Raw genomic sequence first — 269,735 nt, forward strand, 5'->3', positions numbered from 1 at the left:
GATTTTCTCTTGAAGGTCTCCCTACTTTTCTCAAAGAAAAGGTGATAAGGAAAAAAAGACATGAGGACAGATAGATTTTCATTTCTTTTAATTCATTTCTAAAGTTTCTGTCCAGTGGTAAAGAAACTGGGAGATTTGACCTTTCTCAAGTGATCACAGAGGAGAGTTAGGTAACGGGTAGGTTTCAATAGATGTAACTGCAGTACTCCTGGGCTTACCTCTCTTCTAGCTGAAAAGGAAAAATCAAAACCAGATACGCTTAGGAGCATTTCACAGTGCCAGCTCCTGGTATATGCTACCATAACACTAACAACTCCTCTATTGCAGAATATTAATGTAGGGATTAACCTAGATATTTCCATATTAATGTTGGTGTCCTAGCTTAGCTAGTCACTTATGCTGTTCATTAGTCACTGGAAGGACACGTGCACTTCCCAAGGTGATTGTTCCATCGCAAACAGGTGCTTAGACATGTATTCTCCTTCCAAGTTTCCTTATTATACCTCTAGTGCCAGCTCTGTATGCACAAAAAGACAGGCAGGCAGTGCTGAGGGGCAGAGGTCACTATCATGACCACAAAGGGACCAGATCACAACTGAGGCGCTACTGGGAACGTATCTATCTCCTGGATGCTTTGCAGCTATGACACAGTGGGACATGCTTTCCTTTCCTTTTTCTGTTCCAAGCCATACAACAGCACATAACAGCCTGGGCATTCACATGAAGGAAATGAGCTCAGCTTGTCACCAGAAGCTCTTCTGTTTCTGTGCCATCACTGTTTTCCTGTCACCTCTAGCATTCTGGCCAAGGACAAAGGCTTACAGTTTGATTCAACCACTGCCTCTAAGATCCCAGCTTGATCAGTTGTCATGATAATGAGTAGATGGTGGTAACAAGTTACAGAAAGAAATCCATGTGTCCACCACCGAGCGCTGGCTGTTATTAGTAATAATTAAAACACTGCTTTGGAAGCTACTCTCTCTGTCCAGCTGAGAGCTCTTGCCCAGAACTTTTGCCAGTTGTGTCCAGCTTGGCTTCCTCTGGGTCTTTTAAGAATTAACATGCTCAGAGTAACCTCCATCACTGGATTAAAATTCCTGCATTAGAATAGCAAGTGTCTATTCTATCTGTTCTGGAAGTATGTGGGAGCTTTATGCACATAGCCCAGTTTCCACAGTGTAAACACTTACCGAAAGCCCTGAAAAACCTGTGAGGTAAATCTAACAGGGCTAAGGAAAGGTGACAAGCAGACGGAATAAGCACAGGGCTGCAGTGAAATAATACAGGTCAGCAAGAGAATGCCATAACAAGAGGCACAACACAAGCAGCCACAGTTTAAAGGGAGGGAGTTTAAAGAGCTGCAAATATCTAAGCAGCAGGAATCACCTAAGAAGAGGTGGCTGAGTTTGAGAGTGGCATTTTTTAATTTGCTAGGTCTTGAAAACAAAAAAAAAGCACAGATCTCAATTTATAGTAACATTTCACTATGGGATAGATTTGCCTTTTGGGTGAAGAAAAAGAAGAATATAGAGGCAAGGGGGAACTAACTCTCACAACCAAGTACCATAAGCACTACAATGAGTAAACGGCCATCCTACTTAGGCTGTGCGGGGAGTCCTAATAGAGACAAATAGCTCTGCTGCCTGGCATGATACATGAAAAACAGCTTCAGCATTTCACTGAATCATAACAGTTCACCTAATGTAATGACTGCAGAGAAAAGTTATGTGATGTAAAGGAGCGTTTTATCTGTGTGGGATATTTTTTTCATCCCAAAAACTGTCAGAATCACTAGCCACCTGAATCCAAGAACCTATTCATTTGAGCTGAAGAACCAAGCATCATAAGTGTCTTGCCTGTCCTTTGTGTTCAACATGAAAAAGTGTCTTGCCCAAAAAACAAGCAAAGTGCCACTCTTGCAAGTCAAACCAAGCGTGACTTAATTTAAGGGCTTTCAGTAGGTTTTTGATCAGTTGCAGGTTTTACCCTACACATCTTTCACAAGCATTTTTAGGACAGAAGTAATAAATTAACTGTATTCCTTTCATACTGAGCTAGATTCTAGCTCAGTCCCTGCACCAGGATGGAAAAAGTAGATCCTCTTCTTCTGTCCAAAGAGCAGAGGCATTTCAACACAAGAAAATGAATCCCTTGACACAGCTACCACACAGGTCTAGCCAGTGCTCTGCAAGAACAACTTAGTTTCACAATGGGCAGTTTTTGCATCAAAGCAATTCTGGCCATTGACAGCGTACACAATGGTGGAAGATACAATCTTTGTAAAAGTTCCTTAAGTGAAATATATAAATAATTTAATAGAAGACACACTGTTTAAAAGGTACTCAGGGGCTTCTCTCTTTTTTGTGTGTTGGAGAATTAGTCATATTATCCTCTTGCAAAAGATCCAAGCTGCTGGTTTTCCTTTAACAGCAGTTCTACAGGTACAATGAACTGAATCAGTACATAAAGTTACTGCTATTCCCCTGGGAAGACAGCTGAAATCACATGCCAATTAAAATCTTTCAATGTGTTCACCTAATAGCAAAATATTACAGCAGCCTACACAGCCCAGTAGTGTTCCATATATTAAAATAGCTTTCCAGAAATAACTGCTGTATCGGACTACTGAATTTCCCAGAGGACCAGTTACTGTTGTTTTATATGTTAACACACTTTCTGTAGAGTGAAAGTACTGAACCCGAATACATTAGCAGTAGTTTGCTTATTGCCTACAAATGGCATTTAAGCAACAGTAATAGTGCTTTAGACATGAAAGCCTTTTGCTTTCGAAATTTTGGCAAGTTGTTGGAATAATTCCGTGCTCCATTCCCAGTGCATAAATCTCAACACAGTGGGTATATATTCTCAGTCAAATTACTGTGAGGGGAGGAAGCCTTGCAGTTATCTGAATGCAATGAGTTTGGCAAGATAGCTCTATTATTGTACTTTTTAATCCGACAGTTTTTTCACTGCTCAGCAAGAGCAAGTAATCAGAACAGAGAGTGATTCCAAAATGTAAATTAGGGTGTCTGATGTAGGGATCCAGTGCATATAAAAAGTCTGGTATCGAAACCATTTCCTTTTCTAGTTCACTGCTGGCAATCAAACATTTGAAATTAAAGAACTGCTTTTCTAATCCTGGTGTTATTTTAGTGTTTCTTTTAAGAATGCAGCACATGGGCACACACATATCATATAACTTTGTTTAGAGGTTGCAGCTTCTATGAAATTTAATTACTTCTTTCTGTGACTTTAAATCTTGGGTAGCTTGAAAGCAAGGGCACTTTCTAGAACTTTCTACAGAAACATACATGTTAAAGATGTCTGGCAGAGACATGGCTACAAAATTAAGTCTTTTATTATGGCACAGCACTACTGAATGAAAATACATGGAACATGACCACTGTTGAGGCATCTCAATGCTAACAGTGTTGACTTTTAGCCTAATGAAGCACATATTCAAAACAGTTAAGACCACAGATCCGTCAATCACTGCATCTTGAAAATGTCATTACAATTATTCTAATGAGAGTGTGAAGAGTTCAGAATCTGCAGGGTCAAACCTTTAAGTAATGTTGACAGGCATTGCTTGAAATTTCGTTCAGCCCTCTTCAATATTTATTCTGGCATAGGAATTTCAGGTTATGGCATTTAAATAAAATCTAATTAAGAATAGGAGTTAAGCATATACTGTTAAAAGTTCAGAATACATTATTTAGAAGATGCTTCCCAATGTTGCTTAATCATTAATTTATAGAAAAAAGAGTAGTTAATGTGCATGTAACATCACTGAAATATATAGACTAAAAAGGATAAAAGTATTTCACTCAATAAATATGGAAGAGTGGATCAGTATGCTCACAGAGGTTCACTGAACTCAGTAAAGATTCCAATATAGATCTGATTGCAGAAGTTGAGCTCCAGTTCCTGCTTTGACACAGTGCCATATGATATAGGGAAAAGATTTAACCCCTGTCCAGTATATTATTAGAATTCCTGTATATTCAGGAACACGTATTGCTTCACTGACTTTGCTGTAGCTATGTGCAGACACTATTATTATTTATTATTTGCATTATGGTAGCTGCCATCAAGGACCGGGGCTTCAGTGAGCTAGTCATTATAGAGACATTTACAGAGCTCACAGTTTTCATGAGAGGCAGTATATGAGAAAAGACAAGCATGATTGGGAAGGATGACATTACAAATGAGCAAATCAAGCAGGGAAGTCTGCTGAAGTCCCACTCATTGTTTCTGTGTGTAAAGTTACAATCATCCTAAAGTGTATTTCAAAACAGGGTTCTGTATTAGACAGAAAGGAAGGAGACTTAGCTACACAATAGAAGATTGTTAGTATTCTTGTTTAAGCAAAGTGCATATCATTTCTAAGATTATTCTCTACCTTTCTGCACACCTTTCATGCTCGTATGGAAGCTTTTTTCTAAACTCATTTCAATTTTAACAGATTGTGATATGTATTTGGGTCATGGACAGAATGAATTAGTCATATAGTCACCTAAATTAATTTTTCGGTGTGGCACTATCATATCATTATGTGCATTACAGTATTGAAAAGAGAGAAACATTAGATTATTGAGAGAAATAAATACCAAACACCATATGAAAGAGGCATCTATTTCCTGTTTGTGTTTAATAAGAAAGTAGATGCTGAACAAAAAGATATTTAGCCTTGAACTAAAAAATGCTTCTGGGAACAGCTGATCCTTATTCTGTTCAATGTGATCTGGAAAGTTAGGCATTTGCCCTGAATACAGGGCAAAGCAAAAAGGATGTCTTTCAAGTGAAACAACAGCATGCCTCTGTAACAAAATTGTCAGCAATAAGGACTAGAACCATGGAAAGAGTGGAGCTCTGCATTTGGTATCACGTCAGTATAAGGAAAAAATTTAAACTTAATAATTTTATTTATTAGAATTAGTAATGCTCTTTGACTATATTTTCAGCTATGCTTTGAGATGGTTAAAGGAGTTTAGGCTAAATCCCCAGATTTAAATTCTCTGAAGTATTAAGTGCGTTTGAAAATAAAATTTCAATCCAGAACATAATTTCTGAAGTTAGCACATTAAGTCAATAGCGTAAGCCTGTATCTTCAATCCAGGCACTAATGTACCAGTATAACCTTGACCTAATTTGAATTTTACAGGTTTTGCCAAACACCAACTCCTATAAACTGTTTCAAGTATGATCTTCAGAACTTACTACCATCTTAGCTATGAAAACTAAAAATTAAGCTTCAAAAGTTATTTAAAATTGGCTTTACTGCAAGTATTCACTGTGCAAATGTAGCTAAAGTTATCCAAATCACCAAAAGTGCCATTTTTAGATTCTGTCTCTTACCTCCTCTTTCAGAATTCACAATTATGTTTCATACAATTTGGAAACTTCAACAATAGATTTGTTTTAAATGTCTCCATAGCTAGAGAAAAATTTTCACCCTGCAAATTAATGACCCCATAACAGACAGAAAAATAAGCAAAATTAAGGGGAAAAGAAAAGAAAGTCAAAGAGTACTTGGCAATGTTTCTGATTTTACAGTGAAACTCATTATACTAGATAGCTGAGCTTTAACCATAATTCCTTGGTTATATGAAAATCCTAGCTTTCCTATTTTTCTTCAAATAAAAAAAAAAAAAAGAAAGAAACATTCATGTTGCTAGCTTCCTATTTGTTTAAAACTGATTGAAAAGGTGTCCCTGCCCATGGCAGGGGGGTTGGAACTAGATGATCTTTAAGGTCCCTTCCAACCCTAACCATTCTATGATTCTATGAAATTGCTGGCTGGTGAGAGAAATTTTTTCAAATGTGACTAAGGGCAGAGAGCACTACTGAAAAGTCAGTTTCAAGCTTTTAGAAATTGAGGGACTTTAAGTTGTAAATGGACAAAACACTTTTTCCTAATATGTATTCCAAATCCCTGAAATACAAACTCTGGTATGGGATCTGAAAAAGTAATCTAAAATCATGTACCAGGTTCCAAATCCAGCCTAGTTAGGATCACTTATTATTTTATCTTTGTGATTATTAATTGTATTGAATTTACATACTCCTGTACCAAATCTAAATACATCAGATCTGGGTCTTACGAGAACATTCCTGTCGCATTTCCACTTTCTTCTCTTGCTGATGCTTGTCTCTTACAGGTCTCACAGAAGACTCTCTGCTACTTACTAAAGATCTCAGACTCACATATCAAGTCTATTAGTGACAGCCGGAACTCTCTCTGCACTTGAGAACGTGCATGGCCTATCCAGAAGCTTTTTCCTACGTTTCATTACCTTTGCTGACCTCTGCATTGGTTTTACTAAGAGCACCGGAGTCAGGCCTGAACCAATAAAAGTTTTTTTTAAAACAAATGCTTTTCTCCATTTCTTTTCCCCTCTGGGTCTGTACTCAGTCTGTTGTATGAATTACCAGGTGTATCCTGCTGTTATTGCCCTCTGTGGAACTAGTGTCATTTACTTCCCTGCAACCTGGATTGGACTAAAAGTTATATAACGGAAAGTTTCTGCAGGGAGGAGAATATTTTATTGTTAGCAAATACAATTTCCTTACATAGTTCAAAACAAAGCTAGGTCCTAGCAAATAACAACAAATATTTAATTCTTACTATAACTCCTTGTCCTCATCATAGGGTCACCTCTAATAGCTGTTTACTCTTGTCTTACAAAAAGAAATGCAAAAATTACTCCCCAGAACCGCTGACCATTTGCCTCTAGGAAATGCCATAAAACATGAGTTCCCACTTTAGAGTGGAAACTTAAAAGTCACTCTATACTGCTTTTTGTCTCTAAAATTAATAAATCCTAAATTCTGGCAGGAAAAGAATTAATAATGTGACTGGTTTTCAAGTCCCTCTAGATTGCCATGTTGTTGGGTGATTGGCCCAACATCACAGCATTTTGTTACGATTTTAAGCCTGGCATTTACTCATTCCATGCAGCGTAGGAGCCTATCGTTGCCTCCTCCAATAAAATGTTTTCCTCAGTGGATTTCTGGCACCAGCAAGTTGGAGATACACAAGTGCTGTAATGGAAAACATCTGGTTCATTTGATAGGAAAAAAAGAGGAAAATTAATTTATATGAAGATCCTCTTGAAACTTTGAACTGCAAAATAGCATTTGTGTTCTGTTGAGAATTGCAGCAACCTTCTATTCTTTGCATTTATTTGAGATCTTAAAAACTCATGTGATAAAGCATTTAAATGAAATTCCTGTTGACATGATATTTCATTTACTAGGAAGACATGTTTGTCAAGAAAGAGGATTATAACATTTTTTCATTTCACTTCTTTGTTTGATGGATATGTTATCACTGGTGCAAGAACAATTTCAAAGAGAAGGATGGAAGTTGGCTTACCAAAGATGTAAGTGAGCTCCAGGAGGAAAATATAAATATCAAAAAATGAAGAGAGAATTTAAATGGTGCTGGATTAAGGCAACTGAGAATGTATGAAAGCAAGGAAAAGTCAGAGACTAGAATATGAGAAAATTGAACCCAACTGGAAATGCAGAGGAAGTTACCAAAGGGATTTGACAACGAAAGTAATGAGGGACAGATAAGACAATTTTATGGCAGCATTTCGGAGACTGGATTCTAAAAGGCAAGAAATTGCTGTAACGTGGGACCACAAAAGGTCCATGTAGTAAGGGTAACGAAGAATGTTGGGATATTTTTATGAGTAATCAAGTGTAACACATAATCCAAATACTTTGGCAGAGTTCACTTTGCAGTTAAATTACGATTATCATACATGCAAGGAAAGCTTGAGTATTGCCTTCAAGCAGATAAAAATGCATATATTTTATTTGTTGTGAACCTTAAACATTAACATTTTATGAAACAATTCACTTAAACATTAACCTTTTTATTATTCAGAGAAAAAAATACCACTTTCCAATTTACTTTCAAAAATGCTAGGAATGCAAGTGATGGGTCCACAGCTAATATGAATATGTGTGTGCCTCAGAAATTTCTGAGTACTGCCCTGAAAAAGCATTTGAGAATCAAGCGACCATGTAACTGAAGGCTTACATGAGGCAAGGAGATTACAAGAAGATATACAATACTATACTCCAAGCAAATGACTCATAAGTAGTCCATAAGCAATATTACAATAAAAAATATCAATTAGTGACCAAAATCAAAACTCATTCACACAGAAAAAATAAGATTACTGAGTAACTTACACCAGTCTAGTATCTTAGCTGTTTGTATATATTTGTGTTAATGAAAAGCTAACATCTCTACCTGTTCGTTCTCCTTTATGAGGGACAGACATAGCTACAGATCTTTCTGCAATAGAACTTTTTGAGGCCCAGCATAAGGAGCAAATGCCCAACAGAGAGAAGTGGGAGTCCACAGTGACTCATCGCTACAACATAGAGAAATAATGAGGTTGATCAAGAGAATGCAGAAAGAAAGGTAAGAGAGCTTGCAGCTTCCAAATAGGCAGTATCACAGGCAGTGGCAGTGTGAGACAGAGAGGAGATAATAAGTAAAGCAGAAGACCCCATAGCAGCATTCAGAGCTCTTGAATAAACTGATAAAAAAGAACAGCGCAAAAAGCAGAAGCACAAACACATGAATGAGGGGGATTCTAAATAAACAGCAAAATAATGTAGGCAAAAAAAATGCAGAAATGATATGGTTTAAGATCTACTTACTAAGACACAAAGAAAGCAATATGAAAAGAAAGTGCATTATATTTCATTAGGAGTAAGCTGAGGGAAAATATAGATCAATTATTTAAGAGGATGTGTGAATAAATAATGAATAATACTAATAAAGTCAAAACATTTACTGCCTTTTTGGTATGAGCCTTTGGACAAAAAGATTAATAGTAACCATGTAACACATAGTTTATAATAGGGTAACTCAGGCCAGCAGAGGAAGGAGCAGGTTACAGAATGCTTAGAACAATGCAACGTATTCAAGACAGTAAATGGGATGGATTTCAATCCACAGTCTTAAAGAAAGTAGCAAAAGTGATCCCTGAATCATTTGCAATTAATTATCTAAGAGAACTTCAGGGGAGAGAGACAGAGGTGACAGTAAACACTGGAGGACTGGAGAACAGTAAATATAGTCTTTTTTCTTCAGAATGAGGAAAAAGTAGAACTGTACTTCATGAACCCAGAAAGATATTGTGGAAAAGTATTAAACAATCATTTAATTAGCCCCTGAAGGAAATATGATAGGAAACATCTCAAAAGGAAGTACAAAAGTATACCCTGTCAAAATCATCTCATCTTCTTTGACAGTGCAGAGTCGATAGGGAAAGCAAAAGATATTTCATATCTTTACTATGGAAATGCACTGCAGCTAAAATTACCTTACAATGGTGAAAAGACTGGACAAAAAAACCTGATCAAAGTGTAGTGTTCAGTGGTTTCTGGCTATCTTTGGAGGCTGTACCGATCAAATTCTTTTATGGGCCTGTTCTGGGTTTTCACTAAGAGTTTGAATGCTGGAGGAGAGCTCACACAAAAAAATCTGCACTAACAGCAAGCTGGGTGAGTAGGAAGCACTTTAGGAAAGGCAACTACTTTCAGAATTATTTTGCTCAATTGACGAAACAATCTGAAGTTAGTAAGATAAAACAAAACTAAAAAGGAAAAAAAAAAGACAAAATGGGGACTGATTTGGCTAGGAAGGAGTTCTGCAGAAAAAGCTTGGGGCTAATAATGGGTTGTAAGTATAATAGGAGGCTAAAAGTAGTTCAATAAATATTTTAATCTAATGTAAAAGAGTCATGCCATTGTAAGGAAGCATCTTACTCTCCTGCTGCCACATCCTCCACCCTTTTGTGATGGAAAAACATTGGTATGTTTTTGATAAAAAAATAAAAATCCTGTAAATCATATCAAAGAAGCAATGCAAGTGACAAATAACTTTTTCTGGCAGATTAGTTTTCAGCTCAAAGGAGAGAGATATGAACGCAGAGAGAAGGAGGCTGCAGCAGGACTGACTTATTCCAAGTTAAAGTTTATTCACGTTTTAAACTAGGTTCACATCGTGACACTTTTTCTAAAAAGTGATGTGGATGTCCTGAGAGGAACACAGGACGCAGGACAACAGAGGCAGCAAGTCCCATTGGTGAGCACCTGCTCCCCAGCCCTCCACTGCAGTTCAGGAAAGCACAGGATGACCCATTTAAGATGGGTAGATGGTGTGGAAGGAGTCCAGAGGAGTGCAGTGAAGAGAAGAGTCTTTGAAAGGACTGAGGATCTTCTAGCATTGATGGGGTTGGGGTTGGATCAGCATCTTGCAGTCTTGGTAGGCTGGATCCTATTTCAAGTTCCTCAGGTTCCTTCTAGGCATGTATTTTATAATTTTAAAATGTTTTGGTGTTTTTTGAAAAGTACTTTCATTTTTTAATTTACAAAAATTATATACATACGTTATCCTGTTATCTCTATTCTATGTAACACAGCAATGTCCACCAACTGTCCACCTAGCTATGAGTTACAGTCCAGTAGTCTGTAGAAATAACTTAATCTTATATATGTTTCTTCATTTCCTGAATGCTTTTGCAAAAGTTTCAAGAGAAAAAAACTAATCACTTTAATACAGAATTTAAGCTATTTTCAAATCAGGCTATTTTTATTTGATTTTAACAACAGAGGTGTGGGCAAAACTTCATAACTAAGACTTGAAAATGACAGAGTTCACAGCAGAGTTACCAGAAAACTTCAGGGAAGACAGTGGTCTGGGCAGAACCATGACATTCTGACCTTTGCAGCTGCTAAGAGTAGATTCAAAAGGCTGTTGAAATAATGGCTCCAAAATTCCACTGAAAGGTAGTCTGCTGCCACTGAATAAAATTCCGGGGTAAAAAATCAGTAGCAGCTGCCTGGAGAGATTTTTCTGTGAAACCTGTGTAATTATTTTTTAGTTTGCTGTTCTTAGTTCATTTGTGGGCCATATGGAAAAGACAAAAAGAAGGAGAAGGCCTTTGACATGGCCAAGGAAGCTTATAAAAAGATGAGGACAAACTTTTAGCAGGATCTGTTGCAATAGGACAAGGGATAATGGTTTTGAACTAAAAGAGGGTAGATTTAGAGTAGATATAAGGGAGAAAGGTTTTACAATGAGGGTGTGAAACACTGGAAGAGGTTGCCCAGAGAGGTGGTAGATGCTCCGTCCCTGGAAACATTCAAGGTCAGGCTGGAGGGGGCTCTGAGCAACCTGATCTAGTTGAAGATGTCCCTGCTTATTGCAGTGGGATTGGACTAGATCCCTTCCAACCCAAACTATTCTATGATTCTATGAGACTGCTGTAGGGCCTCCTAGGGATAAGATCTGTCATGGAGGGCTTGGAGGAGCAGTTTGGGGTCTTGGAACAGCCATCCTGTCATCTCCCCATGCTTACTGTAAAAAATGGATTGATTCACATAAAGATCACATAGAAGTTACCAATGATTCTGAAATGAAAATGAAGTGGTTGCATGCTATGGGAGAGATTCCCTTCAAATGCCACTGTTTTAACAGTACATGGACATTAAATTTTGGCTATGCTGAAGACCAAAGTACAATCTTTCCATACTTCATAATGAAGAGACTGAAAAACTTTTCAATTAATCATGTAACATATTTATCTCATGAGATTACCATGCCATCTCAGCAGTAAGTGTGTGGAGAGTACACTAAATGATGCTTGTTCTGGCCTGCAAAGCTATTGTTAGTTTTCTCAGTGTCCCAAAGAAATTCATCCTTTTTTTAAGAGAGTATTACAGTTTTAAATTCAAAAAGGAAAAAAAAAAAAAAAAAAAGAAATAACTTATACCTTTGTGAGTTTACTTGAAAGAATGATTTAGGCCACTGTAAACATAGAAAATGCCCATAATTTCCTCTAATCCTCAAACAATATTCATCTTAAATACTGGGTTTGCCTTTTCGGAGACTCATCACTGTAAAAAGCCTGTCCTTTAAGAATTCCCTACATGTGGAACACATTATTATGCATCTTAGCTGAGTCTTGATAGAGTCTAATGATGTCTCTTTGATACTTTTCTATAGAATAAGCAGAAAATACATATGAAACAATCATAGAATCAGAATGTTTGGGTTTGGAAGGGACCTCAAAGACCATCTAGTTCCAATGCCCCTGCCATAGGCAGGGACACCCTCCACTAGACCACGTTGCCCAAAGCCCCATCCAACCTGGCCTTGAACACTTCCAGGGAGGGGGCCTCCACAGCTTCTCTGGGCAACCTGATCCAGTACCTCACCACCCTCACAGTGAAGAATTTCTTCCTAATATCTAATCTAAATCGACCCTCTTTCAGCTTAAAGCCATAACCCCTTGTCCTATCACTACCTGCCCTTGTAAACAGTCCCTCTCCAGATTTCTTGCAGGCCCCCTTTAGGTACTGGAAGGCTGCTATAAGGTCTCCCTGGAGCCTTCTCTTCTCCAGGCTGAACAATCCCAACTCTCTCAGCCTGTCCTCATAGGAGAGGTGCTCCAGCCCTCTGATCATCAGTATGCAATACTTGAGTATTTTATGCCAGTCTGCATGCAGCAGTTCTAGACTGGGTTCCTACAAGTCCTGGTTTCAATTTCACACTTTAATTTACCTCCACTAAGATTCAAAGTTTTACATTACAGGGTGGAAAGAAAACATGGTTTCCCAAATTCATTGATTCAAACATCCTTACCTTGCAGAGATTAACAGATTTGTCGAACATAATTTTTACTTTGACCCAGCTCTTTTCAAAAGAATTAATTCATTCAATAGCAATTCTCAGCATTTTTCATTTTATTTGTTTTATGGCTGATATAGCAATTTTTCCCCTCTTTACACTTTTGGATAGCTATTAAGAAAGTTTGTATTTTCCTGGTGTATGCAAGAACCAGCAATGCATCTGTGGTAACAAATGACCAGCCTCAGTTTATCACATTAAGTATTTTATTGTAACGTGCTATCTTCTAAATTTCTTCCCTAAGTTTATAGAATTGATTTTGAACTTTTAGAGCTTATATAAGACACCAAAAAATAGATGAAATCATAAATTTGTGCAATACTCCAGATGTATGGAATTAATGGACTGTGAAGTCCCAGGAGTACAGAACTGTAGTTTTGATCATCCTTAACTGCTTTCTATTTTATTTTCCTTAAACTTTAAAAAATAAAATAAAAATCTACTAATGCTGACCTAGGAAATGTTCTTTAGGGATCATATGAAAATTATGACATTTTCTAAAATTTTAAGATAGTGCCATACACCCACTATATCCAATGAATTTTCACGATAAATTTCAATTCAACTTTCTACATCATCAGTAACCACTTCTTCTGGGGTGGTAAGCAATCGAGGCTTTCACATAAAATGTGTCAGAAGTCATAAGTAAATGGACGACTAGCTTTACCAGTTAGTCTTTATTATACCTCATAGCATGAGGGAGACTGTGAGGTGGTTCAGAAATGTTCAAATCAATTGCAAACCTCTCTGGTTATCAGCTGAAAGGAGTTCTTACTATCCTTTCCTCTCACATACTCTGCTAAAGAAAAAAAAAAAATTCCATTCTCCCACCCTTTGGCTAATTTTAAAAGACAACATGCCATAATGGAATTACTTCTCTACTCATTATCTCAGCATCCCACTTCAGCATAACATAGTTATGTTCAACTTACTGGCTTTGATGGCTAAAATTCTGGGAAATCTGCACTCTCTTTTGTGAGGGGAAAAAAAAGGAAAGAAAGAAAAAAAAAGAGAGAAGATAAAGAAAGGCTCATGAGCTTCCCTAAGGAAAAGAGACAGAGAAATAGTGAATCACATCTCCCACTTCACTGCAAAGTGCGGTGGATAAGTATATTTCGAGGGTTCGGTTTCCAATTCCCATTTCTGTAATTTTAACTTCAAAGTACAGGAAAAGTAACTTCAGCAATGCCAAATACAAAATGTGTGCTCAATCACGGAGGATAGTTCAATGCTTTTTCAGCTATTGTTGTCAACTCTGCAATAAGCTATTCTGTTGGCAACTGTTAGGACTGGATCAATAATTATCTTTGTACTAAAGCTTTGCTTAGATGGAAGCAGAATGAAGAGTCATTCTTGCTTCTTCAATGAAGAAAACAGTGAAACAAATTGAAGGAAAACCAGAAATTTTATGAACCATAAATATTTATCAAGCTATTTATCAAGCTATTGATTACCATAATACTGTCGAGTATTATAAATCTTTTCACTGGAGGGTTGCTGAGATTTTGGGGAGATGTTGATAAGGAGACAGGTCTCTCACTCTTCTCCACCACAAAACCTCTTGCTGCCCAGACGATCTCCGGGGTGCCCTGTCTCCAAGGGTAAAGGAAGCTCCATGAAGGGAGCTACAGAGCAAGGTGCTCACGGACCTCAGAAAAGCCCCACTCCCTGCCGCGAGCACCAAACCCCCCATGACCTCGTTAGCGGGAGAGCTCTGCTCTGCCATTTCGTGCTGGCATTTTCTCTCAGCAGCAGCAGGGAGGAGAGCTGGGAAACGGGGGGGAAGAAAGACGTGAAAGCACAACATGGCAGCTAATAACTATTTCACACTAAAAGAAGGGTGTCTTGGATCTGTGCAGGTCGTTCACAAGTCCACTCTCCTTTTAGTAAAGGGACTGTGAGTGGTTTTGAGTTAGTAATTCTGCATCATTTCTTTGTGACTGCTTTGAGCTGAGCTAGAAAAAGCAAACTGTAGCCCAAATGCTCATGAGTTCGAAACGCTGTCCAGTCCCCGGGGTCAGTAATGAGCCTGACTGTCCCAGCCCACCCCCTGGGGCTCCCCCACCTGCCCACGGCCCAGGCCCCCACATCAGCCCCCCAGGTCCGTCAGCCCCTGCCCCAGTGACACCGCAGCAGGGCCGGTCTCCAGCTGCCCACAGCCCTGCCCTGCCCGGCCATGGACCCCGCCGAGCTGGGCCCGGCCATGGGCCCATGTCCCAGCCTGGCCCCACCTGGCTCTGGCCCCATGGAGGTGCCTGATGCCCAGGGCTGGGGCTGCCCCAGTGCCCCCCACTGCCCTGCTCCTGGCTGGGGCAGTGGGACAGGCCCTGGCTGCCTGACCCTGCCTGTACTGACGAGGTCTCCATTGACTCCCATAGGAACTTAGACCATTACTTCACGTGTATGTGGAAAGAAGCATTGCAGACACCTAAATGCAGATGTCTCAACCTGAAGCTACCTCCCATCCCTAGACGTCATTCCAATAAAATGGCTGGTATAAGGTTTCATGGACAAAAAGTAGCTTTGACTTTGACTAATGCAAAGTTTTTAATAGTGATAAGGAACTTGATCTTGCACAGTAGTACTTCATAAAACCCTCCGGTTTTCCTCTGGGTGAAATACCTAGACTTCTGAGTCATTCAGCAAGATGAGTAACACGACCCTGTCAATCAGCTTGGTATCTTTTAAAAATCCATGAAATTTTATTAAACTTGTGAAAGGCAATAGTCGTTCTATAATTCCAGCAGAGGCTTTGTTGCTCTGAAGTGACCAGCAAGAATACTGGAGCAGATGTATCTTAGAGATATACTGAAGTAATAAATGGATAATGATGACTTTTGCGTGATCTTCCATGTTTTCTGACAAGTTTTTTGCAATGTTCTTCTTTTAAGACTATAAGAGTCCTGTATTTTGGTTTATGCTGTTTGTGTTCCTTTGCATGGAATTAGTTTATAAAATAAAGATCTTATCTGGGTACCACAGCCTGTTCTCAAAATGCATTGACTCTTGGGCAGAAATAAACTTAACATATATTCTACAATCTGAATGACAAGGGCTTTGCTAGCATTTTATTAGGAATAGATAAAAGACAGCATTGACAATTTTCAGCCTGACATGTCACCCTTTTTCTTGTGTAGGAGAATAGTAATTGTACCACTGTAATCAACTGGTGTGGTCTCATATTCCCAAATGGATACAAATCACAGTTTATGCCCATGAATAAATGCTGCAGGACCATAATTAAGAGGAGCAAGAGGCAATGCCTTACGGTCTGGTGAGTGGTAACTTGAGCGGATGTACAGCTTTTTGACTTCTTCTGAAGATGTTGGTGCTGCTAGTGCTTGAATTGTTTCTGCCTGTGGGGTTTTGTTTTTTTTTTTCCTCAATTGCCCTCTGTAGAAGGTTAATAGTAGGTTTAGAATGCCAAAGTTTTCTAGCCAGTGAATCACAATTTCAGATTTGTCAGTCAGTGATGTGAAACCAGCTGCTATTTTAAGTGGAACACTTACACTTCCCCCCCCCCGCCTCGCTCCACAGATGCTCTTCAGTTGTATGAAATTGATCTTTTTCTCTCTTCTGCAAGTCTTCAGAATGTCACTAATTCCTTATTTACCAGGAATTTTTCATCTTGCATAAGTTACACTGTAGAAGCATTACAGCTACCGTATATGCTCTGCACTGATCTCACAGCTGGATAATGAAAGAATGAATTATATCCAGCACAGAATTAAAATTCATAAGTATGGAACTTGTTATAAACATGAAACTGCATCCTGTCTGTAAATATCCTGTAATGATGCTGTGAATTAGTATACTTAAGTCATTTCCAGGTTAAAAATTCATTACTCCTGCTGTGAAGAACAACTTACAGATTAGTAAAACCAAGCTGATTTTACAATTATTATTTTCTTCTGAAAGTCATGCTATTTACGTTCTGTGTTTCCCTCGACCTAGACAACTTTTATTACCAAATGTCAGTCTGAAGCAGCTGCACAGAGTCTGCAGCTCAGATTTGCATTGGTTTCTTTACATCTTCTGGGGCTTTTCTGCTCTCTGCTGCACATTACAAATATTAGCATAAAGGAGAAAGATGAAGTTTTAGACATTTTGATCATCCTCAGGAGAAGTTACTGTCAACAGGATTTGGCCAAAACCTTTCTGTTCTCAAACCGAAGAGGGAAAAGCCTGTCACTACAGAATACTGACATTTTTAAGCCTGCTTGCTCATCTTTTTTTTTTTTTTACTCTCATCATTATGATACTACATCATATATGCTCCTCTGATCTCCAGTTTTTCTCTGCTCACAGATCATCCTACATTCAGCTTTTGATATGTCATTGCATCAGTATGGAATATGGTCATAGTTCAGCAGCTACAAAAGTATCATTTTTATAAGTAATGGAAACACAGTTACTTTAAAATAAGATCTGACTCCACAAAAAGAGCCATTATTTAACTGGTTAATTAAGGAAAATGTGGATATGTGTTCCCAAAATTCTCATTAAAAAATGATGGCTTTTAGTTAGCTTCTTCATGCTTTGGGAAGAACTTTATAACCAGTTACTCAGCCTGAAATAAGTCTCTGCACTGTGTGAGGAAAAAAAGATCTCATAAGTGGTGAGATCCATGTACTGTGTTTCCAATGTTGCTGCCTCTTACCTTGTGTTCCAAACTGTGTTTCAGTAGCAAGTAGTTGAAGCCCACTGTAGGTCTCTTCCAACTGAAACTCTATTCTGTTCTGTTCTGTTCTATTCTATTCATTGCTTAGAGATCTTAAAGCATCTTTCCAAATAGAGTCCAGATTTCAAGGATCCACTGTTGATGCCCTGCACGTCAGTAGAAGAGCTAGAGAATATACATTTCTGTCTTATATCCAACACTGTGGTACCTAATATCATAAGAAAAATATCATAGTTAAAATTTCTAATTCAATCTGAAGGCATCTTTGCTAATTTTTAAATGCTTAACAATGCCAAATAACAGGAAATTGAAGTTCTCTCCCTTTCATGCAAAATTAACTCTGATAAAGACTACTTAAAAATAATCAAACTAGTATTAGCCGTTTCCCACTGCATAATTATATATTCTGTTTATTGAGACCAACACAACTGTGAGCTCTGAATAAAATGTCATTTATACATAATACTAGCACAGGAATATAATTTGCCCCAGCTAAAGGTCATTTGGTATAGAAAGAGTTAAGCTAGTCATTTCATGAAGCTTGAGAATTTCCAAAAAAGTCCTACATATTTTTTAAGAGTAAATAGAACCACCAGATACATCAAAGTAGTATTTGAGCAAAATAAAACACATATTTGATTTCCTTTTACACCTGGCTTAGATTAATTCAGTACAGGAATCCTTGTCACTGGTACTGATGAAGGATAGATATCCAAAAGCCATTGGATTGATTCTCCATTTTAGAATCAGCATGTGTAGTGTTTTTTCATTATTTCTTAAGTTTTCCAATTTAGACTAGTAAGGAAGTATTATTAAAAATAGACCTTTGGAGAAAAAAAAAATTCCCTACCTCATAGATCCTCAAAGAACAGAAGTAGATGAAATATGCAAGAATAAAGTTTTTTGAACCTTAAGAATGTTTTGTCTGGATATGATTCAAGGTTAGGATCGATTCTTATTTCATACAAATGAGTTCATTCCTCTCAATATACCATCTCTGGCAATGTAATACACATCCTAATGGAGACACATACTTTAAAAATATTGAAGTGTAAATTAGTAATATGCTTTACATAAATAGTTTCTGTGGGGAAGGAATATTATGTATCAGATACCACAAGCACCTGAGATACAGTATGATGAATACGTGGCTGATATCCAATGATTCATTAATACTCTGTATTGCCTAGTTGTGGGATGATATGGCTATATTAGCTTGCTAGAATGTTTACTATATGCATATGTTGATTTACTTTTATAAGAGAGTAGTTAGAAAACTGCCAAGAAGGCAAAATAAAGATTCTCAATAAGTATCCTGCTGGTAAACATTTCAAAGGCGCTATGAAACAATACCTGAATTATTAAGCTATTCCAGGGACCAGTCAGGTCATTTCTTTTGCTAGGACTAAGAGCAATAAGATTAGAAGAACAGTAACATGGTAAAACAGTCATTCTAGAAGGAGGGTGGAAGCTTTATAATGCAAGACTAAACTTCAAGCTTCTGACAGTGATAAAAAGAGGCAAAATCACTAGGTAAAAACTTTCTACTAAGCATTTTAGCTCCAGTGAGGATATAACTGACCATAATTAGCTTTTCCATGGTTAAATTAACACTGTGAAAGGTGCTGAATCCTGACCTTATTTGGTACAGACACTGAAGAAAAAATATCACTTCTAAACTCCCCTTTACAAATCAAAGCCATTTTTAAATGAAGGTCAAACACATCAGTACATGCAGACAATGGCTTTTGGAAAGCATTTTGTTCTTTCTAACTTAAGTGATCACTAAGACTGATGACCAGTAAAAACAAATTGCCCTGCAATATGAAAGGAGACACATTTTTTCTGGTTTTGCATTGTTACTTTTTTTCTCCCCTGCTGTTTGTAGTACACTTTCCAAAGCTTAAAAAGGAAAAGTGCTGTCATGGATTTAAAGTCTTTCCATGCTCAGACCTCCCCCTTCATGAAGCGGATTGCCAAACAGCATTACTGCCCTCAAACTTTGATACAATGGAACTGAATTTTATTGAGTTAGCATTCAGGAGACTTTGCTCAACACAGAGAAGTTCTAACAAATGCCTGGACCACAGTTAAAATACAGGGATAGGAGCCAATCAAAATCCTGTAATTAGCAGCCACAACATCTTTGTAAACAGGTAATGTCAAAGGAATCAGAGGCAAGCAAGCATGAAATAGTAAAAACAAGTGGCTTCAGCAACAAGTAATCAGCATCACAATAGGGAATATTCAGGAAACAAACAATTAATTTTGAAAGCTTCAGTCCTTTAGACCAACAAAACAATCCACACACTTCTGTATACAGAAATGTTCTGCTTACATTTACTTGTGTGAGTAGAAGCAAGTTGACTAGAAAAGTGCAGAAAGTTAAAGAAAACTTGCAAACATGTCCAGGAGCTGCACTGATGTTCCATTGACAAGATCAAACGAGCATGCAAATTCTGGGAATAAAGTCTAGTACAGTTAGCAGGGATGCACTTCAAATCAGAAGGAGTCTTTACTAAGTGCACAGGGACAGAAAACCAGGTTCAGTACATAGTACAGTCAAAACAAAGGAAATTAAAAGACCTAATACTCTACAGTGACTTTCTAAAGTGCTGTGTAGCCCTGTCTCAGGAGGTAGGCACAACCCTGTATAAAAGAAGAACAAAAAGGCAAAAAAAGTCCCAAATGCCAAAGTATTGCTCAGGAAGGAAGTCGTTCTGACCAGGGAGCAGAAATCAAAGCTCTGTGAAGGCAACCAACAAGAAAGTAGCAGATAGGTCATGAGGAGTCAAAATATGTACATTAATTAAACCCTTTGTAAGCTTGAGAGAAAACCAGCTACAGAAAAGATATATCCAAAAGTCCTTTGGGATTTTGTAGGAGACTGCAGTATTCTGATCTCTGCCAAAATTAGTGCTGCTGGTTTCACAAGCGAACAAATAGTAGGAAACTCATACTGATGATAACTCCAGGAGAGTAGGGTCTTAGTACTGAGAATGAGAACAACTTTGACTACAAAAGCAGAATTATCTGAAAACGTATCAATAAGGTAAATTACAACTCAAAAGGAGATACCTGAGCAAAGCATACCTAAAAGGTTTCAGCATCTTTTTATACTGCATATTGTACTGACCTGCATTAACATTGGTTTTTACTTTGTCCTGTATACTTTCTCCTGTGGAAGCATGACACACATACAGAATAAGCAGTTGTTTCTATATGAAAAAATTGAGCAAGGTCACCCCTTACTGTGTTGAAAGAGGCATTAATGGCATCTCAGCATCTTCCAATAACAAACCCATTTATGTATGGCATCACGGTAAAGTACTAAGCAGTCACAGCACTACAGCAAAATTAATCAATATGCAATGTATTGGACTCTGAGCAAAATTTTAGTGTTTTTAAAGGTACCTTGAGGTATTCTTTGGTAAATAGTAACCTGCTAAAGGTAGCCTGAAACCATAACAGGATAACACTTGCTTAATTTTCTTTTCAAAAGACTGAAGTATAAAATAGAAAAACATATATCATGCTTTACCTCAGCAACAATATCCTTTTGTGGCTGACAAAATACATGAAGGTGTTTCTTAAAATCAACTTGCCTGCAGTCAAATATACATAGCAAAATGAATTGTCTGCACCTTGCTCACAAAGGGAATTTCCATTAGGTCAGCCTAATGTGATGCCCCTGTTGACTTATGGGTTATACTTTAAAAGTATCTATCTCCTGTTTCTTGAACTAATTTCAGGCTCCTGAATGCAAGCACATAGTGGGGGCAAGTGTGAGGACATTGATTGGAGGACACAGCAACTTTTTCCAGGAATGCTACTTTTTAGTAATACTGTATAGGATCCAAACAGGACATGTGTTCAGGGTAGACTGAGTACTTGATCCCAGTCTGACCATGCATGTAGATATAAGGAATATAAATGTGCATTACAGTGCAAATAATATATATTGTATCTGTATATAACTATACACTATATTGCCTTTAGATCTGACACCAGTACTATTGAAACCAATGGAGTTATCAGTGCACCTAATGACTTTACTGTATTGGACACAGATTAGTTCTTTTCTCCCAAATAGTTAACATCCTCCTGCTGTCTTCTGAGGGCCAAATGCAATGTATCTAGAGGTAAATAGAGTTCTTCTCCCAGAGGACTTGCTTCACATTTAACTTAGCCTACTTTTTGTATGGGTTGCTCCTGCCACAAATTTCTTTAGGAGGCATGAGAAGTCTTGTACAATTCAACTTCCTCATGTCCCATTCCCCTTTTCTCTCAACGCCTAGAGGAATCCTACTGGTTTTCGTTAGGTTTAGACAAGGATGACTCAGGACATCCTGTTTCTGTCACACAGCCCCATGAAGTTTTTGAATGGGCATCTATAAATTCGTGTTTTACTGACGGACAGCAGGACTTTGCTTCAAATTCAGTATCATACTTACACCCTTTGAGGAAGTATGACTTACTGACTTCTTTACTGATGATTACTGATTTATTCACTGACAATTACTCCTCATGAGTTGCTCTGCAGTAATTTGCTATCTCCCAATCTTCCTCTTTCCCCTTTTCCTATTCCCAGGAGTTAGTTTGTGTTTCCACATTCTCTGTATGATATCCAAAATTCTTCTCCCAGAGCCCTAGGATATCTGCCTAGTCCTCAGCCATAGGAAATGCAGATTGGCAGGTATCTCTCCCAACGTTAGACTGGAGAGTCAGGGCTTCGGGAGACAACTCCATCCAGACAGAAGCCAGGTTCTGGGATCTTCCCTGGGATTGGGTAAAGAGGCTCTTCAGTTCAGGTCTCTAGATTCAGTAATTACTATAAATAGTATGTTACGTGACAATACTATCATTAAAAAACAAGCAAATAAACAACAACAAAAAAAATCGCTTTGAAAGAATAATGGCAGATATCTGTTGACAAGGTTGTAGTGGAAAACCAGAACAGAGAGAACAACTTGGCTTTTTCTTGAGCTCTGAAAAAGGACATCAGCAAGAACTGTTCTTTAGGGAGACACTGACACCTTTGGGTAAGATGTTGGGGGTGTTTGTCCATAGCTTATTATTCTTTGCGCACTTAATTGGAGATGGAAGCCTAAGGCTGGGGCACAGATTCCTTTCAGGAAGCCACAATAGTCTCTGATTTCTGACGCACTTGATCAAATCCCTAACCTGTAGATACTATCAAGAAAAATTATCCAAAATAGAAAGGCAAATAACCTCTATTTTGTCCTCATTTATGTGAAAAAGAGGATTTTTATCTTACTTAATTGCATTTTATTAATTCAAAATCTGAAACAGTAGTTTTACCCTGCCACCCTGTGTCATGTACACTGGACACAGCACATTTAAACACCTTCAGGGTTTTATTGGCTGATAAGAAACAATGCCAATATAGTCACAATACTCAATAATTTTAATGCATTTAAACTTGGCGAATAAAGGCAGGCAAAGAACATGAAATGGGAGTAATTACAACTGCAGGCAAACAAGCAGCAGACTTGACTTAGAGGGAGCTGCCAGGCTGCTTTCTCTCACTATCTGCGCTTTCCTTTCTTCAAGGACTACCAACTTATTATCTAGGCAGCTTCTCACATTGTGTCAACAAGCTCGCTTAGCTCTTCAGGGCTTTCCATCCTCTCCTCAGCAAAATAGTATTTTTTACTTATTAAATGTTCAAGGACTAATAACTTAAGCATAGTTTTTCTGTTTAAACAACAGAAACTGCTTAATCTAATATGACAGAAACTAAGTCCCCAGCTAAATTTCAAAATCTGTCTAATAAAGAGATAAAGATTTCACCTTTATCAAACAAAAGGTTTGTTTGACCATTAGGGAATAGAGGAAAAAAAAGTTAAGAATCTAAGCTAAAGGTACATGAAAGGAAGAGAAAAGATGGAAGAAAAGAGGCAGGAGGTGAGAGAAACATAACCTTTGCAAATGTTCTGGGTTCTTTCTAAAGCAAACACAGTATAAAGCACTGTATGCATTTGGGCCCCATCAGTTTGAATAATCCAACTGTGATCAAAATGATTATTTTTAAGAATTAAGTCAGATGCACACAGAAGTGTTTACAACATAAGAGTTCTTGTTGCAACAAGATGACAGAAATTACTAGCCAGAGTCAAGAAAAGTGGGGCTTCAGCAACTGTATGAATTTTTAAAAGGAGAATTTGTACTGCAGTAACTAGTGAGGAATCAATGTTTTCCTTATTGAATCTTTCCTTTGCAATTTTGCATGTGTTATATCACCAATATTTCCTTTTAATATAATAAATGGTGCAAACTTTCAACTTTAATTTTAATGTCAATGAGTCTGTCATAAGGGGGGGGGGGGGGGGGGAGATCAAATACTAGTTCACAAATAATTTAATAAACTTGCAGCCAAAATCATTAAGACAAACATTGGAGGCTGACAAATTCCATGAGGAAACGATGTGATATCTTGATCTCCTTGAGAGAATGGCAAGGTCATTAAAAGTGTCTCTTAGTGGCTTATGAAATAAGTCATCAATAACTTTTAAATTTAATATAAAATTTAAAATGAAAACACTGAATGATCTAGAGAAAAACAGTACCATGGTTTAGTAATTTGGAATAAATTAATAAATTGTGAAGACGCATTTGGACTAAGTATACTCCTAACATCAGCATAAGCACATTCTTTGAGTAGACTAACATTGTCAGTGACTAAAACATCATCACTCTAGCAATGGAATATAAATGGTTTCTCTCCAGCAGGATTCTTTAAGTGATAAACCCATCTCTCATCAGAATATATCAGTTACTTAGTCTTTAAAATAAAGACATTGATCCAAAAATAATATAGAGATCTTTAAGTGCACAAAGAACACCGGACTATTAAATTACATGGTTGTAGAAGGGGTTGTTGCAAGCTTGTGCCATGAGATAATTAGTTTTACTTCCATCTTGTTCAAATTCACTTTAAAATTAAGGTGTTCGGTTCTGAATTTCTGCCAAACACTGCGACAAAACATAGGCTGCAGCTGAAGCATCAGGAAAGAGAGAGAGGGAGCTGGGAGCTATCAACAAAGCAAAAGAACATTATACTGTGATGGTGAAAAATTGAAGTAGGAGACAGCATATAAAAGGAAGAAAATATAATGGCTGTTATGCAGAGCACTGGGATAGAGCCATTCCACATCAAGAAGAATAAACAGGAAAAAGAGGAGGGAAGAATTTGGTCAACAATCTAACGATGGTCTCAAAGATTTTAACATAGCCTTGCTAAGGCTACAAACAGTTGCCAAAGTGGCAGCAAAATATGGTTCAGCAGCACAGAATATTAATTACATCACTGACTGGAAGGTCTGGTTTAAAGTAGAGATGCATATGCCAGGAGAAATAAGTAAGTAAGTACAATGAGAAAGAAGAGAAGTAGGACCTCCAGGAGAGTATAAACAATGTTTCAGCAATGATCTGAAAATGAGAAAAATGGTGGTTTTCTCTTTCTCTTTCCATGCATGGAAAGGATCTGTCCCATTTACAGATAGAGAATGGAAAACAAATCAAGGAAGACATCATATAACAGCAGAAAAGTTAGCCTAAGATGGCAGTAGGTAAAGCTTGTTGCTGCTCAGTACCCACTGGTATATGAGATAAGTTGACACAAATTCCTAACAGTCACGAGACAACATCCCAAAGTGAACAGTGCAAATTTGTACACATTAGTTCTTACCGCTTGTAGTCAGGGTCAGAAAAGAATGAAGACTAAATGGACATGGACAACTGAGCAGGCATTTCACTCTTGCAGGCAGTATGTGTGAATGAAGAATGCAGCACATGGACAAAGTGGTAAGAGGAATCCAGCACACCTATTGACTGCAAGATCCTCACTTGTGCATAATGCAAGATGGATGGTCGGGCAAGCACCCTGCAAAATACTGCATTTTTATTTTATTTTACAAATACATTTTAAAAGGGTTGCAAAGCACTTGATAGTAAAACACTTGTAGGAATATTACCAAATATCCCCTACCAACACCAAAATAATCTCATCAGCAAGCAACTGAAGGGTGTCATTATTGCTGAATCCTACTAGGAGGTAGAGAGCTGTGAGGTCCTTGAAGAATTTTGTATTCAGATCCAGCAAAAGACTTGCGGGAAGGCCGGTTAAATCGTGCACGCATTTGTCCTGCGAACAGAGCCCAGAGCTAGTGAATGACATGCTGACTCCCCCATGCAGCCCATCTTGAGCAGGACTCACTCTTCTCTTGATTGTCCACAGGAGCACTTGATGGCTCCACATTTCACGTAATATAACTGTCCAAAGGCTGGGGTGCTCATTTGGGGTAGGGAACCCTAAATTCAGTGTCTTCCTTATCTGGCTGACCTACTGTCTTATCTACATTACTCGTTGCACGTACATGCTTCTCCTATCTATGAGCACAGTCCCATCAAAAAGAAGCTAAAGCAAAACAACTGTGCACAGTATCAGTTGCAGGGAATGGTAATGGGGGGGAGAGACAGACTGTACCCTAGGGAATGAACTGGAAGATGTGGGCTTTTTCCTTTTACTTAGCAGGTTTTTGTGGGGTTTAGTTTGGGCTTTTTTTGTTTTGGGGGTTTTTTTGTTTTGTTTCGTTTTGTTCTTTCCCAACAACAATTGGAAAAATCCAATTATAAACATCCAGTAATGAAAATCCAATGATAAACACTTCTGTCAGGATATAGGACATGTGGAGTTAGTGCTATCGTCAAAGCAAGAGAAAATTAAGGGTCAGGTTACTGTGATGGCACTCTAATCATGAAGCTATCACATGAGGTGGCACTGCTATCCTTACGCCGATAGTGCATGGTATAAAGGTTTTGCAAACACCTATCAAACCAGGTCCTTTGAAGATTTGCAATCTGTTCAACCAGTTTCTGGATCCTAATTACACCTAGTCCTAAGGTATGTGCTGATCTGTTCAGCACAGTGCAGTTCTACACATGCTTAGACAAATGGTCAGTGCCTAAAGAACTACAGGTACAAGAAGCTAACAACTAGGACAGAATGCACAGTGTGTTTAGATCTTAGTAGGAATTATATCTTACAGCAAGAACAAACATATTGCAAATGCATAGTAACACAGCCTGGGTTACTACAGAATTAAGTCATCAGCCAGTTCATCATCTTTGTTTTGTTATAACTTGCCACAAAACCATTAACATCACCACTTCAAAATAAGTAGACATATAAAGCAAATTTTCAATGTGAAGTTAAATAAAATCATCAAGCAAATGTGTGTCTTCTCTAGAAGAACATAGAAATAAATATAAATTATATAAATATATATAAAACAAAGCTGATGGCTGCACAAAAGACTAATCCCAAAGAATGACACCTGGTTTTATAGGTCATACATTACAGGGCACATAAACCAAGACAGAATTTAGAGGGAATGTGTTCTTCAGTTCAGGTGAAGAAACATAACGAAAACTATTTTACCTGGGTCAAACAATGTCTGCACTTTAACATCTAGCGCAACAAGCATCAGAACTCAAATGGAATCAGTTGTCTCTTGAAATAAATTACTTGTATGTTCCTACAGATATGGTTACTATTAACAAATGGAAGTGTAGAATTTCATGAGCTGTCAAAAGTATATATATATTGTTAGAAGATCTTGAAGGTGACCTAACCAAACTTTATTCTGTTCTTTTCAGCACATATAAGTGAGAACAGATTTCAGGACCATATTTTTAACTACAGAATAAAAAAATAAAGTATTAGCTTAGTCAATGTTTGTTTTACAGCACTAATGTTCATATCTCATTTGTATTATTAACAATAACCATCATCAATTAATATTATTATCATTGTTGTTATCATTATTATCACTTATTGTGAAAATGTACCGGAAAATTTGGCCTCAAAATATTTATACAATTCTGTTCTAAATCATTGCTTGGAGAAACAGGACGAATACATGCATATGTTGATACCGTATGAAACATGAGCAATGCACATTCTGCAAGTAGGGTGTTCATCCTGACTCAAAGCAATAATCTTAAAAAAAAAGGATACTTCAGAGTTAAAGAAGGAATTATCCAAATGTGAAAATTTCATTTTACTACATGCAGGTGCACAAATAAAAAATAAATAAAACTTTAAATTGTATTAAAAATGTCTTTTGTGAAAACAAGCTCTAATAAGAAACTGGGCAGGTGATTTTTAGGATAGAATTTATCTTCCATAAGTTTAAATAGCTACAGTGTGGACATTTACATCTGAGCTTCTCACTCTGGCCTTCCCATATAATCAATGTAGAGCAACAGGCACATTCAGGGAATCATTCATCTGATCTACTTCCAGTGTGTACTGTAGGATAACATACATCACACCCTGGGGAGGCCTATTTCTCTGCAATGACTATAAAGGGAGCTTCAGGTGACTAATTCACAAAGTACTATAGGTATCTGCATTTGTTCAGCTGAAATCCACCCTGTTCTTGAAGAGGAATGTGATGTATCTTAAGGCAAAGAGAATTATGTAGAAAAAGAACAACATATTGAGGAAGTAGGTTAGAAGGAGAATCTAAATTTCCAGGATCAGTTACTGAGAAATTACCCTAACCAAATCTCCCGTAAGTTCTGAACTGTTTCATTATATTATCAAACATAAACTTTAAAACTGAACTTATTAGCTACACTGGCAGCCACAATCTGGTAAAATGTATGGAGACAACTTGGAATGGTGAGACAGAATCCATAAGGAGCAGCTGGAGTAACCCTTGTACCTCTAGGTTTGAGAAACAAAGACCATACACCAGAAAGGACAGAGACACGTGCTTCTTGATTTCTGTTTGAAAAAAGGCTTTTACATTGCTAAAGATATCAAATGCATTCCTTCAATGTTCCCTTACTCTGTTAGGCCAGCATAAACAAATCTTGAAAGTTTCAATAACATAAACATGAATTTTACTGAAATACTTCAGGACAATGTAAATAAACTTGTTTGCCTTGTTTCTTAAATCAAATGGTACAGACATACTTGGTCCCTCAAATATACACAGATATATATATAAATAAACTATTCTGATTTATAAATTGTGCCAACATAAATTCCGATTTTCAAGGAACAATACATAGTACAAATTGTCTAAATGAAATAGGGATAAAAATGTAATCAACTATGTGTAAATGAATACAAAACCTCTCTCTGACACCCTTTCCTTTTGTCTAACACTAAAAGTGATATTGCCAAAAGGACTAAAAAATCATGTAACCATACTTTTGTTGCATTTCCAGACACAAAGTCAAAGTACATGACTTATTTCAACTACTTATAAGATGTGAGTAATCTGTTTCTGTTTTTCATGCAAATAGAGAGATGTCCTCAACCCAGCATTTAATTTATAGCTACTTTTATTGGAACTACCAAAATTTTGTAAGAATTGTCCTGATTAGGTTTATTTCTCTTCTTTTCTACTTACTTCTTTTAGGTTATCTTTCTTGCCAGTTTCCAAAAGGACAGTTCAGAAAAATCCAAAGAAAAATCTATATCTGATTTACATTTCTATACATAAATGCTACTAATCAGTATCTGAAGACTTTAAAAAAATGATATAAAACACAACTCTTGTACGTACACTAAAAATCTGCCAGTAACTTCATTCTAGAGGAGCAATATTTTGTTTCATAACGGTTATAGATTATACACAGACAATCTCTAACACACTTGTCTATATTTAATTTGGCAGTCTAGGATTAATGAAACATATAATGCTTTTCTCAATTTGAAAGCTTGGGTATGTAGTGTAAATAACAATATGGAATGTCAGCAATGAAATCGAAGTGCATCTTTAAACATACTTGATCAATTAAGGTTTTTTATGAGAACAGTAGTAACAGTAGTGGGGTTTTGGTTTTTTTAAATGTATATAATTTCATGGACCATTGCTCTGTACTAACAAATAATAAGTCATAAACTTCTGCAAACTCATAGAAAGGAATTTGCATTTTATCATTGGAGTTGTGAATATTTTCTGTTGGATCAGATTTTGACTTCATACCAACCATTACTGCTGTAGTCAAAGTAACTTCAATGGGATTCCACTTGATATTTTTCAGTATGCTAACAAAATCAGCCCCTAAACAGTTGCATTCATTATGTAATGGTGGTCCATTAGTTAAATCTGAGAGCCAGATTCCACTGACCATTTATTTCACAGGTAAAAGTCTTTCCGAGGTAACTGGTTTAACATTTACTTCAGCCTAACCCCTAAAGATAATTTTGATCATTGTGGTAGAATTCATCCACTTCTTTTTAGATGTCTGAGAAGTAATCCATATGTCTAAACATGGGTGTTTAGAGCCATTTTAGGTCTTCCAGGATATCTAAGCCACCTACATGGAGTTAGCAGGAATGACACAGAACCTGCTAGATACCTTTATCTTTCTTTACTAGCAATGGAGATGGAGATGTCTGGGACTCTTGAGATGACATTCAACACCTAAGTTTAGGCAACAGAATTCAATTTTGAAACATATTTATTAGTATCAGTACCAGCATCAACATTGGTATGATTTAAGTCTTAACTAGTTTCATTAGGGTCCCTTTATAGTCAATGGGAAGAGGTAAACCCTTCAGGATATACTTCTTATTAATTATTTTTTATATCTACACCGAGGTCAAATGGCAGACCAGAACCAGTTATTTCTCTGCACTGAGTATAAAGGAAACCCCAGTAATTGCTTGGCGCTCTGTGCTTTCAATCACTTTTACACCTACTGAACATATAACAACTGAAAGCATTATGATATAATATGATTCAAGTAACTTGCTTTCTTCTATCTAATCTAAATGGCCTGGCCATTAGTTACTATAGCACTGCATGATGAACATAGAGGAAAAGAGGAGAGAGGTAGTTGAGATGTCTGTTTTACACTGATAGCACACTTGAAGAGACAGAGAGAAGATTCATAACAAGGATGAAGGATGTATTTATTCTGCTTCACCATGTGTTATGTTACACAGAAGCATAATCACAATGATATTACCAAAATAAAATACATCAACAAATGCACAGTATCTCCAGGTGCAGAGTAAATGTAAGAGCGCAATACATGAGACAACTGATAGTCTCAAGTGTACCTCTCAAAAGTGCTTTTTTAAGATATTCTGCTCCTAGATGAACTATTTGTGATCACATGCTGGTTTGTAAATGGTTTACATTGAAAGATTTGTAGATTAGCATTTTAATACAAGACTCTTTTTCCATCAAAGACCTTCATTCAAATCTTGGTTTAAATAAATTGTGTTCGGTATGTCACCCTAACCCTCTGTGGATACTGACTATATCATATATGCTAGAAAATTGCCACCACTGGCAATCCAACAAGGGCAGTCAAGCTCTGCTGATGAGTCAGGGATGAGGTTCAGTAAGATAAAATGAACAGTGCAGGCTCAGCTCAGGACACTGATTCCATTCTGCCATCAGATGTACATTATTGATCTCAGCAGTTTAAAAGAAGAGCATGTATTTGATGTAGCTGGCAGCAGCCTTCCAGTTAAATTGCTCTTTAGCTGGCAGACTACTCTGTGAGCTTTGTTACAGAGCAGATCAGTAAACGCACACTTTTTTTGTATTTCTCACAGTAGCTAAGCCAGTGAGTAATCTGAACAACTATTTAAACATTTTCAGTCACTGCCTTTAACAAGTGTAAATGGAGCTTGCGTGCATGGATCTTGCTGCTTGCCAACAACTGGTCAGGAAGAATTCACCACACTGAGTGTGGTCTTCTGTTCAGCCCAACAAGATGTGTCAGAGAACACGCTATAGAGAAAATCAGTGAGTCCATCACAGATTTGGGCCTAAAGTGCTTGGGAAAAAAGTCTTTGGGATAGCGTATTGTTGATACATGATATACTTTGGCCCAAACGGTTCAAACATAGATTTTCACTGTTAAAGACACAGTCTTCCTTTCTTTTTCTTGTCACTCAAGGAAATTAAGGAGAAGAAAAGGGAGAAGACAGAGATAAGAAAACTTTTCCCAAAAGTGAAGAAACATAAAATATTGCCAGAAAGGGATTATGAAAGAGGTAGACCTAAAACTTAAAGATACTTCCATGTATCTATTTGTACCTGCTCCTTACAAAACCACTCCTGTCTCAATGTTGTTACTATAATATGTGTAAAGAAATTAAAGCATGGACTTGTATGAAAACATCCCATTATTCCCTAAAAAAAATCCAACTGAAGTCTGAAGAATGAAGAATCACAAACAGCTAAAATCTGAGGGAAAGCTGAGGGAAGAGAAATAGAAGGGCTATGCAACAGAAAAGATAGTTGTCCAAGGGACAGAGAGGATGAAGAGGCTCAGAAGAAAAGAGGCAGTTAAGAGTGGCCACTGAGAAGGAAAAGCCCAAAAGACAGAAATAGCTCTTAGAAAAGGGAATGGGAGCCCTGCCAGGAGGAGGAACACCACTTGTACAAACCCTCTAATGAGGGCATACTTCAGGTGTCTATAAGAGATTTTCTTGCAGAAAGAGATTAATGGATAGAGAAGGAATCCATTGACGGAGGCAAATACAGGTGGTGTCAAATTAATCTCCTGGGCATAACACTACCGCCCTTACAAAGAACTCCCTTTGAAGTTGCAGGTACATTTGTTAACACGGTCTACATGGTTATCTCAGCAGAGACCATGTTTTTATTTTGTGTATATATAACATCCCACACAGGGGCCCTGATCACTAGGTAGACCCTCTTGGTCTTAACATGATAGCAGTGATAAGTAACAGGATCAAATGCAGTCAGCAACTGCACAGCAGAAGAAAGGGGGGTGGACTAGATGGCTGTGCAGACATTCTTCATCCAAGAACACCACAACAAAGAAGGACTAAATGGGAGGAGTTTTACTGTCTTCCCTTACATCTCCTTCCTGGTCCAGGAAAGCCACACCTAAATAACACCAAATGTTATTGCAATAGCAGAAGGGTTTTTCCCACCTGCTTCACCTGTTGGGCAGGAATTAGCAGAGTGCTGTGCCACATGTTTGTAAGTGCTTATGAGACGGTTATAAATATAAGAAAATAAACAGTATGATTATGTGATAAATCACTGTACTTTGCAGGAAAAGAAGCTGAACTCAGATAACTTAGGAGCCAATTTTCACGTCTGCTTATCCCTGTAAGTACATTGTGCCATGTCTTTCAATTGTTCTTCTGCAGAAGGCTGAAACCTTCACAAGCAGGGTCTAAAAGTCTGGGCTATTCTGATTATATCATTTCCAAATCTGTTGTGCAACCACTGCTGTTAACTGGCTGACATGACGCATGACCCCACCAGAGGATAATAGCTCAGCATGCTGCATGAAGCCCACTTGAACTGTTCTGGCAAGAACAAGTGAGTCATTAATTATCCCACAGCTGAATCTATTGAAGACTTATTAACACTAATTCACAAGAAAGGGGCTTGTTTGATTCCCAGCAGGGATGGAGAAGCTGAATTAGACTGTTATTAAAATGCACCTAATATTAAGGCAGTACCTCCCAAAGTAATGCAATTTTAAAGTGATATTAGTAAGATCATCTGAAATATCCTTGACTTCTCTATAAATATTACTATTGTATTACTATGCAATTACTGTTCATTGCCAAACCAAACTTTCCTTAACTATGACATTTTGAATAACCTTTAGAGCACCAAAAATTATCTGAACTTATTCTAGTTATTCAAGGCCAAAAGCTAAGTCTGCCTGTTAGGACTTCTTTAATGCTTATTTTAGATATTACAAACTGGTTACCATATAGGAATCTGTCATGAATTAATTCAGATGGAATTAAAGAACACTTGCAAAGTAATTCAAGGAATAATCAAATACTTTAAAAAATTACTATCATTGGCAATTTAAATCCAGAAAGTAGAACTGGTATTAATTACATATTGACAATAGTTAAGAATTTTTCTGGAATATGCAAACAAACAGTAAATAAAAGCTCTAGGCTGAAACTGGAAACAGAAGCTGGAAATATATTTTGAGTTCCTTTAGGAAGTTTGAAAACCAAACAAAACATTACAAAGTTAGGATATTTGTATATTTGCATTAAAATAAGAGTTTCTGTTCTAGTTGCACATGTTTCATCTGTGTAAATCTACATTCAGTCATTATTTTGGAATAAAAGAATTTTTAAATCTTTTTTTTTTTAATCAGACAGCATGACATAGCAACTTGGAAGTCTATAATAAGTTACATTTTCAATTTTTTTCAAAATATATCTTTAGACCTTTAATTTAAAATACATTTTAAAATACTTAATAATAAAAATACCTTAATTTTACTTTTAAAATTAGTCATTACTTAAACAAACTTTGCACTTTTAACTTAAATATTCCCTGTCATGATTCTTTAATGTAGTGTGTTGGTTTTGCATGGCAAGGCTTTGGTAGCGGGGGGGCTACAGGGGTGGCTTCTGTGAGAAGCTTCTAGAAGCTTCCCCTGTGTCTGACAGAGCCAATGCCAGCCGGCTCCAAGACTGACCCGCTGCTGGCCAAGGCCAAGCCAATCAGCACCTCTGTGATAACATATCTAAGAAAGACAAAAACAGTTAGAGGGAGCTTTTGCAGCCAGAGAGAGCAGTGAGAAGATGTAAGAAACTCTGCAGACACCAAGGTCAGTGAAGAAGGAGGGGCAGGAGGTGCTCCAGGCGCCAGAGCAGAGATCCCCCTGCAGCCTGTGGTGAAGACCATGGTGAAGCAGGCTGTCCCCCTGCAGCCCATGGAGGAAGGATGAGGGGGTGTAGCGATTCCACCTGAAGCCTGTGGAGGACCCCACGCCGGAGCAGGTGGAGACACCTGAAGGAGGCTGTGGCCCCGTGGGAAGCCCGCGCTGGAGCAAGCTCCTGGCAGGACCTGTGGATCCGTGGAGAGAGGAGCCCATGCCAGAGCAGGTTTGCTGACAGGACTTGTGACCCCGTGGGGGACCCACGCTGGAGCAGTTTGCTCCTGAAGGTCTGTAGCCCATGGGAGAGACCCACGCTGGAGCAGTTCGTGAAGGACTGTCTCCTGTGAGAGGGAGCCCATGCTGGAGCAGGGGAACGATGAGAGGAGTCCTCCCCCTGAGGATGAAGAAGCGGCAGAAACACCGCGTGATGAACTGACCGTAACCCCCACTCCCCGTCCCCCTGTGCCACTGAGGAGGGCGGAGGTTGAAGCCGGGAGTGAAGTTGAGCCTGGGAAGATGGGAGGGGTGGGGGGAGGTGTTTTAAGATTTGGTTTTGTTTCTCATTCCTCTACTCTGTTTGGCTTAGTAATAAATTAGATTAATTCCCTCTCTCAGTTCGGTCTGTTTTGCTCGTGATGATAATTAGTGAATAATCTCTCCCTGTCCTTATCTCGACTCACAAGCTTTTCGTTGTACTTTTTCTCCCCTGCCTAGTGGAGGAGGGGAGTGATAGAGCAGCTCTGGTGGGCACCTGGCCCCCAGCCAGGGTCAACCCACCACATGTAGTCTGGTGCCTGTTGGTATGTTTTGAGAAAAGCTGAAGTGTCTAAAATAGTTAGCTGAAAGTTGCAGTCCTTAAAACTGGGTGGATGATGCACAATCACAAAATTGCAAAGTCCTAAAGAAATTGTCAATGCACCTCACTTTTTAACTAAAAGTTTCCCAAATTATTTTTCTGGCCATCATCTTTAGCATTTGGTTCAGTCTTATGAGCAGCCTGGTACAAAGCTCATGCCTGACAATGAAGCATTCCTTTGCTTATATTCATTAACAGAGTATTCTCAGGGTGTCCTTAAATGTAGTTTAGGAATGGAGTACAGAATCATAGAATCACAGAATGGTTTGGGTTGGAAGGGACCTCAAAGACCATCTAGTTCCAACACCCCTGCCATAGGCAGGGACACCCTCCGCTACACCATGTTGCCCAAAGCCCCATCCAACCTGGCCTTGAACACTTCCAGGGAGGGGGCATCCACAGCTTCTCTGGGCAACCTGTTCCAGTGCCTCACCACCCTCACAGTGAAGAATTTCTTTCTAACATCTAATCTAAATCGACCCTCCTTCAGCTTAAACCCATTATCCCTTGTCCTGTCACTACACTCCCTCATAAACAGTCCCTCACCAGCTTTCCTGTAGGCCCCCTTCACGTGCTGGAAGGCTGCTATAAGGTCTCCCTGGAGCCTTCTCTTCTCCAGGCCAAACAACCCCAACTCTCTCAGCCTGTCTTCATAGGAGAGGTGCTCCAGCCCTCTGATAGCTTCGTGGCCCTCCTCTGGACTCGCTCCAACAGCCCCATGTCTCTCCTGTACTGGGGCCCCCAGAGCTGGATGCAGTACTCCAGGTGGGGTCTCACAAGAGCGGAGTAAAGGGGCAGGATCACCTCCCTCGACCTGCTGGCCACTATCTATCATGTGTCTATCTATATGCAGTGCAGGGTGGTTTTTTTCTTTTTCAAAATCCTGAAGTAAATAACAGTCCCCAGAACAGGATAGGATTCAGACACTTAAACCCTTTTGGTTTCTCATACTTCTTGTGCTCCATCAGACAAGCGGGAAGCATTAGCCATTTCCTCGAATCCCATCGTGTGATGCCTAACCCCTGTCCTGCTCCACTCAGGGAGCCTTCATGCCTGACACACAGCTCTGGGGTCCACTTCAGGGAGCAGGCTAAAAGTCAAGCTCTTCAAAACTCAGACTCAGGGGGTTTGGTTTTTGTTTTTTTTTTTTTTTAAAAGAGATCATTTGCCTGACAAAAGAGAAAAGGTTCATTGTAAGATGAAATAACTTTGTCATTTGAATCAGTTTTCTTTGGATCCAGATAGAAAAGATTTCATGAAGATTTTTATGGTACCAAAAATGTGGACAAACACTGCTGTTGGCAGCTGGATTGGCATAATGCTGTATTATGGTTCATGGAGTCAATATTCTGTAACACTCAAAGCACTATTTATATAGCAGAAGGCTGTGGTTCTTTAAGGGAGCCAGAATGATCACTTTTTAAATGTGAATAAGTGGTTAGAGAACAACAAAGCTTTCTGAGCTTTTAGGAGAGCCTCATAATAAAGTGATTATGTCTGGTTGTCTATTATAAAATCTTCCAGTTACTGAACCACTTTTAATATCCCACACTGAAGCTGCACACTCAGGATCTGCAAGCATTTCCAAAAGTGGCCATGAATTTTCAAACTGATTATAGCAACCTGACAGAAACATTTTTAAAAGTGCTGAGCAGTTTTCTAAGGTGTTGGACAGCCTCAAACCCAATTGTTTTTAGGGAGAGCTGTGGCTGCTCACTGAATTTTAGGAATACTCAGCATTTTGCAAGATTTAACTCTGAAGATCCTAATTGAAAGTCAATGAGAGTTAGTTTCCTAAAACTCAGCGTCTCTAAGATATTTCAGGACTTGAAATCAATGGAGTCAGCTCCTTAAGTGCCTTTGAAGCTCAGAGTTTTCACTTTGCAGAGTGCAGTGCCATAATGCCTGGCTCCAGTGTAAGCATCCATAATATCTGTAGGATATACTGATGGATTTGCATGTCTACCATCTTCTGTAATATAACTGCCAAGAAAACAATAAGTTAGGAGGGGAAAAAGGTCCCTAGTAATAAGCCCAGACAATTAATCTTTTATGAGTGCCATTTGTACGAGAGATATCATAATTTTGCAATGTTAAAGGAAAGTAGAATGGAGAAAAGGAAATAAAGTTGACATTGGAAGATGACAAAGGAAACCTGGTTTAGCCATCCAGGTGTGTTTGTGCTCCTTATAAAAGCAATACAGATGCAGTTATTTCATACGGAAATAGTAAGCTACTGCTAAAAATTTCAGCTTTACTTTGAAAAGAATGCATCTCTAGAGTGCTTTTTCATAGGTAATACCAGAACCGGGCATTCAGCAGATATGGCTCATTGCCTCCTCAACAGTAAGCATATGAAATCGGCATACCATTTGGCAGAAGACAAACCACCAAAAATACACCACTGCCATGTTTGAAGAGCCTGACAAGACATTCACTGATGGTCCCATCTCTGACTCCCTTCTTCAGCCCTTTGCAAAGCAATCAGGGGAGAAAAGGAGGCAGCCACCAGCAGCACAGCAGCCAACACATGGAGAAATTAGAAGTCTCTCCAAGGTACAGTCTCTAAGGGTCTGCTTGGCAGATGGAGCAAAGCTTTGCCCAGAAGTTTCCTCAAGAACTGCCTCCTCCACTTTTACGCTTCCAGTAGCATTGGCTCTCACCCCACATCTCTCAAACAGGGGAAAAGGAATGATCATATTCCAAGTACCATAACTCCAGCAGGATTCCCCCCAGCAAGGTCATTATTACTCAGAATATTTTACAAAATCTTTGTTAGGGTGTACAAATAATCCATGTTGTACATGTGTCAAGCCTTAGAGAAACAGTTTGGGTGTTAGTCTGATTGTCGCTAATTAACTGATGTGCCCCACACTGAGGCACCACAAGCACTGGTCTTGCTGGAGCCCCAGCCTGGTGGGGCTGCCCTCCTCATCTGTGTCCTTGTGGAGGACCTGTTCAGGAACAAGAAACACACAGAGCAGCCAGCTGAAGTTGTGAGCTTGCAATGATGTTTCTCTTTACAAAAGCAGCGTTTAGCACTGCAGTTTTGCATTAATTTGGGGTAGGCATTTTGTCATGCAATTAAAATGCAATTAGACCATTGTCGTCTTGCAATATTGATTTTATTTATAATCTGCTGCTTAAGTCAAATGGTTTTAATATGATCTCTCTCTTGACTCTTTCTCCAAATACTACTTTTTATTACCACATATATTTTAGGAGACATTTAATGTCATTTTAAATAAAAGGTAAAGAGAAGGTGAATGCAACACATATAAAAGGAGATGTTAACCATTTCTGCAGTAAAACTAATCAAGGCACAGTCAGGATGACCTCAATAGCTATATTAGGAACATATCAAGTGTTGTCCTACGTGGTTACATGTGGTTTGTTTCTGTCCCCCGAGTCTTAACATCTGAACAAAAATGAACATAGTCTACACTCTCAGAAAATAAAACCCAGAGCACTCAAAACTAGCAGAAATGCTTGGACACCCCAAGCAATGGAATGAAGCTATGGTTCCACCTGCCCTACCTCGTCAGCCTGCAGAGCATGGTGCTCGCTGTGAAGGGTTGTGGCAGCTGTCACTGCTCTGTTCTTTCCTTCAGGGACATTGCATTTGATTTTGAATAATGTTTCCATCAGCTGCCACAAGAGCTTCTCTTCACACAATGCATAGCAACCTGGAAAAGCTGTAAAGTTGCATTTCTAAGTATTTGTGATCTTAGGTCTCAGCTGAAGGTGATGAGTCAAATGAACCCTAATGGGTGAATCTCATCGCTCAATAATTCCAGCCTGCGACCAGTGATATCTAGGTCTGCTACATATGCTTGGGATTCACCACGCAAACATCACCAGCTCAAGCTATACCTCATCTTGCAGACTCACGTGGTTAGAAATTAGGACAGAGAAGAACTCAAAACTTCAGCCTAATTGTCTGAACTTTGATCATCTCAGCTATCTCCACTTCCCTTTCACTTTTAAAAGCAGGAATAATTATTTTCTAATTAATTTAGAGATACTACTGAGGATTTCCATTCTTTAGTATAAACAATTCATGGTGGAGCACAGAGTTGTGTACTGAAGTAATATTTTTAATATGTCCACTTCTATTTATCCTTTTTTTACATATTTACTGTTGAAAACTTTATGTATTACAAAGACAATTAAAAAAAAAAATCCAACTGTATACATTTCCAGTTTGCCTCAGCACAAGATAATATTTAAATAAGTGTACATACTTGTGTATACACAACTAAGCAAAGCTAAATCTGAAAAGCTTTCTGGTTTGGGAAAAACACAGAATAATATTTATTGCTCTCATTTTTTTTAAATGATTTGAGCAAAGCAGTTCTCTTGTCAGTATTTATTTCTACAGTGCCCAAAAGTGTGCTCTCTGCTCTTCAGTTGCTTGTCAATGTGTTTGTTTATTTAAAAGTCAATCTTTTCACCATTAAATCTACTGTTGATGACAGATTTTGTACACGTACATAGTGTAATTTTAGTGTTGCTTATATATTTTTCAGGAAAAAACAACCATCTTGTATTGTTGTAGCCACTTTGGTGTCATCTTCTACATAAAGTATTTTTAATAAAACACATTTTAAAGGTGGTTTGAATCACATGGGATCAGCAGGCAGTTCATTGTGATGCCTGTGAAGAGACAGCTAGTACACATTGATTTTAACTTCTGCAGTAATAAACACAGTAAAGATCTTGATTGTTAAAAGCCAGAACATTACAGAAAAAAAGAAAATAAAGTTTAAAAACTAGTTATAGATTTTTTTTCAAGGCTAAAATTCCTTGCTTCTGTCATCAAACACATTTCACCATCCAAAGAAGTTTCACTCCTACTTTACCTCTTAGCAAAAATTATGTCTAATGGCTTCTATAGACCAGGGTAACAAATGTAAGACTCTGTTCCTAAACAAGCACGGCACATTACAAGAAGGAGTAGAGAGCCTTGATCTAGCAGTGACTGAGGCTGAGGTAGCTGCAGAGAAACAGAAAGGAAAAAAAGCAGAAACTGAGAAGCAGGAGTGAAAATTCAAGGAAATAACATGCTCATCCACCTGAGAGTGGAGGTTGGTGTTAAATGAAAGGAGAATATCTTCAGAAATGCCCTTGATAGATGGATCCCCATGCTTTAAATAAAGCCATAAAACATATTATACAGTGAAAAGTGTTGAGGGGGCAGCTGAAGCAGCAAAATATTCCCAGTGTGCCTCAGGAGAAATATATTTTCAGAATTGAGCACAGGAGGCTCAAAACGTTATACATGCCTTTTTGTATTAGCAAGTGATATCTGGTGTTAGATTTACCCGTAAACTCCATCAAATAGTTTCACAGATTTTTGAAGGATTACCTGATAAAATCCTAACTGATAACAAAGAAAAAATTTGCAGGGAGCTGTAAGTCACATAAGCACTACAGTCCAAAAACTGGTTTAATAGAATATATTTATCTCAGGCATAATATGAGCTGTGGAAGCCAATAATCAGGCCACCAAATTAGATGCCAGGGTTAGAGCTGCCGATGCCTAACTGCAAAAGATTGTAAATATTGGCCTTTGTCTGTAGTACCACCTAGTGTCAAAAACTCTTATCTCTGAGCTGAAAAGAACTGGATTGCACTCTATCTATTGTCCTTTATTTCCTCTGTCCAAAACAACACCAGACTGTGCAGGAAGGGTGCCTGAAGGGCCTCTTTCATGATGGCGAGCCCAAGGAAGTGTCTTTCATACTTTCACTTGCTTTATGGAAACAGAATATTGGGCCTAAAAGGAGTTGGCATTTTTGGCATGAGATGAAAATTCCCCCGATATTATGCACAATTTTAAGTACAGTTAATTTTTTCCCACAGTATAAAGCAGCAGAAATGCTGTAGGGCTTCTCTGCACTGGAAGAGAGAGAAACCCTACAGCGAGCTAGGCTGTCATGGCTTGGGCCACGCACGGTTTTGCATTTGTGGGCAAGCCCCAAAGCGGAATTGGAGAACTTGCAAAGAGAGGCACTCTGCCTGCATGCCAAGGGAGTCCTCGCACAGAACAAAACAGAGCCAGCAACACGCTGAAAATTCATCCTCCTGCTCTCCACGTGTTAATTTGCCCGTGTGCATTTTCTTTCAAAAACAAAATGTTCTCCCGGAGACCCCAGGTTCCCAGATTGCCTGGGGAAGTGGCCAGGCAGGGAGCCTGCCTCCTCCCTGCCCGTCTGGCAGGGAAGCCTTCGCTACACACGAGCAGGCGAGCTGGGCAGCCCCGGAGCCAAAGCGCCTGCCTGCCTGCCAAGACAGGCGAGCTGCCTGCTGCCCAAAGCCCGGCACCCGGCAGCGCCTCCGGAGCAGAGAGCTGCCAGGCTGCGGGAGCAGGGCAGCCCCGTATCCCTGGAGCCCCGGCGACGAAGCGGAGGGAGATGGACTTGGTGGCCCCTCGCATCCAGGGCTGCCAAGGAGGAGGCCAGCTCCTGAGCCTGGCTGCCGGGAAGCAGCCAGGCGGGCAAGGCGGCAGGGTGCACCTCACCCAGCCTGACCAGGGCTTTTTGCATCTCTCCCCTCAAAATTTTTCTAGTGGAAACCGGTTTTGCTCAAGAATTTCTTACTTGCTCTGTTTGGGACTTCCTAAAACATGGTATCTAGGAGAAAAGTTCATAAAGTGACTGTGGGCACAGAAAGCTCACAACATGAATTCAAATTAAGCTAGAAGAGATACAGCAAATACAAAAGGATACACAGCAGGCAGATTTACTAAACCAGAATGGAGTGTGTCGACTGTGAATTCCCCGGAGATGCAGCCAGCCTATGTGCGTGGGCCTCGTGACTAATGAGTAACTGCCATGGCAGCTCCATGGATAGTTGGTAGATTTACTTAGAAATTAATACAAGACCAGGCCAGAGAAACAAGATAAAGATTAAATATATAACAAAAATTTGTAGCAACATCAGCTAATTGCATAGCTGAGGCAGGAGGTGTTAATTACAATTATAGATGAGCCAGCTAGTAATTCACATTAGCGAGCATAGAGCAATTATCAACCTGCTGGTTTTCTTGCTACTCATAATATACATGTTTTCCCATTTTTGATGGAACATAATAGCTGTATTGAACAATGTAACACAACAGTAATGGATATAATGCCTATTTAGGTAACCTACAGCTGTGATATGCAATATTATCACAAAGATACTCCGTTTCATTTGGAATAAGTCACTATCCAGAGAGCTAAGTATTTCTACTGCTAGACTTGAGTAGAAAAAACATCATGGGCATTTCACAGATGGACAGACACACTTTGTTTCTTGCATTAAGATTTACAAATACAAATTAACCTTGACTGGACCTGAAACAAAAGTACAGTTTAAATTATGCACCAGTAAAAAATTAAATCTAAGAGTATCAACATCAATTCATCTCTTTCTAAGTGATAAATTGGAAGCATTTCACTGATATTCAGTCAAAGAAAGGTAGTCTCCAAGCCTGGCAAACATATTATTCCTGTGAGCTTCCAACTGACTTGGTTTAACATGGCTCATCCAGTAGACACCATGTCATCATTATATTAGCAGCCTTATAAAACATCATCATATGGGGTACTAGAAAGAAGGCATTAAGGACAAGGTGACCTTTTGAGAAATACGTCACAAGAGGTTTAGTGCTTACAAGTTATACCCATGTTCTTCACCATGCATTGATTACAGTGTCAAGGCACTGGAAGCACTGCTAGTGTATGGCTTCCCATGGTAAGGCAGAACGCTGGTATAGCCCAAAAGTCCTGCAGGAAGAGGACTGGCAAAATTATCCTTTCTCCATTTACAGAAAAGCTAGGTGCTTTACAGCTCGCCTGGCTATTTTACTCTGCCAATGTTGTTTTGCTTTGTACCATGTACACACTACAGTGAAAATCCTTTCCAGTCAAGGGGAGTTAGGCATCTGTAACTAGACTTCTTCAGGATGAACTCTGCACATTCGTACTTAGAGGATGCTCCACTGGTATGTTCTTGGCAGTGCCTTGCCCTTGATCACTCAAGCCTTAAACAAATGTTAAAAAACACTATATGCTTCATACTGAAGCAGAACACAAGTCACATTTTGAAGATGGAACACTGTCATTTCATATGCTTTCCATATATTTATGCCATTAGTTCAGTCACATTGAAATTCAATACAAGGATATCAAGCAACTATGCAATTTATGTCTGAAAACTAGTATCTTTCTGGGCAGATGTTTATCAATTAACAGGTACAACTGGGATATTATAACTAAGCTACACATTTTCTGCTTGTTTAACAGTAACTGAAGCTGAATTCAGTATTCTGTGTGCATCAAGAGAAAATGAAATCTCTCCTAGGTTAATGTACAAGACAAAACTTCACATTAGCAACATTATTTTCTTGCTATTCATGATTTGAAGTATTTGCAAACTTCAATGGAAGGAATAATGGCTAGAACCAACTAAAGATTTTGAACAAATTCCATGACTATTTGCTCAAATTTTAAAAGAAATTTTGAGTTGCATCTGCACCACTTGTGTTTCATTTCTGGATTACATTTAGCAAAACCACCTGCCCAGCGGAAGATCTGTGTATTACATAAGTCAACATACCTGCTATTTTGAGAGCTTAGCTGAGATATAAAGGGAGCATACGCATCATACTTTCTATGCAGCAATAAATATACCTAGAAATATGATATATCTATGTGTGCTTCTTCCTCCAAGTATATATAGGTTATCACCCAGTCTTAATCTGGGATTTTTTGATCAGCGTGACTGAAAGAAGCTGATTAAAATAGATGATTGTTCATAGACACATTGTGTGTTTCTCTCTCAAGAAATTTCCAGATGAGGCACTAATATTTTCAAACCTTTGAGTCTGAATGTGTTTCAAAGCAGATTTCCATCATCTCTGTACTGAATTTCTCAGTATCTCTGTGATGGCACCAGAACTTGTGTGATGTCAGAGCAGAGGGCTACAAATAGGTTATGATTTTCATCTCTACTTCTCCCCTCTCTAACACTCGGAATTAGAAATGTTTTTACTTTCTTTGTGGTTGTTGAAAGATAATTTTCTTTATGATAACTGTAACTGTTACATTATATGATAACATCTCATGCCTTGTAGATACTACACTGTTAATCCAAGGAATAATTTCAAGTATAATCTCACTCTATCAACCCCCATAAATCAAACCCCTCTACATTACATTTCACCTCAGATGAGTGATCTGTTAGAGAATGTGAGTGAAATTCAAGTACTGTTGCTGCTGGAGATGGTAAAGGCATGGAGACCCTGGGGCTGCTAAAACAAAAACTCATTGCTGCCTGAGTACCACTTTCACTGGAGACTGACAAAGACAGAGGAGTTGTCTTCTTACTCTTAGGTAACTCAAGGTAACTCAAGCTTGCAGTAAAGAGAAGCCCTAAGTTCAGAGGAACATGAGAAGGGTCCTGGCTGGCCAGAAGAGGTAAACAGGAAATTTGCCAAGTGTAACAACTGTCTCAGGGTAACTAAACAGGTATTCAACACACTTAAATACTAAAGAAGAGGACTTCGTAGAGTTTAAGTGTAAAGTGTTCTCCCTATGTGAGTCACTGGAAAATTCTTCATTGACTTCAGTAGAAGCAGTATTTTATCATTTCTACTTATGCTTGATACGGATGTAACTACATGTTCTACAGAGACTCATGAACAACTAAAATATAAGGAAACAGTTTCAAATTGTACACATTATTATGACAGAATAAACTTTACAAGTTGGGGATATTTGTTACTAATAGTCAAGCATCAGAGATGATCAAATATTAATAGAGCTTAGACATTAGCATTAGCTATAGCTCAGATATAAGAGTCTTCCTCTGTATCTGAGCATCATCACTGCCGGTCACTGGAAATCAAACTCCACATTGATATACGTAACAAAGGAATCACTTGTCACTTTCTTTGGTGCCTGTTCAGGTAGAATTTACAGCTTCCAAGATATTTTCACAGAATCATAGAATCATAGAATGGTTTGGGTTGGAAGGGACCTCAAAGATCATCTAATTGCAACCCCCCTGCCATGGGCAGGGACACCCTCCACTAGACCACGTTGCCCAAAGCCTCATCCAACCTGGCCTTGAACACTTCCAGGGAGGGGGCCTCCACAACTTCTCTGGGCAACCTGTTCCAGTGCCTCACCACTCTAACAGTAAAGAATTTCTTTCTGACATCTAATCTAAATCGACCCTCCTTCAGCTTAAACCCATTATCCCTTGTCCTGTCACTACATGCCCTTGTAAACAGTCCCTCTCCAGACTTCCTGTAGCCCCCTTTTAGGTACTTGAAGGCTGCTATAAGGTCTCCCTGGAGCCTTCTCTTCTCCAGGCTGAACAATCCCAACTCTCTCAGCCTGTCCTCATAGGAGAGGTGCTCCAGCCCTCTGATCAGCTTTGTGGCCCTCCTCTGGACTCACTCCAACAGCCCCATGTCTCTCCTGTACTGGGGCCCCCAGAGCTGGATGCAGTACTCCAGGTGGGGTCTCACAAGAGCAGAGTAGAGGGGCAGGATCACCTCCCTCAACCTGCTGTTTTTGATGCAGCCCAGGATACTCGGCTGCAAGCATACACTGCCAGCTCATGTTGAGCTTCTCATCAACCAACACCTCCAAGTCCTTCTCTGCAGGGTTGCTCTCAATCCATCAGGGCTGTTCTCAACCCAATGTTAGAGTCAATGCAGTTAACTTTAGCATCCTTGGACTACTCCCTCCCTTGAAGAAATGATGATGCCTATAACTATGTTAGCTGTCCGTTTTTTGACTGGAATGCCTCTAAAGCAGTCACCACACTGACGATGCCTCACTTAATCCTGCATGAAGTGCTGTATGACTTTTTTTAATAGGAAAAATACAAGATACATTTTAAACTATATAGTCAGGAAAAGATAATGCAGAAGAATCAGTCAGGGTTCACTTTTGTTTGTAGCGGCATTGCAATCACCAAATAATGTCACAAATTCCAATTGTTCCTTTAGCTGATTTTAACTAATACTAACACTTCTCTTCAACAACCTTACTTAACTAAATATAAAGTTTATAAACAATTTCATGAATAACAATGAAAAACTAATGCATATGGTTTTGTGCACAGAAACTCAATGAGATTTTTCAAACAAAATTATTTCTTGCACATAATGATTTATGCAAATAGCATTGCAGCAGGACTATCTTTGTAAGCATAAGATCTAGCATAATGGACATTTGATCTTAAGTGCAAATATAATCTTTTAGAGTTATCTGTTTTTAATAAAATAATTTAGAAGATGCACTGAATTAAAAAAATAGATGCAAATATAACAAGTTTTGAATATATATTTTGTAAACTAATTGGCATCACTACTCCTAAAGGCTGGTTTAGAGGAGTCCATGAGCACTGCACATCAGTTTCCAGTAATATTCCCAGGCAGAAATACCTTGGTGTCCAAACACTAAATTCCTTCTCAGTTCAAGTTTGCTTTCTTGCTCCAAACCTTGTCATCCACTAAAACATTCCTCATCCTCAAGGACAGCTAGAGCTTTCTTTGAGTTCCAGATGCACAACCATATGAGCTGCTACTAGGCTGTCCACCCCAGCCATGAGTTCCCTAGTCACATTCCCAACAGCTTCTTGTTCCCTCGTCTTTCAGTCCTGTGCAAACCTTTGCCTCCTATTCCCCCAACACTATCAGACACTTCGCATGGCTGTGTTCTGTTCTCAGTTTGATTTAGCTTTGCAGATCACCAGATAGTGCTAATTCTGCCCAGCTGAGGATGTCACCCCACACAGAGCTTTTAAGACCACCACACTCACATACTAGCATGTACTTGGAAAGGAATAGTCCAAGAACCATGAGTCTGATACTTAATTATACTGCCATCCTAGGACACTCTCTTTACTAAATGTTCAGATAACAACTAAGTCGACCATCTAATGAGTCTTTAGTTTGGTCATACAGCACAAACTCTTTGAGGAACTTCTGGATCAAAAAAGCAGTAATGGAGCCACTGAAGAAAAGCTAGTTCTCCAGAAATGCATAATAAACAAATTCCTAAAAGTCTTCCATTCTGTGTGCTGCTGTGGTTCAATTCCAGAAATTCTAGACAGAAATTCCAGAGTTAGCATAGATGTCGTCAGAGAGTGATGCATGAGAAGTGACATACTGCAGAATCATAGGGGACTTTTCACACAAGCTCTGAGTCATAACATATGGGTATCTTTCACTTGGGAACATCACATAAAAACTGGCAAAATTATTGTTGGTTTTTTGGGCATAGGAAGATATCCATTGTTAAGGATAGGTCCAGTGTAATTCTCATGCTGTGACATCACAGATGACCCCAACCTGCAGGAGGTAGTCATCATTTGCATTTTGTTTATCTAGACACAGTTGCATTTAGCTTGGCTTTGCTAAATGTTATAAAAAGAAGTAGCCCAATGGCAAGAACCTATACCACACCTGAGAAGTGATCTGAGGTAGCTGAAACATTGAGCACAACTCATTTCCAAATGGGAACTGCCTGGGTGTGCTAGGAAAGCACACTCTGAGACATTAAGCAAAACTCTGGGTAGTTTTTAGGTAACCCCTTCTGATTCTGACTCATTGCTTTATTTAATTCATTTGTACCAGACCTCAAGTTTAGCCATCCCAGGAGACATCTGTAGAAGACTGAAATCAAGCTCAATTAAACATAAAGCATAAAAGTATCATACAAAAGTGGTCTGTAAATCATCCTAGTAGCATTCGCTCAAATCAGAAGACCCATTGTCTTCCAAACATAGATGATACAAACAAGGGACAAATTAAAGCTGGCCAGAAACATGCACAGCTATAATCAGACCATGCAGAATACATTTCCTCTATAAGCATAAAAAGGTTTTGATATTCTGAATCCATGTCTTGACATATGCATAGTAATGCAAGCACATACCAGGCAGGCACAGCAGAAGTTCAGTGCTGTTTAGATGAAGGGAAAAAAAGAGGAACACAAAATGCATTACAGAGAAAATAAGGGTAGAATACATCTGAAAGCTTTCAAAGAAATCAGTAGGGAAAAAAGCCTGATCACAAGACAACAAAAGAAGTAATTTTAAGACTTATTTATATGTCCTAGTTACAAAATACAGCACAAACTCAGAGTTATAACCAGCCTCTTGGAGGCCTTGGTGGTTGAGCTTACAAGCGCATCCCTGTAGTGAGCCTGCCAGCGAGCTCACTGTACCTCGAGGAGTTAGTGATCCAAACAACAGTTAACCTGAGTGGGCGCGGGGCTGTGCTGTGCTATCATGCACACAGAGCTGACCTTCAGGCCTGCGTTGTGCTGCACATACCCCTTGGCCGCAGGATAACCTCATTATAACAGAGGAGCCTGTGGGCAGCTCCCACGCAGTACCAGTAATTACACCACCTGAGTGACCTTGCCTTTAGTTCTCATGTGAACATCCTTTTTTTTTTTTTTTGACAGTAGAAATGATTAATTAAATTGTTTTCTTTTAAGAAAGACCTGTAAGATCTCAAATGATCAAAAAGGAATAACATTTCCACAGATTGGATCTGCACAGTGTGCTGTGCCCTGGTTGGAGACCTGTTTGATGCCATGCAACTAGGGGTTCCCAGCATGTGAAGGGACATAAGATTATCTATCTCTTTTCCTTTATAGTGTTAACACCAAAAGATGGGATTTTAAGTGATACTTTACAGACTCTGAGTGCCTTTCTTTCTAGGATCATAAAAAATCAGCACCTTCTGGTGCAAAACAATGAACTTTCCTTCTGTAGCTTGCGGTAGGAAAGTAGGATTGTTTTTTATTTGTCTAAGTTTATGGGGCTTCATTTTGCCCTATTTTCAAACCTCTTAAAATGTATCAGAAGCTAGTTACCGGAATAAATCAGGTGTTAAGGGAGACAGTGGTCATTGGCGTTTTCTAAGCATCCAAACTTCAGTTTTGCCAGCACTAGGAAATAGAAATGTCATTTTGTTTTAGTTCCTTGGCACTTATGATCACAGCATGTCCTATTGCTGGCAGAAAGACAGGCAACTGAAAAGGCCTGACACACTGTAGTACAGGCATCGATCATTATGTCACCTTTTGCTTCCACCTTTTATTACAAACTAAATTAGAAGACTGAGTTAAATGTTATCAAATTTGGTCAAAAGCTAACCTCTGGCCACAGATCTTGCATGCAAATTTTGAAGTAGAAGGAACAATTTCTAAGGATTTCTTAGGATACAACACGGAAGGTAGGCTTATAATGAAAACCTACTACCCCTCTTCAGTAAGTGACAGTGGCATGAAGCACTATTAACAGCTCTATTTATACTATGGAGAAAAAATAGACCAAAAAAAAAGAAGATGCAGGAAGTTTCAAATAAAAGCCAACATGAGTTTTGCACCTAGGATAACTCTGTATTTCACTCCAAAAGTTTAAAAGTAAAAGTTAAAAGTGGCTGCTAAAATAGGCATTCTTTTGATATAAGACAGGGTGAGAGAAAAGATCTAAAGTAAAACATATATTCAGATTTTCTGGAGCTTACCATGGTATCATTTTTGCTATTAATAACTATTCAGAGATGCACAGCACAGACGCTGAAGCCCTAAGCACTTGACTGAGTGTGCAGAAGAGCATAAACGCCACGTCTCAAGTTGCTCTCTTTCCTTCTCTCCTAGTCTATGGGAGAAAGAGAATTAGATCTACTCTGGACCATCATTAGTAGCAGACTGTTAGCCCTTGATAGACTTGCTCAGCTGTTCCAGGTAGGACCCTACAGGCAGAGAGAAGACTGACTTGTCAGACAGAGCCCCTGCCCCTACCACTGTGCTTACAATTCAGAGGTAAAACTCCGTGACCGGTAGTGTAAGTCCAATAGTTTGGCCCAGGTAGTTTTACAATGCAGGTCTGGAAGAAATGTAATTTTATTTTTTTATTTTTACATATTGCCTTATAGAAAAGTCAGACTGCGACCCAAACATACTCAGAGAGGTTCAGAAGCAGTTTCCATCAAACATTTGTTGGGGGTAGGTTTTTCCCACCTTTAATTATTATTTTTAAAAATAATAGAAATTTTACTTTTTTAAAAATTAAAAGCACTAGAAATCAAAACAGTTGTGCTCCTGACTCTTTTCTGATGCTCTACAAAATCAGTGAGAGAGGCAGTGACAGAACAGACACCATCGCATCTCTCTGGGATGTGTGACATCTGACCAAAGGAAGAACGGAAAATCTGCAGACTGGTTATTTGCCTTGTATTCATGGTGTATTTACATACTTACGTGTGTGGTTAACTGTCAGGTTTGACTAACGTACTGGTTAGTTAACCACGCTTTTGCATGCAAAGTTACCTATACTTTGAAGTGGACTACTGTACCATAGCCTAGGGTTCTGTGCCTTTAAATTAAAGCAGAGTAGGGATTGCATGTGCCCTGGAGATGACAGCCATTACCCAGTACCAAGAAACCACTTTGAGGTGCTAGCAATAAATGTTAATAGTAAAGAACAGAAAAATTATCTTTTCACTGATATGTTCTCCTTCCAAATAATTAAATCCACTTTTTTGAAAATAAAAGAAAAAAATTTTATCTACCAAAAGGCAGCATTTGTAGGCCCTTAGTTTTTCCTCAATCCCTGGAAGCATACAAAGTTTAATGACCTGTGAAACATTAGGCAACAGGAAAAGCTGAAAGACAAATCCATGTTGGTCGTTGTTAGTCCCATCTCCTCCAATATAATGCACACATTTTATGTAATATAAGTAGTACTGATTTCTTCCTCCAAAGGTCCTAATGACAGCAAGAAAAAAGGCTTGCTATTGTCAGACCTTATGTTGCTGTAATTGTTCAATCTATAAGCAACTCCCAAAATGGTCTATTTAAAGGCACTGCTCCTAGCATTCAGTAGTATGTACTGCACACAGCTCCTGCCCCTATCTGGAATGCTGTAAATCAGATATGAGGCTAAGAAATATGCTTTTTTCCTAAATTGAGCACACAAAGCAACCAGTCACTGAAGGCAATCTATATTGTCCTCATGCTATCACAAAGAGCACTTTCAAAATGGCCTATTCAGAAAGCTAATGTTCCCTATTGTACAGGGAAGAGAAAATATAATGAATTGGAACCCTATGAAACATTCTGATAAATATCTCATTCATTAGACTACTTCAGCACGATCAATCTTATCAGAAATCAGACTGATATCAGAATTGGCTGGAACTGCAGTTACCTGACCACCAACCAGTGAGAAACAGACTATATTCATTTAAGCATGAAGTGTCCATCAGCTTCCCTGTATTTACTATAAATATGACCTGAGCTTTCCGAGAGGTCTTCAACCATTGTTTCACTAAGAAATAGAAGGTTGGTTCTCATATGGCTGATGATACTACTGAAGGGCTTGTTATGTGGCTCGCTGCTTGACCTGTAATATGTGATAAGCAGCGTTTTTTTATAGCAGCAATGCCTCCAGATCATTTTTTTAGGATAGTTTTTTCTTGCTGAAAACCGTTCTTTTTTACAGACTCTGTACCATCATAGCTATATTGGCAAAACAGCACTGGAAACTAATCCCCTTCCAGAGGAGATACAGAAACTATGTCCACATTAGCAAGTCTTTAAGACAAATAGGAGCTCTGTAGAGTGAAACAGTTAGTGGTAGGGAATGGATATCCATGGCTTTTTTATATTGGACTTGCCTTAATCTGGTCCAATTGCTCAAATGCTCATTTGCATCTGGACCTCATCTTCCAGGTTTTATTTCATCTAAAATCCAATTCATCTGTACTAAGCCCACCCCACAGTGTGAACTAAAGAAAACAATTGGGGGATGTCAGGAGATTCACTTCAAAAGTTCATTCCTGATCTGAACTAAAACACTATCTCCATATTGTCCATAAAACCAGAAGTTTTCCTGCTGGTATAAATTTACTTCCTCTTTAAATGACATAAAATCCATTACGTTCTTTTCTGCTCACACAAGAGCTGAGATTTTTCATGCCCACAGTCAAAGCCGACTTGCTAGTACTGGCAAAGTCTATTTCATAAACCTGGTATACAAGTAACATCAAGGCAAATCAGCATAAAGTATTTCTAAACATGAGACAAAGATTCCTGCATGTACATCACTCTTGCAAAAATGATAGATATATTCATCATGCCACAGACAAGCAGAGCTGCTGACACTTAATGCCATTTCTATATTTTCTGAATTTAACATTATGTAAAATGCAGCATCAACCGTTCAATGCACAAAATTTTTAATCGTTGAACATTCAGGAGAAAAAATGGATAGAGAACACAAAGCCTCTATAGGTATGTGTACGTACATAATCCTTTAAACTATGGTTTGCACAGCAACTATCATTAATTTTAGAAGTCATCCAGTCATATTCTTCCACAAAGCTTTGAGTGCAAGAGTAAGCCCACATGTACACGAGAATGATAAATGTATTCCTCTGCCTCACACATATTATTTATATTCACCAGTGCAGTGCCCATCATTTTTATGTAATGCAATGCATTGTAATGACTTCTAAGTAAATAAATACTTTAAAATAAAATAAATCAGATAACTTCAGGCAAGAGCTTGTTGGAATTTTTCAGTGAAACTTTTATTGTTTGGGAGAGCCCATTTATCAAAGTTTTTTGTGGGATTAGCATGAATGACACTGGGAAAAGCTTCTGATATCTAATATGGACAAGCTAGAAATACAGAAAGAAATACAGGCAACAGGAGCGCTTGCAATTGCAGGAGGTCTTTCTATGTACCAGAGTCATAGGAGCCCTTCTTTCTCATGATACTTTTTTCTGTGGGTGGTACTTTTCTTATATCTGCAATTAACTATTTATTAGTCCAGAAAGAAAGGCTATCACAAGTATAGTAAAGCAGTGGTCTCCAAACTGTTTTGATTGTACACTCCTATCAGTAAAAAATTTCTGAGCACACATACCCAATATATGTTTATTTATTTATTTATAAATGATATTAAATTTACTCCTGTAATAATATATTACATACTTTATAAAACATACACAAAAACAGAAATTAAAAAGGATGAGATAAAGATAAAATAAAATTTTTAAATTTATTTTATTTATTAATGGTACAAAAAATATTTTCTTTCTGCACCCCAATGGATTGTCTTAAGCACCCCTGAGGTGTGCACACACCCTACTTTGGAGGCCACTGAACTGGAGTACCCCCCTTGAAGACATAAGTCCAACTCCTTCATCTGAATCTAAAAGAGCAGGGACTTGGTTTCCAGCAGAAATACTTTCCAAGGAGTCTTGACTTTGCTATAACATTTAAGATGGTAGTACCACATTCCTTTTGTCCAAATTTCCATTTTCTGAATGTCCTTTTCTCTCACACCACTAGAAGGAATGTGCATTATCATTTCAGCTATCATGGATCTTGATCATTTGCAGGACAACTCACTAGATTTTCAGTATGAACAAGCAGTAATGACATGTCTATATTCAGTAAAACCTCCAGATCTATGGTGGTGATGAAAGTGGTGAGGCACTGGAACAGGTTGCCCAGAGAGGTTGTGGATGTCCCCTCCCTGGCAGTGTTCAAGGCCAGGTTGGATGGGGCTTTGGGCAACCTGGTCTAATGGAGGGTGTCCCTGCCCATGGCGGGGGGGTTGGAACTACATGGTCTTTGAGTCTTTCCAACCCAAACCATTCTATGATTCAATGATGATGATGAAAGAGAGTTATCTGTCTATACTTCTGTAAGAGCATCAGAGTTATTCTCAAATTATTGTTATTGGCCAACCACCTTTTATACATACTCAATTAACTCTCAAACATAGATAATCATTCTTAAAGTTGCACACTAAAAGTTTATTCAGTCTTGTTTAAGCTCAGACATAATTGCTTAATGCCTAAGTCCCAAACAGAAAGTCCTCAAAAGCATACTAGTCTGCCTTTACAGATGGTTGTCTCTGCTTGCCTGATTTCCTAGATGCTCCATTCAGGCAACTAATACCTGTGCAGAGTGCCTTTTCCAGAGAGATACGCACCTCTCTTTTGCCTCATGGGCCATTGTTAACCAGGTTTAGCATGCAGGAACCCAATCTCTACCCATGTTATGGGAGGTCTGAAAAATTAATTGCAGTCAGCAATACAACTAATTTCATCCGCTGTGAGGGCAGGTTGTGCGCCATTTGTGTAATGACTAGCTGTTAGAGAACTCACCTAATGGCTAGAAAATATAGCAGCCTGAGTTCATCCCAGGAGATGTGGGATTAACCATCTGGCTTTCAGTTATTGTGAGGTGGAAGATATGCCATCTGCCTTCAAAACTGATCTGCTGAAAACAGAAAATAGTCAGAAGGTGTGCCAGGCTAGGCCTGCTCTCTAACAAAGACATTTGACGCTCTGAAAATGGTCTGGAGCCATGACTCAAAAGTCTCTTTTTTAACAACAAGTGTTCTTGCTGCTACAACCAGATTTACCCGTGCTGGGTCTTCATCTGGTCCTGTGATACTTTTCACAGTGTAAGGGTTCAAGATGCAAGAGAAGGCATGGAAAGTTCATTTTATTCATATTGGAAAAGAAAATAATGCTACTTTTAGTCAATACATTTTTAGTCACGTAATACACGAATATGACAAACTACTGACCTGAGGAGACCATAACTACAGCTACCTTTTTAATACATTGTTATGAAATCCCAGATATGATGCAAAGTCATCATTTAATCATGGCAGTAATAACATTACCTTCGGTAATCAATTAACACAATGAATTTTACATTGCTGATATAAAATCATTAATATATATTTTGTCATTCCAGTGCATCAGCAAGTAAGTCATTTTCCTATAGAGTCATCCTACTATAGCAGCTAAGAGGAAGCTCACTCCAGAGCTGTATTGTTCATATGGAGTTCTTGCTCCCAACAGAGAGAATGGCTACAGGCAAGTACTGAGTAGTCTGCCTCCCTCTTAGGTATGCAAAATTGTAGCGATTTAGCTCAAAATACAGAAAAATGGTGCTATTTAAAAATGAAATTCTGTTTTGCATAAGTTCACATTGCTTTTACAACTGCCTTTTCTGAACATTTGGGCAAGCAAAGCTTCATCTATACAAATGCCCACAGAAAGCCATTTCTGAATCCATAAAATCCATGTATTTTAGTCTAGTGCCAAAACAAGAATCGTTTTAAGTGGAAATAGAAGTGAGACTGGTTACAAACAGTAAGATAGGTTTTGGCTGACTAGTCATAGCCTGCATATAAAATTGTGTTTATGAATTCCTGAAGGAAGAAAACACTGTTCTAGTCCTACACAAACTGATCTGATTACATGCTCTTTGACCACTCTGAAATATTAAGAATCATGTTAAAAACCATTGACATGTGCAATAGTCATCAATGGGCAAACTGTGCCTTATTTGCCCTCCCAAGAATAAATAATCCAGAATTCATTCTCTGCCACAGAATCTTGTCTAGAATATCATCATGCAGAAAAACCCTGGAGAAATATTTTTAGAATAAGGATGAATTTCGATTACTTTTCTCCCATACCTGACTTCCTGAGGCCCCATGAAAGTATGAGAAGAGATGGCCAATGGCCAGTTGTATCACACAGCTCTTCCTTAACAAACATAATTAATCACTTCAGCACTTAACAAACATAATTAATCACTTCCGACACCATCAGAGTGTAGTAGTATACAGGCCAAAGTTTGGGGAGAACATTTAAGTGTTTGTATAGTGTCTACCTACAATATTGTAATTAACCTCAGTATATTGTTATATATGGATACTTACACAAATTTGCATATGAAGCTCTTGCTCATCCTGCTTGCATTCATTCTCTGTATTTGTTCAATGTAACTCATTCATCATTCACTGAACTCAGTTTCCATAAATAAAAGCCTTCTTCCACTGACACAATATCTATATCTGTTTTCTTGCCACAACAGTCTCCAACTGCTTATCCATTCACTCCGTCTCTCCCATCCACACATCCCTTGAAGCTCTGTCTCTGTCTCTGATTTTCTTCATGCCTGCCTCTGATCTTCCTTAAGTAACTAAAGTTCTAATTCCTTCCTCCCCAAGGGCTGTGGGGCAGGTGATGAACATGGGATTTACAAATGTTGGAGGCAGGGAGGAGCAGCAAGAAGGAAATCAAAAACATGCAAGGGATTCAGAAGATCATGGAAAGAAAGAGAGTGCATCAGGTGAACTGCAAAGTATCAAGGATAATCAGGAGTTTATTCTCTAAGTATTCAAATTTTCAGAAATAAAAAATTATGTATTAGTTGCTTTCAGAGTAGATCTCAGACTATTGTTCAAAATACATGTACATATACATTCCTTTCTTCAGGGCAGGAAGCACATTTGCGTCACAGTCTGTGGAGCTCAAAGAAATCCTCAGTGCTGAGAAAACAAAAGTACCGATTGACACAATTAAGACTAGTTGATCTCTAGGAATTATGATGATGCTTGGTCTCACTGACTGCAGTAGCAGCCTTTATTGAAGAACTGTTAAGAATTCTAAACGTAAGACAAAACCCTGGTTTGTCAAAAGTGAACATGGAGGGAACAGGGGAAAACAAGGAGAGCAGGCACAAGCAGCAGACCACTGCTTTAGCACTCTCCTGAGCACTCAGAAAGACAGCCAGCTAACGACCTTGCCAGTACACCTCAAGCCTAGACTTGAAAACATCCATGGCCCCTGTATTGTGTCAGTGCAGATACTAGTGACAGTTTTTTGAACCTGTTCAGGGATATGTGTCCTAATATGGTCTCCTCAAACTTTCATGGTTAAAATGTCTCATAATACTAAAGTCAGAATATGTTACATGTTATTTCCATTTGTAAAGTCAAAGTTATGCAATAAACCAAAATGACATTTTTCTGGTTTAAAATATTTCTCCAGTAGCAAGCCACAGATCTGCAACAGTAACTGGCACTGTGATTTTTATTTTATTTTTTTTTTTAGATCCATTTGCAGAAAATTAAATATGTGTTTTATATCCACTTTTATGCTTAACATAATGGCAGCTACATCAAAAAGTTAGTATAGCTCTGGTCCAAGCTTTCATACTTTATTCTCCAGATGACAGAACCAAGTCCCATAGAAATGTTTTCAAATAAATATAAACATTTATTCAAAGTGGTCACTCCCAGGGCAGGTTTTCTTTCCAGAAATATTACCTGCAGTCTGTTTCTGGAAGCAACATCTTTGCTTTAAGTGGTTTCTGTAGTGTTTGCAAACTCTTCAGACATACAGTCCATTGAGTATACAACTGAAACTGCACATTGTCTCACCCTACACCAGTCTGTAGTATTGCCTACAAACAAAAGTAAAACTCAGACCAATTATGGCTTCAACACTACCAGTGTCACACTGATAACTGACTACCCTTCTTCATTCTTGTATTTTTCTAACACATCAAGCGTAGGATATGCTTCTCTATCAAGCTCCAGCCCATCCCTGACCTGACATTTCTCATTCAGTTTGAAAATGATAACTCGCACCTCCATTTTTTCCATGAGGTCAGCCTCCACCGTCCACTTAATTTTCTAACAACATTTTCACCTTGTCCCATGCCAAATTAATGTAGAATTTTCACTAAGCATTTGCAAAGACTTTATTTCTCCTCCTTCAAGTCACTTGTTGAAACTTTGATTTACAGCTAAGATCACTGTCAATCACGTTAACCAATACAGAATCATAGAATCATTTAGGTTGGAAAAGACCCTTAAGATCATCAAGTCTAACCATTAACCTAGCACTGCCAAGTCCAACCACCAAACCATGTCCCTAAGCACCACATCTACACGTCTTTTAAATATCTCCAGGGTTGGTGGCTCAACCACTTCCCTGGGCAGCCTGTTCCAGTGACTGACAACCCTGTTGGTGAAGAATTTTTTCCTAATATCCAATCTGAATCTCCCCTGGCACAACTTGAGGCCATTTCCTCTTGTCCTGATATCTCACTGTGTCTTTACGCTCTCCCATTTTAAGCATCCTTTCTCCTATCCTGTGCATAGACAGCAAACTGCTTAGGAACTACCTTTTTGTTCTGGGTTTGTATACTACCTGACACACAGATCATGATAAGCATTCCTATGTGGAGATAGGAAGATAATATATGATTAAAAACTAGTAATTTTTGTGAGGAACATCAAGAAGAGATGCATTTGTAGGAGAAAAGCAATACTTCATAATGCCCCACTGAGGTTTTTGATCAGTATCTACCCAGAAAGAAGAATGCCATCCACTAAGCTGGTAATATAGCTGAGTCATTAAAAGCATCCAGGAGTCTTTTTACAGTAATCATTTGACTTGTCAGGCAAACCTACATAATACGAGGGGAGAAAAAGTTCAAGATAGCAAAGCAAAAGAAACAAAGGGGTGGAGAGGGTTTTTTAAAAATAATTCTTTTGTTTATCTAACATAGAGCTACACCATAAGAATCCGAATTTTTCCACAATGGTTATTCCACATTCATATCAAATGACTCGGAACATAAAGAGCTCATTTAATACAGTCACTGTTGTTTAAAGTGTTTAAAAATTCATGAACTCACTGTATAAGCCCACTTGCTGAGATTCATGCTAAATATTCTTCCCTGAAAACAGTGCCACACCTGCATAAAAGAATATTGGGTATAAATTGGGAAAAAAAGGTGTAAAAAACAATGTGCAGAACTATTTCTGTACAATATTCACCTGTCTCAACTTGCACTAAAGAAAATACTGTAATTAAATAACTACGGAGATTATCACAGCAATTTATTTTATAACTTTAATGTATGTCAGACATATGGTCATACATAACAAAAAGCAGGATGTGCCACAGTGCTTACTTCCCATGAGTTTGCATGTATGTTATACAGATTGTTCTACAGAAATAATAGAATAGATTCATTGATTGTTTGTTTGTTTTTCTAAATGGAACATTCTAGATGTCAAGCATTCTTTACAGAAAGCATAAAGTTAAAATAATATGTGAGGGCAGCATTAGAGAGTAATGATCAATGGGAAGAACAGATTTTGTCTTTTATTTGTTATGGTAGCATTTGGGGACCCCACACTTGGACCAGAAAACCATTATGCTTGGAACTGTGCAAGAATATATATTTTAAAAAAAAAAAAAAGAGAGAGAGAGAGAAGATAACATTGCTGATCCTATGATCCCAACTTCATCATGACTTGGTTTTGATTTTATAACACATAGGTATACTGAGCTTTGTACTCCACTTAGAATGCAAAGCACAGATGTGCTTTGTAGTCAAGTGCAATTTTTTTGCTTTATTCAAGCTATAACAGGAAAGGTCTTCTTATATGTACAAGCACTTCCAAAAGGTTTAGATAAAAGCATCTCTCTTAGGTAATTCATAATACTTTTTACACAGCAAGATGAAGATGAAAGAAGTTTGCTTCCTAAAATTGGGACAGAACATCAAGAAAGCATGTAGATTTGGTTCTATATGCAACCTGAATAATTTTTCAATATTAAAAGTCATTAAAATCTTGAAAATCTCTGATACGTTCAAAACATCAGAGTGCATCAACACTATTTATTTGGAACACGATACAAGAAATTCCAGCTGTGGTAGATCTTTAACTTTGTGATGATATAGCAAAAATATTGAAAAAAAATAATGGTATGGCATCAACCTCAATATATTACTGTCTATGGACATTAAACTTGTTAAATACAACTAACCCTCGGGTTTGCATGATGGCAGAAATATTTAAGAAAAGAAGAATCTAAACATATGAGGTAAGTTAGTCATTGTGTTAGACTGAAAAAGTCCTCCAGAAGTTTCATCAGGAATGCTGTTTGCTAAAACATCTGTCAAGATGAGAGTTTTCATATCCTTGGAGCTTTGCTGACTCTACGCCTGAATGACTCCAGGAAAACAAGATTCTCTGCTTAACTATCTCAGAAAGCAGAAAGCATGCAAAAAAGTTAATTACCACTCAATAAAAATTAATATTCAATTTTGTTGAGGTTTTCTTCATGCTCGCAATATTCTGATGGCAAATACTGCTCTATCTTATGTACCAAATGCCGTCTTTTTCTTGTCTCTATAAATATTTTTTTTTCAGTCTGGCCACAAAGAGGAACTGACATTAACTTCAGTAAATAACTTACCGCCAATAAAATAGTTGCTTTCTGCGATTTGGCAGAGCAAAACATTGAAACCATAATCCTCTGCAGTGGCCATAATCTGAATCAGAAAAATCACCATATAGATGTAAACATCTACACTAAATTTATGGCATGTTTATCATTTTATTCACACGCTCAGCATAGTAAACCATGCACAGTTGTTAAGTTCCCTCTTGTATGTGATTGGGCAAAACTATAAACCTGAACTTGTGATATTATACATCATTTTAATGATCATGTTAACAGAGTTATGATTAGGACATTATTTAACTCAATACAATCTGTCCGCTTGCCTACTTACTAATTAGGGGGAACGGATAGAAGTAATTGTGGTGAAAAGTATCACAGATAAAAGGAGAATGCAAGGCTACTTCAAAATCGTGGAAGTTCCAATAGTCTAATGTTATTGCTTCTGAGACACTGATTTCCAAAAGCAGCATTGGTGATGCATGATGCTGCAATACTGTCTCCTTAAGGGTTAGGAGATTGGTAATTATTTTTTGGTCAAATCAACCAGTCAAGTCTGCAAACAGTAAATCTTTCCTTCTTGCTGCTGTTCTCCCTTGTCACCTCATCTTGGCACATTTCCCTTACCCTTCCTAGCCAGCAGCTATTTGAATAACATACTACTGCAAATGCCAATGAGGGTTGTTTTAAACTTTTCCAAAGGTGTTTCTCATTTTTCTTTTGCTGGTCAGACAAGTTAATTTGCAAATTTGTAATAAACATTTAAGCAAGATGGAAGAATAATGTAAAAAGAAATTGAGTGCTAACAGTGTGATTAGTTCTGATACATAGCATTCGAGACAAACCAATTTCTTTCTTCCCACTCTGGGGGACTGATTGGACATACAGAAGGTTAAGATATCGATAATCGATATGGTTGTTTTCATCAAGACTCTTCCTCTGGAGCTGGTAGTGACACTCACTGACACATTCCCAACATCAGCTGGGTTGGCTCCCAAGGAATCGGCAAAAAGGTTGCAACACACTTTCTGCTGGCTTCATTCTACTAACAAATGGGAGCTTCTGTCACACACCTTTCTCCCTAGTATGAAACCCAAATGAAGCTGTGGTAGCAGCACTTCTTAGCAAGGTACTTCTCTGGGGTACTGGAAAAGGCAATTTTTGCCTTATGAATGAGTTATGGCAGCTTTCCCAAACTGAGTTCTTTAGGACAGACATTGAGAATGCCTCTAATATCCATCCACTGTGCTCCCTTAGGTGGGGGGAGAAAGCAGATGCGGGCACAGCAGAGCCCTCTCCTCACCCAGAAAGCCGTCTCCGATGGCTCCCCCCTTTGGACATGGATGAAGAGCAGCAAAATGGCTGGATCACTTCTAGTTGCATACTTTGACAAAATTATCCAGGCAATGAAGTTGGAAAAAAGCCTCTGAGGAAAGTGTGGACAACAGTGGATCTGCTAACCTTTTGGATGAGTCAAAGCTATGCTTTCTCTATAGGCTGCTCAGTGAATGCAAGCTCAGTGCAGGGTGAATACCCAGTGAATACATCAGTTAACTGAAATGTATATTCCTCAACTGACCTATCAATATCAAAGAATTTTGTGAATAGTTTTCTTAAACCTCTTGTGAAAGTATAGCTTCCTCTTTTGGATTACTTCACATCCCTGATTTACATCCTTTGTAGCTGCTAACCAAAATAACTCTGTGGAGTTTTAAATATTGCAAAGATATTTTTAATTCGGAATTACCAGTGCCTCTGTTTCCTTGCCCCTTTTTCTGTAAGACCCTTTCACTATCGTGTATCAAATATCTGTTGTGACCATTTACATAAAAACTGCATTAGCTGTTGCTTTCATATGGCCTTCATTTCCCTGTACTTCATGAATTTACAAGGAAAGATGTGTTAGGGAGCAAAGGCATACATCTGGCATATCTATATCTCTTTGGCTCATGTTAGGAGTGGAGAGCCAGGAACTCAATGATAAGACTTAGAAGTACTGCATCTGAAACATTATTTTTGAAAGTAGAAAATTAAAAACTTCAGCTGGAGTTGTAAAGCTTTTGAATGAGTGTCAGAAATCAGACCCTGCAGCCCTCACTAATACTTTATTTTATTTTGTTCTTTCTAAAGATATGCTGCTCAATCCATCCTCCCATGCACAATCACACACACAAAAAGACATATTCTAGTCCAATGATGGAGTAAATCCCATGGCTAAAAAACCCAATATACAGCTGTGAGCAAGTGATAAAGCTACCTGCCAGCTCAGCTGTAAAGGCATGTAGGATGTTTTTTGCCTCCCTCTGGAACAATGTGAATAGGGTTGTGATTGCTACCTGTGGAGTTTTATCACATAAAGCAAAATGCCCATGTTGTGTAGCAACATTTCATCAGTGTCTCATCACTCTTTATTGGATATGTAATGACAGTTCAAAACTGCATGGCAACCTTCCTTTGAAATATGATGATGTTAGGAAGCCTGACACCATGTTAGTTTCCTCCTTCCTTTTAAACTGAAAGCCCAGTTCTGCAGAAGTTTCATGTGAAAAAATCCGAATCCAAAGCAAGGGTTTTGTCCAAAAATGCTGATTCACTGAAATAAAAATATTTTGTATAAGCATCTTGGTTTCAGCAATGCATAGCACAAACATAGGCAGGCTTTTAAGCAGAAAAAAATCTCGTTCTGATATGTGATCTCTTCCTAGCTAACCTGGAAGGCACCTTGGACCATGGGTCACAAGTTTAATGATTTTAAGAGGTTAATGGTATGTGTATGAATACTGGAGATCCTAAGGTATCCAGGCCTGGACCTGAAGAAAACCTCACTATATGTACAGGAGTGAGGTCAGAGATCATGAGAATGACTTTCTATTGCAACCGGACTCCTGAAGTTGGTGAGTGCCAAGTCACAGCACACAGCTTGGGAGCCTGGAGAAGGCAGGCTAAGCAGGGACTCGGGGCTTCCACACCTCCTGGTGTGAATTTGTGAGCCTAGAGAAACTCCAAGCAACAGCCTAAGCCGAACTTTTCCATGTTTATAGACTTCCAATAGTTAGAACAGGAGTTCTTAGTTTGAGAGGGGCTTCCCAAGCCACCCTCCCCCAAAAGCACTGGAAAAATAATTATTCACAGTGCCAGAATGTGTAATGAATCATTTCGTTAGAGGGCCTAAACTCAGGTGATAGACAGTGTGCTTGCTCAAGCTGGGGAAAAGGTTGACAGAACCTATGGACCATTTGCCAAACAGTTATTCTTCTGAGACTCTTGCAGCTTCATGTTGTCTATCATGCTCTGATCAGTTCCTGAAGATTTTAAATGTTGATAAGCTCCTGCAAAATGGTTACTTACGGTATATGGCCATTTAGTGATTTCAGTGGATTTCATGTGAGATACTAAAGTGCTTCTGGATTTTTAAAAGCACTGAAAGGTGTCCTCACTCTATTCTCACTTAAGCCAAAGGGGCACCAGAGACATAAAGTCAAGGTAGTGTAAACTATCTTTAAATATAGCCCTCTATACTCTTCTAGGGATATGGTTAGTAACTATCAGTCATGACTGTGCAAGGGTAAAGATTTTACAGGCTGGCACCTATCTAAATATAAATAATCTACTGAATTTCATGCAGCACAACTGCATATAAAAGTGTACATAGGCCCTGGAGAGAGTAAAACTCATCATTCAGCAAGGTACCACCTTATTAATTCTCACACGCTGAATAACACGTTGCTTAGCAACAGGCAAACACAAGATAGACTAAAATGGTATATTATATTCAGCATTTCAGAAAGGCTAATTTTACAAAGCTCCAGAAAATTTGAACACAGCTGTTTAAAAGGATTCCAGAGGAGGGTCTTGCCAGTGCACTGTACAATGGCACTAATAGTCACTTTTCTCTATTGGAAATACTTTACCAGATACATCCTTGTGTTACCTGCCCTTTTCTGAGACTTGTTCTATTGTCACACCCTGACTGACCCAGATCATTCTCCTTTGTTGCCATTTTCAATTGATCAGCCCCCAGCATCTGGAAGAAATTCTTGTTATTAGTCCCTAAATGCATGACCTGGCACTTTTCATTATTAAATATAATCCTATTCTATTACTGCAGTCCTTGAGGTCATCCAATTTCTTCTTTGAATTGATAACACTTCCCAAATTTTCTCATCAGCAAATTTCATTACCACATTCCTACTATTTCTGCCAAGATCATTAATTAAACTATTATATGAAATCAACCTCCAAAACCAATCCTTGAGGAACTCTACAGGCAATCTCTTTCCATCCCAATTCTTTCAACCAATGTGTTGTCATATTGTCTTTAGCCAGTTCCTCTGGCTCCTATTTCTATCCATTTTTGCTATTCTTCATTTTAACTAATATCTTCCCAAATGGTGGTATACTGAATGCTCAGATGAAGATCAGATAGAATGTATTGAATTTCCATTACTTCCAAATCATCTAAGAGTGATAAAGAGCTTTATATTGGCATGGCTCATAGTCAGGAGTCTTAAACTGGTTAGTTGGCAAACGTAGTATGATTTATGTTCATATAACAAACACCAGGACAGTAGCGAAATTTCAGAAGGACAGATATGTGATCATCTCAGGTAATATCTTTAAAGAAATAAACATTTTACACATCTGAATAACTAGGTTGTCATCAAAACCAAGGAAAATTGTGGACAAACCCAGAAATGCTGATAAAGGATTTATCAAAAAACTTAAGATAGGAATATAATTAATGTCATGAATTTTAATTTTATGGAAATTAGATCTCATCAAACAAAAGTGATTTCATTCTTTCATAAAACTGATGAATGGAATTATATACACTTAATACGTAGATTTGGAAAACATTGGATGTGCACTGCATTACACTCTGATTAATAAATAAGCATCATACAATATCAGTAAAGCACATGGTAAATAGGTTATACACTGAATCTTAGGCTGACCTTGGAGTCATCCAAAAGGATGTGCACTGCCCTCTCTGGCCTGTATAATACATTGCACTGCCCAGCAAAGCCACCCAGGTTATGGGGCAGCTCTTCTTTTTCTTCTTTTTTTATATTTCATGGAGTGGAATCAGAGAGATGAAGAGAGATGAAGTTGAGTGCAAAAATGCCAGAAATCATTATTATTTGGAAACTTTTAATACTTGAAGCTTGCATATGCAAGTGAGCTTGAAATAGCTTTGGAATATGTATGAACTTATTAAGCAAGCAAAGTCAGATTCATCCTGGAAATTCAAGAGAGTCTCTGAAATGGGGCTGGATCATCCCCGTGATCAAGCTAAAGGAAGGCTGAGAACTTGGACCGCAGGGCAATCTGGTTAAGATCCAGTATAAGATGCTACCTTACTGAAACACATTCAAGAACTACTGTCACTGAAAAGTTTTCCATTGACTGGGAGTGTTTTTCAGGCAGTCCCAAAGAAACTGGTTCAAGGCCTGATTCTATTCAACATTTTCATTAGTGAGCTAGTTAAAAATTATTACACATAACCATACAGTTAGCAGAGTGATAAATAATGATGAAGAAAAGGAATCATGCAGAACCATCTGTCTCACTTGCTAAGTTTGGCCTCTATTTAAACAGAATATAATTTAGTAATGCAAAATGCAGAGTTATATTTGTAGAAACCAAGAATAGAGATAAAACCTACAAGTATGAGAGACTGTATCCTGAAAAGCAGTGACTAAAAAGCATCTAAGAATCATAGCAGACTAGCAACTAAACATAAACTCCTGGTGCATTGCTATCACTGTGCTGTATACAGTGCTGGTGAGAGTAATCCAAGGAGATTGCATCTAGGTACAGGAGTTATGTCTAGAAAAAGTTGTTGAAAATTCAGCAGTATAGAAAAGAATACAGAATAATTTGAGGGTTGTAGAAAATGCCTTTCAGTGAGGGACAAATTAGATTCATCCAGTTTTATCAAAAAAAAAGAAGCTATGAGATAATTACAGAATATAAGTGCTTTTGCAGGGAGGAAACACCAGGTGCTAAGGCTATTTAATCTAGCAGGAGAGAGCAAAGCAGGCACCAGTGGCTTGAAGTTGAATCTACAGAAATTCATCTGAAAGCTCAGGCACAAAATTTCAGTGATGAGAATGTGTAACCATTAAATCTTCCCATTACTGAAAAAAACTTCAGTTACAGATTTGATCCATTTTCAAAAGATATGCCTTAGAAAAACAATGAAATGCTATGACCTGTTATGAGCAACTAGATGATCTAGCAATTTTGGCCTTAAATTTATGTATGTCAAACAAATGACAACATAATCTCTCTATCATATGTCAAACATTCTCTGTATTTCTTAGACTTTACCAAAAAAGACTATGCAAATATTTTTTGTATTTAAGAAATATTATTAGTGTCACTTTCATCTTTCTCCAGCAGTAAAATAAATCCTCTAATATTAGGGGTATAACTGTGCAGACATCTAAAGAAGAGTGAAATGATCACTAACACATTGTAGAAATGTAATAATTATTAAATATAAATTGCTTTTTCACACATAATATGACAAGCACAAGGTCTGATATTTCAGCAAGAACATGATTGATAGAAAGTACTGCACACAGTCCATTTCCTTTCCAATGATCTGCCCTGCCAACGGTATACAGCTCCCATTTCTACACTGGTGGATCACAAAATACTGGATCTTAATCCTGTCACTGGTACATTACAGAATATTGCCTGTCCTGGGCTTCAGGCCATATTGAAAGAAATTAAACATTTGTGGTGGAAGCAGAAAGAATGAAATATTCCTCTAGCAAGATATTTTTTCCCCTGCTTTTCAAAAAAATAAAGTGCATCTTGAAACTAATCAGTGGCTTAGAATGTTAAAAGAAATCCCAGCAGAACTCGATGGGCAGAGTAACAGAAATAGGTGTCGGACAGATATTACAAACACATCACCATATGTGGTATATGGCAGACTTATGAAAGTATGTTTTTAGACTTTAAAAGAAAGCCAGTGGAAATATCTGAAGTGCAGATGAAGTACAGAATTACTACTGATAGCAATATTTAGACTAGACTAGACTAGACTATTTCAGTTGGAAGGGACCTACAATGATCATCTAGTCCAACTACCTGACCACTTCAGGACTGACCAAAAGTTAAGGCATAGTATTAAAGGCATGGTCCAAATGCCTCTTAAACACTGACAGGCTTGGAGCATCGACCACCTCTCTAGGAAGCCTGTCCCAGTGTCTGAGCACCCTCTCGGTAAAGAAATGCTTCCTAATGTCCAGTCTAACCCTCCCCTGGGGCAGCTTTGAACCATTCCCACGCATCCTATCACTGGATCCCAGGGAGAAGAGCTCAGCACCTCCCTCTCCACTTCTGCTCCTCAGGAAGCTGTAGAGAGCAATGAGGTCGCCCCTCAGCCTCCTTTTCTCCAAACTAGACAAACCCAAAGTCCTCAGCCACTCCTCATAGGACATGCCTTCCAGCCCTTTCACCAGCTTTGTTGCCCTCCTCTGGATGCATTCAGGGACCTTCACATCCTTCTGAAATTGTGGGGCCCAGAATTGCACACAGTGCTCAAGGTGAGGTCGCACCAAGGCTGAATACAGCAGGATAATCCCCTCTCTCGACCAGCTGGTTATGCTGTGTTTGATGTACCCCATCATATTTGTTCTATGATGCAAAAAATTACGTAGATTGTGTGATTTATGCCAGATCTGGGATGCATATTCACACAAGTTATTTAGAAATAATGCAACAGTTTGTGATGAGATCCACTCTTGAGCGGGATGGCAGACAAACTTAACACAAAGGACTGCCTTACTAATCTCTCAAAAATCCTTAGGTCAGTGCTCAACACTGTACTTACAAGGAGAGATGTTTGGAAGCAAATGACATTAACAGCTATTTTGCAAAGTCACTCTAGGAAGCTAGAACTACCTGTGGAAAGCACTTGCTTGGTTAGAGGTCTTCAGGTCTCATGTACAAGGAATACTTTATACCATATATTAATATTCCACAAAAAAGTATATGTGCCTCGAGCTTATGTTGGAATGGATTAAAAGACATTAAGACACTGTAAAAACATATAGATGTACTTTTATGTTTATCATGAAAATTCATCTTCAATTTTATAATGCTTTATAATGGGTAAATGAAAGACTTTTTGTTTCTTTTTCTAAAGTTAATGTTTGGAGGTCTTTTCTGACAGGTTCACATGTGCAAAGATTAGCAGGGTCTGTATCAAAGGCATATAGCAAACTTAACAGAAAAAGTACTTTTGGGGAAAAATGAAAACAAAAGGCAATAGGGGAAGAGAGAGGGGGAAAGGGAAAGGGAAAGGGAAAGGGAAAGGGAAAGGGAAAGGGAAAGGGAAAGGGAAAGGGAAAGGGAAAGGGAAAGGGAAAGGGAAAGGGAAAGGGAAAGGGAAAGGGAGACTCCCCAGTGGCGAACTGCGAAGAGAAGTGATGGGAGTTCCCAGGCAAGTGTTGTCCCCTAGGAGGTGTCCAGCAACTTGGTTGAAAGTTTACAGAGCTGCAAGCAAAAAGCAGACTACGGAAACAGAAAGAGAAGGCCCTTAGAGCTACAAAGGCTAAGGGACCTAAGGACTGTGCAATGTCACCGACACATGCCACCATTAAATTATAGAAAAAAAATCTCAGTAGTTGTGAGGAGCAACAGAATTTGAACTCAAAGAAAGATTCTTGGTTTTATCAATTAATTCAACAATTCCAGTCATTGGGGAAAAATGTGTCTTTTCATTTGGCTTCTCAAGTGCTAATCAATTCTTAATTATCTTTAACCGTATTGACCTGCTCCCACTGTTTGTGCCATAAAGATTAATGAATGACATTCTAAAAAACACAATATCACACTTGGAGAGTAAGGGATTTATGTATTATTCACTCTACATAAATATATACTGTTACTCCTTTATGACCTAAGCAGTTAGCCAGACTTTGGGGCTGGCATGTTGTTTGTGTGAGGAGATGCTGATAATGCAATCTTGTTTATTTACATCAACATTAAAAAAAATACAAAATCCTTTTTTTGTGAACACAAAAAAAATGTCTCTTAGTTTACAGCTCTGCCCTGGAGTTCTCGGTCCCCAAAGCTGCCTTTTTCAGGACCACATTCCCAAGACTGGTTCAGGCTATGCCTGAGACTTCCATGGTAGCACCTCTCTTTTCTCCTCTGAGTTTTCTGCGTTAAAAACAGAACAGCCCAAAAAACCTTACCAGCCTTTCGTCTGCTTTTCTTTCATACCCAGAAATATGTACCCAGGTTTGGGACTGAGGCTGCAGTCTAGTTCTTTGAAGAACTAACTGCTTTTTTTCCCAGTGGTTGTGCTCGTCTCTCTTGATGCAGAAACAACATATTTGGAGGAGATGAGGTGCTTGAGAGGTCAAAGCACAAAATGTAAGAGGGAAAACACTGTTGTGTAGGCAGCCTAGGGAAGAGGACAGAAGTCACTGTACATAAACAGAGAAACACGTGCCTCAGGAAAACCCAGGAAAGAAAGAAAATAGACTTGAAGAGATGAAACTGAAACTGGAGAATTATTTGAGCACTTACTCGTGCTTTTTCTCCCATGGTGCCCACAGCCAAGTGCAACAAGCTTGTGGAAAACAATTCCTCCCAATACACTGCATTGAAAAAAAGTATTCCTAGTTTTGTTTGTAATGCTGAGAAAAAGGGGAAGGATATTCTGAATTTCTGCTTTGTTCAGCTGAAGATAGAAGTGCCTTTCTATTTTCTGCTGTCCTTTCCCTAAGCTAACCTAATTTCTGCTGATCAGAGATTGAGTGATTTATTCTGGCTTCTGCCAAATGTCATAGCAGTCAACAATCTGTCAGAGCTTACCCTCGCCTCTTCCATGCTCTGCTATTCCTATGAGGGCAGTTGGGACAGGTGCTTGGAGAAGGGTATTCTGACTTTATGGAAGGGAAAGGTTGAGGTCCTTAGGTCACATTTTTTTCTGCAGCTTTAATGGTTTCATACCAAACAGGAATCTGGCTTCAGAATTATGATGGATGAGTCCCTTGTCTGACTCGCTGATCTGGACGGGAGTGAGATAAGAGAGAATTGGTCTAGCATTTTAAACCAAGGTCCGTAAAACAAAGAAGCATTTTTTTTCTGTTGACGTAAATAAAAAAGAAGGTTACATGGAGACACACTAGATACACAGAAGACTCAGCGATACACCTATAAATGTGCACAGAATGAAAACAAGCCCTGCACAGAGAAGCCAAAAAAACCCAACAAACCAAATCCTGTCTGACCTTCTGCTCATTTAGAGCCTGTTTTGATAGATGAGGTGGGATTTGAGCAGGTACTTAAATTCGGTGCATATCCTCTCCTGAGGTCTACTCTAAAAGCACAGTTACTCCAGTTCTCCTGTGCAGAGTACAAGTGCAATAACAGCTTTCAAAAACTGCCAGGTGATATCATGCCAGGAGACATGTCACCAATAAATACTGAATTGAAAGAGCATTTGTAACACCTTGGTATATCAAGCATTGATCCAAATACTTCTCACAGTTTAGAGGTTTAATCCTGAACTGTATATATTTTCAGAGTTTAGTACTTTGAAAGGCATAAATCCCTCATCAACTATCACCTTATTCAAAACCTTGGGACTTTTCCAAGGATAGAGACATATCTTTGTGTGTGGTGACATGAAATGGTGATAGCACAGTTTACAAATCCCTCTCCAAAGCAGAGATGCTATTCCTTACTATGGATTTTCCAACGTTTTAAGTATCTTTAGATATTCTGCACCATACAGTCAATCTCTTTGCAGGAATATGTATGCTTATGCAACTGTTGCTGCATCAGGGCCCATATGCTTGCTTTACTACATGGGCGCAGAAATGCGCTATTTTAATTCTCTCTTTACTGCTTTCATCTAAAGACAATATTTTCCCCTTCTGGTCCACTACTAAATACATAACTGGAGTTTCTGTAAGAGAAGTGAAAGCTAGGGGGAAGATGAGGATGTGTGCAGGGCAAAACATGGAGGAGGAGGTTCTTGCACTCTGCCTCTAAGTGCAGCACAAGCCGGGGCCTGTATCGAGTGCCTCTGCGCAAATGGATGCAGTGTGGGAAATGAACAAGAGGAATTACACGTTCTTGCATATCTGTAGAGAAGTGATATCACTGGGACAGAGAAATGTGGTGGGACAGCTCACATGACTAAGTGCTGCAGTGGCTTTTTGTCCAAGTTTTTTACATCAGAGGACAGACCAACACGGGTGACATTGTGGTGCGTCTGTTACGTTATCACCCAATCAGGAACACAAGATGAAAGTGTCTTTAGACACATCACTTTCACATGCCCTGGTATGCATGGGGACTTCAGCCACTCTGATATCTTCCGGGAGGACATACAGCTGGGTGCAAACAATCTGGGAGATTTCTGGAGTGTGTTGACAACATGTTGAGTTCCTCCTGATGAAGGGGATTAACTGACTAGGGAGATGCTCTGCTGGACCTATTACTTTCACATAACTAAGAACTGGCCAACAACATGAAGGTCAAGGGCAGCCTTGGTTGCAGTGACCTTAAGATCGTGGAGTTTAAAATTCTGAGAAAAGTGAGCAAGACAAATAGTAGAATCACAACCCCAGACCTAAGGAGAGCAAATTTCAGCATGTCAGGAATTTGCTTGGCAGGATCCATATCCATATATGAAGACTAAGTGGTGGCTAACATTTGCATAAGATATGTAATACAGGCAATACAGATAATATGGATTATATAATGCATATACTTATTATAATGAACATCTAACATGTATATACCACAATTTAAAAAAAATCCATGTGTCATCGTTGGGCCCTAAATATGTATACAGTCATGTATACCGAGGTGGGAAGGCTGTTAAGAAGATAAAACACCTGTAAATGTTCATGAAAGTGAATTTTGGGTTTTCAAGATTTTTGAAAGTCTAGCCCTTGTAAAGTATAGATGAGGAAACATAACCTCAAATAAGGAAGTATGGAGAGAGTGTGGGGCAGGCCATACAGGAGTCACAAGACTTTAAGAAAGGAATGTTATTTCTCTAGGCTTGTTGTATACAGTAGAGGGAGAACATTTTGTCTAGAAGGCACCTCAGAGCAAACTAAACTAGGCTGCTCCTCTGAAGTATTTCATAAAGGGACCTCTACCAAATACTGAGGAAGCCCAGAGAAATTAAGCCTCCTGTGCCTGAAGTTAGTCATTGTAAATACCCCCCAATATCCTGCTGTATACTATGTCTTTATATAAAAGTAGATCAAATAATTGGACTGTCATAAAAATATGACAAAGGTACTTGTGCAGATAAGGAAGGCTTCTTTGATGTAAATTTGAATTTTGAACTTTAAGAGATGCATGATGATATTAAACTTAATCAGAAAGAATCCCTGTGGTTGGGAATACAAAGATAAAAGCAGAGTACAGATTTATTCTGCCTCCATTTCTCTCTCTTTGACCATTAGTTGGAAACCTAAGCTAATGAGTAAAGGAAAAAAACTAATGTTAATATTTAAATATTAACATTTTCTTTAAAAAAGTAGAGTCTTTCTTACCTTTATTTACCATTTAATCATTCCATTTGTTTAGGGAACATTTAGACCCTCTTTCTAGGATACTTACGAAGACAAGAAAAACACATTTAAAATTTGCTTGGGTAAAAACTGCAGGATCAGATTCTTTGCAAGTCAGAATTTAAAGCAGAAGAAAAATTTTCTGCTAGAGTGTAAGACAAGTTCGCTAAATGTCTAATGAAACTTGTTTACACAGCACTATAATAAAAATATAGATGCTATGTATGTGCACCCTAAGCACATCACATCACTAGTCTAAAATATTTTATATCACCCTGAAGGTCCTTTAGACAACAGTTGGAAGCCAATTTTTTGCTTACACTGTTTTTTTTCCCCCCTATTTATATGCCTTGAATATGTACAAGGTTAACTTTGAAGAGGTGATGCATTCCCTCTGTGCTTTCCATATTGGGAAAGATATTTTGGATATGTATCTGTTTTATCTTTATTTGAAAGGATTTCACAAATAGATTGTTTTATACTTCTCTTCATGATCAAAAGAGAAAAAGACCTGGATAAGCCATGATCAAAGAAATTTAAAAACAATCTCATAATAATTCATTTGAGAATAAATAAATAAATAAATGCAAGTCAGATAAGACTGAATAGACAGATGGCAAATAAAAACCATAAATAAATAACTAAACTTATGACTGTGCATAAGACCTTTCATGCAGTACAAAGAATCTACAAAGATAAAATCAGTAGCAAATACTGTTTTTACTCTTTCTATGTAAAATTAAATTTTCTGCTTAGAATTGAAAAGATGTTTAGTAAAGATATGTTGTTTCTGCAATTTTGCATGGACTATTGCATATCTAGTATAGCTTGATAAGCAGAATGAATTTTACAAAGGAAAACCATCAGAATAACCATCATCCATGTGACAGGAACGTCCTTAGATTCAAAAAAGAAAGGCAAAAAAAGAAATGTTGAAATACCAGTATCCTTAGTGCAAAGTTTGATATAAAAACATTGAAATAAAAAACATTGGTAAAAGTAAGTTTTTAAGCTCAGCAATTGATTCAATATTGAATACTGTTTCAAAGGCTGTGCCTTTGTTTTTAGGAAGTATGACAATGCAGTAGATTTCAAACCTGTAAAGATTTAGGGATACTTTTTTAGTAAGTAATAATTGTACTGAATTCCATGGAATTTTCAGGATATAAGTTTATTTTGCTTATTATGCATGCTCTAAGGCAATTACAGTGCTGTAAATATTTGGTAATTTATCACTGGGGTAGACCAATATTTAATTCAATCAACATGAGGGAACAAACTCATTGTCTAGTATTTGCTTACTTTTTTAAATAATCTCTGATATGCCCTACATAATCACCATATTATGACATGGAATTCATTCAGCATCAAATAGGGGATGACTTACTCATATAAGAGGTGCATTTAAAAGCTGTGTGAGAAAAATCTCTATGGATTCTTAGTAAAATCAATGGAGACAAGAAAGTTCTCAAGTGAAAAAACAGAGCAGGTTAATTAGGGTCCATCTGAACCATCCATAGAAGGAGCCTTTCAATTAGCTGTAATGAAAGCCTAGGGAACCTAGGGAAAGACAGGTGTTATGAACACCCTCCTCTGTCAGTATGAAACTGGAACCACGGATGCTGAATGGTTATTACAGCTTAGGGTGTAAAACCTTAAATTAATTATCATTGGGTCTGAAAAAGAGAGGAAAAAAAGGCTAAGGTTATATCCAAATGGATTAAAGTAGTATGGACAATAAATGGTTACTCACACCTTCTAGTCCTGAACTTCAAAACAATGACTAGGGAATACATTTCCTGGGATGTCCCAAGTGATTTACAGATTTATCATTCTTCTCCAATATTAGTATTACCACCAAACCCTGAGGCCACTGTCAGGCTGTTCAACAGATAGTGTTCAACAGCTTCAACAGTGTAAAGACAAGGAAGACAAGTAACATTAGAGCGGCGGATAGAAGCCTAAAGTCATATACATGTATGCTAAATCACTTATCTACATCTGGCAATTTCTTGCATTTTTTACAATTAAGATTGGTGGGACTGCTTGTTATTCAGGTTGGTTGACATTTCCCATTATAGTATTCTGCACTTAGCTGCATATAATCTTGCAAAACTTTATCAGTTTCAACTGAAACCTTTACATTCAGAGAGCAAACTCTTCGGGAAAATCTTCATCAAGCTGATTCAGCTCCTCCTGAGGGTAAATATAGGGTAAGTTATATTGTAAACTCAAGGAAAAAGTATTCTGAGGACTATTTGCCCTGTAAAGATCTAGTACTCAAATGCTTTGACTTAAGGCATATTTTAAAAGTGTGCCTTATCTAACTTTATGCAAATATATATAAAATTGTCCAGGTTGGAAAACTCAGCATGTTGCCATTTACACATGCTCTGTTGAGACCTTTGATCTTAGCAGCTTTGGCTTGGTGTAGATGCTTTCTTTGCAGGGTGAGCCTGCTTCAGCCAGTGCAGAGGAATACTTTCCATACAGCTGCTAGTTTGGATGGCTGTGGGCCATGAGGAGTCCAGGAGCAAATTCTGTACAGCTCTACACAGAGCAGGAGTGCTCTCCTCTGCGTTCACTGAGCACTGAGGAAGTGTGGACATTCATAACTGGAAAAGAAACAAGCTGAGCCTAAATGGGTATGAGAAAGTGAAATAGGGTCAAGAAAACCCCACCTGAGGGAAGGCAGTACAAAATTCGAATTAGGACTGCTGTGGATAACTACAACCACACAACAGTAGAAACTAGAAAGTGAAGCCACAACTGTGTAAGCAAAGACACAGCAAAACAGAGAAAAACACAAGAGCCAGGGAACAGGATGTAAGTAGGTACAGAGAAAGAACCAGAGGGGTTAGGGAGCAAAATTAGGCATTGGGGCTGAGACTGGGAAGGGAACTGGAAAGGGCAAGTGCGAGGCAGCAGAACAGATCTCAGGAAGAGCTGGAGTACTGGAGAGAACCAGGGCAAGGCATGTGCCGTGCTGTGCCTGTAGGAATGCAGGCACAGGAAGAATAGGAAGATTAATTGAGAAGTAAAGACTGACAGACCTGGGACTAAGCAAAGAAACTGTGGAAAAGATAGGGTCCGACTGGTCCAGAAGATTCCAGCAGAAGTCTGGAGTGAGGGGAGCAGTTGGATAATGCCCTGCTGCATCCTGTCACCACAGAAAAGGCAGAGGGGGAGTTCTGGGTAAAGGCTACTTGGTCAGTTGAACAATCTCCTAGTAATTCAATAAATTACTTCATAAAGGAGTCATTTGATCACCAAGTAATGTAGTCAGGTGGCCAGGGAAGGCATGCCTGTTCTTTATGTGCTAATTTCAAAGCTCTTAGCATAATATCTCATATTCTCAATTTGTAAAAAATGCTGGAAGGGAACTCCAGTGCGAAGATAGGGGTCTATAAGATTGAAATTCACTTCATTCTCCATATCTGGCAGTGACAAATGACCAGTATGGTAATAAAAACTTAAGGTACTACTTAATCACAAATTACTACAAAACATTAGAATGGGGCCAATAAGGAAAAGACTATCAGTTTGAGTTTGATCAGTTTATGAACATGCTTACTTGGCATGGTCATTGGTAAAAACAGGAAGAGCCTTATGTGGTGGGTTGACCCTGGCTGAGGGCCAGGTGCCCACCAGAGCCGCTCTATCACTCCCCTCTTTCATTAGACAGGGGAGAAAAGGTACAATGAAAAAAAAACTTACAGGTCGAGATAAGGACAGGGAGAGATCATTCTCTAATTATCATCACGAGCAAAACAGACCGAACTTAGAGAGGGAATTCATCTTATTTATTACTAAGCAAAACAGAGTAGAGGAATGAGAAATAAAACCAAATCTTAAAAACACCTCCCCCCACCCCTCCCATCTTCCCGGGCTCAACTTCACTCCCGGCTTCAACCTCCGCCCCCCCTCAGCGGCACAGGGGGACGGGGAGTGGGGGTTACGGTCAGTTCCTCACGCGGTGTTTCTGCCGCTTCTTCATCCTCAGGGGGAGGACTCATTGTTCCCCCGCTCCAGCATGGGGTCCCTCTCACGGGAGACAGTCCTTCACGGCCTTCTCCAACGTGAGTCTCCTCCACGGGGTGCAGACCTTCAGGAACAGACTGCTCTAGCGTGGGTCCCCCACGGGGTCACAAGTCCTGTCAGCAAACCTGCTCTGGTGTGGGCTCCTCTCTCCACGGATCCACAGGTCCTGGCAGGAGCTTGCTCCAGTGCGGGCTTCCCACGGGGCCACAGCCTCCTTCAGGTGTCTCCACCTGCTCCGGCGTGGGGTCCTCCATGGGCTGCAGGTGGAATCGCTACACCCCCTCATCCTCCCTCCATGGGCTGCAGGGGGACAGCCTGCTTCACCATGGTCTTCACCACGGGCTGCAGGGGAATCTTGCTCCGGCGCCTGGAGCACCTCCTCCCCCTCCTTCTTCACTGACCTTGGTGTCTGCAGATGTTCTTACATCTTCTCACTCCTCTCTCTGGGTGCAAAAGCGCTCTCTAACTGTTTTTTCTCTTTCTTAAATATGTTATCACAGAGGCGCTGATTGGCTTGGCCTTGGCCAGCGGCGGGTCCGTCTTGGAGCCGGCTGGCATTGGCTCTGTCAGACACAGGGGAAGCTTCTAGCAGCTTCTCACAGAAGCCACCCCTGTAGCCCCCCCGCTACCAAAACCTTGCCACGCAAAACCAACACATTCCACCCCTCGCCTCTGTGAATCACATATTTAAGAATTATCATTAAAATATACATTCAACACAAAACTTCACAAACACTAATCACATCAACAAAGAAAAAGAAAAAGAATTCCCCACACCAAAATCAAAACAACACTATCACAACACCAGAGTGGACAATCTACACACAAAATCTATCTCTAGTCCCTTCACCACTATATCACTCTCAAGTTACGTTCAGTCAATGTTTTGCCCGTTACCTCTTCCCATTACTATCCTTATCTCGATTTTCTCGTGCCCCACGTTGGGCGCCAAAAAAGACTGTGGTGGGTTGACCCTGGCTGAGGGCCAGGTGCCCACCAGAGCCGCTCTATCACTCCCCTCTTTCATTAGACAGGGGAGAAAAGGTACAATGAAAAAAAAACTTACGGGTCGAGATAAGGACAGGGAGAGATCATTCTCTAATTATCATCACGAGCAAAACAGACCGAACTTAGAGAGGGAATTCATCTTATTTATTACTAAGCAAAACAGAGTAGAGGAATGAGAAATAAAACCAAATCTTAAAAACACCTCCCCCCACCCCTCCCATCTTCCCGGGCTCAACTTCACTCCCGGCTTCAACCTCCGCCCCCCCTCAGCGGCACAGGGGGACGGGGAGTGGGGGTTACGGTCAGTTCCTCACGCGGTGTTTCTGCCGCTTCTTCATCCTCAGGGGGAGGACTCATTGTTCCCCCGCTCCAGCGTGGGGTCCCTCTCACGGGAGACAGTCCTTCACGGCCTTCTCCAACGTGAGTCTCCTCCACGGGGTGCAGACCTTCAGGAACAGACTGCTCCAGCGTGGGTCCCCCACGGGGTCACAAGTCCTGCCAGCAAACCTGCTCTGGCGTGGGCTCCTCTCTCCACGGATCCACAGGTCCTGGCAGGAGCTTGCTCCAGCGCGGGCTTCCCACGGGGCCACAGCCTCCTTCAGGTGTCTCCACCTGCTCCGGCGTGGGGTCCTCCACGGGCTGCAGGTGGAATCGCTACACCCCCTCATCCTCCCTCCATGGGCTGCAGGGGGACAGCCTGCTTCACCATGGTCTTCACCACGGGCTGCAGGGGAATCTTGCTCCGGCGCCTAGAGCACCTCCTCCCCCTCCTTCTTCACTGACCTTGGTGTCTGCAGATGTTCTTACATCTTCTCACTCCTCTCTCTGGGTGCAAAAGCGCTCTCTAACTGTTTTTTCTCTTTCTTAAATATGTTATCACAGAGGCGCTGATTGGCTTGGCCTTGGCCAGCGGCGGGTCCGTCTTGGAGCCGGCTGGCATTGGCTCTGTCAGACACAGGGGAAGCTTCTAGCAGCTTCTCACAGAAGCCACCCCTGTAGCCCCCCCGCTACCAAAACCTTGCCACGCAAAACCAACACACCTTAGAAGCAGCTTGAAAAATTCTCTATCTTGTGCTTTTAGTAAAATTATACAGAGCTACACTTTTCCTTTGGAAAAGAATACACTTCTCAAACACATCCAGCAATACAGTAGCATTTTCTCATTTTCCTGTTTTATACTGGGGAGGTATTTATCTTTCAGTACCATAAATAACAAATTCTATACCACTCTGCACATTAAACGATGCCAGAGCATAAAAGTGGCAATGCTGCTTCATGTTACAAGAATATAAATACATAAAATGTGAGATACTTCAAAGAATTTTCAGAAACTTTAAATTTTATTATTGATATGTAAATAAGTGGTAAAACATGACAAATATAAGGCAGTTTTCAGTGCTATAAAATTTATACAAACTGAATTATTTTCATATATACGTGAGAGGAAGAAGTTGCAATGCCTCACAGATCAAACATATTACCATAATTTTCTACATGCCCTGAGATACCTACACTGACACAGTAACTTACATTCACTTGTTCAAAACATTTTAGCTTTCTGACAAAATAGCTGAGAAATGCATTCCAAATTCTTTTTAAGACTTCCCTTCTAACCCTCCAAAAGACTTTCTTATCTTTCTACTATTTAAAAAAATGGGGTTTGAGCATTACTAAGACAATATCATGAACCTCTGGCCCTTTCTACTGCCCTCCATCAGTCTGTTTGAATATCCATGCCTATTTGTTTTCATCTTGGCTGTTAATGTTGCCACTAAATATCACAGGTAGCGATCTGAGTAAGTAAGCACAACCCCCCCAGCAGTGCAAGCGGTGACACACATACTTTCAAGTCATTACATGAATTTCATATAATATGTAATCAGGAGCACATAGTTAATGGTCAGAAAACAGACAAAAAATGTTCTCTCACCTTACAACACTCTAGCATTTTAGGAATTATTTGCAGTTACATAATTTTAAAAGTGCAGTTGTGATTGTCAAGTTAATGGCTTCCTTTTGAATTTGCTATTTCAATTAAAGATAGCTTAAGTTTTGGGCTTCATTCAGATATTGTCATTGTTGCAGGATTTTTCTCCTCTTTGTGGCTGTGATTGTAAAAAAGGCTTGCTTTTTTAAAAGTCACATAGTTAATTTGCTAAAATCTCTTAGACTAAATCCTTTAAAAATGTTTTCAATGTATTTTTAAAAGGAACACTACAAAATACTATACTTACGTTATAATACATACATGTGGGGATAATTACCCTGCTAAGCACTCAAATTACAATAAGAAAAGGCTATAATGTTTTGTAAAGCAATTGTTCTATCTTTGCTAAATTACAACCTTAATTGTAACTCAGCAAATGTTTCTAGGCATCTGTAACAAACATTATGAACAGGATGATTCTGATTACACATTTTCTTCTACAGATTATATCTTCCTTCTCTAGTTCACCTGTCTTGCAGCCTTGATAAATTCCAAAGCAGAGGAGCACCATCTAGTTGTTTCTATACCAATGCTGCTGCTATTTCCTTTAAAAGTATGTACTGCTTTTGATAGCATCAGAGATTATTATAAACAATAAGGTGTTAAACAATCATAATGGCTATAGGTATATTTAAGTATGAGCTCCCTTTTTTACTGTTTAATATTTATTTCTACATGAAGGTGAGAAGATATTCAAGTAAGGAAGAACTTAGCGTATTAGATTTGCTTGCCTCTATTGCGTGTTTGCAAGTAGGATTTGATAGCTAGACAGAGGATATCTCAGCATCACGCGTCGGTAGGAATGATCTCAGGAATCCCTTTGTCCTGTTCTCAGCAATGTAAGTGAGACCTGTTAGCACATTCAGACTGTCAAAGTCCTCAGCAAAAGGGAAAGTAGCAGATGTATGATACAGCTTCCTAATGTGGGATACACCCCCATGGCTCTTGCAGCCTTTCCTAAAGTAAACACCTAGCACTCAGGTGGGTTTACCTTTTTCACTTTTAAATTTAACTGTAATTTTTTTTTACTGTGTTTGGGGCAACACAACCAGGATTTTTAGTCCTAATTTTAGCAGCATCCTCCTTATTGAATACAGCATAGGTATTTTATGCAGACTGCAGAAAAGTGCAGAGTCAGGATATTTGTTGTAATCAGCTCAGCCACAGACTAATACTGCAGACTATCCACTGAAAAATTAAAATGTATAATTTCACCTATGAATTCTATAGTTTGTCAGCATGCTTCCATGCAGTATATGTATTAGTACCAGAAAAAAAAAGTACTTGGCAAAAATCATAATACCTAAAGAAACCTACATAAGTCTGCCTATAAAAGAGTCTGGCAGGAGAACTAAGAAGGTCATTGTATCATTTTTACAGTTTCCCAAGTGAAAATTATCTTCATCCTCAAAAACTTCCTAAGGCTGTATATCCAAAGGCACCTGGAGACCAGCACTATATTGTAAACATTAATTTAAGAAATCCAAAAAGACTGTTAATACACAGAAGAAAAACTATCTCTTCATAGGCATGTTTCTTTGCCCTTTGTCTGTCAAAGAAAAGCCCAACACTTCCAAGTTACAAATTAAACAGGCTCAGTCATTGGACTGGGATGAATAAAATCAGCCATGTATTGACCTATTCTCAGAAACAACAGAATATGGGTAAACCAAAGGTGGAGAATTGTGCACAGTTCTATAGACTTAAGGAGGGAGTTGCTATGGGACGGCAAGGCAAAGCACGAAGCACATTTATATATGTCTTCAGTGTTATGATAAAGTTTGTAAAGTATTACTAATTGACTAAAGAAAAAAAGGGACTAAAGAGCTTGAGAAACAACACTCTAAGTCATTCAAGGTAGAAGCTTGTCTTAACCTGTTATATAATTCACTTTATAGAAGTTGGTACCCCAGGAAACAGATGGATGCTACAAATTCAATTCTTTGAAAGAACTGTTAGAAGAAGCTTTCCCTGACTCCTAATGAGGTCAAGGTTTAATATGAAATGAGCTAAAGCATTCTAATATTGGAAAAGAACATTTAAAGTTAAAATCAGCAAAATGTATTTTGATGAACTAGTGCTAATGGTAGAAACGTTGCCCTTCTTTGGCTTTGATTCTCTAGGAACCACTAAGCTAGAGAGACTGCAGAGAATGAAAGAAAAAAGTCCTTTAAAACAGCAGATGCCATCTCATTTTCTATTTGGATCCTGGAACCCTGCTGAACTTCCATAATCTGGATCCTGAAAATTATCCTGACCTGTCAGATAAATACAAATAAAACTAAATAAACAAACTCAATAATAATAAACACAAATGTAGAAGATCTGGTAATTTCACATTTAGGAAGTTAAAATACTCAATACATTTTATAGAATGGTATTAGGACCATTGTGTCAACACCTACTCTGCTTCTTAAATCAACGCCTAGTAACCCTGAACTAGTTAAAAAGAGCCAGAAAAATAAACAGAGGAAATACTTCAATATGGATATCAGTCCGCTACCAACACTGGAAGTGGAACAGTGTGTCAGAATATTAAAACAGAGTCACCAAATCTCCAAGATAACAGCTGTACCATACCCAGCAAAGTCATACATCATAACAAACAATCTCTGTAGGAACAGAGACAATCTAAATAAAACCAAAAATGGTTCTGATTCTCTGCTTCTTGGGAAGATCTAGAAAGTTAGCCAACACCTTGCTAGGTGTTCCAGATTGCTATGCGCTTTCTGCACCATGCAGCAAGTCCTTTGAACATCTTTCTTAAACCCTAAGGAGTGGGGTGTCCTTGTACAAGCAAACTCTTCCAGAGATCTTTGTAAGATGCAGCAAGGCCTTCCTATTGCTTTGCCAACCCCTTTTTGTCTATACTATGTAAATTAATTGAAACACCTCACTGTTCCCGATGCTGCTACTTTTCATGAACCATATCGACCACATTGTATCAGTATGTGAAAAAGGAGAGGTCATTTGGGAGACTGGGGAAAGTCAAGAAAGAGTCTGAGCCCTGAGAGAGCTCTGTCTAGAGAGAAGCAAAATCCAGCATGGTAATGTCCTATTTTATCTCACCCCTAGTCTTTTTTTCACAATGAAAGGTAAGAATTGTCCCATGCATCTTCAATGAAGTGTTAATTCCACATCTCCTGCTGAGCTGAGGAATGAATACCAACCTTGTTGCAGGCAGGAGGATACTGCAGTAAAGACATCTCAAGCACTTCGAAATACCACAGATACCAGAAAAACATTCAAGCCAACTCTGCAGGCAGCAGGTTCATACCATGGGACCAGGGCTGTATTTGTCTTGAGGAGAAGGAGAGCTATCAATCCAGAAGAACTATGAGAGAACAGAAAGAGCCTAGTGTTAAGCTGTGCCTAGGGCTCCAAGTTTCTACCTAAGCTATGGGTACAGTTACCACAAATGTCTCGCTTTTTGTTGACATGACACGGACTGCTGTAAGCTGCTATTTATTCCTGGGTCCCCAGAAGCAGTTCTGGGCAAGGAGAATGAATGCTCTAGAATTGACCTCCTCCCTCCCACACCTTCCTCTTCCAACGCCCTGGTGAGCTGCTGGCCAAGAACCAAGGGGCAGGAATCTGCAGAGGAACTGGCGTTGCTTCAGCTGCTGTTCTTGGTACAAAATGAAGTTTCCGGGCTTTTTTTTTTTCATTTGTTTTTCAAGAGGGAAAAGGCAGGACAATGGTGAGGTCAAAAGAGCAGCAAGGGAGGTGTTATGACAGTGTGTCAAAGGAAAGTACACTGAGCATTCTGGCAATGGGGGCTAGTCAGGTCTACTCTGTTAGAGAATAAAACTAATGTTTTTGGGCTATTTCTGGGTTTGAGTGGGGTTTTTTACAGACTTCACAAATTCTCTGTTAGCTTGGCTTACTGCTACAATGTTTGTTAAGAAAAGATTAATTTTAGACATAAGGTGACTGCTACAGTGAGCAGAGACTAACCTCTTTCAGGTGAGAGAGAGAGAAAGAGGTGGTGTTGCTGGCGGGCAGGAAGCGTCAAGGACATCACTGGTGGTGTCAGGCAATATTAGCACATGGAGTTTAACACTTTTTATTTCTGGTCCTGAAGAAAGTCCTTTTTTCTCTCCTTTGTATAATAGGAATTTAGATGAGAACTCATGCAGTCAATAAGTAGTCTGTTTGCTTTGTAAATGCAGTTGGCCAATTTGGTAAGTGTACTACATGGCTGACGATTCTAGTAACATTTTTCCCCCCTGAAGATTTTTCTTTTTTTGATGTTTGTGAACAAGCGTAGTAGCCAAAAGTCATTGCCAAAGACTTGCTTCCTTACTAACACTCTTACCTGGACCTCAGCCATGTTCCTTCCCTGCTACTCTCTCATTTTTCTGAAACCATCTTGCGCTCTCTGCTTCCTCTTTCTCTGTTGCAAATACTGTTGATGGGAGAGGAAAGCACTGTCTCCTTCAAGAATATGTACAACTCCATCCTGTTTACTCCACGTTCAGACTGACCTCCTGGTCAAAACAGCAGAGCTGCACCATTTTATCACAATAAATTACAGCCTCTTGAAACAATGAAGCTTGAGTTGAAATGTTTCTGCTGAGTATAACAGGACATAAGGGCACCTAGAAAAATGCAATGAACAACCATTAACTAATTAATTCTTACAATATTCCTATGCTCCAGGGAAGTAGGAATGATTAAATAAGACTGAGAAAACAGATGCATGTCCTCACATCTTGAAAACATATAATTGCAGGTTTCTCACATTAAAAAGTAACAATGTTTACATGAACTCCCCCCAAACTACCTTGTTGGTTTCTGTTTATATTCAGAAATGAAACCCTTTGGTCATTATCTATGAATCACTTTGATTACCCTTGAATTTAGTAAATAATGTCTTTATCTCTGTTGGTCAGATAGCCTACTTTCAGAGCAGGAGAGCAAGAGCAATGTTCCTATGATGTAAAATAAAACTATTGCAAAAATTGCTTGCTGTGTTTCCTTTTTAGTTTCTAGGTGACTTCTGAGACTCATCTGAGATTGAAAAGTTATGTATAGTTTTAAAAAAATGAAGAAACTGCTTTCCCTGCAGCATTTCAGATTAATGATGCTCCTGATTTTCTCTTTGTAACCAGAAGCATTGATCAGCTTTGATTCATGTAAAGATCATCTTCTGGTGTGCTTCTTTCTTGTGATGTGATGGATATGATCTAATTTTCTAAAACTCAATATGCTTGTTCTACTAGCAGAAAGTTTTTTCTTGATTCTTGTTTCCCCACCACCACCACCACCTACAAATTATGTACATTTCCTGTCTTCTCCAATCAAACATAACTTTTGCAGCAATACATGCCATATCCTGGCTTCATAGTCTGGATGTAGTGATCCTGATGTTATGATCACAGACAGGTCTGGGACAAGGATATGATTTTCCTTTTTCTCTCTTAGGTCAGATATGAATAAAGTCCAGAATTTTTTTCTCATAAAACATAGGGTCACAGTCTCGAAAAAGCAAGGATCACCACTGAATACTGCAAAGAAGAGAGGCCATGTATAAAACAGCTGTCAAAAATGAGGCTGTAGTTCATAATATGCTGTCTTTAACCTGAAGCACACTTAAGTTTCTCATCCTCAAGAGCTCTTTTTGGACCCTCCTACTCGCTCTGAATCAGATCACTAAAATGAAATAACATTGTTCAAAAAAATGGGTCTTGGAGGAGTAAACATTACCTTTAACCTGAGTGCAGCCAACAAATGCATCATGAACATCCAACAGCTTACTGCTACTAAAAGGGGACTGCAAACAACAATGGTATTACCATGTGTGTATGGAAGGGATAATTTCTTAAGCCTGTTTCACCTTCAAAGATATTTTATCATGGATGCACTGCATGAAAATTGTGTGCCCAACTACTTCAGGTCTCTGCATTTAAAATAAGAGGGGCCGAATGTTATCCTTGGTGTTGTCATGAAGTTCAAAATGACCCTGACATTTATCATACTGAGAATTACTACGAGCGTAATTTGTGGACTTGTTAAATTGGTGGAAAACATACATAATTCTAGTAATATTTTCTCCATACTTCTAATAAGACATACACATGCTGGGTCCAAAGTTATCCTCTTAAAGGGAGAGAAAAAGACACAGACCTCACTCAAAAAGACATAGACCTCAGTCTATTGTTTCTCCTGAGCTTTGCTTCTACTGAAGTTTCTCTCTGTAGGAACACTTTGTCTCTTCCTCAGCCTCAAAAGACATTCAAATCCTTTTTATAACCCAATATATTGCCTGTAAGAACTCTCGGTTCCAACAGGAAGGCAAAGCAGATGAATTCCACATCACGAAGTATATTCTGAGAGCATGAATCCTTTTACAATCCCATTTGAGACTTTATATACTACTTTTTTATTTGAGCAAGTATAGTGATGCAACTTCTTTCCTAATAAGATATTCACTTCCTTTTTTTTCTTGCTTCTATCTGCAAGTCCTACATGAAAGTGCAATGAACTATTTATTTGTCCCAATATTCTGCCATTTTTGAGAATGTTAGGTTTAGGCCTAATTTTTCCAATTAACAGTTTTAGATGCTCAATCCAAACTTCTCTTCATCTCTTGTTTCAGAGGAAGGAAGATGATATTTTCTAAGACTATCTGCAACTTATCAAGATAAAAGAAGTTAACATAGGCCATGAACATGCAATGAATTTGTCAATCCACTGTAACAATTCAGGTACATACTTTGTCTCTTGTAAACCTTTTCTCACTAGTCAGTGAGAAAGGGTAATCAATCATTCACTTGCTTTTAGGTAAGAGCAGTTACTTTTTGGCAGTTATTGGACAAGCTGATGTGCTGTAAATTAACAGGTGAATTCCATAGTGACTTCTCAGTAGGCCTGTACCTTAACAACAAAAATGTTCTATACAGCAGCCACACTGAAATTTAGGCCTGTACCTTAACAACAAAAATGTTCTATACAGCAGCCACACTGAAATTTAGGCACCCAAAATTATCATAAAAAGTCTAATCACGGGTCTGGAGCCTACTGCTCATGCCCAAACTGCTTTTACTGCCAGGCATATCCTCATGAGTCTCAGTCCTTAATTTTTAGCGGACAAAAAGCAATGTGAAAACTTCAACTAGATGAATAGAAATCAGTTTCGAAATGTTATTAGGGCTGCTGGACTGCATGAAAGAAAAACTTTTTAACTTTACCAACAGGCATAAGGAAATGTAACATATGTGAGGCAAATTAACATGATCCAGCAAGAACAAGGTAATCTTTTAGTTCACATGGTGCCTAGCTTTGTGTTTCACAGTATATCAGAACAGCATTATGTGAAAGAATACAGAAACTAAAGTAGCTAGATAACCACCTCAAAATAATCTCATTCTTGGCCTTCATCCAAAACAATCTTTGCTCTGAAACCTTGGGATGCCTTACAAAAGTGAAATAACAGTCCTGTTATCAGTCAGTGGCTTTCACTATTTTCCAGTCTGTGGATCTCTACAGCTTTTCCAGTAGATCTATATGTCACTTTAAATTTTCACATCCATTAGATTATTGCATAATAAATATTGTTCATATGGCAAATCCCCAATAAATGTTCTATGTATCTGTAGCTCACAGGGTAGAAACACTGCCATAATAAATATAATTCATGTAAGTGATCTGCAAGCATTACATAATGACACTGACCACTCTTAACTGGGGAGCACCCTTTTACCTTGTTTTGTTATGTTTTGAACAGTCTGACAAAGTTGCTTACTCTTCTGATAGGTTTTCTTGTATTCTAATGATCCAAATAATACATTCTTTCTCTGCCTTGCTGAAAGAGAAATTTCAATCCAGCTTCAAAATGCTGAAAAGCAAATGGGTTAATCTTTAGTGCTCCCCAGTCTTCCATCTGCCATTTAACTTCTTCCTTATAATCAATTCCTGAATTTTATTCCATTTAACATTAGATGGGCCATATTCATTAGTGGCTTCACTAGAATTGAATAAAAGATTAGTTTGAGCCTTGATGACTAAAAACATATAATGAGCAATAGAAACAACCAAAGTGGGTTTGCTCTACTTGAACATAAATGGACGTTTGTCTAACATTTCTCATTTGTTCTTTTGCTGCTTGTCTATAGTCTGCTTGCACATGTACTGAGAGTTATATTTAGTTCTGTTGCACTTCCTCCATCCGGTTACTGTGAAAACAGACTAACTAAGCAGAGCTAGAGGCATGCAAAAACTTTTTGCAGCTCTTATTCTAGATACTGTTTAAACATATTTGAAGAGGAGAGGGGAAATGGACAAGCAGAATGAAAATATAATAACTTTCCAGATCAGTCATTTTATTAGAACATACAGCACAAAAAGGCATTAGATAATGAGAACTCCAGTTGACTCTATCACTAGTTTTTATAAATGCTGCACTAAAAACTGCATGTTCCATATCATCCTGGAAGACAGCATTCCCAGTGGTGACCTGTTCATAGAATCAGGGAATATCTCAAGTTGGGAGGGACCCATAGGCATCATTAAGTCCAACTCCCTGCTCCTCACAGGACCATCTAAAACTAAACCATATGACTAAGACCATAGTCCAGATGCTCCTTGAACTCTGACTGACTTGATGCCATGACCAGTTTCCTGAGGACCCTGTTCCAGTGAGTGACCACCCTCTCAGTGAAGAACCTTTTCCTAATGTTCAATCTGAACCTCCCCTGACACAGCTTCACTCCATTTCCTCGTGTCCTGTCGCTGGTCACCAGAGAGAGGAGATCAACACCTTCCCCTCCGCTGCCCCGCTTGAGGAGGTTGTAGATTACAATGTGGTCACTCCTCAGCCTTCTCTTCTCCAAACTGAACAAACCGAGTGACCTCAGCTGCTCTTTGCAAGTCTTGCCCTCGAGACCTTTCACCATCCTGGTTGCCCTCCTCTGGACACACTCTAATAGTTTGATGTCCTTCTTATATCGTGGCACCCAAAAGCGCACACAGTAGTCAAGGTGGGGCCACACCAGTGCAGTGCAGAGTGGGACAATCACCTCCCTTGACCGGCTAGCTATGCTGTGCTTGATGCATCCCAGGACACAGCTGGCCCCTTTGGCTGCCAGGACACACTGTTGACTCATTCAACTTGCCATCAGCCCAAACTCCCATATCTCTTTCTGTGGGGTTCCTCTCCAGCCTCTTGTCCCCCAATTTGTACATATACCCAGGATTACCCCATCCCAGGTGCAGAATCCAGCACTTGCTCTTGTTAAATTTCATATGGTTGATGATTGCCCAGCTCTCTGGTCTAGCCCGTTCTCTCTATAAAGCCTCTCTACCCTCAAGGGAGTCCACTAGCTTGGTAGCATTGGCAATTGGTCAACTCCTCCTAGCTTGGTAGCACTGGCAAACTAGCTTAATGTAAATTTGATTCCTGTGTCCAGATCATTTATAAAAACATTGAAGAGCACTGGCCCTAAAACTGAGCCCTGGGAAATCTCACTGGGTGACTGGCCCTCAGTTTGATGTAACCTCATTTACTAAAACTCTTTCAGCCCGACACATCAGCCAATTGCTCACCCAATATATTATGGACTTGTCTAGCTGTGTGCTGGACATTTTATCCAGAAGGACACTGTGAGAGATAGTATCAAAAGCTTTGCCAAAATCCAAAACCACCACATCTACTGGCTTCCCTTGGTCAACTAAATGGGTGACCTTGTCATGAAAGGAAATTAAGTTGGTTAAGCAGGACTTTCTCCTCATGAACCTATGCTGGCTATGGCCAATGACTGCATTGTCTTTCAAGTGTTTTTCAATAACTCCCAGAATAACCTTCTCCATAATTTACCAGGCACTGAAGTGAGACTGTGTCCTGGTTTCAGCTGAGAGGATTGATTTTTCTTCAGAGTAGCTAGTGTGGGGATACGTTTTGGATTTGTGCTGGAGACAGCGTTGATAATATAGAGATGGTTTTGTTCTATGGACTTATTGTTGAGCAGTGTTTACACGAGGCCAAGGCCTTTTCTGCTTCTTGCACTGCCCTGCCAGCGGGATGGCTGGGGGTGGACAAGAAGTTGGGAGGAGACACAGACAGGACAGGTGACCCAAACTGATCAAAGGGGTATTCCATACTATATGACATCATGCTCAGTTTATAAGGAGCTTGGAGGAAGAGGGGGGGGGGGCGGCGGCGTTCGGAGCAATGGCGTTTGTCTTCCCAAGTAACCATTACGCGTGATGGAACCCTGCTTTCCTGGGGATGGCTGAACACCTGCCTGCCCATGGGAAGTGGTGAATGAATTCCTTGTTTTGCTTTGCTTGTGCGCGCGGCTTTTGCTTTACCTATTAAACTGTCTTTATCTCAACCCATGGGTTTTCTCACTTTAACTCTTCTGATTCTCTTTCCCATCCTGATGGGGGGGAGTGAACGAGCGGCTGCGTGGTGCTCAGCTGCCAGCTGGGGTAAAACCACGACAGTCTTTTTGGCGCCCAACGTGGGGCTCGAAGGGTTCAAGATAATGACAGATTTGATCGGAATGTGCTAGATTGAATTTATAGCTGCTATTAGCTATTTAGTATTAGCTGTTTAGCTATTAATTGTCAGGCTCCTGTGCTTGCCATGGGGCTTGCTTGCCTTACTATCTATTAGAGTCTAGTGCTCGTTAGTGGCTGCTTTGTGCTTTCGCTGCTCGCTGTACTGCTGTACTTCTTATCATTTTACTGTGCTGTGCCTGGGAACATTTTGATAACAGCAATGGCGATGCGCCTGGGCTGGCAGGTGGCCAGGGCATCGCTGCTGTTTTTGTGCTGCTGTACTGGACAGGCTGGAACTCCTGTGTGCACTCGAGTCGAAGGGACTGTGACCTGTGGATGATTCCACGTCGGAGCAGGACACCCCAAAGCGTCTGTGGCTGTGGTTGCATCTGTGCCGCAGCAGGTATATCTCGAAGCGTCTGGGGCCGTGGTTGCGTCTGTGCCGCAGCAGGTATATCTCGAAGTGTCTGGGGCCGTGGTTGCGCCTGTGCCGCAGCAGGTATATCTCGAAGTGTCTGGGGCCATGGTTGCGTCTGTGCCGCAGCAGGTATACCTCTGGAAGGACTGTGAGCCAAGGATAAGTCCATGCTGGAGAGGGTACACCTCGGAGCATCTGTGGCAAGGATAAGTCCATGCTACAGCAGGTACACCTTGGAGCATCAGTGGCTGTGCATGGGTCATGCTGGAACATTTTAAAGTGTGTGGCCATGGATGAGCCCATGATAGGGCAGGTTTATTTCTGAGAGGACTGAAGCGACTGTGACTGTGGGCAAGGCCACACTGGAGCAAGTGTATCTATGAAGGCATTGTGGCCCATGGAGAAGGCCATGCTGGAACAGGTGCACCTCGAAGTGACTGTGGCTGTGGATAAGTCTATGCCACAGCAGGTGTACCCCTGGAGAAACTGCGGCTCATGGATAAGGCTCCACTTGGAGCAGGTACACCCCGAAGGGACTGCAGTCTGAGGATAAGTTCAAGCCGGAGCGGGGCAAGGGGAGGTGTTCATTGCAATGATAAACTTGATGGTCTGACTCGAAGGGACCAGGGGTGGAGATTGTAATGGAAATACCTTTAAATTGTTGTAACCCATGATTTGAGTTGCTTGTTACAGGAATTACTGTAGCAGAAACCACCTGAACCAATAGAGAACAAGCCTTACAGGAAGCAGCGCAAGTGCAGCAGTGGACCTGACCTGAGCTGGTTTTGGTGCCCAATAACTCCACATGTCAACCACCTCTCCTGTCCTGAGTGACCACCATGGTGGATGGAGCCCAAGGTTGTGGACCAAGTGAACCCAATGGACATTTTGCGGACATTTATGGACATTTTAAAAGGGTGGTCCACAGACTAAGGGAATGATATCAGCATATTATATCAAGGGATGAGAAGGGTGGTGGTGCTTAATGAGGATGTATTGAATTGTGTGGGACCTGGGCATGACGTAAATAGTATGGAATAAGGGGTGGATAATGTCCTGGTTTCAGCTGAGAGGATTGATTTTTCTTTAGAGTAGCTAGTGTGGGGATACGTTTTGGATTTGTGCTGGAGACAGCATTGATAATATAGAGATGGTTTTGTTCTATGGACTTATTGTTGAGCAGTGTTTACACGAGGCCAAGGCCTTTTCTGCTTCTTACACTGCCCTGCCAGCGGGATGGCTGGGGGTGGACAAGAAGTTGGGAGGAGACACAGACAGGACAGGTGACCCAAACTGATCAAAGGGGTATTCCATACTATATGACATCATGCTCAGTTTATAAGGAGCTTGGAGGAAGAGGAGGGGGGGGCGGCGGCGTTCGGAGCAATGGCGTTTGTCTTCCCAAGTAACCTTTACGCGTGATGGAACCCTGCTTTCCTGGGGATGGCTGAACACCTGCCTGCCCATGGGAAGTGGTGAATGAATTCCTTGTTTTGCTTTGCTTGTGCGCGCGGCTTTTGCTTTACCTATTAAACTGTCTTTATCTCAACCCACGAGTTTTCTCACTTTAACTCTTCTGATTCTCTTTCCCATCCCGATGGGGGGGAGTGAACGAGCGGCTGCGTGGTACTCAGCTGCCAGCTGGGGTAAAACCACGACAGACTGGCAGACCAGTACTCACCAGGGTTTTCCTTCTTTCCCTTCTTGAAAATTGGAACATTTGCCAGCTTCCAGTCGACTTGGATCTCTCCAGCCTCCCAAGACTATTGAAAAACAATAGAAAGGTGCTGCAATGACATCAGTCAGCTCTTTCAGTACCCTGGGATTAATCTCACTGGGCTCCATAGATCTATGCACATCCAGCTGGAGCAGCAAGTCTCAAACAAGTTCAGGGTTGTCTGGGAATTTAGCAACCCCCCAGTCATGGTCTTCCAACATAGGACTCCGGGCGTCCCAGGGCCCATCATTGGTGTTGAACACAGAGGCAAAGAAGGCATTAAACATCTCCACTCTGCATCCCTATTTGTGAGGTGACCAACCCCATCAAGCAATGGACCAATGTTACCTCTAATTCTCCTTTTGCTATTAACATATTTTAAAAAGCCCTTTTTGCTGTCATTTGCAGTGCTGGCCATACTGAACTCTCATCAAGCTTTGGCCACATGAATTTTCTCCCTACAGTGGCAAAAAGCATGCACCAGGGACCATGTAGTCCTCCTGTGTTGCCTGTCCTTGCTTCCAATGTTTGTACACTTTCCTTTTCTGACTCATTTCTAAAAGAAGATCCCTGGCCAGCCAAGCCGGCCTTCTGTGCTGCTTGCTTGACTTCTGACACTTTGGAATTGCCTGCTTCTGCACTCTTAAGAGATGGCTCTTAAAAAGTGACAAACATTCATGGACCCCAATACCTTCAAAAGTAGGTTCCCAGATGACCTTACTAATTAGCTCCTTCAGCAGCCTGAAGTCTGCTCTCCCCATATCCAGGGTCAAAGTTTTGCTGGCAGTTTTTCTCCTATCACCAACAATGTGAAACTTAACTACTTCATGGTCACTGTGACCAAGATAGCCACCAATCACCACTTCACCCACAAAACCCCTTCTGTTTACAAACAAAAAATCTAGGGCACCTTTCCTAGTCAGCTCCCTTAGTACCTGCACCAAGACATGGTTATCTTCAACATGCTTCAGAAAGTTCCTGGATCTGTTTGCATCTGCTGTATGACATTCCCAGTTGATGTCTGGGAAGTTAAAATCACCCATAAGGATAGTATGGGTGTCGACAGTAGACTCCCACAACAACATCCGCTTTATTTGCTTTCCCCTTCATCCTTACCCAGAGGCTCTCAACCATGTCATCACCAGCTGTAAGTGCCATACAACCCACCCTCTCCCTTACATACAGTGGCGCACAGACACCCCACCTCACCTGCCTTGTCTATCCCTCCTCCAGAGCCTATAATCATCCATCACAGCACCCCAGTCACAGGATTCATCCCACCAGGTTTCACTTATGCCAGTGATGTCATAGCTCTGGGACTGGGCCAAAGCTTCTAGCTACTCTTGCGTACACTGGTCCCAGTCATAGGTGCTTCAGCTCCTCCTCAATCATGTGGCCCCGTCCTTTGCTTCACACAGGCACTGTTGCTCACAAGTCATGCAGTGACCTAGTTCAGGGAGGTGATCTAGCTGAAAATTCAAAAAATTCATAGAATTAAAGAATAAATCCGGTTGGAAGGGATCTTGGGAGTTTGTCTAGTCAAGTGCAACACTGAACTGAGACAATGTTTGCTTGGGTCTTTGTGCACTTGGCTCTCGAAAACCTCCAACAACTGATATTCCACAATCTCTCTGGGCAATCTGCTCCATTGCTTAGCTGCCCAGCTCCCTCAGTACCTCCTTGAATTCTACAGTTTAACTTCCTCTTGTATGTGAAAAAACACTTTTCCTTTTTGTTATGAGTCTGCCTTCTGCTGATTTCTTTTGATGCCCCTACTTCTTTATTTGAAAGAGAGAGTGAACAGCCTCTCCCCAATCACCCTCTCCAGGCCACTCATCATTCTATACACCCCTTTTTATATGTCCTCCCTCAGCTGTTTTCCAGTCCATTTTGAGGACCATTTAATGATACATAATCTATTGCATACCTTTGATCATGCCAGTCACACTCTCTGAACCTGAACTTTACTGTAACCTCCTTAACTTGGGAGACAAGATCTGCTGAAAGGATGCGGCCAAATTATCGTTACAAGTATAGTAGCATTCCTTGTTTTGCTGTTTATTCCTGAAAAGATAGTAACAGAGGACTCCTTTGCTGTGTGTGCCACTTCATCCTTAATGCATGTCAAAAGCTCTAGTTGGCAAGTAAAGTGCTTTAGATGCCTTCAAATGAGCTTTGGTCATTTATGTCAGGGAGACAGAAGTTCATGCTTACCATCGTTCTTTTTGCTATGTGCACTGCTTCAGGAGCTGAGTCAGCTGCAGCAAATGTGAATCAGTACCCTTCCTGCCTCAGTTCACAGCCTGAACTCCAAATTTACCCTATCATCACTTTTCCTGAGACTCACATAAACTGTGGAGCTCACAGCAGGAGATGGAAACCTCTTAAATTGCTCTCATATGTATCACTAAGACCTGCCTGAACACATGCAATGGGACAGTGTTTATGAACAGTATCTTTTGGATTACTTTGCCAAGTAAGACTAGGATCGTGAAGCATTTTGGATAATTGTCCATATGCTGTCTTCCATAGTCCGGATCTGCATCTCCACAAAGAGTTGTATGAAAAGCAAGCAGCCTGTGGTCAGTAGTCCAGTTCTGCATTGCTTGGGAAAATCGCAAACCTTCAGCACAGAATTTTAGTACAGAGGTCAAATAAACTGGCTTTCCCACCCCTTCACAGCTGCAGTCAGCCTGAACTGCAGGCAGTGAAAACTATTCAGAGGGCAGATGCATACGCCTTCCGCACTAGGATGAACACCACAGACACCTGCTTATTAGCATGTTGTTGAGTCATGCTCTCAATTACACGATGGGCTGTTGTTTTTCAGCGTGGTACTGTGTTTTTCTTCCATGATAGGCCTTTGGGGTCACGGTATGTCAAAGACATTGTCTTAGTGGGTGAGTTAAAACTTAACAAGGGTAGGTCTCTATCCTATTATCAGTGTTTCACAAACCGAAAATAAAGCTAGTGCTGTGTCAGCAGATTAGCTGTGTATCTAAAAGAGGTGATTTCTTAAATTACAGGGTAGAAAGAGAAAATAAAATTGGTGTCACTGCCTCAGCTGAAAGAAAAAAATAACTGCTTTTTCTTTTCCTGAAGAAGGTCTCATATGTATTTCATGTCGTTTTCTTGATCATGAACATCAGCACTGGCAAATGAACAGTCATCTCATTGATACAACTCATGGATGAGAACATTTAACAATTTTGTAAGACTATGTGATCCATAATATTACACTTTCTTTGTGACAAGAAATAAACGTCCCTCATAATTTTTTCCACATTCCATCAAACACAAATAAGGAGTGAGACTATCAGTAAAGGTTTTTGACAATGATAAATACACATCCATCTGACAAGCTTATGCATTTTTTTCCCAATATTGCTCACAATGGCTACTAAAAAACCTCTATTTTTTTCATTGAGTGTTGTACCAATATATACTAATACTTTACATAACAGATACTAAAATAAGCAGGGAAAATATGAGATAAGAATTTCCCCTTGTCTGTTTAGACTGAATTACTCTTCAAAACAGAAAAGCTTTCATTGTGGAACAGAAGTAGAAAGCTAAACCATGCCTTTTTAAGCATCAGTCAAAGGAGGAAAACAAACAAGCCACTGTTGGCAATCTCAGGAGGCATTCTGCTTGTGGAGAAGCAATGAGACTAGAATTCGCCTAAGACTACTCAGGCGTGACTCCTATATCTTATTTACAACAGTTCAACACAAACTACTGCCAGTAAGTGTCTCAGATTACTGTGTGGTACGAAAAACGGCAGTCAGTTTCCCTTCACTAGTATGGTCCCAATTTTGATCTGTATTAGCACCACTTTCAGCTGGTTTCCTGGCCTGTAATTCTGCTGTGTGTCATCAAAATTCAGTTCTAACCAGCTGGAGGTGACCACTCCTGTGCTCAAAGATGTCTTCCTGGTGGTAACTACTCAGGAACAATTTTGCTGACTTTTATACCAACTAGGATAGGAGGAAGGAAAAGTCATAAAGGGGCAACATATAGCATAGGGAAGGGACAAAAATTGTCAACTGCATACATTAGAATTCCTGAGATCATGCTGATTGGTGACTGGTGACAGCCAACACGGCTTCACTAAGGGCAAATCATGCCTGACAAATTTGGTGACCTTCTATGATGGGGTGACAGCGTCTGTGGATAAAGGAAGGGCAACGGACGTCATCTACCTGGACTTGTGCAAGGCATGTGACACTGTCCCGCATGACATCCTTGTCTCTCAATTGGAGGGACGTGGATTCGATGGATGGACCACTCGGTGAATAAGGAATTGGCTGGATGGTCACACTCAAAGAGTTGTCAACAGCTTAATGTCCAAGTGGAGAATGGTGACGAGTGGTGTTCATCAGGGGTCGGTACTGGGACCGGTACTGTTCAACATCTTTGTCGGTGACATGGACAGTGGGATTGAGTGCACCCTCAGCAAGTTTGCTGACGACATGTGGTTGACACGCTGGAGGGAAGGGATGCCATGACAGGCTGGAGAGGTGTGCCTGTGAGAACCGCATGAAGTTCAACAAGGCCAAGTGCAAGGTCCTGCACGTGGGTCGGCGCAATCCCAAGCACAGCTATAGGCTGGGTGAGGAATGGATTGAAAGCAGCCCCGAGGAGAAGGACTTGGGGGTATTGATTGCTGAGAAGCTCAACATGAGCCAGCAGTGTGTGCTTGCAGCCCAGAAAGCCAACCATGTCCTGGGCTGCATCAAAAGAGGCATGACCAGCAGGTCGAGGGAGGTGATCCTGCCCCTCTACTCTGCTCTTGTGAGACCCCACCTGGAGTGCTGCATCCAGCTCTGGGGGCCCCAGTACAGGAGAGACATGGAGCTGTTGGAGCGAGTCCAGAGGAGGGCCATGAAGCTGATCAGAGGGCTGGAGCACCTCTCCTATGAGGACAGGCTGAGAGAGTTGGGATTGTTCAGCCTTGAGAAAAGGCAGCTCTGGGGAGATCTAATTGCAGCTTAGGGGGGCCTAAGGGAAGGGGGCCTACAGGAAAGATGGTGTCGTGGTTTAGGCCCAGCTGGCAGCAGGGTACCACGCACCTGCTCACTCACCCCCCCCCCCCAGCATGATGGGGAGGAGAAGTATAACAAAAGGCTTGGGTCGAGATAAGGACAGGGAGAGATCACTCACCAATTATCGTCACGAGCAGAACAGACCAAACTTAGAAAAGAAATTCATCTAATTTATTACTAAACAAAACAGAGTAGAACAATGAGAAAATAACATCAAGTCTTAAAAACACCTCCCCCCACCCCTCCCATCTTCCCGGGCTCAACTTCACTCCCAGCTTCAACCTCTACCCCCCTCAGCAGCGGCACAGGGGAACAGGGAGTGGGGGTTACGGTCAGTTCATCACACAGTGTTTCTGCCACTTCTTTGTCCTCAGGGGGAGGACTCCTCTCAACGTTTCCCTGCTACAACATGGAGTCTCTCCCACAGGCTACAGTCCTTCACGAACTGCTCCAGCGTGGTCTCTTCCATGGGGTGCAGACCTTCAGGAGCAAACTGCTCCAGCATGGGTCCCCCACGGGGTCACAAGTCCTGCCAGCAAACCTGCTCTGGTGTGGGCTCCCCTCTCCCTGGGTCTACCGGTGCAGCCAGGAGCTTGCTCCAGTGTGGGCTTCCTACGGGCCACAGCCTCCTTCAGGTGCCTCCACCTGCTCCAGATCCTCCACAGGCTGCAGCTGGAATCCCTACACCCCCTCATCCTTCCTCCATGGGCTGCAGGGGAACAGCCTGCTTCACCATGGTCTTCTCCATGGGCTGCAGGGGGATCTCTGCTCTGGTGCCTGGAGCACCTCCTCCTGCACTGACCTTGGTGTCTGCAGGGTTTCTTGCATCTTCACACTTCTTTCTCCAGCTGCAAAAACTTCCCCCAGCTGGGGTTTTTTTTCTTTCTTAAATATGTTATCACAGAGGTGCTGATTGGCTTGGCCTTGGCCAGGGGCGGGCCTGTCTTGGAGCCAGCTGGCATTGGCTCTATCAGACACAGGGGAAGCTTCTAGCAGCTTCTCACAGAAGCCACCCCTATAGCCCCCACCCGCTACCAAAACCTTGCCATGCAAACCCAACACAGATGGTGAGGGACTGTTTATGAGGGAGTATAGTGACAGGACAAGGGGTAATGGGTTCAAGCTGAAGGAGGGTCGATTTAGATTAGATGTCAGAAAGAAATTCTTCACTGTGAGGGTGGTGAGGCACTGGAACAGGTTGCCCAGAGAGGTTGTGGAGGCCCCATCCCTGGAAGTGTTCAAGGCCAGGATGGATGAGGCTTTGGGCAACGTGGTCTAGGGGAGGGTGTCCCTGCCCGCAGCAGGGGGGTTGCAATTAGATGAACTTTAAGGTCCCTTCCAACCCAAACCATTCTATGATTCTATCATTCTATGCTAGCATATACCTCTTTTCATAAGAAAATTGTTTCTAGACAAAGGTAACAAAGATCAAATCTATGTTGCTTTAATAAACCATTTGGTATATGTTAAGTTATTACTGCATATGAAGAAGGGGGTCTGTTCAAGAAGTCCTAAGTGGGGAAGGTAGATAAGGGTAAGATGGGTCACAACAGAGGGAGAACTAAAGAAGATTCTAATGGAGATTCTGAATTAGAAGTTAAGACGCAGTCATAGCTCCAGCTAAGTCCTAGATCATGTGAAGATCCCATCTTACTTACTATTTCAATTATGAGCTTGGAAATAAAGAAAGTGTGTGCTAATGAAATTTGCAGATGGCCTGAACAGAGGCTTTATCAAAACAGAGGCAGACCGGAATATAGAAACAATTGGGTGAGTTCACATATTGGAATGCAATGAAATTAGAAACTAATAAACAAGCAGCTACAATGTCAGAGCTCATCAGCTGGAAATATTAGTCTATTGCAGAATAATTATGTGGCCCTGAGAAAAGGCACATATGATCCTAGGGTGGATTATGTAAAGTATATGTAGAAGTTCAGTATTAATGTCATGGTACATGGCAGCTGAAACTCTGTACAATTTTGTATGCTACTTAAGTAAGCGACTTTCAAACTGCAACAAGCACAGACAAGAACTGTTAGGGTTACTGAGAAAGTGAGGAGTCTACTTTGTCAGAGGAGACTATGATAGTTGATGTGGAAAATCAGAGCTGTTTCTGAGGAATTAACCTTGTCTCTGTGTTACAGCCTTACAAAATACCACCCTAAAGATCCCTTCCAATTTATATCAATCAATTAAGGACTAGCTGAGAGGGAAAATTCTGAATTACCAAAGAAATACTTGAGATACTCCCTTTTATATTTTATTTAATTTTGGAAAACTACTGCATTGTAGGTTAGGGTTGATATTTTTTTAGTTTTTCAGGATTGTTTGGATGCCTGAGAAACATTTAGGTATTCATAGGACTATTACTTCTTTGGGACTATTACTTCTTTTTGATTAGGAGGTCAACTGAAATGTAACTTTCACTGGTCCTTCCATTTTCAAAATAATATAACTTGTAAAACTCTTTCTTCCCAGTGCAGCATTCTATAACCTGTATGTCCTAGTAAGTACTGACTGTACAGAAGCAATGCCAATCTTAGAGTTTATGTTATATTCCTAGCTTTATAGACACCATGAAATTGCGTATCAGCAACCCAAACAGCAAGCCTATTAAGAGAGCACTTACTTTTACATTAAGTTTACTTCCACCCCATTTGTTGTCATTTTCAGGAGTTCATTACGTCATGAATGCTAAAACAGCCTGATGTATTCAAACTGGTAAAACGGCAGCTGCAAAAATATATTGCTGCTTTCTGTAAGTACTACAGGACAATAAATGCTAAGGAGGAAGGGACAGCAAGACAATACTGGCAGAAAAACAGACAGTGGAATTTTGAAGTTTTGTCACCATCCAAGAATGAAGTTCTTGTAAAGCTTGAAGTAACTGTGAGGTCAAAGTTCAACAACTTAAGACAAAACTGTAAATTCATGAGATGCTTTCGGTATTGTACGTATTTGTCTCTGTACAGTGGGTATCCCAACTCCCATGTTCTCACGAGTAGTCCTAGTCTGTTTCTATAATAAGTTGTACTAGCTTCTTGCAGCTACTATTTTTGTTTCTACCAGTGTAGAATCAGATCATAAAGATATAATTGTACATTTCAATGTATTTCCCTTTAGAGTCTATAAAACCTGCTACTACTTTTCAGTTAAAGGCTGAAACACAACCTGTGGGGTTTTTTTACTGAAGGTCTTCAGTCTTGTATCCTAGATTAAGTATTATGCCTGGACACATATGTACATGTCCTGGTTTTCAGCTGGGATAGAGTTAATTTTCACAAGAAGCTGGGAAGGGACACAGTCAGGACAGCTGACCCAAACTAGCCAAAGGGATATTCCATACTAAATGATGTGATAGTGGTCTGAATGAAGTCACGCCACTGCTGAGTGCCGCTGTGCCAGACATGCTAGAACTTCAATATGAACTGGAGTCGAAGGCAGCCAAGTGGTATGCCACAATTGATATCACGAATGCATTTTTCTTGATCCCTTTGGTGGCAGAGTGCAGGCCACAGTTTGCTCTCTGCTTTCACTTGGAGGGGCGTCCAGTACACCTGGAATCGACTGCCCCAGGGATGGAAACACAGCCCCACCATCTGCCATGGGCTGACCCAGACTGCACTGGAAAAGGGTGAAGCTCTGGAGCATCTGCAATATATTGATGACATCATTGTATGGGGCAACACAGCAAAAGAAGTCTCTGAGAAAGGAAAGAAAATAGTTCAAATCCTTCTGAAAGCTGGTTTTGCCATAAAATGAAGTAAGGTCAAGGGACCTGCACAGGAGATGCAGTTCTTAGGCATGGCAAGATGGGTATCATCAGATCCCAATGGATGTGGTCACCAAAGCAGCATCTATGTCTCCGCCGACTAGCAAAAAGGAAACACAAGGTTTATTAGGTGTTGTGGATTTTGGGAGGATGCATATCTCAAATTACAGTCTAACTGTAAACCATCTCTATCACGTAACCCAGAAGAAGACCTATTTTAAATGGGGCCCTGAGCAACAGCAAGTCTTTGAACAAATTAAACAGGAAATAGTTCATGCAGTAGCCCTTGGGCCAGTCCAAGCAGCACCAGATGGAAAGAATGTGCTCTACACCGCAGCCAGGGAGAATGGCCCTACCTGGAGTCTCTGGCAGAAAGCACCAGGGGAGACTCGAGGTCGACCCCTGGGGTTTTGGAGTCAGGGACACAAAGGATCCGAGGCCTGCTACACTGCAACTGAAAAAGAAATATTGGCAGCATATGAAGGGGTTTGAGCTGCTTTGAGGTGGTTGGTGCTGAAGTACAGCTCCTTCTGGCACCTCACTGCTGGTGCTTGGTTGGATGTTCAAAGGGAGGGTCCTCTCTACACAAAGATTTCAGAATATTGCCAGAGGAGGAGATGACACGTGCTGAAGAAGCCCCACTGTATAATAAACTGCCAGAAAATAAGAAGCAATACGCCCTGTTCACTGATGGGTGCTGTCGTATTGTGGGAAAGCATTGGAGGTCGAAGGCTGCTCTGTGGAGCCCTATATGACAAGTCACAGAAACTGCTAAAGGTGAAGGTGAATTGAGCGAGTTTGCAGAGGTGAAAGCCATCCAGCTGGCTTTAGACATTGCTGAATGAGAGAAGCTGCTGATGCTCTACCTCTATACTGACTCATGGATGGTGGCAAATACCCTGCAGGAGTGCTTACAGCAATGGAAGCAGAGCAACTGACAGCGCAGAGGCAAACCCATCTGGAATGCTGAATTATGGCAAGATATTGCTGCCTGGCTAGAGAAGCTGGTTGTAAAAGTACATCACGTAGATGCCCACGTACCCAAGAGTCAGGCCACTGAAGAACTTCAAAACAACCAGCAGGTGGATCAGGCTGCTAAGATTGAAGTGGCTCAGGTGGACTTGGATTGGCAACGTAAGGGTGAATTATTTATAGCTTGCTGGGCCCATGACACCTCAGACCATCAAGGAAGAGGTACAACATATAGATGGGCTTGTGATTGAGGGGTGCACTTGACCACGGACACTATTGCACAGGTTATCAATGAATGTGAAACATACTGCAATCAAGCAAGCCAAGTGGTTAAAGCCTCCCTAGTATGGAGGACGATGGCTGAAATATAAATATGGGGAGGCCTGGCAGATTGCTTACATCACACCCCCACAAACCCACCAAGGCAAGCAACATGTGCTTACAATGGTGGAAGCAATCACTGGATGGCTGGAAACATATCCTGTGCCCCATGCCACCGCCTGGAACACTATACCGGGCCTTGGAAAGCAAGTCTTGTGGCAACATGGCACCCCAGAAAGAACTGAGTCAGGCAACGGGACTCATTTCCAAAACAACCTCATAGACACTCCTATCATGTACCAGCCTCTGGGAAAATCAAACGATACAACAGGCTGCTAAAGACCACAATGAGAGCAATGGGTGGTGGGACCCTCAAACATTGGGATACACATTTAGCAAAAGCCATCTGGTTAGTTAACTCTAGGGGTTCTACCAATCGAGCTGTCTCTGTTCAATAAAACTTCCGTGTACTGTAGAAGGGGATAAAGTCCCTGTAGTGCACATGAAGAGTATGTTGGGAAAGACAGTGTAAGTTAGCCCTGCTTCAGGCAAAGGCAAACCCATCTGTGGGATTGCTTTTGCTCAAGGACCTGGGTGCACTTGCTGGGTGATGCGGAAGGATGGGACAGTCCAATATGTACCTCAAGGGGATTTCATTTTGGGTGAGAATAGCCAATGATTTAAATTGTATGATGTTAATTGCTAAATAACCCTGCCATTGTATGTCATCACGACTACAATTGCTATACTCTGTATCAATAATATTACAGTAAGAATCACCCAAATTAATGAAGGATGAACTTTGATGAAACCAAGCAAAGTGCAGCAATGATGGAACTAGAACTGGCTTCAGCAACTGGTGCCCAGCAACTTCCTTGAAATCAACATCTTCAACCTACAGACCACGGGTGTGGACCACGCCAGATACACCAGCCACAAGTTCCGGATGCAGCATGCAACAATCCCACACCACACACCATCTCTCCTGCCCTGAGAGACTGTTATGACAGATGGAGCTCGAAGTCATGGATTAAATTAACTCATTGGACATTTTAGAGGGATGGGCCATAGACTAAAGGAATGATATCTGTGTGTATACATATAAAAATATCAAAGACAGGAAAAGTGGTGGTGATTAATTGGACAAGCGTAGGTCATGACATAGATGGTACAGAATAAGGGGTGGATAATGTCCTGGGTTTCAGCTGGGATAGAGGTAATTTTTACAAAAAGCTGGGAGGGGACACAGCCAGGACAGCTGACCCAAACTAGCCAAAGGGATATTCCATAACATATGACATCATGCTCAGTATATAAGGGGGGAGCTGGCTGAGAAGGGAGGATTGCTGTTTGGGAATGGGCTCAGCATCGGGGTGAGCAAACTGCATTGTGCATCACCCAATTTGTATCTTCTTTTATTAGTTTTTTTGTTATTTTCCTCTTCCTTTGCTGTCCTATTAAACTATCCTATCTCAACCCATGAGTTTTACCTTTTTTTTTTCCAATTCTCCTCCTCATCCCACTGGCAGTGGGGAGGAGAGAGCAAGCGGCCACATGGTGCTTAGTTGCCAGCTGAGGCTAAACCATAACAGTACAGATTGATGGATTTTAATTATGCTGAAATTTCCCTCTCTCTGGATTTTACTTTCATTAGAATCGCTGGCTGTACGATCCTGTTGTTTGTGTCAGCTTTAGTCATGTGGATTGAGTTGAACTATCCCACTGACACAGCTGGAAACTATTCACAAAAACATGTAGTTTTTATGGATATGGAGAAGATAGTACCACCATTTTCTTGTGGTGATACTACCTTATCTATCTCACATTAGACAGTTTCCTATCCCATACCAATCCAAAGAGATTGTGTGCATGTGTCCAATTTTGAACTAATGTTATTTACACATGCTTAATAGAATTTGATCTGCTTGCTAACTTCCTGAACACCCCAGTTTCATTATGTGTGTTTCCAAACTCCATTGAAAGCTCACAGCTACTTATTCTACCCATAATCACTACTTTAGAAATGGTTCTGAGTCTAAGAAAGCACTAACTCCATGACAAGATTCCCATTAATTTTAGTGGGGCCAGAGTTTCAGAAATTAAATGCTGCCTCTTCAATGTTATCATTTCTATATCCCCATACATGACAGAGCTCTCACCGAGCTGAAGGTTATCTCCAACAGCATTGAGAACTGAACCTCTCTGACAGTATACATTTCAATCTCCTGTACCTCCGCTTCTGGAATTGCCTTCACACCAATGTTCATAGACACTGCATTAAGACTAGACTCCCTTTTTCTTGAGCCACAGTTGAGAACCTTTGTAAAAAATATTTCATTATTGCCAAGCAAAGAGGTGTATAACATGCTGACAGAAGTACAAAGGATAACTAAATACATACAAACATATATACGTAGACTGACCGGTCACTTTACTCACGTAGTGAGTATATAAGTGAAAGGAAGTCTGTCACACATGCCATATATCTAAGGTCATATTAATGCCCTGGAAATCAAACAAACTGTATCAATGCTAAAATACAACATTAAGATACCTTAAATAGCATTAGTATAGCCATCTGCTTGGTAGACTCCTAGGAGTCAACATTGAAATTTCGAGCTTGTCCATGAAAGTAAGAATGGTGTAATGGACTGCATCAAAGCTTTTTTTAGGTCAGCACTGTCTCTCCAGCGGGAGATGACTGAAGAAAGAATAAAAGAAAAGAAAATCCCAAAGTGCTCACTATACCTTCTCAGAGTCCAGCAATCTGCAGTTCAGGGTTTTACTGAGGTAAAGGTGGTTTTGTACATTTTTGATAGTCCTAAGATGGATTTCATGAATTTGCTTCTAGAAACCATGTGGTTTGCCAGCACTCTGAATACACTTCCTCAGGGTGATGAGGCACAATGTGGAAACATCTCTTCTGAGAAGACCCCACCTGCTAATTTCCTTTGGTGCCCACTAGTTCTCATTGGGAACGCAACACTTCACATTCACCTTCTTCACATGCTCATAATTTTAGACTCTAACGTATCCGCCTTCCACCATTCCTTTGCCAGGCTGATGAGTCTTTGTTTAAATAGCTACTTCTCACATGGAAATCATGCAGTATCCTTGTTTTGCATGTCTATAGTTTTTCCATTTCTGCTGCATTATTATTATGCATTGAAGATTTCCGAACAGCAGAGATTTATACAACCATATAGCGATACCTGTGCTTCTGTGTGAGTTATATAATCATAGAATCATAGAATGGTTTGGGTTGGAAGGGACCTTAAAGATCATCTCATTCCAACCCCCCTGCCATGGGAAGGGACACCCTCCACTAGATCACGTTGCCCAAAGCCCCATCCAACCTGGTCTTAAACACTTCCAGGGATGGAGCCTCCACAACCTCTCTGGGCAACCTGTTCCAGTGCCTTGCTACCCTCACAGTAAAAAATTTCTTCCTAGTATCTAATCTAAATCAACCCTCCTTCAGCTTGAACCCATTACTCCTTGTCCTGTCACTACACTCCCTCATAAACAGTCCCTCACCATCTTTCCTGCAGGCCCCCTTCAGGTACTGGTAAGCTGCAATTAGATCTCCCCAGAGCTGCCTTTTCTCAAGGCTGAACAACCCCAACTCTCTCAGCCTGTCCTCACAGGAGAGGTGCTCCAGCCCTCTGATCAGCTTCATGGCCCTCCTCTGGACTCGCTCCAACAGCCCCATGTCTCTCCTGTACTGGGGCCCCCAGAGCTGGATGCAGTACTCCAGGTGGGGTCTCACAAGAGCGGAGTAGAGGGGCAGGATCACCTCCCTCGACCTGCTGGTCATGCCTCTTTTGATGCAGCCCAGGACACCGTTGGCTTTCTGGGCTGCAAGCGCACATTGCCGGCTCGTGTTGAGCTTCTCATCAATCAAAACCCCCAAGTCCCTCTCCTCGGGGCTGCTTTCAATCCATTCCTTGCCCAGCCTATAGTCGTGCTTGGGATTGCGCTGACCCATGTGCAGGACCTTGCACTTGGCCTTGTTGAACTTCATGCGGTTCTCACAGGCACACCTCTCCAGCCTGTCATGGCATCCCTTCCCTCCAGCGTGTCGACCACATGTCGTCAGCAAACTTGCTGAGGGTGCACTCGATCCCACTGTCCATGTCGCCGACAAAGATGTTGAACAGCGCTGGTCCCTGTACCGACCCCTGAGGAACACTACTCATCACCGCTCTCCACTTGGACATTAAGCTGTTGACCGCAACTCTTTGAGTGTGACCATCCAGCCAAATCCTTATCCACTGAGTGGTCCATCCATCAAATCCATGTCCCTCCAATTGAGAGACAAGGATGTCATGTGGGACAGTGTCACATGCCTTGCACAAGTCCAGGTAGATGACGTCCGTTGCCCTTCCCTTATCCACGGACACTGTAACCCCATCATAGAAGGCCACCAAGTTTGTCAAGCACAATTTGCCCCTAGTGAAGCCATGTTGGCTGTCACCAATCACCTCCTTATCTTCCATGTGCCTGAGCATAGTCTCCAGGAGGGTCTGCTCCATAATCTTGGCAGGCACGGAGGTGAGACTGTGCAGCATCCCCTTCCTTTAAAAAATACACTCCTTTTTTCTCATTGCAAATCTCATTATACTCACTAGTTCCATTATTTTATTAGAAATTTTATCAATTTTTCCTGAGGAAGACACCAGGTTTTCTCTCTCTTACCTCTGGAATCACATTTGCTACACTCCAGCCTTCTAGCACCAAAGCCATTTCACATAAGGGTGAGCTTATTGTAGTTAGTGGTAGTTACCCTCAAGTAATTTTGGATGCTTCGGTAAATACTGCTTGGCTCTGCCCATTTTCTAATCCCCATTTTGTTGACTTTCTCTGGTATTTTTTTCACTTCAGGCACTGCAGTTTGAGGCACCAGAATTCAGAGGACACTGGTTCTCTCATGTACCTTCCTACAATGTAAAACTATTCAGAGAAGCCTCCTGAGGACTCCTCATGGTGAACATAGACACAGAAAATTCACTTATTGCTGGCTGGACAGAGCACACCTATTTCTGTAAAGGACTTCAGGACGCCAGAACTACACAACATCCGTGACTTCTGCAGCCACGACAAGGACGACACTCCACCGCCGTTCCTCACACCTCCAGCCAGGTCCTGCCCGCAGACTCCCCTTCACCCGCCAGGACAGCTCCTCCGACCCGACCATCTTATCCCATCCCGTGGGATAAGCCCCGCACCTCCGTTAGTGGCGGCCGGGCGCAATGCGCAGGCGCGACAGGGCGGGACGCAGCGCGCAGGCGCGGTGCGTGGAGGCGGGTTTGAACGGTGGCGGGTAACGGAACCTGTCGGTGCTGCGTCGCGCTGTGCCGTGCTGCTAATGGAGCCCGTCCTGAAAGGTACCGGCTCGTCCGCTGTGCGGGGGCAGGGCTGGCGGCCGGGCCGTCCTTCTCCCGGCGCGGCTGAGGGCAACTGCTGGGCTGGAGCGGGTCCTATTTACAGCGCTGCCCCAGCGTCCCTCTCCTTGCGGCCCTTTCTCCGGTGCTTCCCGGCAGGACTGTCGGGGCCGAGGCCGCTGTGGGGGCTCCGGCTCATGGTGGCCGTTCACTTCCTTTCCCGACCGGTCCTCTCCCTGGGGGTGGCCTGGCGCCGAGTCTGGGATGGGACCTAAGCCCCCGGGGCGGGTCAGTCTGCAGCTCGACCTTGTGGCGTGGCTCCCCCCGCGGGTGGGAAGCCCTCCCGTGGGCGCGGGAGGGGAGCGGGGACGGAAAGAGTTTCGCCGCGGGGCTGCTCTGGCTAATCGAGAATCTTTCCGAAACCGGCGGCGGGACCTGGCTGTCGGACTGCCCGCGGCCTGCCCCGGTGGGACGCGGGTCGTGGCCGGCCGCAAGCCCGGCGGGGGCGTGTGGCCGCTGGGACGGGCAGGGCTGGAAGCTTTCCTCGGGCAGGGGAGAGAGCGACTGCCCCGTGGGGTGGCTACCGGTACGGCACCGGCGGCGCTGCCGGCACCCCCCCCCGCCGCCACGCATCGGTGCCGGCCTTGCGCTTCCTATCCTGGTCAGTCCTGGCTTCATCCTGTCTGGTTTCTTCCGCATCTGTCTGAATTTCTGCCTCGCCGCGTTGCCCTCCGATGTTTATTTTCCCCAATGTCATCTCCTTCTCTGAGACCTTCTAGCATAAGTTGCCTTTTACAAGAACCGAGCTCTACTCAGAGCTCTTCTAGTTCGAAAAAGCTGCAAAGCTTTCCTCGTTTTCCTTTCCATCAGCTGTACAAAAGCTACAAAGTGCCTTGACTTTTGTTGGAGTATATTTGATTAGCTAAAACTGGCTAATTATTGTAAAATATACCTTTGATCCTGCAGCAGGTTCATGCAGCTTTGAAGTAATGTTCCTCTAAGTTCCTAGTTTGACCTTCACTGAAATGCTCCAACCTGTTTTTCTAGGAGAATTATAACTATGAAATTTCTAAAATATTCAATGTAAGAGGAAGGTATTGTTTTTTCAAATGCAAGTGCAATATTTTTCACAATAGAGCAATCAAAAAAAAAAAAAAAGCAACTCTGGCAAAAGCTGTCCTGGTTCAGTAGTAGAATGAACACAAGTGCGTTGGGGCAGACTTAAGTTCCCTAAGCTCCCACAGTCATAGTAGTGATAATAATATTTTTTTGCTGTGGTTTGACTAAGGAGGTGGTTTATGTTCCATATTTCTCTTGTATGTGAAAAGTATTTCTAGCAATTATAAAAAAATATTAATCTTTATAAAAGTACTTATTTAACATTGGAGCATTTTTCAGGTTTTTATTTAGAAAGACTGATAACACTACATAATAACGAATCAGAAGGACATACGTAGTAACTAAAATAATTAAGCAATGTTTGCCAAGGATGACACTTTTAAATTGACGCTTTCAATTTTATTAATAAGTTCTGAGAGTTGTCTGGCCTGCAGTTTTTGTAAAATTGTTTTGTGGTGAACCGGCATTCATCCAGTTTTATGGAACACTCCTGATTCATCAATCAAAATGGGAAACTGGCATGGCCAATGGAGCTGTAGGTCAATTCACTGCCTGTCCAAAGTAAAACTAATGAAGGGATTGTTATGAGTTTAGTTTGTTTATCCCTTCATGTCAATACATCTGGGTTTGTTTGTTTAAAGACCTTCTCAACCAAGGCCGATTTCATTCCTTGAAGAGATTATTAATCTGGTTGATAAATAAAGGAAGCTACTTAAATGGAATATACCTAAAGCAGCTGACATGAAATTGTATTAGACCGTGTGATATGTACTTAATTTGGGGTGATTCAGTATAAGTAAGGTGGAATTTGAAGTGAATTGGAAATTGTTAAGTAATACTTCTGCAGAGTTTTTTGGGGGCTGGGGAAGGAATAATTCCTTTATGTTTATTTCATTATGTTCTGTAACTTGTGTAACATCAACTTGTCTTAAAAATTTTTGACTAATCTGAAGATCAGCAGTGATTAAATAATGATAAGAGTAAGCAGTCATGTAAAGATACTGCATTGCTTGTTAAGCTGGTAGTGTGTTTTAGATAGACCAAGTGAGTAGTTGTGTAACTAGTGTCAAACTTCTAAGTTTGTTCCATTACAACTAACTTAAGGGACAGCATTACTGTAAAAAGAACATTCTGCTGCTAACATTTGATATTTTTATTTTGTTTATTAAAAGCTGTATTTGCTACTGAATGTAATATGTATGAAAGCAAAATTTTGTTGAAAAGGCTGTTTAACCAGTTGTACCATAGTATATAATTCATTAGCTGTTTGTTGTTTTCTCTCTCCTGATCCAGATATTTCTGCATTTGTAGAAGTTTGGTCATCTAACAGAACAGAAAATTACTCAAAAACTTTTGAACAGCAACTTCTTGATATGGGAGCAAAAGTAAGGAAACTATTTTGAAATAGAGTAAGAAAGCTCTTAATAATAAACTAGCTTGCTTGTTCTGCTTATCGTGTATATTTCTTTGTAGTATGAGTTTTTAAAGGGCAGGAAGGAAGACCTGAGAATAGAAGAACCTGCTGTAGAAGTCTTACTAGTGACAGATGGGAAATGCATTTACAGCCTCCCTATATCTATAAACCCCTTTGTATATTAATATGATAGCATGCATTTGTTGTGAAGTATTGGGCTTGCCATGTACTGTGGGCAAACCATATCAAAGTGTTGAAAACCTGTGGTTGACAAGTATGTACCTTATGTTGTTTTGTCTTCTTTAACTTGTAGGCAGCTGCTCTGTTTTTAGGACAGTATTGTCTAACCCAAGTACCATGACGTTTTATTCTTCCGTTCACTTTCCTACAAATGTGGTTCAACTCCAGAAAGCGCTAGTAAAAATACATCTAGGAGTCTTTGTAGATGTCTCAGTGACTCTTCTTTTTTTTCCATATCAAGTATAATTTGCTTGTAGGTGCAAAATATGTTTAATTGCCAGCTGTACAATTTCAGTCAGAGACCAAAGTCAAACTGGCATCTTCCCTTCTTGCACATTATCACCAGTTAATGGAGTTTTTTTACAGCCCACATCATGCTCTAAATAACACATACGCGAACTCCTCATACTTTTTAAGTTGGCATGTGTAGGTGTATCTTACTGTAATTTAGGAAATTTTGTTGATCTCCCCAAAGCCTCTCTTTCTGTATGAAGTCAGCTAAGATAGCATGACAGAACAGTAGAATAACTGGTTTTATTATAAAACCAAATACAACTCTCAATAAATAACTCGAGTAAGAAATATTTCTTGTTCTTTTGTGCTGTACTATCAGATCTATGGAATTCTGATGATGTTAGATTTTTCTCACAGAAAAGATTACAAAGCATAAGGCTTCAAAATTCCTCAAGTTGATCAAAAAGTAGCTGGATATGGTGAGAGGTATAGGCAGATGATACAGATGAGCCTATTTAGCAGATCCCTATGACTAAAAAGGGGTGGTCCTGCCTTTTCACTATTCCAGACACTTCCTTCCCTTTTATTGGGCTGAGCACATGATAGTAAACCGACTTGGCTCACTCTCTCAGGAAAGAAAATTCTAAATTTAGTTTTTCAATAGATTGTTGATTTAGACATCTCAAGCTGAGGTCAGGTGAGCAACAGAGGACATCCAGTGTAAGGAAGGAGACAGGAGAGGTGAGAGGGAGGTGTAAGGTGCCTCGATAATTTGGAGGCAAAGCTATATCAAGCATCTGTCTCCTTAGGACATGGGCTGTGAGCTGGATACTAACATACGCGAGTAAGCAATTGTATCTGTAGTCATAACTTGTCCTGTATACCTAGATACTTAAATGTTGTGGGGTTTTGTCTTCTGAGAAGCAATAAATCAGCCTGCCAGCAGAAATTTTTGGAAAACCTGAATAGTTTTCTTAAAACCACATATAGAGCCAACATGTTGGGAGCCAAGTATAGTGACACAATTGAGAGCACAACAGAAAGCTACGGAGCTACTTCCATTTGACTGTGCTGAGAAGATGCTGCTGTAAAATGTGAATTGTACTGATCTCACCATGTCAACGATCACAATAACTCATCAAACACTTTTATATGTAGGATATTTAGTCTCCACAAAAGGAAACTATGGTTGTGAAGAATGGAGTATCTAGAATTAAAAAGGTTGTCACTTAGTGGTCAATAGAGGCTGATAACTGAAGATTTGATCAGTTGTATGACACAATGAAAATGTCAGGTATGATATTAGCTGTAATGACTTAAGTTTGCTGTATTTCTCACTTTAAAAAAAGTGTTCTCATAGTTTTTTTGTTTTGTTTTCAGCCTTCCCTCAAAACTAACAGTGATTTGTATTGATGAGAATTAGTTTAAAGGATGAGGTTAGCTGTACTCTTTAGGCTTGTGAGTTCCGTGCTAAATAAATGATGTAATTTGGCATTTCTTTGGATAGTGGCAACTACTTTCTATACTGGCTGTTGCATAAGAAATTATGTTGGGCTACATAAATAAAAATGTTGTAAGATTAGATTGCTAGAGTAGGGAAATGAAAATGGAAACCTAGAGAAAAGAAGTTTGAAAACAAAAGGCTACTCTAGCCCTCTAGCATTCATTGCTTTGGCTTGACTAATGAGACTTCAGTTTTGATTGCTTGAGGCTTCTTGTGAAGATGGGAGAGATCAGAAGAGTCCTTGACATAGTGTGTAGAGTAAGTTCTTACGCTAATGGTTTATACATTAAAAGCGGACTACGCTAGGTAGTTTCATTAGCGTTTTCTGATTATCAGACTTAAAGATAAGCTCTCTGTGTACTTCTGCAGGTTTCAAAAACTTTGAACAAGCATGTGACCCATGTAGTCTTCAAAGATGGACGTTTGGCTACATGGAGGAAAGCACAGAAGATGGGCGTAAAAATAGTTTCTGTACTCTGGGTGGAGAAGTGAGTACTTGTGAATATAATGAATGTGACCTGTTCTAGAGATAATGGACTCTAGTATTGGTTTATTTAAAACCTTAAGTACAGTACCTGTTTTTTTAATGTAATTGAAATAGTGATAAATCTATGAGTAAATTATAACTTTCCTATGACATTATTCGTACTATAAAGCATTTTACTTGCGTAAAAAGGTAAAATGTTAACTCTTGAAAAATTAATGTGTTGAAGTAGTTCTGTAGTATATTTGTTCATTCAGTGTTCTACTCCTTTCCTCGCAGATGGCATGTATAGGCAGTGAAGACCAGATACTTATGTTGAATAGAATTCTTCCATTTTCATATGAAAAAGCGTGTTTCATCAGGGACATTGTACTGTTTCTGTACTTAACTCCTGTAGACAGAACATGCCCTAGCAAGAAAGAGAAAGATCCATATGTAGTCTGACTTCTAAGACATTTGGTAGATTCAGAACAGCACTGCTTGAAGATTCTCAACTACCATACAGAAAAAGTTAAATTAAAAAAATTAATAAATCACATTTCAGCAGTGCAGCTAGTCCATGACAATTTGCTAGTCCATAGCTGGTTCACTGAGTTTACAAAGTGGTTGTGAGGCCTAACTTAGATTTCAGTGGAAGTGTAAAAACTCCTAACAGTGTTTAGGAATGTGCATGTGTTACACTCAAACACTCCAACTGATAAATTGCTGTGATGATGGAAATTAGAATATAAGTCAAATAAAGAGGCCCTTTCCTATACTAATTGCAATGTGCATGAAGATACAGAAGTCTGCTAAGTGTAAAAGTAAAAGAAAAAATAAAAAATGGGGGAGTTGGGGGAAACTGGGACTGAGCTCTGCAGCCACGTAAATGTAGGCCAGTACAACCACAAAACTTGTGACGCAAGTCCGTTAACCAAAAAAAAGAAATTCATGCAGTTGTGCAGAAGCAGGATTTTCTTTTTTTTTTTTTCTTTTTAAGAATACCAGATATAGAAGTTACAGCTGCACAACCTAGCCAGCTTTAACACCAAGGAAGAAATACCTTTAAGATCTCAAAAATGAGTGATGCAAAATTTTATGTGAATAATCTTCCTGTGACCTGGTGCTATATGAGCGTGTGAGAATGATGGTCATTTCAGTAGGAGTCTTTGGTTATAAAATTAAATATGCTTTTCAGATGACTAAGTGTATAAATATGGAATTTGAAGCCTTAGTACAGGAACTATAAACTATTTCAGGACTTGGATGTGCTATAGTAAAAAGGATCCTACAAGAGTCCAGGTGAGTAGGATCTGCAATGGAAGAAGAATGGAAGCACCTTACAGGGGAGAGTCTAGGATGAGTCATACAGAAATGTTGTCTCTGTAATAGCAGTTCCACTCCAAGAGTCTCTTCTGCAATACAGGAAGGTATTGAGTGGATGAATGCTGCAGAAAGCTCAGACATAGAGGCAGCTGGTTATGTGATACTGTAGGGCACAGCATGGAGCTTTGAGATCCAGGTGTAAAAACCTCAAGAAACTTAAAATGTTGCTGGATACCAGCAACAAAGGAAAAGACAGCAGAAAAAATCTGGAGAGAAAGCTTAAGCTGTTTGGTAGGAAAGAGTAAGCCAGCAGCTTCCTGGTGTTCTTGAAGTGTTCCTAGTATCATGCTCTGGACAAGGCAAGGTCTTGCTATATGGCTTAGAAGATTAGGTTCGTTGGAACTGGGGAAATAATCTGAAATAGATGTATTTTATTGCTGGACACACACACCCCCCCCTCCAAGCTGTGAATTATGATTTAACTTCTCTGTAATCTTTTTCTTCTGCCTTTTAGATTAAGGTTAATGCCATCAGGTACACAAGAACATACAACTTAGTATACAACAATGTATACTATTGATGCAGAATTCATAGGAATATCATATCCTTGAGCAAAGTAGGTCAGGACCGGTACAAGCTTACATAAGAGACAGTAATGAATAGTCTCACTAGTTATAGTCATTCAAGTGAGGCACAGACAATATAAAATTAAAATGAGTCTCTGCTAGCATAATTTTTTGTAATAAGATGAGCGAACTGGAGTGCCTCACTTGAAATTATATACCTAATATATCAATATCTTGGAAATTTGGTAGGCAGAAGACAGTCTGTTGAACCCCGGGACAATGTAAACAGGAAGGACTGGATAATCTGTGTCAGTAAAATAGTGGTCCTGTATGAATGGAAGCTTAGTTTGAACCTGATAATTGTGTGAGCAAAAAATGCAGAGTTCATATGAGTTGAAGTTTTAGCGTTACTAAAAAAAGATGGCTTGATTAACCAGCTGCTCCATTCAATAGTGAGTAGAATGTTCTCAGAATGGTCAGAATTGTTGTGAAATGTCATTTCAGGAAATGTAATGGTAAAGGGCAACTTTCTAGTGTAGACTGGGGATTGGTTGACTCCTGTTGGAGTGCACTGTGAAGACAAATACTTTAGGTATCACTTGGTCTTAATTGGTTTGCGGATGGTTGTTCAAATTATTTCAAAATATCTCTTGCAAGTATGGCCACAGTATGAAATCAGTGTTCATACTGGAATAGCAAAACCCAAGAAGTTCTGTGACAGTGCTCAACTTTAAAAAGGTGTCTACTTAAAATGGAAGAAGTTCTGTTAGGAAGCTAAGACAGTGAAGGGAATAAAATTCTTGCTGGTGTCGAGGAGACTATTTAAAGCATAAGTCCTCTTAAGTGTATCAGAACAAAGATGGTCATCACATTGTGTGAGGGGAAAATGTAGATTTTACACATTATAGTAAATGTTTTCATGGCATGATCACCTCAACAGTGATAATTGAATACAACATAAAACCTCATGTAGCGGCATGACACAATTTTATAGAATCATGGAATAGTTTGGGTTGGAAGGGACCTTAAAGATCATCTCGTTCCAACCCCCCCGCCATGGGAAGGGACACCCTCCACTAGACCACGTTGCCCAAAGCCCCATCCAACCTGGTCTTAAACACTTCCAGGGATGGAGCCTCCACAACCTCTCTGGGCAACCTGTTCTAGTGCCTCACCACTCTAACAGTAAAGAATTTCTTTCTGACATCTAATCTAAATCGACCCTCCTTCAGCTTGAACCCATTACCCCTTGTCCTGTCACTACACTCCCTGATACAAACAGTCCCTCACCATCTTTCCTGTAGGCCCCCTTCAGGTACTGCGATAACATATTTAAGAAAGAGAAAAACAGTCAGAGAGCTTTTGCAGCCGGAGGGAGGAGTGAGAAGATGTAAGAAACTCTGCAGACACCAAGGTTAGTGCAGGAGGGGGAGGAGGTGCTCCAGGTACCAGAGCAAAGATCCCCCTGCAGCCCATGGAGGAAGGATGAGGGAGTGTAGAGATTTGACCTGCAGCCCATGGAGGACCCCACGCCGGAGCAGGTGGAGGCACCCGAAGGAGGCTGTGGCCCGTGGGAAGCCCACGCTGGAGCAAGCTCCTGGCAGGACCTGTGGAGAGAGGAGCCCACGCCAGAGCAGGTTTGCTGGCAGGACTTGTGACCCCGTGGGGGACCCACGCTAGAGCAGTTTGCTCCTGAAGGTCTGCACCCCATGGAAGAGACCACGCTGGAGCAGTTTGTGAAGGACTGTAGCCCATGGGAGAGACTCACGTTGGAGAAGTTCGTGAAGGACTGTCTCCTGTGAGAGGGACTCCATGTTGTAGCAGGGGAACGTTGAGAGGAGTCCTCCCCCTGAGGATGAAGAAGCAGTAGAAACACCGTGTGATGAACTGACCATAATCCCCATTCCCTGTCCCCCTGTGCCGCTTAGAGGGGGTGGAGGTTGAAGCCGGGAGTGAAGTTGAGCCCGGGAAGATGGGAGGGGTGGGGGGAGGTGTTTTAAGAGTTGATTTTATTTCTCATTCCTCTACTCTGTTTTGCTTAGTAATAAATTAGATGAATTCCCTCTCTAAGTTCGGTCTGTTTTGCTCGTGACTATAATTAGAGAATGATCTCTCCCTGTCCTTATCTCGACCCACAAGCTTTTCATTGTACTTTTTCTCCCCTGTCTAGAGAAGGAGGGGAGTGATAGAGCGGCTCTGGTGGGCACCTTGGGCCCCAGCCAGGGTCAACCCGCCACAACAGTATATATGTCTAACTTTAAAAATAGTGCACAAAATCATGGACTTGCTATAAGAGTCGTGCAAGTAAATTTTAAGTTTAATGCAAAATGAGTGGCAGATTTGGGATCACTGAAAAAAAATTTTTTAGTACTTCTGCAACTCAAATACTTCAATGAGCAACCTAAAAAAAAACAAAATTAAAACTCAACAACAAAAAGAACCCTACATAAGATAGAATTGCTACAATTTGTGTCCAAATTAAGAACTCTTAATACTTCCAAATCAAACCCTTAATTGGGAAATATCCGTGTATTCTTAGTACGGTAACTCACCCATGTCATAAATAAGATAAATCATTTACATTCAGATTTGTCTGCAAAGTAAAAAATTCCTATAAGATACTTAATGGTCAAATTTTCTTCTGTTTAACTTCTCTGAATCAATGAAATCTCTGAATTAATGTAAATTTTAATGTAGTCTACATCTATGCTGATTAGCCAGAATTTAATAATAGCCACTGAAGTCTAGCATGTTGAATATCATCTCTGATGCTCCAGAGAACTCTAAACTCAGTTAGTTTGATAAGTACATGTAATGGTTTGGCTCTTTCCTTTATTAAAAACTGAGTAACTAAGCATTGGATTATAATTCTACAGATACAAACTTTATAGCAGTTAGATCACTAGGTGTCACTAGAATCACAGTCTTGAATGACTTCGGGGGGAATTCTAGTGTAGTCTGTTAAGGTTCCATACTCTTTCATGTAATCAGTTTTATTATTGTTTGAGAATAAAACTGTGTTTATCTGTTTTGATCAAAAGAACTTTAATTTGTGTATTAATAGCCAAATTCTTGTCTCGATATCAATCTTAGCGTTCACAAATACAGTAGATTGTAGATTGTGTCATATTCCAAGATAACATTAGTCCTGCTGTTCTCAAGTCAATCTTTGAATGTGAAAAGACAGGAAAAAGTAGGGGTAAGGTATCTGCTAGATTTTTTTGGTTTTGTAATTAAAAAAAGTTTGCATGAATATAGATTGCTCCTCAGTGAGCGGCTGTTTTTAGTTTAGCATTGCATGTACAGAGAGAAGGCGGAAAACAGACCAATGGGTAAGATGTAAAAGCCAGGATCAAATGAAGCCTCCTTCTTCATTTGCCTGAATAGAAAAAAATTCCTCCCCCGCCATGAAATTCTGTAGATTGTAGTTGGGAGTTTGCTGTCATCACAGTGATCACGTTAAGGTTAAGTTTGCTAGCTAGTGAACAATGAAAGCCTACAGTCCTCACAGAAGTCAGGGCAAGGTTTGATGTTCATGAGAATCTGGCCAGAAGATTTTTGCAGAACAGCAATTTAGAGGCCATCATTAGGACAAAAAATTGTTTCATGTCCTATATTTGGTGTGTAATATAGAGATTTATTTTTTTTTAGCATTATAGTAGTTACACTAAAGATACATACTTAGGAAGTGTTGGTGTTTCATTATTACAGGGCTCAGACAGCTCTTTTTGCAATAAAAGTTCTCATTCTAAAAAAACGCAACAAAAAACCAAAACCCACAAAACCTGCTCTAATTTATTATACAGGTGTCGAGAAACTGGATTACATGTTGATGAATCCTTATTTCCTGCAGTAGACACTAGTGAAGGATTACCACTATTGATAAAAAAAGTGAGTATGTGATTTTATTTAATTATTATGTTTTTTAAAATAGCCCTAGGGTATTAAACTTTAAAGTTTGAACTTGACTTCCTGACCTCAGGCATTTGAACTGTTTATTTTCAGAACTTTCTATAAACTCTACCTATTCATCTGAGTAGGTTTTTAAAGGTAGGCTATGGCTGTGATGGTGTGGCATCTTATCTGAAGAAAGGATAATAAAAGTAAAGTTTTTATACTGCTGAATGAAGAGTTGAAGATTTAAATTAAAATGACATGATGATTAACGAATTAAAAAACGACAGTTATGTGACTTATGTTTCACTGAGTTGCGATAAACCCTAAAATCCTGGTATTTAAAAAAAAAAATCTTTCAAGCTTGAGCTTTGCTACAAACAAAAAAGAAAAGATGGTGACTTAGTCTCCTTTTTACTAAAATCCAACCTAGAAAAATCTTTCTTAAGTTCTTTCTTATTTCATATTAAGTTCCCTTTGGTAAATGTTAACTTCTACAATTATCTGTGACTCTCAAGGAGGTTATAATAAGTAGTAGAGAGTTAAACACTGATAATAAATACTGTGCTAAAGTGATAGGCAAATAGAAAGTGTGCTTACTTCTGACAGTTTTATACCATACAATTAATAGTTTTGTGTGTCTTGTAGCACAAATGTATGCAGCCAAAAGACTTTGTTGAAAAAACTCCAGAAAATGATAGAAAGCTGCAGAGAAGACTGGACCAGATGGCTAAAGAATTAGCTGTTCAAAAGATAGCAATTAATGCTGGTAAGAACTACTTTGGCCTAAGATTCAAATATCTTAACTTATTTCTTTAAAGCATTTGATGGGGTTTGTGTTTTTTGACTTATGTATCTCACCATAAGAAATAAAGTTGACTTACTTTTTACAGAGTTCCTTGCAAGTTTGTGCTACTAAGGCATCTGTAGTGATGTCAGGTAGAAGGAACCTAATTTTTTCAAGTTTTTTTGGAAAAAAAAAAAGAAACTTCATCATTATGACGTGTAAATATTCATGTACAAATGCAATTTCTTTTTGTAGAAACTGATGTACCAGTTTTACTATTTGAAGATAATGGTTCGCTTGTATACAGCCCTGTTAATAAGATAAAAGATCAATGTAGTGCAATGGAAAGAAGAATAAAGGAGATGAAGGAAAAAAGAGAAAACATTTCTCCTACTGGTAAGAAGTTAAATTTTACTTATCCATGAACATGCACAAATGGCTGAATTTTTGGCGCATGTGTCTTGCTCTGGCCTTCAGAATTTTTTTTCATATCTTACTTGATTGCATGTCCTCCCTTCTTCCCAGATTTCGAGTAGGTGTGAATGCTTTAGCTTTTAGTTTGTTTCTGTTGACGAGCACAAGAAGTCATGGAAGACAATCATCGCCAAAAAAGAGTTTTTTAATCACTAGACTGCTCAAGAAGATTAATGTTTAAGCTGGACTTTTTAAATTGTAAATTGATATTATCACAACTTGGTTAAACTTTACAGTGAGACTCTAAATCTTATTTCCTGTTAAATTTTAATGCGAATGCTGTACTTGACAAAGATTGTAATGTTGTTCCTCCCAGGCCAACTGTTTAAAAAGGAGTCCAAAACTGATTAGAGGTTTCTCCAGGTACTGAAGAACAGGATTTAAAAAAACAAATGAATTTGAATTACCTAATTGAATAAATCTAGTTGACTTCAAAATGCAGATCCTGATGAATTAAATCTAGATTGCAGTTTTCAAATTATTTTTTAGCGTTTGCATTACCTTACTGTGAATGTATTGAGGTCTACGTCATTAGGTTTTGTCAGTTATTATAAACACTGTTGAAATGTGGAACATCTTTTGCAGAGGAGGGCGGAGCGGGGGGGGAATCTGTAGTATCTGAAGTTTTAAGAAGTCTGTGTCAACTAGACTGTCAGTTTATAATTTTAACAATATTTGTGGGAGGAAGGTGAAGAACCAGTGATACATGGGTGAAAAATTACATCTCATTTATTTTAACATGGCTTGTATTTGTTTTCTCTTCAAATTTTAAGGTCGTACCTTCAGATGTTTTGAAAAGCATTTCTGTTACATTAATGCTTTGCTGCTAATTGCAGTATTTGATAGATTCTTTAGTAAAATGCCTCAACCAGCTTAGAAATGTCTGTTACTATTTTCTAAATTGTTTGCCATCATTCTTTAGTTTCAGAAAAAATGTGCTGCTGAGTTATCTAGAAAAAATTGCTTAAAATTGTGGAATATCTAATAACTTTTTTATTAGTATATAAATTTGAGATACTGTTGAGCAATTTGTAACTATTTATATGGTTATAGTTCGTTGGCAAAGCAATGACTTGTCTCTTAGAATTGAGCTGTTCTGAAATATGAGTAGACGGTGTGGAAATCTGTATGTTTACAAATAGGGCTAACTAGTTTATTATTTACAAATTCCTAGCTTCACAAATGTCTCAGATACCTTCAAGTAGTTTTCCAAGAGACTGCTCGCTGTCTACTTCAACCTTAACTAATTCAGAAGCTGCATTGTTACCAGGTAAGTAACACAACTTCATCTAGTACAGAAATTAAAAATAATACGTGGCCTGTATATCTTATTTTGGAAAGTGCAGTATACTGAAATGGCAACTGTATATATTTGCTCTATCATTTATATTTAAAGCCAAATTATTTTAGTATTTCTTAACTGGAAAAGTATGTAGAAGTAAGAATTCAAGGAAAACAGAGCGTGAGGAATCACATTGGGTAAATGCTCTGCCTAACCACTGTGTTGATTGCCTCACTTCCTCCTCTTTCCTCACACCATTCCCCATTAATGGCTTCTTGTCCTGGCATGGTGCCAGTCTTCTCTGCTCTTGCAGTGCTCTTGTATAGAATACAGAGTGCACACTAACCAGTGTGATGTGAGAAGTAAAAAAAGAGAACTGAATGAAAGAGAGGGACCTCGGAGAACTGAAATGTCTACCAAATTGTCTATCAAAAACTTGAATTTAAAAGGAATACTAATGTGTTCTCCAGTTTTAACTATTGAGAGATTGAAGAAATAACCAGAATAAAAATAAATCAGCTTTTAAAATGTTTTATGGTTGCAGATTAATTCAAATCGTGTGTTATCAAGGTTCTTATTCTCATCAAGTTAGGGGTTTGTTCCCGTGTTTTGGCATAGTAGCAGGACATAAGGGAGAAGATTGTTGTAAAGGCTGTTGAGCTACATCAGTGGGCATCTTAACAGCATTAATCATGTATGCAATGGGTATGTACTCCAGACCTCATGTCTTCTGTCAGCAAAAAAGCTGATGTCAGATGCTGGTGTTTGATCTCAGTAGAAAAGTAAGGAGAAGACAGTCTTTAGAATTAGTAATGAGGGCCACTTGAGTGGTCTGCCTAGTCTCCGTTCTACCTCAATGGTAAGCTATATGTTATGCTGTTTCTAAGTGTTGTATTTTGTTGACATTATGCAGGAATGCTGTCGTGCTGGCTTACATGAGAACAGGGGCAGTATCTTGTAGCCTGAGACAGCTTGGTATGTCTTCATGCAACGTTAGGGAGAAGTAGTAGTTTAATACTGGAAGTAGCATAGCTGTGCCAACATTTTTATTTAGGTAAATTAGTTGTGTGGTGATGAGGTTGAACATTGTGATTTAGAGCTTTACCTTGAGTACGTCCTTCCAGCATTACAACTGCACAATGTAGTTTTACATTAAGAATAGAACTCCATGTCCCATGACAATATTCAGTGTAGCTTCTATATCTGATGCTTTGTGACAGCGGCCGTTTTGTTTGTGCTTGCGAGATACATGAGAGTATGTTGGTTAATAATGGTTTAAAAAGTTCAAGAATCCAGTTTAATTTAAGAAAGGTAAGACTTTTTCAATTATCAATATGGGAGTCTGATCATGTCATGTGAAACGTCTCCTTCCATCTCCATATATTTCATTTTTCTGAATTTAGCTAGCTACAGGAGCACTTACAGAAGTATTGCTGAAACTTTGTACTCAATGTGTATTTAAACAAAAGCATCTATTGCAATAATCAGATTGTAGAACAACTGGATTTTAAAAAAATGTATTCTGAATAATCAAAGATACTAGCCTGTTTCAGAGGAATTCACATCTCACAAAATAATTTTGTAGGAATAGCTACAAGAAATTGTATTTTTTTCACATTCTAATTATTTTTAATACGTTGTGTTGAGGTATGTAGTATGATGCTATGATGTTGTATTTAATTTCATCTTAACTACAAGGTGGTGGTAATGATGATCACTGAGTTTCCAGTATTACTATAGCTAGCTTTATCAGTGTAAAATCTTGCTGTTTTTCTCTAAAAATGCAAGAGTGAAAGGGAGTTCCTTTGCTGCTTTTTTTTCAAGAACACAGGACAGGACTTATGGATAATTATTACCACATAAGAAGATATGATAACTACAGCTATTGTAGCTTGTCAACATACAATGTGTTTTGTTTCTAATCCATTTTCTGTTTAGGTTTTTGATGACTTGCCATATGATATCTAGAGAAGTGGCTAAATCCTGGTTTTCTTCTTTCAGTAATTTCAGATGTGTTTTACTAAGAAATTTGGTACTTTCTGTTCTGTTAAATACATTTGTGTTGCCACTTTTCATATTTTGCAGAAGAACAAATGGAAGACTGCTTGAACTCAAGTTACGATTGTCTTTGGGGAACTGATAAATCAGAGAGGCAGAAAACAGAGATAGTAAAACACGCCTGTGATACTTGGACTGATATTAATGTATCCATGAGTGCATCAGTGAATTCTCCTTCACGTAGCTATGAGCTGAAGAGCTTAACACCAAAACAACACAGCAGAAGAAGCTTAAGAAAGAAACAGATTTTGCAGCACACTTTGGATGACAAATTGTCTTTAGAAAAGAAACATCTAAAAAAGTTTCCAAAGAAAAATCAGAAGGATGAAAATAGCATGACTGCTTCAGTTGCAAACCAAAATTCTCTTCTCCAAATCGAGGACTTGAGTCATATTAGTCCTTCCAAAAAAATAGCCAAGTTAAAGACCATTCCTGCTTTGATCAGCAATCTTTCTAATTCACCTATTAACAGCGAAGACTTAAATACGTGTTCATTGGATAGAAGCTTCCCTGTTGAAAGAAATAATTGTACCCTTGAAGACAAGAAGAGGAAGAAAATACAAACACTATCTACTTTGAAACTGACTTCCTCAGAACTGGGTGCATCAGGGGCTAAAGAGTTATTGCAAGCAGTTACTACATACAGCAAGTCTCTTTGCACTGATGACGCTTCTTATGAAGACTTTTTTTCATCATCTAATTTGAATGAAAATGAGGTACAGGTAGGAGTACCAAAAGAATCACAGAATCCTCCTGAAGTTTGTTGCAAAGACTCTTTTACAAGCATGGACTCGCTTGACGTGAGTTTCTGTAAGTCACATACTACTTCCGAGAAAAGTAGGAAAACGTCTATTCCAGCAAATGATGTTTCAGTAAAGAAAAACTTCAAACCAACTGAACATCCTGGAAGTGTGCCATTAAATTATTTGTCAGATGGTGAAAAAGCTGACATTGCAGAAGCTCTAGATTCTGATGGTGTGAGTAGGCTGTCTCGGCATGCTCATGAAAAATCCTACAGAACCAATGTGAATTACTGTACTCACACTACTGGTAAGTTGCTACATAGAGCTGGAAAATGAAAAGATATCATACTGCATTAGATATACTCATGCAACTAAATTGCAAAATGAACTGCCATTCCCAAGGGAAAAATATTTCAGAATTACACCAAAAGAAGAAAATGCTGCAGTACTGACTTTATTTTTGAGTAAAATAAATGAGTGTATAGGATCCAAAAGAACACCTATTTATTTTCCCATACACTACAAACACAAAGAAATTACGGCAAGAGATAAGGAAACTGCTCACAAAATGCAACAAAAGCATGTGAGCCGCCTTTTCCCCTAATACTTGATATTCTGTAATGTCCTGTTGCTATTCAAAATCTGTTTAAGAAACAAAGATCTTTGTTTTAAATGTTATGGTGCTCTTGTAAATTGTTTACAAATAACTTCTCATCATAAGGTCCCTTGTTCAAATCATTTTTATTTTACAAGTTAAAATTGCTACTTTAGATTAATTGCAGTTAAGGCCATAAAATCTCTAGTGGAAGAAAAAAAATTGAATTAGCAATTTCTAACTTGTGCTATGATGAAGATTGAATAAGACATTTGAGGGTATGTGCAAGAGTTGCAATGCCAGTGTCTTCTTAACCATGGCTTTTTAATATGGAACTGATCTTAGTTTTAGTAATAATTTTAAGAGCATTTTTTATTTGAGCATTTTCAAGTTGGTTTAGCCTAAGTTATTTCAATGTCAATGTATACTAGAATGTTGAATCTCAGGAACTTCCCTGAAAGCTTCTAACTTGCACTGGGGTAATCACTTTCAGATTTTTATATTTTGAGCTCTGTTTGTCAAGCTTTGCATAGGGTTAAATATTTGTAATTATAACTGTGTATTTTAGTCATTTGTTTTCCCTAGAAAATTCTGCAGCAGTGCATCAATGAATTATATAAAATTAATTATTAACTTAAAGGGCTCAACAAACTTGGTATCAGACTTATGAAATCAGCCAGTGAAAATGTTAAACGGTGACTGTGCTTATATCTGTGGGTACTAAGTTGCTGAACTGTGAGCTGCTATTTTGGGTTCACTACCTCTGTATTTTAATACCTGGAATGCATCATTATAACATAGTTTAAAAAAAACATGATGCAGGTGTGTGTTGTACAAGTATAAATGTATACCCATAAATGTATGAACCCACTGTATGTGTGTTTTGCTGTGTGGCAATGTACTAGAAGATGATCCTTAAATTATGTATTCCTTAATGTCAAAGAACAGGCCGTTTTTCAGTAAACAATCATGAAAACAAATGAGGAAGGAGAAAAATGTTCTAGCATGTTATACTTTTATTTTCTCTCTGGACCTCTTGTTTAAGATAACAGATTTTGGAGGAGAGGAAAAAGGAATAGTGTTCAGCAAACAAAAGTTATCAAATGTGTATTTTTTTTAATTTTTGTTAGGAACTTCTGTAAGTCTCAACTTGTGTTTTTAGTGATTTTAATATTTGTAACTTATCAGTGATGACCATTTTCCCAACTATAATGTATTCAGCTTCGTGCATCTGTTATGTAGTCAAGTAGAACCTCGAGTTCGACAGCTCAGATGAGCTCATTTAAAAATGGAAGGAATCAATAATGAAAGATGGGTTGTATTTTCCCTAATGCAAGTTCTGTGGAAGAAAATGAAAAATTTCTTTTAAACTTACTACTGTGACACTGTATGATGGAATAATTGATTTTTATTAAATATAGGTTTAATATTTCCTTTTTTTCCTTTTTTTTCTTGAATGTAAGTTATTTCTTGTCCTTGTTAATTAGTAAATAAATAGTAAGTTGCTTTGTTTTTCTGTATGTTGTATGTGATTTGAAAACTGGTAAATATAGTATATTATTTTTAAAAGTGAAAGAATTCTTTTCACTTGGAACATTTTATTTTAAAGTAGAAGTGTAATATGGAGGCTAATCTGAAACTTAAAGTCCTAATGCTTATGTTGTAGCAAATTTCAGGTTCCTTTGTAGGGTACGCTCAAGGCTGTCCAGTTGTTTTGCTGAATAGCACAGGCATAAACACAGCTACTTATTTTCATCTTACTCCAAGTCATAAATCAAGTAGAGAACCGTCACAGATACAAGAGTTGAAATTAATTAGGCATTACAAGAATATTAAAAGATGCTTTCCTATTCAGATTCACCTTTTCTTTCTCAGCTAAAATTTCTATCCTTCTGATTAAACCAGCCATACCTGAAAAATTGCAGTGCTCTATAGTCAATAAGTGCTGTGTAACTGGGTTTTGTGTGTCAGTGCCTAAATTTTTAGCAAAGTGAGGAAAATGGTGGCTTTTCTCTATCATGAATATAAGTTTATGGAAATGCAATAATACTGTCTTTTGTGAAAGTTAATCATCTATGTTACTAGGAGAGTCTAAGAACTTCTTTGTCATTCATGTTGTAAATTGCTTTACTTTGAAATCCTGTCCATCTGCTTATAACTTTTTCAATAGGGCTGATGGTAGGGTAAGTTGGCACTTGAACCAGATGATTTAGAATGCCATTACTTGCTCAGATTTGGTTAATTCCTATGACTTTTCATCTGAAAGCTACAACAATAAATAATATTGGGCAAGGAGTGCAAGAGTATGCTCTTTTAAGCTTCTATCATCCTAAAATAATTTAGAAATTTGAACCCAGACTTAGCATTATTTCCAGTCTTGAAAATAAACTTAAGGCTTAGCTGGGTGAATTTTAGATAATTATGGCAAATGTGGGAGGCAAATATTATCTTAGCCAAAAGACATAAACTAAGACCCATTATAGGGTAATTAATGTAGTTCAATGTTAAGATGGGAAATCTAGAATATCATTCTGTTATTTGGTGCAAAAATGATTAAATTTAATTTAGATGAATGAGTTTTACCTGAGGTTCTGGGTGCTTAATACTGCTAAAATATTGTGTATGTCTTTAAAAACACACATATGAAAACTTCCTTAGATTTGTTGTGCCTTTTTTTCTTTGGTTTTGGAAGAAGACAAGCTCACTAAAAATATTGTATGATGTCTTCTATTGATATTTTAATATGTCCTTCTAAAAAAAAAACCAAATGAGCAATAAAGACAATGACTATTTCTTCCTTGATACTTTGTTGTGTTTATCTTCACAAAAGCTTAATTGTAACTAATTATTAAAACAAAAAAGGACAAATATTGCTCAATAGAGGAACAGGTTGAGTATTATTTTGACCTAGTCAAGTTTACCAAGCCTGATGACACTTGTCCTAGAGCACATAACAAACTAAACTATTAACAGGTTCTCTGAGAACCTGGTGGGCACATAAGCTTTCAGAAGACTTGAAGAAATTGTGTTCTGAATAGCAAAAACTTGATGTTTTCCCATGCTGGAATAGTAACTACAATAATAATAACACAAGTTATTAAATATTCTGTGCATACTTACCTGAAGGATTACCAATGATAACAAATTCAGACGTACTTCCTTCATAGTTAGGGTAAATAACTGTGGATAAGTACAAAATAGTAGATACAATATAGCTTAATTTCAGTGACACTTCATTATGATATTCTTAAAGTAGAACACTATACTATATATCAATTTTTTATTAGATAGGCATGATTGAACAAAAACTATCTCATTGTGCCTAATCATTCCTTTGCTTTAACTTGAAGGAATTATCAAATGGAATTTTGAAGAGAATATTCTGGTTCAAAACTTTGCACTGGTGATAAATGATCATGAATGAGTAGAAGCTTAAATTGCAAATTACAGTCACTCTGATTTGTTATAATACTTCAGAGGGCTATCAGAGTTGTTGATTTTGATACCAGTCATTGAGCAATGTTTTAGAAGATAATTCAGGGGATCTAATGGACCACAGCTGCTTATTTGAATTACATTTAGGGATAACTAACAGTGGATGGAATTGCTTCAACAAGTTCTGTCAACCTTATTGGAAATACCCTAGGAAAAGCTACCAAAGATGAAAACTCTTTCCTTGTGACTGAGCAACTGCTTTAAAAAGAAGCAATCAGGGAAAAACAGACAATAGACAGTGAAGCTGGAGACCTACAGGATGGGAAAGCTGGAAAGTGCTTGAGATAGTTCCTACTACTCTCCTGACTATCAGGAGCTGGATTGCAAAGAATAATCCTTATTTATGTAATGCTTCAGATCCCCAAGCTGAGAGGAGGTGATGGATCTCATCCCCTGTTCCTGCTTTCCTGTAAATGAGTGAACCATAACTGGAAAGAGGTCCAAGCATACAGGTCTTGTGACTTTAATCCCAAGTGGGGCAAGAGGTTCTCACTGCTCTCTGCCCCCAACCCTCAAAAAAACCCCTAAACCGGTGGACTGTCCTTTCACAGTGACTGAAATGCCTTGCTGGAAATTCAGATGCATGCTTTGCTTTACCCCCATCTGCGTGGGGTAAAGCAATGGAGCAGATGATCTCCTGACATCCTTTGCAGTCCTGTTGTAGTGGTTTTATTTTTTTTTTAAGATTCAAAATACAGGTTTAAAAAAATCTGTTTTCCAAGTAAAAGGAGTTAAATTTAATTTCTTAGCATTTTTTATTCTGTGGCAAGATCTTTTCTCCTCTTCTACTTGGCATCAGTCTTGCTCAGTGATTGAAGATGATGGACCTTAGTGCAATACTAAATAAAATTAACATAGTTAAGTAATTAATTCTCCCTTTGTTAAAGGATGCTTTTATTTAAATAGGGTTTAAATTAATGATTGTATCTGAAAGCCAGGTTTACTTGTACTACACAAAACTCACTAATCTTGTGTAAATTCATGTGAAACTTGCAACTTCAGTGTGAAGAAGTGATGACATTTGGGCTAGTTTAAAGGTTGTAATTTTAAAATAAGTGATCAGAAATGGAAAATGCCATTTTTTGTTTGTAATTTGTTGTTCTCTCAGCTCAAGGATTAAGAGTTTAAGTAGCTGACAATGATTCTTAGTTATATATGCAGTCAGACTAGTAAATATGGATAGTAACCCTCAGTATTTTCCAAAAGTAATCAGAAGAAGCTTAGTTGGGAGGAGCTGAATTTAGGGCACTTTAATCACTAATTATTAAACTTTCTTTAACTGGTCTCCTGCATTTCTTTGAAATAAAAAAATTAATGAATGTCCTAAAGTAGACTCCACTGAATTAAATTTGAGAAAAGCTATCTACTTAAATCTTCAGTAATTAAAACTTCGTTGATCAAAAGATAGATCAAAGTTTTTCATCTTATGCAAGCAAGCTAATTTCTCAAATGATTCAGAAGTTTATTATTTAGTGCTTATAAAAGTCATCCTGACAGCACTGAAGAATTAAATATATGTTAATTCACCAAAAAGGTGATGAAAAATACTGCTTTTTGGCAGCCATATTGGAGTACATTCTTATGGTTGGTGCCTTTTTATAAATAATAGGACTGATATGCCTGCATGCACATGCAATTCTTGCCTGCTAACAGCTTGCTAGATTTGCTTGCAAAGTGTTTGAAAATGTGTTTCAGACCTTCAGACCATTTCAGATAAACACAGTACCAAAAGCATTGGTATTTCAGTAAAAAAGGAAAAATCTAGCCACCACTGCTTCAAACTCTCAAATACCTCTATATTCAGAAAAAATTGCAAATTTTGTAATAAATAGAAAGCAATTTAGCAGATTATCTACTTGTGATTAAGGTACAGTTTTCAAGATATCAGGAGTTTTACAACTAGTTTATTTACAAGGTCAGATACTGAAAAATGAGGTCAGATGCTTGAATGTCATTCGTTTTTCCATAACTGAAATATAATGGGAAAATAACTGGTACAAATTATTAATTTGGGTATATTAACTGTACATAGCACTGCATGCTACAGTAAAATAATTGGTTGCAGTTTCATTTCACAAGATTGCATTTTTTCATTTCAAGTTTCTAAATTTGGTTTCTAGGTGATGAAAATGAAGTTTCAGAGTGTCACGTTACTGATGGCTCTTGCAAAGTTTTTAATGAACAAAAGAATAAGCACAATGGGGGGTTAAGAAAAACTAGAAGACTCCAAAAGGTCAGTTTAACTGGACATATTGTTTGTTAAGCTCTTTCTTTTTCTTGGAGAATCACTGAGTGCCTTTGTACGTACAAAGAAGAAATGCATTTTTTATGCACTATCAATTTAAAAACTTTTCTGAATCTCACTGTCCTGGAAAGGTTATGCGAATGGTATTCAAAGACAATAGGTATAACCATGGAACTCAGCTTTCTGAAAACTTGTGACAGAGTTGTGCCAAGCTGACATCATAAAGGAGGCTGGTAAGCCAGCTCAAACTCCTTGAGTGGAAAAGCTCCTGAAGCGACCTGAAAAGCTGCCTATTCTTTTCAAAGGGGTTACTAAATGGGGTAGAGGTTTTTGTTTCATAGTAGATCATCCCCAGTAGATATTTCTGCAGGATAAAGATATATGCAATATTTTCTTCTAGGTTCGGGTAAAGCTAAATTTCTTAACTTACTATTTGACCTCAATTTGGATGAAGAAAAAAAAAAAAGGGATTGAGTCAACACTGAATCTTTTTTAGATGTTTTCCCTTTTAAAAAATTGTTTTAAGTAAATATAAAACTGATCAGGAAAATAAATCGTTCTTTTTAGCAGCAAGTAGCAAGTCATACAATTAAAATGAGCACTTAAATTGTTTTGAGAATGGGAAGTCCTAAAGCACTAAAAGATGCCTGAGATAATTAATTACATGAAATAAATTAGGTGCTTCATTGGTAGCTATTGATGGATTTTCAAAGAGATTGATCACAGATTTTGATCTTTTACATAAAAGTTCTGAGCAGGTGCAATTACTAGGCTGGTCAATCTTTTAAACATCCTAAAGATGGGATATTAATCTCCATGGACCAGTGGTCTTCTCTGGGTTAAAATTATTATTTGACTTCTTGCCTGCATCTTTCTACATGTTACTTTTCTTATGTATTTGTTCTTTTTCTTTTCCTAAATATATACATACATATTATTTGTATAACAAATAATTGTAGGTATTATATAAAATGTATAAGTCAACTTCACTCCAGATCCATGTCCTATAGAAACATTATAAGTCTGCTTTTTAGGCTAAAGCATCTATTCAGAACAGTTTCATTTCCTGCCACATAAATCTGACTAAAGCTGCTAAATGTATCCACAAACTACAGTCACTCACTCTTCCTAAGGCTATCTGCAGAAATGGTGCTTGGAGGCTTAGCAGATTTGTTGGTAGTGATTCTTTCTCCAGTGTAATTATGTTACAAGGCATTATACGGTAGTGCTAGTTTTGATTTCATTTCACTTAAGAAAAGATTCCAACATACTGAAGAGAAAAAAACCCAAACAATAGGAAGTCCTTTTTCATGTTTTCCGTTTTTCAAACCAGGGGCCAAACATTGGTCTTGCAGTCAAAGATGATGTATTGGGTTCTGCTTGGTGTTTGCTAAGCTTTCTCTTGCAAAGCATGCTTGGTGGGGTGTTTAACAGTAGAAAAAACTAAGTAGTAACTGGAGAAAATTCCTGTTCAGTGTTTTGAGGGGTGGCTTCCTTCAGCCATCCGTCTGAGCCAGGTGGCAGTACAATTTGACTCAAATGTCAGTAACATAGCAGCACATACTTTCTTTCATGTGATCAATGCTTTTTTTTTTTTTTTTTTTTAATAGTTTTAAAGGTTTCCAGATGCAGTTTGGCTATGCAAATTCATATAAAGACAACGGTGGGGTTTTTTATTGAAAGATAAAAAGAACTTCACAAAAAGATTTTATGTGGTTTAACCAGTCTGGCAACCAGACTGTTGCACTGAAGTTTTACTTCATATTTTCCTTGAGCAATTGTCTGTTAATGTATATTAAATGTTTATGAATATGTCTATTAAGATCTATTTTCCATTGTTTGTATGCATACATACATGCAAAATTTATAAAGCCAATGTTGGAGATCCCTAGGAAATTTTTAGTGAAGCAATTTTGAAAGGATATTGTTTTGACCAAAATTACACTGGGTATCTAAATTTTTGTTAAGAATTAAGATGCAAAGCTTCTCTAGAACCAGTCACAATATGTTCTTGAAGCTTTTTAAAAATAACCAAACATTATACAAATTTTAATAAACACTTTTTTCAATGGCTGCAGCTTAAACATTGCAACATTTTGCTAATGTTTGACAAAGTGAAGTGAAAGTGAAGTTAGAAAAATTTCGTTTGTTTTCTTTGCCCAAAGCAAAAAGTGTATGAGAGAAATAGCACAAATATTTTTTAAAAAATTGTTTAATTGAATCATAGTATTATGAAGAATGTTATAATATTTATTTAAATCTTAAAAGAACATTTATTTTAAAAATACAAGTGCAAAAGAAATGGCATTTCCTAGCTATTTTAATGGACTCATGTTTCCAGAAATGTGACTATGTGAATCTCCAGACCTTTTATATCTAAAACAAATTTCAAACAACCTTTAAATTATAGTCATTGTAGAGTATATGCAGTTTTGTACTGAATAGTTCCAATATAAGGCTTCAGATCATATTGCTGGTGTTCTGGGAATCTGTTGTAAGTGTAATCTGTTAAATTTGTTACATACCCATAAGTCTCTTAATTTGGGAAGCAATGTAAATTGCAGTTAGTTTTTTCATAGAAAAAAGTTTGAAATCTAATACCTCTTTAAAAACTTTGTAGTCGTTTTCTGAATGTAATTCCTAGACAATGTCTAAACTGAACATTTTTAGAGTTCTTTATTTCTAACTCTTTCACTACCAGTGTGTACTACAGTGAACACTATAACTCGCTTGCTATAGTGAAGGCATGTCAGTAGCCATTTGGAGTTCAATATGTTATGGTAAATTTTTAAAAAGCCATACAAAAATATCTGTAGAAAGTATGACCAGATGTGTTAACATTTTCTTTTTTCTTCTATGGCTATTTCAATTTGTCATTTGTAGCTTCTTTAATCTAATATAAATTAAGCTGTAGGTTCTGTATTTCTTTGCTGTGCTATTGTGTTAAGCATTAGTTTTCTTCAAGACCTCATGTTGTTTGAGTTCCTTGTAATTTGTTTTAGCTGAAGTTAAAAACAAGAATGACTTTGTTCAGGTACTTTTATATCACAATTTTAGACTACAAGTACTTGTATTTTCTTTCTTTATCTATACTATTTATATAGGCGTGCTTACTGTACTCTTAACGTGGAAGACTTCTAATCAAAGTTATCTAAAATTGTACTATCAACTAACAAGAGCCGTGAAGACAGAGTAGTTTATAATGGCACCTGCAGGCATGCTGGGGGAAGAGAAGTAAGATTTTCAGGAATCTTTAATGGCATCAGGAACAAGTTTTTTGTATTTAAAACACCACCACCATCCCTAAAAAAAGCCCAGGAGTTTTACTGTGTTGTACATATTCAAGTGCAGCACATAAAGGTAGATTTATAAAATTAGCCTATAGACTTGAAATTTTTAGTTTTGAGACACAACAACCCATAACTGAGGATAGTTCCAGCTTCTTCTCGTGCCGAGTTGGTGAAAGCAAACACTGTGGATTAATGCCCATGAATGTCAGCAGGTGGCTTCCCTGGTCTAGAAATCTAAGTTCATGATACTGGATTGCAGGGATAAAATAAACCCTTTATACATTGTGATACGGTTTTCAATTATTCTATGGAATTGAATACCTAGTTCTTAGCTGCTTTGCATAGGGAGGACAAAGTGAAATAACTTAAAATCATAAAGCCAAAAATAATGTATTCAAATAAATTAGTGGTGTTAATCTGTTGGTATAAGGGTTGAGTCCTCATTTCATGGCTTAATGTCACAAAAATGCTTAGATTTATCACAACGCATGTTACGTATGTCACAAGTGTAAACATTTTGTACTTTAAACAGATCAAAGACTCATTATGAATAACCAATTAACTGTCATTTTTATTCAAATAAAAAGTTGTTTCATATTTTGAGGGATATGAGAGGTGAAAGATAACTTTTAAAGGATCTAACAGTATCACGTCACTAGAAATGCATTTGGAATAAATTTTACACTCCAAAACCCCTTAAAATACTGTTTTCTGAGTGAATAGAAGAAACTCTTCAACCATGTGAGAAAACCAGTTAAGCATCATGAGGGATAATTAAAAGCACATTTTCACAGAGAAGACAGTATGGAATTCTTTCAGTTTTGTTTTTAAACAGATTCATCTTGGCTTGTATTTCTGTAGCTCTTGGATTTGGGTAAAGGTAAAGTTATCAACACTGAAGAGATTTTTGAGAGAAGAAAGTTTTACAAAGAATCTAAACTCATGCTTAGAATTAGAATTCACAATTAGTGTGAAGCAGGCCATTGTTAGATCCTGCTATCAGGATCTAATATTTTTGGAAATATTTTATTCATGGCAAAACAAATTTTAATATCCTGAAAAATTTGTAGCTATAAAACATGAAGTATCTTACCAGAAGTTCAGGAAAGTAACTTTATGTCTATATTTTATATGTGCATTTGTAAACTGTCTTAAACAGATTGTATTGCTTTGGGGGACAACATCTCTTAATGTTTTCCTTCCAATTTTGATTTTGTAGTTGCTTTGAATAGGTACATATTTTAAACACTGATACTTGACTTTAGGAGGTTGTAGTGAGGTGAGTGTTGGTCTCTTCTCCCAAGTAACTAGCAAAAGGACAAGAGGAAATGGCCTGAAGTTGCATCAGGTTTAGATTAGATATTAGGAAAAATTTCTTCACCAAAAGAGTGGTCAGGCATTGGAACACGTTGCCCAGAGAAGTGGTGGAGTCACCATCCCTGGAGGTATTCAAAAAACATGCAGACGTGGCACTTAGGGACATGGTTTAGTAGACATGGTGGTGTTGGGTTGACAGTTGGACTTGATGATCTTAGAGGTCTTTTCCACCCTTAAGATTCTGTGATTGACACGTTACTGACTTCAAGCTGCAAACCAGTATTAAACTAGTGTGAATCATAGAATCATAGAATGGTTTGGGTTGGAAGGGACCTCAAAGATCATCTAGTTCCAACGCCCCTGCCATGGGCAGAGACACCCTCCGCTAGACCAGGTTGCCCAAAGCATCATCCAACCTGGCCTTGAACACTTCCAGGGAGGGGGCATCCACAGCCTCTCTGGGCAACCTGTTCCAGTGCCTCACCACCCTCACATCTAATATAAATCTACCCTCCTTCTGCTTAAAGCCATGGCCACGTTGTGGGACAAGTAACTTTGAGTGTCTAGTGCTAAAAGGATCTGATGTTATACATCAATGCAGAAAATTCACTTCCTTGGAGCGTCTGAAATAGGTCCCTGAATGGGACACTGAAGTTCAACGAGAAAGTTTATTTTTACTGGCAAGACACAGCTTTTGCTATTGCTGTATCCAAAATAGAGCTGTGATTATTTGTTCCAAATGTCCAGGTTTTGTAATAATATTAGCATTTGAGAACAAAATGTCATATCAATAAGTAGTATTAGTATTTGTTTCATATAAATGGAATACGCAGTTACTCATTTGATAAAATACTTTTCCTTCTTTTGGTATCAAGTTAAGTAATGAAAAAATTGAAGAACTTCATATTGGCCTAATGGATTTAAAAAATATTGAATGCTAGGAGAGTGCTGTAGAGGAAAAACTAAAATGAGTATCAGCAATGTTAGTATGAGATGGCTAAAAACACTACAAGTATTCTTAGTAAATATTTGAAAAGCAGTCTCAAAATGCTGCCTGTGACTTAGTACTTACTGGTCATGCTCAAGCTTTTCAGAGGATAGCACTGTAAAAGATGCTTATGTATCCCATGGTTTGAGACGGTTTTATAAATCCTGGTGTATGTTTAATCTCATGAGTATTTTCATTCAACCTTTGCAAGGCAGTTCTAGTTCTGGACTTTGTCCAGCTAGTGAATTTGTCCCCCACATTTCTCCCACATCTAGCTGAGAGCTTCCAGAACAGAAGCCATACTCTTGGCATCTGCTGCTGCACCTTACAGTGCAAGCTTCGGACCTTGTCCTAATGGCAACAGCTTCGTTATCACCACTGAGGGATGCTGCCATTCCAGCCAGGTAGATCGCCTGTCGGTGGACCTAGTGGGCTGATTCGTGGCCTTGGGTCCCTAGAAATGATTCTGGTTTATGATAGGTTTCATGCTAGTTATTCTGGACTACCTGCTGAAGTGCTATGGTCTATTTCTTAGCTTAAAAAAAGTGTCTTTTCAAGTCAATACCTTTCTATGGCAAAAGGCACAATCTCCTCTCAACTCAAGTTTAGGGTGTTTCTGTTCTAGGGACGCTTGCAGCTGCTGTTCACACTCCTGTATGGGTTGTTGTTTGGAGTGCTGGAAACACATGCCAAGACAGTGATACAGGAGGTGGTTGATTTTGCAGTTTGTCATCTTAGCAGGCATGGTAGTTAAGTTCCAGGAGCTGCATTTGCCCAAGTTTTTATATAAAATTGTCACTAAATTTCTGTTCAACAGATTAACATATTGGTTCTTTTTCAGAACCTTATTCAAGAAATAGTGGCTGAAGTATATGGAGAGTTTTGGGTTTGTCTGCGTAGAATTAAAAAAAAAAAAACTTTTTTTTTTTTTTTCCCCCAGAAGATTGGTAGGCATGGTGATTTTTGGTCCAGAGACTGTTTATGAGGTCTTATATAAAGTCAGAACATATTTTTTATTATTACTTTTAGGCAAGTAGGAAATTGCTCAAGGGCTATCCATCATGAACAGTAGATAGGGATAAGCACCAAGAATAAAATCCTAGAAACCCGAGTTATTCAAAGTACAGCTATACCATCTCCATCCTTTTATTTAGAAGTCTATGGCATTCTTGGATTTGATGGTGGAAGGGAGGCTTAGGTGCAAGAAATAGATGCAACTCTTTCTGGCTTAGAGCATGAGGGGAACAGTGCATAAACATTGTGTAGGAAGTGAGAGCATACAGTCCGTGCTTGAGACATACATACCTCACTGCTGAAGATATGTATGTATACTGTAACTTAACTCTAGTTACTGGTAAGTGTTTTCTAGTTTTGAGGTACACTTTTACATTTAACACTGAGGTCATAACTGCCATGCCAGAAAACCAGTCCACTGGGCTGCAGCTGGTTTGGCAAAGAATCAGTGTAAAAATGAAACTGTTTTCCCTCTTTGCATCAGAAACCACCAGGAGGAAAAGCAACTGCTGGTTAGATCCTGTTTTGGGGGGGGGAATTTAACTCTTCGAAAAAATGAACACCCTACATAAACCTACTGGTATCTGGCATGACTCTATAGGCCAGAAATCCTTTAGTTGATGGAACTGCTTTCTAAATGATAGCTTCAGAGCTCTTGAAGATTGTTGAAAATCCATCTGAACAAAAGACTTTCTAAACTCCACTTGACATGTCTTCATTAACAATTTTTTTAATAATTTAACAAATACTACCATTCTTTTCTACATTGAAATTAAACATTTTATGGATTAGTAGTGAGATCTTTGTAGAATTGAATTATGAGCTCAAGAAGAAGTCTGTGTGCAAGAGGAATATAAATATGCAATCAGTTAAATAGGAAAAAATCTTGCACCGCATCAGTGTTTAATAGATGTACTACTTCCTACTAGTATAAAGAATCAGAAGTGCTGAAAAGAGTGGCTATTGATCATAAGTATGCACTACAAAAAAATCCTTTTTCAAAGAATTGTGTGCATGTATGATTAATTCATAATCCTTCAAGATCCTCAAAATAAAAAAAAAAGGGGGGGGTTTTAATTATTATTCTACCGTTCATAATATTGCTGTTGCACCTCATAGTCTGAAATAAGTATTGTTCAGTTGTTTACCGTATTGTCTAGAGGGCAGTAAAGCTTTAACTCAGGTTTTTGACTATCATCAAGTGGGTTACAATCTTGTCAGCAGAGCATTTACTGAAGTTTATAGCCTTGTATCTTAACACAAACTTGACATAAATCCAGACTTGACTTTTTTGGACTTCAAACATCTTCAGGAGCATCTTCAACTGAAATTCCACTCATTGCTGCGTAGTTGGCAATCTCCAGAAACTTCAATTATCCAAATTAACCTCATAGTGTTAATAATTGTGCAAACCCAGTATTTAACAGTTGGAGTGATGCAAAACGGTTCTTTCCCTCTTAAAATGGTTCCATCCCTACAGCTTGTGCAATGAAAGTGTGTCTCTCCGTGACTCAGTTGCTTCTGGCCGATAAATGACCCATTGTGAGCTATGTTAACTGAGCCACTAACGTCTGCTGAGCCAGATGTAATTTCTAATGAACCTCCCTGGACAGGTGGCAACCACCATTACAAAAATGGAATGGATGGCTGATGAGGTCTTAAAAATCAAACCATCAATTTCACTGAAGCTACTTTCCCGTTGTAGCTTGGTTTTTATCTCACAGTTAGGGCATAGGGTATCTCAGCTGAAGCTTTATGAAGTACTTCTAGTTGGTCATAAGTCAGCTGTTCAAAGAAATTGTTCACTTCATTGGATCAGTATGAAAACATAAACAATTGTTAATGTCTGAACAGATGAAACAGATTCACTCCTACATCATGCTTAATTTTTTGTTGAAATTATTCACAGAAGGGTACAAGCTATTTTTGTTAACCTTGGCGAAGCTGGGGAGTGGGGGGGGAGAAGCTCATATTGCTTAACATTTCAGCAGAAAAAAATTAACTGTGCCTGACTTTCTCACAGATCATTTGGGAAGGTGAGTATACATTGGGCATTATTTGGTGCTAATGACAGAATTAATTTATGCCTTAGTGTGGTGTTTAAAATGTTTCTGCTTGCATGTATGAGTTTTCTCTGTAACATAGTGTTGCCCCCGATAGCCCTTGTTCTTTCTCCTGTCTTACAACATTTTGGGGGTGAGACAGTGTCCTTCCTTCACCCAAGCTTTCATTTTCTGTTAGAATCTAAACTATAAAGTAGCTTTCTCCTCCCCTTAGCATCCCACTTCTTGAGATTCACTTCTGTCACACTGGCAGTCTCTCCCTGTCTGTCTCCTCAGGTTTCACGTTATATGGTCTAGCAAAAGACAACTGAGAACTGGGCTGCTTCTTTTCCTAAGCAATGCTGACCAGGAAGCCAACCCCTCTAGTTTGTACCTGTTGGAAAGGCTCTGGCTTCCCATCAGAATGAGAATCACTGCTGCCTGTGCTTGCAGAAGAGATAATCATGCTCGTTGGCTTTTTTCATGTCATATTGATTGACATGGAAATTTTTGGTTACAGTCAAAGGGATGGTAAGGAGCATCTGCTCTCCCCTTAATCTTTGTCTGTCCTACCAGAAAAAGTCAGTCCCTAGTTTTGCTAATGATCACAGCCAGACAAACCTGTCCTTTGAAGTGGCAGAATGCTGTGAAAACTGTCCCTTGCTACAGAGTTTTGTATCCCCCATGGTTGATGGGGTTTTTTAATATAGTTGTTAGCTATTATGGTCGCATGTGAAAAACTGAAAATGTCAGTAAGTTGTTAACTGTGACACTGCTAGTCTGAAAAGTCTAAAGCTGTTCATCATCCTTAATCTTGCCAACAGAAGTTCTAAGGGTTCCTATGTCCGTGATTACAGGATTTCTCATTTTTTCTCATCTTTGGCAGTGAAAGAAAGCTGATGTCCAGGCACCCGTCATGTCATCTTATTTTTTCTGTTTTCTTATAGCCTGCTTTGTTTATTCACCTCTCCCCATGGTAGTATTGATTTAGTTAGGATGGGTGCATTTTTCACATCTTTCTAGGACCAAAGCAGAGGTACTATATTTGGTCAGAAAATCAGAGTCAAAATGGTGTTTGCAGCCAGAGGAAACTGGAAAAATATTTGTATCTGATAAGGGCTGATAAGAGGAGAAAGGCCAGCCAGAAAGTAAATTACAGCTTTGAATAATTGCTGTTTAAAACTACTGAATAGTAATCATTCATTACAATTACCAATTATTTTCAGCTATGAGCCACAATTACTTGAATAGACTAAATTAATGTAGCACAATTTATAGATTGTTTCTAAAAACAGCCTTAAAGTTTTGGATCCTCATTACAACCTTCCTAGATAAAAGCAGAGTGAAATTAACCTGATTCTTGAATATTCCCATGCTACACATGGCTCTGTTTTTTTGGCTCATGTAATGGTAGGACTGAAGATTGTTACTTCTGAAATACAGCTGTGAAGATCAGAAGTGAGTATATGAGTTCTGAACCAATTTCAGAACAATCTAATGGACCTACAATACCCAGAGGAAACAGGGAGTCGAGGAGTACAAAACAGCACAATAATCTTATACTTTCCCTTACACTTTATTTGCAAATGCATGCACTACCTTCCCCTGTCTCCTTCCCACCCCCCAAAAAGTCCTTTATCCCTGGTATACTGGCCAAACCACATAGGGTAAGTCCTGAAGGTGAAGGTCTCTTTTTACTCCATCACAGCATACATCTGAGTTCGAGTACACACTGAAGCTTATTTCTTTCAGAACTTCAGTCAACTATAAGGCATAAGAGGAGCATTTGGACTAAGTAATATACAATTCAAAAGTGGTATTTATTGGTTGAAATCCTTTCTTGAAAAATATCTAAGGCCTGGGTTCTTGACCCAAAGACAAAATGAGATCTAAATACTTAGGCTGGAATTTAACCAGTCACAAATGTAAAACTATTCCTATCAAGCCAGTTCTTAGAATGAATGCACTTTATTCTTGAGAACTGACCTGGAAAAACATATTTTAAGGTCACATATTAATTCATTTGTCACTTCTGGAAAACAACTCATGACATTCTTAAGGAAACAAAATTTGAGTTCACTTTCTTGAAAAGCAGGTTGTACAAAACAGAACTTTTCTCTTATCCAAGAAACACCTGCTCAAACTTGGAAGAAAAAAGGCATACATTTTAAGGTTGGGTGCCCCTCTTGTGGTGTAGGTCAGTTAGCATACAGGAAGTTTCACGTTGTCACTTAAATACTGGGAAGATTTACAAATACTATTTCCTTTGAGCTACTGAAATGCATGTTTTATATTTCAGATAACTTAGAAAAATCTTGTTGTTGGCAGACTCTAAAGAAATACTTAATGTGACTGTGCTCCTAAGAAATATATAAAGGAAAGCTGAAGCATGTCGTTTATAACACAGCCTGTATTCCAGACCTAAAAAATAATTCAGAAAGAAGTGTGCTCTGATTTAGACTACAGATATGCAACTCTGCAGGCTTCAGAGATTAATGATAAATAGAAGGACCAGTTAACTTAATACCACCTTTTCTAGTGTTTTATTAATAATAATCCTGCTACAAATGTGCATTAGAACTCATAATGATGCTTACCAGATGTCTTTTTGCTGGTCGGAAAAGAAAATGCTAACTCAAAAAAATTTTTAGCCATAAAAGCAACATGTAAAATAAAACAGACACAAAAAGCATAAAAGAAGAATTGCATAGCAAGGAGGGGAAAGCAATTAACTTGAAAAATGTACAACTGAAAATTAAAACATAGTTTGGCTAAGTTTTCTGCTTGGTAACTGTAATTAAAGAGGACTGCCTGTCTTACTGAAGCAATAAAACAAAATGTTGTCTGCTTATAAAATGACCTCTGACTTGCAAAAATATGCAGTTCTGAATGAAAATGAAATAATAATTTGGACAAAAAATTATTCCAATTTCTAGCTTTTGTATGCATCTTTCTGCATTCTTGAGTCTTTTAATCACTTTAAAGCACGCTGACAAAACATTTGCCCAGAATACTCATTGTACCATCTTGTATGCTATGTGTTGTAGCATAAAAGCTACAATTTAAAAGCTAACATTGCAGGGTAATGTCAGGACTATCTGCAGGTTTCCCAATTTGTGTGGATCCAGTATTTTCACTTCCCTATATATACAGTATTAAGGAACTGTTAACAAACATTTCTGTTCTGAAGCTAAAGAAGCAGCTGTAGGAATTGAAGCTGTTCCGTCCTTGGTTTATAGTAATGCCCTTTTTTTTTTTTTTTTTTAAGCCAAGTTTGGCAAAAGTAGTGATCTGAGTAGTAATACTTCCATGACATTTCATTTATAAAAAGTTGTATTTTTCTGCACATTCTGAACAGGCACTTCAGGATCTGGCTTTTGAGCTAGTACAAGGGCCCCATGAACCTAGTGCAATTCTTTTGTGTGGATGTGTGGTGGGTTGACCCTGGCTGAGGGCCAGGTGCCCACCAGAGCCGCTCTATCACTCCCCTCTTTCATTAGACAGGGGAGAAAAGGTAAAACTTACGGGTCGAGATAAGGACAGGGAGAGATCATTCTCTAATTATCATCACGAGCAAACCAGACCGAACTTAGAGAGGGAATTCATCTTATTTATTACTAAGCAAAACAGAGCAGAGGAATGAGAAATAAAACCAAAATCTTAAAACACCTCCCCCCACCCCTCCCATCTTCCCGGGCTCAACTTCACTCCCGGCTTCAACCTCCGCCCCCCCCAGCGGCACAGGGGGACGGGGAGTGGGGGTTACGGTCAGTTCCTCACGCGGTGTTTCTGCCGCTTCTTCATCCTCAGGGGGAGGACTCCTCTCATCGTTCCCCCGCTCCAGCATGGAGTCCCTCTCACGGGAGACAGTCCTTCACAGCCTTCTCCAACGTGAGTCTCCTCCACGGGGTGCAGACCTTCAGGAGCAAACTGCTCCAGCGTGGGTCCCCCACGGGGTCACAAGTCCTGTCAGCAAACCTGCTCTGGCGTGGGCTCCTCTCTCCACGGATCCACAGGTCCTGCCAGGAGCTTGCTCCAGCGCGGGCTTCCCACGGGGTCACAGCCTCCTTCAGGTGTCTCCACCTGCTCCGGCGTGGGGTCCTCCATGGGCTGCAGGTGGAATCTCTACACCCCCTCATCCTCCCTCCATGGGCTGCAGGGGAACAGCCTGCTTCACCATGGTCTTCACCACGGGCTGCAGGGGGATCTTGCTCCGGCGCCTGGAGCACCTCCTCCCCCTCCTTCTTCACTGACCTTGGTGTCTGCAGATGTTCTTACATCTTCTCACTCCTCTCTCTGGCTGCAAAAGCGCTCTCTAACTGTTTTTGTCTTTCTTAAATATGTTATCACAGAGGCGCTGATTGGCTTGGCCTTGGCCAGCGGCGGGTCCGTCTAGGAGCCGGCTGGCATTGGCTCTATCAGACACAGGGGTAGCTTCTAGCAGCTTCTCACAGAAGCCACCCCTGTAGCCCCCCCGCTACCAAAACCTTGCCACGCAAAACCAACACATTCCACCCCTCGCCTCTGTGAATCACATATTTAAGAATTACCATTAAAATATACATTCAACACAAAACTTCACAAACACTAATCACAACACCAAACAAGAGTGGACAATCTACACACAAAATCTATCTCTAGTCCCTTCACAAATATATCACTCTCAAGTTACGTTCAGTCAATGTTTTGCCCGTTACCTCTTCCAATTACTATCCTTATCTCGAGTCTCTCGTGCCCCACGTTGGGCGCCAAAAAGAACTGTGGTGGGTTGACCCTGGCTGAGGGCCAGGTGCCCACCAGAGCCGCTCTATCACTCCCCTCTTTCATTAGACAGGGGAGAAAAGGTAAAACTTACGGGTCGAGATAAGGACAGGGAGAGATCATTCTCTAATTATCATCACGAGCAAACCAGACCGAACTTAGAGAGGGAATTCATCTTATTTATTACTAAGCAAAACAGAGCAGAGGAATGAGAAATAAAACCAAAATCTTAAAACACCTCCCCCCACCCCTCCCATCTTCCCGGGCTCAACTTCACTCCCGGCTTCAACCTCCGCCCCCCCCAGCGGCACAGGGGGACGGGGAGTGGGGGTTACGGTCAGTTCCTCACGCGGTGTTTCTGCCGCTTCTTCATCCTCAGGGGGAGGACTCCTCTCATCGTTCCCCCGCTCCAGCATGGAGTCCCTCTCACGGGAGACAGTCCTTCACGGCCTTCTCCAACGTGAGTCTCCTCCACGGGGTGCAGACCTTCAGGAGCAAACTGCTCCAGCGTGGGTCCCCCACGGGGTCACAAGTCCTGTCAGCAAACCTGCTCTGGCGTGGGCTCCTCTCTCCACGGATCCACAGGTCCTGCCAGGAGCTTGCTCCAGCGCGGGCTTCCCACGGGGTCACAGCCTCCTTCAGGTGTCTCCACCTGCTCCGGCGTGGGGTCCTCCACGGGCTGCAGGTGGAATCTCTACACCCCCTCATCCTCCCTCCATGGGCTGCAGGGGAACAGCCTGCTTCACCATGGTCTTCACCACGGGCTGCAGGGGGATCTTGCTCCGGCGCCTGGAGCACCTCCTCCCCCTCCTTCTTCACTGACCTTGGTGTCTGCAGATGTTCTTACATCTTCTCACTCCTCTCTCTGGCTGCAAAAGCGCTCTCTAACTGTTTTTGTCTTTCTTAAATATGTTATCACAGAGGCGCTGATTGGCTTGGCCTTGGCCAGCGGCGGGTCCGTCTAGGAGCCGGCTGGCATTGGCTCTATCAGACACAGGGGTAGCTTCTAGCAGCTTCTCACAGAAGCCACCCCTGTAGCCCCCCCGCTACCAAAACCTTGCCACGCAAAACCAACACAGGATGTAACTCCAGACTTTTAGCCAAAGAGCTTCATACTGATGGCAGTGAGGTTTGGCTTCAGATACTGAAAGAGAACATCGTGATGATGCTGAAGCATACATATTTGACATAGATGTGGTTTTCAGCCCAGAAAGATTGGTCAGAGAAGAGTAAAACCTCACTCTTAAGCCATGCTATGTGCCTTCCCAGGCTGTCACATCATAGAATCATAGAATCATTAAGGTTGGAAAAGACCTCTAAGATCATCAAGTTCAACCATCAGCCCAGATCCCAGGATCCTTTAATGCTCAGGAGTTTATGCAAATCTAACATATGTTAAGACAGTATGAGGTATGTCCTCACTATTGTATAATGCAGCCCCATGTCTGATTTCAATCATCTATCCTAACCTGTGCAGTAGAGTGCCTAACACTGCAATCCTTCTGCCACCAGAACCTTTACTCGGTGTCTTACTAGATGTCCTTTTTGTGCGTATATACTCAAATTTGTAGTTTATATTACTTAATATTTAATACTATTTATATTAATGTTACAATTGCAAAGCATTTGACAATGTTATGAATGCAAAGCATTTGACACTGTCCCACATGACATCCTTGTCTCTCAATTGGAGGGACATGGATTTGATGGATGGACCACTCGGTGCATAAGGAATTGGCTGAATGGTCGCACTCAAAGAGTTGTTGTCAACAGCTCAGTGTCCAAGTGGACAACAGTGATGAGTGGCATTCCTCAGGGGTCGGTACTGGGACCGGCACTGTCCAACATCTTTGTCGGCGACATGGACAGTGGGATCGAGTGCACCCTCAGCAAGTTTGCCAATGACACCAAGCTGTGTGGTGTGGTCGACATGCTGGAGGGAAGGGACCATCCAGAGGGACCTTGACAGGCTGGAGAGGTGGGCCCGTGCAAACTGCATGAAGTTCAACAAGGCCAAGTGCAAGGTCCTGCACATGGCTCGGGGCAATCCCAAGCACAACTACAGGCTGGGCAGAGAATGGATTGAAAGCAGCCCTCAGGAGAAGGACTTGGGGGTATTAATTGATGAGAAGCTCAGCACGAGCCAGCAGTGTGCACTTGCAGCCCAGAAAGCCAACCATGTCCTGGGCTCCATCAAAAGAGGCGTGACCAGCAGGTCAAGGGAGGTGATCCTGCCCCTCTACTCCGCTCTTGCGAGACCCCACCTGGAGTACTGCATCCAGCTCTGGGGGCCCCACTACAGGAGACACATGAGGCTGTTGGAGCGAGTCCAGAGGAGGGCCACGAAGCTGATCAGAGGGCTGGAGCACCTCTCCTATGAGGACAGGCTGAGAGAGTTGGGGTTGTTCAGCCTGGAGAAAAGGCGGCTCTGGGGAGACCTAATTGTGGCCTTCCAGTACCTGAAGGGGGCCTACAGGAAAGATGGAGAGGGACTTTTTATGAGGGAGTGTAGTGACAGGACAAGGGATAATGGGTTTAAGCTGAAGGAGGGTAGATTTAGATTAGATATTAGGAAGAAATTCTTTACTGTGAGGGTGGTGAGGCACTGGAAGAGGTTGCCCAGAGAGGTTGTGGAGGCCCCCTCCCTGGAAGTGTTCAAGGCCAGGTTGGATGAGGCTTTGGGCAACCTGGTCTAGTGGAGGGTGTCCCTGCCCTTGGCAGGTGGTTGGAACTAGATGATCTTTGAGGTCCCTTCCAACCCAAACCATTCTATGATTCTATGACAGATATAGTTAATATATATCGTTGCATAGTTATTATTTTTGCTCAAACTCTTTACGTGTAAAAGTCAAATGTAAAATTGAAGCTGTGAAGTTCTCGGAACTTCCAAGAGCAATTGAATGTGACTGCTTATTTGGAGTTGAAAGTGATACAGTAGAAAGTCTTTTGTCTAAGAATGCAAACAATTTTGATTACAGATAAGTGCATATTGTCTTTTCTTCAGCTGTCAGGCTAGCAGTAGGCTAAGGCATCATCAGTAAGTATTGCTGGCAATAAGTTAGAATTTGGAAACTTTTCCAAAAACACTGCATAGAATTTCTCTCAAATATTCCAATATAAAAGTGTCATCCTTCCCTTATTTGAAGTTTTATTCCATTCTATTATTGATTTTTTTTACATTTTCATATTGTGTATATTTTCAGTTCTGAAGTATTGTATAGCTTAGATAATATTTTCTGAGTACATTTTTATCATGAATTTAAAAAATTATTGAACATGCTACATTGTGTTTCTTCTGAAGACTTAAATAGTATCTGGGGTTTATGTTTTTCAAATTTACCCAACCATAGAATGAAATTACCATGTGTATCTTGAAAAGACTACTTCTTATGTTATCTTTAATATCTATCTTTTCAATGGTATCTAAATTGTGGTTTATTTATAGAAAGATTGTTCATATAATGAACGGTCATGGTGCACACTATTACGCTACAGTCTGTTAGTCTACAGAGATAATTCCAAGAAACTCCATTCTTAAATGTGACAAATTGGTTGAACACTTACTGGAGAACAGTCCTGTACTGATAAGAGAGGATGGATGGAGTTGCCTTAGAGTATGTTCTCTTTTCTGTTCTGTCATTCATTACTGGGTAAAATGAGTTGCCCTTGAGGTGTTTTTTTTTTGGCCTGTGCTACCAGCTGTAATATACAATTCAAAATATCTTTGTGGTCTTAGCTCAATACATTACTCAAAGGAAACTGAATTTTAGCAGAGACTTTGGGAGCTTACTGCTTGTGATTGTGGTAATATATTGGGGGGGGGGGGGGGGGGGGCAGAAATGTGAATGATTATTTCTTATGGAGCAGTAGTTATCTAGAGAAATAACTTGAAAATCATATGCTGATTTTGAAAATTAGAAGTTGTTTGAAATCATTGTATAAAAGTCAGTCAATCTATTTTTTCTACAAAATTAAAATGTTTATGTATACATACTTGTGCATGTTCCTGTAGCTAAGTAATTCTTAGCTAAGATTTTCAACTTATTTGGAGTTGAAACGTCAACTCTTCTTACATATATTTTTTGATGACCATGTTATATTTCTCTGATACTGCTAAAATTCATGTTCTGACCTACCTTTGTGCATTGTAGAGGCTTTCATGGTCATTGCTGATGACCAAAGGATAGTTCTTCCTCTTCTGATTTCTATGATACGAATTGTTAAAAAGCTTATTTAAAGTCTGTATGGGGCAAACAGTCCTACTTTGCACATAAGCTATGGAGGGTATTGCAGGGGAAGGAGTGGGGTGTCTCAGAATTGCTGGTTTAAGGATTGCTGTACTCTTTGAGTATACCTTGTGTGTTATGTTACTCAGACAATTTTTATTCGCTAGACAACATTTAAGAGTGAATGTTTCCTTAAAAACCTGGACTTAAAATGCTGAAGTTGTTCCAAAAAAACAAACAAACAAAACCAAACAAAATAAAGCTACAATATCAAAATAAAATTATTAAAATTATACTTTACAATAAATATACTTTTGTTTCTGCAGCATCTCAGCCAGTTTCTGCTTTACTTTTGGAAGAAACTGGAATAATTTTAAATTACAGGTTTTCTTTGTTGAAAGTAAGCTGCCTTTTCCTTTCCACCTGATTAAAAGAAAAAGAAAGATGACACATACTAGCCTGTTTTTCTGTGGCATACCAGACTGGAAATCCTTTGCTTTTTGTTTTTACTAATGAAAACTTACATTCCTCTCTTCTGATATATTGGATGCTTTGATACCAGATATGATGAAGGGGTTTCCTTTCTTTCTTGTCCTCAAAGTTTAATATTTCTAGTATATGTGTTAATTAGTACAGCCACTTCTGCAGGTGATACTGTAATTATGAAGTAGTTTAGTCCTTTTAATGGAACAATTTCTAATTTAATCTTTTTTTCAAAGGGGAAAACTTTCCAGATTTTTGATGTTTTCTTGTCTCTTTCACATCTCTAGCCAACAAGGACACTAGTTATGACGAGTATGTCTTCTGAGTAAGTATTAAACATTTTGACTCTTTAGTCAGCACTTCATTTAAACTCAAATGTTGATAATCTTTTTATGCCTAAACAAATGAAGTTTATCTTTGGGTTGTGTGTTAAATACTTTATTTCATTCTGTATTCTAGCCAGAAACACATACATACATGTATATGTTGGTGCTATCTATCTACAGTGTGTGTGTATGTGTTGCTTTGGTGCAGACTGAAGTAGTTGTTCCATAGGTGAGCCCAAAGGGGCTTCGGAACAATGAAACTAAAATCTCAAGCAAGTTTTGAATTTTTCTGAAGGAAGCATTAAAAGGAATTTTATGTAGTAAATGATTCCGACTTTAAGCCCCAGACTTAGCTTTTTCCCCATACATTATGATTATTTCTATTTAAAAAGTCATAACCGAAAACATCAATTCAAAATGTTTTCTTTCATATAAATAGTTGCTGAAGAAATATCAGTTGTAGGCTTTTTAGCCACTTAGTTTCAAAACATTAGAGGCAGCTGCCACTGCATATTTTGGGGGAGAGTTAATAATTTTCTGGCATGCTCTTATCGTTCTCTTAAAAGTCTTACAGCATAAAGAACATCCAACAAAAACACAATTCCATATTTTATACTACACTTGCTTACAGTTTTTTTCAAATTCTTTTTCAAAACACAAGATATTTCTGCTACCCACAAATCTGTTTTGGGTTTGAAGTAATTAAATCTTGACAGTTACATAGATTTAAGTACTCAGAACCAGCAATTAGTGGCTATCATTTTAGGAGTTCTTTGTAAATGGTTGTCAATAGCTATTAAACAAGTATACTAATATATGTCAGAAACATAAAATGGAATTAATACTTTTCTTGTATTTAATGTGACTGGATGCTAGTAACACCAAGGCTGTAAAATGCACTTTGCAAGTCATGCAATACAGGATCACTGTGGGGGAGGTAAAATAATAGCTACAGTGCTGATAGGAGTAGTGGAAAACAGAGGCTGTGATCTGCCTAAAAGGAGAGAACAAATCCTGGCAGAGCTGAGGAAAAAGTTCTTTTGTTGAAAGAGGTCATGAATATATTATTTCTTTTATGTTGCTTGTATGTTGATTTTTCCCACTAGCTAATTACTATTTCATTAAATAAAACAGTCTGGTGATAACAATTGCTTTTCTTCAGACCTTCTTCATCAAGATTGTGCTTTTGGCTGTCTACAGGTGTAGGCATTCATCAACCTGTAAATGAGTGAAGGGAAAGGCACTTCTTCTGAAAGAGCTGAAGAACAGAAAACAGTCCTCCAAAGTGTACAACCCAATGGCCAAAGCCAATTCTTCTACCCAGTAGCTACAGCCTCAGAAGTGGTTCTGAGAATTAGAATTTAAAGATCATGAGTTCAGTGGTTTTATAGCATTGGGGTTTGAGATCATACTAAATGCTGCTCGCTGATTCACTCTAAGTGGCTACCTGTTTTTCTGAACCACAAAAGGTTGTTGCATTCTCCTTGAAGATTTTTTGCAGGTTTTGTTGGAGTTCCTCTAGGTATTGTCTGCTTTAGCTAGGGTTTTTGGGGAGCTTTAACTGAGTTACTCTCCGTGGAGTGAAATGCAGTGAGAATGAAAGTAACTCCAGAGGCTTCTGGAGATGTTCTGAGTGTGCTGCCATTATGTCAGTGATTAACTTAAATGTTTTACCTGAGAGGATCACCGTTGTAATAAATCTGACTGTGTTCAAGGTTGTGCTTTATTATTTTATCTTGTGTATGCCACAGACCTTTCCAGGTCAGCTCAGGGGAGCAGAGAGGGCACTGGAACTGGGCTTTCATTTACAGATCTTTAATGGTCATTTGTCATAATGATTTATAAGAAGAATAGTAAATTGTTCTCATGGAACAGCTTTTCTCTAGGGATACGAAGATCTCAATGTTTTCACAATTATAGATTTGTGTGCTTAAGTGTAGCTATGTAGAGAACTCCAATTAGAATTCCAGTTATAGGTGGCCATTCCGGATTTTATATTTAATTATAATTAAAGATAAGTGAATTCCTGATTGAAACATTGGCTCAGATGTATAGGTAGCAAGCCAGAACTTCAGGACTTCTTTCCAAATTTAAACACAGTATTTTATTCAGATGCTGAAAATCTGGTGCTTCCTAATGAAAACTTCTTGAGTGCTGTGTCTAAATGTTTACATTTCCTGGTAATGCTTTTTTGATAGTACTACAAAAGAAACCAAGAATGAGGCTCTGTTGTACTAGGCATTGTACACAAACAATGTTAGATAATTCCTGACTCAAAAGCTTCTATTTAAACAGACAAGATAAATGTGGGGGACAAAAGAGCTTTGATGTGCAAGTAGATATGATTGTGTGATGACAGAAAAGGGTCTGTTTGGACTCTGTGGGAAGGCTAATGAATTTAGAGCTAGCTAATGGGTAGAGGCTCAGTGAGAGAAGAATAAGAAATTGTTAGTGAGGAAAGAAATGAGATGAGTTTGAGTTAAGTTGTGTTGTGCTTTTATAATTCAGCATATTCATTCAACGTTGTATGTTTTTTTCCCTTTTCTTCTTTTTAGGAAACAAAATACGGTGATTCAGGTGGTGAATAAACTTGGAGACTTTTTGTTCTCAGATGATGTGTGTGAAACAACAAGTCATGTAGTTACAGGGAGTCCTCGTCGTACCTTGAATGTTATGCTGGGAATTGCTCGTGGGTGTTGGATTGTTTCTTATGAATGGGTAAGAAATATTTTTAAATTTTACTAGAGAATAAATTAAACATATTTTGTATAGCTGAAATATCAACCATATAACAATGTTTGTGTCCATGTCCACATGTCTATGTACAGTGGTACAATATTCAGATATTCAAGCTTGCCTAGAGTTAGCTCAGTTAGAGGAAATTTATCTGTGTGAAGCTCTTTTACCATGACTTAGTCTTTCAGTACTTCATCTAACCAAAGTATTCCTGCATTGTACCTCAGTATGTATTTTAAAAGTGCCTAAAGTCCTATCTCATGGATGAGAAACTCATGTCACATGCATTATTTTTTGACAGATTAAAGGCTAAACAAACCATTTTTGCGCAACATTAGCCAAGTCACATTATTCAGTTTGAATTTTTTATATACTGATTTGATATATTTCTACTGTGTTCTGAAACATGTATTGTGTTCAGCATTGGTAAAAATGAAGGAGAATTGTTAGATATTTTGCTGCATAGTGGTAAAACTGTAAAATAGGGAAAAAAAAAACAAACAGGAAAGTTATTTGCTGATGAGCAGTTTGGAGATTTGTAATTTACAGAAATGGCTCCCAGACATCCAGATCAAATAATCACTGTATATCCTCAAAATATCTTGTGGGCATAAAGTTATCAGACTGTTACTGAAAAGACAAGGTAATCATGAATTGCTGTACTGGGTCCAGCTGGGATGGACCTAATTTTCTTCATTGTAGCCTGTATGGTGCTTTGGTTTAGACTGGTGACCAAAATGGTGATAAGCCCCCAGTGTTTTAGCTACTATTCAACAGTGCTTACACAGCATCAAGGTGTTCTCTGTTTTTTGGTCAGTCACCCCCACTCCCTTCCCAAGCAAGTAGGCTAGGGGTGCACAAGAAGCTGGGAGGGGGCTCAGCTGGGACAGCTAACCCTAACTAATGAAAGAGAGTTTCCGTATCAGATGACATCATGCTCAACTATAAAACTGGAAGGAGTTTTTCCAAAGCAGCCATTGCTTGGAGACTAGCTGGGCATTGATCCGCTGGTGGGAATTACTACTTTTCATCACCTGGGTTTTTTTAACTTTTTTTTTTCCCCTTCACTTATTAGTTGTCTTTATTTTAACCCAGAAGGTGGTTTTTTTCTCTCTTTCACCCTTCCAATTCTCTCTCCCATTCTGCTGGGGCAGGGAGTGAGTAGTGACTGGATGAGAAGCTTATCTGTCAGCCCAGGGTTAAACCACCTCGGTTGCTCACTGTGATAGTAGAGATTAACCACTCGATTGCAGATGACAGTTTTTCAGATTTCCCTATGTTTCCAGAGCTATAAAGCATAGCTGTTGGAATTTAGCTCTTCATCTTATACAGAAAAGAGTTGTAGAATAACTTTAAATTTCTTGGTTTCCTTTTTCTTATAAATACTTTAAAATTTAGGTTTTTTCTTCTTTTATATTTTTTTCTTCTTTTTATATTTTTTTCTTCTTTTTATATTTTTTTCTTCTTCTGAGTAAAACTTAAAATGATGTTTTAAAGATGGATGTTGGAGAAATATCAAATTTACAGCTAGACATTTAATCTTCATAGCACTCCGTTTACATATTTCAAGATGAGTTATTCAAGTACAAATACCATATGCTCATATGATCATTGAGCGTGCTAGCTGGATGGGTAAGAGGCTTTAAATAATGACTAGTCAAACAGTGTGTTCAGACCCTTGAGAACTTGATGTTTGTCATAAATTTCCCTATATAGTGTGAATAAAAGAACATAGCTGATCTGGATATGCAAAGGAAAGTTTTGCACCAAGGCTAACCTTACAGCTTTATAACCTGCAGGACACTTGTTGGAGCTCCATGCCATACAGGTTGTCTGCTACTGAAATAGATAAGTAGTCCATACTTGAGGATGAAGTAACAGAAGATTGATCAGCTTGATTCTTGAGCCCAAAGCCAAAGGAAAACATTCTTTAAGGTTGTAAGAAGTCAATAGAAAAACTATGCCTCTCCTACTCGCCTCTTCCCTCCCTATCTCCTCCTTTCTAGGGCTCTCCATGAGCAGCAAGACTGCATTCTACTAGAATCTGATACATTCTTAATATCACAGTGTTTTCAGCTGTATTTTCCTAACTTCTGATAATCCTATATCCAGCATTCATGCTTGATCCATACTGTACTGCTTTATCACTAAATGTTAAGCTAAATCTTTTGTAACTGCACATTTGAAAACCTCTAAATAGCTAATTCTTCTCAATATAAACACTTTATATTCTGACATATTTCAGCTTTTCTTAGTCCTTTTCTACATTCTAAGGAACTGTTGAATACGAAGATGCTACTGACCTAACAAGAAAAAGTAGTTTACTCAAGAATAATATTGCAAATCATAACTTGTTTTTGTCCTACATGAGTTTGAAGCGAATTTTTTGTGTTGCTATGAAAATATGCTGGTTGAAAATTTGTCTCTGCCAAAGCCAGAAGCAAACTTTCAGTGAGTTAGAATGGAGAGCTCTTGTCTTTGTGCTCACGAAAACTGAATGTTTTAGTGAGTGGTGACCTAATTATTTACCACAGGACCTGTTCATGTACTCTGTATCTAATTTTCTTTTTATCTAGGAAAGTAGATACGATGCCTTTGTACTCAATTCCAGAACCATGATAGACAAGCATTAATCCATCTTTTGTTAAGATAAACAAAATTCATTTATAAACAAAATTCTCTAAATACTACAAGGATTGATAGAGGTTGTTACTGTAAAATTGGACTGGAAAATGAAATGGGATTACTTAATCATAACTAATCTTTTGGGTTTATATTTTAATCTATTTGGGTTGTTTGCTAGTTACTCTTGGTACAAACATCTTTTTGGTGCTATAAGGACATGATGTACACAATATACAGCATGGTACATCTGTTCCTGCTCAAGATTATTTACAAAGAAATTATTTTCATGCAGCACGTCTTTAAGAACTATATTAGAAGTTACAATTCTCTTGCTTCAGTTATAGTTGATTTATACTATGATTAAAAGCGAAATTACTTGGATTAACAAGTTTCTTCTATTTGCAATAAATATGTACAGTTATAAGTATAAAGCTAACAGATTTCAATGTTCTTATTGTAAATTGGAAGAAGTAATTGTAAAAAAAATACTCAGGTAGCACCTTAAAATTTATAACTTCAAATCCAAAGTTGCAGTCTTAACTGTATGTTTTTAAGAAGTTACTATACTGTTCTTGGCTAAACACAGCAATGCATTATTATGTTTTGAATATTTTTTTGAAGTAATTGATTTATGAATGTGCTTAACTTATTTTTTTGTTTGGTATGATATCATGACTATAGAAATTATTTTCTTTTTTTGTACAGCTGTTGCATTTTCAAATATTTGGTTATGCGCTTTCTAAAAGTAAACATAATCTTTGGATTTTTGTAATAAAGTTCAACAATAAATTTGAAGATCTGCTGCTTTTAATTATCAACAAAACAATCACTGTTCATTTCCAATAGCCTGCAAAATTGGGCACCTCCCCTCACAAGTAAAACACCTCTTGCCACATCACACAAAGCACCAGGTTTTGTAGCAGTTCATATATGAGGTTGCTGGTTCCCCTGAAAGTCATGAAGTATAAGCTACTTTGGATTATAGAACTTGGTTTTGATAACAAAATTAGTTTCTAAATTCAGTTTGCAATTTACTTCTTGTAGCAAGAGATTTGGGGCAAAAGAGCCCTTTACAGAAAGTCATTTTCCTACTTACAATTAGGCCATTTTATAAGATTTACATTAATAGTGTATAAACAGTCTGTTCTGATTAGAATCTTGTTTAGTTAGTGAGCTGTAAAGGATAACCTTATCATGCTTGATATCTATTATGCCAATTTTTTGTCTAAGGGGATCATCTCATAGCACTGCTTCCCAAATTTTATGAGGTAAAGTTTTATAATTTAAATTTAGTAACGTATGGATTTGTATGGCATCTTCCAAGAGAATAAAATAAATTACAAAATATTTCAATTAATTGTGAATCAAGTATGGGAATAATTTCACGCACTGATGAAATTCAGCTTGTTCTAAGGTGAATAACGACAACAGTTTAATGGTGCATGGCTGTGCTAACAGTTAGAGACAGACATGATCTATTTGAAATGGCTACAGAACTATTTAGGGAAAATGTGACTGCCAGAGGTGGAATTATCCTAAACACAGGGATTTATTTTCTGATAAATTCCATATACCCCATTTTGGGGATATATGTAAACTTCTTGTTCACCTAATAGTACTGTTGCTGTAGGAGCAGCAGGGTATTGGGGGGCTGCTGTCGTTTTTAAGGTTGCACGTATGAATCATGCTGTCTCTCACTAGTGGTCAACAATGCTTTTTTGACTCATATTTATGGCGTGCCAAATGGCAACTGCAGGAAGGATGCTGTGGAGCTCAAATATCTGTAAAGGGGGCAAGTTGCAACAGTGGACAAACTTGGCACAGAACTCACTAGTCTTTCACTTATATGAGAAGCTTTATGGCTCATCTCTTACTGATGAAGCCAATGAGGAAAATAAACTCCTCCTCCATCAGAATGTGCTTCAGAATTTAGACTATATAGAAATTAGTAGGAAAACACCCTTTATATGACTCACGGGCAGAGCCATGGTAGGAACTTCAGTGTTGTCCCTTTTTCCCATAAAGACAATGCTTTTACCACTCGAGGAATCATCTCTGAACACTCTTTGTGATGCTTTTAATATTAGAGTCTGCCAGATGCAACTTTCAAGTTGTTCTGAAGAATGGTTTAGAAAATCAACCCAGGACGAAACACTGGATAGAATATTTTTGGGAAAATTTAAAAAAAAAAAAAGTGTATTTCAGAAATTGAAAATATAACAATTTCAAGTAGAAGATAAAAATAAAAGATACCTAGAATGAGATAATAGTTCAACTACTATGTTAATTTGCTCATCATATCAATAGAGAATATTCTGTGACAGCCAGAAGAAAATTAGTATAACCTCAATTTTCAATACGTAAACATGAGTAGTCTCTATATAGGCAAAAATGCCCCTGAAGAGTTAAAGTCTTTTTTTTCTTCTTCTTTTTTTTTTTTTTTTTTCTGTTAACCATTTTGTGATGGCCTTGATAGGAACAGAAGGCTGAAAGTTGTCCAAAGTGCCAGTATTGCTAGTCTCCAAGGATGTTATCAATCCAGTGTTTCAGAGCTCAGCTGAACATAAATGATCATGTATTTTCCAGGCAGACAGTACTCTGCACTGTTAGCAACTTTTTTTTATGATCTAGAACGTGCAGTTGACAGAGGAGGATACTGAAGAGAATTAAACTGAGCTTTTGTTTGCAGGCTGATTCACATATGTAATACAGATTATATACAATAGTTTCATAATCCTAGTCAATAGTAGGGGTTGATACTGGTCCAATATTGTTCAACATCTTAATTTATGATCTGGATGATGGGACAGAGTGCACCTTCAGCAAGTTTGCAGATGTTACAGAACTGTGAGGCGCATTTGATACACCAGGTGGGTGTTCCCATTCAGAGGGACCTTGACAGGCTGGAGAAATTGGCCCACAGGAACCTCCTGAAGTTCAGTAATGAACTGAACCAATAGAACAGAACTGATACACTATGACTTCCCTTTTCAAATCTTTAGTTTTATGTATCACGATGCAAAAAGTTGACTCTTCTAATATCCTCACAAGGTTTTGAAATTTATCATGGCTATGCATAGAAATATGACTTTGGTATTTTAATGGTTTGTTTCAGCTGTGAAATTTCTGATTGCTTGATTTTTCAGAGAATCATTTGGCTTGGGTAAACAAAACATCAAACCAACTATTGTAACTGCACTGTTACTTCTAATTACACATTCAAAGAGGTTCCTATTTCAGAAATTACGAGAGTTCTACTTACCGCTTAATTTATTTTAGGTTCTGTGGTCTTTGGAATTGGGCCATTGGATCTCAGAGGAACCATATGAGCTTTCATCCAGCTTCCCTGCAGCTCCTGTAAGTTTAATGGCCCTTTAAGCTTGTGAACTTTCTTTTGTTTATCTGGAAAATTATTGGCCCTCCAAATAGGTTTTGTGAACAAGAAGGCCTACTAGAAAAAGTAATTTTTTAAAGCAAATACCTTAATAAGTTATTTTCTCCTTCGCCCACTACTTTTTGAAGTGTGTGTAAAAACTTTGGAAAATGCAAAAAAATTATTCACCAATTAACATCTCAATAAACTAGCTTCTTATTTAAGTATAAATGTCCTTTAATTTATTTGTGGCATATTAAATTTCTATCTGTGCTTGCATATAAACTGCAGATGCATGTTATTGCCTAATGGAAAGATGTGCCCAGTCACAGACTCAGTATTTTCAGTCCAGAAATTACTTTGGCAATGGAAAATTACTGCTTCTAAAAGGACTAAGTAGGTAAAAGGAAGCATTTTCCTGCCTTTAATGCTCATTCTCAAGTACTGAATTGTGAAGTAGTGCAAAAACGTGTATGTGGGGGCATGGTGTATCTGTGCAGATCCAGGTGTATCTGTACTCCATGTGTTGTGATTGATTAAAAAGTAATTTTATTTTGGTTTTAAAACAAGTAGAATTCTGGTAAGTTACTAGTCAATCACTCTAGAAGTTCTGCCAAAAAAGGTTTCACAATTTCTTTTATATTGTAGCAGCTAGTTAAATATATTATCATCTGCTACTTGTTTCTCAAAGTTTCATATGGGCTTTGAAGAAAGAACATTTAATGGCGTTTGAACTTCATTTTTACTGTGATTAACTGTTAAGAACTTATTTTTAACATTCTTTCTAAATTATAATTTATGTAAATTTACATGTTCGAGGAGAAGACTTTATTTCATGATTATAAGTTGTAGGTTCTCAAAATGTAGGGAAAATGTAACAGTTATTCTGAAATAAGCCCAAAAAATTAATCATCCATTACAATGTGGTATTTTTTCTAAAAGGAGAAAGTAGATTTTTTTAATACAGCAAATACATTAAGAATGGTGAAACTTAATGTGAAAAATAAATAATGTTCTTTCCCCCTCGCCTTTTCTGCATTTGTATGAAAAAAGAACACAGTACTTCAGATTAAGCTGGTTTGAGTTTTCTGTTTCTTCTCAGACTACCTTGATTATTAAACAAGTATGTTATCAGTAACAACTTACATAGCATTCTTTGGAAGTGATTCCTGCTGGGGTTGTTTTTTAGATTCTGTTTACAGTTTTTATTCCTAAAGCAGAAGTAAGGAGGGCTTGAGAGATGGTGAGAAGATAAAATTGAGGGAGGTTATGGTTGTGCCACGAACCTGAATCGTTTCTGTTTGCAGTGTGCTCCTCTTGCAGAGGAATTGAAGGTGATATTTCCATCGCCTTTCCAGGCATTCCCTTCTTCAGTCGTTCTGGTTTCTTACTGTAACAGATATCTTATTTTTAAAGATACAAGTATTATTTGAGAATGCAGGGTGTTTATATTCCCTTTCTTTTCTTGTTATTTCTCTTCTGCTTCCTAAGAAGTATTTAGAGAAAATGGAAGTGCATGCTAGGTTTATATAGTTTATTTGATTACAGGAAGGAATTAAAAGAAGGAGTTATCTTGCTGTTATGTTTTAATTGTTTGTACTAAGTACAAAGCAGTTGTTGCAGCCTTCTTTTTCCTATTATTGCATTCCCTCTGAAATATCCTGCTCTCACTTCACTTTGGTGTTTGTAGTTTAAGGTATGCAATGTCATTTAGATCAAACGTAATTTAAAACTATATTCACTCTAAAATTTTACATTCACGTTGATAAATTACTCCATTTTCAAAAAAAATGAAAGTCTCATTAAACAATTGATCTGTTGAATGTCTACATCAATATCTTCGATCACTTTCCCAGAACAGTCATCAAAAAGCTTTAAGTATTATAAAGACTTTTTTCCAGCAAATCAAAACTAGCCATGTAATATTTAATTATTCTTGTCATATAGTGTTTTCTTACAAAAATAACGAAGGTTAATGTCAACCAGAAGTTAGCACTATTTTTCTTTGCCAAGTAGAGCATTCATACTGTGCCAGATTCCATCATGGTTTTTAAGAAGCTTTTCTCTTTTTTTTCTGGAGGGAGGGGTTATTGGGCTGGATATGCTTACTATCTCACATATCAGGTATATTTTCTTGAGTTGTTTGATTAAACGCAGTACAGCAGGAAATACAGTAATCTAGACTCAGCTTTTCTATTAAATTTCATGGAATCATAAAATATTTTAGATTAGAAAGGACCTCTGAAGGTTGTCTAGTTCAACGGTCTGCTCCAAAGGACTTGTTCAGTTCACTGTCATGGTAATTAATGAATAAATTAAAAAGAAAATCCAATTTCCCCAATTCCAACTTGTGTTTGCTGTCTCTTGTCCCTGTCTCTTGCCCTATTGCGGTGCTCCTCCAAGAACGGTCTCGCTCTCTCTTCTGTGTCCTTGATCAGGTAGCTGTAGACAGCAGTAAGGTCTCCCCTTCCCCTTCTCCTCTCCAGGCTAAAAAAAGCCAGCTCTCTTGGACTCTCTTGGTATATCGTGTGCCGCTTGGTATGTCTAGCTCCTTTACTAGCTTGGTGGCTGTCTGCTAGACTTGATCTTTAAGGCATTTAGAAATTCATGAAAGCAATTTTGTGAACTTTTTTGTTTGTTTGGGATATATACCTCTCTTTACAAGTTTGCTGAGAGAGACAATAAAATATTAAACAGTAATCTTAAAAACATTGAGATTATTTTATGCAATTCTTCAGATGATGACTATTAATTTACATTTGTTAGGTTTATTTAAAATCAGATCGTGAAGTAATATTAGAAGTATTTTTTGTCTCTGCTACCCTTTAGTAATGCTGACACACATTTTCAGTGAAGAGGAATGGTGGTGGTGTGAGTGGTCTGATAGCAGCTTTAATGACTGTCAGTATAAAATGACGAGTTTTCTTCCATCTTTCTCAAAATTATTTACTGTTTTTAAAATACAATACCTTTTGTTACGTAAGCCTCTAGAAATGTTGTGTCTCGTTGTGTTTTGGTATGAGATATACTCTTGCCTTGCAACTAATTCAGTCATCTGTTGAAATTAAAATTTTACAAAAATATTACTTTAAGGCAAAGACTAAGCATGAGAATTAAAACCTAAAGTGAATTAATTTGGGGAAAAATCTCTACAAAATTATTTTGTGTGATTTATGAAGAAATATCTTCTCAATCTGAACTGCAGTGTACAGTACACAATTTTAAAGCATATAGGAATAAAATTTTTAAAAATCAAAAATTAACCAGTAATTTATTCACATTGCGGCATACATTGAGGGCCCACCTACGGAGAATTTCTAGGAAAAAGTCGTAACCTTACTGAAAAAATCCCACAGTATGACCTTAGATAACGTTCAGATTTTTTTTTCCCGTTTTTAAAATGTAGTGATTTGTATCTTAACTCATGAGCATAAATTTAATTGTATCAAAGAACATGCATGTTTTTCAGTTAAGGTTATTTTTACAAAACACATAGATGTACTACAGCACCAGGTGATAACTGATTGTCATAGACAACTGAACATCTGGTGTTAATGCCGTTGTCTCGGTTTATAAAATACTGATCATTTACAAGTAAATGACAAGAAAAGAAAAAAAAGTGCAATCTTCATGAAAATATAAAGAAATACATACTATATTGTAATTTGCAGGGATTTTTGTAACTGAGAGTGACTGTAATAAGTACAAACTGAAAGAAACGGTGATTTTTGTACATGGTATTTCCCAAGAATAAATGCAAAGTACTTAAATGCTATTTGTCCTCTGTTAAATAAAGTAATACAGGCTATTGGAAAAAATCCCTGAAAAAGTGTAAGAAGTTGTTTAAGAGACTATGGGGGGAAAGAATGTACTCTTTAACTACAGTATTGAGCTAATTACAGGACAGTATTTTTTTATGTACATAAAAGGCAAACATGACACAAAGATAAATAGTTCTAGATCTACTTAAGTGTTTTATATTAGAGTAATGTTTAAAGTTCAGTGATGAGGCAAAATGCATATTTCTAAAACTATTTTATCTATTTTTCACAGTTCCAGTTATTTACTAACACATACATAAAATAAATGATCTGTAAAACAGAGTCCTTAAGTTGTCTGACAGTTTCTTGGATGTTCTTTTTATTCAGTCGTTTGGCCAAATCACTGTTATGTCAGGTTGACGCTTTAGACTTTGTGTCTGGTTGAATAATACGAGCTTTATCTGATCAAGGCTATTGCAATTCAGGAATTGTATTGAACTGATCCCCTCAGAACACTAGCGCATATTTTCTGGGCTTGAAAATGAGACAAGTTGCAGATGTGTGTTTATATGCTTGGCAAATTAAGTCTTTGAAAACTATACAATACATAATTCACATAATGCAAAAAGCATTTAGAAATCTGCTGGTCGAATCATCATAGTCGTGGCTTTGAGAGAGTATCCCGAGCCTTTCCAGTAGTACCACTTGATACCATTGAACTTGTTGTTGTTCTGTCGCAATGGGTAATACATTCCGTTGAGGTTAGAAGGACCACATGCATCAAACCACCATCCTACAAGACAGGAAACAAAGAAAAACATCAGCAGAGGTAATTTTAAAAATAGTATATAAGGATACTTTGTTGTCCTGAAATAAGAAAGAAATCTAAACCCAGTTTTTAATTCTTATGATTTGGAAGTGTCAGTATAAAATACTTGCTTCAAATTCAGAAAAGAAATGAATTTATATATTAACTACATATTCTTGAAGCTTATTTAATATATTGTAGTTTAAAATTGAGAAGGGAAGGTATTCAATCCAGCTTAATTTATTATCGATATCAAACATTATTTTTGACAGTCTGAGGGCAGAACTCAACTTGAACTATAATGATATTGAGTCATCTTTGGTTTTTATCTGCTCTTTAGTAAATTCCCATTCTTCGCAGATTTGAACTCCTTTCTTAATTATTTTTAGAGGATTAAGTCAGTTATCTGTTTCAGTTCTCTGTGCAGATCAGTTCAAAACCTCTGTGCTGAAACTTGGTAAGAAGGAAAAGGAGAAAAAAGCAGCCCAAACTTATTTTGTATCCTTACGCTCCTGGCCTGTTAGTGGGTCATAAGGAAAATTTATTTTTATTAAGAAGATAATATTTTTATACTTCTGTTATGATGGCGATAATGTGTGTGTTCTGTTTTGCAGGGCAGTAATCCAATTATCCTTTTGGATAAACCGAAGCTGTCTTTTGTCTTGCAACTTGTACTATAGGGAAACGAACCATTGCTTAAGAGATAACAGAAAGAGAAGTCAAATTTACAAAGCAGTTGTTTACATTTCAGAATGTGGAATTCTAGACTGACAAATTATAGAATGGCTTGTGTGGTTCAAGATAAAAATACCAACTAAAACTCCAATAACTACTGAACAATCATTAGAAAAATGCAGGTATCTCATATATGTGGTGTATCTTTGCCATTTCATAATTATACTGAAATATGAAATTAAATACTTGTATTCTTCTGTGGCATGTACAGTATACAGCAGCTTTTGGGGGTTTTCTTCTCCTCTGGATAGTTAGGGAAAGGGTTTGTGCCTAAAGAATCAGGAGCCATTTCACTGACCAACTGAATCTCTAAAACAAGTTTTTCTGAGGGAGTGAAGTGTTTTGGTCTCTGAGTGTTCTCTCATTCCTTGGAAGAAGAATCTGCTGTCTCTCTGATTAGTTCCACAATTTCAGACTTTCTTGTACCCCAACTTTAGAGACCTTTTTCCCTCTTGTTTTCACTTCTCTTGTTTTACTTTAACTAACCTTCGTCAAATGATAAAATATTTCATTTGGAGTCACCGTAGATAGTGTTTGTATCTGTGAGGTTTGGACTTCTTCAATAGTCAAAATTTACTAAGTCGAAATTACCATTATTTATGTCATAGACAATTTCAGTGCCAATAAAAATAGGAAGACTGAGAAACAAAAAAACATTCCTACCTCCTGTTAGCATTTGTGAACATTTGCAAATACATTTGTCATTGTCTGCATCCTTTGTGCTAAAATCATTTCCTGGTTGGCTTATACTACTTATTTTGCCCGCTGTCCCAGTAAGTCCTTTAAGGTAGATCCTGTAGAAGTGAGGAATGGAAAAACAATTATTACATGGAAGTTAATGGTAGCTGATCTGCAAAATAATGATGGAATAGTTTGCCATGAATACCCTGTTCAAATAGCTGAGGTCTCTTATGGCCAATGTACAATTGTAAGCTGTTTTGCAGCATAATGTTTTCATATGAGCAGAAATGGTCAGCACAATGTTCTAAAGAACAGCCTCCACATTTGTAGAGAGGACTGTTTTGTTAAGTCATATTAGCAGAAAATGAGAGCAGGTATATACCAACTCCTGAAATTTTTCATATAGATCATGCATTTCTTAATACTGTAAGTACATTGTGTGCAATTATTTTTTTAATCGAGTTCAAAAGTTTAAACCAAAATTTTTTTTATTCCTATTTTTCTGTTAGCACAACATGGCAATGTAGCATTACAACTTTGCATCTATGAGAAATAATAGCATTACCTGGACTACTAATTACCAACTAGATATTAAATCATCACCGGTATTTAAGTTTGCTTCAATTTCCTGGCAAGGTAAGTTTGCAGTGAGGCTGCTACTGTTGGGATCTGCTTACACAGGTGTAGATGCAGTCTCAGTGGAGAGAGACACAGGACACCAAACTGGGGAGGCGATTACACAGCTATTACTGTGTCATCTTGAATTGGAAGGACTTGAACCCTCTGACTCCACAGTATCTCTTTGCTGATTGCGTCTCTGTAACAAATAGCTTATCCTTCTCAGACCTGTCCTACTTGTTTAAGGAGGAGATCTAACTCTTTGCAGAGAACTAACTTGTCCCCAGATCAGTCTTCGTCTTGCATGTAATTCTCTGTTTATGATAGAAGTTGTAGATATTCATTTAGATCAGTTTATTATAAATTTTCTCAAAAATCTTTTTCAAAAAGTTAAATATTCTGTTTTTTCTTAAGGTGAGTTCAAAATTCTTTAAGCCAATTTCTTACATAAATGGTACTAAAGGTTTAAAGTATAATGTAAGAGCCTAGGCTCAATTTTCAAATATCAACTGAAGTCTAATGTAAGCAGAGTATTATTCATTTATTATTGTTCATGTTTTTAAAGTATGGCTTAGTATAAAAGAAGACAAGAGGCAGTGGATGTAAATTGAAATGAGAGGTTCTGACTGGGTATCAGGAAAACTTTTTTCCACCATGAGGACAGACAAGCAGTGGAACAGGTTGTGCGGTCTCCACCTTTGCAGCTTATCAAGACCCAACTGGATAAAGCCCTGAACAACCTATTCTGATCTCAATTTTTCTATGAATCTAAAAAATTTCAGTTTTATGACTCAACTCATAATCTTTGCAGCATTCAGAATGTATTAATGTAATGAAAGTTGCTCTTAATTGAGTACTTTCTTAGGTTTTTCTTTTTTATAGTGTTAAATATATTCTTTAAACCACTGCATTCCTTGCTGCATTCCGTTTGGTTGCATTTTAAAATGAAGTATCTATTTACAGACAACCATTTTAGTTTTCAGTAATTATTTTTTAATATTGTAAACGGACAAGGGTAATGACCCATTTTGCAAAGGTTGCCTTTATAAGTATTTTAAAGCATTATTTTTAAAAAAATCTCTGCTGTAGATTCTGACTGTTTCCAGATGAAAAAATATTTGCTTTGGAGTTGAGACAACTGTATACTACTAAGGCATTAAGATCTAACGTTTTGGGGGAGGAAGATGCTGATAGTTTTGGATTGCTTTGCTCATAGGACTTGAGTTGAAGTAACTGCATCAGTTCTCTTGAGCATCAGATTGACTTTGTTTACAACAAATAGGTGCTAGAAATCTTGGAGAAATTAATCTAAATTTAGGCAATTCTTCTGTCTGGTCACCTGGAGCTCCATGAATCTGTAAGATTCTTATAAAGAAACATTTCCTGGACCATGTAGTAGGAAAGCATCTGTTATAGTGTACAGTCTCTAGTTTCTTCTATAACCAATCAAACAATATCTACTGCATTTACAGAAAGCCTGGAGAATAAAGTATGAACTGCCCATATCTTTCAGCTGTGGCTGATACTATTTCAAAATGGTTAATGCTATGATACTACTTAAAGTGTATAATATTGTGCTAATATTTATTTATATGCAAAGTATTTATTTCAAATTTATGTTATTTCCTATTTTAACCAAATATGTAAGAAGAAACTGTGAAGCTTCACATTTTACAGAATGATGGGAGCATAAGTAATAGATGCATTAAAATCTGGTGTTTAAATTGGCATGTTTGTAGGGGGTGAGACCGGACATTTGCTATTAGCTTCATTTTCACAGGTAGGAGCATTTTTCTTTGAGTGGGTCATGGAAGGAGAAGGTAGTGTTACCTCAGTGTGCTCTTCATGATGACAGAACAGCTCCTCCTAGCCACTGACTTAAGTGGAAAATCTCCTTGCAGTATTATTCATCTTAGTCATCGACCTTCCAGAAATGTATTTATTGCCTTGAATCAGGATTTGATAGCAACTGCAGACAGATTCTATTGCCCTGAAAACTGTGCACTGCCATCTGCTATATTAGTACGTGTATCCTACCCTATAGCATACCATCTCTTCATCTTTGTGCATCTTGTGTGTTACACTCACCCAGTGTGCACTAGTAAAATATACATTCTCTCCGTTGGAGGGAAAAAAAAAAATATTATTAAAATTGTTTTAGGTAATAGGTGAAAAATGGAGCAAACATTATTTTCTGAGTAAAATGAAAAAGCGTCATAATTTGTATGCAATAAGGTCATGCATCTACACAGACTAGAATGATTATTATAATTCTTTTTTTTTATTCAGATCTGATTTTTCTGCTTACCTGTATTTTAGTTCTTCACTTGCTAGAGAGAAGTGGTCATACAATGAATACGCCTCATTTCCTTCCCAGTCTTTCAGGTGTATTTTAAGAACATAACGCTTCTGATTAGTCAGCTGAGAAACAAATTCATTTCCCAGCCAATACTCCCCAGCAGGATCACCAAATCCCTGTAATTCAAGTTGTATATATAAATAACTTTGGTTCATTTTTTCTCTGAGTTTGAAATGATCACTTTATCAGTTTTTAAGTTGAATAGTTTTCAGTCTGTCAGCTAAGAATTTTACTGTCTCTGTGAGGGTTACAGATCCATAGTATTTCAAAAAGTTAATTTCAGCAAAGACAAACTCAGGAATCTGAAATAGTGAATCAATATTGCTTAGGTTTGGAGCCGTTTCTACTGTTGCCACTAGAAACAAATATAAACAACTCAAAAAATGTGGACATATCATGGAACAGTTGATTAAACACAAGTGAGGTTTCTCTTTAAAAACAAACATCACACTTGCAAGTCTGCTGAGGCAGACAACTTGTACTACTCTGACATTTTCTAAATGAACACCTAAGGACAAAGACAACTCCTAAAACCTGCTACATTCTAAGGATTCTATTAATATAACTTTATTATACCAGATTTCAGATAATAATAACTACTAATATTAAGGCTTCAGAAAGTATTGTTTACCATCTTGTACTCTTTCCATGTCCGGTGAAAGTCCACACTGCCATCTTCACGTCTCTGAATGACCATCCAACCTCCTCCACCAGTTTCCATGTCACAGTAGGCCTACCAGAGTAAGCATGTAACAGCATAAGTACATGAAGTCATGTGAAAACAAACATACAAACCTTGTACTTTGCATAATTCCGTATAGCGGCAAGTTTTAAAGTGTACAAGTGCAAAATGGGTGTATTAACCTAAAAATGCTGTTTTTCATAGCTTTCATACAAATTGGTTGTCATTATCCACAAATAAATGTGATTACTCGGTATATATCACACTTAACAGAATACAATTGACAAATAGCTGGTAGCTGGTGTTAAGGGAAGAAGAAGATCAATGTACCTTCTCATTCTTTATTTCCCTCTTACACTGATATGTTCTCCAGCTTTTTCATGAGAGCCCCATTCAGATTTCCCGTGGTTTCTCAGAGTATACGCACTTTTAAATTCAGGCAGTGAGCAAACCAAAATATGTTTTTATTTCCACTGTCATTGTTCAATACATTTGCAGATGGTCTGCTGCCCCAAAATTAAATCTAAGTGTAGAACAACTATTATCTGAAAGTTAAACTTTGAGGCCATGCTATTATACAGACTGAAATGAGTATCTTTTACATTCTAGAACAAGAAAGTAACTACTATAAGATGTTTCGAAATACTCATAAATCATCTTTGAATTTACCAAGTTATTGTTCAACATCTGAAAGGATTGGCATGTAATAGGCAGCTCACTGAACTCGGTTTTAGAATACCCAATAAGTGCATCCTGGCACAGTATAATTCAAGTTTATAGGTGACTTGTTCAGTCAATTTCTTTCTAGATTAAAATAGAGAGTGAGTGAGTGAAATAGAATTCTGGTATATGTTCACTGCAGTGTCAGATAAAAGGTCCTACTGGGGGTGCCAATATACTGGGGACATGGTTTTGAAAATTTAGAGGGAACTTTAAAGTGATGTTTGGGAAAAATTAACAAGAAAATCTTCTGACTAAGTGAATATTTAGGACCATTTCTCTTGAGAAAGGATTTAAAATTATTGCATCTAATTCTGCTTTTCTGAAACTGGTAGAACTTAAAAGTAGATGTGTGAAGTCAATGGAGCTAAACTGATATAGAACTAACAGTATAATCAGTCAAAGTGAAATCAGTATCTATATAAATTACATATTAGTACTGATACTAACTTTAAGAAAAATCTTAAAGTTCTTGTATAAGTATTCCTGTTGGGAGAGTTCACAGTTAGTCCTCTAGGTTCTCTCCTTTGGAAGTTTAAATTTTTATTTTACCACTTTCTGCAAAGATACTGAAGTTCTGAGACTTCACAATTACTTCACATCTTTTAAAAGTTTTTAAATTGTAGTTTTGAGTATTAAACTACATTAACCTCTAATCTGTACTCCAGTTATTTCATCAATTAAGTGAAGTTGCATCTTTGCATTTACAGCAGTGGGAGCGAAAATTTGGCTTCTTACATTTTGATATTTCATCTGTAGAGATTAATTAAAAATAAGAAAAAAGGAGAAAAAAACCCACACCAAACCAAAAAACACCTAGACCCAATACGAATTTGGGTATTTCTCCTTTTTGTTAAAAGAAATCTCCTGATGGTCTTCCTTCTTATCTAACATATTACTGCTGCTTGTCACAATGTGCCTATAAATGTCCCAAATTGTGACTGAATGTCACTGAAGGTATATGTCTTTCTCATCCTCTTCTATGGCAGACTGTCTGATCGATGTTAGCAGGTTTGAGTTCTTTGAACTTTTAGACATCCTGGAAATTAATTGAAAAAAGTATGACTTCAGAGAAGCCAGAGATTCCTTCTGGCCTGTGGCAGTGCTCTGTGTGTCATCTTAGGAAGTGAAGTGTGCTCCTCACTAAGTTTTCAATAGAGTTGGCTCATGTATTTCCGTGTTTGTGTATTGTGTACAAGTTTTACACGTTTTACATACACACACGTTTGTATACATCAAGCAGGGTGTTTACTGTGCAACCTGTTCAAAGGCATCAGACTCTTGAAGGGAAAGAAAGCCCTCAGAGCTGCTAATATCAAACATGTTAGTGTTTCAATAGGCTGTAACACATTGGAAATCCAAAGCAGATACTGGGTTTTAAGGTTGTATCTAGACTCTTTGTTCAACATCAGAGAATCATGAGACGTTCAACTGGAGAATTTTAGGAAAGATAAAAGAAATAAGGAGAAGAGTTGGATTAGGGATTACTTGTTAAAGTATGTCATGTGAAAGGAATTTAACTGAAAGGAGCAACTTTAATTTCTACTGCTGTATGCAATTCCTTGCACCTCAAAGCCTTTTTTTTTTTTGTTTTTACTAACATCTGTATTTAATGAGTGGTAAAGATTTGGTAATAGTATATAAATAAAATGTAGTAAAAATAAAAATTGCCTTGAAAAGGAAATGCTGAAGAAAAGCTACTGTAAAATATGATCAATCTGTTTTAGAAAGCTAACTCATGTGATGTGTAATGCATATGTGAAAATTAATTTCTGCAGGAGGCTACGAAGAGGGATACTAGGGATGGGCTAAAGCAGATATAGATACTTTCACTAAGCATCTCTACAAGTTAAAATGCTGATTTAACAGTGGTCAAATAGCATTGGTGTAGAGAAATTTGTTGACTTTGAAGCTTCACCCTACTGAAAGGACAGTATAAGCAGCCAGGTTGAGAACAGAACTGTTTCACCCTTCTCTGAAACATGTAGGTTTAAACTACTTACAGAGAGAAAGGCCAGGTATTAATTTACATGGCTACTGGTCCAGTCTGATATTGCTGTTGTAGACGTTAATTGATGTTTTTGAGTGTTACATGCAATTTCCTTGATGTCTATCATCTAAATGTCAACTCAGCTGGAATTATTACTTTGAAGATATAAATGCTTTAAAATAGCACTTTATTTAGTTTTAATGAGATTAAAATATTCTCAAACAGTGAATGACTGTGAATGTCTTACATAAAATATTCCTGTTACAGCCAGTAGCCATTTTGTATGTGAATGGTAAGACAACTAGCTTTTATAGACACTGTAGACTCTTTGGGATAAATGCTGGTGTACTGCAAATTTGTTCCCAAAGGCAGAAGCAATTTAGTAGGAACTGAAATACATAAAAGAAATTGAAGGAGAAGTCCATAACAATCTCATGTAGATTCTTACCAGTAACAATTTCATAAAGTTTATGTAAATTTGGGAGTATAATTTTTCCACACCAAAAAACTTCATGTAAGTCATCTGTAAGTGCTTCCGAAAGATGCCAGTTTTATGGCCTCGGAAAAGGAAATCCTTTTCTTTCTTGGGTGGAAAATGTGGCACAGGCAAAGGAATGTACTGGTTACAGCATCTCCTTCTAGTGTCATAGTAACTGTTTGAAAAGATGAGAAGATTATTGCTGTTTGAGATTTCAGTGTGTGGTTTCTAACTGCTGAACTTTGTGGTTGCACACTTGACCCCTTGAACTAGCTAAAAAGTGAAAATTCTTTTTATCACCTATTAAGTAAGCATCCTACAGTGAAATACTTTGCTTTCAGGCTTGACTGCCAATCCAGAACCCTCTTTCAAGCCCTCGCATATGCAGCTTTGCTCATGAAATCATTCCTCTGCTTTCCAGATCATTTCCCTAGAAATCAATTCTCTGACTAAACAAGATGAAAATACTTACTGTAAAACCAGGAACTTCAAATTTACATACACACTTGATTTTTAATTTGGGAAAGAATAAAGTCAATGAAGAAAAATGGCAGTAAAGATTACAGAAAGAAAATTAATTAAATAAGTTGATCTATTTTTATTACTTTTTACTAAAAATACTTAAGTGAATTATGTATATGCATAACTAATTTTAAGGATAGAGATAGGCTATTCAGTAAGATGAAGGAAAGGATTTGCTTAGTTTAAAATACAATAAATTGTGTCAGTCTGCAGAGGGAATAATTTCTTCATGATGTATGTGAAAGATGAGGGGTGAGGAAGCATTTCTTTAGACTACAACTTTCTTTTTAAAAAAAATCTTCGTTCTCCAGTAAAATGATATGCATATGAGGTTTTCTCTAACATTCATTACTGGAGCAGAATTTTTCTGACCTTTCAGCCTAGCCTAGGTTTTATATCAAAAGGAAGAAATGTAACATTTCATAAAACTAGTAAAAATAGATACCAAGATTAGGCAGGCAGCAGAAGTCTTCAAACAGATGCCAAAAAGAATACAGATTAGCCTCTCAAATTACAACAAATTGGCAGGGGGAATATTTGATTTATCTTGTGAACTGCTTCAGTACTTACAGTTCTAGCAGCTGTAGCACTGTGAGAGCTAAGGTCAGCTGTTTATATTTTTCACCTCCAGCTAAAGACCAGTGCTGTGTTTTTGAAAAAGCTCTAAGGTACGTGTAACCAGAAGTAGTCCCTTTTCCAAAGACTATAAGCACGTAAGCTGTGAGCAGTCAATCTGATGTCTTCACTGTCTAGGAAGTTGACTTTCAGAGCAAGTAATTTTTCTTCTTTTTTTCTTGTACATTAGGATATTTGGGATATAAGTGTTTTCAGACCTACTTTCGGAATGGTAAGGCTCTGGCTGAGTTATCAGGATGAAGATCCACTAGTTTTTATACCAAAGCAAGTGCGGTTGCCACATCTGTGCCGTTTCCCTTTGCATCACTTTTGGCTGTTGTCTGAACATTTTTGAGTCATGATGCTCAATGATTTTGTATTCTGCTATCTCTAGCTTCTAGAGATGTGACTAGGTAAGAATTGCAGTCTTAATTTCCTTGTTCTGGAAAAAAATAACTACATGTGTGGTTTATATGTAATTTAACCTAATAACATTTACCAGTGAAAAAGACAGATGATGAAACTTCTAAAATTCACCAAAAAACCCCCTCATCTGACCTCTTACTGTATTGGAGAAGCTACACACATGTTCTTTTGTAATGCTTGGGGTTGCAAACAATTTGTGTTTGTGTATTTTAGACGTAAGATCCATGGCATGGGCTCTTTTTGAAATGACTAGCTAGTTATCTGGATGATCACTTTTTAGGAAAGTTATGCAAAACCATTTGTGTTGGTAAATTCAGACGTGACCAAATCACTTTCTGCAAGAAAGTTTTGATTAAAAAGGCCTTCGTTTGCAATGTGTCTCAGTTCTGGGGCAAAAATTTAGCTCAATAGGGATGGAAATGGGGAAGAGCTTAGCCACTATTTTAAGATTTGGGGTAGTATGTTGGTAATGGTTGTGGTAACGGTTGAGCTAATATATTAGGGTCATCCAGACTCAACTATTCTGCCTGGTTAAGACCAGGAGGTTAATTGGTTCAGGTAATTGCTGTAAACGTGAAGCTATTGACTTTTCATGGGTTTTTTTTCCTTGTGTCAGCAGTCTTTTGCTGTTTTTCCTCAGTGTTTTTAAAAGGACTTAGCTTTTGTCCTGGTGCAGAACAGGAAAGTTTGAAAGCTTGAAAATATTAATGGAATGAAATAATTGTTTTCCTTTCAGCTCTCATATGCAATTCTTTAGTTTTGGATTATAATGGGAGACAAATTAGTAAATGGGATCAGTTACAGATTATACAGAAGTTGTTTATAAGCCTGTTGGGAGGTCAGAAGGTGTTAGAAGAGGAAAAGACAAAAACATAAACAGCAGTGCAGCACTTTTGGCAAATAAAAAAGGTCATTCTGTTTCCTGGTCCGAGTGGCCATCTACATCATAAACAGTTGAAAATGGTGTAACATGTTGATTATCCCTAAACCTTCACTTCCCTTGACAACTCCTCTTATGCATCTGTATTCGTATAAAAAAATCTGCATCAGATTAAAACTTTTTAGTCTCTTATTTTTCATACCATATAGTAAGAAAGACCTTTGCTGCCTTTTTAAGTGTCTTTTATTCACTCTATCTGAAGTGGGCAGAGTAAGATTAAAAATCTTTAATATTATTAATTACTAATTTATTTAAATTATTAAGGTTTAACTACTCTTTTTAACCTAGTCAATTACCAAAATGGGTATTTCTGTTAAGTGTTTTAGGCCTCCATGCTCAAATGTAAAGCATTTAATATTTTATAGTGTAGGAAATTTCCAATTGTACTTCTGTTTCAGGGATAGAATATTTCGGTAGGTTTTAGTTTTGTAGAAACGTGCATTGCTCTGGCTTCTCAGATCACATAAATTGCCTAAACATTTATGGCTTTGAAAATGAATGTTAACATTTATAACAGAAATTTTCATTCTGTAATATGGCATGCAGTTGTGTCTGCTTTTAGAAAATACGCATGCTCTGTGTATTCTAGTTGTTAGTAAAATTAAAACCTAAGTTAAAAGGTTCAGACAAGTAATATTAAGAGATTCAAGGAATGAAACCCTTCCTGAGATGTCTGACAAAGACTGCTGCAATCTATTACTTTAGAGATGCAGTAGCTTCATTTTCTTTAGCATTTAAAATTGTGATTGTAGAAATCTATGCTATTTCAATGCCATTCTGCTTCGTATGTAATAAAACACTTTATTGCATCTTATGTAACTAATTTTCTTGTGAAACAGATGTATTGAATATAGACTAGACTATTCCAAAGGAAAACCAGCCTCTTTTTTTTTTCCAAGCGAAGCAGACTGCAGATACCATCATTTTACTAGATGATATCTCCAAAAATTGCAGGTTTTATGTATTGTATTTTATAGATCTTACCCAAACAAATTGCTTATTTCCTTTAGTTGAGAGCTCTGTAAGGCTTGGGCTAGATGAAGTTCTGGCACTTCAAAGACTGGTCACTTAATTTTTAAACCTTTACTATCAAAATCTGGAAAAAAATGCTTTTTCTGTCAGAGTTTTGCCAATTGCTTTTCCACAGGTGCCCTCATTTTTCTCTGCTTTTGTACATTTAATGTTAGGGGTTTTTTCCCTCCAAATATTTCTGATATAATAAAGTAGAGCCTTAGGAATTCCGTAAAATACTTCCTTTTTTTTTTTTTTTTTGGTAAGGAAATGTCTACAATATGAAATTATAAAACATTAGAAAATTATTTAGTGTTGTCTAAGAAATATATTAAGCATTTTGGTTATATTCAAATGTCCCTCCTCAGCCTGCTGTATCTGAAAAGTTGGAAACAAATGTTCATCATTTGAGCCCCACTCCTTGGAATGCTCACTGCAGTTTTGGGTTCTTTATCCTCACAATCCACCTGGGACTTTTATTGATTATTTCAACTGAATTATATTATCTGAAGCTTTATCATTTTATTTACTTCAGTAGATGGAGCATCTCTGTCATGCATCCAGTGTTTCATCCATGTTTAACTCAAGGTCTCTTCCACAGAGGTATGGTGTATTGCTTTAACTTAAATTGACATTGAAGTTCATTCCAATTAAACACATAGGGGGGAAAAAATATCCATAGAGGTATTTAAACTAATCTAGTGAAACTACTGCAGACTGTCACCTTTTATTTATATCAGAGCAGTATTTTCCAGGAAAGTCCCCTCTGTTACCCAGTGTCAGTTGTGCTGATCTAATTGCTAATCTAATTGTTACACGAAGGCCCTTAAAACGCTGCATAACAAATAACTGGAACCCATACATGAGTCCACTACTAGTAGACTGCTCACATGAGTACACTTTGATGAGTACTCTTCCATGCCCCTGATTTTACCTCCTGCCACCTGAAGGGACTTGGGCGTATGAAGGTACTAAGAACTTATAGGAGCCAGGAGATTGCTGATCATGCAGAGCAATTGTGTTGGAGTTACAGATTTTTATAAAGAAATTACAGTACTACATTGCTTAAATTGTGTTAATTACGTGGAAACAAAAAATGAAATTCTGGCATGCGGAAGTGAGTAACAAAATGCTCATTCATTTCAACTGAGCCAAGATTTCACCTGAAGGACTTTCTTCTTCCTGTGAGATATCCAGATCTGTAAGTGATGAAATTCTCATAAAAACATGGTTAAGTAATAAACTTCACTATTAACTTGCCTTTAAAATAGCATATTTACCAGAACAAATAACTTTTTAACACACAGTATGCCTAGGTAGCAATTTATAGCCATCCTACCTTCTTTTCTTGTGCAGTGTTAGGAACTGTTAAGGTGTAGATTCCACTTGTTGTCAGTCCAGATTTGAAAGCTTCGGCACAGTCTTTGAAGCTGATTTGCTCCTCTTTAGCAATGAAGTTGTTCTTAGCTGCTAAAAATATAATAGAAATTGAAGGCATTAAGAGGAGATGAATGAAAGTTACTAAGAAGCAATTAATGATGTAATCAGCTTTGCAGTTCCGAAAAATATGCCTGGTCCTGAAAGAAATGACAGATCAAGGTATTAATTGTGTGTGTTGTTACTTTATCTTACTTAGAGAAGTTATTCTGATATGAGTGTGGTTGCTTGATAGCTTGAAAAGTGATGACACTTATTAATATGTTGAATAAGAAAACTTACGGTACAGCATCTCATCCAGTTGAACAGTTCCTGCTTCCATTCATTGCCTTTGCATGCATTAAAACCTCTGCCTGCATTAACTGCTAGTACAAACATACCTGACTAGCAACTGATTATATTAACAATGTCCTTTGGCGCCTACTCCAAAATTGTGGAATCTAACATGAGACTTTTATAATACAGCTGACTGGAATAACTACTTCTACAAAGTTTTAGGTGGGTTTTTTGCCGCTGTGCTGAGCAGGAACAACTTCATACGTACCAAGCTGAAGTAGTTTAGCCCAACCGACCAAGGAAACATCCCTTCTGGAATTCATTTGTGTAAAAAATACATTTTAATATGCCTAAGCCTTCTTGTTTTACAGAACAATCTAAGGCTCATCTTTTTGTTCAGCTTTTTATTAACTATGGAGGTTGGAATTTCCTGGCATTTCGCCTGCTGACTGATACTTCATATTTGACCCTTTTGGGGTTGGTTCTGTGTATTTTCCCTCTTAATTTAATCTAACAAGCACGGCAGTTAGTACAAAGTTTTAGGTGCCATATAAATATATGCTTATATTCTAGTTGCTTATTATGTTCTCTTTAGCTTGCTTATTCATTATTTACCTGTTTACATGCTTTGCCTTAAATATAAAAATAACACGTTCGGTGTTTTAATTGTTTTTCCACACTCTATTGTTTGTATACTGTCTTAGAAGCTTTCCCTGCTAATTTTGTCTTTTTGGCAAACATTCATTATTTTTTCCACTCTGGGTTTAACAGTGTTGTAGCCAACATGACTTTGACTTGTTTACTTATTTGTGCACTAGCATAGCTGATGACATCAGCAGGAACATGTACAGCCTTGGTAATGGTATTTAAGGGGATAGTGTCAGTTATTAAGGAAAAAAATTAAGGGGATTTGCTTTGCTTAGAAAAACCTACACCATCGTGTTATTTAGGACACTACTGAAAGCAAGGACTTCTGAACACCCTTTTCCTTTTCTGTGATCCAACCTACAGTAATGTGGCATAGTCTATCTATACTGTCTTTTAAGTTGTTATCGCAACTGTGTTAAATTTTTCTACTATTTAATTTTAAATATTTTTTTGAGGTTCTATAAGCTTGTGTGTTTCCAGCCCTGAGAACTTTACAGGCAAACATGCCAGATTCTTTACTCTTTTATACAGCATACCTATACCTTTTTAGTTTGTCAAAATTCTGTATCAGACATGAAACTCAAGGTAAGGAATTTGCTAATTTGTTTAAACCCTGTTTAGCCATAACCTTCAGCTTATAGTTTGTGTGGGTTTTTTCTGGAGCATGTGAATCTACATAAATTTGGAAGCTGTGCTTGGTAGTCATTATTTGTTGCAGGGCTGTCAGGCATTTAGGTGTGAGGTTATTGTCTATAAAATTTGCTAGGCTGAGGGATTTTTAGGATGAATAGGGAAGCTTCAGTGAAAGACTGGAAGACTTTTGGGAGTACCTGCTGCCCTGGGCTGGTCCTTTCTGTTGTCTGGGGCATATGTAGGTGCTAAAAACCGGGCCAGTGCTGATTCCTTTACCTTTAATAGCCACTATAATTTGTCCTTTCTCAATTAACTCTATGAGCATAAAGCAATGACAGGTGGCAAAAGCAACCTTTGCAAGCCATGGAAAAAAAGCTACAGGCCTACATCATGCAGTCTAACCCAGACATATGGTCAAGGGAGTATGTTTTGTCAGATGAATGAATGCCAAGTGAGATGAATGATACTTGGCGTCTCTGTATTTTGTTGAACCACTGGAGAAGTGGGCAGGCAAACCAATATAAACCACAGAAGATGAGCAAAATGTTGAAAAGAAACCACATAAATGGTGGTGGTTCCCCCACTCCTAAAACACAGGTTAGTAAACTCAGATGCAGAATTTAAAGAAAAACCAAAATATTCTTTTTAAGAAGTAGAAGTTTGGGCAAACTGGTTGTAAGACTTTATAGGTAGCAATGTACACAAATTAGGGAATGTCACTCAAATGATATAAACATATCTGCTTTTACTTACAGTTTGGTGTAGATATCATAGTAAGCAAGTTATGAACAGTCTCCATGAGATCATGTTGCTGTTTTTGCAGAACTGAGTTGTTTACTGTAGCTGTAACTAACTGTTTTTCTAGTTCTTCTATAATAGAATTCTGTCTGTCTACTAGGACTTGAAGCTGATCTTTTTCATCTTTTATTGACTTCAGCTGAAGTGTGTGCTTGTCTTCCATCTCAAGAACTCTTTTTTCTAGAAAGCTAAATAAAAGATTACAGTTAGGCTCCTCAGAAACAATTCTCAGCTGAAGTCAAGAGAATTAAGCCTGTTGCAGGAGTTTCTAAGTACTCAACTTCATTTTCTGAGGCCTTGCATGCAGTAGAAAGCGAAAGGAAAGCTGAGTTTAGTTTGATATGTATGTTTTAATTTATTATATAACTAATTAGTACATTATAAACAACATTATATAGTCTGTATCACAGGCTTTTAAAGTGTAACAATTGAGTGGTTATGAAAGGAAGGATATAGTTTGGTCCTGAAAAAAGGATAGTAGTGCTAGAAGTACAGGGAGTATAAAATGGATGTAGACCCAAAGTAACCGTTACTTATAGTGTCTCGAATACCATTCTCTCAGAGTTTAGGCATAATAGTGAAGGATTTCATGTTTCACTCCTTTTTAAATGTCCTGTATCATAATAAAATGTATTCTTAACAGAAATTAATGTTATGGTGTTAAGACAGGGAAACCTGCAAATAGTTACTTGAAGATGTGTTACGCATCTCCAGGTCTGGAGCTGGAGCGAGTAGGAAAATTATTTCATTGGCAATTATTCTGATGCAGACTCTGAGAAAGCTGATGTTAAAAGACGCATGGCCAGAACGGAGCAGTTCACATAAAATCCATTACTGTTATAGAAAAAAATCCTGAACCTTATAATTATGTTTCAAGCAGATTAACTCAATGACAGATCATCTTTGTTAGGTGAAAAACAATGCTTTTGTGTTTACATGGGTTTTACAAGGGTAGTCTAAAGTCTGCTGAGTTCAACACAAAAAAGTGACATTTTAAAATTCAGTATTTACTTTGCTTTCCATTTGATAAGGATGTTTGTTTTTATTTAGCTGGTAGATAAAACCTTTAGGGAGCATATATAAATGTAGCAGAGTAGTGAACAAAAATGTCAAAACATGTCTCCTGGTTTTTTTAAGCTAATTCTTCTAACATAAAAAGCACTTTGCACATATGGTTCTCATTGACAAACATGGCTTTGAAGGAGAAAACTTACTGTTATTGCTGCTTTTAGATTTCTCTGTAAACTATTTATTGCCAAAAGTAAAATAAGACCCTGGTGATATGAAAATGAAACTAGCTGAAAAAAAGTATGAGCCCTTTGGACAGCAGCTGAGAAGAGAAATGGACAGCAGTAATAGTTGGTTATCAGCCTGAATTTCAAAAGATTGACTAGTAAGAAACATTGAATAGAAGCAGTATTTGACTTTTCTGACCAGGTTAGAAAAAAATTGTGGCAATGACCTAATTGTGTATTAGGATAGCTGTACTCATGGAAATACAATTTTAGAGATGTGGTGGCACTGGGTTAGTTTGAGTCAGACGACATAATCCGTATCTTCATCTGGGTAAATCTAAAGAACAGTATGAATTAGCTACAACTGAAGTACTGAGAAGTACTTCAGTTTTAACCTTAAGTTCCTCCTGTAAAGCAGAACTTTAGATAGTGAAGAATTATATAAAAACAGAACACAAGAAGAATAAACCTGCATGATTCTCCAGGCCTTACATAATATATGACCTTTGTAATGAGCATAGCTGAGTGTGGGGAACTTCTGTACAAGGCCTTATTTTCCTACTTGAGTACATTTGTTTCTAAAACCATTAGAAGGGCCCTTCAGGGAACAGCATTTCATTGAGTTGGCAGGCAAACTTACCTGTTTTTTTCTTGTAATTTAGTTATCTCGTTGGTCTGATCTGAAATCTGTCTTTCTAGTTTGTTTGTTGAAAGAGAGTGTTCCAAAAGCTGAAGTTCAAGTCTGGTTGTCTGGTTTAATACCTAAATAAAATTTACAAAAATATTTGAAAATCAAGATACTTTTTTAAAATAGATTGTAATTTCTTTATGTTGTGAAATCATGCAAATCTCTACTTAAGCCTCTAATTAAAAAAAATTATTTTTGAACACTTAATTTGGGCACAAATGCTCATAGAATTAGAATGAAGAAGAATACACAGAGTTGCAGTAATTTTGTTGTTACACTACCATGTATCACTGAGAATATTTCAGTAGTATGCTATGTTTCTGACCAATGGCTGAGAGTTACTGTGTACTTTAGTTCTGTTATGATATTCTTATTTCATTACTGGAACTATTACAGTTGTTGTTCAGAGAATAAGTTGAGTTGTTTTCTCAATCTGGTGTAGAAAGAAAGTATTTTGCATATCTCTCACTGGTTGAAATCGCTAGGTAGTCCATTTTAGCTGTTTTCCTCAATCCCAAATTATATTTTAAAGTGTTTATCATGCGACCACACTTCTGTCGACTTATTCCTTCACTTTAATGTTTGCTTCTCAATATGTATTGTTTACTGTCTAAATTTATTTGCATCTTTAAGTGAAGAAATGCAGATATTAGGAAACATGGAAGATATTTTTTAGTTTGTATTGGATTGCATTACTTGAGGCATGTTTTCTAGAAATATTTTCTTATTGCTTTAGAACAGCTTTTTTTAATTCAACAGAATTTGGCTTTCGTTGGCAGGAAGAATTGATTACTCATGTCCTTCATGTTAAACAGCCATTCAGGACATGATTTCACACTTAAGTGTAATTGAAAACTATTGCCAAAAGTAAGTGTCCTTGAGAGAGCAATTGTTTGGTTAATTTCCTTATGTTGTTAATTAAGCCCTTAACCCAGTCATCGGTAATTTCAAGCAGAGAAGGAAAATTACAGTGATGATTTTCTTCCTCTAAGCAGAAAATAACTGAATAATTTCTATAGAGACATTACTGTGAATGAATAAATACATTCTCTCAACATGTGCAAAATACTGGGCTCCTGAATAATACAATTAGAAAGTTGAATTCAGCACAACTGTGAGTTATGAACTATCAGTTATCAAAGAGTTCACAAAGGCTTGGTTTAGGTTAAAAATGTAATTGAACCATTGGATGAATTATGCAGATAGTAAAATGTCTAACAAGGATTTTAGGTTTTGCATGCTACTTACATTATACAAAATGTTATATGCTACATACTATATTAACTTTTTCTTTTGGGAGTTGTATTTCTGAATTTTCCTACCATGTTAGCAAAACTACAAATACACACCTTTCTGCACGGATTAGACTTGTCCTTAGAACATATTAAAATTTGCACTCTGTTTCACAGAATGTCTTACTGTAGTTAATGCTTTTCAATTAACACAATAATTAAACCTATTACCTTTTTTTTTGTTCTAAATCATTTAGAGAATAATATATACGGTAGGCAAGTTTATTTATGTGTGAATATACTTTTCTGGTAGCTGCCTTCTGTTTCCTTTTTTTCATTATTCATCTCTGATTTATCCCTCTGATAAATAACAATACTATAGTGCATTGTGCTGGAAAAGAACTGTTATCCCACTTCTTCTGTGAAAACATTCATTAAAATGATGCATTTTTGTTCATAAAATATTTTTTTAAAATACTAAAAAAAAAAATTAAATGTAAAAAAGCACTTAGCCTGGTGGAACAAAGGCAAAGTTTGAAGGAGCTCTCTTTTAGCTAAGATCTGGTGGTGAGGGGTGAATAATCAACAGAGATATACAAGAAGGGTTGTATAAAGGCATACTAGTACCCAATTGATGCTTGGATATACTCTAGTATTTTTAAGTACATTATCTTTAAAGATTAATATAACAATTGTCTTGCTGGACATATGTCGACTCCTGCTGTAATGGAAGTTTTTCAAAAGACAACAGTGAGCTTGAGATGGAACTATGTTTTACCAAATACTAATCTTTCCTTAAGATGGGTAGAGCTGCTGATTATAATAATTGACTTCTAACTGTTGAACTGAACAGTGTAACACTAAACTGCATTAAATGTATAGATGTAGGTGTTTGGGACGCAGAAGCATTGTTAGGTTGAAATTCATTACTTACTTGTGCTTCAACATCTGTTAATTTGCGGGTCTGTTCAGCTGTTTGATTTAGTAAGTTTGTGCCTATTTCAATCATTACTGCAGTCTGGTTCTGCACTGCAGTTTGCTGGATCTCTACCATTTCTTTCTTCATACTGTCTTGGATGTAATTCTCAAGCTACATGGGAAAGGAAAGAGAGAAGATAGTTGCATTCTTTAAATGTTGGAAGGGGGGGTAGTACAGTAAGCCTGCTGGCTGCCTTGCTAAACAAATTTGTTCCTTGTCCTTGTCTGTTATGCATTTATGTGAAGTTTCCCAAATGTTAAGCTCTGTGAGAGGAAGGGCAAATATGACAAGGAATGTGTGGCCATGCGTTTTCCAACAGCAGGAACAGAGATTTGCAGGAGGTAGGTAGAAGGCGGGGTGGTGAGAATGCTTGCGGGCACTTGGAAGCTTTTCTGCCTCAGTGCTCCCACCACTGTAACCACCAGAGGAGCTTCTCCAGCTTCGGCAGCGATGGGAATTTTTTTAGAAGACAAAAGCTTAGGAGTTTAGTCATCTTCCTGTATCTAGACTTAAATATTTTCAAAAGCATTTTTCATCACATGGCTAGAAGTCAGAGGAGAGGTCAGATGTCATTTCACACTATTATGTGCACATTTCTATCAGAGAGAATTTAAAATAAAGACACGAAACAGTAGGAAAACCTATAAATACTTTAAATGCTTCATATTTAGGAATGTAAAAACTGTTTTAAATACTTGATTCTGAAGTCATTTCTATGCTAAACTAATAAGACTTTTTTGGTAGTCATTTTATACCAGAGTACACTGCTTTCAAGGAAAGCAAGGAGAAAATAAGTAGCAAAAAGAAAATTCAAGTACCCTTTCATGAAGTCTTTCCTTCCACATATCTGGATTATCCAAACGCAGCCTGATTTTTCTCTGTGCTTCTTTAATATCATGTTCTCAATAACTTTGCAAATATTTCATATTTCTTTCATGATTCATTGCTTATGTTTGAACTCTTAAAAATCCAGCCCACGTGATTTCTCTTTTGTTGTTGTTGTTGTTGACTGGGAAAATTTCTAGAAATTTCTAGAATCAAACTTCTATTTCACTCCAACATTGTTCTAGCAAGAGAACATGCTTGAGCTTCATGCTGTACCTACAAAGAGGATACGAGCTAATAACAAATAGCTAGTATCATTAAGCACAAATTATAAAACATCACCAACTCCTAATCTAAGGAAAATGGTAAAACAAGTTGATATCTTGATTTTTTTAAACATGATTTTGATAATGCTATCTTGATATGAATAGTGGCCTGTAGTGAGGACGAGATTTGGATGTTATTGTATGGCTAGTTTCCATATCAGTGAGGAAAAAGCAGCTTATGATTTAATATTTTATCAGACCACTGTTCAGATATAGCCATTCCACTTCTGACCAGCTAAAGATCAATTGGCAGATCTATCAGCTTGGAATGTTTCCCCCTTAAATATTATTTGAGCCAAGGACTGGATTTATTTTTAATTTTTTTCTGACTTCACAGTTGTTTTTTTAAAGTGGCAAATGAAGAAAACAGCGTGTATTAAGAAGTTAAAATCGTTAAAACTGGAAGTATATTCTTAGTTTGAGGTAAGCATTATTTCTTTTTGTCCAGTGTGACCAAACTTTCAAAGCGAACTTTTCTTCACTCCATTCTCCGTGTGCAGCTGGTGAACTGCAAGGCACAACCGAGATTTCAGATCTGGCACAAGCTTTGACCACATCTACTGTACTACTGCCTAAGTGTACTTAACTTCTCAGGTGTACCACAAGGATTTAAAACTAGCCTTTAGACAGCCTTTAGATGTATAATAACCTTTTTGAATACTAAAAGTAAGCATACAATCAACTGGAGTTTGGCATGATAATTTAACACGGGTATCTTCAATCGCCATCACACTATGGCAATTAGAGTTGCTCCCTGTTCACAGGATCAGTTCTTAAGTGTTACCTTTTGCTCCTGGATATTCCTCATTTTCAAAAGCTTCCCCACCCAGAGACAAATCTAATTTGACCAAACATGTTGGATTTTTTAAAAAACTTTGTTGACATCTTTTAGGTAAGCTTATTCTTTTGTGCTGGTCAGTGGCTTTTAATTGTGTAGTAATGGTAAGACATCATTGGTCCTTGATGATTAGGCCACAAGATGCTGGAGTATAGTGATAATTTAATTTTAAAACCAGCGCAAAATTGTATTTAGAGCACCATAGTCCAAGGAGATGTGCAAAATTCTGAAGGCTTTTATATAGATAAAAATAAGTAATTTTTCACTAACATTAGATGCTGCTCCATGAAAGACTGAAAACAACAACAGCCCCTCTGAAAAGGCTAGACATCTGAGGATTAAACAATTTATATGAGTCCAAATTAATTTTAGCAACTGAAACGGGAGAACTGGACATCATTATAGACAACTTGGAAAAGACCTTTGCTCAAATGCACCTCTGTTAAAAGGAGATCTCCATAATGCATGTTATTTGCCTCAGTACCACAGTCAAGTATTGTAATGCCTTTATAAAGATCAAGGATATGGCCTCGCCTGACAGACTCAATGCACATCTGCAGTTAGAAGGGACACTGGGGGAAAAAAGAACATACAGAGGGGAAAAAAAGGAGTGAGACACTTCAGGTATCAGAGAGCTACCATATGTGTAAGCACTGAAAATATTGCGTCGTCTTTAATTTAGAAAGAAGGCACACAGAAAAAAAGAAGGCAATAGATGAAGAAAGACTGATGAAAAGCTTTGATTCTTTTGTAAAATAATTGTGGATATTAAACCTCATTCTGCAAGGTTAGTTCCACGTTCACTAGAAAGAGATCAGAATGAGACTCTGAGCAAAGTCATCTCTGCAAATAGGATTACAGAACTGCATGACTTCTTTGAAAATGTTATCAGTGAGTTATTCCAAAACCCACTACTAGAAAATGAGTTAATTCTTGGCTTAAAGGTAAGGTAAACATTTTACGGTAGGCTTAGGCAATTGCCCAGTTAAAACACACAGCTGTAAGGTTGCTCTGATTACAGTCCGCAAAACCTGTGATTACAATTTAAGGCATCTGGTGGTTCTGGTTGCCAGATTTTTATACCCCTTGTCACTGTGCTTGCAGCCTCAGAAAGCAGTTTTGTCTGGACACACAGATCTGCATTTTCATAATTTATCTTATTTGAATATCTGTGAGTATAAGCCTACCTCCAAGTATCTAACCTTTTTCAAATAATATGTCATTCATGTGATGTATTCTAAATCACTGTATTCTCTTGACTCCAGTTTAACAGTTTGTCTTCACATCTGTTTTTCAACTTAAAAATATTAAGTAACTAACTTAGGGAATATGGTATTTGTACGTACTTGAAAGCATGAAATATGAACATCAAAAGGGATTTTTTTTAAGATTTAAAGCCAGTTTCATAATCTGGCTCATTTATTCTAATTTAGAGCAACATTAAGCATCAACATTATATTGACCTATTAAGTGGCTTTGGAGCTCCTTGCGGTTTCTTTCCCCTAAAAATCCTACAAAGCATGATTACATAAACCCCTTCTGTTCTTTCTGTCATATTCACTAATCCTCTCCCACTGTTGTGCATTCTCTGCATGTACACATCATAAAATCTCTTTTCTTGACCTGAACCAAGACACGCACTCATCCCTCTTTGCTTATATTCCTCTCTTCTTCATACAATACAAAACTGTAGAAAGTAGGACTTTTTATAACTACATTTCATAATTTTTTTAGTGGCAGGTGCTTACTTTCGTCTTTCTTCAAAGACGAATAACAGAATTACTTTCATCCAAAATGCCCATCATCTCGCACTGACCTCAGCGAGAGCAGAACATGTTCCCATTGCATGCTCTCCGAAAGTGAAGCCCTTGGGTTTCCCTGAGAGGGGGGTGGAAGAACTTTTTCAGTACAGGCTCCAGTGAAGGCAGCCAAGGCTGAGCTTCATCCACAGCGCGGAGGATTAGTTTTGCAAGACTGCAGTTCTTTGTGGATACCTCTTTGTAGAGTGCTATTCATCAGCTCCTGCCAAGGAGCCTCCTTCTCTTATAAGCAGTAGCAGACTTAGAATTTCTGAAGGGGGAAGAATAGCTTGGGTCATTTACAAGAGGGAAGGGCACAGGAAGGAAACGCTTCCGTCCCCATCCATGAGTTCAGAAGCTTGGCAGTTTGGTTTGAACAGCATGTTTGACTGCTCCAATATTTTGCTCAAATTTGGAAGGTGCAACAGGGATTATTTGCCAGATTTCTCCTTGCCACATGGGTAGTTATGGGAAGATTATTTTAAATCTTTTTAATTCAATTAATAACTGGCATATAAGGCTTGTGTTGACATATGTTAACCTTGATTGCATGATAGTTATTTTGGACAAAGTAATTGTCAAAACCTAATAGCTGACTATTAGCGATGCATCTTCTTTCAGAAACTCTGCTTTTGAGGGAGTAAGTCAATCAATGAATCCTATCTTAAGGCAATTGCAGGGGAGAGGGAAAGAGGTATTAATACACTCGGATTTGAAAGAAGGAATAGTTAGTTTATAGCATTTCAGTGATTCTTCATGGGATTTTTTTCATGAAACATTCTATTTTTTGTGCAAGACTTTGGCTGGCATGTATTCTTGAAGAAAGTAAATATAAAAATGAAAGCACAGATGGGAAAAAGCCTGTCTCCTAAACTATGCTTAAATTGCAAAAACAGCTGGGAAAATTGAAAAAATAATTTCACAATTAAGGTTTGTAATGTCATTATGGTGATGCATTTTTAGAGAGACAAAATTCTCTATGGTCATCAATTTGGGGCTGTCATGCTTTATTACTTCAAATCACATCAAATCATAAAATTTGACAAAAATACTTTAGCTAAGTTACCAAAAGAATGAGGACAGATGAATCATATTGGAGCACATTCCAAAACATTGCATTTATAGCCAAGATTGTCTTTTTTTTAAGCAACCTTTAAATTGGCAAGAAAGAAAAGACAACACGTAGAGTATGCATTAAAAGAAATTTGTTTTCTAACCATTCACAGAGATAGTATTAATCCTTTATGAAGGGTTGCCAACACTTATTTCAATGAAGAGCCTTGAAACGAGGTCTTGCTTTTGTTCTTTGCTGCCAAATGGTTAGTCTATACTAATTAAACGGTCATGTTCCTGGCAGCATTTATAGCTGTATGAATACATACATCCTTTCTTTGCTAAATGATACCCCATATAAATGGTACAAATAGTACTGGCTGCTAGTTCCGTTTTATAGAATTTGTCAGTTATTGGAGTTAGTCTTTCCAAATAAAGTTTGGTGATTTTCTTAATGTTTATAATCTGTCAACTGTACCATTTATTTTCAGGGAGACGTAATGTTAATCATGAGTTTCAACATAGTGCTGTGTCCCCTAGAAGAAGTAGGTAGATGGCTGGAGCTACATGATCCTTTGTATCCACCCCTAAGATCATCAGTATCTATCAAGATATTTTTTCCTTGAATCAAATATGGATTACTAGACTAAGCAATTTACCACTTTGAGAATTCATTTCTAAGCTTGAGAGAATTCCAAAAGCACTGTTTTTAGGCTTTCTCACAACTTGTCTACTGAAATCTGAAGGTAATCTTTATTCTTACAATAAAGCATCTGTTCTCCATTTTAGCCTGGAGAAGAGAAAACTGAAAGGGGATGTGATCAAAATTCATAAATATCTAAAGGGCAGGTGTTGAAAGGATGGGGCCAGACTCTCTTCAGTGATGTTCAGCGACAGGACAAGTGGCAACAGGCACAACCTGGAACACAGGACATTCCATTTCCATATGAGGAAAAACTTCTTTACTTTGAAGGTGACCGAGCACTGGAACAGGCTGCCCAGAGAGGTTGTGGTGTCTCTGGACTCCACAATATCTCTGGACATATTCAAAACCCGCCTGGACGTGATCCTGTGCAACCTGCTCTAGGTGATCCTGCTTTAGCAGGGGGGTTGGACTAGATGGTCTCCAGAGGTCCCTTCCAACCCCTACCAATCTGTGATTCTAAAACTGTACCTGCTAGGAGAAAGAGGTTAAAGTTTATCTGCAGTCATATCTCTACAGCCCTGTATTTAGATCAGCAGATTCATTGCATGAAAAATGTCATTAGCCCCATAAACTCGGCAACTGCTACGTGTGATACACTGTATGAAGCTCAGCTGCATTTTGGGTTATTCATTCTATCTAACAGCTGATTGCCAGCCAAATGGAGAGGTCATACACCTCCATGCCCCAGCCACCTGTTCCTGCTCCCTTCCTTGCACCGGCTCTCGTATTTGTTGTTGAGCTTTTTACTAAGCCTGGAGACACTAACCTAAAAGAAAACAAGGGACAATTTCCTGTAAAGTTTGTGGATTGTGGATCTCTCCTAGATGTCAAAACTGATACTAAGATAATTGTGGCTGTTGATAGTGTAGAAAAGTTATTTTAAGAAGTAACATGGTTTAAAATTATATGCTGGAGTTTTAAATACAGACTTTGCCTAATACTCTCCTAAGGATATCAGTGCATATGAGGGTCATTATCTTCCTCTGATCACAGTGACAACTGATTGTTCTCCTGCCATTAATTTGAAGTTTTAGATCCTTCATATTCTTGGCAGCAGCGGTCTGATAAACATGGAATAATTTAACTAAACCTAGCTTTCTTCATATTTTCAATGGAGAAAACCAAAGAATATGCATAAGGTTTCCATGAGAAACAGCTATTTCTATTCCGACTTTGATTGTGCCTAGTAATTAATTTATGAAATAGTTCAAAAGAACTTGCACAAATATTGAACAGGTTGTATTACAACACATATTGCATGCTTAGTCATCTAATGTAGATACAGAGAAAATTGCAGGGATAATGACGTCTGCAGGTTTTTTCCCTCTATTTTTTTTTTTTTAATTTCCAAAAGTGGAGTAGATCCAGTTGAAAACCTAGCAAGAGAATATACAACATTTACAGCTAGGCATTTTTTAGATATGCATTGAAGCTACAGTGTTTGACATATATTAAAGCTGTCAAAAGCTTTTTGAGTTCTTGTTCTTGCATCCCTACTAAAAATGTTCTGTGCTTTACTCAAAACTTATCTTTGTGAATTTAAACCAAAGGAACATAATTAGCCCTTCCAAGACCCGTGGTCATCATCCTGACATTTTGTTCCCTAAGATGCTCACAAAAGTGATCAAGATGTTAAGTGAACTTAAGCATCCATAATCAATTTTGCTTAGTTCTAGTGAGAGAGCAAAATAAGAAAAATGCTAATGAATCTCATCAGTTCTTTTCCTGAATACTTTTTCAGAGTACAGATGAGACCTTCGTACTTCTCATACTCCAGATGTCTTGAGTTATCTTTAACCCAGTAATGCTTGGTCTTAGTTGCCTGACGTTGTTTCAGAGTGGAAGTGTTCTTTGGATTGTGGCCATGTCTGGTTTCTTCATGACTCATCTGAAGTAGAATTTAGTCCATAATTTGAAAGGTTTTTTTCAAACTTTGTGCCAATGTGCAACTGTCACATTGTAGAAGGTCATCCATATACACCACAGAATCCTTAAATTTCTGATTCACAGATACATTTTGGTACCTAAAGACATAAAATACAGTTTTGTCAAAGAATATTTTAACAGACTTCACTTTCAATTAAAATACTAAATAGGTAGATTGTTTATTTGTGGTCTTATTGAAGTCTGCACACTAGGAAAGTTTTCTTGGGATGAGACTATCTTCTTGGATCCTATTGAACATGGATAAGAGTGAAATGTGAGGTAGTCTTTATAAAAAGAAGAAAACAGTGTCATTAAATATGTGAACACAGCAATTTTATCACAGCAGTTCATATAAGCAACGTGAAGCATTTTATCTACATATATATGGCACACATGCTGCTTCATGTGCATGTATGTAATGAATGAAGCACAATATTGCCAGGCTTTCCGTGTGTGCTTATATTTATATTTCCACATCACTGCAATGTATTGGTGTTATGAAGACAAAATACTGTAAAAAATTCAATTTTGCAGACAGTTTTGTTCTCTTTAAAATAGGTTTTCAGACTTGTTTTTGCAGTCTATCAATGTTGCTACTGCTTAGAGTTAGAACAAAAATGGACGAATCACTATGCTTTCCAAGATCCATTTATCTTGACAGACCTAAGGGAACACATTTTTAAGGGCATTGCATCAATCCCCATCAATCAGACCTCAAGCTATTTTAAATTAGCTTTTAATAAAATAGTATTTTTTCTATGTTTTTTTGAAAGTCAGTTATCAATTTTAGTAGCTTGTAACTTTTGGGAAAAATTAGTACGTACACTGCAGAAGAAAAAACGCACTTGTGTCTAGAAAAGAGACTTTTAAAATTGCCTTTTTTTTTTTCTTTTTTTCTTTTCCTGGGGCAGGAAGTCCCTATAGACTATGTGTTGTTTCTCAAGGGAGGGAAAAAATCTTTTGGGAATGTATATGGGAATGCTTGAGATGTCTCTACGCTATTAGCTTCTTACATGCCCCATCGAGCATGTCTGCCTGTCCAGACCTCCAGCTAAGATTTTTCTCTTATCTCATTTTCCTGTCAGCAAACAAAAGGTGAAAGTAACATCATAAATGAATACTAGCTGAAAGTGAGCTGTGATTTATTGGAAAATATTCAAGCTAAAATTGTGTAATAAAATACTAAAGGTTTAAATGCTAACTCTTAAAATAGTGAATACAGATTTTAAAGTAAATTATACGCAGGCGATGGTTCAGTTAATGCCACTTGTGCACTACATGAAAGCTTACCAACTTATTCTCATGTCTGATTATATCTCATTTAGAGGAAGCTGTTTGTTATGCTTTCATAATTTATACTTTCTAGCAGAAGGAAAAAATTCTCCCCTTCACTGGGAATAATCTACTTGAAGAAAAACCGAATATTTCATTAATATAACATGAAATTAAATGCATCAAATGTCTTAATTGCTTGTGCAAATACTTATGAAGAGTGACTTTCACTCTGTGTTCTTGACTGAAAGTATTTTGTTCCTAATACCAAAAGGTATTGCAGCATGATCATACTTTCTACTTTATGTTTTGAACTAACTACAAAAGTTACAGTCAAAATGATAACCTAGAAAAATCAAAGGAGTGCATAGGAAAAGGAAAGAGACTTTGAGAGCTGAAACTATCCCAAAGGCTGTCTTAGAGTTGAGCTCCCACGATTCCAAACACTGAGCTTGTTTTGTACATGTGATATCGCACTACTGCTTTCCTAACTGCACACGTGTTTTCACGTGGTTTGTCACTTGGAGGATGACATAGGTTCTTTCTACTATATATGACGCATATAGTTTATACGGTGCACAGATGTGCATTTTTAAGAGGTGTAAATAAAATTGCAAATGAAAAATATCCTTGAGATTTCAAAAAAATGTTGTCACTAAGTAGTAGCCTTAAAAATCTTACAGTAGTCTGAGTTTCTATACGGGTAAGGACATAATTTAAAAGCAAAATTTAACAACAGGATCTTCAGAACGAAAACCAATTCTATGGTGATTAACCACTCTCATTAAGAGTTAAGTATATTCATTAAGGCAGTAATCTAAGATTCTGAATCACCATTTTTCAGGATCACAGCTAAGTGGTATTTCTCTTAGAAGTCAGGGAAGGAATTCATAAAGTTCCCATTAGTCTAAAAATAAAGAATAAATAAATAAATACTCTGAGTCATGAATGGCATTTTGCCGAAGTTCAGTAGCACTGAAGCCAGGAAGACAAGAAGCCAGTGATGCTTCTGCCATTCACTGAAATTAATATAAATATTCCTCGTTATGTGCAACAAGCCACCAACATTCAAAATTAGGATTTCTTATTTAAGAACATGTAAGAAATACTGCTAATTGATACTTCATTTTTAAATACTAGGTTATGGCACTGGGCTATAATTTCAGAAATTGAATATTCAAACTTTTTGGAGACAAGCCTACAAATTTTCAGTCATATTTTGTACTTCCATGCTACCATCAGTGAATCAGGATTTTACCAGACTGGTACAAAGATGAGATATGTCCTAAAAAGCCCACATTTGAATAAACACATGCTAAGATCCCAGATCTAAAGTCATCCTTACCCACTTGCAGATTTTTTTCCATTGCACTGAGCAACAGGCAGCTGAAATAAAAGCTGATGATAAGGGTACTTAAGACATTTTTTCTGAAAGACATGGGCTATAAAATCTTATAAACTTTACAAAATTTTTAGTGAATTTATATCCGGAACAGATTTTTCTTACTAGAAAACCATTTGTCTCTTTTCTCTTAACTTAAACTATCAAGTTAATTTTGTTATGAATTCCTCTTTCAACAGGACAGCCTATTTTACAGAATAGCTCATGATGTGGCAGAGCAAATTATAGTGCAATTTTCAGAAGAAACATGAACCAAATTCCTCTTTTAAAATATGTTATTGGGGAAGTGAAAAAGAGCTAGGCATTCACAGTTCATTCTCAGCATTGCTTTCTAGGGAAGCAGTCATCTTGCATTCCACTTCCAACCAGAAGGAAGAATGATTCGGAGTTCAAGGATCAAACTAGTTAGGAAGCTGTGGAACACAATTAGTCCCTTTTGTAAGCCATAAAACTGGGTGTCTCCTGTTTCAAAGCTGTGTTCACAGAGCATCTTTCAGCATGAAAAATCATTAGAATTTTTTTTAAACTTCACAGATAAAGGAAACTGAAAGCATTTTGAGTAGTTCTTAAACTTTGCAACATGCTGGCTTCTAAATATAGTTTCTGGAGCTTTTATAAGATTTTTTTTTTTTCTTGAAGAAGAAGCCTCAATGATGATGCTACCAAGAGAGAACCAGTCATTTGAGCTGAAGACCTGCCAGCTTTTGAATCCTCAAGACTTTGAGAGAGTGCATGTGTCAGCTGCTGATTTCAGTTTTGAAGGATTGAATTTCTTTACCAAGAACTCACACACTGATTTTCCTGTACATTTGCAAAAAGAAAGAAAAAGGTAATTTCCTCTCTCAAGTGCAGTGGTTCTTTTCTTTAAGACATGCTGCATCTTTCTCTCCACTGTCTCCATTGCTAAGATACTAGATGGACAGGGGAGGTGGTGTGTCTGCAAAGCTGCTACATTTTCATCACCAGTCTGAAAATTCCTCCCTTGCCAGACCAGACCTGTCAGAGAACTTCCCTGAGGTTTCCAAAACACTGGGTGGAGGAAGCAGGACTCCAAAACTAAAATGGACTTGACTGTGACTACAGAAAGCACCAAGTGCTGCCTTAAGTAAGGGAAGCTCAGGTGGTCAAGGTGGTCACCTCTGCTTAGTTAAAAAACTGAGCATCTTGATATGTTCTTGTCAAATACCATTTATTTATTTCCCTTTGCTGTTCCATTAGCACAGTTAAAAGTCTTTAAAGCAAAAGCTTCTGAGGAATTCCATGCTTGAAAGATAAAACAGGAGGCTACTGTGTTAAGAGTGGACAAACATAAATATTTGGAAATAAGATCAGCACGTATAGGCAGCATATTGCAGAAACAAAGTGTAGTGTGTGATGCAGAAAAAAATACTTTAAATTATGTAATCCTGATAAAAAAATAGATTTTTTTTTTTGCCTCAATAGCTAGGACTATCCATCTAAGAGCAGGCAGTTTAGCTTGCTGGAACAGAACCAAGAAGAAAAGTCCTTCAATCCATTGCTTCCAAAAGTTCCTCTTTGGTGCCCCACAGAGCACTCAGGTGGTGATGGAAAGTCACCTCTCGAGCTGGGCTCCAGTCAGTGCTCCTGAAAGCCTGAAGCCAGGCAGCTGCCAGTTGATGCCCTTCTCTGAAGACCAGAAACTGGAGCCAGGTCCTCTCAAAACAAATGAAGCTGTTACCATTGATTACAATAGAAGAGGAAATCTTAGCAAAAATGGCCGAGAACCAAAGCTATGCACTACAGGATGGGTGTTTTATGGGAGGCCAGTGTGCCTGTCTGCCAAGATCGGATGAGATGGGCCACCGAAGAAGGAGACTTTTAAATGTACTTTCCAAAGATTTCCTTGGATGCAAGACTCTACCCTCAAGATGAGTAACCACATCTAGCAACAGAGAAAGTACAATGTCATTAATACTGCATGCAACTAGCCAGAAAAAGAAGCTATCTATCCTAATACCCAGGAGAGTACGCATGTAGGTGAAGGTTAAACAGAAATTTAACAGTGAGGACAAAAGAATCCAGAACTGAGAATCCTGAATGACAAGGGACGAAGAAAAAAGGCAATTCAGACTGGACAGCCAAGAAGCTGAATGGTCTTAATGAAGGGAAAGAAGTTGTTAAAAAAAAAAAAAAAAAGGAACTGAATCTGTGTGAGCAGAATTTTTAAAATGGATGTGTCAGGGATAGGAATTCATGAAGGCAATGAACTGCAAAAGGGGGCTGGAAGACTGATTTTAAAGCCAGCTGAGGGAAGGAATTGACTGGTTGGCTTCAGGGTTAAAAAACATTGTGAAATTGGAAGAAAATTCACTGAGGAAAACGTTGAGTGCAAAGGACTTGACTGGATGAGACTCAGGAAATTTTACTCCCACATGGACTTGAGAAGGACAAGAAAAAGAAAATGCACATTGATTGTGATTAAAATCATCACTCTTTTTTTTCTGTTCCAGTAGCATCCTTACTAGTTAGAAGTAGTCCACATGAATTAAGCCTTAAAGCACATGTCTGATTTACTGGTTTACTCCATTACCAACTTTAAAAAATATTAAAAAAAAAAATTCACCTTTTGAGTCAAATTAGGTTTTAGATACATCAGATGAAATCTCAGTTTCACTAATAAGTTAGTGAGAATTTTTCTACTTGCCTAGAGTTGAGCTAGCTTTTTATATGCTGTCCTCAGAGCCTTTTTAAAATAATAAAGTTTACCATAACAAAGAAGCTGAACTCAAGACATGGATAAGTTTTCTCTAGATGCAAGTCAAATAACCTTATGTGTCAGGGGAAAAAAATTAGGGTATTATTAACTATATTTAAACTTTCTTCTGTAGCTGGTAAACTATAGTTGTCAGAATCCTTGCTTGTATGTGTTAAGATTTCAACAGGGTCAGACTGTTTATATGTGTTGCAGTTTATACTCTCTCTAAGGGTTAGGTTATTAGTCTTGGGGTTTACCTTCTAGTTATTTGAACTTTGTTTCATCATGTCAGACTAGTTTTCAGAAAACATTCCCAGTAAGGCTCCAGAAGCAGTTACAACAGGGTTTTTTAATTTACTATTACTTTATAGGCAACCATTATATCTGACAGAAAATCTGGCATCAGGATGCAAGTTTGACATAAGTGAAAACACAGGGATAGTTAATATGGTCAAAGTTCAGACCTCACGCAAGGAAGTTTAGTTTTATTTAAGTCAATTCCCTGGAAGCAGAAAAATAGAAGATTTTATCTGGTTTTACTCATTCACTTAATCTGTCTTTTGCCTACTTTGTCCGTTTTTTTAAAGTTGTATTAAGAAACTGGAAGTTGGTGTTCCCTTTGAATAGTTGAATTATCCTGTTTATAGAAAAGCTTTCTGAAAAGAAAAGCAAAAACATGGAAATTGTTTCATTAAGTTTTCACCAGGGAATTTTCTTGAATATTGAACTGCCTGAATGGACAGGATATTTGTTAATGCAAGAGGAAAGTATGGCAAGTGTGTTTTCCACTGCTACATATATTCTAGTCTTGATGTGCGGCTTTTTTGATGTTTGAATGTTGACTCTTTCCACAGCTGAGATTGTCAGCTGGCAGCTGGTATCATGGAAAAAAAGGGCTACTGCTTCTTGATCGATCGGCACATTCTCCTAAGGGGCTGGTTTATACTTCACTTCGAAGCTGTGGGTTTGAACTACCACCTTGCAGTTGGTTACATCTTGCAAATGGAAATTGGGGATTAAATGGTTGTGCAGAAGCAGTGGTACAGAACATAATGTTGTAGTTCCAAGGAAAGGACCTGAAGAAAGTATATGAAGGGTCTTCATATGATCTCGTCAAGTTCTTTGGAGGAAGATAAAATGATTTTTAGGTGCCAGCTATCAAAATTAAACCTCTCTGCTTACTCAAATACCTCAGTGTAAGACTATACATCAGGTCGTATAATGACAGGCAGGCCTCCGGTACACTGACGTCATACCACGTGTAGGGGAGCTGCTGGTGGGGTAAGGGCTATTGCTGTTGCCCAGGAAATGTCCTTTCCACTGAACTGGGTGTCTCCCCATTCCCACACCCTGACAGAATGGAACAAAAGAGGCTTTTTCCTTCCAGGATCACGCACGTCAGGTGCAGGCCTGACCCAAAAAGCAAGCATAGCGATGCAGCTGATATCGTGAGTACACGAGGTGAACGACTCCTTATGCTTGCGGCGTGAGAGTGAACAGGTCTGCAAAGCTGCTGTTTATTATTAAGCCTCTGCTGCAAAGAGGCTTAATACGCTGCTCGGTCATTTTTATACTAGAGATTTGAAGCAGATCCTACCATTTTTAAATGGATGCAAGTTTTCTTTCTCCAAAGATGAGAACTTTTCGCTTTTCTCCCTGTCCAAAAGTTCTATTAAGCAGAGTGATAATTAAAGATCAAACGTTTCCCTACTGTGTTTTCATGTGGTTTCGACAAACACTTTATTCAAAAAGCATACTAAAACATTGCTTCTGAAGTATCTCAAATGATGACAGTTGTGTGATTGATTACGCTGCACCACACCAGAACGCTCTAATATGCTAGTTTTGACTTTATACTGAATTACTCTGCTCCTCGTGTATGCTTTAGCACAGCTTTTGAAATGAACGCAGCTATTTACAATTTCTTAATAATTACATTATTAAAAGGTACTAGAGAGTCTAAAAATTGAACGTCGTCTTTAAAGAATTTCAATTGCTAACATTGAGAAAGCTGTGATGGTTTTTCCCCCCTTCTGGAAACTTAAATAAGATGTCGTAGCTAGCTATTCAATAAGATAGTCTGTTAAGCTCTCAGCTGTGTTACCACAACACACTGATTTTAATCCCTGACCAAAATCAATGACAGAAAGTTGATATGTCCTTCCTCAGAGGATAAAGGTACACTATCTAGTTTCCTTTTTCTTTTTTTTTAAGCTCTGTCATGATGCTTGAAACCTGAAAACAAATACACAACACACAACTGAAAAGCTTATTTCTTCCCTATAGTATTAAAGGGAGTTTGAGCAAAGTCAGGATACTATAATACACTTGGGTTTAACAGGAGTCTCTAGAGACAGCTGAATTGGAAAGAAAGTTGCTGTCATCTAAGAATTCTATGATTCTATGATTCTGTGATCTAGAGAGGGAAACATTTCGCTCCTTACAGCTTCTGTCAGTAATCTAAGTCTGTGAAGAATACTAGATTTGCATCCATACTTTTACTAGCAGAGAGAGTTGATGGAGAGAAGGTTGCATATTCTATCAGCCTTCTCTTTTTAGCAGTAAGACCTTGTAATGACTTCAGCAGGCTCCTGGAAGATTATTAGATAAACTGATAAAGCTTTGTATGGGCTGTATAAAGACAGCAGAAAAGTTCCTGTAGCTTCCCTCTCTCTGTCCAGACTGAGCCATAATGTGCTGGAAGTTGGAATGAGAACAGATATCTCCTAATCATACAAATTGCAGGATATTTTTGCTGAGCTTTGTAAACAACATCTTAATTTTAGGGTTAACCTGTTCCATAAAGATAAAAACTAATACGATTTTCAGTAATTATTTGGAACGTAGTAAGCATTTTTTTTTTTTAAAGGCATTTAAGGAGTAGTAATGTATTTTCCTAGGCAGCTTGAAAACTGACACAGTGAGTGTTTGCAGAACTATTTAGACATGCGATTTTTTTTTTATGCAAAACATGGATCTGGATTTTGTAACCTGGAGAATTCTTTAACGTTTCCTCTGAGCTTGGTTTACTTTGAATAGACTTTAAGTTCACCTACCAGTTCACCTTTAGGTTTCATTTATTCCCACTAGAGAATAAATACAATTCTTTTTTCCTCTGCCCCATTTCCTAGAGATACGTCTGTTAAAGGAAATGAAATGATCACAGTATTTCCAGTTGTAAAGCACTTTTTAACTTTGTGAGTGTGTGTGTGTGTGTGAGGTTATTTGGTTTAATTTGTTCCACTGTGGAATGTGCCGTATCTCTAAGGCATTTCTAAGTATTAAATTGCTGCACCATACCTTCTTTTTTTGTCTCCAGATGCTTAGCTCTATTAAATTATCTGATGCTATTAATTTTTTCACCTGTAATTTATATTTAACTGGTCTGAGAAATTCAAAGAATAAAATAGCAGATAAAATTGTCTGTGCTTATTTCTAAAGCTTCTTATTCAGTGCCATAGAAACTCTCCTTTTCTTGAAGGTTATAGTGATACTTACGGTCCACTGACAAATTCTTTTCTCAGTGGTTTAGCTGTTATTACCAGTGAGAGATTTCCTAGTGAGAGCATTGGGACTACCAAAATATTTTCTGTGTGTGACATCCTTGTTTCATGTACTGAAACATACATGAATTATTTCTTGATTCAAGAGACATCTTCTCCCATTTTCCCTTCTGCAGTCTGTACAGGTATCCTTAAGGCTCCCATCAGTCTCTTATTGCTAACGAGATCCCAGAAACTTTTTTCTCTGAAGTACAACTTACATCTGCTGTTCCAGGAAGAATTTTTTTATCATAAGGGTGATGAAACACTGGAAGAGGTTGCACAGAGAAGCTGTGGATGCCCCCTCCCTGGAAGTGTTCAAGGCCAGGTTGGATGGGGCCTTGGGCAATCTGGTCTAGTGGAGGGTGTCCCTGCCCATGGCAGGGGGCTTGGAACTAGATGGTCTTTCAGGTCCGTTCCAACCCAAACCATTCTGTGATTCTACGATTCTGTCAGGATGTGGGAATGGGGAGACACCAAGCCTTGTGGAAGAGCCATCAGTCCCAATTTGACTCTTGTACCTAAGCTGGTTTAACAAGTCGGAAGCGCAATGTTTATCTATAATATTTGTATCACATTTGCAGCCTTGTCCACTTTTCTACTTTCTACCTATTGTCTCTCATTCTGAGGCTTACAAACTTTAGTGCCAAAGCAGTATGCCAGGGCTGTGCAGCATGCTGGCTTTTGCAACTTCTTCAGCAATGCTGATAAATCAGCCTCTTCAAGGGGGATTTCTTTCAAGTTTTCGATTCTTCTATTTCTCTCTCTTCCAGGCTGAAGAGACAGACTAAACTTACTCTGGGGAGCTAATTAAGATAGACTGAGTCATCTGATGAAAGTCTAAGCTAAGCTCCAGAGAAGGATCTGAGAGTGACACCTCTCTGTTGTAGACCCTCATCTAAGGTCTGAGAGACTATGTCTTCTAAATCACTTGGCAGCATTTTGCATGTCTAGCCCTATAATAATGGTAATGGTGGAGGAAGATAGTCTCACGTTGCCCCCATCCTGGCTTTCAGCCAAAGCTATGTAAAATCCCATGAAATAACAGATGCAACAGGAGGTTCTTGCATTAAAGTATGTAAAAGGTTGTTAAATAAATAGTGGTTTATTAAGCTGCCTTGGTCCACTGTAAGAAATATTGTAACTCAAATAATGTATAATATGGTATATTTTCAAAACCATAAATGCTATGGTATGAAAAGGATGATATAATAAGTCATTGAAGATACTAGATGTCATATTTTGAAGGTTAGAAATGGGTATCTCTGCCTTTTGGGCAAAGTTCTGTTCTAAGCAATTAATACATGATAGCTTCTTTCTTGTGAATCAAGGAATCAAGTAAATGATATCAGTTGTTCTCCTTGGTAAATTATTCATGTTACTGAATTTGTTCATAATTAACAAAAAAGAAGCACTAACAAGATAGTTGTCTGTAGAAGAAATACTATTCTGAACCACAGTCTATCTGCAATAGTTTTTAAGATATTCTAAAGGTTATGCTGTTAAGTTTTGTATGTTAAGTGGGTATGCAAACAAAAAGGACTGGAAACTGTCAACTTAAGCATCTCCAGGCTAATTTCCTATATGTGCACTTGGAGAAAGAAAGAAAGAAAGAAAGAAAGAAAGAAAGAAAGAAAGAAAGAAAGAAAGAAAGAAAGAAAGAAAGAAAGAAAGAAAGAAAGAAAGAAAGAAAGAAAGAAAGAAAGAAAGAAAGAAAGAAAGAAAGAAAGAAAGAAAGAAAGAAAGAAAGAAAGAAAGAAAGAAAGAAAGAAAGAAAGAAAGAAAGAAAGAAAGAAAAATACAGCACTTGATGTCAACAATTAATGGAGAAAGGTTCCAAATTTGCTGTTTGGACCAGTCAAAGATGATAATTTTATGATCATATTAAAGGACATGAAAATATATCGTGAATGCCAATAAGAGACCAAATCAGTAAAACGAGCCTCTGTTTATCACATTTTTTACTGATAACGTCTTGGAGATGGCGAGCTCTCAACTTCAATTTTGTCTTGTAGATCTGTAGAAGAAAATCCCTAGTCCTCTGTTGATTTTATACCTGTACCACCAATTTGGTTATTTGTGGAATGATGCAGAAATAGTCTTTACAACATAGTTTTTAAACATGTGCAAAAGTGTTGTTTCAAATCCTTTCACAGAAATTTACCTACAGGAGATAGAACAATAAACTGCATAGTCAGATCATTTAAAGTAGTGTGGAAATTTATCCGGTAACATCTACTAATCTGAAAGTAAAAAAAAAGCATTTTCTTTTGGGTCCTGCCAGTACTCTTTTGCTTAGCAAATACATAGCTGATAGACAGAAACAAGCACTTTTCACAGTAAGTGAAAACAGATGCATTACTTAAGAAAGGAATGCAGGTCTTGATTCAGAGTCAGAATCATCTCTTGTGTACTTCAAAATCCAATACTGTACAATATATTTGTCCTTGTCCATTGTGTGCAGATGTTTTCGGCTGACGGCATGTCAGAATGTATTTTCTTATTTGAAATATGAAGTCCAGTAAAAGTATGACAAAATTACAACCTTTCATTGGTAATTACTCACCAAAAATTATAAGCATTCATTCCCGTACATCTTAAAACATCTGATTTTGTTGTGCTTACAGAAGAAATACATTTCAAACTGACAGAGGGTTTTTAGCTTCCAAGATAATATGACAAGGAAAAAAGAATCTCAGTTCAGAGTATCCAAAGATACTGCATGTCCATCAGCAAAGATTCCCCCTCCCAGTCTGCGGGGATGGTTCAGGAAGAAGTTCTAGTCTTATGCTTAAATGTTGACTCCTGGTACAGACTTTTTTTTTACTAGTCTTTTGATCTGCTGATAAACTACAAATAAATTACCTATATTCCGTATGCTATAATCAATTTGATCATGCATTGTTTTCAATTGTTTATAACAGGAAAGACTAAGAAAGTATGACATGTTTCTTTTACACTATTGCTTTGAACGGAGGCATATCTCCTGAGTCTTAGGATCTAGTTTATGTACTAAGATGTAAATTCAAGCTAGCATTCATTTATTTCAATGTCTTAATACCTGAAAAAAAAAAATTGAGTTCCTTGAGTAGAAATGCCATGATCCAAATAGTAAAACTGCCATTAATTCAGACAGAGATTTGTTTAATTGTGGAACTTACAGGAATTGCCTATCTTCTAGGAATATCTGAAAACCTGATGTTGTTTTCATATAAAAAAACTTCCCAAAGTATAGTAGCCAACATACATGTCTACATTTAAAATCTCCAGTCTTGTATGTCAGCTGTATACTAATCTGCTATCCTCTCAAATTAATTGAAAATCTTATTATTGAGAAGTTTGTACTCCCTGCCCACAAGCCCATTATAAAAAATCTTACACTTCAATATACAGATTGATCCCAAGGTAGGCAAAGTCAAAGAAGAAAGTTCATTTCAGGTATATTGCTGCACAGTTGATCTAGGCTTTTGGCCGTTGCTCTACAGCATCGCTTACTGGCTTAATGCTAACCACTGGATTAGGTGTTTTGTTCTAGTATGTCTGAACGCTTAAACATAATCTACTTTTCAAGACATTCCAGTTTTATGTATGGCATTTACAGTAGTGGCATAAGGCATTAATACAGTTCAGACCAAAACAAAAAGTGTTTTCAAGAAGCAGCAATTTGTATCAATTACAGAACAAAGTCTTCTGCTCCCTGTGCAGGAGCAGATCAGAAAAGAACCTGGACCTACGTAACTCATTTTCTTCCCATTGTGTTTGTCCATTAACCAGATGAAGCGCACACTTCCCATGCTGTTCCATTCATACAGCCTAGTGTTCATTCAGAAACACAACGTTTCCTTTAGTTGATGGATTAAAGGCAGGAGAGGGGGGAGGAGTGTAAAAATGTTTTGGGATGTGCAATACTTCAGGAACAACATTTAAAGGTTAATTCCCGCTAAAAGCTTATAATGTATTTTTTTTTTACACAACTTCAAAACAAAACAGGTGCTCCCTCTTAAATGAGCAAAAATAACTTTTAAAAAAGCAAGACCTAAAGCAGTTTTTTGTGCAATTGCTGAGAAGTTAATGTCAGGTTATTTTTTAAATCAATCTTATTTACACTTTCAATACGGTATAAAAACTAAGTGACCAAGTTTTTTGCCATGCCTTAATTTATCTAGTATTCTATTTTCATAAGTTGAAATATGAACCTAGGAACGTGTATTAGTGACCTTAAAAAAACCAGCAAGTAAACTCTGTGAGCAACTTTAAAGGTTATTGTTTGCTTTTCATCTTCACTTGCAAACCAGGTGTCTCTAGCAAAGCAAATCTGAGGAAAAGCTACTTTTGTTGGAAGTCTCTTTGTGAACAAAACAGATGACATAAAGAGCAGGTGTTAAAATAGTGAAAAAGGCACACAGCAGTTATTTTACAGGATGTTTAGCTGTGGAACAGCTAGGGAAAAAAAATCAGGCTATTCTAAAGCATCTCATTTGGAAATCTTTGCTCAAATAAAAGAAACGTTTCTCTGTCTTGTAAAACAGAAAATCTGCCTTTTGTTCCTTTAAAGAATGGGTTAGATATACTTACCCTATTCCTCTTGTAACTGATTTCCCAGGGACTGACAGGAAAAAGCATGGTTTTTACTAAATAAGGATGCTGGAATTTGCTTACTGGTTTCTGTTTACCTGATGCCACTCATGATGCTGTGTTTGCCTACTTAAGTGGCATTTAGCACTGGAATCCTGTGTGTGATTTTGCTATTTATGTTAGGAAATTGCTTAGCAGCTGGGTAGATCAGACTGCTTTACTTTGTGTGTTTTTCAGCCTGCATTGCACATCTGTTAATGTTGCTCTTAACATGACAATAGTGAGCACTGTAAATTAATAAGCAGAAAGGTAAGTATGTGGAGGGAAGTATGTTTGCCTGTGAGATTAAAAAAACAGAAGCTACTGAACTGGCATTATTTGGGTGTCTCAATGAAGCATCCTAAACCCATAAAGACAGATTTAGAGGCTTCGAGTGTAAGCATTTTGGATTTAACTTTCAAGGTTCATTTTCAGGTAGATGAAAACTCTATGCTTTCTGAAGTGCCACTTCTGTTTCTTACACACACAAATTCTCTACCAAGTTCCTTTGATTATATCACACTAGTTCTGTAACTGTGTAACCGATGAGAGAAGTGAACCTTAATGCAGAACTATTTTATAGTCATGTAAGTTTAGAGTAAAGAATTGGTTACTCACTGTAGATGATTGGGAATTCTCTCCGTTTGCAACATATATTTCTTTCTTTATGATAAAAACCCTTACGACATCACTTGAACACTTATTTGGAGATGGTATGTCAACTGCTCGGTTAAGTCCTCAAAATATTTATTGCATAGAAGATAGACATTTTGGTATGAGACATAAACACTCATAAATTTACTATGCAATTAAACTATACTATTACACTTTTTCAGGTACCAGTGAAGTAAAGATTTATTAAAGCAAAATCTATGGAACTGTACAGCATTTAGAATCAAAATTAGTTTCTATACAAATGTGGAATAGTGATCAGGGTTATTCTCCAGTAACATTAAGAACCTATGCAGTACACATTTTTTTCTGTTGTTTCAGGTGTAGTTTTACAAATGTTGCCACTTTTGCAATAAATACGTCATTTTCTCTTAGTTACAATGAAGTTGCATTAAAGGAAGCTCTGTGGCATCTGCAACACCTTTTCCAGAGTGTTTTTCCCTTGAATATTGTATATTTGAGTGGAAATGTTACAGGATGCGAAGGATATCCGTTAATGAGCTTTCTTGAAATTCTATCACTTCACGAGGCTAATTTCATTGCAAGTCAGACTTGCAGTCCTTGCTTAGAATTACAATTCTTTATCAGTGGGTCTTAATATCTTCATTTCTGCATGCAAGTTTTGAAATGATGCTTCAAATAATAACATTTTTCAAACTTGCTTCGGATAAAGGCACATTCTATAGTCTTTAAATAGGAATACAATAGCCCTTGTCAGTTAATTACAACTTAGTAGCTGGTTCTTTCATGTCAGAAATTTCAGACATGCTCACAGTCTGCCCGCGTATGTAATTACTATTTGTCCAAGCAACTCAAATGCAATGACAAACTTCAAAGCGGGAGCTCTTCAGAACAGTGCAGTTCTCCCTTTCTGGTCGGTAAAATTATGCTCTCAGACTTCTAAACAACTTTTTGATTGCAAGGCAGTTGCGAAATTTAGTTTAGATAATGCATTTTGTGAATTTAGAAACTGTTGCAATAACATAACGAAACAGCAAGATTTTTAAAACAAACAGAAACGGTATTATCCTACCTTCATCAGCCACTGAGTGTTGTTTTCCATGATGTTCTCAAGTAGCTGCAGTCTTTGAACTGAATCATCGTAATCTAAAGGCGCATCCCTTTGCACCGCGTTGGACACGTACGAAGCAGAAGATCGGCAGTTGTCCGTCTCGGGCAAAAGGAAGGTGTAGCTGCATGACCCGTGCTGAACCTGGTACTGCTTCTTGCCTATCGTCTCCACGCTCTTACTAAAGGAGTTGTATCCTGAAGCTAAGAAAATACCGCAGCCCAAAAAGAAGTAAACAGTCAGCTGCATTTTAATTCCTGCGATAACCCAGCAAAGCTCGGGGTGCTTTAGCGCGCTAACGGGAGCCCAGACCTAGTTAACCTGCGCCGAGACCGAGCGCCCTGCTGCCATGTGCCGTCTGACCGAGGGCTGGGCTTTCCTACTGCCCTAGCTGCAGGCTGGGAACGGGCCGTCTTCCCCCCCCCGCGGCCGCCGTGCCCTCAGCTGTCAGATGCGGGAAGCCAAAGCAACCCCCTCCACGCTGCGGGATCCGGCCCCGCTCGGCCACAAGCCGCGAGGCTTTCTGCTCCTCGCCGTGCCACGGTTTTAGGGCCTCGGTACCCGAACACCAACCACTGCCCTTCCCGTATATGATAAGTTGGTAAGAGCAGGCAGATATGTGGAGCGGAGCTGCTCCTCCCTCCCGGCTCCGGCAGTGCCTTCCTGCGGGGGGGTGGGCGGGGGGGAATTTGCAAAACGGGCTGCGGGGAGAGCGTTCGCCCGGACACGGAGCGGCGCAGAGCTGCGCGGGATTTGCGCGGGGCGGCGCGCAGCGAGAGGAAACCCCGGGGAGGAGCCGGCAGCTACAGGACCCCTGCGAATTCCTGCAGCACGGCTCTCATTAAGAATTTCCTAGACAGAGCAATCAGTTCCGATAGCCTCCAACTATGCTTGTAAATTATTTGTGGTGGTAATCATTTTTAAACGATGTCAAAAAAAAAAAAAAAAGTCCGGGGCTTGTTAGTTCTTCTTAAAGAAGTTTTGGGCGTTTTTTTAAATGCACTGAACCAAGATGTAATTTCGTTTGTGTTTAATGCATGGTGTAATTACAGGGAAAGACACTGTCCTGAGCATACAAAAGCAGGCTTGGGCACGTCCTTGCAAAGAGAATAAGAGAGGGGGTTTAATTAAAAGTTTTCAGTCGAACGCAGACTTTGTATTTTACTGAACCTCTGAGATGAATACTCATTTTCAAGCATGTCTTTCCAGAGTGAAGCGCTTTCAAGCTGTTTTATTTTTTTAAGGCTTTTTTTGTCTGCATTAAATGGCTAACTGTGGAAGCGCTAACATTAGCAAGAGTTACAAATCACAAGTCAGCTGGGACTGGCAGAGGGAATAACTCGCCAGCCGCAGTGGCAGGCAGGCACACCGCAGGCAGCGGCATGGCTGAACAGCAGTTACCCCATCAGCTCTCACTAGCCCGATTCCGTGCCCTCAGAGGCGGGAAATACCTGTAAAAGGTGAGGGAAAAATCTAATAAAGTATTTGAAATGTATATGTAAGAGTAAAAAGGAGCTTCCCCCTACTTCCCACTCCCATTTTCTCTGCGATGATCAGTGATCCTGAAAAAGCGGAAAATTACTAACCAACTTACCAAACCCTGGGAAAGAGTTGATTCCACTGAAATTTTGGAAAAGTTTACTTCTCTGTTTTAGAAAACATCTTCTGGAAACCAGTGCAATAATAGGATACTGACTCCTGAAGCCAAACTGCCTGAGAGTTTTGCTAGCTCTGGATCTGGAAGCTATGGGTTTTTCTTAATTAAAATAAACAAAGGGAATGCCATGCTAGTCAAACTAACATGAATTACAGACCAAAGTTTCTTTTATACAAGGAAAATCCCAGCATGCCTCAGGATCTCCTAGGACAGACTTTCTTATACAACTTGCTATATTTCATATAGTATATTAATGTGGCTTTTACTTTTTAAATCATGGAAATTGTGCTCAGAGGCTGTCAAAAACAGTTGTAGCAGCTAAAACGCATGCCTTACGTTGTTGGAAGCTGCTGGGATTTCTTTACATAATACACAGTGTGTTGGATTTGCATGGCAAGGTTTTGGTAGCAGGGGGAGCTACAGGGGTGGCTTCTGTGAGAAGCTGCTAGAAGCTTCCCCTGTGTCTGACAGAGCCAATGTCAGCCGGCTCCAAGATGGACCCGCCGCTGGCCAAGGCCGAGCCAATCGGCGCCTCTGTGATAACATATTTAAGAAAGACAAAAACAGTTAGAGAGAGCTTTTGCAGCCAGAGAGAGGAGTGAGAAGATGCAAGAAACTCTGCAGAGACCAAGGTCAGTGCAGAAGGAGGGGCAGGAGGTGCTCCAGGCACCGGAGCAGAGATCCCCCTGCAGCCCATGGTGAAGACCATGGTGAAGCAGGCTGTTCCCCTGCAGCCCATGGAGGGAGGATGAGGGGGTGTAGAGATTCCACCTGCAGCCCATGGAGGACCCCACGCCGGAGCAGGTGGAGACACCTGAAGGAGGCTGTGACCCCATGGGAAGCCCGCGCTGGAGCAAGCTCCTGGCAGGACCTGTGGACCCGTGGAGAGAGGAGCCCACGCCAGAGCAGGTTTGCTGACAGGACTTGTGACCCCGTGGGGGACCCACGCTGGAGCAGTTTGCTCCTGAAGGTCTGCACCCTGTGGGAGAGACCCACGCTGGAGCAGTTTGTGAAGGACTGTAGCCCGTGGGAGAGACTCATGTTGGAGAAGTTCATGAAGAACTGTCTCCTGTGAGAGGGACCCCACGCTGGAGCAGGGGAACGATGAGAGGAATCCTTCCCTTGAGGAGGAAGAAGCGGCAGAAACACCGTGTGATGAACTGACCGTAACACCCATTCCCCGTCCGCCTGTGCCGCTGAGGGGGGTCGGAGGTTGAAGCCGGGAGTGAAGTTGAGCCCGGGAAGATGGGAGGGGTGGGGGGAGGTGTTTTAAGATTTGATTTTATTTCTCATTCCTCTACTCTGTTTTGCTTAGTAATTAGATGAATTCCCTCTCTAAGTTCAGTCTGTTTTGCTCGTGACGATAATTAGTGAGTGATCTCTCCCTGTCCTTATCTCGACCCACAAGCTTTTCGTTGTACTTTTTCTCCCCTGTCTAGAGAAGGAGGGGAGTGATGGAGCAGCTCTGGTGGGCACCTGGCCCTCAGCCAGGGTCAACCCACCACACATAGTGACCTCTGGAAAGGAAAATCACTAGAATTCAATTCTTGAGACTTCCAGAAAGGCTGAAATTATACTTGGACTGTGACCTGTGGAACCAATTTGTCAGATTTTCTTCCTGTTGAGTGTTCATCTGCCATCGTTCATCCTTCCAGGCAGAGGAAATGGAGGAATATGTTTGGAACATGAGATAGAGTCAAGATTATTTTCTACAAAATGTACGTATTTGGAGGATTTGGCATATAAATTATGCATTCTCCATCCCTTCAACTTTGTATTGCAATAGCAAAGCAAATTAATGTGACAGCTAGCTGCATTGTTAATGAAGTTTCAGAAGCTTTCTCCATAGTGATTTCTGCTTTTCAAGATATTGAAGTCTTTGAAAGAATGCTTAATTCCATGTGAATAACAGTCTTTTGCAAGGTACTTGAGTAACCTACTATCATGCAATGAGGACAGCATGTAGGATTAGATTTATACACTAGACTGTGTGAAGCATTTCTAGGTATCTAACTGGATGTTCAAATTCAATATTTTCTTTTATTTGAATATTTTTTATTAATTTTCTAAATTGAATGAGAATTTCCTATTGTGACTTTTACTTGTCCTTAAATTGGTCTGCTCCCTGCTTTCTTTTCCTCTCACAGCTAGCCCAAAGAATATAGGGCCTTCAATAGAGTAGTGCTGAAAATAAGAATGCTCCAGATCTGAAAGCATCTCTCATAAATGACAAGGAACTGGAAGAGAAATTTAATTTTTCTGATTATATTTTCATGCATTTTTTTAATCCCTTAGACATTAAAGGGAAAGGTGAGACTGACCAGTGTAGTCTTTCAGGGGTTTTGTTTTTAATTATTAGACATCTACTCTAGGAACTCAACATATGTAAAAGACAAGATTTAATGGATGCTGAGAATTCATTAGACAGGATTTCCATGAGAGGCTTCATTAAATCGACAGTTTTTGAATTGCTGTCAAGCCATCTGTATGCCACACTGGTGAGTCAGATCACCAACACAAACTGGCAGCTCCGTTTTGCTGGGTTTTTGAGGAGAGACTGGAGTGTCTCTGAAGGTTTGATCTGGAGTCTGTTTTCCGTTAGGAAAGGCCGATGCATGACCCCGGGAGGCCCTTGAGCCGTAATGGGGCCAGGAACAAATCTGAACTTGGAGGCAGCCTAACAAGGCTTGCTGTATCTTGGACCTCCACTAGAGAGAACTATGGTTGTATGAATTTAGAACTGGAAAGAGAAACGAGCTCACCTTTTACTGGGTTTTTGGCTGCATTTGGTTTTTTTTTGGGGGGGGGGTTTGAATGAATGAATGAAAGACCGGTTGTTATGGCAGCTGTCAGCAGTTCAGGGAAAAGGTATGGGAAGTGCAGGTATTATTCTGAGAAGTGACAACAAATTGCTAACAGAAGACCCTTACCAGCACAGCAGGCACCACCAGCGAGCTACTCGGCTGTGCTTCTCATCCAGTTGTTGGAGTAACAGCCTGAGGTTCACCACAGTAATATTTTCCCCAGCTTTTCCTTGGTACTTCCAGGCTGTAAGGGCAATAACTGGAATACAACCCCCAATATGCACACATAACCGAGGGAGGATTTTGCTGTTTCCCCATCTGCGTCCAATGGACTCGGATTGCTTTAACGAAATGCTCTTTCCCACTGCCCAAGAAAGTTAGTGAGCGTTCACCTTGCCAACAAAATAAATATACATCCCTTTAACCCTTCACTACAGGCTAGTGCCGTATTTGGCGCATCTTTTGGAGCATTTGATTGTGATCCTTCACCCTTTCTATCCCTTTGGGAGCAGCTTTCCCAGCTGTGGGGGAGGAAGTGGTCTTCTCTGCCTCCCCAGGGAGTCAAAGCCAGTCAGAGTTCAGGGGGAAAGCAAGTAGTAACAGCTAAATTTAGAAAACTGGTGTGAAAAGTAAGGCAAGTTAAATACATTTTTGTCCTTGAAAACTGAGGAGGAGGAAGGAAGATGCTTGAATACAGCCTTTTTGCTGAGCCTCAGAGGCATAATAACAAGTCTGCTTGCAGGGCAGGGCTTATTCCAGAAAAGCTGAATGACAGAGAAGATCTGTCTCCTGTCAATTATGAGAAGGAACATCTCATTGTTAGATATGTTGAAGTAGGAAGGAATGTAAATAATTTGGCGTGGAATCTAATATATGCCAGTATGAAATTGAGTAGAAAGTTGTATTCAGACCAGTTGCTTCCTCTCGGTGCTTTTTTCATTTTCATTGTTCTCTTCATCTTTTATTTCTGCTGTCGATATGGAGGGGTACAGTTATTCTATTAACTGAAATATAGCTGCTTAGCCTGTGATTTCCTGCTTGCTTTATAGCTGAGTGTATATAGTATTTGACATAAAATAGCAAATAGTGGCTCGGTATATTTAAAGTACAAATTAGATCTTTCCCTTTTTAGAAAGAAGATACCCACTCTACAGAACTCACCTTATAAGAAGAGCTGAAATGTATATTTTGTCAAAACTAAACATTTAGAACGTTTTGCCAGATGTGTTGCAGGCAATTTCCTTTCCTGGGAAACAGTAAATTCCCTTACTCAGCCAATCCTGTTTTTATTCCATACAGCATATGACTAAGCTGCTTTGAGAGAGATGCCTGAATACCACTAACATTATCTTTCCAATTATCATTTTACTTACAGCTGCACAGCTTCTGTGTGACAGGCAAATACAGAGATCTGGTGAGATCTCTGATGGAAAAGGAAGCATAAAAGTTTTTGAGGTAATGTAAGAAAATGTTGACTTGGCTTTAGTCTGCTATCTGCAGACTTTGCCACCTAAAACTTTCAAGATGTTGATTTAGCAGATAAGCAAGTTTTCATTTCAGCAGTTTTCTTGTTTTAGCAAGGGAAAAATACATAATGAAGTATGTGCAAAATAAAGGCAGAACCATGTAAACATGTAGGTTTTGGTGCTGCATACTTACAGGAGTATTTGATCTACGTATATAAATGAAAATGCTGTAGTGTGAGAATATGGAACTTCAAAATCAAATCTGAGATGAAAAATTATGTGAAACTTGGAATAAATTAACAAAGTATTTTGTATATTCCTGGTATTTACACTCCTCACATTTTGACACTCAATGTTAAGTCCCCACCTTTGGTTCCTGGTGCTTTAATATTAGTTTATGGTAGTTCCAGTTGCTGACTCCAAAGTATTTTCTTTCACTGGGAGTATTTTAGCATGTTTCTCAGGAACGAATGTCAACAAGGACAAGACTCATGAGCTTGTAACTTAAAAAACAGGGAACAGGATCTTGGACCCTACCAGATTTTTAGTCTGCTGAAAATCTTACCTGTTTTGAGGTCTTACACTCTCTTGAGAGAAGAGTGCCAGATTATTATGTTTTCTGATAAGCCAAAACAAATTGTTTTCATCAAGACCTGTAGTTCAGTTCTTCAGCACTTCTAAAATTAGTGGTGGTATCTCACCAATCGTTCCTCCTTTCCCCACCATTGGCCTCCTATCCTTCTTATTCGGCCTGAACTTCTCCACTAATCTCTAATGACTTTTTTTAACAAAATCTCAGGATTCCCCTCACTTTCTCAGCTGCTGTTTATTTCTAATCACTCAGAACATCTGGTGTAACATCTTGTGAATTCATAGTTGTCTTTATGTTCCTCCTCTGACGTTCCCTCACGTCTCCTATGAGTACCCTTCCTTTCAAGGGAGGGCATTTACCCAGTAATTCTCATATTTTACTTTTGCTGAAGGGACAAGAGGTCAATAATCTGATCCACTGAAAATTTCAGTTACCACTCTTGGTGACTCAGTCTGTTTGTTCCCATCTTGTCTTGGAACATCCAATCCATCATTTCAGTACATGGTATTTTTCCTAGATGTCACGCCATTAGTGGAAGCATAACGCAGCCAAAACCAGACTTTGTATCTTCCCTTGGAATTGCTTGCTTGCTAGCCCCTTTTTCTCTTACACAGTTGATACAGCCACCATCCTTCAACGTGTTTAAATCTATAATCTGCAAGTTATGTTTATATTCTTTTGTTTCTTTGCTATTTTATTCTCTCCCTTTTTTGATGCTGTGCTTTCATTAACATCTCAAAAATTTCTATGCTAATCATCATCAACACGTTTAGTTTTGTACATATTCTGTCTGACTCCTCCATAACATTTGAAATGTGACTTGTTTATGAAGCTTATATTAGTTATGTCTCTCTTAGTAAATTACATTCAACTTTATTTTCATAAGAATTGTTAGACAACTGTCAAAGCTTCACACAAGTAGACTGTCGACTTAATTGCTTCTAATTGTTTTTCATTTTTGGAAGCTCTAAATTCAGCACGTCTTCTACCAAATATGTCAGCTTCATTGGTTACTTTGCAGGCACTGACTGGATTGGCTTTCTTGGACTGTCTTGGTTATGCTTGGGATGTCTTCTCTCAGTTCATCTGACATTTAACGTGACCATATTTTCCACTTACAGACTTACTTTGATATCCCACTTTTGTTATATAACATCTGCTCAAGGCTTTTTGACTGAGATTATATTAACATTAGAAGAAATTGTATAATTATATATATACATACTTACATCTGCCTATATCTATATGCTTAGTATGTTGCAGATGCCATTGTACCTAAAATATAATTGGTCGTGTTAATTTAGATTGGGACTTTGTGATATCACATCCTGACCAACAACGATAACATGAATGAATTTTTTTAAAAATTCCTGTCATTATCACTTCCACATTCCAAAACCTTCTTAAATGCAAAATGCTTCTTAGTTTTTCCTGTTTCATTACTTTTATACTGATTTCCTTTACCAGTCCAAATTTTCAAGGAATATCTAAAGTAGAACACACAAATATCTATAAAACTTTAATCTATACAAATAATGTATGCAGATATCTAAGAAGATTCTCACAATGCATTAATGAAGTTCCTATTTGTAGGACAGATGGTAGTTTCTTTCACCAGGAACATTTTTTAATAATGAATGTTATTTTAATCTTTGAAAGATGAATCATCCACATAGGAAGCGAGTCCCAGGATTATGAAGAATAGTTGCTATACGTCCTTCCTCCTTAACATTTTATATTGTTTAGCTATAGTGCCCAAAGGCTGTGTTTATTCTCTTCAGAGTTACATGATGACAGCAAACTTTAGCTGGTAACAAGTGTAATTACATCTTCAACTCAAATAGCATGAGTTCAAAATTAACATGGAAAATTACAGCTAATGCTAAGGATCTTACAGTTGGACTCTTGAATATCTTTGACAGTGTTAAGTGCTGTGCCCTATCTATCTCCTACACTGGGCAAAACACAATATAGTGCTTGTTGAAACAGGTTACTGTCAGTTTTGAAACTGAATGAATTACCTTGCATGCTAATGTGTAGCAACTAGCTCCAGTAAGGCCTTTAAAACCTGTTGTTAAAAATTGTTTCCATAGCATATGCATATTAACTCTTCACTATTGCATTATACGTGAAAAAATTAACAGATATTCTTACTCTATATGCTCATATACTGTTTATATGCTCTTTGAAAAATGTCTTTTTAATTACAGTTTTGTGCATTTGCATAATTTAAACCTAAAATCTTGTAAGGTTTTGACTTTTGTTGTGTTATGTGAATGGTGTATTATGTGGATGTGAGAAGGCAACAGACTCTGAAAGAATCCAGAAGGCTTTTGGAAAATGAGAAGTCTGCCTTACTGACATCCTAAAGAAAAATGCATATGCCGTTTGTTTAAAGGAATGTATTTTTAAAATGTCTAAGCAGTTGACAGTAATCTAGCCTTAAAAATAACCTCAGTCCCTGTGATTTAAACCCTTCCTCTTGTAAGCAGTCATTCAGGTTAGCGGAAGGTTCTCTCATCTGGTAATAGCACACTTATTTGATAACAGCATGTCATACTTCCAAAGAGCATGTTCAAGTCAAGATTCTGAATTCAAAGATAAACTGATGTCAAAGAGAGAGAATGAAAAGGAAGTGAGAAACTGTGTAAGAGGAATAAACAAAGCTTTCAGAGAGAGAGAGGACATTTATGGCAACAGTAAGGTACCTAGTTCCTGACATCTGTTTCCCTCAAGAAAAAAATACAGTACATACGCTAACCTTTTTATGGAGAGTGCAAGAAAAATATTTGCACCATATTTTCATATATTCATAGTTGTTGAACTGTATTATGGATGTGTAATTAGAAGAGGACAGAGCAACTGCAAACGATTTTTGTTCTCCATAAAGATAAATCTTTGCTTTTTTCAATACTAATAAACATAGTTCAGTGATAGTTCTCAAAAACAGTGCCCACCCTCTTTGCTGATTCTGCCACAAAAACTGGGCATTCTTTTTATCATTGGTCTTACTGCTGTACGAGCAAAGGAAGGAACTAAAGTATTTTTTCCCTGGTTAGTGAGGCATCAGAACCCGTGGTGGGACAGGAGAAAGACTACCTGCACGCTGGTGGTAAGATTAGGGCTCCTTTGAGCTTGGACTCCTTGCCTCCATACAACCATCTAGCAAAACTCCTATTGCTGAGTAAATATTAACATAAGTACCTCACTAGTTGAGTAATAGTCTGTTCTTGATCTCTCCAAATAAATCATTTGCTGGAAAGATAATCCTCCATCTCCAGTGGAATGTGTACAGAAGATCAAATCTCTTATAAGTATCCTATCTTTAAAATGGTGTATTTTCTTCCAAACTCAAACCAATTAGAAAGTCCTCTTACTGGTCTTTCCCTTTATCTAAATCGGAATTGTTACTTGAGTAGTTTTACTACACCGAGAAAATTCAAAACTTTGAAAATCTTTATTTTGTCCCACTAGAAATACATGTATATGAAATTCAGAGACTGTCACTGGTGATATCCGTATTGTTTGAATGTGAATCCCCATTCAGGCTGGCCCAGTCAAACTGGCTTATATTTACAAATCCCATCAAACAGTTCAATCTTAGCTTACTAGCTTAAGTTTAAACTTGATTATAGAAGGTCTTCCTTGTAGTTGTATGTTCTCACTTGATTTTTAAGTCAAAAGCTTTAGCGAAAACTGTGATCAAATTCTATTTTAAATTACTAATAAGGCTTCACCTTTAGTGTTAAATGATATTAGTTGTTACCGCTTTGCCTGCTATTAATAGCAATGTCCAGTGAATAGCATTTTTCCTGAACATAAATAACTTTATATCTAATTAATCAAATTAATGATCACCTGATGTTATTCTACTTATTTCTGCCTTCCTTTGCCTGTTTCCCCACTCAAGTATCATTTTTAAGAGCAAAAATGCATGCAGTAAGGTTAAAATATTTGCTAGATGATGCCATGACAGTTAGAAGAATATGTCCTAACTCGGCCAGCTTAGAACATTTTCTCTTCTATTAAAGAAGAAGATTGTATCCTTGCATAGGGTGTCCAGGTGGCCTTCTTGGACTAAATACAAAGATCAGGCCACCCAAGGCTTCCTTTAGAGTCAGAGATTTCTCTCTGTTGATGAGAAAGGGACACTTGAGTAATAAGCTCAGATGAAAGCGCCTGAAGTTAGATGAAATTAATGTCATGAAGTTCACTAGACAGTACAAATGCTGGCTTCATTCTTTTTGTAAAAACCTCATTGCTGTAAGCTGCATGGGAAGGACACGAGTCTTTTCCAAACCACTTTTCTGCAGAAGGTGATGAGAACTGAGGATAAAACCACCTTTTTTCTTGTCTTTTGCTAAAAGTTCTCGTCTGACTTACTGATGATTATTCCAGATTTCAGATGTGTTTCATTGTCTCGACTTTAAGTGCTGTTGTTAGTATCTTACCAGTATTTTTTCATTTTATTGCAATTTTTGGACTATTATATCCAAACTTTATTGTTTTGACTCTCATCTCTTTCAGTAATGGATTCACTTGGACTATGAATTGATTAAAAAACAGTCCACCAAGAAACTGGGTCTAAACAGACAATTTTCCCTGGAAAGATAATTCTTTCTGGAGTCACATTTTTCAAGGTTAAGAGCACTAAATAAATGTCAGTTGAAACATTTAAGTAGTGCTTGTTCTGGAACGCCGTTGCAGCCCCCCATTATAGATGGCGAGGAAGGATGGGCTAGCAAGGGACTGAATTTTCAGCCAGCTGTGAAGTATTCCAGGCAGGACTACAGCAGGCAGGGAAACTGTTAGGAGTCATGGCCTAAATTTTGTTTTAATTTTATATCAAGTATAAAGAAATATTTTCTGAGGCTAAGATCTATGAGGCTGTAGAAAAGCCTCTCATGCGAAGCAGTGGATTCCCTGTTGCATGATTAATTTAATATAGATGGGCAAAACACTGAAATATGTAAAGGAAAATCCTGTACTGGCAGCAGTAAGATTTAAGTGACCTAATAAGTTTTTTCATCTCTTAATTTCTCTCATTAAATCTCATCACTTTGCTGAAAGAAAGAAAAATATTTATGTTGGACCTCCATGTGAAAAGTGCTTATAGAAAAAATATCCCTCTTCGGATGATAAAAATATAATTATTATATTTGAAATAATTCTCGCATTTTCTCACAGCCATGAAATTACAATTGTCAGCCACAAGCTAATATTAATGCCTGCAAACTGCTCAACGCAATTATTGCAGTATTAGCAGCAGTGGTTTTAGTATTAGAAATTATTACGGTTTTAGATTTCATTGCAATAGTGAAACAACTTAATTTTATATCATTATATCTACCAGTGACATGAAAAAGAATATAGTTAATCCTATTACTAAAAGCATCAGAGTGATACTGTGCTTCGTAGACTATTATTGCCCACAAGTGAACCTGCTTGCCTGAGAACTTTGCAATCAGACAAATTATTCTCAACTATCAATAGCTTAATTGCTACTTTTGTTTTCAGATTTTAAAAAAATACTTATTTAAAGGTTTACAATAAATAGTATAAAAAAATAGAGATCAAACCCAAAAATTTACATGAAAATCAGACTGCTCTTGGTTTTTATTAACTTGAGCCAGATTCTTTCCTGAGTTTTAAAACCTCTATTTTGGAACATTTATTCTATGTGAAGTGGGCTCCTTTGTATTCATATATTTTACCTCACTGGTTCTGCAATAGGGTGGATAAAAACTACACTCACCTACCTCTTACCTAACACTGCTGGCCCACAATTTTAGAGTGCAGTACACCCAATAAAGAAAAATAGCACACACTTTTAAGCTAGCAATTTCAATAAACTGGTAGCCTGGAGGAATAAGGAAAAAAGCGATGCTTTAAGGGTAAACTGTGGACTCAGGGTAAACTCTCTCATTTAGAAGGCTTTTCTAGTATCAGTCAGAACCTTGTGCTGATGTGTCTAGCGTGCACAATGGTCAGAAGCTGCTGAAATAAACAAAATGTGGGTCTGTTCTCCATTATTATAATTTGCAGATACCCTGTGTCCGCTCACAGAGGATGGCCCAAGGCTTTTAAAGCTGTTAATGGCATGAACAGTGGCCAAGAACTGTCTTTATTTGAAATACAAGTGTATTTTAAAAGAAAACCAGAACGTGTGAATCCTCAACCAGTTGCCATTTGCATTAACTTTACACAGTGAGGATTTTTTCTTAAAGATACAGATTTCTCACCAAACATTCACTAGACTAGTTAAACAATTGGAAGTTAAAATATTGGCTGTCATGGCTGGTCCAAATGAGAATCAGGCTTTACAGTAAGTGAAACTTTGTTCCCTCTCATTGATTTCTCAATGTTCGTAAATTCATTAAATGCTCATTCATCAAATTCCATCTCTTCACTGGCTTTTCCATGCCAGAATGAGGCATCTGTTTCCAAAAAATGAAGTGGCAGATGGTTCAGTAAGTATTGCCCCATAGTACAGCTGGGGGAATGAAGTAATGTAAATGAATAGAAGGCAAACAGAAATGAACATATTCAGGATTAGAAATAAGAGACAGAAGGTTTCTTATTTTGTCTTTTTTTTTTTTTTTTCCTAGTTAATTTTCTTTTACTAAAAGTAGGGTTGAAAGTCCTAAATACTAGATGTTGGAATTCAGGACAGTTAGGGACTGTGTAACAGCTCCTCACATGGACATCAAATACACTGTAGTTGGTACCGCATCTGCTATACATGCAGGTTTTATCCACGTATGTGCTGTGTCATTTTTCCAGTTTACTTGGCATCTGAAAAACAGCCTGGTTTCTATGAAAATATGTGGAAAACCATGTCCCATATGCTTTTCATATGAGACACAAGACTTGACTGTGTAATACAGGACATGCCCTGTTATGTGGGACATCTGCCAAGCGCAGCAAAAAGAAAAGATACAGGCTAAAGGACAAAACCAGAGGAATAAATGATTACTAAATCCTTATTCTGTTTTTAATGTGTATATTCTGCTCTGGTCTCAGCTGTTATAGTCCACTTTTAACAATGAGCTGGAATAGTCATGTATTCTGTACTTTCCAGTCTGTTTAATGCTTTAGGGTTAAAACTTTAAAATATTCAATGTTCATAAGTGAATGACAGATTTTCAAAGGTAATAGTAACTATAGGCTTCGAGTCTTCCAAAAATCCTAATATGTCCCCCTTTGCATCTTTAGGTAACAATAAACCTCTGGTCCCTAAGCATGGAAAAGCATAAGAGCCTTTTAATATGTTATGTGCATGAATAGGTTATATTTGAAAGCTGAATGGCAGCTGTTATACATTTTCTTAACGGTTTTGGGTTAAAAAGAAATGTTACCTTGTTTTGAGGGCATAGCAGTGTGGCCAGTGCTTATGTTACTTAGCCGTTTTGGTCTGTTACATCCTGGATTGTGAACTAATTAGATTAAGAAAAAATGGTATTTTAAATTCAGGGAAAATAATTCTTCTCCTCATGGTTACAGAAGCATGAAAATGTTACACTGCGAAATGGCAATAGAAGGCATCAAATAAATAAAAAACATAATTTTTGTTTTACCATGATTTTGGAAGCCAGAATCCTAATCTCTAGGTAGTTCAGTCAGCAGTCAAGGACATGCAAATTCCACTGAAAGTCTCATTGTAAGAGCTTTCTTTCACATTTCCAAAATGTGAAAGTGAAAACTGATAATATTCTACAGATTTGACTTTGCTTTTGAGACTTTTTTTCTTGCGCCTATTTATACATCTAATACAATTCAGCCCCTCTTTATTGGCACGTATGTGTTTATTACACCTAATGAGAAGCACGTCCGCTCAGTACCTTTGATCCTGTTGAAAGCTTCAGATTAAATTGGAATTGGGTGTCCTGCCTGCAGGAGCACAATACAATCCACAGCTGCAGTCAGGTTTCACTTACTAAACTTAACCGTGGTGGCTGCAGGTAGAAATTTTAAAATACACAAGCTAATGGATATGGAGTTTTTCCTAAGCACTTCAACTTCCAGTCTAACAGAAGGAATCCTGAGAATGTGTACCTTCATTTATCATGTTTTCAGTATTAACTATGTTACTAGAGATGGCAGAAGACACCTACCTGGCATCGTCTCCCTTTGAATACTAGGTCAAAGAAGGTGCTACCAGGCCATCACTTTCTGCAAGTCACACGCTGCTTCTCTGTCTAATATTCTACTGCTTTTAGTTTGTCTGTGTTACATCTGTGAAATTCGGAATAATCCCTATATTCATTTGATACGTTGCTACAGACAAGAAAGAAAGGAACTTTTATACATTCAGGATGAGAATGCAAATGACTATTTTTATTTAATAAAGACAGATTGTTGAGCCTGGCACTAATTTTATCCTTTATTACCAGTGAAGACATGAGAACTTGAAGTACATCCTGCTTCCATACCAGGGAAATTGGCTCAAACTGGAAGGAGGAAGACATAGCGTAGTTTTTTTGTGGACTGTGTCCTTTAAATGTTAGTTTACAAAGGCATTCTGAGTCAAAAGGCCAATTTTATCCAAAAGATGTTTTTTAAGATGTACGTAGCGTATTCAGACAGACGTAGTATATTCAGACAAAACAGCCGAGACGAAGCAGTTTCAGAAACCTGTTGGATGTCAAGGATGGATCTGATGATTGCTCAGGAGCCCATTCTGGGAAGGATGCCCACCTACCTGTGTGGCTTCTCTGGCTGATGTACTTGATTTATGCACTTGAGTGCATGATCGTGTCCTGTAATGATTTACAAATAGCTTGTGACACCCCAACTAGCTGCTAAAAACAACTCTGAGGGTTTAGCTACACAGCTAATTCTCCAGGATAAAAATCAATGTCTGTAATTCCTTTTTACCACTCTGTAGTCCTTGCTTACAGCACGATGGATTCGTAGATCTCACTAATAGGATCCCAACGCCTTGCTACACTTTGGTCACAAAAACTTTTCATCAGTTACTTTGCTTGTAATTTTAATGTATGCCATCAGTTTCCTCTCCGCATTTGACTGGTTTGGACTAACATGGAAATGAAAAATGAGTGAATATAAATTTTTTGCTAAACGAAGCTGCTAAGTGTTGACAGGGTCACTGATTCCAGTCCAGAATTTTCTCTACTTATAAACATAGAATACATTTCATAAACCAAAACTTCAGTTTTTGTTTGTTTGCTTTTGGGTTTTGTTCCAAGTTTCTGGAGAGGAGATGATCCTTAAACGAGAAGAAACACCAGGATGTGTTTCCATAAACTTATATGGGAAATACTGTGATAACAAGGCACCAGAAGAGCAAGCAAAACTTGGAGTAAGAAAGCTGAAATTAATGTATAGATATTAAGAAAGAGCCAGGCCCAGTCATCTTTGCAGCCAGTTTTCATTGCTAAGAAAAAGTAGAGGTTTATATTGTTCTATTAATACAGTTTTGGTAGATTTCTGGCTTGCTGCAATTGTAACACATTCTACTTTTACATTATTGTCTGATCTGTAACCTCACACTTGTAGAAAATCAGCATTTGGAGAAGCTGTGTTATCATATAAAAAGACAAACTTTAATTTTGGTCTTTTTTCCACGGTAGCAAAAGCCTGGTTAAGTTTATGTGCCTTTGTCTTTTTTTTTCTCTTCTGGTGATGTTACACTGTGATTGTGTTTGCTTGTATGATTCATTACAGGCTTGCTGGCAGATGGTCACGTACACTTTGCAAGAGTGCTTGATGCTAATAATAATCAGCTTTTAGCTTTTATGTATTTTTTTTTCCTACAGTAAATAATGTATCTTATCCTAATGCCTAGAAAATCATGGTGGTTATTGGTTACTGTCATCTAAATACTCTTATCCTTCAGTAAAAATGGTTTCTCTGTACATGTTCAGCATTTCATGAGTGAAAGTTAAATTGCATGTATGGATGGTAGTGACAGAAGAATTAGTGCTCCCTCTTCCTTATATGAACAAGGTGGAAGAATAAGTGTTTTGTGAGACCAATATGTGCTACAAAACCTCCTGGCTCCTGCATGCAAGTGATTTTTTGTTGGCTAAGCCATTGGAGCCCCACAGGGGCTATATAGCTAAAGCTTCAAAAATCCTGCTTTATTTCACTTGATCCCCACACTTGTTATGGTAGAAGGAAATTGTTTCTGTATATTTTATTGCATAACAGTAAATCAAGCTTATACGCAGTGTTTATGTGTAATGGTTAAAACACCGTCAGTCAAAAATACATTCCAGTTATTTTAATGGTGAAATTGTAAAGAGCTACTTCTATGTAGCACAGTAAAATGTGTGCGTCAAGTAACATTGTTTTATAAGAGGAAAAATGTGTTGAATTTTGTGCTCTTATAATATGACACAGACACATTTAATGTTTTTTTTAATACCAAGACTAACATTTATTTAACAGTAGTTCTAGATGGAATAGCTGAAGATGCCACAATATGGTGGAACTTTGTGAGGGCTATTTATAGCTATCTTTATGTTGGAATAGGAAAATTTCTAGTCTAGCGGCTTTAGTGGACACAGCTGTTGAGATGCTCTTGTTGGCTTTTGTTTATCATAATTGTTGTACACTATATCCAGGCAATAAAATTAGTTGTAAGTCTGACTCCCTCAAAAGACAATAGCATGCAATGGTTCCAACAAAAGTGAATCTTAGTCATTTAATTAAAGTTCCCTTATTTTTAACAAATGCCTTGCTCTGTTTCTTCATTTAGTCATAAGCAAAAGGTTCTATTGCAACTCTACTTATGTTCTTGCAAGAGTGTATGACACTGAAATCCATGACAAGGTCTCTACAGTGTAGGATCGTGGCCTACAGACCTGATAAGATATTTTTCTGAATGTAATTCTCAGTTACAGAGTCTTATTCATCTCCTGAGAGCATTAGAAAGTACATTTTAGCTGATACAGCTCTTCTTCTCAGACTCTTTCATAAGTGTGTCTAAGGTATAGTCTTAACTGCTGCATTCTGTCCTCCAAAATCAAGGCTGAAGTAATTCACAGCTAATATGAAGAAAATACTCCATGAACCTGTGCCAAATTCTGCCCTGCTAGTCTTAGTTTCACTGATACAAAAGCTGTAATAGACACCTTTGATTCCTAACTCCCATACTTTTGCTCCAACCACATGAAAAAAAAAAAAAAATTAAAATTTATTCATAAGATAGTTGCAGAACCAAATTCCAACTTCAGCTGATTTATTTTGCATTGTTTTTGATTTATTGTGCTTGTGAGTATATGTATTTATGTATAGACATACTTCTGTTCTTATTCTTACTATTTTGTGATTTATCACGTGTTGATGAGATTCTTTTGTAGACCTTGGAGGCTTTTTCAAAGGCAAGAAGTTCCATTGTCATGTTTTTCTTACAGTGATTTATGTCTGGTGTATTGAAGCTATCAGAACTATTTAAAAGATCATCTTAATTCATAATTCTTAAAAACACTGTTATTTAATATTTGCCTAAAGTTGGTCCCAGAGGCTGCAATCAAAAAAGAGCCTCACTTTGCTAGTCAGTATACTACTATTACAAAGGTAGTATTTCCTCATTACTTTTCACAGAACGTGAAACCAGACTTTGCATCTTAACTCTTGTACAAATCCAAAACAAAAGGTTGTGTCTGCCCCAGGGACCTTTTGACCTACAGAAGAATATTTCCATCCTTTTTTTTTTTTTTCCCATCTGGCTGAAAGGTCACACTTTACCCATATTCCGTTTTACTAGATTTATTTCTGGCCTGGAGGCTTTATCAACTTCATTTCAAGTGGGAGACTCTGGCGATAGTTGACATGATGGACTTTTACCTGTGGAGCTGATTCCAGGCAGCCTGATCATGCTGACCTTCAATAGTCTTTGCTGCATGGCACGACTATTTTTAAAGCTATTGTAGAGAGAGAAGTTTAACAGGAGTATGTTTGCCCGAGGGAGGGGAGCTTTATGGGTAGTCTGAACAGGGTGGAATTTTGTTGGCTGTTTTAACAGTAACTGTTAATTAGTATCTTTTAAACTAATATGTTTTGGACAATCCAGGGAAAAAGTGTAAAAATTCTGTTTAATACTGACTCCCTAGACTCGGAGGAAACAAATATTTAAGAATCAACTCAAAAGCGTCCTCACTAGGATGTTAAAACTGAAAAACTTGTCCTAAAACTTCAGTGGTCTACCAAAAATTTTGCTTGGCCTCAGACATTCCTGCCTGAATCGAGGCAAGTTTCAAGTGCCTGAAAGAGCTGCAGTTTCAACACAAAGCAATATGTCAAACGCTACAGGTTTTATTGAGTATTATTGTCATAATTCTCTGTTTAGTCTAACATGAAGGAGGTAAAAAACAATAGTGTTAAGAAGTTTTGCACAAAACTTTGTCATGTGAAATTAGATATTTGATTGTGACTTAGAAGAAAAACTATAAAATAGGAATAACATAAATAATTGAAAGCTCTGTCTGTCCCATCCCATTGAGTTTTTGACGTGGCTCAGCACATGCTTATAAAACAAAAGATGTGCCTTCCTGAAGCGGTAGCACGGCATGATCCCGTCATACTGTCTCTGCTGTGTGGATTGGGCTGCTTGCTGCTTACTTATGTAGGAGACGCCTGAAGGAGATACGTTGGTTCATCTGACGTGCAACTAGACAATGTTTTTTCTTGGTTTTTTCTGGTTTTTTCTGGTGGTTGATGAGAACATATTTCAAATTTAGGATTTTTTCAGGATTAGCTGGACTATTTTCATGATGTCTTTGGAGGACGTTGCAGACGTGGTAGTTGTTATTTCTGTTATCAGAAGTCTTCAGCATCCTCTACTGGCTTCAGCCATTTACAGTGCATGTTTCTTCTACTGCGTTCCAGATTTTTCTAGAACACAACCCTGAGCAGCCAGCGGGGGTTTTAACTGCATTTGCCTGAGAACTTACCTTTGGTTCGTAAGCAAAAGAAGCAGTCCTTTCAATAAAGAGATAATGTGCACGTGGACACCTTGTAGGAATAGTTACTTCACTTATCCAAAATGGCATTTGTCTGATTAATTATAACTCCTATTATAATGTCATTTTAAGTTTGAAGTTCTGCCTTGGTGAATCAGCACTTACGATTCCGCGGTTAAATAAATTTAGGAAAGAAACCACATATGTTGTAATATATAGGCCATATTGTACTTAACCAGACAATTATGTTGTGTTGCGTTTGCAGGTCTGGTGTTTAACTTTTCGTAGGAAGTTGTCTTTCTCATGGTAGTTGCAAATGAAGTAGACAGAGGTCTTTCATGTGTAATCGAAACATGAACAACAACTGTGAAAATGAAGGAAAGAGGGCGTTGTAAAGGATTCTTCTTGTTCCGATCTCATAGATCAAGCTGAGGAAAACAGGATCTTTTCTGTTAAAAGAAACAAAAGATTTTCAAATGATATGTTAGAGGATCTAGCAACTTATAATAATAGGTGAAAATTGCTGTACAGAATAGTGTATTTCAAGTATTCTGGTGTTCTAAAAATGTTTTTGAATCACTTCACACAGATGGTATTATGTTTGTGTGGCATTAGGGAATTGATTATTACCTTTAATAGCTTTCATGTGACACTATTAGTGAAAACCCAGTTACCTGTGTTTCATCTCAGAGAAATGCATGCCATAATTAAGTGCACTTCAAAAGCCAAATTAAACTGAATGAACGAAGTAACCAGTAAGGATGTTCTCTTGAGCATTCATTCTTACCATGATGAATGATGCTTGTTTTTCTCTTCTCTTTAATTAGAATGTTTCTACATTTGCCAAAGAAAATGTTGGAATGCAGACAAAAACTGAAATTATAGGAACAGGGCTTGATGTAATAGCTTATTTGTAAAGGAAACACAACTTGTTTGGTATTTTATTGAAACAGGAAGTTCAGAACCTCAGTACACACAAGCACAACAAATTCTCAGGTGCTAGTTGAGTCATCTGTTGTTGGAAGTAGTCTCATAGAAGGCTTCCCCTTGATTTGGTTTTAATCTTCAATTAACAAAGGGAAGGAAATTACATACAGATTTAGTTTTAGATTATGTGCAAAGCTCTCTGTTGCTTTTTAGCTGTCACCCTGATGTGCATGCTTTGTGAGTGCATCATGTTGGCGCAACTGGAGTGTATCTGAGAGAATATATTCAGCTTTTAATGAGCAAAAGAAACCTGATGTATTTCATTTATGAAATAATGTTAAGACTTGCTTAGTCAAAACACTCTGTTGTTTTTCCTTCTGGTCATCTCATACCTGATTTCACCTTTACTGCAAGGTGTAGAAGTAATCATCTGTAATGAGGTGATAATTGATAAAACTACTGTTTAGTATGGAATTATTTATTTTTTACTTGTCATGTTTGTTTGTAATAATGGGTCTGTTATACTGCAGAGCAGATAATGACAATACCATGTAGTTTTGTTTAGCTGCAAAATCTTTAAAAGGCACTTGGGAGTTTGTGTGTGTATCTTCTCTGTAGAAGACTTAGCTCTTCCCCTCCTTTAAAGGTCTGTATGACACTGGCCTTCATTGAATGAGAAGGATTTTACTGAATTTCCTCCAAATCCCATCATTACTGTTCCTCTGTTTAACCCCAGGAGTACTCCAGTGTTGTGCAGTGAGTTCTCCTTTCCTCCACCAACAATCCGAGCAATGGTGGCTTTGTAACTCTCCCACTACTGGTCCATAACATAAGGATAAATGTATTAGCACTTTAATAAATAATGTTATTTTAAGAAAAAAATCCATGGGTAGCATTACAACTATTAATTTAGCTCCTAAATTTTACGTTAATATAATTTTAAAATAAAAATAGACACATGATCCAGTGAGCATGCAGGACATTTTTAAACCTCTGCCCTTATGCAGGGCTAGCTAGATTAGATTCTTTTCCCAATCCACTGAGTAGTGAATATACTTTAGTATAGTATGTATGCATACAAACAGTACCTTCTCTTACATCACCGTAGTTTGTATTGTTGTAGGGCTAAAGCTGTATCCCTACCTTATTCCCACTGATTTTAGTGGGAATTCTGGATTGGGACAGAGCCAGAGATGGCAAATATTTATTTACAAATTTTTACTAGAAAACTAGTGCGTAGGAAAGGAGTTACTGGGCATTTGTATTTTATCTAAGCTATTCAGTTGTTTGACTAGAAAATAACTAGCAATTTTGCTTGAAGACCACGACTGTTTCTGTGCTTCAGAGTTTTTATCCTGCATCTAAGCTCAAATACCCAGTTACTCATATTTTATACAGAGTACTTGCTGAGTATCCTTTGGTTTTCGAATTGCAACTGCTTGCTTATGCAATGACAACCTCTTGAAAAGGCTTTCTGCTCTCACTAAAGCACTTCAGATAAAATCCAGATAGGCTAAAAAGTAGTAGCCTCTCTGTCCTGCATCGTTCTTAGACGAAAAGCGGTAGGAATATAGGAAAGGAACTTGGAAAGGAGGACAGGGTCAGCAGTTTGACCCTACAAACTTTGCCCAGCTAGCATGAGAAGTCGCTGAAAGTCCACTACCATAATAAGTCTGCTTAGTTCTCTTTATTTAACCATGTCATAGCTGGTGATCTCAAATTTAAAACAAAACAAAATTCCTTATGGAATTTATAACAATATTTCTTTTTTTTTTAAAGTTTTTAAGAGGATCGTCATCATTACATTTGCAGTAAACAGAAGTGGACTTTTGTGTGAATCAGTGATTTGCTTTTCAGTGACTCTTCCTGCCACTTTAGATTTGCACTTTAATAGCTTCACCTGTAGAGTCACACTTTTATTTTATCTTTAAGATAGTTCCTGCAAGACCAAATGCAAATATCAGATAAGTCGAATGAATATTGCTCTGTTATCTTTGTCACTAAAAAAATTAAATTAGAAATTACTGATAGGAAAGAAAAAAGTGGAAAAGGTAATCACATGTTGAAATCCCAAATGCATTTGAAATCCTAATGAGGAGTAAGATTATATTCTAAATGAGACTTGGGTTCTAAAATGGCTGCTCTTACTCACAGCAACAACTAATATCCAATGCTAGACTTTTGTTTTCCTCCAGCATTCGATAAGGTTACTGACACAGTGTCTACTTTGCCTCCTGTAGACTCCTGAAAAGAAAGCAGTGAGGTAATATTCTGCAAATGTGTTTGGTGTATCAGCTCACAAGCCGATAAGCATCAACTCCTCAAAACAGATATTGGCATCAGTTATTTTTAGAAGGGTGTCATTTGGTACCATGCACAACTTAGTAGTTTGTGAACTATTTTTCACTTTAAAAAAAAAAAAAAACAAAAACAAAAAAAACCAAACCAAACAACTTTTCAAAGGCTTACCATTCACTTGAAAAATTCTCTGGTTAATGAAAAAAGAAAGATGAAGAAGAAAAGCAGAGAGAATAAATTTCATGCCAGCTACTGTGCCTTTACCCTACCAACTTTCATAGCTTTAAGATTACTCTGTAATCACAATATAAATTGTTCTCTCTCAGCTGTACAGAAGACCATCCCAGCTTGCTGTCACAATGTAGTCCAAGTTCTGTCTTCTTGCATTATTGTCATGCTAAAAAGTACAAGAGTTCATGAAAAGAATCCTGAAACAGAAAATGTTAATCACATCCTTTGTTTAGCACCTATGAAGAAAGCATTGCTCTCAAAGAAACTTTTCGTGAGTAATTGTCATTTTAAAACATGATTGATAAAAAGCACCTGGTCAAATATTTAAACACCTGGGGTTTTTTTTTTTTGCTGTGCATGCTGGCAGTTCCAGTTGCTACTCTCAGTGTTGGAGGATTAAATGTCTTTGCTTTCCGTACTTCTATAGGATCTTTTCTTCCAATCTGTGACATAGATTAAGTGGAGAAGAGATATTATTACACATAAAGAAGTATTACTGCCAGGGAGTACTAATCAGGGAAATTGTAGACCAGAAGTGATTGTGATAGTAGTTCTACCAGGAGTTTCTGAAGGCAACCTGAACCTGGTCTAATTTTGCAGTTGGTGGTGTTCCACAGCAGTGGCATCCAGTTGTGTGATGCCAGGTAATGTCTTTGAGTGCATTTATTTCAGTAGCTCTCAGACAGTTTTAAAGACTGTTCTCTGTTGAACATTGATGTAATTCCAACTGACCCTTTAGTTCATATTTTAAAAACCAAGCTTTCCCTGGTAATTGTTGCTGTAGTGCACGTGTTTCACTGTATGTACAGAGGTTTGCGTGTAACGTCTGAATGCAACTCTCTGCGTTTCTGCTGTGCTCAGTCATTGCCATGCGTCTTTTTTAAACAATTTAAGAAAAAATCAGCTTCTATTTATACATCATTTTTTCATTAATATGTGGTCTGTTATGTTGTAATACATTGGGTGCTCAACGGAAGCATTTTATATTTTTCTTGATGAGGGAATACTTTAGGCTGCCCTACTTAGAGGGTACATTTTTCCTCTGTTGATACAAAAAATTTAAAGAACAAAACAACTTCTTCAAAAATTAATTTGCTGATGCCTGTTTTTTTAAGGCCAAGTCCATTTTATTTGTCTCGCTGCAGAATATCAAAAAAAGATCGAGAAAAGTCAATCCTAAGAAATTTGAAGGAAAACGAACTCACTGCATTCAAGCTTTGACATATTTCATAAAGCTGTTGAAAACCAAACCATGAAAGCCAGATTTATGAGCTTTTTTAAAGTTATTTGTAGATTCCCAAGACGATTGTGTTCCCATCACTTACTGTAGCCTTTAAAACTCAAATGACGCTTAAAAATATTCATGTTTGGCACACACTGAGTTACTGCTGGGCGTTGCAATGGCATTCAGCTAAAACTAAGGAGTAGAGTGAAGAATGCACTCTGCCTTCACTTAAATCATTTCAGTCTGTTGAGGTAGAGCAAAAGGACTCACATATTCATATTTTAAAGATAAAACTAGGAATTATTTTTAATGCTAAGATTACTTTTATTGTGGGTTAATACAACTGTGTGGGGAACGAGCCTTTTGGGAGCATCTGCATAACCCTTCACTTTTGCCAGGCTTTTCCTTTCAACAAGATCACTCACTTTTTGTTATTACTGGAATAGAAAACTCTTTTATTTATCAAAGCATTATTCATCTGCACTTTGCCAGGTATAGCAAATCTGTTGACAGCACTGGATTTATCATTTACTGTTAAACGCAAATGGAAGGATTCCCCACATCCCTAAGCCAGCAAAACAAATGTCGTTCTTGAAGCTCGCTGCACAATATCCTGTGTTGATTAAAAAAGAAAGTTGGACTGTCCAAAATTATTCGATATCTGAAAAGTCTAATGTAGTTGAAATGAGCTTATAATTTTTAATGTATTTTGTGCAAATACTAGGCTTCCATGCCTTGTATCTTCATTATGTGTATTATTTAACCATGGGGAATATCAAGTTGTTTTCCATGAACTGCAGCACGCTATTAGCTCATGGAATTTCTGTTTCAGTGTGGCCTTTTATCAGTTAAATATACTTAACTGGAAATGTATTATTTCAGTCTGTGTCAATGCAGATGTGTTTACTCCCATATGATTAAACATTGCTATTTACTTCATTAATACTTTATTCCTTAAGCTACTCTGCTGAAATTAATGACCTATTCATAGATTACATCCTGGTCTCATGCAACAGGTACCTGTCTGTTTAAAAAAAAAAAAAAACACACCACAAAAAAATTGGCCTTACGTGGGTTGGGAGAGTTCAGTAAGCCTAGAGGATACTATATATAAAATATGGGTAAATGGTTGCAATATGAGGGGATAAATGCCAAGATTCAAGTAATGTTCCTCCCTCCTGTTGCCATGTGAGAATGAACTATGAGATAACAAGAAGGGCAAGTTGCAACTGTTATAAAAAGAAAAAAAATGGGCTAAATTTAGTTGAGGTCATTATTTTTGTGCAGGTAATAATCCAGTTTGAAAGCAGCATTGGAATTAAAATAACCCTGAGAGATACAAGGCACGATCAGAAATAGGTATGATGGAGTTCAGTAAGGGCAAGTGCAAAGTAGGGAGAAACAATCACCTGCAGAAACACAAGATGAGATTGACAATGCGGCATTTCTGCCAAAAGAACAACTCAGTATTTCAGAGTATCCGAACCAATATATGTCACCTATGTCATACTCGGATAAAAGAAGCAGGCATACCGGGATGTGTTAACAGGAATGCTATACGTAAGATCCATGAACAGTTCGCAGTGTGCAGAGTAGTGGTGAGCCCTGAGCTGAAGTGCTGTGTCTGGGCACTGCACTCCAGGAAAGATGTGGATCCATTGGAGAGAATCCAGGGGAGAATAACAAAATGATCAGAGGTCTACAAAATATGACCCATGAGCAAAGACTGGAAGAACTGTGTTTGTTTAGTCTAGAGAAGAGAAGACTGAGGGGAGACATGATAACAGCCTTCAAATATTTAAAAGGTTGTTGCAAATAGGAAGAGAATAAGTTGTTCTCCGTGTCCCTTGGCACTAGGACAAGAAGTAACAGGCTCAAAATGCAACACAGGCAATCCAGGTTATATTATTAAGAAAAGCTTTCTAACTGCAAGAGAAGATAAGCATTGGACTAGATTGTGTATGGAGGTGGAGAATTTCTGTCTTTGAGTTTTACTTGGATTCTTGGGGCCTTGTCATGTGTAGTATATGTAACCCTCGTGGTATGTCAGCAATACAGGGCTGAGTCGTACGTGCCACTCTCGTATACCACCCCGGAGCGATGCATGGCACAGTGCTGCTTTATTGATGTTCAGGTGAGGAAAACACCTCCCAGTTATAATTGGTAATTATTTGCAGAATTTTGACCTAAATTTGCAATTGCAATTCACTGTCTTATCACTGCGTGGTAGTACTTGAGTTTAATTCTCTTGAAGTAAGGCAAAAGCAAGGATGGATAAGTTCTTGAGGTATTTCTGAAGCAAGGTTTAAATTTCTAATCCTCATAAATCCTTTCTTCGTTAGCTAATCTGTAATGAAAGGAATTTTTAGATTTCAAAAAGAATTAGTTTGTGTTGAAACCAAAGGAAAATATATTTAATTCGGAATCTTTTCTGAAGCTATAAAAAATAGTTAAGGTAAAGTGACCACATCTAACAATCTTAGCAGGGTGTTTTTAAGTGATGTGTACTGGAAATTCAGCTCCTTGATTTAGAAGTCATACTTGTCCTCAAAAGGGAAAAGACTTGTTGTTTTACCCTAATTTGTTTTTTATTAATCTATAGTTGATAATGTTGATATTAAATAGGATTTAAAAATAGGTCTACCTCTGGAAAACAAGGAAATTAAACTAAAAATAAGTGAATTTGTTATCTTTTTTCCTGCAAAAATTTGCTATGCCGGAAAAAATGGTTCAAACATCTTCCAGTATAATTTTGAATATCTGCCAAACAGTAGATTTATTTGCCAAATATTTTCATACAGTATTCCCATCGGGACTCAGTCTTTCAGAGAATAAATTGGTGAAATTAACTTTTCTTATCAGGCTATGGGATTTGAGAATAGCAAGGTTGTCTGCCAACAAGCAGTGGAAAGAAACAATATCAGCTGAATTGTCTGGATTCTGGTGTTCTTCCCTTCGTCCTCATCTTGGTCAGGAAACACTTACATGAAGGACTATACAGAGGAGGGGAAGAAACTGTGTTTTGAAGAATTTTCCAGATAATATAATCTTGACCGTATGCCATTTCTCCTTCTTTTACTTTCCTTTTTATTTTTCAAGACCAGGCATTGAAGGTTACTTTGTTCTGGACCAAATTTTCCACTCTGTCTTCTGAACTTTCTCCCTTTGCTTCTGGCTCCTGTCTCAGGGCACCAGTCTTCTACTGCAGAAATGTATCCCAAGTTTGCCTGTACGTAATCTCAGTTTGTGTGCATGTGCTGGGGTGCTAATGCAGCTTTATCAAGCATTCAAAAAGTATGATGTTCTCACTTCTGTCTGGCTTATGTTTCTCTAATTTGACAGAAAGGGAGCTTCTACTTTAGCCAAATGATATTAATAACCAATGGAAAAGCACTGTTTCAATAAATATTCAGAAATAAGGATGCAATAATTTGCATGGATGTTGCAAGTTGAGTTTTGCTCTGAGAATGAAAAACATCGCTAGCGATAACAAATGCATTATTTCATGCCAAAGAGCCCAATAAGCTTCTGTTGAGATAATAGTATGGTAGTACGGCTTGACCCACTTGGCGTCCTGCATCTGTGTGATGTTCCATTAACTTAGACAAGAGTCTTCAAAGCTGAGAATCTATTTTTTTTGTGAAATAGCTTGCCGAAAGAAGTTGTTTCCAGCTCTCAACATGCCCTTTTATACTGGAGAGCACCAATTTATTTATCTAATACAGCATTTCAATGTAATTTTTAAAGTTTTTAGTGAATACTATTTCAATGTTAGTATTCTCAATGTGTTTTAAAAAAAAACATCAAAAATTTATAAGAAATCAAAGTAAAATGATGAGCTTTTAATTTAAGTAGAAAATATATGTCACACATTGTTCCTGCAAAAATAGAGTTGCTGTTTGGTTAGTTGCTTCTACTCTCCTATTAAACCTGATACTTAGAAAGATGAAAGAGAGAGGATTTCTTCTTTGTCCTGCAGGAGTACTGCATTGTTAACACAAACTTCCTTGATCCCTGTAGGGTCCTGCAGATTCTGCAAATTCCTCACTGCAGGATAACTGTACTTTCAGAAGTCTGCACGCTGCAATACGCTTCTCTTTATCAGAAGCAGACTGATGCTCCACTTGTGTGGATGTGTGTGAGCTCTTGATCTTTACATGTACATGGGGTTCCACATATGTGTTTTTCTTTTAAATTTTTACTAAATGACGGACTGTCTGAAAATGCATATAACCATGCAAGTGTAATGCTTCCTAGCAGTGTTACAGCTTCAAGTGTGTTCTTCATGATGTTTTTGTACAGAATTACAGTAACTGAAAATGTAAACATTACTTGGCCAGTATATTTATGCATGCTAAAATCATATGAATATTAAAATCTTAGAGCTTAATACTTCTCCAGCAACATCACCCAACTATATTAAATGAGTATGCTATTTTATGTGTCTCTTTTTGTTAAATTTGTACATTATGAAACCATAAAGGGGGGGGGGGGGGGTGTTTTATCAATTTTATGGTTTTCTGTGATTTAATAGTTGAAGAGTGGTGAACCAATCCTTAAGACTTCAACAGTCAGATCCTTTTGTTTTTAGTGAAAATGAGCAATTTCTCATCAACTTCAAATGCAATAATACTTGATCTCTGGATAGATATAAACCATAAAATATACAATCTTCTCTCTTCAAACTTATGTCTGTAATTTTATCTTCTGCTATTTGCATTTAATAAAATGTATACATTATTTTTCCAAGTAACCAAGATATAATTACAGCTTTGCATAAGTTCAGTAAATACTTCATTAAAAATAGCCTTTTCAAACAGGTGTTGGTAAGGTTTCCAATCCCATATTAAATGCTCAAATGGTAATGATAAAATAAATCATAAGCTTATTTTTGTAGATTTATTTATTTATCTGTGGTGAATAATTGAAATTAAGAATAAAGATTTACCACAATGCATACATTGATTATGTAATGCATGCACAAATTTTCAGACATGTATCATTATTACAGATGGCTACATTGTATGTATTTTTGAAGCTAGTACTTCACATTTTCAATTCTAGCCTACAAATAAAATTAATAGTAAGAAATCATAACCATATTCTCAATTTCATTTTTGTGAAGTATTATTATTCTAATAGCATTTTAGACTGGAAAATTCTTCATGTGCTATTTTCTGGAATTACACTGAAAATTGTGTGGTGTATATAGGACATTAGCAGTTCCGATGCTGTAAAATTACCAGGTACATTATTTTCTTACATTTTCTTACATTCTTACATTTTCTATTGCATGAATTCGGGTATCCATTCAGAGATAATACTTTTGTGGGACTTGATGGCTATCTCCTAAGCCTCATGCAAAGATCACACCCTTGGAGTTTAATGGGGTTTTGTGTTTGTTCCCACACCCCACCCAGCAGGAGCTATTTTCATAAAGTTCTAGGCAAAGCTGCAAAGTTTGGGGGTTTTGTAATATATGCTCTTTTGGCTTGTGGGGATTAAAAATCAGTCACAGGAGGGATGATGGTGAAATGTTTGGTGGGGTTTTCTTTGTAATGAAGAAAGGCTCTATTTCTTTATCATACATTCCCCATAAGTTTTACTTCTGTCAAGAGTGATATTTTTTCTTCCTTTCGAAACTTAGGTTCAAACAAACATCTAAATTAATGGTACATTTATGAGAAATGCATACATATAAGAAATGTCTTCCTGCGGTTCATCTGGCTAGTGAAAGAGTGAGGATCTTACCAAAAAGAATAAATAGATGCTTTTATAACATTTTGGTTTTCTGCGCATCTGCAAATGAATATAATTAGAAAGGAAAATTGGTGCTGTCTGTTATAATAGGGACTGACACAACTGTAACTGTAACTACCGACTGATACATACACAATTTGTGGAAATAGTCACTTTTGGGGTCTGATATTTTCCCAGGCTTGGTCTCTGCTGAGGAATTATTTATTTATTTGTAGAAGCTTAGGCAAAATGTGTATGGTTTCAAAGGGCTGGGAGCACCCCTGGAGTGCCGCGAGGGCTTTGATGTTGCAAAGGCAGCTGAGTCAATTCAGGGGTAAGAGCTAGATTGTGCCCTCTCATCCCACCGCCAAACCCCGTGTGGTCAGCTAGCTGCTTTTTCAGCGACTGGCTAGTGGCCTTTCTTTCAGGTGAGTGGGCCAGAAAGCAAAGTTAACCTTTCAGACTACTCTCTGAGCTCTGAACGTAAATGTGGTGGGTTTTCCCTCGCTAAGACCTGTGTGTGGACCCAGTGCGCTTGAGCAAATCCAAGCACAGCCTGTCAGGAAAGCTGTGGTGGTGGTGATCCCGACAAAGGAAGCGTAAAGATGACGTTCCCTGCTGAAGCTTTCCTTTGACGATGCCACCGAGATGTACTGTGTTCTTACCCTCTCCTCTCAAATGCACTGATAATACACACAGCCGGAATTTTAAAGGCAGTTTAAGAAAATCCTCCCTACAGCATGTCAGCATTTCACTTTCCTGGGTTCCTTTAATATGTAGTAAATGTATAGACTAAAATATGCTGTTTGTGGACCTCAGGCGAGGAGGGTGCTCAAAATTTGGATTTCCTGATTTGATGGTTTGCTGTGTACACATTTGCTTTTAATATTAATTCGATCCAACAGTTCTTTCTATAGGAAGATGTATCAGATGAATGAGTTTTCATTACAGTGGCAGCAAATAAATCTTTTCAGGGGAAATGTTTGAGGAAGTGGGAATATGATTAGCCCTTTTAAATCATATTCCCTAAAATATGTGTAATAGCAGGACTGCAACAAGTTATATTTGGTGTCTTCTAGCTAACACAAGTCCTATTGCATTTTTAAGATAACAGCTTCTCAATCCTAGTAATTTTCATCTCTAAAATCTGAAGAGTTCCAGGTTGACAAAACCAGTGTAATGTCTGTCTTTTCAAGTTAAATTTGATTTATTTTAGATAAAAGAGCATTAAAGCCTCTTGGTAATTGTCTTTCTTTTATCGGTTGCAACTGATTTGTCCCACTAAACAATTCCAGAGAGCTCTGTGTCAGACCAACTAAGATGGCATTGCATCTGTCATGAGGCTGTTCTGAGGTCGATTGTGAAGGGATTGCTATTTTTCACTATAGTCCATTCTTTAATTTGTTTACCTAGCTTACCACAAGCACTTTTGTAGTTTCATAAATGCACAGGTTTTTTTAATTCATTAAAATGAATTATTGCAGCTCTGTGCATCAGAGATTGCAAAGTGTTTTATGTTCTTGAGCTAGTCCCATTTTAAGATAGTGATTGTGACCTCTAAGCATCACAAAACCCATCAGCAAGTGGTACTTTTAGCAAAGTCCAAATCTGATACCATATATTAAAACAGTACAATGAGTAGTTTTCTGGTTTTCATGACATCAGGATGCCCAGCAGACCAATATTCGTAGAAGAGCATTCTGCTCACATGGAGGTAGGCAGTACTCTACTGAGTCCAAAACTAGATCTTCTGCACATGTCTAAAGTATTGGGTGCCAGCTTATGTACAGGAAAGGCCATCAGATATATTCAAAGAGTTTGGGTCCTCCAAAATCTGCAATATAACTCTGCGTTGATACTGTGATCAACTAAATTATTTAGCAGCTGTTTGACTTCCATGAGATAGGATTAGGTGCCATGTCATTCATAAACCTAAGCTCACAGAAGAATAAAAAAGAAAGGCTATTTCTTGGATTGTGCTTGAGTCTTTTTTGCCTGCTTCATCCATAGTAGTCACTGTATTTATAACTTGCTGAATTCAGAACACAAAGAATCCATTTTATTCTCAGGAGAGCAGCCAAGGAATTAACAATCAGATAAAGTTGAATTATTTATTGATGGAGGAGATCTCAAAATTCAGATTGGTATTGATTTGTCCAAGAATAGCAGAGGACAGTGGCACAGAACCACTGAGCTATGAAGTCTTATGTTAGCTTTGCTGGTGCTTCATCTAGCTAATTGACCAGAAGTGCTAAGGCAATTCACTTTTATCTGGGGATCTGTGAACACGCCATGGAACTGTTTGGCATTATAAACCCCTGTAAACCAGGTGCAGACTTTTACTTTGGCTGCCTATCTGCCAAGCACATATATTATTGCATTAAATTCTTAAGTGCCTATGGTTTCACAACAGGTTTGTGCCAGGACTGGAGGAAGGAAATCCACTCAACCAGTAATTTCTGTTCCAGTTACACCTCCTCACTGACTACAGTTTCCCATTCAGCCATCTCATATAAACCAGATATATACAGAGCGACCCTTTCTCTATGTAATGTGCTTCTGTTGATCATCTCTATGAAAAATTCCCAGCATCACATGATATGAAACTTTTATTTTTGTTCTCATCTTACTATTGACTACAGTATGATTATAAATTTTCCAAATTTTGACAAGACATACAGAATGAGACATGTTACATACATTAATTTGGCAGGTTAATGGCAATCTTGCTCTAAGAAATACAAACTAACTTTTTTATTATTATTATTTTCGTATGAAAACTTCATATTGTGTACCATGTTATGTACGCTTGTTGTATGCACTGCTTTTATGCACATTATAGCTACAAGAAATGGCTTTACTTGCTGAACCACTGTCCTGCCTGGTATATAAACAGAAAAAAACTTGCCTCCTATAGATCAAGCAGGTTTTGATTGTCATGATCAAGTGTTCCAGGCTGCACAACATTCACAAAGGACTTCTTTTTTTGTTTTTGTGGAGACAAAAGAGTTTACATGAAATGGTTTGCTCTGAGTTCTGGTACATTTGTTTCACTTCATACATCTGAGATAAAAAGCAGTTCGTATCTGTGGAGCACAAGAGAGGAAAAGAAGTCCTAAAGTAGTTTAAACTCTGAATTAGATATGGTTTTAAAGCTCTCTGATAGAAAGTGATGAGCATTATATATTGTAAAGGGTTTCACAGTTTGTATTTGTGCTGAAAGACTATAATTATTTAGAATATCCTTTGATATTCTAAATCCCAAGCACAACTACAGGCTGGGCAGAGAATGGATTGAAAGCAGCCCTCAGGAGAAGGACTTGGGGGTATTAATTGATGAGAAGCTCAGCACAAGCCGGCAGTGTGCGCTTGCAGCCCAGAAAGCCAACCGTGTCCTGGGCTGCATCAAAAGAGGCGTGACCAGCAGGTCGAGGGAGGTGATCCTGCCCCTCTACTCCACTCTTGTGAGACCCCACCTGTAGTACTGCATCCAGCTCTGGGGGCCCCAGTACAAGAGAGACATGGAGCTGTTGGAGAGAGTCCAGAGGAGGGCCACGAAGCTGATCAGAGGGCTGGAGCACCTCTCCTATGAGGACAGGCTGAGAGAGTTGGGATTCTCCAGGGAGACCTTACAGCAGCCTTCCAGTACCTAAAGGGGAGCTACAAGAAGGCTGCAGAGGGACTGTTTACAAGGGCAGGTAGTGACAGGACAAGGGGTAATGGGTTTAAACTGGAAGAGGGTAGATTTAGATTAGGGGGGTTGGAACTAGATTATCTTTGAGGTCCCTTCCAACCCAAACCATTCTATGATCATTCTATGATTCTGTATTTCTATGTGATGTCTAGCATTATAAATGTAAGAATGTAAGATTAAGGTGATAAATAATGCTGTCAAATGCTTTAAGAAGTCTCACAGGTAACCCATCTGAGTTATAACTAGTCTCAACCCTGTTTTGGGAATTATATCAATCAAGTATATCATACATGGACATTTAAGCTCTTGTATTAAAACAACGAAAACAATAAAATACACCATATTGTTTGCATAGTTTACCCAAGAATTTCTGATATGTCTGAAAAAGTAAAGTTTATATTCATACACTATAATTCTTTTCTGAATGGATGAAGACAAGGATTAGTCTTAACTTTGAGTGGAAATGCAACACATTGGTTATTAACACATTGGTTATTAATTTCCTTGTTTCCTCAAATACAGATCTGCAGACTTCAGCGTCACCTATCAACAGAAAAATACCATCAGAATCTCTTTTCAAACCAGCCTGTAATGTTTGTATCTCCTACCAGTCAGCCACCCTGCGAAAAGCTAATTGAACTTATACAGCTGTCAGGAGGGAAAATATGTAAAGCCTTACGTCAGGCAAAAATCTGTATAGGAAAAAACCCAGGAAAGAAGTACCAAGAAATAAAATGTTTATCAGAAAAATGGATATTAGGTAAGATGCTAAATTTCAACTCATAAAAAAAATATTGTGGAATATGTATTCAAAAATTGACTGTAAACAGTTCACTAAACTGAGCTTATGGAGGGAAGAAAATGGAACAGTCTGCTACAGTTTGGAAGGTTATCTCCATGGCGAAGACTTTCTCTTACATCTAAGGCTGCTTTAAGATGGTCCTGGTACTCATCATTGTAATTTTACCAAGAACAATTTCATCCAAAGATTTTAAAATTTATCTTTTGTATGATTGTTTCACTTAAAACAAACTAAATTTTGGGACAACCCCATAGGATAATTGCTTTTTTAAATGGCATGTATTTCAATTTTAGATGTAGTAAGAAAGTTTTTTTTTTAACTGGTACAAACTTAAATACGGTAATTGACACCCTCTGATAATGTGTCCTGAATTATATATTGTACATCTGAAAGACAATTTGCTGCAGTCTTTATTTCACTTGCAAAAAGTTTTGTTTTAAAATCTGCTGTTACATTTCTAAGAGTTGTCAGTCCATCGCTTTTCCATAAAGGACACCGCAGTTCTAAGGGTTATCTGTTTGCAAAGAATCAGATGTAAAATTGCAATATCCTCACCCTCAAAGAAAAGCCTTTCATAATCTATGTAGGATTCACAGCTTCCAGTCTGACACTCCCTCTTTTTCAGACAAGACATGGGTATTTTTTCAAAAACGGACCTTTTACATACTAGAAAAAAATAAGATTAAATTTTCTTTATACACTGTGTCAAATGCCTCTAGATAGTGCCTCGCTCAGACTCCAGTAATAAATGTTCTACATGAATTGATGTTATATGAGACTAGACAAGCAACTCCAAATCTCTTGACCGCTAATGCTATCAGATCATAATGACTTAAAACCTGAGAGAAAATACCACTATAGAAGAAAGGAAAAGTGAGCCATAAGGGAAAAATACTTGTCTAAGTGCAAATGTTATTTGATACTTGAAGAAAAACTCGTGAATAGTTGAAAGAGATACACAAGAAGAAAGCAGTGTTTATTGTGGTTTCGAAGAAGACATAAAGAGCAAGTGTGGCCAAAAAAAGTGACTAGATAAGGAAAACAGAAGTTTGTGCAGAACTAAAAATATGATTTAGTAAATTAAAGACCAAAGTTTCACATAGCAGTACCCCAGTCATAAATTCCAGACGGACAAAGTTAATGATCTAAAGTGGCATGCAACTTATGTGGTACGTCCCACTCTTTCACTGGTCTTACGGCGTTCTGCCTCGCCCCAGGTCCAGCATCTCCTGAGGTTCCTGCAGCTGGAGAGGCCACGCTCAGCCCATCAGCGGGCTGAAGGAATTGCGTATCCAGCTGCTCATGAGGAAGGACTCTGAATTCTTTGTGCCCTTTACAAATTTGTCAGTTCTCTTTTGCAGTCCGATGCTGCCTTTTCTAACTGTTACATCCTGTTCGTAAGGCACAGTTATGCAAGCTCCAGCTAATGGATTTTAAATGATGAGTCAACTCAGAAAAAAAGATGTATTTCTATATGGTACTTTAAAGGAAGGATACATGCTTTTGAAGCTCAGCCCCTTGCTCAGCAACTGTTTACATAATAGTGTGAACAGTGTCACTTATAAATTGCCATTTTAATCAAATAAATAAAATCAGATCTGAAGTTTTGTCTAATCTTTGACAATTCGCTGTTGCAATTCAGGTGGTTTGTGGCTATCTGCTTTTTGCTGTTAAAACTGACTGCCAGTTAATTCACTCAAGGCTAACGACAATAAAAAGCATATAGGTAGATAATGCAGCACCTTTTTTAAACTTAAATAAATGATAAGTTCTTGAGGTATTATCATTCGACTGCTTTTCTTTTAGGATCCTTCTCTTTCGGTTCTCAGCTCCAACAAACTGTTTTATACCAGAAATTGTTCTGAAGTACAGCATTGCTTTGTAATCTGTTTCTTGTGCATTTTATCTTAAATAATCCTGGGTTTTTTATTTCTTTTAGATTCAATCACTCAGCATACAATATGTCCCATGGAAAACTACATTTTTCAGCTGTGAGCTAACTCAAGAGCTTCCATATGGTTGTAAGGAAACAAGCGTAGTTGGGATTCAACAAAAAAAAAAAAACCTAAGCTGTGAATAAAATTTCTAAGAAAACGCAAGTTACATATTTATAAATACAATCGTTTCTACATTTTTATTGCTTGTGTAAGTGTTCATCTTGTGAAATCTTTAGTTTCTTTATAATAAAAAGTACTTCCCTATTAAAAGTCATCTTGCTTTTATTTATTTATTGAAGGCCTTTGGACCTAAAAGTTGAATGAATAATGATTCACTGGGAGGAAGTGGAAAGATATTTTCTAATCTCTAAGCGAAGTTGATCATGTTACAGAGCAATTAAAAGATGTCCCCGCCAAGTGGGCGAGCGTGCCTGAGCTAGCTCTGGTGCAGTCAGGAGGAGCTGCGCTACCAGTGCAGATGCATGGATCCTGTAGGTTCCCCTATTCCAAGCGCCTCTGCGCACAGCTGAAGGCCCATGTTACCACATCTTCGTGACCATTGCTAATTACGTAAAAGGATAAGGTGTCCCATCATGTTCTACTCATACCTGCTGGTGTAAACTTGCACTTCTAAATTGAGTTTTCAAAAGTAACTGAAATTCAATAATGCGTAGTTAAGGTATTACTTTATTTCAGTACCTTTAATTGAGTTTCAAACTGTGTCTACCTTACATCTAGGCTGAAACCATAAACAGTTACTGATCCTGAGTCAAATGAATTAAGATAACACATCATTTAAGTGCTAAAATCTGTTGAAAATGGAACATATCATTAAATCCTTTAGGTATGCTTGAAAAATGTATGCAAATGTCTTAAATGTTAAAGTCCTCTTCAACCTGTGGTTGATTTGTAAGATTTGTATATAAACTATGTTGTGTAACACTTGTTTATCTATAAATGTACAAACTCTATATATCTATAAATGTACAAACAAATATTTGCAAGGTCCATCAAAATAATATATCATCATCATAGAGAATAATGTATTATCAAGTACCTTAATGGCAGCTCATAACTCACAGCTCCGAAACTTGGTGCTCCCCTCAGAGTTCTGTCAGCCTAAGGCAATGGAAATCCTGTACTAAAAATAATGATTTCAAGTTAATATTGTGGAACAATCAAGGTACAAGGGTTTATAAATGATGCCATTCTATTGCATTGTTCTAACCTATTCGGCTTTTTATGGGATTTGGATGTACAGTTTCTGTAAACTTGAGGATTACGCGAGTGTTTTCTTCAAAACAAGTTCAGCGGCATCTGGGTGGCAGGCTGTTTCAGACACAAATGGCTTTTGCTCTGTAAAATGTTAAACATACACGGAAAAAATGTTAAACATAATGGAAAAGCTCCAAGACATGCTTATTTTATGGAAAATTAAACTGACTTTATTTTCAGAAATACTGAGTACCTGTAACTCAAAAGGTTAAGATCTTGTTTTCAAGAATCTAAGTGCTATATAGCTGGGTTTAGTATATAAACTAGAAAATATAATTTATTGAGGTCTTCTCCTTGCTTAGTTTTCTGACATGCACATTTTTAACAGCATCTTAGCTAGGAAAAGTATGTTTGATACAAAAGTTGGTAATCAGGTCTGTCTACAAATTGTACTGTTTATAAATGAAACTATTTACCTATTTACTGCAGAGCACTGGTAACATGGTGTCACTCTTCACCCTTGACCTTATGAGCCCTTTTAGTAAGAAACTAGTTGCCAAGTACTATAGACTAGAATATAAATACTTAAATAGGTTGTGACATGTGAACATATGGTTCCCAATAAATAACAGAATAATTTGTTTGAATTATATTGCTTAACTTTGAATATTATGACCTCCTAGTTTATTTTGTAGTCATTTCCTAAGTGTACTACCCATAAAAATCTGTCACTATTTATATAATATAACATTCCAAATCAGTTTTCTCATAAATCTTCTTAAGACTAATCTCAGCTATTTTAATTGTAAATTCTTGGATCAACTTGTTGGTCATTATTAGTCACTCGTGTAACAGACTTGACAATGAAAAGTCTAATATACTTTTTCTCTAAATTAAAATGTTTCAGATAAAACAATCTGTCAATTTCATCTTAAATTACATAGTTTGATAGAAATCCCTATCTATTGACTGTTCTTGCAAAATGCGTACTGTGCGGGTAAATATAGCCAGCAGGAAATTAAATGCCTAATTTTGGTCTCACATTATGGGCAACAGGAGTGCTGTCCATCCATACTGACTCTTGCTGTGTAATAGTATATAGCAAATACAGGAGAGGTTAGAATTAAATCCAAAGACTAGGATGTTGTACAAGCAGTAAAAAATAAATACTATTTCATGTTTATAGCTTGGAGTCTTTCACACAAACAGCTTCTGAGGTAGGTACCCTGGTGTGGGTTCTCAACCACCTCAGCATTGGAAGGAAGGTGCATTTCTACCCGAGACCTGACCAGGAGAAGTCACCGACTCTGGTCATCCCCTCAGTAAACCAGCACGGGAGGGGGAATGATGAAAACTTGTCAAATGATTCATTTGTCAGAAGAAATCCCCCAAATGAAAAAACACTTGTACCTGATCCCGTGGTCCTAAGGATGGTAACACAGAGAGGAAAAGACACAAGACCCAGCAAGGTAAAGCATCACTGATTCACAAGTAGTTTTGAGTTGATCAGTGTGAAGATCTTTGCAACATACAGTGCTTAACTGACATTCTGCCACAGCACAGCCACACTGTCTCCTCTACAAAATGGTACCATGCTCACCTTACCAGGAATCTACTTTTTTTTTTTAATTTCATTTTTTTTGCTCTCAATCTTTTTTTGTGGAGGAGAGGTTGCCTTAACCTTACCTTTTTTATCCTGCATGAATATTTTTGCTCAGCTGCTGTCTCTCCTTCTCCTGCCCCCCTGCTAAAAGCTGTCTCTAACAAAATCACATTAGCATGATTAAAGATCTAAGTTAGCTTAATTTGATTAGGAATCTGTTTAAACCAAAATAAACTTAAAAGCCAAAATAATTGGCTTTTAATTTTTTTTTGCTTTAATTATTTAATTATTCATTCCTGAGATTCACATTGGCTGAGTTAATTTTATAAGCTGTTTCACTCCCAGCACCCGTTTCATTTGCATCAGTGCACCTATAAGGTGGTATCACTCGGAGGCACAGACCACCTTCAAGAATATGTTGCTTATGTTATGTCAGAATGGCAGCAAAATTGGTGTCCTCGTCAAACAGTATATCCTTAAAAATTAATTAGGATCTAAAACAATTTCTTTATAGTCAGCGTGACTAATAATGTGAGATTGGCTAAGGAGGTGTTTGAAAGCAAGACTGCCAGAAACTTGCACAGTAGGTGGATTATACATCTCTTTTTCCCCCTTTATCTGGCTTTGTAAACAGTTTTAGATTGCAACTGCATTTGGGGTGTGTATATCTAGTGAGTAAAAACTCTCTAAATATTCACAGTCATCCTAGTATATGAGCCATCTGGTACTGACTTATTAAACTACAGATTTCTTGAGCTGTTTTTATGTTTCTGGATATTTTCCTGACTCAACTATAGGTAACTTTTTGGAGATTGCTACTTTTAAAATAAAAATAGCTAGTAAAAACTACTGCATCACTTGATTTTCTGTTTATAGTTCCACTCTAATAAACTTGTGTTATCTTAATTGATCAGTATAGAATGTAATTTAGGCATGACTGCATTATGTGGTAAAGTGTTATCAGCACATTCAGTGCTAGGAAGCTGCTAGCACACGCAGTTTTTGGTGAAACCTACAATCAGCTTAGGGACAGTAAGGCAAAGGTAATTTTAATAAGTATTTCTGAGCAGGAATTGTGGCTGCATGGAGCTGTGTTTCTAACACTTCTAGTGCATAAAATGGAGGTATCCCAGGAATGATGCCTAGAAAGATGATTAAACTAATTTTTTCCTCAAGAGCAACACACAACACTGGGGAAAAAAAAAAAATTGAATATTTGCTCAGACTGAAAACTGGAAAGCATGGAAAAGTCTGTGTCTGTGCCAACAGCATGATTTCTTTAATGACAGATCTAGTAACAGAAAACCAAATGGCTGCAGTCCTATTGCATTAAGCAGAGTTTTATTTCTGATCTCCTTTTATTACTGTATTTCAGAATGAGCTCTTTGCATGATATGACCAAATGGTGGGCTCTGGAAAAGCATCACCCTTACTACAGCATCCTGCAGCAGCTGACAATAAGGTGGTTTAAAACTGCCAGTAGTAAATAAATAACAGCTGGTGTTTAGGTTATCGGCACAGATGTCTGCCAAGAGCCTTTGCTGGGAGCTGGCAAAGGCAGCGTTTTTCTTCTGTTGATACAGATGTGAAACAACCATCTACGCACCCAGGAACAGCTCAAACTCCTGCGCAGGGCTGAGGTGTCGATAGGTAGCAGCCAGGTGTAAAGAAGGGGTGCAAGTTTCTTTGAAATACCGGTGTCAGCATCCTTCACTGTGGAATCAGAAGTTCAGCCAGGGGAAGTTTTGCTAAGTAGTCCCTGGGATCCAGAGACAAGCCTAAAGCCAAGATGAATTGTATGTATGCAGTATGGAAGATGGCAGGACTTTAAACATTCTGTGCAATGCACATGGGTAGAAGTCTTTTGTCTATGTGGCTAACTAAACCAACATCCGAAATTCTGCGTTATACTCTCTTTAAATGTTGAGTAAACCCAGGAGTTTTGATTTTAACAGCTCTGGGGAGGAGTAAAGGTTTTAGTTCAAGAAATGAACAAATATGGACCTGCTCTGATTATAGCCTAATGTGTCAATTCAGATGAAAATCCAGACACTTGGAAACAGTGCTACAAGCTTGCAGCTACTTGACCTCTATGAAGAGCCTGACTGGTCACTGTGCCACTTTTAATGTCCACTTAAAGAAATCTGGTGCTCCTCCTCCCCCCACTGATGACTGAATATTTCTGAGTAACTTGAAATTCACACCCACTTGAAATGTTGACTTGGGAATACACTTTTTTGGACACATGCTTCATCATATTTCAGCTGTACACAAAGATAAGCATTTTAGAAGTTTGGAGGCAGAGCATTTCCTCCTACAGAAGAGAATTTATATTTTCCCTGACATTACCCAGGCAACACGGGCTTGAATAAAAAATTGACGCTAAAAGCAGAGTTCTCTAGTCTGGGAATCAACACTGTTATTTTATTCCCAGCTACATTCAGTATCCTACTTGATGAAGAGAAGAATGTCCTTCATAAGTGGAGGGATGTTGAACATATTTTGATGACCCATATAAAAGCTATTAGAGGGCATGAAGATGCAAAAAAAAGAATCTGGAGTTATAGAATGATCCAACTTGACATTCACTTTTCCCTGACTTTATCTAGCCTTTTCTTCTTCTGTGTTTTCTTGTCTTTTTTTTTTTCCCCCTCTGTCAGTAGTAGTGGTATTTAATGTCTATTATATTAAAAAAAAGTTGTATAAGAGACTGAAACCCATATTCTTTAAACAGTATCATAGCCACTGAGCTACAGAATCACATCTCCTCTTCTGTCATCCCATTTGAAATCTTTTGTATACCTAGAACAACAGTGGTGAGCCACACACAGTGTGGAAGTTATAGAAATCTCATGGGAGATAAGAGCTTGAATCTGCCCAGGCTAACAAGGGCTTTGTACCCAAGTCTTCAGTTCTCTACATGCCTCTGTGAAGTTACTCATAGCATCTACTTTGCTATCTAACATGCAGTTTAGAGCATCTACGTTAGAAGCCTAGGTGAGCGTGAAGACAGCAGAAGCAGGAAGACTCCTAATAAAAGTTGTCTGAATACCCAACTGAAGTTTTCCAGATTATATCATTAATGAAGTCAGCTCTGCCTACTCCAGCTCTCCCGGCACAGATGCCATGAGCTGTTCGTTGTGGCGTGCAGTGAGCAGGAAAGCTTGCTCTCTTCACAAGGACTCTCAATACAGTGGCCAACCACCTCCACGTCTGTGGTCAGAGACAGATCTGTGCCGCTGCTGCAATTACAGCGGTCCCAGGGAAAGCGGAAAATGGCAGATTGCTCTCACCATGCTGAGACGCAAACAGCAGCCTGGCTCAGCAGCGATGTGCCGTGGCACTTTCTGCAACGCTGTTCCTTGGGGTGGCCGATTTCAGAAACACCTTTTCACGGGAGCTGCCCGAACTCACCCATAGTGTAAGCCATTCCACAGCGCGCGGGGTCGGGCAGCGGCAGGCTGGGCGCCGTGCAGTCCTGCAATACAACCAAGAAGCACCTGGCTGCGAAATCACTATTGGGTGCTTTTATAATTTCTTGCTGTTCACTAGAAATGTGTTCCTTATAGCTGCGCCTCTACTGTCACGTGCTCAGATTCAGTGCTCCAGGTCATGAAATTGCACCCCTAATGGATCAGCTTTGGAAACTGTAGTTTTCCCGTCTCATTGCTTCTTAGTTATTCACACATACACCTTCCTAGTAATGGCTAGGAATCATTCAGTACTTCAAGTAATTATATTGTACTTCTGGGTTTTTTTCCCCTGGAGCCATTTTCTTAGTAGCTAATGGTAGCTACTGACCAATGCCACTCCTTATATCTAAAATAATACCAGAATTCTTTCCAATTAATCAAAGAATAGTGTTCCAGGTATCTTTAAGAAACAAAAATGTTTGAAATTTTCAATAAATAACTGAAGCCACACTTGATCTCAACTTGAAAGCTTTTTGCCTTTGTATTTTTGGCATGATTAGCTTTAGTTACTGAGGTAAGAAAATCTTTGCTTTTTGCAAATCAGGAACAAGTGCTCTGCTCTGTCATAATTAATACAATTTACTCACATCAGTGGTCTTATCTTTTCTCCAATTCTATGTTAGTAGCTAGACTCTGTAAAGCCAGCAATTCATTATGATTACTACTTTACTCCATAGCAAGACAGAGTTCTTAAGCCACCTTCCAAATGCAGACTTTCCACTTCTAATGCAGAGAAAAAATTGTGTACAAATGTATGATCCCAAGTTATACAAGGAAAGTACAAATACAGGGGTCTCAGGAAAACTGGATGGTGCAAACTGAGTGTGGGAAAATACTAAGAGCTTCAGGTCATGGCTGACATTTAAACTCAACACCTCTGCTTCTGTGTTGCTATTACTGGTAATCAGTGACGTAAAACACTGCTTTGCTGTGGATTTGATATTGAGATAATCTGTACAATGAGCTACTGAATACAGCTGTATTTACAGACTTAATAAACTCTTTCTGCAGAATATCAACATGAGTACCTAGAAGCAATGTTTCTTTTTAACTGGCAGTTATGCTTTTTTGTGTGACCTGCACAAGGAAAGCACTAATACCTGCCTCTTCACAAGTGTTTTCTCTCCCATTATTATTGCCCACGATTCAGGGAACTGAATACCTGAAAACTGACAGCTAAATTTTGCAAGTTAGAAAATTCCAAAAGACACTAGTGAGGTGATTTCCCTTCAGATTGTATTTCTGCTGCACCAGAGAGGGTCAGAGGTGCTTCATCCTTGGCCATCGCCTGTGGTCTCCTTAACAAGGGGAAAGACCATCATTTGAACTGGATCAGCACAGGCTCTGTCAGTCCACTGCTCCTGCAAAACAGTCTGGTGGTCTGCTTTATGGACAAATGATGCTATTTATTTTCCATCCTGTTTTTTTAAATATGTTGCTGTAAAACATTTTGCTATCTTTTAGGAAAAGAAAATTACTTCAACTCTTGATGAATTTGAGGTTTGGAAAAAAGAAGGCACACTGCAATAGGAGAAATAAGTTTGAAAATATCCTTTAAAAACACCCAGCATTGTCTTAGAGAATCCTTCAGTAATATAGGTATGGCTGCTAATAAGGCTGTAAATGGCTGCATTACTGCCAATAAAAGACGCCATCTGGTAGGTCTGCCTATTAAAGCGCAGGTTCATCTGCAACCTTTTAAGTCTGTTTTTCTTGCTGCAGGAGGTTGCTGAATCATTAAGAAAATCATGGCAATGTTAATAAAATTATTTATGAAGTTATCAAAATGCCAGTTGTGATAAATTAGATCCTAAACTCAAGCTGCTCTAAATTGGGGTCTGACTTTGTCAAACCAACTTTACCCCAACTTTGGTCATCAGCCCTTCATACAGTGAAGGGTAGTAAAAGCACGAGTGCATCAGGGCGGGCTCTGATGGCTTTCTTCTTTCAACAGTGAAGGCTGAGGTCTGACCTGGAGGAGTTATTCTGTGCATACATTGGCATGTGATTGCAATGTCATCTGTGAAACCTGTTAGACCTGAAGGGGGAGGTAGGAGAAAAAAAAAGGATACCTTACTTAGGGTGTTTTTTACCCCAGGAAACCTCTCTGTCCATTCCACTGTGTGTCGCTACAGAAATACAGCCAAGTTGGAGGAAGTAGGGTAGACAACAGAAGAACAGGCAGGTAGCTCGTATGTGCACATATCCACCCCATGTTTCTATTCACAGAAATTGCAGGCACAATGTAAAACAATCTAGACACCCAATGCAAACGTGCTTGTCTTAAGGGCTGGAAGGACCAACAAAAGCACTAGGAAGCAAAATTTCATTTTAAGTAAGAGGTCATCGCCTCTCTGATTAGTGGCATCACCACACAGCACCTCTTTGCTGACCCTAAACCATGGCAAACTGCAAATGATACAAGGTTTAAAGACGCTTGCACAAATTTCAGCATTAGGCAGGACTAAGGAGAAGCTTGGCTTAGAGCAAAAATAATAGACAACTCTCATTTGAAATGAGACATTTAAATCCACTCTTCAGAGAACAAAAAATGGGTTTTTTTCTGAAGATACTAAAAGATGTCTCTTTCAATACTTGAAATAATCCATTTATCAGTGATACTAATTGAAAGATATTCTAGTGAGGCAGAGTAAAAAGTGTTGGAATAGAGTCATAGAATAGTTTTGGTTGGAAAAGACCTTTAAGATCACCAAGTCCAACCATTAACCTAGCACTGCCAAGTCCACCACTAACCCATGTCCCTAAGCACCACATCTACACGTCTTCTAAATACCTCCAGGGATGGTGACTCAACCACTTCCCTGGGCAGCCTGTTCCAATGCTTGACAACCCTTTCGGTGAAGAAATTTTTCCTAATATACAATCTAAACCTCCCCTGGTACCACTTTAGGCCATTTCCTCTTGTTCTATCACTTGTTCCTTGGGAGAAGAGACCAACACCCACGTGGCTACAACCTCCTTTCAGGTCATTAGAGAGAGCAATAAGGTCTCCCCTCAGCCTCCTTTTCTCCAGGCTAAACAACTCCAGTTCCCTCAGCTGCTCCTCTTAAAACTTGTGCTCTAGACCCTTCACCAGCTTTGTTGCCCTTCTCTGGACATGCTCCAGCACCTCAATGTCTTTCTTGTAGTGAGGGGCCCAAAACTGAACACAGTACTCAAGGTGCAGCCTCACCATTGCCAAGTGCAGGAGGACGATCACTTCCCCAGTCCTGCTGACCACACCATTCCTGATACAAGCCAGGATGCTGTTGAGCTTCTTGGCCACCTGGGCACACTGCTGGCTCATGTTCAGCCAGCTATTGACCAGCACCCTCAGGTCCTTTTCCGCCAGGCAGCTTTCCAGCCACTCTTCCCCAAACCTACAGCATTGTCTAGGGTTGTTGTGACCCAAGTGCAGGACCTGGCACTTGGTCTTGTTGAACTTCATACAGTTGGTCTCGGCCCGTTGAGCCAGCCTTTCCAGATCCCTCTGTAGAGCAGAAGATAGGAGAGGGCTTTTTAATAGTAATAATTTATGAGGTTTGGGCTTGGAATTTTTAGAGACAGAGTTGATTTTGCACACTAACTTCATCAATGAAGCACTGCAGTGGAAAAGGATGCATTACTGTGATTTCATGTTTGACACTATACAGGTTACAGTAGGAAAAGCTTCTCTTAAATGTTTAGTTACATTAACAGCGTTATTTTATATGATATTTTCATACTAATGAGCTGCATTTCAATGTTTTTCTCAGGTTGTACAGAACATTTATGTTTAGATGTTGTTTGCATCTGCTGATTGTGTTCAACTGTCAGTAGATCGGTAAAGAAATATTCCTACAGAGATCTTTAATTACTATGGCAAATTCAGGCTCGTTCCAGACAATCTTGACAAAAGCATGAAAAGCTTTAGATATAATTTATTTTTTAAATGTAGTCAGTTACCAAGGTGCTGTGAGGATGGGGCACCTCGGCCAGTCCAAGGAACCAGCCCTGCAGCCCAGCCTGCTGCCATCCACACGCGGGCAATCCCGGCTGCTGGAGCTTCAGAGGGAACCCTGCCACAAACCACAGCCAGGAACGTGCAAAATAATGAACTTGGTGACACCCAGCTCCTGCTGGTGCCTGGGGAGTTCACTGAAGAAAGGGCTCATGCACACATTCCCAAGGATTTAAAGAATAAAGAGATTCAATGTACCAAAACAGGTAAAGATAGTGGCTGTAACACAGTGGCAGCTGGCATGGGTTTCCTCTAACAGCCAGTACGAATACGCCTCTGGCAGTGGAAGATACTAACTTGCTGTCGATAGCCACAGCTAAAGAAGCAAGCGTGCAGGTCCCGACCACCCTTCAGCACCGGGTGAAGTCGGCAGGTGCTCAGGGGCAGCCTCAGCCGCCACGGGGCCCTGCGCAGGAGCCCTTTCCTGTTTTCACAACATGGCGTGTGCTTTTCACCGAATTAGTGTCTTTATGTCGTCTTTGATTTCTCCTAGCCCCATCCTGCGCTCAAAAGTCCCATTTAATGTAACTGATGGATAAAAAGCATATGCAACTTTTTCAATAAGATTTCTGACTTCACCCTTTTAACCCAAAGAATAACTATAAATAGTTTATAATGTCTGGGATTTCCACAGCCTAAGTGCAGCTATAAATAGTTCTAAACATTTTCCCACTTCATGCTTTTGAAAAGAACATTCTCCACTTCCTTTCTTGGAGAACCCCTGGGAATAACGCTAGATCACAGCTCAGAAAATATGTATATTAGGAGAGTTTAGCAAAACCGAGCTAATGGAGTCGCTAACAGCAGCTCTCAAACTAATTTCACGTAAGGAAAAGGTCAGGCGTCCTTTGTATCAAGTTCACATTCATAATTCGCCCCAGGACGCTCAAGCCAGCCATTTGTGGTATGTCTCTATTCACTTAGCCCAACAGGGTATTTTGGGGGCTTGTTTGTTTTCACAAGGAATTCGTTGTTCTCCAAGCTTCACAAGCAATGGCAGGATTTATTTGTATTTACTTGAAGTACGTGTGTGTTCAGCGTTTGGTATTTTAAACACTAAAGCAGGACATGTCCTCGCGACTTATTTTTACGTGTGACTTCAGCAGCTTGCCGGAGACGCCTGTCTGCGCCTAACCGCCGAGCCCGAGCCCAGGGGCCTGGCCGGGCCAGGAAGGCCGCCTAGAAGGAGCTCCCGGCTCCGCGGAGCCCTTCCCATAGCGGCTGCCGGCGGGGAGGCCCGCGTAGCGCTCCGCGGGGCGGGGCCGGCTGCCCGCGCTGCTTGCGCTGCCTGCGCTGCGCGGCGGCGCCCCCTGCTGGCGCGCGGGGAGCGGCGGCTGCTGCCTGCCTGCCTGCCTGCCTGCCCGCCTGCCTGCCTGCCCGCCTGCCTGCACGGCGGCGGAGCCGCTGCCAACCGCGTCCTGGAAGATAGGCGCACCGAGAGACGGAGAAAACGAATAGCAATTGCCGTTTTGCGATGATTAAGGTAGTTTTGAAACGAGGTAGGGACAGGGAAGCTGGTCAGCCTGCAGCTCAGAGCAGATGTTTCTGAAGGAGAAGAAAAAAAGGAAAAGAAAAAAAAAGAAGCTCGACCAAATGGCAAATTCTGTCCTGCCATTCTGTCCTTCATTTCCACCACGTTGCTGGTTTTTATCTTGCCTTACGTCCCCACAGTCCTTTCACTTAAAAAGCTCTAAAGCCTCCGATATCTATTTTATCCTTGATGTGAAGATATTTGAAGTTGATGATCAGAAAAAAATGGAATTTATCGCTACAAAGGATGATAAATCATTTGCTCAGTGACGGCAGATCATGTGTCTCCTGAAGAACAGATATTTGCAAGATGCAGCTACAGGGAATGGCTTCACACAACAAATGCAGGAGGTGCAGATCAGTAGAACAGTTCAGTTTACAGACCCCAACCATTTATTCTGAGTGGCCCAGAAAAACGTTCGTGTGAAAACAGACTATTCCATTATGCCACTATATCATTTCAAAATACAGAGCAGTTTGTGAAGACCATTTTATGTGTGGCTTACATGTATACAAAAATCTAGATGAGCAGTAATGAAAGACCAGATTCAAAACAAACATTTTTAAATTGGGCCTAGGAACTGGCAGGGATGCTGAGTTCCTAATATTAGATGGCAATGACTTCTGTAAACAAGGAGCATGAGAAAAGAAAGTCCTAACCCCATAGGACTCCAGCAACTCAGAGAACCACCATAGTGTAAGGTGTAAGGTGTGTGATGACCAAGACTAAGAACACAGTGAAATGGTTTAGCACAGATAAAATCAAGCTGAGATGCCTCCAGGAATTCAAACTTGCTTTTTTTTCATGCTTTAAATCAAAATAGTATTAAACGTGTATCTATGCAGTGGCAAAGTTGTATACAAAATGAATGCAAATTTCTGTGATGTTAGCAAAACCAAGATGCTGAACCCTTCAAAAGAACCAAAGCTTCCCCAGGTATTACTACCGCAGCCTCTTTGCTGATTTGTTACATGGTATGCAGACTCTGCACCCACTTAAACACTCAAGCACTGAACGAAGTAAGGCTCCCTTCAAAAATACCTCCTTCCTAAATTGACTCAATTTTAGTTGATCCACATAAAAAAGTTGTTGACATAATGGAAAATTTCTCGTGACAGGGAAGATCTGACTCAGCATGGGACTAGAGAGCTCTCTGCATGGCCACCTCTCACACCACCATTGAAGACTTTGGTAGTTGCACGGTGTGGAGGGGACTGGATATTTTTTTCTTTAATCTATGTGGGAACATAACAAACCTTTGTATCATAGCTGATCAACCAAAACAAAATCATCCAATCGATAATCCACTTAAAACCCCTCTACTGATCGCAGATTACCTCTATATTATGCTAATTGGGAGAAAAGACAAGCAATGGCTCGGTGGCTAATGATAAAAGACAAGCTTGATCTCTTGATCAGGGAGAGCAGGTAGTGGCCAGCACATACTCTCATTTGGGGTATTTTTAAATCAGAATTGAGATGCCTATACAAGCAGACCAGTAAAATAATTCTGCTATTATGACAGTAGGAACATAACCCCCAAACAAAGCTAAAGAAATAACCACAACTTCGAGACACAACACTCCTCCCTCCTTGGAAAGAGCACTGAGCATGCACCAAGCAGTATGCTGCGCTTGCAGTTACATGGGATAATCCCAGAAATTTCTGTTAAGTCAAAAAAAAAAAAAAAAAAAGAGTCGTTATAGCTTCTGTGTTATTGTTACAAAGTACTCTGTAAGCACTCATGCTGCTCAGCCCAGTGTCTTTTCCTTCCAATCTTGTTTTTCACGTGGAACTCCTTTACTAGTAAGCATTCATTTAAATAGTCATAGTATAAGGCACGGCCTCTGAACTGGCAGTGTCATTCATCTCGCTTCCGTGCAGTGTTTTCCTATCTCTGAAGGGCATAATGCAATTCACTCTAATGGATTCAACACAGAATGCTGCTCCCATTTGGCATAGAGCAAATTCTTACAGAACCCAAAAGCCAAATGCATGTTTTCCAAACAGAAGTAATATGCTGAGAGGTGTTGGTTCAAGGTTCAAGCTTTCACACTATTCTAGGTAAGCCCTACGAGGCAGCTGAATGTGGAAGTAAGCTGAGCTAAGAAAGAGTTAAATGATCAAGCTGAAATGTTATTTAAATATCATGAATTAAAAGCTCCAGCCTAGCTGCAAAGAATAAAAAAGGGCACAAGCTTGGCAATGCTCCTAAGGCAGTAAAAGCAATGTTCAGAGAGAAAGAAATCTTTGTCTGAATGCAAAAAGGAAACTCAAATTGGCAAAATGGAGCAAGGAAAATGTATCTGGGTGATAGCAAACTGACAGAATACAAATTTCCCTCAATACAAGGAGAATCTCCATGAATTTCAGCATGGCCACTGTCAAAGATCTCGTAATACAGTCACGGTGAAACCCCAGCGATTTCATAGTCTATTTTTAAAACTGCATTTAATTTGTAATTGTTTCTGTCACATCTCACTCTCCTCTGCTTTCCACTCTGAGGGAGGAAGGTCAGTCACTTCTTCCTCACTGTGTTATATCTGTGTTACAAGAAGTGCTGTCTGAGAACTCAAATTCTCTCCCGTTGGCACCAATGTGGCTTTTGCTGATGATTTCAATTAAAAAAAAAAAAAGGAACTTGGACACCAGCCTCCCTGGAAAATCTGCAGCAAGTGGAAAGGAACCTAAACCTCTTGCCTCTTCAAAGGAAACTATTAGCCAGAGGACCAAGATCACACTAAATTTGTGTGATTGCTGACTGTTGCTAAAAAGGGTGGTCCCACCACCTCCTCTGCAGGGAACCCAATCCAGCACGGGCACATTGAGATGGATCATTTTGCTGATTTGGGAGAATGATTACCCTTCATTTCTTGTTTCGATGGGTTAGTTTTCTGTGGAGTCATCTGCTTTATCAGGTTCAACTTGTGGTCACACAACCTCTAAATCCCACCTCAGGCAAGCCATGTGTGAGCACAGGGCTGTGGGGAGAGGGCCCACTCCATACCTGAGTGAGGTATACTGTGAAATTCTCCATAAGCACAGTATGATCAGAAGCCTCAGCACTAGACTGTGAAGGACTAGGATGAGAGTTTCTACAGGGCACAATTAAGGACATTACTGAGCATCCCTCAGTCTGCCATTAAAAACTGGGTGGGGAAAATTAATTCAATTTCATGGAGGTTTGTATTGCTTCAGAGTGCATTTGTCCTCCCACCTCACCCCGGCAGTGAGAAAGTCTCCGCAAAAGACTGTGGAGGAGGGATGCGTGCTGCCCTGGAGCTGCAAAGTCCTTTAAACCTGCTAGACTGGGTAGACCGGGCAGGGAGGTGAGGTGAGCCCTGCCAGTCAGCACGATGGCTGACATGATGATCTATCCAACTCCACAAACCCCATGGAAAGGCTGCTCTGTCCATTTTTTTTTCAATGGGCTTACTCTGCCTGCCACGTCCTTGCTACCCAACTCACAGTGTCGCTGGCAGGGGAGGACTAAGAATAATTAAGCTGCAGCAAATGTCACTTCCCACAGCCCCTTCCCGTTTGAGCTGGGCACTCAGAGCTTCAACCCAATGGGGAGAAAAGGGACATTCCTCACCCAGTGTGAATACAATCAAAACATGTCATGGTACTTCTAATGAAATTCTACTTAAAATGATTGCCTCTGTACAATTGCCTGTAAGGAAAAACCCCAGAATAACTTAGTGAACATCTAGTTCAATTTACCATTGTTGTCTGTGACGAATGCCAAACACATCCGAGAAAAGGCCATCACTGACATAAATTCCTGCCATCGTATGAACAAGCAGAAATGTCTTCCTGACTGTACCTGGGATTTTGCCAGTGATACATTAATAGCCTTTGTAATTTTCTTGTAGGTAGTGTAACAACAGAGGCTCTCTACACTGAAATAATTAGGACTTTGGAGATTCCCTAAACAAGTTCCCATGAGACAAGGGTTCTGGGTAAGGTTTCAGGACTCTGATAAATTGTTCAGGCTGGAATATGATGGCAATATTCCTTGCAGTGACAGAAAGTAAGAAATCACACGATAACACTGGAAATGGATCCCTTCAGCTGGAAATGTGTTACTACATGATCTGCTGGTATCTGTTTCTTTCTTTGTATTTTCAAAGCAAAGTTGGATAAAGGGTACCTATCTGCTGTGCTGGTACTGACTGACGAAACATTTTGGAAATTATCTACTCATATACCTATATGCTTATTGCAAGAGAAGGATGGAAATTTAACTGTATTCAGCACTTTTATAGCTATCTTTTTTCCTACGAATCTAACTTTAGTTTTAAAGGACTGAGTTCTGTGAAACTAAGGAGTACACTTGTGCTGCTGCATGGGAAATGTCTTGGGTTTAATGAGTTGCCAACTTAATGACCTGTGGGATTTCAAAGTTCCTTTTTGGTTTTAAAGGAAATGATTAATATATATTCTGTCTTTAATTATGGTGCTATAATTGCGTGAAAGGAATTCCATTCATTCTTTTCTTCATTTAAATGTTTAACAGTTGTGAATGTTTGACAATGTATTCTCCTAAAAGGTCCATCTGTAAAAAGGATGTACAATATTATTCACTTTCAAATGGGAGAGTAATGAGAATAATGGTATTCCTCAGTTTTGGGGCAGAATATTTTGATTCTTACTTTAAAAGGATACACAAGTTGTTTAAATGATTGTTTGACTAAAATAAGGTGGATTTATATGGAAATAAATGCCTGGCTTCAAATATCTATTAATGTAATACTGTCCCTTATTTTTTACAACAAAAAATACTTTATAAAACAGGAAATCTCATGAGTATATTTTTGTTGATACTGTAATTGGCTATTATAGCCCACTAGCAAATATCCTAGAATAAATGTGGATAAATGGTAGTTATACTTCAGAAAGCAAATCTTAATCCTACTGTTCTGCCTACATAATCCTAGGATTTTCTAGTTCTGAAAATAATTTGTGACTTCTTTCTCCTGTTTTTGCCCCAAGTAATTGGGAGATTAAGTTTCTGGGATTTTAAGAGCTTATATATGCACCGCATACAAATCCCATCCCTGTGACTCAGACATTTTGATCCCTTGCTTATCAGCCAGACATGTTTCAACCACCTGTGAATCTCTGAAAATAAACTCTTTGATCTGACTACCCCTTACACCTAAGGAGAGCCTGATTCTGCAAAACCTTGATTTAGAAAAACCTTTTAGTGTGCACACCACCACCCAGAACACGCTTCTCCCACTACCTACTCAGCTTTCCTGTAGCCAGCACCACACCAGGCACCACACCAGGTGCTCATCGCCAGGGATCCCTAATTTGCTTTCCCAGATACTTTGGCCTAGGGACCAAGAACCACTCTTTTACATGGGTCACAAGGACAATGTAGACTTAACTTATGAGACCAGAAACCTTTTCTTTCACATGTCTGATAACTTTGTTTCTTTGGGGTTTTGAGTAGTTCCCAGTCCTTTAGAAAAACATGTGAAACTTGTATTCGCTGATATAATTCAGAGCTTCTCATATGCACCTCTCCATCCTACCAGAGACAACTGGCTCTTCCCCCAGCAGCACCACCACCAAAAAAGGAACACAGACTAGGAAAGGACTACCTGGGTCATCGACTCCCCTTTGTCTGCTATCTCAGGACCATGTCATATAATCCATTTATAAAGTTATCAAGCTCCATCTTAAAACTACTTAGGCTTTGTTGCCTCTCTACACATGTTGGGAAGCTCTCCTTTCCAAGAGATAAGCTTCTATCATCTAACAGAATTACCTAGTATTAATCCTTCAGTGCATTGACTTGCATTTTGCACAATTATATTTAATCCCACTTCCATTTCTTTGGTTCTCATCTACCCTGTTAACCTTCAGTGTTTTGCCTTTTCAGAGCTGCATCGGGAGGGATGTAAGTTTAAGAAGTTTATTTGATACACAAGAACTGCATTATCATTCTGCTGATAAACAGAAAATGGTCTACTATCCTAGCAAGGTTACAGTGACCTTGCTTGTTAGTTCAGAAAGGAAAATACGCACACTTGTTCCATTAAATGAGTGTGCCGGCATCTTCTGCTAGAAGTGAAGTGCAAAGTTAAATTGCAATAATACATCACCACAGGATTAAGAAAGGAATGCTGAGGCAATTTTCACAAATGTAATTGCATAGCTGGAAAGAATTCCACTATATTAACCAATATAATTATAACCTAATATATTAATGTAAGAATCAGCATGGTTATGAAATATTTAGAAAAAGAACTGGCAAAGCAGATAACAGATAGAAACATAAGTAAGGATAATTTTCTACAGCTTTCCCTCAGACATGTTTCTGGAAACTCTGCCTCTAGCTTAACTGTCAGCCACGTCAAAACGAGCAAGATAAGCAACTTAGAAAAACAGGAATGATAACTTTATTTCTCTTTAAGTAGGCCCGTAGCTTTGATAATAATTCCATTGTGTCCACACATGAACCAGCACACCCCAGGCACTAGTCTGATGGGCCACTGCCATGACTGGCAGATGTTCCTATCTCCTCTGTCCTCACCCAGCTACTCAGCTTTGTGCCATTAGGAAATAACAATAGCACAGACATACTTTTTGTGGCAAAGTCATTACAGAAAACATTTAACAGTATCAGGCTCAAGACCAGTCTTTGAGGAACTCTGCTTTCATAGTAGTTCTCTTTTCTCTTTAGCCAGTTCCTCATTTTGTCTACAGTTCTAAGACTAATCTTCAGGTTCTCCACCTTAATTAATAATTTTCCATTTGGCACTGCATCAGGCCCTCTACAAAAGCTGACAATTCTATTGCATTTTTTCAGTTACCTTATTAAAGAAAGAAACCAAGTTTGTCTGGCATGAACTACTGCTGCCAAATTTGCATTTTATCCTCTTTTACAGCAACTTTAGTCTCTTTAATAATTTTTTTGCATCAAAAATAGATTTTAAAATCCTGTGAAGTCAGACTGAAAGACTATCCAGAATACCCTACCTAAATATAGCACGACGTATCGATATAATTGAAACCTTGCAAGCTGCAGATTCAATGTTATCTGTTTTCTTCATGCACGCAGCACATTCTGCCTGCCCTCAGTAAACCATGAACGCACTGCTGGTAGATCGGCAGTAATTTAAAAAGTCAGTAAATTCCTCCATCAGGCATTTCAAGTAGGTTAATGACACATTAATAAATTTTATGTTGCCCAAAGTAGAATTGGATAACTTATTTGCATTTACTCTGGATTATATTAGCAATCCCTGTTGTACCAGTATGGCAGCTCCCTGTAGGTCCCGGTGGAGTAAGAACACAATTTCTGCAGTCTGTGATGTTGATTCCCAGCTGTGTTTCTAACTTATCTCCTACAGAACTTTGAACAGATACTTTAAATAATTATGTCTGAGAGGAGGAGCTAGGTATATCTCACAAAGAGTAGGTCTACGGCATATTATGTCCTCAGTTTTACAGTCCATAGTATATATCACATAATCACAGATTGGTAGGGGTTAGAAGGGACCTCTGGAGACCATCAAGTCCAACTCCCCTGCTAAACAGGATCACCTAGAGTAGGTTGCACAGGATCGTGTCCAGGCAGGTTTTGAATATCTCCAGAGAAGGAGACTCCACAACATCTACGGGCAGCCTGTTCCAGTGCTCGGTCACCCTCAGAGTAAAGAAGTTTTTCCTTATATTGAGATGGAACTGCCTGTGCTCCAGTTCATGCCCATTGCCCCTTGTCCTGTCACTGGGCACCACTGAGAAGAGTCTGGCCCCATCCTCTAGACACCCGCCCTTTAGATATTTAAGTGTTAAGTGTTAATTAAGTGTTGATGAGATCCCCTCTCAGTCTTCTCTTCTCCAGGCTAAACAGACCCAGCTCTCTCAGCCTTCCCTCATACGAGAGATGCTCCAGTCCCCTCATCATCCTTGTAGCCCTCCGCTGGACTCTCTCCAGTAGTTCCCTGTCTTTCTTGAACTCAGGAGCCCAGAACTGGACACAAAACTCCAGATGTGGCCTCACCAGGGCAAAATAGAGGGGGAGGAGAACCTCCCTCAACCTGCTGGCCACACTCTTCTTAATGCACCCCAGGACACCATTGGCCTTCTTGGCCACAAGGGCACATTGCTGGCTCATGGATAACTTGTTGTTCACCAGGACTCTCAGGTCCTTCCCTGCAGAGCTGCTTCCCAGCAGGTCAACCCCTAACCTGTACTGGTGCTTGGGGTTATTCCTCCCTAGGTGCAGGACCTTACACTTGCCCTTGTTGAATTTCATATGGTTCCTCTCTGCCCAACTCTCCAGCCTGTCCAGGTCTCGCTGAATGGCAGTGCAGCCTTCTGGTGTGTTGGCCTCTCCTCCCAGCTTAGTATCATCAGCGAATTTGCTGATGGTACACTCTATCCCCTCGTCCGGGTCATTGATGAATATGCTGAACAAGACTGGACCCAGTACTGACCCCTAGGATACATTGCTAGCTACAGGCCTCCAGCTAGACTCTGCACCGCTTATCACAACCCTCTGGGCTCTGCCATTCAGCTAGTTCTCAACCCACCTCACTGTCCACTCATCTAACCCATATTTCCTAAGCTCACAAATATATATACACACACACATACATATACATATATATATATTTATATGGGAGATTGTCCTTCCTAGTTATACTCCAGCCATCTTTGAGAGAACAACACTCTTATTTTTTTTTTACATACTGTTCCTTTCAGAATGTCTTCTCAGGTAGAATACTAGCGGTCCTGGGTGATAAACACATGGTTTATCACTTCGATTCCAGAGGTCTTGGGTGTTCACACATGGTTTATCATTTTGATTCTCCCTTTCTGGCTGCTTGGTTCTTATCTCTCCAAGCAAAAACATTTGTAAAACATGAAAAAATTATTCTGTTTTGCTACGAGAGGTTTTCAAACTTGGGCTTTAAGAAGTAGTTTACAAAACAAGGAGAGTCAAGAAAAAAACAAGTAATATGAGAAGAGATTTAGAAATTGTGGCATAGAAATAAAAGACTGAAGAAGTTATATTTGTTTGCTCCAGGACAAAGAAGACTGAAGAGACTTCAGGGAAGAAGTCTGGTAATAACCTTCATAAAAGATTAAAAGACTAACTAGGTATGTTTGAGCCCTTCTTAATGCAAGGGGCCTGAAGTTGATAATCTCTTGAGATGTGTCAGGTTTGCATTTTCATGCTTTTGTCTCAAGACAGAAAGTCATTACCCATGTCACCAACAGATATTTTGCACCTGGTGATCTCACCACCAGTGCCTTTGAGCATTGACATGGCTGTTTTCATGCATGTATCTGTATATCAACTGTTTCATTTTTCTTTTCTTGAGCAGTTCTTTGCAGGATACAGAGATAAAGATGGCCTACAGCCAAAGAGGGGGCAACCCTCCACTCTGTTAAATCTATTCATTCACAAATTACAGGTGAACAGACATAGAATTGTGACTTTGCACGTGTGTTCATCTTGTATGAAGCCTGTCTCAGATTATTCCTTTGGAGATGAACAGAGATTAGTTTTGCTGACGCTGGATATATTATTAAAACATTATGAATATTGCCCTTTTTCTTTGGTGTTACAATGTCAGGTAAGGACATCACCTTCCCTTTACAGGGTGAGGGTATCACCAGCCCTTTACAGGAAGAGGGAGTAGGTAGAGTGAAGATCAGCCAACTACTTCCAGCTCTGTTCTTACACCAGCGTCCCATCCGAAGGCAAATGGCTTGAGCAATGTGTCTAGTGTTCTGAGACTGGAAACTGTGACAAAAGTATCGTGGGAGGCAGTGAAAGGACTAACTGTAACTGCTGTGTCGGTCTTCTTTCTAATGATTTATTGCTTCTTAAACCGAGGGCTATACTTCTCCTTGTCTTATGCAACGTACCAACATTAAAGCAAAAGAGAGTCCTGCACTGAAACACTGAACAGAGAAGGGTGACTTTGTTTTGCAGAAGACTCTGTTATTTCAGAATATGATTTCCTTCTGTTGGGAACAATACTCTATTTAGAAAAAAAGGCGTGAAACTGCAGCTCCAGAGACCTAGAGGTGGACTGCCCAAGAGGCACGAGCAATGGGAGTCCCCACACAGCAGGCTGCCCCACAGCTGTGGACACTGAGAGCTCCAGCTATCAAGGAAGAATGAGCCTGGAAGCTCTGAGAGCCACGGCTCCCGGCACTTCCCAGATCTCTGCCAAGGAACCAGGTCAGCAAGCTGTCAGGAAGCTGGGTAGGGTTCTCATTGAAACACTAGGTTTTGATGAGTCAGCAAATGCTCAATTAAAAACATGTCAGAATTTTTCCAACCAGCTCTACTCACAATCTAAACAAATAAAGGGTGTGGGGAGGAAATACTGTCCTTACTTTTACACCAGAGGGACTGAGGCACAGAGATATGAAGTAACTTATGCCAGGTGTCTATAGAAAGTCTGCAGTCAGGAGGCAACCTTAGATTCCATGCCGTCCCTTAATCACAAGAGTATCCTTCCTCTAAACTTAATTAATTTGCCATTACAATGACCTTGTGAGATAAGTATTACTTTCATTTTATAAACGGGAAACAAAAATAACTTGAACAACAGCAGATAGGAAGCCTGTATCTGAGCCAGGACTTGAACCCAATGTTTCTAAAGCTGCTAAGCTTTAGTAGCAAGCCTACCTATTTCTTTCATGCACAGGGTACACAGACAAGATACAGTCAATCTTAGATGACCCTTCTTATCTAACCATACTAATTACAGCAACAGTATAGATTCCTACAGCAAAATACTTCTGTGCTACATTCTCGTTATACTGAAGCCATACTGTCCATACAAAAATGCTGGTTTGCTATGAATAAAGCCCTCGTATGTGGTTGTGGGTAGTACAGAACAAAAACTTTAGACAGAAAGAGGTAACTAATGCTTCCCTAAACACTCATATATATACTTCAACTGGCTTTCCTGGTTCTGCTAAACACGAGCAGCTATAGCTATACCCGGGTGCACCACATAAGCTCTTTTCCCAAGTCTTTTATGATCCCAGGTTTCTTAGCCTTCTGTATGTAAATATTAACTCGTCCTTCAGCTGGATTTCCACTTTGAACACAGCCCTAATTGTAGGCAAGAACTGCAGCATCACCTGGTATTAAAGTCAGTTCAGTTTTTATTAATAGATTTTTATTTCAAATGTCAGAGGGCTTTTCTTTGTTGTCTTGTCTTTGCCCATTTTAAAATTTGGGGTTGAAATTTCCTAAACTGCCTTCTTTTAGGGAACATATCAGTGGAAAATATGCAATTCTGCTCATGTTAGTATCCTCATAACCTTTTTCTTTTCTACTATTTTTGGCCTTTGAGCAGGAATTTTAAACTTGATAAGGTAGTGAGTAGCATTTAAGCTATGGACATGTCTTCTGCTGAAAATTGGCTCAAATTTGGCAAAAAGTCATAGACTTCTGATAAATCTGTTTGCAAGTGCATAATAGAGAACCCAGAGTTTACCAACTAAAATGCACAAATCTTGTTCTCACTGAACAGGCTGTATAGATGCTGTCCTTTCTGAGAGACGGCATGCTTTGTCCCCCTCAGGCTGTCCAAGGAGGGCCACAGTACCTTATTTCTGCCATTCTCTGTGTTCTCCCTGCCTGCACCCAAGTACCATGGAGGAAGAGGCCACCCAAGTTACATACAAAGGGAATGAGAACCTGACCAAAGAAGGGGGAAAAGGGAAAGCAAGAACTGCTGGTCGAGGGTGAAGCTGTGACTGAGAATTGTTGGGTAAAGACTGGACTGTGACCAAGAAGGCAGGAAGTAAAAATTAAAATCACTCAAGCAAGGAGACTTTGACCTATAGAAGAGTGGATAACAGGATTAGGAGCTCTCAAGGGAAATTAAGAGCAAACCAGGATTCACTAGGAAAAAAGAGACTGACATTGTGTGAGAAATGTGAATGGGATGCACAGGAGTCATGGGAGTAATATTAGCTAGGTTTGCCTGGGAAGGAGATGGGAAAAAAAAACATGTAGATACAGAGCAGAACTGAGAACAAAGGATGCATTTTGGAAGGGAGACTGAGAGTTTGATGGGTGAAGGCTGGAAGCAGGGGAAGGAGAAAACTTGGAGGCAGATGAAAGATGATAGGGATCCAGTATGATGCAAAAGAGTCTGTGTTCATTAAAACACTCTTTCCTCCATGATCTGCAGAGTCTTGAGAATCACCATTTCTCTAGGGTCAACAAATATGTTTTAGAATAATTGGCAAAGTGTGTTTCTCCTCCTTTACTAGTTTGATTTATTAAATGGTGACATATTATACTAGACCTGTAGCAGAGAATCTGAAAGTTATGTTTATGGATAAATCCTATGAGAGTGAACGTAATGTCTCACATGAAATTTTGGGATTTATTTTTGGTATAAGAAGAATCACTTGCAAAGTGAAACTTTAAAAGTTAGCAAATGCCATAGGTAATGCTAGCTATGCTTGCAAGATAGAAGTTATAGAACAGCTTTCATATGGGACAAAACTGAGTAAAATTCAGTCTGGAAAACACACAGCCTAGAGGGGATATTACAGAGATCTGTAAAAATCATGAGTGGCACAAATAAGAGAGTCAGAAGGTATTTTCTGTCTCTTTCAATACAAGCTCTAAGGTATATAAAATGAAACTGCAATGAGGCAGGTTCAAAACAAAAGGAGATGATTCTACTGCTTGCCAAAGGATGTTGTGGAGGCTAAAAACCAATATGGGTAAAGAGAAGAATGGATAGGTAGGTGTAGGATAAATCTGTTGGGGATTACTGCTGTATATACAGAAGTCATACCTGGCTCTAGACCCTGAACTACAAATGGGAGGCTTGGAGAAGGCTGGGAGAGCATGAGAGAACTTTGCCCTGTCCTTACTTCTTCTATTTCTGCCATTCTTACTGACTTGTAGAGATGAAAAGTATAGCCAAATCCTCAAGAAGAGCTTTCATAGGAAGCAAAGAACTGAAACCTGTCTCAATTACTGTACAGCTGAACTTGAGTTTCCCTTTCACTGCAAGGGCATGATGCCGAAGACTGCGTAAATCACACCACGAACACAACCATGCCCAATGCCACCCAGGGACATAAGATGGAAAATCCTCTTGTGGGCCATGGAATTAGCTCAGAACACAAGCTGTCCCACTGTGGTTCCTCATAGTCTCTGGGCAGGATGTGAGGGTGAGGAATGGAACGAGCAGAGCACAGGCATGTAGATGTGCTTCTGAGGTGGACCAGCTAGATGCTGTACAGCCTGATGTTCTGTGTGAGGGGCAGCGAAGGAGTTCCATGGACAGAAGCACAAGGAGAAGCCCTGCAAGGCCAGAGTCAGGAATGGACAGGAACTACTACAGGTCTCATCTGAGGTTGGAGAGGATCGCAGGGTTCAAGGAAGTCTTCATCTCCTAGAACAAACATGGAGAGGTGCACAAGGTTATGGCCACTGTTAGAGAAAAGGCACACAGCTAGACAATCTGTAATCTAAACTAGTCTTCTTGTCTAAACTAGTCTAACTGTAATCTAAACTAATCTACCAGTAATCTAATTATTTTTATGTTACGTTAAACAGTTTCTAAGTAAATGCATCTTCAACAAGAGAGATGCGCATTATTCTTACACAGCAGGTCACCCCCCTATGTGATGGGAGATAGGAGTTTGATACCCTCAACAAACTGGTATCCTCCTGAAGCAGGAGGTGATGTTGGCGTCTTCTCTGGCCACATTTTAAAAAGTGTGCGTTACCAAACTCTTTTGAGAGAGATCTGTGGGTTGTGGATCTCAAGTTGACAGATGTGTTTCTGAAAACAGATGTGTTTCTGAGGTCCTGCAAGACCATGCTTAGGCCACAACGCTCAGCATTTCCTTTTACCTGACCTTACACAAATACACAATGAGCCTGCTAATTTTAATCAACTTCCTGCTCAGATTGATGATTGCTGTGGATCCTATTCTGCACTGCTTAGCTCCCTGTAGGACACACACTGCACAGAAAGCTGAGGCACCCACTCGAAGTCCTGGACTCCAGGAATTCAGGTGCTTCAATCCTTATTGGGATCTAGTCCTTTGGTATTAATACCTGTTTCTTGTTTCTCAACATATATAAACAGAGGTACTACCAATAAATCATCTCCCAGGATATTGTTGGAGATAAGACCATCTGTAAAGGTTTAAATTTGAAACCTCAAGGCAGTTTGATTTGTATCTGATGTTATCTGGCTTTGCTTAGTCTAACTGACAATCAAACTGAGTGGGTGACAGAATTGTGAAACACCATTTTGTGACTAGCAATATGAGAAAATCCCTTAACATTCAGAGCTGGTGCTTAGTGACACAGTTTGTGGTTCCTTCTAGAGGTCACTGGTATTTTTCACTGTAAGATGAAACTCTGGTATTTTTTCAGAGTTTGGCCACTTTAGAGGTGACAACCACTGGCAGAAGAACCTAACACTAGAATAATCAGGTACACACTAAATAATTACGCTCACACCAAACAGACTGAGCTCCTTAGGCATGGCAGACTGATGCTTTTTTCCAAAATTGCAGGCTTGTTTATTCTTTTAAATTTCAAGGTTGTTCTATGGAAGAAAATAGTATCTTAACAGGTTTGAAGTATTAATATCCTAAATGGAGTCCTAATCACCCTAAATGGGGTGATTTAGCTTCTTCTAGCTGAAAGTAAAATGCTTAGGAAGTAATTATGCTGATATTTCAGTTAAAGGAGATGTAATTACAGCCTATGCTTTCATAGGACTGGAAATTACAAATTGTAGCAAAGATCGGAACGTTTTTCTATTTTGCCTCTGTACTCCCAAATGTGAAAGGCCAATATTCAAATTCCTGCAGCACCGTTCAGAATGATGTAGGATAAAAAGTGCCTGTGAATCAAGAGAAGCAAGGACTAGGTGGCAGTGTCCCAGATCTAATCACTGTGGCATACTCGTTTCTTGAATTGAAAAGTTTGAGTTTCATTCAGCTGCAGACATTTCAACACCACATTACCATATCATACTGATATACTAGTAAATTAAGCAAGCCCTAAGCCATAGTACAGGAGACTCTGTACCTTTCAAGTGACTAAAAACTAAACCAGTATCTATAAATTTGATAACACATACTTGATAAGGAGAGGAAGAAGAGCCTGTTGAAAATATCAAATTATCAAAAGCAGAGAGGAAGCATGTGAACATGTGCATGTGTCTGTGATGTAGGATGGTGACAGATTAAGGTGGTGAAAAATCATCGAATAGAAGAAAAAATAAAATTCAAATGTTAGTGTAACAAAAAAGGATGTTAAAAACATGCAGAATGTAAAATACATCAAAGAAAAGACAGGCAGTCTTATTTACTCATTGATAATATAGGAGGAAAAAAACATTCAAAGGAATCTAGAGGCAAACATTCTGAAACTGGTAGACATTTCATTTTATATATAAACCTAATGAACTGAAGGATCTCAGCACTCATTTTTATCACTGGGGGCAAACGACTGAGTCAGATTCAAGATAGGAAGAACAGCCACGTATAGAAACACATATACGAAAGGGCCCCACAAATCCTAAACTGAAGAGTATTACTAAAGTTGCAAAGTCCAGCACTTAAATATATCAAGAAATGCCAGATTAAGACTTAGTTCAACTATGAGACTAGGTACTACTTTTACACTAGACCTCTATTGTACTTGGTGCATCGAAGGTGCATTATTTCTTGATGAGCTTGGTACTTTATTTCCCTTTTTGTTCAAGGTGTGTCCTCAGTTCTTATTTATTACATGATAGGCAAACCCTCCTCCAGAGACAGAATTGTTCATTTCTGCAGATTTTGTAATCATTTAACAGATTCAGAAGTTTGAGTGAATGTATAGTCCTGTAAGAAAAGATATGATTTTATGTACATGGAATCAGAGGCTTCAAGTTCATTCCTTAATAGGAACTGCAACTCCTCTCTTCAGGCTGTTCACTGAGTTTTTACCCTCATCTCACAAGCGCATACTCTGCCTTTAGACCCAGGCAGCTTAATTGCACTGTATTTTCCCCAATCCTCCGCCATTTCCCAGTCCCAGTTCACTGTTTATTTTACAGACTGCTAATCTACATTTTCCACTCCTAATTGCAATCTCATTAACCAAACACACCTAGCTGCTCTGAATCCCAGTCTCTCTCTGCAGTTGCCTTTGTGAAGCAGCAGGTCTGGATCCACTCTCCAACCCGTCCTGCCATTCCAGCCACACCAGAGCGTTCGTTCCTGCGTACCTGGCTCTGCTCTGCTGCCATCAGCTTTACCTCCTCTGTGTTCTCCTCCCTGTATCGTGGTGAATTACTTCCTCTTCAACATGGCTATGTCATAGGCATCACAAAACAGAAGCTTCCTCCTCAATGTTCTGTCCAACCTAACTTTGCTTGGTCTAGAGCAGAAAAATTCCCTGCCAAACTAGGCCATGATGGGGAAAGTACCTCTATTCTGGCAGTCCTGGGCCAAGGGTTATGCAGTTTTTCAGCGAGAACAGAAATGTCGCTGATCAGGACAGGGAGCCTTGACAGAAAAGCTGCCATGATTCCTCTTCCTGCCTCCTCTTTCTGGAGGGGGGAAGGAAATTAAGACCATTTAGTCTCATTATGTACACAGAAGCTATGATGAATATCAAATATGAGTTCTCACTGCAGAGCTCAGGACCTCAGAGGTGGTTTGAAGAGAACATTGCCACAGTACTTCAAACTACTATCATTCCCTCAGACTTATTTTGCTGAACTGTTCAGGATAGTTTTCAACACACATTAAAAAACAGCTGGCACGAGGTAAACAACAAAGGACAAAGCTTGTCCCAGTTAAAGCCTGGCAAAGGAAACAGATCTTAGTAGAAAGTATTGAGCATCCACTTCTTTTAAAACAATGAGATCTTCACAAGCTTCAGGATAAAACTTTTTAAAAACAAGGAATAAATACTTCACTATGGGCTAGACCTTAGCAAGAAACTCCCTCTGGAAAGGTTGTTACAGTTGTTTTCTACAAGACTTCTTGCATTTTCTTAAAGAGCAGCTGGTGCACCTGACTGCTGCTCTCACCAGGATATTGGGGGTCAGAGAGGATGGGAGGCAGGCAGTTGCCTGCTTTTGTGAGAACCTGGGGCAGTCAAAATGCAAACCTCTAAGCATGAAAT

At 38.6% G+C, this 269,735-nt stretch overlaps 2 protein-coding genes across 8 annotated transcripts; one reads left to right on the plus strand and one right to left on the minus strand.

Annotated features, from left to right (window-relative positions):
- Positions 1–107,705: 107,705 nt before the first annotated feature.
- MCPH1 (microcephalin 1) lies at positions 107,706–241,023 on the plus strand. 4 transcript variants are annotated; one of them, XM_075747327.1, is made up of 14 exons: positions 107,706–107,799; positions 110,209–110,300; positions 112,677–112,795; positions 118,469–118,553; positions 119,205–119,325; positions 119,599–119,739; positions 120,992–121,087; positions 123,185–124,207; positions 130,111–130,223; positions 148,644–148,681; positions 151,238–151,400; positions 157,323–157,400; positions 238,533–238,770; positions 240,752–241,023. In XM_075747327.1, the coding sequence occupies exons 1-14, from the start codon at positions 107,781–107,783 to the stop codon at positions 240,805–240,807; spliced, it is 2,382 nt and encodes a 793-aa protein (XP_075603442.1). In that variant the 5' UTR covers positions 107,706–107,780; the 3' UTR covers positions 240,808–241,023. The 4 variants fall into 4 exon arrangements, with proteins under 4 accessions (XP_075603442.1, XP_075603444.1, XP_075603445.1 ...); XM_075747330.1 differs by lacking the exon at positions 107,706–107,799 and adding an exon at positions 108,219–108,457; XM_075747328.1 differs by lacking the exon at positions 107,706–107,799 and adding an exon at positions 111,962–112,097.
- ANGPT2 (angiopoietin 2) lies at positions 159,329–205,093 on the minus strand. 4 transcript variants are annotated; one of them, XM_010297993.2, is made up of 9 exons: positions 204,413–205,093; positions 181,644–181,799; positions 179,430–179,551; positions 177,510–177,742; positions 175,102–175,232; positions 167,010–167,111; positions 166,328–166,494; positions 163,384–163,514; positions 159,329–161,970 (listed from the first exon to the last, which is right to left on the minus strand). In XM_010297993.2, exons 1-9 carry the CDS (start codon positions 204,695–204,697, stop codon positions 161,810–161,812), a joined length of 1,488 nt encoding a protein of 495 aa, XP_010296295.1. In that variant the 5' UTR covers positions 204,698–205,093; the 3' UTR covers positions 159,329–161,809. The 4 variants fall into 4 exon arrangements, with proteins under 4 accessions (XP_010296295.1, XP_010296296.1, XP_010296297.1 ...); XM_010297994.2 differs by having other exon boundaries at positions 160,037–161,970; positions 175,102–175,229; XM_010297995.2 differs by lacking the exon at positions 181,644–181,799 and having other exon boundaries at positions 160,037–161,970.
- Positions 241,024–269,735: the final 28,712 nt, after the last annotated feature.

This window comes from Balearica regulorum, chromosome 3 (assembly GCF_011004875.1).
Source record: "Balearica regulorum gibbericeps isolate bBalReg1 chromosome 3, bBalReg1.pri, whole genome shotgun sequence".
Classification (NCBI taxonomy): domain Eukaryota; kingdom Metazoa; phylum Chordata; class Aves; order Gruiformes; family Gruidae; genus Balearica; species Balearica regulorum.

Bases quoted from the DNA above. Each gene is read 5' to 3' on its own strand.
- MCPH1 (XM_075747327.1), top strand. The intron at 118,554-119,204 runs GTGAGTATGTGA...TGTGTCTTGTAG, and splicing joins TACCACTATTGATAAAAAAA to CACAAATGTATGCAGCCAAA. The intron at 238,771-240,751 runs GTAAGATGCTAA...TATTTCTTTTAG, and splicing joins ATCAGAAAAATGGATATTAG to ATTCAATCACTCAGCATACA.
- ANGPT2 (XM_010297993.2), bottom strand. From the start codon at position 204,697: ATGCAGCTGACTGTTTACTTCTTTTTGGGCTGCGGTATTTTCTTAGCT. The intron at 166,495-167,009 runs GTAAACAATACT...CTTGAATTACAG, and splicing joins CATGGAAAGAGTACAAGATG to GGATTTGGTGATCCTGCTGG. The intron at 163,515-166,327 runs GTAAGCAGAAAA...TCACTTCTACAG, and splicing joins AGTGAAGAACTAAAATACAG to GATCTACCTTAAAGGACTTA.